At 44.5% G+C, this 249,902-nt stretch overlaps 2 protein-coding genes across 13 annotated transcripts; one reads left to right on the plus strand and one right to left on the minus strand.

Annotated features, from left to right (window-relative positions):
• Positions 1-4,948: 4,948 nt before the first annotated feature.
• Positions 4,949-26,527, plus strand: zgc:101540 (hsFATP2a_ACSVL_like domain-containing protein). Its single transcript, XM_014170253.2, has 10 exons — positions 4,949-5,549; positions 11,060-11,269; positions 15,711-15,869; positions 16,192-16,316; positions 18,875-19,069; positions 19,193-19,283; positions 19,855-20,053; positions 20,270-20,367; positions 21,381-21,511; positions 25,832-26,527. The coding sequence occupies exons 1-10, from the start codon at positions 5,072-5,074 to the stop codon at positions 26,006-26,008; spliced, it is 1,863 nt and encodes a 620-aa protein (XP_014025728.1). The 5' UTR covers positions 4,949-5,071; the 3' UTR covers positions 26,009-26,527.
• Positions 26,528-30,072: 3,545 nt separating this feature from the next.
• LOC106584727 (tight junction protein ZO-1) lies at positions 30,073-204,699 on the minus strand. Of its 12 annotated transcripts, none has more exons than XM_045706367.1 (30): positions 204,179-204,699; positions 181,261-181,498; positions 104,340-104,396; positions 99,797-99,921; positions 99,400-99,502; positions 97,022-97,361; positions 93,951-94,054; positions 93,296-93,464; positions 90,065-90,209; positions 79,315-79,454; positions 78,488-78,593; positions 76,390-76,540; positions 72,792-72,900; positions 72,299-72,518; positions 69,179-69,363; positions 68,480-68,575; positions 68,288-68,370; positions 67,779-67,989; positions 62,485-62,585; positions 62,102-62,284; positions 60,900-61,064; positions 57,304-57,579; positions 52,227-53,132; positions 50,331-50,422; positions 47,822-48,031; positions 44,246-44,379; positions 42,059-42,533; positions 37,198-37,409; positions 36,878-36,961; positions 30,073-32,486 (listed from the first exon to the last, which is right to left on the minus strand). In XM_045706367.1, exons 1-30 carry the CDS (start codon positions 204,328-204,330, stop codon positions 32,392-32,394), a joined length of 5,667 nt encoding a protein of 1,888 aa, XP_045562323.1. In that variant the 5' UTR covers positions 204,331-204,699; the 3' UTR covers positions 30,073-32,391. The 12 variants fall into 12 exon arrangements, with proteins under 12 accessions (XP_045562323.1, XP_045562315.1, XP_045562313.1 ...); XM_045706359.1 differs by having other exon boundaries at positions 36,818-36,961; XM_045706357.1 differs by having other exon boundaries at positions 36,818-36,961; positions 93,278-93,464.
• Between the last annotated feature and the right edge of the window lie 45,203 nt (positions 204,700-249,902).

Consider the following 249,902-nt stretch of genomic DNA (forward strand, 5'->3'; position numbering starts at 1 on the left):
GTCTCTCACCGGTGTTCTACTAATGAAGGATCGGTGATGATCTGGGGGTCCTTCAGCAAGGCTGGAATGGGGTAGATTTGTCTTTGTGAAGGACGCATGAATGAAGCCACCATACAAGGTTGTCCTGGAAGAAAACTTGCTTCCTTCTGCTCTGACAATGTTCCCCAACTCTGAGGATTGGTTTTTCCAGCAGGACAATGCTCCATGCCACACAGCCAGGTCAATCAAGGTGTGGATGGAGGACCACCAGATCAAGACCCTGTCATGGCCAGCCCAATCTCCAGACCTGAACCCCGTTGAAAACCTCTGGAATGTGATCAAGAGGAAGATGGATGGTCACAAGCCATCAAACAAAGCAGAGCTGCTTGAATTTTTGCACCAGGAGTGGAATAAAGTCACCCAACATCAATGTGAAAGACTGGTGGAGAGCATGCCAAGACGAATGAAAGCTGTGATTGAAAATCAGGGTTATTCCACCAAATATTGATTTCTGAACTCTTCCTAAGTTAAAACATTAGTATTGTGTTGTTCAAAAATGAATATGAACTTATTTTCTTTGCATTATTCGAGGTCTTACAACACTGCATCCTTTTTTGTTATTTTGACCAGTTGTCATTTTCTGCAAATAAATGCTCTAAATGACAATATTTTTATTTGGAATTGGGGAGAAATGTCAGTAGTTTATAAAATGAAACGAAATCTACCGGTCAAAGGTTTTAGAACTCCTACTCATTCAAGGTTTTTCTTTATTTTTACTATTTTCTATATTGTAGAATAATATTGAAGACATTGAAACTATGAAATAACATATATGGAATCATGTAGTAATCAAAAAAGTGTTAAACAAATCAAAATGTATTTTATAGTTGAGATTCTTCAAATAGCCACCCTTTGCCTTGATGACAGATTTGCACTCTTGGCATTCTCTCAATCAGCTTCATGAGGTAGTCACCCGGAATGCATTTCTTTTAACAGGTGTGCCTTCTTAAAAGTTAATTTGTGGAATTTCTTTCCTTAATGCGTTTGAGCCAATCAGTTGTGTTGTGACAAGGTAGGGGTGGTATACAGAAGATAGCCCTATTTGGTAAAAGACCAAGTCCATATTATGGCAAGAACAGCTCAAATAAGCAAATAGATACGACAGTCCATCATTACTTTAAGACATGAAGGTCAGTCAATGCGGAAAATTTCAATAACTTCTAAAGTTTCTTCAAGTGCAAAAACCATCAAGCGCTATGATGAGACTGGCTCTCATGAGAACCACCACAGGAAAGGAAGTCCCAGAGTTACCTCTGCTCTAGAGGATTAGTTCATTAGAGTTACCAGCCTCACAAATTGCAGCCCAAATAAATGCTTAGTAAGTAACAGACACAACATCAACTGTTCAGAGAAACCACTACTAAAGGACACCAATAAGAAGAGACATGCTTGGGCCAAGAAACATGAGCAATGGACATTAGACCGGTGGAAATTTGTCCTTTGGTCTGGAGTCCAAATTGGAAAGTTTTGGTTCCAACCGCCGTGTCTTTGTGAGACGCGGTGTGGGTGAGCGGATGATCTCTGCATGTGTATTTCCCACCGTAAAGCATGGAGGAGGAGGTGTTATGGTGTGGGGGTGCTTTGCTGGTGACACTGTCTGATTTATTTCGAATTCAAGGCACACTTAACCAGCATGGCTACCACAGCATTCTGCAGCGATACGCCATCCCATCTGGTTTGGGCTTAGTGGGAATATCATCTGAATTCAACAGGACAATGACACAACACACCTCCAGGCAGCGTAAGGGCTATTTTACCAAGAAGGAGAGTGATGGAGTGCTGCGTCAGAGACCTGGCTTCCACAATCCCCCAACCTCAACCAAATTGAGATGGTTTGGGATGAGTCGGACCGCGAAGTGAAGGAAAAGCAGCCAACAAGTGCTCAGTCTATGTGGGAACTCCTTCAAGACTGTTGGAAAAGCATTCCAGGTGAAGCTGGTTGAGAGAATGCCAAGAGTGTGCAAAGCTGTCATCAAGGCAAAGGGTGGCTATTTTGAAGAATCTCAAATAAAAAATATACTTTGATTTGTTTAACACTTTTTTGCTTACTACATGATTCCATATGTGTTATTTCATAGTTTCAATGTCTTCACTATTGTTTTACAATGTAGAAAATAAAGAAAAACCCTTGAATGAGTAGGTGTTCTAAAACTTCTGACCGGTAGTGTATATATATTTTTTTAGGGGTAGATCGGCTTTAATATTGCAGATAGATTGCGGCTTCCATCAATGTAATTGTTTGCATCACTTCCAATCCCCCATATTTCTGTAAATATACATACAGTACCAGTCAAAAGTTTTGACACACCTACTCATTCAAGGGTTTTTCTTTATTTTTCATATTTTCTACATTGGAATCATGTAGTAACCAAGAAAGTGTTGAACAAATCAAAATATATTTGAGATTTGAGATTCTTCAAGGTAGCCACCTTTTGCCTTGATGCCAGCTTTGCACACTCATGGCATTCTCTCAACCAGCTTCTTGAGGTAGTCACCTGGAATGCATTTCAATTAACAGGTGTGCCTTAATTTAATTTGTGGAATTTCTTTACTTCTTAATGCATTTGAGCCAATCAGTTGTGTTGTGACAAGGTAGGGGTATACAGAAGATAGCCCTATTTGGTAAAAGTCTATATTGAAGAATAGTTTTTCTAACTGCACATTTTGCATTATATCAATGAGGCTCTACTATGCCACTCTACTGTCTACTGAATCAGGCTCTACTATGTTCCTCTACTATCTACTGAATCAGGCTCTACTATGCTACTCTACAGAATCAGGCTCTACTATGTTCCTCTACTGTCTATTGAATCAGGCTCTACTATGCTCCTCTACTGTCTACTGAATCAGGCTCTACTATGTTCCTCTACTGTCTACTGAATCAGGCTCTACTATGTTCCTCTACTGTCTACTGAATCAGGCTCTACTATGTTCCTCTACTATCTACTGAATCAGGCTCTACTAGGCTCCTCTACTGTCTACTGAATCAGGCTCTACTATGTTCCTCTACTGTCTACTGAATCAGGCTATACCATCTACTGAATCAGGCTTTACTATCTACTGAATCAGGCTCTACTATGTTCCTCTACTGTCTATTGAATCAGGCTCTACTATGTTCCTCTACTGTCTATTGAATCAGGCTCTACTAGGCTCCTCTACTGTCTACTGAATCAGGCTCTACTATGCTCCTCTACTGTCTACTGAATCAGGCTCTACTATGTTCCTCTACTGTCTATTGAATCAGGCTATACTATCTACTGAATCAGGCTTTACTATCTACTGAATCAGGCTCTACTATGTTCCTCTACTGTCTATTGAATCAGGCTCTACTATGTTCCTCTACTGTCTACTGAATCAGGCTCTACTATGTTCCTCTACTGTCTACTGAATCAGGCTCTACTATGTTCCACTACTGTCTACTGAATCAGGCTCTACTATGCTCCTCTACTGTCTACTGAATCAGGCTATACTATCTACTGAATCAGGCTATACTATCTACTGAATCAGGCTCTACTATGCTCCTCTACTGTCTACTGAATCAGGTTCTACTATCTACTGAATCAGGCTCTACTATGTTCCTCTACTATCTACTGAATCAGGGTCTACTAGGCTCCTCTACTGTCTACTGAATCAGGCTCTACTATGTTCCTCTACTGTCTACTGAATCAGGCTCTACTATGTTCCTCTACTGTCTACTGAATCAGGCTCTACTATGTTCCTCTACTGTCTACTGAATCAGGTTCTACTATCTACTGAATCAGGCTCTACTATGTTCCTCTACTATCTACTGAATCAGGCTTTACTAGGCTCCTCTACTGTCTACTGAATCAGGCTCTACTATGTTCCTCTACTGTCTACTGAATCAGGCTCTACTATCTACTGAATCAGGCTCTACTATGTTCCTCTACTGTCTACTGAATCAGGCTCTACTATGTTCCTCTACTGTCTACTGAATCAGGCTCTACTATGTTCCTCTACTGTCTACTGAATCAGGGTCTACTATGTTCCTCTACTGTCTACTGAATCAGGCTCTACTATGTTCCTCTACTGTCTACTGAATCAGGCTCTACTATGTTCCTCTACTGTCTACTGAATCAGGGTCTACTATGTTCCTCTACTGTCTACTGAATCAGGGTCTACTAGGCTCCTATACTGTCTACTGAATCGGGCTCTACTATGTTCCTCTACTGTCTACTGAATCAGGCTATACTATCTACTGAATCAGGCTCTACTATGTTCCTCTACTATCTACTGAATCAGGCTCTACTATGTTCCTCTACTATCTATTGAATCAGGCTCTACTATGTTCCTCTACTATCTATTGAATCAGGCTATACTATGTTCCTCTACTATCTACTGAATCAGGCTCTACTATGTTCCTCTACTATCTATTGAATCAGGCTCTACTATGTTCCTATACTGTCTACTGAATCAGGCTCTACTAGGCTATATTACTGTCTACAACAACATTTGTACATATGGCACAATGAATATTATCTCAAAACTTGAGGGTTACTTTCACAAGGGTCTTTCATAAGTCTTATCCAATCAGTGCTGAACTACTGGTTGGATGATGTGCCTGCCCACTAGGCTCGCTCAAAGGTTGTTACAGGGCATTGGTTGCCATATTCTTTCTGTGTTGAATGACGTTTGTGAATGGTATTTCCAGCTGCTTGCCAATAACAGACGATTATCATTATATATAATAGCAATGAATATCAGCTGTTTATTTTAATTTGAGCCATAGGTACATAATTCTTGATCATATAAGAGGCTTGATTTAATCATTTTTTTCCCTGTGTGAAATAACAGTTCAAATGTTCAAAAAGGTCAATCTGGCAACCCACAGGGGGAGGAATTAGGGAGAACATATACACCGCCCACTGCACTCGGGCTGCTTGTTATGCGAGGTCGGGATTTCGGATTGAACTTTGCCACCCATTTATCACTTTATAACGTTCCGTTCTTTGGAGGTAGGTCTAAAACCTTTTAATTCTCAGCGGCACAAGTGTCTGTAAACCGCAGTTACAAGATGTACATTTGGTTTACAATCATAGCCGGATTGGCAGTTTTGCCCTTTCTTCTGAAAACGTTATTCGACCCATACTTTGGTCAAGATTGTTCATATATCTTCAAAGCAATCAAACTTGGAATCAGGCTGCAAAAATACAAAAAGAAAAATCCTTTCTATAGCATTTTGGACTGCTTTTTGGACACGGTGAAGAAACAACCGAATAAAACGTTCCTGCATTTTGAGGGGACATCCCATTCTTACATCGAGGTGGATAAACAGAGTAACAAGGTTGCCAGAGCATTGAGTACTCACGCTAATGTAAAGGAGGGGGACACGGTAGCTCTCTTTATGGGGAACGAACCCTCTTACGCGTGGATTTGGCTGGGCCTGGCCAAACTGGGCTGTGCAACCGCTCTGCTAAACTTCAACATAAGGTCTAAATCTCTGCTACACTGTTTCTCATGCTGTGGGGCCAAAGTGATCATTGCAGCGGCAGGTAAGGATTCCACTATATTCATCAGTTTGCATCAGTTTCAATGTGGGACTTTTATTTTTAAGGCGACCCTACTGTTTGCTTACGCTAATGTTGTTCACCACACACACGCGTAGGTAAGGGATAGGGTCGGGTTGTCACTAGTAACCACGGCCACAAAACCATAATTATGTCTAAACTCCGCATATTTCTACGATTTCTCTTTATTAAAAATATGATTTGAAACCTAACCTTACCACACTGTTAACTTTATGACTAACATTAAATTAAGACCAAAAGTAAACATAGCCAATTTTGACTTTGGGGCTGAGGTAAGTAGTGAAAAGTTTGGGGTGCATGTTTTTCTAGACTACTAGGCCCTAGTCTAGAGGTCGGCCTGCAGCGTATATATTTCAAAAACCCCAAACAGCAAACATTATACTAGTGTGTTCCTTTAGTAAGACTGACTCTCACAGTAAACTACTTGAAATCACAAATGTGTTCGCCATAGTGGTACCCGGGTCAGTTGCTTGTTCACCCACAACCGCTCGTCGTAGCTGATAAATAACCCGTCCACAACCGCCTGACTTTATGAAAGTGAACATCTGAAACCTTTAACCACTGATATAGAAAATACACTTTAGACTAGTCAAAGACTCCGGAGTGATTTATTTTTCAAGGGGTGCAGGATTTATTTTTCTTCTGTCTGACTTTATATATGTTTCTGTTTATAATTTCCGACATTTGTGTAGGCTATTTGTTAGTCAACTTCTCTTCTGTCATTATACAGTATTGTAACGACCCTGGGTTTATTAGCACGGATATCGACTCTGCCGTTTGAGCAGGCTTTTGCGGCACAGTCGATAGCGCGCCGGACTTCGGGCTAGAAGGTCGAGGGTTCGAGACCTGCTCCCTCGGAGCCTGCTGTTTCATTACAGTATGCTGCCACAGAAGATTAAATAAAACCTTTGCTCACCAGATTAATAGAAGGAAAACTGTAATCTAATTGACATCGGAAAAATGTTCTGTTAACTTTCGCGGAGAAAATATGTTTAGGGACTGGGGAGATTTTTTTAAATGACAGCAGTTTGACCGCTTGTAAGGAAATATAACGCTTTGAAAAACGACCCAACATGTTTCTGATACATTTTCAGTTCGGCTTGGATGTATATTTTGTGGTTAAAATACTGTTTTTAAAGATAGCACCTCTACTACAGACTGTATCTGAGCATTTATATTCTCCAGATGCTGAAATAAATACGATTTCTCCACTCCTGTTCCCGAGTAAACATTTATTACATTTGATGTATAATTTTACTGCAAGAAATTTTTAATTCTGCAGGACTTAATATTAAGGCTATGTAAGAGGTTATAGACCCACAGTCAGTGTCCAGATTTCAGTTTCCATTTAACCCATCTGAACAGTAGGCTGCAGTTCGAGTTACAGTTCACTTGAACTTCCCGATCTTGTGACTGTGGAATTTGTATAGTGCCTCACAATCATCACACATACCATAACCAGTACTGCTTTCAACTTCTTTTTACCTATTAACCAAATCAACTCTCCATTTCTCAGCTTTTCTCTTATTGGATTAAACTCCGACATTGTCCTTTTTGCCTCCCACGTATTGAAGTAAACTTTTCTGCCGTTCTCAAAAGCAATTGGCGTGAAGGCGATTTCCCTGACTTACAGTTAGGGAGTGGTCGAAATGTACACTTTTTTTTACCCAGAGGAAAATGGGGGAGGGTCATCATTTTTCTATTTCAGTTATTTGGGAGGGTTTAGTATTTTAACAGTTCGTCCAGGGGAGGATGATGTAATTTATAATCGGTTAACACACTTAACACAGTGGTGAATCTAAACGCTGGCGGTAGGCTATAGGTTGGGGGGGTCTGTTTTTGTTTTAGCTTTTCACTGGGGCTCCCGAGTGGCGCAGTGGCGTAGAGGTACTGCATCTCAGTGCAAGAGGTGTCACTACAGTCCCTGGTTTGATTCCAGGCTGTATCACATCCGGACGTTTTTGGGAGTCCCATAGGGCAGCGCACAATTGGCCCAGCGTCGCCCAGGTTTAGGCGTCATTGTAAATAAGAATTTGTTCTTAACTGACTTGCTTAATTAAATAAAAAAATTAAAAAATCCGGAGCAGTGCTGGCGGTGGCGTGAAAGGGCTGGGCTGTACGTGTGTCTAGGCTTGGTCCCTCACTGGCCAATCAGAACGAGCTCCATGACTAAACATGAGGTTGTTTCAAGTTGTTTATGGTCTTTTATGTGTTGCCTTGGAATCAACTCCAATTCCAATGTTAGTCCGTTAAACAAACTATAACGGCTTACAGAAACGAAATGACGAAATGTAGACCCATCCCATCTTTGCTAAATATGTTAACTTGAACCAGTTTGCAGTCAACATTATTCTAAGTAATTGAATTGGATTCAATTTGGAAATATGTACATAAAATTAGCACGGATGTAATTGACATTACTACGAAGCGGCAGCCGTGGAGATGGACAGCGCATGGGTGCTGAAAGTAGGCTAATTCTAGAAGTCCTAAAGATTTAAAGTCTTAATTTGACTTTAGGCTACTAACAACAAGAGGGTTTTGGGTTGGGAGTCTATTTCTTCCTATTCAAGCAATAAGAGGTAGGCCTAACTGTTTGACAGACAAAATTATAGTCTATCCATAGATTTTTCAGCCAATTCCTTCAGTCACCATGTACTCCTTAAATATCTCAGTGTCAGTGAAGGGCTTGGTGTGTTAAGTTAAAACCAGGACTAGAAACAAGCTGTAAAATGGAAAGACGTAACTCCGATATCTTTGCTTTGTCTCTATGATAGATCTGCGCTACAGCCTTCTATAGCGGAGGACACAAAAAACTGTACTGGTGGGAAGTGATGTGTGATTCTGTCATTATCAATTGATGTTAAACAACATACTAACTCTAAATCAGTCAGGAGCAAGCCAGGTAGCCTAGGAAGAAGGAACGAAAACACATTATTTAGGTTATATTGTTGATGTTATTAGTATATTATCGTTATTGTTATTAGTATATTATCGTTATTATCATTGTTATTATTATTATTATTACGTTATTATTATCGTTGTTATTGTTATTATTATCATTGTTATTATTGTTATCGTTATTATCATTGTTATCTCGCTCAGGATTTCAACAACTCATCAACAACAGCACTTCAACAACATGCCTATACATTTCAAATGTAGGCTGTATAAAATAAAACAATTACTTAAAATTACATAATAATTAATTCACTTTTAGAAACACGTTTGGCCAGTCTTTGGTTTGAGGATCATGCGGTGAGCTATGCATGCCTAGGTTTGACCAGTCTATTAGGAATGTATAAGGAATGTATTCTACTGGAATGTTTAATACTGTATTCTATAAGCAATGTATTCTACTAGGAATGTAACATAAGCCTCCATGTGGCACGTCCCTCATGGTTGATCTGCTGAGGGGCTGACAGCAAGACATAGAATGTTCTGGTATGTAGTATAGATATCCCAGGCTCCACATGTTGCATTTCTTAATGGAGGACCTGAACATAATTACAAATAATTTGTAGACTGCAAGTTGACTGGAAGAAGCCCAAACATGTATTTGACTAAACATAATTTCAAACCTTGCTTACATCTTTATACGATCATAAACACTGCTCAAAAAAATAAAGGGAACACTTAAACAACACAATGTAACTCCAAGTCAATCACACTTCTGTGAAATCAAACTGTCCACTTAGGAAGCAACACTGATTGACAATAAATTTCACATGCTGTTGTGCAAATGGAATAGACAACAGGTGGAAATTATAGGCAATTAGCAAGACACCCCCAATAAAGGAGTGGTTCTGCAGGTGGGGACCACAGACCACTTCTCAGTTCCTATGCTTCCTGGCTGATGTTTTGGTCACTTTTGAATGCTGGCGGTGCTTTCACTCTAGTGATAGTATGAGACGGAGTCTACAACCCACACAAGTGGCTCAGGTAGTGCAGCTCATCCAGGATGGCACATCAATGCGAGCTGTGGCAAGAAGGTTTGCTGTGTCTGTCAGCGTAGTGTCTAGAGCATGGAGGCGCTACCAGGAGACAGGCCAATACATCAGGAGACGTGGAGGAGGCCGTAGGAGGGCAACAACCCAGCAGCAGGACCGCTACCTCCGCCTTTGTGCAAGGAGGAGCAGGAGGAGCACTGCCAAAGCCCTGCAAAATTACCTCCAGCAGGCCACAAATGTGCATGTGTCTGCTCAAACGGTCAGAAACAGACTCCATGAGGGTGGTATGAGGGCCCGACGTCCACAGGTGGGGATTGTGCTTACAGCCCAACACCGTGCAGGACGTTTGGCATTTGCCAGAGAACACCAAGATTGGCAAATTCGCCACTGGCGCCCTGTGCTCTTCACAGATGAAAGCAGGTTCACACTGAGCACGTGACAGACGTGACAGAGTCTGGAGACGCCGTGGAGAACGTTCTGCTGCCTGCAACATCCTCCAGCATGACTGGTTTGGCGGTGGGTCAGTCATGGTGTGGGGTGGCATTTCTTTGGGGGGCCGCACAGCCCTCCATGTGCTCGCCAGAGGTAGCCTGACTGCCATTAGGTACCAAGATGAGATCCTCAGACCCCTTGTGAGACCATATGCTGGTGCGGTTGGCCCTGGGTTCCTCCTAATGCAAGACAATGCTAGACCTCATGTGGCTGGAGTGTGTCAGCAGTTCCTGCAAGAGGAAGGCATTGATGCTATGGACTGGCCCGCCCGTTCCCCAGACCTGAATCCAATTGAGCACATCTGGGACATCATGTCTCGCTCCATCCACCAACGCATCGTTGCACCACAGACTGTCCAGGAGTTGGCGGATGCTTTAGTCCAGGTCTGGGAGGAGATCCCTCAGGAGACCATCTGCCACCTCATCAGGAGCATGCCCAGGCATTGTAGGGAGGTCATACAGACACGTGGAGGCCACACACACTACTGAGCCTCAATTTGACTTGTTTTAAGGACATTACATCAAAGTTGGATCAGCCTGTAGTGTGGTTTTTCACTTTAATTTTGAGTGTGACTCCAAATCCAGACCTCCATGGGTTGATAAATTGGAATACCATTGATTATTTTTGTATGATTTTGTTGTCAGCACATTCAACTATGTGAAGAAAAAAGTATTTAATAAGATTATTTCTTTCATTCAGATATAGGATGTGTTGTTTAAGTGTTCCCTTTATTTTTTTGAGCAGTATATATATATATCTATTATGAAAGGAAGTATATTGGAACAGATTTCCAAAATTAAAATCAGTTGAAGCTGATTTGCTGGTGTTTTTAGTATTTTATGTCCAACAAAACAAAAAACATCTCAGAAAACTTGGGAGGCCAAATAAAATCACCTCTAGGCTGCCAGTTGGGGAACCTGGTCTAAGGAGTTGAGAGTAACATCACCTGCCTGTCTCTCACTCTCTGTGTCTCTCTACGTCTCTCTCTCTCTCTCTCTCTGTCTCTCTCCCTTTCTCCTTCCCTCTATCCTACAGAGCTGAAAGAGGCAGTGGAGGAGGTTCTCCCTACACTAAAACAGCAGGGTATCTCTGTATACCTCCTGTCAGAGGAGTGCAGTGTAGAAGGCATCAACCCCCTCTCAGAACATATCGCCCAGGCCTCAGACACTCCCCTGTCAGCTGACCTCAGGGCCAACATCACCAGCAAGAGCCCTGCACTCTACATCTACACCTCAGGAACCACTGGTAAGAACCTCAGTCCTCCACTACACCTCAGGAACCACTGGTAAGAACCTCAGTCCTCCACTACACCTCAGGAACCACTGGTAAGAACCTCAGTCCTCCACTACACCTCAGGAACCACTGGTAAGAACCTCAGTCCTCCACTACACCTCAGGAACCACTGGTAAGAACCTCAGTCCTCCACTACACCTCAGGAACCACTGGTAAGAACCTCAGTCCTCCACTACACCTCAGGAACCACTGGTAGGCACCTTGGTCCTTCTCTACAACTCAGTTCTCCTCTACACCTCAGTCCTCTTTTACACCTCATGAACCACTGGTACCACTCCTTCCAGCCCTGGAAGGAGCTGGGGATTAGAGGTCGACCGATTATGATTTTTCAACGCCGATACCGAAACCGGTTATTGGAGGACCAAAAAAATTGGTACCGATTAATCGGACAAAATATATATATATATATATTTGTAATAATGACAATTACAACAATACTGAATGAACACTTATTTTAACTTAATCTCTCTAGCTATTTAGACACCCACCAAGTTTAGCCCTCACCAAAGTCAGATTTACTATAAGAAAAATGTTATTACCTTTGCTGTTCTTCGTCAGAATGCACTCCCAGGACTTCTACTTCAATAACAAATGTTGGTTTGGTTCAAAATAATCCATAGTTATGTTCAAATATCCTCTGTTTTGTTCGTGCGTTCAAGACACTATCCGAAGTGTAAAGAAGGGTGACGCGCCCGACGCGTTTCGTGACAAAAAATTTCTAAATATTCCATTACCGTACTTCGAAGCATGTCAACCGCTGTTTAAAATCTATTTTTATGCCATTTTTCTCGTAAAAAAGCAATAATATTCCGAATGGGAATCTGTGTTTTAGTACAAAGAGAGAGAAAATAAAAACATGGGGTCGCCTCGTGCACGCGCCTCAGTCTCATTGTCCTCTGATAGACCACTTACCAAAGGCGCTAATGTTTTTCAGCCAGGGGCTGCCTCGACATCATTCAGCTTTTTCCCGGGTTCTGAGAGCCTATGGGAGCCGTAGGAAGTGTCACGTTACAGCAAAGATCCTAAGTTTTCAATAAAAAGAGTCAAGAAGCCCAAGGAATGGTCAGAGAGGGCACTTCCTGTACAGAATCTTCTCAGGTTTTTGCCTGCCATATGAGTTCTGTTATACTCACAGACACCATTCAAACAGTTTTAGAAACTTTAGGGTGTTTTCTATCCAAAGCCAATAATTATATGCATATTCTAGTTTCTGGGCAGTAGTAATAACCAGATTAAATCGGGTACGTTTTTTATCCGGCCGTGTAAATACTGCCCCCTAGCCCTAACAGGTTTTAATACACTGCTCAAAAAAATAAAGGGAACACTTAAACAACACATCCTAGATCTGAATGAAAGAAATAATCTTATTAAATACTTATTTCTTTACATAGTTGAATGTGCTGACAACAAAATCACACAAAAATAATCAATGGAAATCCAATTTATCAACCCATGGAGGTCTGGATTTGGAGTCACACTCAAAATGAAAGTGGAAAACCACACTACAGGCTGATCCAACTTTGATGTAATGTCCTTAAAACAAGTCAAAATGAGGCTCAGTAGTGTGTGTGGCCTCCACGTGCCTGTATGACCTCCCTACAACGCTTGGGCATGCTCCTGATGAGGTGGCGGATGGTCTCCTGAGGGATCTCCTCCCAGACCTGGACTAAAGCATCCGCCAACTCCTGGACAGTCTGTGGTACAACGTGGCGTTGGTGGATGGAGCGAGACATGATGTCCCAGATGTGCTCAATTGGATTCAGGTCTTGGGAACGGGCGGGCCAGTCCATAGCATCAATGCCTTCCTCTTGCAGGAACTACTGACACACTCCAGCCACATGAGGTCTAGCATTGTCTTGCATTAGGAGGAACCCAGGGCCAACCGCACCAGCATATGGTCTCACAAGGGGTCTGAGGATCTCATCTCGGTACCTAATGGCAGTCAGGCTACCTCTGGCGAGCACATGGAGGGCTGTGCGGCCCCCCAAAGAAATGCCACCCCACACCATGACTGACCCACCGCCAAACCGGTCATGCTGGAGGATGTTGCAGGCAGCAGAACGTTCTCCACGGCGTCTCCAGACTCTGTCACGTCTGTCACGTGCTCAGTGTGAACCTGCTTTCATCTGTGAAGAGCACAGGGCGCCAGTGGCGAATTTGCCAATCTTGGTGTTCTCTGGCAAATGCCAAACGTCCTGCATGGTGTTGGGCTGTAAGCACAACCCCCACCTGTGGACGTCGGGCCCTCATACCACCCTCATGGAGTCTGTTTCTGACCGTTTGAGCAGACACATGCACATTTGTGGCCTGCTGGAGGTCATTTTGCAGGGCTCTGGCAGTGCTGCTCCTCCTTGCACAAAGGCGGAGGTAGCGGTCCTGCTGCTGGGTTGTTGCCCTCCTACGGCCTCCTCCACGTCTCCTGATGTACTGGCCTGTCTCCTGGTAGCGCCTCCATGCTCTGGACACTACGCTGACAGACACAGCAAACCTTCTTGCCACAGCTCGCATTGATGTGCCATCCTGGATGAGCTGCACTACCTGAGCCACTTGTGTGGGTTGTAGACTCCGTCTCATGGTACCACTAGAGTGAAAGCACCGCCAGCATTCAAAAGTGACCAAAACATCAGCCAGGAAGCATAGGAACTGAGAAGTGGTCTGTGGTCACCACCTGCTGAACCACTCCTTTATTGGGGGTGTCTTGCTTATTGCCTATAATTTCCACCTGTTGTCTATTCCATTTGCACAACAGCATGTGAAATTTATTGTCAATCAGTGTTGCTTCCTAAGTGGACAGTTTGATTTCACAGAAGTGTGATTGACTTGGAGTTACATTGTGTTGTTTAAGTGTTCCCTTTATTTTTTTGAGCAGTATATAATACATCAATAAAATCAATTTAGTCTCAAATAAATAATGAAACATGTTTAATTTGGTTTAAATAATGCAAAAACAAAGTGTTGGAGAAGAAAGTAAATGTGCAATATGTGCCATATAAAAAAGCTAACGTTTAAGTTCCTTGCTCAGAACATATGAAAACTGGTGGTTCCTTTTAACATGAGTCTTCAATATTGCCAGGTAAGAAGTTTTAGGTTGTAGTTATTATAGGACTATTTCTCTCTATACCATTTGTATTTCATATAGCTTTGACTATTGGATGTTCTAATAGGTACTTTAGTATTGCCTGCCTAATCTCGGGAGTTGATAGGCTTGAAGTCATAAACAGCACAATGCTTGATGCACAGCGAAGAGCTGCTGGCAAATGCATGAAAGGGCTGTTTGAATGAATGCTTACGAGCCTGCTGCTGCCTACCACCGCTCAGTCAGACTGCTCTATCAAATCATAGACTTAATTATATAATAACACACAGAAATACGAGCCTTAGGTCATTAATATGGTCAAATCCGGAAACTATCGTTTCGAAAACAAAACCTTTTTTCTTTCAGTGAAATACGGAACCGTTCCGTATTTTATCTAACGGGTGGATTCCATAAGTCTAAATATTGCTGTTATATTGCACAACCTTCAATGTTATGTCATAATTATGTAAAATTCTGGCAAGTTAATTACAGTCTTTGTTAGGAAGAAATGGTCTTCACACAGTTCGCAACGAGCCAGGCGGCCCAAACTGCTGCATACACCCTGACTCTGCTTGCACAGAACGCAAGAGAAGTGACACAATTTCCCTAGTTAAAAGAAATTCATGTTAGCAGGCAATATTAACTAAATATGCAGGTTTAAAAATATATACTTGTGTATTGATTTTAAGAAAGGCATTGATGTTTATGGTTAGGTACATTGGTGCAACGATTGTGTTTTTTCCACGAATGCGCTTGTTAAATCATCCGTTTGTCGAAGTAGGCTGTGATTCAATGACAAATTAACAGGCACTGCTTCAATTATATGCAACGCAGGACAAGCTAGATAAACTAGTATTATCATCAACCATGTGTAGTTAACTAGTGATTATGTTAAGATTGATAGATTTTTAAAGATAAGTTTAATGCTAGCTAGCAACTTACCTTGGCTCCTTGCTGCACTCGCATAACAGGTAGTCAGCCTGCCACGCAGTCTCCTCGTGGAGTGAAATGTAATCGGCCATAATCGGTGTCCAAAAATGCCGATTACCGATTGATATGAAAAGTTGAAATTGGCCCTAATTAATCGGCCATTCCGATTAATCGGTTGACCTCTACTGGGGATGGTTTCTGGAAAGGGCTCCTAGTCCCCTAATGGATGGATTTGGATGTAGGCTCTTCATGTAAATCTGAAAGAAAGATTTTGTTTTTGCTTATACCTATTGAATTGTTTCCTGGGGGTAGAATTTGTTATGCATACGTCATTCAATGCACTGTGTCTATTGTCTATAGATAACCCACTGTTCTATCTGACTGTAGGTCTACCTAAAGCGGCTCTGGTGACCCAGGAGAGGGTGTGGGCTGCGTCCTTTATCCAAGCCGTCTCAGGAGTGACATCCGAGGATGTGTTCTATATCAACCTGCCTCTCTACCACAGCGCCGGCTTCCTCATCGGACTCACTGGGGCCATCGAGAGGGGTAATGTTATGACTCTTATTTTGAAATGCTAGGAATGAGTTGTCAGATTGTCTATTTAACGTGTCAATGTGTTGGTATCTGCTCCCTATTCAAATAAGCCATACAGAATGGAGTAAAAGTCAGAGCAGAGTGTATTGCTGAAGCCTTTAGACACATTTGTAGTTTTAACTACATTCCAGATAGGCGTTCGACATGTATCGTGTTGCACAGTGAAAAGATGACTTTGGTCTACTTTTAAAACATGTCTAAACAATATGGTGTAAGTTAGTCAGGATATATGATTAAATACCCAATCTGTTACATCATCTGTCTCCTATACCAGGCATAACAGTTGTTCTGAGGAGAAAGTTTTCAGCGTCTCAGTTCTGGGAGGACTGTAGGAAACATAATGTAACAGTGATGCAGTACATCGGAGAGACCATGAGATACCTCTGCAACACACCCATGGTAAAGGACACCTCGTCTAGGACACAGATCCTGTGTGGCTCAGTTGGTAGAGTATGGCGCTTGCAATGCCAGGGTTGTGGGTTCGGTTTCCCACGGGAGGGGACCAGTACGAAACTGTTTCCCAACGTTGAGAAAGGGGTGAATTTGGGAGCAGCATCATGTTGCAACTGCTTTCTGTACAGGGTCGTAGTTTCTTCACTAACTTAGATTTTCTATTTGACCGACACTCTATTTACACTACGGGTCAAAGGTTTTAGAACCCCTACGCAATCAAAGGTATTGGAACCCCTACTCATTCAAAGGTTTTAGAACCCCTACTCAATCAAAGGTTTTAGAACCCCTACTCAATCAAAGGTTTTAGAACACCTACTCAATCAAAGGTTTTAGAACCCCTACTCATTCAAAGGTTTTAGAACCCCTACTCATTCAAAGGTTTTAGAACCCCTACTCATTCAAAGGTTTTAGAACTTCTACTCCTTCAAAGGTTTTTATTTATTTTTACTATTTTCTACAATGTAGAATAATAGTGAAGACATCGAAACTATGAAATAACACATGGAATCATGTAGTAACCTAAAAAGTGTTAAACAAATCAAAATATATTTTATATTTGAGATTCTTCAGAATAGCCACCCATTGACTTGATGACAGCTTTGCACACCCTTGAAATTCAACCAGCTTCATGAGGAAGTCACCTGGAAAGCATTTCAATTAACAGGTGTGCCTTCTTAAAAGTTAATTTGTGGAATTTCTTTCCTTAATGTATTTGAGCCAATCAGTTGTGTTGTGACAAGGTATGCAGAAGATAGCCCTATTTGGTAAAAGACAAAGTCCATATTATGGCAAGAACAGCTCAAATACGCAAAGAGAAACAGTCCATCATTACTTTAAGACATGAAGATCAGTCAATATGGAACATTTCAAGAACTTTGAAAGTTTCTTCAAGTGCAGTTGCAAAAACCATCAAGCGCTATGATGAAACTGTCTCTCATGAGAACTGCCACAGGAAAGGAAGACCCAGAGTTACCTCTGCTGCAGAGGATAAGTTCATTGGAGTTACCAGCCTCAGAAATTGAGCCCAAATAAATGCTTCAGAGAGTTCAAGTAACAGACACATCTCAACATCAACTGTTCAGAGGAGACTGCGTGAATCAGACCTTCATGTTCAAATTGCTGCAAAGAAACCACTACTAAAGGGCACCAATAAGAAGAAGAGGCTTGCTTGGGCCAAGAAACATGAGTAATGGACATTAGACCGGTGAAAATGTGTCCTTTGGTCTGGAGTCCAAATTTAAAATGTTTGGTTCCAACCCCCATGGCTTTGTGAGACGCAGAGTAGGTGAACGGATGATCTCTACATGTGTGGTTCCCACCGTAAAGGATGGAGGAGGAGGTGTTATGGTGTGGGGGTGCTTTGCTGGTGACACTGTCTGCGATTTATTTAGAATTGAAGGCACACTTAACCAGCATGTCTACCACAGCATTCTGCAGCGATACGCCATCCCATCTGGTTTGGGCTTATCATTTGTTTTTCAACAGGACAATGACCCAACACACTTCCAGGCTGTGTAAGGGCTATTTTACCAAAAAGGAGAGTGATGGAGTGCTGCATTAGATGACCTGGCCACAATCACCCGACCTCAACCCATTTGAGATGGTTTGGGATGAGTTGGACAGCAGAGTGAAGGAAAAGCAGCCAACAAGTGCTCAGCATAAATGAGCAACTCCTTCAAGACTGTTGGAAAAGCATTCCAGGTGAAGCTGGTTGAGAGAATGCCAAGCGTGTACAAAGCTGTCATCAAGGCAAAGGGTGACCATTTGAAGAATCCCAAATATAAAATATATTTAGATTTGTTTAACACTTTTTTGGTTACTACGTGATTCCATATGTGTTATTTCATAGTTTTGATGTCTTCACTATTATTCTACAATGTAGAAAATAGTAAAAGAAAGAAAAACCCTTGAATGAGTAGGTGTTCTAAAACCTTTGACCGGTAGTGTACCTGCCAACTGTGAACTGTCTGGCTTTAGACACTCTGTGTGTGTGTTTATAACACGATGTCTATCAAAGTTACTACTTTAGGACTCCCGAGTGGCACAGCGGTCTAAGGCACTGCATCTCATTGCAAGGCACTGCATCTCATTACTTCGATTCCAGGCTGTATCACAACAATTGGCCCAGCGTCGTCCGAGTTAGAGTTTGGCCGGAGTAGGCCGTCATTGTAAATAAGCATGTGTTCTTAACTGACTTGCCAAGTTAAATAAATAAAGGTTAAATAAGAGTGTCTGCTAAATTACACATTTTTAGTATATGTAGTTATCTCCAGTATAATACTCTACGACTACAGTTTTTATTTTAAAGTTACAGCCGCCTTATTGCCTTTGGTCTGTTATAAAACTCAGATGACCTAGCAAAGTTAAATTGAACTGCTTTTAATTGGAGAAAATGTATAGGAAAGGCTTCACCACCATGTAATGGATCTTTTCTGACCGCCGGCTGTGTCTATTGAGTGGAATATCATTTCACAGATCGCTCTTCGTCCCGTTTCTATTGTCAGAAAGACAACGAGAAGGACCATAAAGTGCGTATTGCCATCGGCAACGGGGTCCGTTCAGACATCTGGAGAGAGTTTCTGAATCGTTTTGGAGACGTCGCTGTCAGGGAACTGTACGCTGCCACCGAGGGAAACATTGGCTTCATCAACTACACCAGCAAGATCGGAGTGGTTGGACGAGTCAACTTTCTCCACAGGGTAGGTAGTGATTTGACCTCAACACAATTAAACCAGGAGAACTACCTGACGTGTAAATGATGTGCCTCCTTAACAGAAAATATATATATATATATTTTTTTTGTAATTGTGTTTCACTTTCAGAGAATGTTCCCCTATACTTTGATCAAATTTGACATTGAAAAGGAGGAACCTGTTAGGAACTCCAAGGGTCTGTGTATACAAGCAACGAAAGGTACCTTTTTTTTTCTTATTTTCTGTTGACTTTTACCCCACTGACACAGAGTCTGAACTGTCTAGCTTTGGACACAAAGTTACTTCAGTTTAAGGCAGACTGTGACATGGATTGGGTCCAAGTCATTGCTTCATATTGTTGACGGTACAACGTTGAGAAAGGGGTGAATTTGGGAGCAGCATCATGTTGCAACTGCTTTCTGTACAGGGTCGTAGTTTCTTCACTAAATTAGATTTTCTAGTTGACCAACACTCTATTTACCCACCAACTGTGAACTGTCTCGATTTGGACACTCTGTGACATGGATTGGGTCCTGCTTTATATTGTTGACAGAACAACATTGGGTAAAGTAAAACCCAATGTCGTCTTTGCAATTAAGAACCTGGAGCCGTGTGTATCACACGTCTCAATAGGACTGCTTTATGGTCAGTTCTTGGATAACAATGCATACGTTTACATTTACAGGGGGGGGGGGGCTGATCCCAGATCAGTGCTCCTTAGTCGCTTGATACATAGTTCTTAAAATAAATATTGTGAGCATCATTATCCTCATCTTCCTTTTTTTTTTTAGGTGAGGCTGGACTTTTGGTTGGAAAGATAACCAAGAGATCTCCCTTTGTTGGTTATGCTGGTAACGACCAGCAGACAGAGAAGAAGAGACTGAGAGACGTCTTACAGAAAGGTGACCTGTACTTCAACACTGGAGACCTGTTGAGGATCGATGAACAAAACTTTGTTCAGTTTCAGGATCGGGTTGGTGACACTTTCAGGTAGGCAGTACAGTTGACAAAATTCCCAGGTTTCCCAGTTGGAAAATCAGAAGGAAATAAACCAGGAAATCTGGAAAACCTGGGGATTTTGGTAAAAGGTATCAGACTTTTCCAACCCTACACAGTATGTTACTCAGGGCTTCAAATTACACATCTCTTGGGGCTGCCAAACATCTCTTGCGGTTGACCAACATGGAAATATTTTTGTTATTTCAGGTGGAAAGGCGAGAATGTTGCTACAACTGAAGTGGCAGATATCCTCACAATGGTGGACTGCATCAAGGAGGCTAATGTATATGGCGTGAAAGTTGAAGGTAAATATGAATCTATATGGTCAGATTTAGGTTGTTAACAGCTACTAAGTTATAGGTTGTTACTTACATTATTATAGGTTATTACTGACCACGTGTATTAGAGGTTATTACTTACATTATAGGTTATTACTTACAATCTGTATTATAGGTTATTACTTACATTATAGGTTATTACTTGCAATATGTATTATGGGCTATTACTTACATTATAGGTTATTACTTGCAACATGTATTATGGGTTATTACTTACATGTATTATGGGTTATTACTTACAACATGTATTATGGGTTATTACTTACAACATGTATTTTGAGATATCAGCTGATGTAAGAAGGGCGATATAAATACATTTGATTTGATGTATGCTATTCGCTAGTAGGAGACTATAAAATCAAAGGCAATAGACTGCTCATCCATACACATACAATAGACTGCTCATCCGTACACGTACAATAGACTGCTCATCCATACACATACAATAGACTACTCATCCATACACATACAATAGACTGCTCATCCATACACATACAATAGACTACTCATCCATACACATACAATAGACTGCTCATCCGTACACGTACAATAGACTACTCATCCATACACATACAATAGCCTACTCATACAATAGACTACACATACAATAGACTACACATCACCCTGTGATGCATCCCAAATGGCACCCTATTCCCTGTAGAGAGCACTACTTCTGTCAAGGGCCTATAGGGCTCTGGGTGCCCTACATTGGGTGGCATTTGGTATGTGGGCTCCCGAGTGGCGCTGCGGTCTAAGGCACTGCATCTCAGTGCTAGAGGCGTCACACAAACCTTGGTTCGATTCCAGGGCTGTATCACAACCGGCCGTGATTGGGAGGAACCATAGGGTGGCGCACAATTGGCCCAGCGTCGTCCGGGTTAGGCCGTCATTGTAAATAAGAATTTGTTCTTAACTGACTTGCTTAGTTAAATAAAAGTTGAAAAAAAAAAAAATGTAGGCTGAAAATTGTCTCTCTCCAGGTCATGAGGGGAGGATTGGAATGGCTGCTGTGAAGGTAGAAGAAGGGAAAGAGTTTGATGGCGCTAGCACCTTCAGCCAAGTAGCCAGCTACCTCCCTGCTTACGCAAGACCGCGCTTCATTAGAATACAGGTGAGCTTTACCCGACGTTGTTGAAAGTCAGCTCTGTTTGTTCTCATGATTTTAAAATCAGTATAACTATCAAGGTCGTTTACTATTGAAATGTTCTTTTAACATCTCTGTCATTCAAGTTGAAAAATCTGTTGTCTTGAATTATACTCAGCTCTTAAAATATACTTGTATACTGTTTACGGTGCATTCGGAAAGTATTCAGACCCCTTCACCTTTTCCACATTTTGTTACAACCCAATTCTAAAATGGATTAAATACAACTTTTTTTTTTTTAATCATCAATCAACCCACAATGCTCCATTATGACAAAGTAGGTTTTAGACATTTTTGCAAATATATAAAAAATAAAAAACAGATACCTTATTTAAGTTTTCAGACCGTTTGCTATGAGACTCGAAATGGAGAGAATGTTGGCCCCCAGTATGAGGTCCTGAGCACTCTGGGGCAGGTTTTGATCAATAATGTTTTATTAAACATAAAAAACTGAAATATCCCATTTACATAAGCATTCAGACCCTTTACTCAGTACTTTGTTGAAGGCGATTACAGCCTGGTGTCTTTTTGGGTAGGACACTACAAGCTGGGCACACCTGTATTTGGGGGGTTTCTCCCATCCTTCTCTGCAGATCTTCTCAAGCTCTGTCAGGTTGGATGAGAAACGTCGCTGCACAGCTATTTTAAGGTCTCTCCAGAGATGTTCGATCAGGTTCAAGTCCGGGCTCTGGCTCAGAGACTTGTCCTGAAGCCACTCCTGCGTTGTCTTGGCTGTGTGTATAGGGTCGTTGTCCTGTTGGAAGGTGAAACTTCACCCCAGTCTGAGAACCTGCTCCAGAGCGCTCAGGATTTCTTGAAGGATCACTGTACTTTGCTCCGTTCATCTTTCCCTTGATCCTGAAAAGTCTCCCAGTCCCTGAAAAACATCCCCACAGCATGATGCTGCCACCACCACGCTTCACTGAAGGGATGGTGCCAGGTTTCCTCCAGATGTGACGCTTGGCATTCAGGCCAAAGAGTTCAATCTTGGTTTCATCAGACCAGAGAATCTTGTTTCTTATGGTCTGAGAGTCCTTTAGGTACAGTTGAAGTCGGGAGTTTACATACACCTTAGCCAAATACATTTAAACTCAGTTTTTCACAATTCCTGACATTTAATCCTAGTAAAGATTCCCTGTCTTAGGCCAGTTAGGATCACCACTTTATTTTTAGAATGTGAAATGTCAGAATAATAGTAGAGAGAATGATTTATTTCAGCTTTTATTTCTTTTATCACATTCCCAGTGGGTCAGAAGTTTACATACACTCAATTAGTATTTGGTTGCATTGCGTTTAAATTGTTTAACTTGGGTCAAACGTTTTGGGTAGCTTTCCACAATAAGTTGGGTGAATTTTGGCCCATTTCTCCTGACAGATCTGGTGTAACTGAGTCAGGTTTGTAGGCCTCCTTGCTCGCACACGCTTTTTAAGTTCTGCCCACAAATTTTCCATACGATTGAGGTCAGGGCTTTGTGATGGCCACTCCAATACCTTGACTTTGTTGTCCTTAAGCCATTTTGCCACAACTTTGGAAGTATGCTTGGGGTCATTGTCCATTTGGAAGACCCATTTTGCGACCAAGCTTTAACTTCCTGACTGATGTCTTGAGATGTTGCTTCAATATATCCACATAATTTTCCTTCCTCATGATGCCATCTATTTTGTGAAGTGCACCAGTCCCTCCTGCAGCAAAGCACCCCCACAACATGATGCTGCCACCCCCGTGCTTCATGGTTGGGATGGTGTTCTTCGGCTTGTAAGCCATCCCCTTTTTCCTTCAAACATAATGATGGTCATTATGGCCAAACAGTTCCAAAACAATTCTGAGGTCTTTTGATTTTCCCATGATGTCAAGCAAAGAGGCACTGAGTTTGAAGGTAGGCTTTGAAATATATCCACGGGTACACCTCCAATTTACTCAAATGATGTCAATTAGCCTATCAGAAGCTTCTAAAGCACTGACATCAATTTCTGGAATTTTCCAAGCTGTTTAAAGGCACAGTCAGCCTAGTGTATGGAAACTTCTGACCCTCTGGAATTGTGATACAGTGAGTTAAAAGTGAAATAATCTGTCTGTAAACAACTGTTAGAAAAATTACTTGTGTCATGCACAAGGTAGATGTCCTAACCGACTTGCCAAAACTATAGTTTGTTAACAAGAAATTTGTGGATTGGTTTAAAAATGAGTTTTAATGACTCCAACCTAAGTGTATGTAAACTTCCGACTTCAACTGTACCTTTTGGCAAACTCCAAGCGGGCTGTCATGTGCCTTTTACTGAGGAGTGGCTTCCATCTGGCCACTCTACCATAAAGGCCTGATTGGTGGAGTGCTGCAGAGATGGTTGTCCTTCTGGAAGGTTCTCCCATCTCCACAGAGAAAATCTGGAGCTCTGTCAGAGAGACCATTTGGATCTTGGACTCCTCCCTGACCAAGGCCCTTATCCCCGACTGCTCAGTTTGGCCGGGCGGCCAGCTCTAGGAAAAGCCTTGGTGGTTCCAAACTTTCATTTACATAAATATTCACACTTGAGTCAATAGCTGTTAGAAGCATCTTTGGCAGAGGTGCTTCTAACATTCATTGACTCAAGGGTGTGAATATTTGTGTAAATGAGATATGTATTTGTAAGAAGTTTGGAACCACCAATACTTCATAGAGCTGGCAGCCCGGTCAAACGGAGCAATCGGAGATAAGGGCCTTGGTCAGGGAGGTGTCCAAGAACCCGATGCTCCCTCTGCCAGAGCTCCAGCTTCCTCTGTGGAGATGGGAGAACCTTCAATAAACTCAATATTAGGAAGATGTACTTAATGTTTTGTACACTCTGTGTGTGTGTGTGTTTTAAACTCAGCAAAAAAAGAAACGTCCTCTCACTGTCAACTGCGTTGATTTTCAGCAAACTTGTGTAAATATTTGTATGAACATAACAAGATTCAACAACTGAGACATAAACTGAACAAGTTCCACAGACATGGAATAATGTGTCCCTGAACAAAGGGGGGGGGTCAAAATCAAAAGTAACAGTCACTATCTGGTGTGGCCACCAGCTGCATTTAGTACTGCAGTGCATCTCCTCCTCATGGACTGCACCAGATTTTCCCGTTCTTGCTGTGAGAAAAATACCCCACTCTTCCACCAAGGCACCTGCAAGTTCCCGGACATTTCTGGGGGGAATGGCCCTAGCCCTGTCCAATAGGTCCCAGACGTGCTAAATAGGATTGAGATCCGGGCACAGACAGAATGAGCAGTATGGCTGGTGGCATTGTCATGCTGGAGGGTCATGTCAGGATGAGCCTGCAGGAAGGGTACCACATGAAGGAGGAGGATGTCTTCCCCGTAACGCACAGCGTTGAGATTGCCTACAATGACAACAAGCTCAGTCCGATGATGCTGTGACACACCGCCCCAGACCATGACGGACCTTCCACCTCCAAATCGATCCGCTTCAGAGTACAGGTCTCTGTGTAACGCCCATTTCTTCAACGATGAACGTGAATCTGACCATCACCCCTGTTGAGACAAAACAGCGACTCGTCAGGGAAGAGCACTTTTTGCCAGTCCTGTTTGGTCCAGCGACGGTGGGTTTGTGTCCAGAGGCGACGTTGTTGGCGGTGATGTCTGGTGAGGACCTGCCTTACAACAGGCCTACAAGCCCTCAGTCCAGCCTCTCTCAGTCTATTGCGGACAGTGTGTTCCTGGTGTAACTCGGGCAGTTGTTGTTGTTGCCATCCTGTACCTGTCCCGCAGGTGTGATGTTTGGATGTACCGATCCTGTGCAGGTGTTGTTACACGTGGTCTGCCACAGCGATGATGATCAGCTGTTCATCCTGTCTCCCTGTAGCACTGTCTTAGGCGTCTCACAGTACGGACATTGCAATTTCTTGCCCTGGCCACATCTGCAGTCCTCATGCCTCCTTGCAGCATGTCTAAGGCACGTTCACACAGATGAGCAGGGACCCTGGGCATCTTTTTTTTGGTGTTTTTCAGAGTCTTTAGAAAGGCCTCTTTAGTGTCCTACGTTTTCATAACTGTGACCTTAATTGCCTCCCGTCTGTAAGCTGTTAGTGTCTTAACGACCGTTCCACAGGTGCATGTTCATTAATTGTTTATGGTTCATTGAGCAAGCATGGGAAACAGTGTTTAAACCCTTTACAATGAAGATCTGTGAAGTTATTTGGATTTTTACGAATTATCTTTGAAAGACAGGGTCCTGAAAAAGGGACGTTTCTTTTTTTGCTGAGTTTATATTCTTAAAATAATCTTAAATATATTCTTATGTATAACACTTAAGAGCTCCTTCGAGATGACGGGAACATTTAAGATGAAGAAAGTGACGTTGGTGGAAGAGGGCTTCAACCCAGCTGCGGTCCAAGATCCTCTGTACTTCCTAGATCCAGCTAAGAAAACATACGTACCACTCACTGAAGAGATATACTCCTCCATAAACACCAGAGAAATTAAGTTATAAAATTAAAAAAAAAAAATTATGGTAGCTAATTAATGGACAAAATCTGCATTAATTATTAAATGTCTAATGTTTAGACCTGGTTTCAAATACTATTTGATTATTTCATATACTTTTTCCTCTGTGCTTGCCTGGGTTAACAGACCAATAGAATAATCCCAAAACTGCAAACCACACCCGGCATTTGAATGATTTCCAATAGTATTTGGAGCAAGGTCTGCTGTTAACGTCGCATGTGTTATCAGATTACACGGGGGGATAATATTACATCATGATTCTGTACACTAACCCACTGTGTCTACTAATCTCAGGGAATAGATTTGAATTATAATTTTGAAACAAACCTGATCATGTTTAAAATGATGTATTTTTGGTCTTAACGAGACTTTATATTGTTTACAGTTATACATTATATTGTAGAGGGTACCAGCATCTGAAGGTGCTTGAAAACAAACTTGATATTTTGATGTGCAGTATATTGATTGTACTTTTTGAATGGTTAATAAAACTTATGAACCCAAATAATTTACTTGTCTTCTTCCTATACTAGATTGTGGACGGCACTACAAACCTGTTTTATTATATTAGGGCACTACAAACCTGTTTTATTATATTAGGGCACTACAAACCTGTTTTATTATATTAGGGCACTACAAACCTGTTTTATTATATTAGGGCACTACAAACCTGTTTTATTATATTAGCACACTACAAACCTGTTTTATTATATTAGGGCACTACAAACCTGTTTTAATATATTAGGGCACTACAAACCTGTTTTATTATATTAGGGCACTACAAACCTGTTTTATTATATTAGGGCACTACAAACCTGTTTTATTATATTAGGGCACTACAAACCTGATTTATGATATCAGGGCTCTATTCAATCCGTAACGCAGAAGCTCAGTGTTACTGAAATTTAAAGGCAATGTTCCTGCGTTAGCCGAGACTGCATTCATGGTCAACGCTCCATAAATCGGCGCAATCGGGAATTACCTTTAAGTGAATATTGCACAATCTGTAACGCTTCAGCGATCCAGATTGAATAGAGGCCTTAATCTAAGTGCTGTGTCGTCAATACTGTAGTTCTGTGCTTTAATAGGTTGTCGGTTGCAGACTAGTGTTTTGATACAGTGGATGTATGTTACTACAACAGCCATAAAGTAGCAGGCCACAGTAAATCTGGTCCTAGATCAGTTTAAAGGCAGGCCACAGTAAGTGGTCCTAGATCAGTTCAGAGGCAGGCCACAGTAAGTGGTCCTAGATCAGTTTAAAGGCAGGCCACAGTAAATCTGGTCCTAGATTAAAACATGTATATTTTATGTAACCTTCATTTAACCAGGCAAGTCAGTTAAGAACAAATTCTTATTTACAAGGCCTACCCCAGCCAGACCTGGACGACGCTGGGCCAATTGAGAGCCGCCCTATGGGACTCCCAATCACGGCCAGAAGTGATACAGCCTGGATTTGAACCAGGGACTGTAGTGACACCTCTTGCGCTGACCACTCGGGAGTTTGTGCTCAACTCCAAAGCAGTCATTGTCAAGACAAACTTTATTCATTTTTTAAAATTTTTATTCAAAACTAATTTGACATGACAATGAGTGACGGAGTCGGTATAATAGCACAAACCGACTGGCACTCAGGCTAGGCCAAACTAATGGCGCATATATATATAAAGTATGTGGACACCCCTTCAAATTTGTGGATTTGGAACGCACAGTCATGCAATCTCCATAGACAAACATTGGCAGTAGAATGGTCTCACTGAAGAGCTCAGTGACTTTAAACGTGGCACCGTCTTAGGATGCCACCTTTGCAACAAGTCAGTTCATCAAATTTCTGCCCTAATATATATATATATATATATATATATATATATATATATAGAGTCTATGTCATACTGAACAAAAATATAAACGCAACATGCAACAATTTCAGAGATTTTACTGAGTTTTTCAATGTTCCCTCTAAACTGTGCGTGACGCATTACAAATATCAGCACATGGAGAGAAACACGAGATTGTACTTCACTCAACTTTCTAGAGTTATCCCTGTCAACAGTAATCAACGATTCCCTTTACCGTGGCCATTGTGATCGAATTAGCCACTTTCAACGCCACATACCGAAACAAAGCCACGCAAGAGATTTTGTTGTAGGGTTCTATTGCGCAAGACTCAGCCTGTACTTTACACAGACCGATGCGGCATAACCAATCAGAGCTGCAAATACCCTTGCCATATATGGATCTGTGCCATTCACTTTGAACTGGAATGTTTACAGCTGTGGTCCTGAGACGATAAGCTTGTTAGGAGATCGAAGGGAGAGAGCTGCATGTAGCCACATGTTGTTCATTTCCTTTGCCAGTTAGTGAGTTATTAGCCCAGTTGTAGATCGTTTGTAGTCAGCAATAGTGGAGTGATTGCTTCTTACAAGAGCACACAACGTGTACATTTCTAGACATATTTGAAAAGCGAGGTATCCTTTTTTTTTTATCTTAAAGGGGAAGTGTTGTATTTTGAGACAGGCTTTTATTTTATTTTTTTAATTTAATCTTTATTTAACTAGGCAAGTCAGTTAAGAACAAATTCTTATTTACAATGACGGCCTACCCCGGCCAAACTCGGATGACGCCGGGCCAATTGTGCGCCGCCCTATTGGACTCCCAATCACGGCTGGATGTGATGCAGCCTGGAATCAAACCAGGGACTGCAGTGACGCCTCTATCACTGAGATGCAGTGGCTTAGACCTTGAATAAGCTAAGTAGCCAATAGGCAGAGTAGCATCATTTGTCTGTAATAATTGTATTGGAATAATAATACATTTTATTTTGTAACATGGTTTCTTACAAACACAACATTTTCAGTCACCTGCTTGTCTGAAGGACAAGTGGATAAATGGGTTAATGTCAAGCACTGCATGTTTTTTTCCCAAAAGTCTCATGGAATGTAGGCCTACATTGAACACCACACATTGGCTGCTACTGTAGGCTGAATGATAGAACAGCTATTTCCATGTTAAAATGTTATGGGATGCATTTTCTCCATTGTTTTTGATGGTAGACCACTCTGGTAGGCCTACATTATGAACAAATATCCACAGTAACCTACTTGGCCACTGTTTAAAACTGTAACTTAAAGCAGGTACAGCCTCAGTGTTGACAGTAAAACTGTAACTTAAAGCAGGTACAGCCTCAGTGTTCACAGTAAAACTGTAACTTAAAGCAGGTACAGCCTCAGTGTTCACAGTAAAACTATCTTAAAGCGGCTACAGCCTCAGTGTTGATAGTAAAACTAACTTAAAGCGGGAACAGCCTCAGTGTTCACAGTAAACGGACGCTGGATGTTGCACAGAATTTTCACAATGTTTAAATTTGTGCTCAGCAGACCTGAAATGGCAGATTTTTTTTTAGGTAACATTGATTACAGTTCATATGAGGAAATCAGTCAATTGAAATAAACTGATTAGGTCCTAATCTATGTTTGTCACATGACTGGGAATACAGATACCTCACAATGGGCCTCAGGATTTCGTCATGGTATTTTTGTGGATTGATAAAATGCAATTGTGTTCGTTGTCGGTAGCTTATGCCTGTCCGTACCATAACCCCACCGCCACCATGGGGCACTCTGTTCACAACGTTGACATCAGCAAACCGCACACCCACACGATGCCATACACGCTGTCTGCGGTTGTGAGGCAGGTTGGACGTACTGCCAAATTCTCTATAATGACATTGGAGGCGGCTTACGGTAGAGAAATTAACATTACATTCTCTGGCACAGCTCTGGTGGAGATTCCTGCAGTCATCATGACAATTGCACGCTCCCTCAAAACTTGAGACCTCTGACATTGTTGTGTGGCAAAACTACACATTTTAGAGTGGCCTTATTGTCCCCAGCAAAAGGTGCACCTGTGTAATAATCATGTTTAATCAGCTTCTTGAAATGCCACACCTGTCAGGTGGATGGATTATTTTAGCAAAGGCGAAACGGTCACTAACAGGGATGTAAACAAATTTGTGCACCAAATTTGAGAGAAATAAACTTTTAGTGCATATGAAACATTTCTGGGATCATTTTTATTTCAGCTCATGAAAAACATAGGACCAACACTTTTACATGTTGTTTATATTTTCGCTCAGTATAGTTTATCCCCTTTTGGACCCTGATGAGATCATTGAGAGTGAGAAGACACCAGACAATCTGTAACCTTTGTACACCATTCATTCACCATATGAGACACTTGACGCCACGAGTAAAAGGCTTGGAGACCGAAAGGAATTGCAACATGAATTGTAGATGATTGAAATATCTTATTACTGTAATGGATCTCCAGACATGCATTTGCATCCAAAGATTAGCAAGCTGAAAAATATACACACCAATCTGTTAAGCGAGACACACCTACAGTCAGATCAGTGTGTATTAGAAGCATCCTACTCAATAATGTACTCTCTTCTCACGATTGAAGTCTCAAACCAAGCACTACTTTTAAAATTATTTTATGTATTAATACAGTGTTATACTTAGAAATGTGTTGCAAAGAACAAAACATTTAACGTAAATAAAACTCAAATAAATAATGTCAGCCACACAGGAAAAAGAAAACTAGTGTGTTATCATCATATCAAAATAAAATAGTACGTATATGCCATAATAAATAGTCTATTAGTACAAAAATACATTTCAGTAGAACGGAGCTTTCAGCATCACAAATGGAGAGGGACCGGCTCCTTAAAGCAGCTCCCCTCAAGTACAGATCTTTTAAAATGATTTAAAACAAGCACTTTTTCTATTTTTTTTTTTGTAAATAAGAAAAAAAATGTTATTTCTGATTGTTAGAAATTCCTTTTAAGTAGTAGTGTTGTGTGGGTATGTATGATGGTAGAAAAGTTGGATTTTATTACTGCTTACTGTAGGTCAGTTCCAAGGCTCACGGTAGGTATGTATAACCAGAATACAAACACAACCAATTAAATCATCACTTTCTCTCGCTTTTTAAAAAAAACTTTTATACAAAATAACAAATGTAGAAAAGTTAATTTACAGCGAACCAAGGCCATATGCTAGCATTATGTACAGCCACAATTTAAACATGTTTTTGTTTAGTATTTTCTCAAACTTCAATATGCATAGCAGGAAAAGAAAGCATTACCGCTTCAATCAGCCTCAAATATTATGGTATGCTAAATCCAAGTTCACTGATATAATGGGTTGAAAATGCAGAGAAATGCTACTTTTTTTTTTTACTTCCATAATTGATCAATCACTACAACTTAAAAATATCTGTTTTTAAGTAAGTCTTTATACTGAAAAAAAAAGTTACTATGCATATAAGGCAGCACTGCTTGCAGTGTAAGATGGGACTTTTAATGTGTTTGAACTTAGTAGTAAGCAGGCTTCTGGACCTGAGTCATAGCACATGCATAGAGATGTAGACAGCTGCAGGAGTTTGTCAAATCAAGTCAGTTACATGTATCTACGGTAAAACATAACTACAAAATATTCACTTCTTCTAAACATGGAGAGAAATCCCATTTGACCAACCAAACAGGGGCATCCAATGCCAATACTTTACCTTCAGTCTTCAGTATTATACCTTCATAAATGACGCCTACAGTACTTAATCTCCAATCTTCCTTCATAACCCTTGTTGAGATGAGATCATCTGCAAATCCTTAGCTATCCTTCAAGAGAGAAACGCATGACCACAGACAACCTCACAAACAAAAAACGTTTTTGCATATATCGACTTTTTTGTTTGTGAGTGCATACATTAAATTGGAAAATTTCCGTTGCAATATTCAAATGATTTTTTTTCCTCAAGAATTCTCCTTATCTAGAATTTTTTCAAAAATGTTATTTTTCTTGCAATTTGCGCAGACTTGGTTTAAAAAAAAAAAATGGCTAAAAATGTCAAAATGAGATTATTCTTCAGTCAGTCTGTGGTACTGTTCATGCATTCCAACAGCTCAATTTTTTAAATATAATATATTTTAGTTTTTAAAAGTTTTTATTTTTTGCAAGCCTTTAGTTAAAGCACCAAAAAAAGGAGGAGGGGGGAGAGGGGGAGGGGGGGGGGGAGAGCACAGCACTGGGATAGGATGCTACGTTGAGACTCCTCCCACTTCAATGGGCCTCCTACCTTGCTGAGTTAATTTTTTTTGGGGGGGGGGGCGCAGTAAACAACGCATCAATGTTCAATATTCAAGAATCAAGTTCGTGCTTCATCAAGTCAAGCAGTGCTGCCCCCTGCTGCCTGGGAGGTGGACAACGGGGCAAGGTGGTCACAGCAGCAGGAGAGGAGGGCAACGTTTCAGTCTGTGGCTGCCCCCTGCTCTAACACATTCAGTAACAGGCCAGCTGTCTCCCTCTATGTTCAGAAGTGGTCAATGAGCACAGACACACAGTTGGCTCCCACCAGGTAGTTGGGGTCTCCTGGGAGAGACTTGTTCTGCCATGTCTTGGAGTCACCTGAAGGAATTAGAGAAACAGGAACACAGTTATCGGTCAGTCGGGTTGGTTGCTTGTCTTTCTTATTGTGCTGTTCTTTCCATTTGTTTTAAGGCCCAGTGTTATGTTAAGAGTGACCTACAGGCCGTAAATAACAGCATACGCTGACGAGAACTTACACAAAAAAATCATCATGTATATTGTGTGTGAGGAATGTACGTGCAGTGCCTTGAAAAAGTATTTCTAAACATTGTATTGTGTTAAAGTGGGATTAAAATGTATTTCATTGTAATTTTTTGGTTAACATTCTACACAAAATCCTGACTGTAATACAGTATCCTAACCCTGACTAATAGAGTATCCTAACCCTAACCCTGACTAATACAGTATCCTAACCCTAACTAATACAGTATCCTAATCCTAACACTGACTGTAATACAGTATCCTAACCCTAACCCTAACTAATACAGTATCCTAACCCTAACTAATACAGTATCCTAACCCTAACTAATACAGTATCCTAACCCTAACTAATACAGTATCCTAACCCTAACCCTGACTAATACAGTATCCTAACCCTAACCCTGACTAATACAGTATCCTAACCCTAACAAATACAGTATCCTAATCCTAACACTGACTGTAATACAGTATCCTAACCCTAACCCTAACTAATACAGTATCCTAACCCTAACTAATACAGTATCCTAACCCTAACACTGACTGTAATACAGTATCCTAACCCTAACTAATACAGTATCCTAACCCTAACCCTGACTAATACAGTATCCTAACCCTGACTAATACAGTATCCTAACCCTAACTAATACAGTATCCTAACCCTGACTAATACAGTATCCTAACCCTAACACTGACTGTAATACAGTATCCTAACCCTAACTAATACAGTATCCTAACCCTAACTAATACAGTACCCTAACCCCAATACTGACTAATACAGTATCCTAACCCTAACTAATACAGTATCCTAACCCCAATACTGACTAATACAGTATCCTAACCCTAACTAATACAGTATCCTAACCCTAACACTGACTGTAATACAGTATCCTAACCCTGACTAATACAGTATCCTAACCCTAACACTGACTGTAATACAGTATCCTAACCCCAATACTGACTAATACAGTATCCTAACCCCAACACTGACTGTAATACAGTATCCTAACATTGACTAATACAGTATCCTAACCCCAACACTGACTGTAATACAGTATCCTAACATTGACTAATACAGTATCCTAACCCCAACTGTAGTTCCCTGTCTTCTTGGTAAGCAACTCCAGTGTAGATTTGGCCTTGTGTTGTAGGTGAATTCCTCTCCCAGTATGCTGTAAAGCAGACTGCAGCAGGTTTTCTTTTACGATTTTGCCTGTGCTTAGCTCTATCCTGTTTCTTTTTATCCTGAAAAACTCCCCAGCATTGGCCGATGTCAAGCATACCCATACCATACCCATACCACCACCATGCTTGAAAATGAGGAAGCAGTTACTCAGTGATATTTTTTATTTTTGATGCATGTTTTGGAATATTTGTATATATTTTATATATTAAATGTCTGATTTGTTATTGTTACCCATCACTGCCCTTCTTTACGAGGCTTTTGAAAAATTCCCAGTTTTTAAAAAAAGTTGAAACTGTGCTTGAAACCAATACTTGACTGAGGGACCTTATGTATGGGGGACAGAGGACAGGTTAGTCATTAAAACATCAAGTTAACCCTTATTATTTCACACAGAGAATCCATGTCATTTATGTGATTTGTTAAGCCAGATTTTAGTCCTGAAATAATTTAGGCTTGCCTAAACAAAGGGGCTGAATACTTATGTATTTATTAAGATAAATAAATAAAAATGCATCTCATTTTTCTTCTACTTAGAGAGTATTTTGTGTAGATTGTTGACAAACATGTACAATTAAATCCCACTTTGTAATAATAAACATGTGAAGAAATCCAAGGGGTGTGAATACTTTTGCAAGGCAGATGCTGTACATAAACCCATTATAGCTTCACATTTCAGAACTACATACTCAAAACATTTTGTTACTAAAGTGCTATATATGTTAAAAACATTACTAGGCTGTATGTACACTGCCGTTCTGCGTGTTAAATTACCATTACTAGGCTGTATGTACACTACCGTTCAAAAGTTTAAGGTCACTTAGAAATGTCCTTGTTTTTGAAAGAAAAGCTTTTTTTTTTGTCCATTAAAATAACATCAAATTGATCAGAAATACAGTGTAGACATTGTTAATGTTGTAAATGACTATTGTAGCTGGAAACGGATGATTTTTAATATAATATCTACATAGGTGTACAGAGGCCCATTATCAGCAACCATCACTCCTGTGTTCCAATGGCACGTTGTGTTAGCTAATCCAAGTTTATCATTTAAAAGGCTAATTTATCATTAGAAAACCCTTTTGCAATTATGTTAGCACAGCTGAAAACTGTTGTTTGGATTAAAGAAGCAATAAAACTGGCCTTCTTTAGACTAGTTGAGTATCTGGAGCATCAGCATTTGTGGTTTTGACTGCAGGCTCAAAATGGCTAGAAACAAATAACTTTCTTCTGAAACTCGTCAGTCTATTCTTGTTCTGAGAAATGAAGGCTTTTCCATGAGAGAAATTGCCAAGAAACTGAAGATCTTGTACAACGCTGTGTACTACTCCCTTCGCAGAACAGCGCAACCTGACTAACCAGAATAGCAAGAGGAGTGGGAGGCCCGGTGCACAACTAAGCAAGAGGACAAGTACATTAGAGTGTCTTGTTTGAGAAACAGACGCCTCACAAGTCCTCAACTGGCAGCTTCATTAAATAGTACCCGCAAAACACCAGTCTCAACATCAACAGTGAAGAGGCGACTCCAGGATGCTGGCCTTCTAGGCAGAGTTGCAAAGAAAAAGCCACATCTCAGACTGGCCAATAAAAATAAAAGATTAAGATGGGCAGCAGAACACAGACACTGGACAGAGGAATATTGGAAAAAAGTGTTATGGACAGACAACTTGAAGTTTGAGGTGTTCGGATCACAAAGAAGAACATATGTTGGAGGAGTGTTTGACGCCATCTGTCAAGCATGGTGGAGGCAATGTGATGGTCTGGGGGTGCGATGGTAAAGTGGGAGATTTGTACAGGGTAAAAGGGATCTTGAAGAAGGAATGCTATCACTCCATTTTGCAATGCCATGCCATACCATGTGGACGGCGCATAATTGGAGCCAATTTCCTCCTACAACAGGACAATGACCCAATGCACAGCTCCAAACTATGTAAGAACTATTTAGGGAAGAAGCAGTCAGCTGGTGTTCTGTCTATAATGGAGTGGCCAGCACAGTCACCGGATCTCAACCCTATTGAGCTGTTGTGGGAGCAGCTTGACCGTATGGTACGTAAGAAGTGCCCATCAAGCCAATCCAACTTGTGAGAGGAGCTTCAGGAAGCATGGGGTGAAATCTCTTCAGATTACCTCAACAAATTGACAACTAGAATGCCAAAGGTCTGCAAGGCTGTAATTGCTGCAAATGGAGGATTCTTTGACGAAGGCAAAGTTTGAAGGACACAATTATTATTTCAATTAAAAATCATTATTTATAACCTTGTCAACGTTTTGACTATATTTCCTATTCATTTTGTAACTCATTTCATTATGTTTTCATGGAAAACAAGGACATTTCTAAGTGAGCCCAAACCTTTGAACGGTAGTGTATGTAAGGTGTAACAACAACACAGGCTATTTTCATAATCCTCACATTGTAACTACTGTGGGAAATAACTAAGTAGGTGAGTGATACAAATGTTTAGAGTGTTACAAAACCCCATAAAGAAAATGCAATGTTGTGACTAGAAAATTGAATGACTGGAACCTGGAAACCAGTAGAAACCAGTAGAAACCAGTAGAAACCAGTAGATGAGATTATTCAAAAGTGTGATAATGATGATGATGAACAAGCCAGATCTTTCTTTTGCAGGGTTGGGGTCAATTCCATTTCAATTCAGGAAGTGATTTGATTTTTAATAGTTTTTTAAAAAATATTGGAATTAAAGAGCTTCTCATTCTCGGTTTATTGAGAAATCATTAAAAAAAGTAAGTTTACTTGACTGACTGAACTGACCCCAGAACCTTCTCCCCAGCGACACCCATAGAGTTGGAAAGACAGCCCGCCCCTGATCCAATGTACTCTTATCCAACTCTATGGTGACCCCTCCTCAATCACAACACCAACCAATCACACAAGCCACCCGAAGCCCCGACCCAACCCCCAACCAATCACACAAGCCACCCGAAACCCCGGCCCAACCCCCAAAAGGACAGAGAGAGGACAGCGTACCCGACGAGGAGTCGGAGGATTTTAGAGCAAAAGACCAGCCATCGGGGGTCATAGACGCACAGTGAGGTAGCCGCAGCTCCACCGGCTTCAGGAACTTGAGGCCGTGAGGGCCACACATCACCAGAGGGCTGAGCAGGGTCTCTCCTGGATGGAATAGACAGAGGCAAGAATTATATATTTTCTATTTTGTCTTTAAGGGGAACGGAATTCTGCTCTCCTTTCATATTTAAGATAGACAGATCTTGAGAAAGGAGGAGACAGTTGAAAGGGATCGAACCCCTGTCTCCAGGGTCCTGAGTTAGCAGCACTGTAGCTAGAGCAACAAGAGTAAGATGTACTATCCAGCGGGCATAGTGATTAAGAAAACACTAGACACATACCTTTCTCCTTGTCCAGGGGGGGCAGGATGCTGTTGTCCCTGCAGACCTTGAAGTAGATCTCCTGTTCTACGCTGTCGGGGATGGCTCCCTGGGGGATGATGATGCTGACTCCCGTCTCAATGGAGCTCAGCACCCCGCCGTTACAGTTAAAGATCCCCCGGGCCGTGGCCACCACTGTGTGACCTTCATCCTCCTCATCATCCCCCAGAACACTGGGGTAGAGAGAGGTGTGACTGTTAGTTACTATCTATACTGTATAGAACACTGGGGTAGAGAGAGGTGTGACTGTTAGTTACTATCTATACTGTATAGAACACTGGGGTAGAGAGAGGTGTGACTGTTAGTTACTATCTATACTGTATAGAACACTGGGGTAGAGAGAGGTGTGACTGTTAGTTACTATCTATACTGTATAGAACACAGGGGTAGAGAGAGGTGTGACTGTTAGTTACTATCTATACTGTATAGAACACTGGGGTAGAGAGAGGTGTGACTGTTAGTTACTATCTATACTGTATAGAACACTGGGGTAGAGAGAGGTGTGACTGTTAGTTACTATCTATACTGTATAGAACACTGGGGTAGAGAGAGGTGTGACTGTTAGTTACTATCTATACTGTATAGAACACTGGGGTAGAGAGAGGTGTGACTGTTAGTTACTATCTATACTGTATAGAACACTGGGGTAGAGAGAGGTGTGACTGTTAGTTACTATCTATACTGTATAGAACACTGGGGTAGAGAGAGGTGTGACTGTTAGTTACTATCTATACTGTATAGAACACTGGGGTAGAGAGAGGTGTGACTGTTAGTTACTATCTATACTGTATAGAACACTGGGGTAGAGAGAGGTGTGACTGTTAGTTACTATCTATACTGTATAGAACACTGGGGTAGAGAGAGGTGTGACTGTTAGTTACTATCTATACTGTATAGAACACTGGGGTAGAGAGAGGTGTGACTGTTAGTTACTATCTATACTGTATAGAACACTGGGGTAGAGAGAGGTGTGACTGTTAGTTACTATCTATACTGTATAGAACACTGGGGTAGAGAGAGGTGTGACTGTTAGTTACTATCTATACTGTATAGAACACTGGGGTAGAGAGAGGTGTGACTGTTAGTTACTATCTATACTGTATAGAACACTGGGGTAGAGAGAGGTGTGACTGTTAGTTACTATCTATACTGTATAGAACACTGGGGTAGAGAGAGGTGTGACTGTTAGTTACTATCTATACTGTATAGAACACTGGGGTAGAGAGAGGTGTGACTGTTAGTTACTATCTATACTGTATAGAACATTGGGGTAGAGAGAGGTGTGACTGTTAGTTACTATCTATACTGTATAGAACACTGGGGTAGAGAGAGGTGTGACTGTTAGTTACTATCTATACTGTATAGAACACTGGGGTAGAGAGAGGTGTGACTGTTAGTTACTATCTATACTGTATAGAACACTGGGGTAGAGAGAGGTGTGACTGTTAGTTACTATCTATACTGTATAGAACACTGGGGTAGAGAGAGGTGTGACTGTTAGTTACTATCTATACTGTATAGAACACAGGGGTAGAGAGGAGGGAGGTGAAAGGGGGAGGGGCTGATCTAGAGTGGGGAGAAGGTAGAGGCTGAACAGTGAGTCATGCCAACAGCAGGCTACATAACCAGGCCTCTACATAACCAGGCCCCTACATAACCAGGCCTCTACATAACCAGGCCCCTACATAACCAGGCCTCTACATAACCAGGCCCCTACATAACCCTGCTACATAACCAGGCCCCTACATAACCCTGCTACATAACCAGGCCCCTACATAACCCTGCTACATAACCAGGCCCCTACATAACCCTGCTACATAACCAGGCCCCTACATAACCCTGCTACATAACCAGGCCCCTACATAACCCTGCTACATAACCAGACCTCTACATAACCCTGCTACATAACCAGGCCCCTACATAACCCTGCTACATAACCAGGTCCCTACATAACCCTGCTACATAACCAGGCCCCTACATAACCAGGCCTCTACATAACCAGGCCCCTACATAACCAGGCCCCTACATAACCCTGCTACATAACCAGGCCCCTACATAACCCTGCTAAATAACCAGGTCCCTACATAACCCTGCTACATAACCAGGCCCCTACATAACCAGGCCTCTACATAACCAGGCCCCTACATAACCCTGCTACATAACCAGGCCCCTACATATCCCTGCTACATAACCAGACCTCTACATAACCCTGCTACATAACCAGGCCCCTACATAACCCTGCTACATAACCAGGCCTCTACATAACCAGGCCCCTACATAACCAGGCCCCTACATAACCCTGCTACATAACCAGGCCTCTACATAAGCAGGTCCCTACATGACCCTGCTACATAACCAGGCCCCTACATAACCCTGCTACATAACCAGGCCTCTACATAACCAGGCCCCTACATAACCAGGCCCCTACATAACCCTGCTACATAACCAGGCCTCATCATGACCCTGCTACATAACCAGGCCTCTACATAACCAGGCCTCTACATAACCAGGCCTCTACGTAACCCTGCTACATAACCAGGCCCCTACATAACCCTGCTACATAACCAGGCCTCTACATAACCAGGCCTCTACATAACCCTGCTACATAACCAGGCCTCTACATAACCAGGCCTCTACATAACCAGGCCTCTACATAACCAGGCCTCTACATAACCAGGCCTCTACATAACCAGGCCTCTACATAACCAGGCTTCTACATAACCAGGCCCCTACATAACCAGGCCCCTACATAACCCTGCTACACAACCAGGCCTCTACACAACCAGGCCTCTACACAACCAGGCCTCTACACAACCAGGCCTCTACACAACCCTACAAGATCATAAACATGCTTTCACAGATGTATCATTTTTGCCATTGCTTGTATATGACGTTCAAGACAGGTAAATGAGTGTTTTGCTGTATGGAAGACAGGTAAATGAGTTTTTGGTGTATGAAATGAGTGTTTTGGTGTATGGAAGACAGGTAAATGAGTGTTTTGGTGTATGGAAGACAGGTAAATGAGTGTTTTGCTGTATGGAAGACAGGTAAATGAGTGTTTTGGTGTATGGAAGACAGGTAAATGAGTGTTTTGGTGTATGGAAGACAGGTAAATGAGTGTTTTGGTGTATGGAAGACAGGTAAATGAGTGTTTTGGTGTATGGAAGACAGGTAAATGAGTGTTTTGGTGTATGAAAGACAGGTAAATGAGTGTTTTGGTGTATGGAAGACAGGTACATGAGTGTTTTGGTGTATGGAAGACAGGTAAATTAGTGTTTTGGTGTATGGAAGACAGGTACATGAGTGTTTTGGTGTATGGAAGACAGGTAAATGAGTGTTTTGGTGTATGGAAGACAGGTAAATGAGTGTTTTGGTGTATGGAAGACAGGTAAATGAGTGTTTTGGTGTATGGAAGACAGGTAAATGAGTGTTTTGGTGTATGGAAGACAGGTACATGAGTGTTTTGGTGTATGGAAGACAGGTAAATGAGTGTTTTGTTGTATGGAACACAGGTAAATGAGTGTTTTGCTGTATGGAAGACAGGTAAATGAGTGTTTTGCTGTATGGAAGACAGGTAAATGAGTGTTTTGCTGTATGGAAGACAGGTAAATGAGTGTTTTGGTGTATGGAAGACAGGTAAATGAGTGTTTTGTTGTATGGAACACAGGTAAATGAGTGTTTTGCTGTATGGAACACAGGTAAATGAGTGTTTTGTTGTATGGAACACAGGTAAATGAGTGTTTTGGTGTATGGAAGACAGGTAAATGAGTGTTTTGTTGTATGGAAGACAGGTAAATGAGTGTTTTGCTGTATGGAAGACAGGTAAATGAGTGTTTTGCTGTATGGAACACAGGTAAATGAGTGTTTTGGTGTATGGAAGACAGGTAAATGAGTGTTTTGTTGTATGGAAGACAGGTAAATGAGTGTTTTGCTGTATGGAAGACAGGTAAATGAGTGTTTTGCTGTATGGAAGACAGGTAAATGAGTGTTTTGTTGTATGGAACACAGGTAAATGAGTGTTTTGCTGTATGGAAGACAGGTAAATGAGTGTTTTGCTGTATGGAAGACAGGTAAATGAGTGTTTTGCTGTATGGAAGACAGGTAAATGAGTGTTTTGCTGTATGGAAGACAGGTAAATGAGTGTTTTGGTGTATGGAAGACAGGTAAATGAGTGTTTTGTTGTATGGAACACAGGTAAATGAGTGTTTTGCTGTATGGAACACAGGTAAATGAGTGTTTTGTTGTATGGAACACAGGTAAATGAGTGTTTTGGTGTATGGAAGACAGGTAAATGAGTGTTTTGTTGTATGGAAGACAGGTAAATGAGTGTTTTGCTGTATGGAAGACAGGTAAATGAGTGTTTTGCTGTATGGAAGACAGGTAAATGAGTGTTTTGCTGTATGGAAGACAGGTAAATGAGTGTTTTGCTGTATGGAAGACAGGTAAATGAGTGTTTTGGTGTATGGAAGACAGGTAAATGAGTGTTTTGCTGTATGGGGAAGAGAGGTGGATCTAAAGGCAAAGCTATAGGCGGAGCTAAAGGAGTCCTCCACCACAGAAGTCACAGAGGTCACTACAAGGTCAGAACTCAGAACCATGATTTAGTACATCTGTAAATATGATGCTGCAGATGTCCCAGTGATTTAATGAGAACTGTGTTGGGTGGCTGGGGCTAGAGGCATAACAACGAGGTCTCTGCTAAATGACCATATTGGAACAACCTTGTCAAACAAACACCTTGTTAAGAGGTTTGGAACTCTTGGGATAACCGTTAACAGTCACCTGATCAGGTGACCCCCCCCCCCCCGCGCCATATCCTTACCTGACAGGTATGGCCTTGGGAACAGCATTGTTGACTAGGTTGTTGTGCTGCTGGTACTTGGGCCCCCTGTTGTCCATGGTGCGTGTGAACGTGTCCAGCCCACTGTCGTGGTCCAGGGCCTGAGGAGACAGCGGAGGCTTGGTCCTGCTGTTGTTGTTGACCACACTGGGTTTGGGGTTGCTGCTACTGATCAGGAGGTCGTTGGGGAGGAGGTTGTGGTTGAACTTGGGGCTCTCAAACTTCCTCTCGAAGGGCCGGGCCGAGGAGGTGTACGGCTTAGGGACGTATCGGTTGTAGCTTTGTGGGGCGGGGGTGGTTCCAGGGGTTTTTGGGGGTGCGTCGGTGCCGTTGACCCCCACTGGGGACCTCTGGGCCAGGTAGGGCTGGGAAGGGAGATCCTGGAGGGTAGAGGGGCGAAGGCCGGAGAGATCGTGTTTGGGAGAGGCGCTGAGGAGCTGGTCGGGCTGTGAGTTCACTAGAGAGAGAGGGGAAGGGCTGTGAGTTCACTAGAGAGAGAGGGGAAGGGATGTGAGTTCACTAGAGAGAGAGGGGAAGAGATGTGAGTTCACTAGAGAGAGAGGGGAAGAGATGTGAGTTCACTAGAGAGAGAGGGGAAGGGATGTGAGTTCACTAGAGAGAGAGGGGAAGGGATGTGAGTTCACTAGAGAGAGAGGGGAAGGGATGTGAGTTCACTAGAGAGAGAGGGGAAGGGATGTGAGTTCACTAGAGAGAGAGGGGAAGGGATGTGAGTTCACTAGAGAGAGAGGGGAAGGGATGTGAGTTCACTAGAGAGAGAGGGGAAGGGCTGTGAGTTCACTAGAGAGAGAGGGGAAGGGCTGTGAGTTCACTAGAGAGAGAGGGGAAGGGATGTGAGTTCACTAGAGAGAGAGGGGAAGGGATGTGAGTTCACTAGAGAGAGAGGGGAAGGGATGTGAGTTCACTAGAGAGAGAGGGGAAGGGATGTGAGTTCACTAGAGAGAGAGGGGAAGGGATGTGAGTTCACTAGAGAGAGAGGGGAAGGGATGTGAGTTCACTAGAGAGAGAGGGGAAGGGATGTGAGTTCACTAGAGAGAGAGGGGAAGGGATGTGAGTTCACTAGAGAGAGAGGGGAAGGGATGTGAGTTCACTAGAGAGAGAGGGGAAGGGATGTGAGTTCACTAGAGAGAGAGGGGAAGGGATGTGAGTTCACTAGAGAGAGAGGGGAAGGGATGTGAGTTCACTAGAGAGAGAGGGGAAGGGATGTGAGTTCACTAGAGAGAGAGGGGAAGGGATGTGAGTTCACTAGAGAGAGAGGGGAAGGGATGTGAGTTCACTAGAGAGAGAGGGGAAGGGATGTGAGTTCACTAGAGAGAGAGGGGAAGGGATGTGAGTTCACTAGAGAGAGAGGGGAAGGGCTGTGAGTTCACCAGAGAGAGAGGGGAAGGGATGTGAGTTCACTAGAGAGAGAGGGGAAGGGATGTGAGTTCACTAGAGAGAGAGGGGAAGGGATGTGAGTTCACTAGAGAGAGAGGGGAAGGGCTGTGAGTTCACTAGAGAGAGAGGGGAAGGGATGTGAGTTCACCAGAGAGAGAGGGGAAGGGCTGTGAGTTCACTAGAGAGAGAGGGGAAGGGATGTGAGTTCACTAGAGAGAGAGGGGAAGGGCTGTGAGTTCACTAGAGAGAGAGGGGAAGGGATGTGAGTTCACTAGAGAGAGAGGGGAAGGGATGTGAGTTCACCAGAGAGAGAGGGGAAGGAATGTGAGTTCACTAGAGAGAGAGGGGAAGGGATGTGAGTTCACTAGAGAGAGAGGGGAAGGGATGTGAGTTCACTAGAGAGAGAGGGGAAGGGATGTGAGTTCACTAGAGAGAGAGGGGAAGGGATGTGAGTTCACTAGAGAGAGAGGGGAAGGGATGTGAGTTCACTAGAGAGAGAGGGGAAGGGATGTGAGTTCACTAGAGAGAGGGGGGAAGGGATGTGAGTTCACTAGAGAGAGAGGGGAAGGGCTGTGAGTTCACTAGAGAGAGAGGGGAAGGGATGTGAGCACCGTGATACAGCCTAGATTCAGCCTTTACACTTCTATACAGCCACAAGTCTACCACACTATTACATGGTAGAGATGCTTTTAGTAGCCACCAGAAAAATCACAAGTGAATTCTTAGTACTTTGCTGGATTAAAAAGGCTACATGACATCATCATGGTTCATTACCATCATTGGTGGTGAGTTTGGGCAGGCTGTTGGGTGGTACGGCAGGGCTGGGGGGTCCGTATTGGGAGACAGGACTGATCTGGGGGAGCGGATCGTACCTCTCTACCGGACTCACCTTCTCCACAGACTCCGTCCTAAAACACAGACACGGCAGAAGGTGTTTGAGATCATTGCAGTGAAAAAGCTCCAATAAGTCATTATGCGATGAAGATGAGCAGTTCTGCCTCAGGACATGTGACGCTGACAGTCAGCCTGATCTCTGACCATATTGATTGTACTTCCCCTCTCAGATCTGCCTTGGGGCTGGGCACTGATTTGGGTCGTGTGTACCTGTTGTAGGGGTTATGGGTAGTGTAGTGTTCCTGTTGTAGGGGTTATGGGCAGTGTAGTGTTCCTGTTGTAGGGGTTATGGGTAGTGTAGTGTTCCTGTTGTAGGGGTTATGGGTAGTGTACCTGTTGTAGGGGTTATGGGTAGTGTAGTGTACCTGTTGTAGGGGTTATGGGTAGTGTAGTGTTCCTGTTGTAGGGGTTATGGGTAGTGTAGTGTTCCTGTTGTAGGGGTTATGGGTAGTGTACCTGTTGTAGGGGTTATGCGAGTGTAGTGCACCTGTTGTAGGGGTTATGGGTAGTGTAGTGTACCTGTTGTAGGGGTTATGGGTAGTGTAGTGTTCCTGTTGTAGGGGTTATGGGTAGTGTAGTGTACCTGTTGTAGGGGTTATGGGTAGTGTAGTGTACCTGTTGTAGGGGTTATGGGTAGTGTAGTGTACCTGTTGTAGGGGTCATGGGTAGTGTAGTGCACTTGTTGTAGGGGTTATGGGTAGTGTACCTGTTGTAGGGGTTATGGGGAGTGTACCTGTTGTAGGGGTTATGGGTAGTGTACCTGTTGTAAGGGTTATGGGTAATGTAGTGTACCTGTTGTAGGGGTTATGGGTAATGTAGTGTACCTGTTGTAGGGGTTATGGGTAATGTAGTGTACCTGTTGTAGGGGTTATGGGTAATGTACCTGTTGTAGGGGTTATGGGTAGTGTACCTGTTGTAAGGGTTATGGGTAATGTAGTGTACCTGTTGTAGGGGTTATGGGTAATGTACCTGTTGTAGGGGTTATGGGTAATGTAGTGTACCTGTAGTAAGGGTTATGGGTAATGTAGTGTACCTGTTGTAGGGGTTATGAGTAGTGTACCTGTTGTAAGGGTTATGGGTAATGTAGTGTACCTGTTGTAAGGGTTATGGGTAATGTACCTGTTGTAGGGGTTATGGGTAGTGTACCTGTTGTAAGGGTTATGGGTAATGTAGTGTACCTGTTGTAGGGGTTATGGGTAGTGTACCTGTTGTAAGGGTTATGGGTAATGTAGTGTACCTGTTGTAAGGGTTATGGGTAATGTACCTGTTGTAAGGGTTATGGGTAGTGTAGTGTACCTGTTGTAGGGGTTATGGGTAGTGTAGTGTACCTGTTGTAGGGGTCATGGGTAGTGTAGTGCACTTGTTGTAGGGGTTATGGGTAGTGTACCTGTTGTAGGGGTTATGGGGAGTGTACCTGTTGTAGGGGTTATGGGTAGTGTACCTGTTGTAAGGGTTATGGGTAATGTAGTGTACCTGTTGTAGGGGTTATGGGTAATGTAGTGTACCTGTTGTAGGGGTTATGGGTAGTGTACCTGTTGTAAGGGTTATGGGTAATGTAGTGTACCTGTTGTAGGGGCTATGGGTAATGTAGTGTACCTGTTGTAGGGGTTATGGGTAGTGTACCTGTTGTAAGGGTTATGGGTAATGTAGTGTACCTGTTGTAGGGGTTATGGGTAATGTACCTGTTGTAGGGGTTATGGGTAGTGTACCTGTTGTAAGGGTTATGGGTAATGTAGTGTACCTGTTGTAGGGGTTATGGGTAATGTACCTGTTGTAGGGGTTATGGGTAGTGTACCTGTTGTAAGGGTTATGGGTAGTGTACCTGTTGTAGGGGTTATGGGTAATGTAGTGTACCTGTTGTAGGGGTTATGGGTAGTGTACCTGTTGTAAGGGTTATGGGTAATGTAGTGTACCTGTTGTAGGGGTTATGGGTAATGTAGTGTACCTGTTGTAGGGGTTATGGGTAATGTACCTGTTGTAAAGGTTATGGGTAGTGTACCTGTTGTAAGGGTTATGGGTAATGTAGTGTACCTGTTGTAGGGGTTATGGGTAATGTAGTGTACCTGTTGTAGGGGTTATGGGTAATGTAGTGTACCTGTTGTAGGGGTTATGGGTAATGAAGTGTACCTGTTGTAGGGGTTATGAGTAATGTACCTGTTGTAGGGGTTATGGGTAGTGTACCTGTTGTAAGGGTTATGGATAATGTAGTGTACCTGTTGTAGGGGTTATGGGTAATGTACCTGTTGTAGGGGTTATGGGTAGTGTACCTGTTGTAGGGGTTATGGGTAATGTAGTGTACCTGTTGTAGGGGTTATGGGTAGTGTACTTGTTGTAAGGGTTATGGGTAATGTAGTGTACCTGTTGTAAGGGTTATGGGTAATGTACCTGTTGTAGGGGTTATGGGTAGTGTACCTGTTGTAAGGGTTATGGGTAATGTAGTGTACCTGTTGTAGGGGTTATGGGTAGTGTACCTGTTGTAAGGGTTATGGGTAATGTTGTGTACCTGTTGTAAGGGTTATGGGTAATGTACCTGTTGTAAGGGTTATGGGTAGTGTACCTGTTGTAAGGGTTATGGGTAGTGTACCTGTTGTAAGGGTTATGGGTAGTGTACCTGTTGTAAGGGTTATGGGTAGTGTACCTGTTGTAGGGGTTATGGGTAGTGTACCTGTTGTAAGGGTTATGGGTAATGTAGTGTACCTGTTGTAAGGGTTATGGGTAATGTAGTGTACCTGTTGTAGGGGTTATGGGTAGTGTACCTGTTGTAAGGGTTATGGGTAATGTAGTGTACCTGTTGTAGGGGTTATGGGTAGTGTACCTGTTGTAGGGGTTATGGGTAATGTAGTGTACCTGTTGTAGGGGTTATGGGTAGTGTACCTGTTGCAAGGGTTATGGGTAATGTTGTGTACCTGTTGTAAGGGTTATGGGTAATGTACCTGTTGTAAGGGTTATGGGTAGTGTACCTGTTGTAAGGGTTATGGGTAGTGTACCTGTTGTAGGGGTTATGGGTAGTGTACCTGTTGTAGGGGTTATGGGTAGTGTACCTGTTGTAAGGGTTATGGGTAGTGTACCTGTTGTAGGGGTTATGGGTAGTGTACCTGTTGTAGGGGTTATGGGTAGTGTACCTGTTGTAAGGGTTATGGGTAATGTAGTGTACCTGTTGTAAGGGTTATGGGTAATGTAGTGTACCTGTTGTAAGGGTTATGGGTAGTGTACCTGTTGTAAGGGTTATGGGTAGTGTACCTGTTGTAAGGGTTATGGGTAGTGTACCTGTTGTAGGGGTTATGGGTAGTGTACCTGTTGTAGGGGTTATGGGTAGTGTACCTGTTGTAAGGGTTATGGGTAGTGTACCTGTTGTAGGGGTTATGGGTAGTGTACCTGTTGTAGGGGTTATGGGTAATGTACCTGTTGTAGGGGTTATGGGTAGTGTACCTGTTGTAGGGGTTATGGGTAATGTACCTGTTGTAAGGGTAAGCTAGCTGGGTCTGTGGTGGGAAGCGGTTGATCCCGGGGGTGGGGTTCATGGCCTTGCTGTCGAAGCTGCGCCGGTCAAAGTAGGACAGCTGCTTCCTGTAATACTCCTCATCCTCATCAGCATCGTAGTGGTTGGAGGAGTGGGCCACGTCATCCAGGGGTTTAGACCCAGGGGGATTCTGGGGCTCAGGGGCTCTGAGGGGAGATGGAGGAGCGAGGGACAGTCAGAGAGCAGCACAGATAAACATTTTGTGTTGTTGTTGGGGTCAATTACATTTCAATTCCAGTCAATTCAGAAAGTAAACCAAATTCCAATTGCAACTTTTTTTCTTCTTGAAATGGAATTGACCCCAACCCTGATACACTTACAAATCCATTCCACAGAGTAGAGGGTAGAGTGAGAGACAGGATGACCAGTTAGAGAGCTCAACAGATCCACACAGACAGATCCACACAGACAGATCCACTCAGGAGAAAGTAGAGCAAGCGACAGAGAAGGACAGAGACAGACAGACAGTGAGACAGAGGGGTAAACAGACAGACAGACAGACAGACAGACAGACAGACAGACAGACAGACAGACAGACAGACAGACATTCAGAGAGAGACAGAGAGACAGACAGAGGGGAACAGTCAGACAGACAGAGGGACAGACATTCAGACAGACAGACAGAGGGACAGAGGGGTAGACAGACATTCAGAGAGACAGACAGAGTCAGACAGAGGGACAGACAGAGGGGTAGACAGAGAGACAGACAGAGGGGAACACAGTCAGACAGGCAGCAGACAGAGGGACAGACAGAGAGACAGACAGAGGGGAACACAGTCAGACAGAGGGGTAGACAGAGAGACAGAGAGCAGCACAGATCCACACAGTGGATCAGCAAGAGTACAAACATGGATAAACACAGGAGAAGGAGAGAGACAGGTAACTGTACTGATCAATACAGGAGAGAGACAGGTAACTGTACTGATCAATACAGGAGAGAGACAGGTTACTGTACTGATCAATACAGGAGAGAGACAGGTTACTGTACCGATCAATACAGGAGAGAGACAGGTAACTGTACTGATCAATACAGGAGAGAGACAGGTAACTGTACCGATCAATACAGGAGAGAGACAGGTTACTGTACCGATCAATACAGGAGAGAGACAGGTAACTGTACCGATCAATACAGGAGAGAGACAGGTAACTGTACCGATCAATACAGGAGAGAGACAGGTAACTGTACTGATCAATACAGGAGAGAGACAGGTTACTGTACTGATCAATACAGGAGAGAGACAGGTAACTGTACCGATCAATACAGGAGAGAGACAGGTAACTGTACCGATCAAAACAGGAGAGAGACAGGTTACTGTACTGATCAATACAGGAGAGAGACAGGTAACTGTACCGATCAAAACAGGAGACAGACAGGTTACTGTACTGATCAATACAGGAGAGAGACAGGTAACTGTACTGATCAATACAGGAGGGAGACAGGTAACTGTACCGATCAATACAGGAGACAGACAGGTAACTGTACCGATCAATACAGGAGAGAGACAGGTTACTGTACCGATCAATACAGGAGACAGACAGGTAACTGTACCGATCAATACAGGAGACAGACAGGTTACTGTACTGATCAATACAGGAGAGAGACAGGTAACTGTACCGATCAATACAGAAGAGAGAGACAGGTAACTGTACCGATCAATACAGGAGAGAGACAGGTAACTGTACCGATCAATACAGGAGAGAGACAGGTAACTGTACCGATCAAAACAGGAGAGAGACAGGTAACTGTACCGATCAATACAGGAGACAGACAGGTAACTGTACCGATCAATACAGGAGACAGACAGGTTACTGTACTGATCAATACAGGAGACAGACAGGTAACTGTACCGATCAATACAGGAGACAGACAGGTTACTGTACTGATCAATACAGGAGACAGACAGGTTACTGTACTGATCAATACAGGAGACAGACAGGTTACTGTACTGATCAATACAGGAGACAGACAGGTAACTGTACCGATCAATACAGGAGACAGACAGGTAACTGTACCGATCAATACAGGAGACAGACAGGTAACTGTACTGATCAATACAGGAGAGAGACAGGTAACTGTACCGATCAATACAGGTTACTGTACCGATCAATACAGGAGAGAGACAGGTAACTGTACCGATCAATACAGGAGAGATGGTCTTCACATTACAGCGCCATGTTGTTCTGTTTTCCTGATGCATCCTGGTAGCTGCACTGTCTAACATGTCCACTAGGTGGAGCTCTGGGGTTGACAGTGATAAATGAACCAGGTGGATTTTCTCACCATTGTCCTTCATCCACCTCTTTATATATATTTAGTATATATATACCACAGGTCTGATCCCACATAACTTCCAGGACAGTATGTGATCATTTCTGGGGGTTGAACCCATAACCTTGGTGTTATTAGCACCAGGGCAGAGTGCTGTGCTGTGTGTATACACACACCTGGAAGTAGGTTTCTCCTGCTCCAGGTTGCTGAGGGAGTTGGCTTTGGGGACAGGGCCAGGTGCAGTCATAGGTCTGGGCAGGTCCGCAGGCTGGAACACCAGACAGACCAGAGGGAGGTTAAAACAGAATAACGTACAACTACTCAGGTTGTCCACTATCTGGTCAAGTTGCAGTCAGAAGCACCGCTAAGTTCTACAATGTATCTTCTTCAAACCGTAACCACAGTGCTAAATGTATGCCCGTCACCCAACCTTCAATTAAGATCAATAAGCAAAATGTTTGTTTTCATTAATTTGTACTATATATCCCATTTTGACTTGACAGCTTGGCCTTATAGTGGGAACCAACTACACAACCTCTCACGTTATCCTGGTATCCAATCACATTCATCTGTGGTTTGTTGCCCCAATCACACGTTACTCTGCCAGAAGAACCCCCATTTGCCACTGATCAGTAGGCCTACTTTAAATTCTTTCCAAGTACCCCCCCCTCTGGATGTGTTGCTTCCTTTCCTCTCCTTGCCCCAACCTGGAGTTGAACCAGGGACCGTCTGAACACATCAACAATTTCCTCCCACAAAGAATCGTTACCTGTCGCTCCACAAAAGCCGCGGCCCTTACAGGGCAAGGGAAACAACTTCAATGTCTCAGAGTGAGTGACGTCACCGATTGAAACGCTACTAGCGCACACCGCTAACTAGCTAGCAATTTCACACTGGTTACATATAGGCCAAGTACCCCCAGACATCCATTATAACTACCAGGGCTACTAGTACCCCAGGCCAAGTACCCCCAAACATCCATTATAACTACCAGGGCTACTAGTACCCCAGGCTGAGACCCTCCAGACAACCATTATAACTACCAGGGCTACTAGTACCCCAGGCCAAGTACCCCCAGACATCCATTATAACTACCAGGGCTACTAGTACCCCAGGCCAAGTACCCCCAGACATCCATTATAACTACCAGGGCTACTAGTACCCCAGGCTGAGACCCTCCAGACATCCATTATAACTACCAGGGCTACTAGTACCCCAGGCCAAGTACCCCCAGACATCCATTATAACTACCAGGGCTACTAGTACCCCAGGCCAAGTACCCCCAAACATCCATTATAACTACCAGGGCTACTAGTACCCCAGGCTGAGACCCCCCAGACATCCATTATAACTACCAGGGCTACTAGTACCCCAGGCTGAGACCCTCCAGACATCCATTATAACTACCAGGGCTACTAGTACCCCAGGCCGAGTACCCCCAGACATCCATTATAACTACCAGGGCTACTAGTACCCCAGGCCGAGTACCCCCAGACATCCATTATAACTACCAGGGCTACTAGTACCCCAGGCCAAGTACCCCCAGACATCCATTATAACTACCAGGGCTACTAGTACCCCAGGCCAAGTACCCCCAGACATCCATTATAACTACCAGGGCTACTAGTACCCCAGGCTGAGACCCCCAGACATCCATTATAACTACCAGGGCTACTAGTACCCCAGGCCAAGTACCCCCAGACATCCATTATAACTACCAGGGCTACTAGTACCCCAGGCTGAGACCCCCCAGACATCCATTATAACTACCAGGGCTACTAGTACCCCAGGCCAAGTACCCCCAGACATCCATTATAACTACCAGGGCTAATAGTACCCCAGGCCAAGTACCCCCAGACATCCATTATAACTACCAGGGCTACTAGTACCCCAGGCTGAGACCCCCCAGACATCCATTATAACTACCAGGGCTACTAGTACCCCAGGCCAAGTACCCCCAGACATCCATTATAACTACCAGGGCTACTACTACCGCAGGCTGAGACCCCCCAGACATCCATTACAAGCATGCGTTCTAGGTGTTTGGCCGTGTCGTGGTATAAGAGACGTACCCTCATCACGGTGGAGTCGCCAGCCTCCTTGGCCCGGTCCACAGACACTGACCTCTTATTCTCAAACATCTTGACCCTGTTGAGCACCGACTGGGGCTTCATGGCTGGGTCGTCCCTTTCCTCCTCCCCCCGGGGCGGTGGAGGGAGGGGTTTGGACCCCGCGTTTACCCCCATCTCTCCCGGGGAGGCCAAGGGCTCAGGTTTGTGAGGAGGAAGGGGCGGGTCAGAGGTCATTAGAGGTTCACGGTTGTAGCCGCCGCCCCGGTTGGGAGGCACCGGGTTATAGGAGGGTCTCAGGCCAGGAGCAGAGTCTCCGTAATACTGCTTGGGGGGGTCCGGGGAGCGGGGAGAGCTGAGGCAGTAGCCGTGAGGGGGCTCGGGCTCGTAGGGAGAGCAGGCGTCGTAAGGGCCAGCCGAGGGCGGGAGAGACGGTTCATCATACCGCATTGGCCCTGGAGGTTTACCGTGACGAGGCTTGCCATCGTAGCCCTGCATCCCCGCCGGTGCCTCATCGTAGCGGGGTTGTGGGGGGCTGTAGTCCCTGACGGGGCCGTCCTCATAGGGGGTGGTCCCCCTGGGGGTGTAACCCTGCTGGTGGACCGGGCCAGGCTGGTACCCCGGGGGCTGGGGAGAAGAGGTCTGCTGGTCGTAGGGGGGCCACCGGCCATCATCGTAGTTCTGAGGCACACGGTTGTCGTAGTGCAGGTGAGAGTCAAAGTTCCCCTGGTGAGGCTTTGGTTCGGCGTAGCCGCCCCTGTCGCTACAGAAGGCATAATGCGGGTGGTCATACTGGCGGTATGGCTGTTTGTCCTGGTAGGGCTGCTGGGTGTAGCTCAGAGATGACTTCATGCCGCTGTGGTTCACTCTCACTGGTTCCTCCAGACTGTACAGATCCTTCTTGTACATCTGCAGGGGAGAGACATCCAAGACAGACATCAGAGCTTGGTATCTACCAAACTGGCTATAGTAGTAAACTACCTGGTCAGAGCTTGGTATCTACCAAACTGGCTATAGTAGTAAACTACCTGGTCAGAGCTTGGTATCTACCAAACTGGCTATAGTAGTAAACTACCTGGTCAGAGCTTGGTATCTACCAAACTGGCTATAGTAGTAAACTACCTGGTCAGAGCTTGGTATCTACCAAACTGGCTATAGTAGTAAACTACCTGGTCAGAGCTTGGTATCTACCAAACTGCCTATAGTAGTAAACTACCTGGTCAGAGCTTGGTATCTACCAAACTGGCTATAGCAGTAAACTACCTGGTCAGAGCTTGGTATCTACCAAACTGGCTATAGCAGTAAACTACCTGGTCAGAGCTTGGTATCTACCAAACTGGCTATAGTAGTAAACTACCTGGTCAGAGCTTGGTATCTACCAAACTGCCTATAGTAGTAAACTACCTGGTCAGAGCTTGGTATCTACCAAACTGCCTATAGTAGTAAACTACCTGGTCAGAGCTTGGTATCTACCAAACTGCCTATAGTAGTAAACTACCTGGTCAGAGCTTGGTATCTACCAAACTGGCTATAGTAGTAAACTACCTGGTCAGAGCTTGGTATCTACCAAACTGGCTATAGTAGTAAACTACCTGGTCAGAGCTTGGTATCTACCAAACTGGCTATAGCAGTAAACTACCTGGTCAGAGCTTGGTATCTACCAAACTGCCTATAGTAGTAAACTACCTGGTCAGAGCTTGGTATCTACCAAACTGGCTATAGTAGTAAACTACCTGGTCAGAGCTTGGTATCTACCAAACTGCCTATAGTAGTAAACTACCTGGTCAGAGCTTGGTATCTACCAAACTGCCTATAGTAGTAAACTACCTGGTCAGAGCTTGGTATCTACCAAACTGGCTATAGTAGTAAACTACCTGGTCAGAGCTTGGTATCTACCAAACTGGCTATAGCAGTAAACTACCTGGTCATAGCTTGGTATCTACCAAACTGGCTATAGCAGTAAACTACCTGGTCAGAGCTTGGTATCTACCAAACTGGCTATAGTAGTAAACTACCTGGTCAGAGCTTGGTATCTACCAAACTGCCTATAGTAGTAAACTACCTGGTCAGAGCTTGGTATCTACCAAACTGCCTATAGTAGTAAACTACCTGGTCAGAGCTTGGTATCTACCAAACTGGCTATAGTAGTAAACTACCTGGTCAGAGCTTGGTATCTACCAAACTGGCTATAGTAGTAAACTACCTGGTCAGAGCTTGGTATCTACCAAACTGGCTATAGTAGTAAACTACCTGGTCAGAGCTTGGTATCTACCAAACTGGCTATAGTAGTAAACTACCTGGTCAGAGCTTGGTATCTACCAAACTGGCTATAGTAGTAAACTACCTGGTCAGAGCTTGGTATCTACCAAACTGGCTATAGCAGTAAACTACCTGGTCATAGCTTGGTATCTACCAAACTGGCTATAGCAGTAAACTACCTGGTCAGAGCTTGGTATCTACCAAACTGGCTATAGCAGTAAACTACCTGGTCAGAGCTTGGTATCTACCAAACTGGCTATAGTAGTAAACTACCTGGTCAGAGCTTGGTATCTACCAAACTGGCTATAGTAGTAAACTACCTGGTCAGAGCTTGGTATCTACCAAACTGGCTATAGTAGTAAACTACCTGGTCAGAGCTTGGTATCTACCAAACTGGCTATAGCAGTAAACTACCTGGTCAGAGCTTGGTATCTACCAAACTGGCTATAGTAGTAAACTACCTGGTCAGAGCTTGGTATCTACCAAACTGGCTATAGCAGTAAACTACCTGGTCAGAGCTTGGTATCTACCAAACTGGCTATAGTAGTAAACTACCTGGTCAGAGCTTGGTATCTACCAAACTGCCTATAGTAGTAAACTACCTGGTCAGAGCTTGGTATCTACCAAACTGGCTATAGTAGTAAACTACCTGGTCAGAGCTTGGTATCTACCAAACTGGCTATAGCAGTAAACTACCTGGTCAGAGCTTGGTATCTACCAAACTGGCTATAGTAGTAAACTACCTGGTCAGAGCTTGGTATCTACCAAACTGGCTATAGCAGTAAACTACCTGGTCAGAGCTTGGTATCTACCAAACTGCCTATAGTAGTAAACTACCTGGTCAGAGCTTGGTATCTACCAAACTGGCTGTAGCAGTAAACTACCTGGTCAGAGCTTGGTATCTACCAAACTGGCTATAGTAGTAAACTACCTGGTCAGAGCTTGGTATCTACCAAACTGGCTATAGTAGTAAACTACCTGGTCAGAGCTTGGTATCTACCAAACTGGCTATAGTAGTAAACTACCTGGTCAGAGCTTGGTATCTACCAAACTGGCTATAGCAGTAAACTACCTGGTCAGAGCTTGGTATCTACCAAACTGGCTATAGTAGTAAACTACCTGGTCAGAGCTTGGTATCTACCAAACTGGCTATAGTAGTAAACTACCTGGTCAGAGCTTGGTATCTACCAAACTGGCTATAGCAGTAAACTACCTGGTCAGAGCTTGGTATCTACCAAACTGGCTATAGCAGTAAACTACCTGGTCAGAGCTTGGGTGAATAAGATTTCTGATGTATCAATTATTACAGATGGCAAATTAAGTTTAAAACTTGTAAACCTCATTGGAAAACTATAGTTTTCATACAGTTCTGAACAAATAATAATAAAAACGGAACAGGAAAAATAAAAGTAGAGAAAATAACAGAAACTACAAAATAAATCCCCCAAAAATCAAGTCAGAGAGGAATGAATTATTAAAGAGAGGTTAACCTGAAACCTGACGATAAGGACTGAACACAGATCAATTGAGATACAACACATCATCATACATACAATTCAATAGTAACTAATAACAATAAATTAAACAAACATCAAGTCAAAGTGCAAGTACACAAGCAATTCTCTTATCAATTATTCCTAATCAGAGCTAAATGCATATTTGACAAGAAGCCTTTCAAGAATGACTGAAAATGTCCAAATCCCTCCTCATCACCAAATCACGTTTTACGATTATGTCGTTTTTTTCTTCTTTCTCTGAACGGCTTCATTTCAAAAACAGGTGATGTGTAGCCTTTAGACAGCACATCTCGTAACAACAGACAGTTACTTCCTATGGAAGAAGCTTAGTAAACGTTAAAACTTTTACACCAGTCAATACTATAACGGAAGATGTACAGTTATGCAGTTTTAGGTTTTTTTTCCATAGGGAGAGTCAACTGCTTTTTGACAGAGACTAGTAAATACAAAGAATACTGTCTGCAGGTTAGCATAGTTTATCATGCAACCAACATTCAGTTTTAGCATCTTATGCAACTACAGTCTACTACATACTAGCATTACAACATACAGTACATGTGCCACTGCAGGTACATTTGACTAAAATCCAACTGCAGTCAGAGAAGTTAAATAAGTAAAGAAGCAGAAAGGAAACCAAACCATGCAGAGGAAGAAGAGGAGACAACAGTAACCGGTTCCTCTTATCCTGGTCACACCGTCAGACTCCCAAATGTACCGCACCCTATTCCCTATATAGTGCACTACTTTTGCCCAGAACCTGGGCGACTCTGGCCAAAAGTAGCGTACTAAATAGGGAACGGGGTGCGGTTTCAGATTTGCCCACAGACGACCGGGACAGCCCCCCCCACCCCACAACTACCAGCCCACTGTGATCGGTGCATGTGTATTGACTATATTCTGCACAATCACTGATCTTTCTTACAAGTCAACTTTGCTTGCGTCCCAAATAACTAAGTGAAAATAAGCAATTCTGCGCCTCCATTGTCGCCTTGCTCCAAACTCCTTCCCTCAAACACGCCAATAGGCTAGAGTCTTGCTTTCTGACTGGTCAAAGGTCAGTGGTCACACAGCGTGGGCGGGGCATGCAGACAGAGAGCCAGTCAGAGGAGAAAGAAGCGTGTGCGAAGAAAAAGACAGGCAAGTTAAAACAGAACAGCAGGCTGGGGGAGCGGGGCAGACGGGCGGGGCAGAGAACCGGGCGGGGCAGTTAAGGGCGTGACTGGCCCAGGCCCGGTCCAGGTGACCAGGTATTCTAGTGGGGTAGCAGGTAAGTGCTTGGGTGGTGGTGGTAGGTAGGTGAGTACCTTGGGTTCAGGACCAGGGCCGAGCTGCGATTGAGACAGGTGTTGGGGTTCGAGTGATGGTGGTGCTGGGGGCAGGGCTAGCTCAGTAGGGGCGGGACTGGGGCTGCTAAGAAGTGAGTCTGCAGCCTGAGGAGCTGCAACTGGAGCCTCCTCCTCCAGGTCAGGGGTCATACCCTCTAGCTGCAGCACAGGCTGCTGTGACTCAACCTCAACAGCAGGGGGCGCCACCGCCGCAGCCAGCAGAGAGGAAGGAATAGCCAGAGCAGCATCATCTTGCTGTGAAGTATCGTTAAGAGACATTTTATTGGAACAGGCTGCCAAGAGGAAGAACACAGAAACACTCCACAAACTACAGCAGTTTCTCTCTCCGTCTCCGTAGTAACCTTCTCTCTATGTTCCTCCTCCTGGAATCATTTTGACACCAGCCAGATGCAACAACGTGGAGACAACAGATAACCTTACAATATACATTCTTTGTGTATACTAAAGCATATAAAGGGTTAGTGAAGGAACAAACACATTGTATTGTTTACCAGCGGCACAAACATCACTCTGAAGAACATAGAATACAGTTGAAGTCGAAAGTTTACATACACTTAGGTTGGTGTCATTAAAACTAGTTTTTCAAACACTCCACAAATGTTTTGTTAACCTCTCTGTTAACCACCCGTGGGACACGCTGCCAACAACCAGTAAAATAGCAGGGCGGCAAATAAAAAAACAACAAAAATCTCATAATTCAAATTTCTCAGACATACAACTATTATATCCCATTTTAAAGATAATGTTCTCGTTAATCCAACCACATTGTCCGATTTCAAAAAGGCTTTACGGCGAAAGCATAACATTAGATTATGTTAGGACAGCGCCTAAACAAGAATACCACACAGCCATTTTCCAAGCAAGGAGAAGCGTCACAAAAACCAGAAATACAGCTAAAATGAATCACTAACCTTTGATGATCTTCATCAGATGGCACTCATAGGACTTCATGTTACACAATACATGTATGTTTTGTTCGATAAAGTTAATATTTATATCCATAAACCCCATTTTACATTGGCGCGTGATGTTCAGAAATGATTTGCCTCCCAAAACTTCCGGTGAATGAGCACATGAATTTACAAAAATACTCATCATAAACTTTGATAAAATTTACAACAGTTATTGAAAGAATTATAGATACACTTCTCCTTAATACAACCGCTGTGTCAGATTTCATGGCGAAAGCACATTGTTCAATATTCCGAGTACAGAGCTCAGCCATCAAAGCAAGCTATACAGTTACCCGCCAAGTTCTGGAGTCAACTAAACTCAGAAATATTATTATAAATCTTCACTTACCTTTGCTGATCTTTGTCGGAATGCACTCCCAGGACTCCCACAAGAAATGTTCGTTTTGTTCGATAAACTCCATATTTATGTCCAAATACCTCCGTTTTGTTCGCGCGTTCAGATCACTAATCCAAAGGCACAATGCGCGAGCAATAAACCCGAGACGAAAAGTCAAATAGTTCCATTACCGTTCGTAGAAACATGTCAAACGATGTTTACAATCAATCCTTAGGGTCTTTTTAACATAAATCTTCGATAATATTCCAACCGGACAATAGCGTATTCATTACAGAGGAAAAAGAAGGAGCGGCGCACCTGCGTGAGCGCACAGTAAACAACTCACTGGTCCCAGGCTTGAGGCAGCTCTTATTCTCTCCCCAGTAACAGTAGAAGCATGAAACAAGGTTCTAAAGACTGTTGACATCTAGTGGAAGCCTTAGGAAGTGCAAAATGACCCCACAGACACTGTAGTTTGGAAAGGCAATCAGTTGAAAAACTACAAACCACTTCCTGGTTGGATTTTTTCTCAGGTTTTTGCCTGCCATATGAGTTCTGTTATACTCACAGACATCATTCAAACAGTTTTAGAAACTTCAGAGTGTTTTCTATCCAAATCTACTAATAATATGCATATCCAACCTTCTGGGCCCGAGTAGCAGGCAGTTTAATTTGGGCATGTTATTCATCTGAATTTCCAAATACTGCCCCCTGTCACTAAAAAGTTAAACTATAGTTTTGGCAAGTCGGTTAGGACATCTACTTTGTGCATGACACAAGTAATTTTTCCAACAATTGTTTCGAGACAGATTATTTCACTTAAACAGATTGGAAAATTCCAGAAAATTATGTAATGGCTTTAGAAGCTTCTGATAGGCTAATTGACATCATTGGAGTCAATTGGAGGTGTACCTGTGGATGTATTTCAAGGCCTACCTTCAATCTCAGTGCCTCTTTGCTTGACAACATGGGAAAATCAAAAGAAATCAGCCACGACCTCAGAAAAAAAATGGTAGACCTCCACAAGTCTGGTTCATCCTTGGGAGCAATTTCCAAACGCCTGAAGGTACCACATTCATCTGTACAAACAATAGTACGTAAGTATAAACACCATGGGACCAATGTACTTTGGTGAGAAAAGTGCAAATCAATCCCATAACAACAGCAAAGGACCTTGTGAAGATGCTGGAGGAAACAGGTAAAAGTATATTTATCCACAGTAAAACGAGTCCTAAAGGCCGCTCAGCAAAGAAGAAGCCACTGCTCCAAAACCGCCATAAAAAAGCCAGACTACGTTTTGCAACTGCACATGGGGACAAAGATAGTACTTTTTGGAGAAATGTCCTCTGGTCTGATGAAACAAAAATAGAACTGTTTGGCCATAATGACCATCGTTATGTTTGGAGGAAAAAGGAGGCGGCTTGCAAGCCGAAGAACACCATCCCAACCGTGAAGCACGGGGGTGGCAGCATCATGTTGTGGGGGTGCTTTGCTGCAGGAGGGACTGGTGCACTTCACAAAATAGATGGCATCGTGAGGAAGGAAAATTATGTGGATATATTGAAGCAACATCTCAAGACATCAGTCAGGAACTTAAATCTTGGTCGCAAATGGGTCTTCCAAATGGACAATGACCCCAAGCATACTTCTAAGTTGTGGCAAAATGGCTTAAGGATCCTATAGAAAATTTGTGGTCAGAACTGAAAAAGCGTGTGCGAGCAAGGAGGCCTACAAACCTGAATCAGTTACACCAGCTCTGTCAGGAGGAATGGGCAAAAATTCTCCCAACTTATTGTTGGAAGCTTGTGGAAGGCTACCTGAAACGTTTGACCCAAGTTAAACAATTGAAAGGCAATGCTACCAAATACTAATTGAGTGCATGTAAACTTCTGACCAACTGGTAATGTGATGAAAGAAATAGAAATCTCTAATATTATTCTGACATTTCACATTCTTAAAATAAAGTGGTGATCCTAACTGACTTAAGACAGGGCATTTACAAGGATTAAATGTCAGGAATTGTGAAAAACTGAGTTTAAATGTATTTGGCTAAGGTGTATGTAAACTTCCGACTTCAACTGTATATCACATGTAATAACGTCATTTCAGCCCGTTTTACCCACAGAGAGGCATCTACTGCTATATCTCCACTCTGCCCTCCCTCCCTCTACTTCACTCCTGCCGCTCTCTTCTCCCTCCCTCCCTCTCTCCTTTCCCTCCTTCCACTCCTCCCTCTCTCTCCTTTTCCTCCCTCTCTCTCCTACCTGCTGAGGAGTGGCGGATATCTTGAACCCGGACGGGTCGATGCAGTTGGCCGGGTCATGCTGGTATCCAGAGTAACCACCAGACGAGGGGTCCTGGATGACTGGCGGATCCTCTCTGACTGGCTCTGAGGAGCGGGTGATGGCTGGCTCTGTGGGCAGGCCAACCTAATGGGATTTCGAAACTGGGGTTACAACAAACAGGCGTTTTAAAACGAAAATGAGGTGCACTATATATACAAAAGTATGTGGACACCCCTTCAAATTAGTGGATTAAGCTATTTCAACCCCACCAGGTGTATAGAAATTGAGCACACAGCCATGCAATCTCCATAGACAAACATTGGCAGTAAAATGTCCTTACTGAAGAGCTCAGTGACTTACATCGTGGCACCGTCATAGGATGCCACCTTTCCAACAAGTGAGTTTGGTCCCTGGTAGAGCTGCCCGGTCAACTGTAAGTGCTGTTATTGTGAATTGGAAACGTCTAGGAGCAACAACGGCCCAGCCGCGAAGTGGTAGGCCACACAAGCTCACAGAACGGGACCGCCGAGTGCTGAAGCGCGGAGCACGTAAAAATCATCTGTCCTCGGCTGCAACACACACTGCCGAGTTCCAAACTGCCTCTGGAAGCAACGTCAGCACAAGAACTGTTCATTGGTAGCTTCATGAAATGGGTTTCCATGGCCGAGCAGCCGCACACAAGCCTAAGATCACCATGCGCAATGCCAAGTGTCGGTTCGAGTGGTGTAAAGCTCACCGCCATTGGACTCTGGAGCAGTGAAAACGCGTTCTCTGGAGTGATGAATCACGCTTCACCATCTGGCAGTCCGACTGACTGGGTTTGGCGGATGCCAGGAGAACTCTACCTGCCCGAATGCATAGTGCCAACTGTAAAGTTTGGTGGAGGAGGAATAATGGTCTGGGGCTGTTTTTCATGGTTGGGGCTAGTGCCCTTAGTTCCAGTGAAGGGAAGTCTTAACGCTACAGCGTACAATGACATTCTAGACGATTCTGTGCTTCCAACTTTGTGGCAACAGTTTGGGGAAGGCCCTTTCCTGTTTCAACATGACATGAGATGTTTGACGAGCAGGTGTCTTAATGTAACTGTATTCTTCATAATTCAGTCTTTTTGACTGCGAACATGAATGAAATCAAATCAAAAATCTAATATTAAAAAAAATGTTTTAAAAAATCGGACCGACCTCGTCATTGAGCGTCTCGTCTAGTTCCTGGTCAGTGTAGGCCCCGCCCTCTGTGTCCGTGTCCTCGTAGTCAGAAGTGTGGCGGCTGTCCGTGCTGTACATGGAGTACTCACTGCCCGGGGCTGACAGATATGACAGACGGTCATCATGGATGTCAAGGTCATCGTCCGGCGCACCGTCCGCCTGGGGAGAGGAAGAGGAGGAAGATGGGAGTGGTGGATGGGAAGAAATATGCAGTTTTTTTTAGGGTTGCTTCAGCGGGTGAGTCAGAAATGATTAGATGTTATTCAAAAGAAAAGAAGCGCAATGCGTTTGGAAAGATATTTATGAGCGACTTTTTTTCTTTTTTAAACCGTGAAACTACAATTGAGTGTTTCTCTCACCTTGCCCTCTGACACCCAGACCAACTGGTTCTGTTGCTGCTGGATCGTCTCCTTCAGAGCTCCGTACCAGCCATCGTTCATGTTGTTCATGTTGATGGTAGCTAACAGAGGACAGAAGGGTTACCATGTTACTGGTTAGCATGATGCTGCTATTTAGCATGAGAACAATTCAACATGAATGGATCCCTGAGGAATTCCACCAGATATAGTGGCCTTATTACACGGAACAAAAATGTAAACGAAACATGCAACAATTTCAAAGATTTTACTGAGTTACAGTTCATATAAGGAAATCAGTCAATTTAAATAAATAAATTATGGATTTCATGACTGGGAATGCAGATATGTATATGTTGGTCGCAGATACCATAAAAAAAAAGGTAGGGGTGTGGATCAGAAATTGTATTAATTGTCCGTAGCTTATGCTTGCCCATACCGTAACCCCACCTCTACCATGGAGCACTCTGTTCACAATGTTGACATCAGCAAACCACTCGTCCATACGACACCATACACTCTGTCTGCTATCTGTCCTGTACGGTTGAAACAGGGATTCATCCGTGAAGAGCACACTTCTCCAGGGTGCCAGTGGCCATCAATGGTGAGCATTTTCCCACTGAAGTCGGTTACGATGCCGAACTGTAGTCAGGTCAAGACCCTGGTGAAGACAACGAGCACATAGTTGAGCTTCCCTTTGATGGTTTCTGACAGTTTGTGCAGAAATTCTTCTTTTGTGCAAATCAACAGTTTCATCAGCTGTCTGGTGGCTGGTCTCAGACGATCCCGCAGACGAAGAAGCTGGATGTGGAGGTCCTGGGCTGGCATGGTTACATGTGGTCTGTGGTTGTGAAGCTGGATGTGGAGGTCCTGGGCTGGCATGGTTACATGTGGTCTGTGGTTGTGAAGCTGGATGTGGAGGTCCTGGGCTGGCATGGTTACATGTGGTCTGTGGTTGTGAAGCTGGATGTGGAGGTCCTGGGCTGGCATGGTTACATGTGGTCTGTGGTTGTGAAGCTGGATGTGGAGGTCCTGGGCTGGCATGGTTACATGTGGTCTGTGGTTGTGAAGCTGGATGTGGAGGTCCTGGGCTGGCATGGTTACATGTGGTCTGTGGTTGTGAAGCTGGATGTGGAGGTCCTGGGCTGGCATGGTTACATGTGGTCTGTGGTTGTGAAGCTGGATGTGGAGGTCCTGGGCTGGCATGGTTACATGTGGTCTGTGGTTGTGAAGCTGGATGTGGAGGTCCTGGGCTGGCATGGTTACATGTGGTCTGTGGTTGTGAAGCTGGATGTGGAGGTCCTGGGCTGGCATGGTTACATGTGGTCTGTGGTTGTGAAGCTGGATGTGGAGGTCCTGGGCTGGCATGGTTACATGTGTTCTGCGGTTGTGAAGCTGGATATGGAGGTCCTGGGCTGGCATGGTTACATGTGGTCTGTGGTTGTGAAGCTGGATGTGGAGGTCCTGGGCTGGCATGGTTACATGTGGTCTGTGGTTGTGAAGCTGGATGTGGAGGTCCTGGGCTGGCATGGTTACATGTGGTCTGTGGTAGTGAAGCCGGATGGACATACTGACAAATTCTCTAAAACGACGTTGGAGGCAGCTTATGGTAGAGAAATGAACAATCAATTATCTGGCAACAGCTCTGGTGGACATTCCTGCAGTCAACATACCAATTGCACACTCCCTCAAAACTTGAGACCTCTGTGGCGTTGTGCTGTGTGACAAAACTGCACATTTTAGAGTGGCCTTTTATTGTCCCCGGCACAAGGTGAAAATGTGTAATAATCATGCTGTTTAATCAGCTTCTTGATATGCCACACCTGTCAGGTGGATGGATTATCATGGCAAATTTGTGCACACAAATTGAGAGAAAAGCTTTTTGTGCGTATGGAACATTTCTGGGATCTTTTATTTCAGGTCATGAAAACATGGGACCACCACTTTACATGTTGCGTTGATATTTCTGTTCAGTGTAGACACCCGTGTGAATCATTCACATTTGTTAACATGCTACTTTCATGACCAAGCAATCAAAAGGTTCCAGAATCAAAATGGTTCCAGAATCAAAATGGTTCCAGAATCAAAATGGTTCCAGAATCAAAATGGTTCCAGAATCAAATGGTTCCAGAATCAAAATGGTTCCAGAATCAAATGGTTCCAGAATCAAAATGGTTCCAGAATCAAATGGTTCCAGAATCAAATGGTTCCAGAATCAAAATGGTTCCAGAATCAAATGGTTCCAGAATCAAAATGGTTCCAAAATCAAATGGTTCCAGAATCAAAATGGTTCCAGAATCAAAATGGTTCCAGAATCAAAATGGTTCCAGAATCATGCTTATGAGCAGTATGTGTGTGAAAATGGCTGGGTATTTAACAGGGCCAAAGATATCTTGTGGACTTCCTCTGGGATCTATTCCTGAACCCTTGTTCTTTGAACAACATCTCATAACACCGTCATAATATAGACCCATTTCCCAGCCACGTCATGAAAAGTTGTGCAGGTTCTCACCAGAAAGATGTAATCCTATGACTTCAAATGCAGCAAATTAATAAACACGTGGCTGAAGAACTGCAACATTTACCTGGACCTAACTCTGCAGATAGTGCTACTGGGTGATTTGAAAAGTCTTAGTCAATCAATCAATAATATAATAATACTTTTAGCAAAAAAAATGTCTTTAACTTACAATATGTAAAAGCTATGAGAATAGAAAGGTTCAAAACTTTTGTGAAGCATCACAGCACAGTTGAAAAATATATGGCAAATATAAATCCAATATGGATGGTGTTACGAGATAGATGGGAGGGGTTGAACGGAGCTGAAGGGTGGGACTAATAACAAACAAAAGATAACTAACGTAAAATATACTGTGTCTGTAAAATGTATATAGTATGTAAAAGCTGGAAGCAGAAGCCTAAGTATTGTTGTCCATAAGTTTACTCCAATTATGGGAGGTAGGGTTAGGGGAAAATAATGAAGGAAAATATATTTTAAAAAGCTGTGTATATTTATATATATATATATATATATACACAACAAAAATATATGGGGGATTGGAAATGATGCAGAAGATTACATAACTAGAAGCTACATCTGCAATAGTAAAGCTGATCGACCCACTAATCAACAAACACCTAATCAGTTGATTATCCTCTACAACATGGCAGATGTCGTCGGAGGGTTGATTACCTAGAAGCTGGCAAGCCTGCGAGGCAATGTAAAACATCCCAAATAAAGCTAGACGAAGCCAGAAGAATAATCTACGTGTTGGTATAGCATCAGTCTGGTGTTTTCAGATCAACGTCACTGTTAAGGTAGTCAAGGTTCCGTCATCAGGGTTAGCTATCCTGCTATAGTCAAGGTTCCGTCATCAGGGTTAGCTATCCTGCTATAGTCAAGGTTCCGTCATCAGGGTTAGCTATCCTGCTATAGTCAAGGTTCCGTCATCAGGGTTAGCTATCCTGCTATAGTCAAGGTTCCGTCATCAGGGTTAGCTATCCTGCTATAGTCAAGGTTCCGTCATCAGGGTTAGCTATCCTGCTATAGTCAAGGTTCCGTCATCAGGGTTAGCTATCCTGCTATAGTCAAGGTTCCGTCATCAGGGTTAGCTATCCTGCTATAGTCAAGGTTCCGTCATCAGGGTTAGCTATCCTGCTATAGTCAAGGTTCCGTCATCAGGGTTAGCTATCCTGCTATAGTCAAGGTTCCGTCATCAGGGTTAGCTATCCTGCTATAGTCAAGGTTCCGTCATCAGGGTTAGCTATCCTGCTATAGTTAAGGTTCCGTCATCAGGGTTAGCTATCCTGCTATAGTCAAGGTTCAGTCATCAGGGTTAGCTATCCTGCTATAGTCAAGGTTCCGTCATCAGGGTTAGCTATCCTGCTATAGTCAAGGTTCCGTCATCAGGGTTAGCTATCCTGCTATAGTTAAGGTTCCGTCATCAGGGTTAGCTATCCTGCTATAGTCAAGGTTCAGTCATCAGGGTTAGCTATCCTGCTATAGTAAAGGTTCAGTCATCAGGGTTAGCTATCCTGCTATAGTCAAGGTTCCGTCATCAGGGTTAGCTATCCTGCTATAGTCAAGGTTCCGTCATCAGGGTTAGCTATCCTGCTATAGTCAAGGTTCAGTCATCAGGGTTAGCTATCCTGCTATAGTCAAGGTTCCGTCATCAGGGTTAGCTATCCTGCTATAGTCAAGGTTCCGTCATCAGGGTTAGCTATCCTGCTATAGTCAAGGTTCAGTCATCAGGGTTAGCTATCCTGCTATAGTCAAGGTTCCGTCATCAGGGTTAGCTATCCTGCTATAGTCAAGGTTCCGTCATCAGGGTTAGCTATCCTGCTATAGTCAAGGTTCCGTCATCAGGGTTAGCTATCCTGCTATAGTCAAGGTTCCGTCATCAGGGTTAGCTATCCTGCTATAGTCAAGGTTCCGTCATCAGGGTTAGCTATCCTGCTATAGTCAAGGTTCAGTCATCAGGGTTAGCTATCCTGCTATAGTCAAGGTTCAGTCATCAGGGTTAGCTATCCTGCTATAGTCAAGGTTCCGTCATCAGGGTTAGCTATCCTGCTATAGTCAAGGTTCCGTCATCAGGGTTAGCTATCCTGCTATAGTCAAGGTTCAGTCATCAGGGTTAGCTATCCTGCTATAGTCAAGGTTCCGTCATCAGGGTTAGCTATCCTGCTATAGTCAAGGTTCCGTCATCAGGGTTAGCTATCCTGCTATAGTCAAGGTTCCGTCATCAGGGTTAGCTATCCTGTTATAGTCAAGGTTCCGTCATCAGGGTTAGCTATCCTGCTATAGATCTTTTCGGTACGAGGATGTGGGCACATCACTCGTACGTGCCGACTGCTTGTAAATAAAAAAAATAAAAAATTGGTAAACATCATAAAGGTGACATTTTAAATGCCTCAGTACTTACTGGTGAAGAGATGGAGGTTGTTCTTAGTTTCAAGATTCTCTCTCTCTCTCTCTCTCTCTCTCTCTCTCTCTCTCTTTCTCTCTCTGTCTCTCCCCCTTCCCTCAGTACTTACTGGTGAAGAGATGGTGGTTGTTCTTCTTTAGTTTCAAGGCTCTCTCTCTCTCTCTCTCTCCCTCTCTCTCCTCTTTCGCTCTCCTCCCCTTCCCTCAGTACTTACTGGTGAAGAGATCTCTCCCTCTCCCTCTCTCTCCCTCCCTCTCTCTCCCTCTCCCTCCCTTCAGTACTTACTGGTGAAGAGATCTCTCCCTCTCCCTCCCTCTCCCTCTCTCTCCCTCCCTCTCTCTCTCTCTCCCTCTCCCTCCCTTCAGTACTTACTGGTGAAGAGATGGTGGTTGTTCTTCCTTAATTTCAAGGCTCTCTCGTAGAGTTTCCGGGCTGACTTCCTGGACTCAGAACAGAGCCTGGTTCTCATGTTCTTGACCCCCTGCTTGCTGTCCGGGTTGAGGAACACCACGATGGGATACCACTGGGCGTAGTTCAGACGATCCACCGCGTTGGGGGTGATGTCCAGGACTGCATGTTTATCCTACACCAGACAAGACACCATAACTTAGTTGACTTAGCCATTCCTTTTAGCGACTAGTGGAGCAGAGGGCCTCAGACAGACCGTCAGTGCATCTCCAGTGAATCCTGTTCTTGGCAGTTCTCTTTGCGTCGTCAGTGGAATCGCATTGGACAAAGGCTACATTTGAAATAGTCATTCTGACCGCATCACAAAAATATCTAAAACCGTACATCACCAACACCACAACAGTTTTACAATAAAATAAAAAAACAGTCCTATTGAAAGGAGCGACTGACTGTATGTTTAAAAGAAAACTCACTCTGTCGATGATCTGCTTGATGGTGTGGAGACGGATGATTCCTGAACTACGCTGGTCTGTACCTGCGTCTCTAGGTTCACTCTCTGGAACACCGGGGAAAGAACGGTTTCAGCATTCTACAATCAAACTGTTAACAGAGTTCTACCATCGTCAGAGCATTTCCACGTCATTCTGATACGCTGTCTTACTCACTTGCAAGTTCAAACAGATCAGGCTCCTCCCGGGAGATTTTCTCACGTGCCACGTCTGCGATGGGTCCAAATACCACCACAGGTCTGAGGAAACCAGCTGGACAAAGGAACAGAGGACAGACTGTGAGAGGATGGTGTAGCAGTAGTGTTCCATCCTAACCTACATGTCATCAGAGGACAGACTGAGAGGATGGTGTAGCAGTAGTGTTCCATCCTAACCTATCATAAGGTTCTTGGCTCTATAGCCAGTGATCTAGTATAGCCTTTCCAACTTTCTACATTTACTGAAAAATCTAAAAAGTTGGTGGTGCGTTAAGACATATGAAAACGGTGCTCTGTTCTCCTTTAAATAAAACACTACAAACTCACCACTATTAGACGAAGAGTTAGAGACAGACGGAGGAGGGGTTAGGGAGGAGGGGTTAGGGAGGAGGAGCTAGGGAGGAGGGGTTAGGGAGGAGGAGCTAGGGAGGAGGGGTTAGGGAGGAGGAGCTAGGGAGGAGGGGTTAGGGAGGAGGAGCTAGGGAGGAGGGGTTAGGGAGGAGGAGCTAGGGAGGAGGGGTTAGGGAGGAGGAGCTAGGGAGGAGGGGTTAGGGAGGAGGGGCTAGCGAGGAGGGGCTAGCGAGGAGGGGCTAGCGAGGAGGGGCTAGCGAGGAGGGGCTAGCGAGGAGGGGTCACTATCAGAGTTGTCGGTCCTCACCCTCTCTCAGCACCACCCTCTCGTAAGCGGGAAACTTGGTCTGTACGGGCTGGGCCGACAGGTCCTCTCTGCTTTTCCTCAGGTTCCTTTTGGAGCTCCTCAGGCCCCTGAACCTCCAGAAGTCTGCCCTGTCGCCCCCTGCTGTCTTAGGGAGGGTGTACTGCATGCTGGACAGCTGCTCCGCTCTGGAGACACCAGAGAACATTTGTTATATTATGTTTTTCTCCGTAACAGAGAATGAGATGTAGCTCTCTGTAAAACCCAGATGGAGGTCTAATGAGATGTAGCTCTCTGTAAAACCCAGATGGAGGTCTATTGAGATGTAGCTCTCTGTAAAACCCAGATGGAGGTCTAGTCTAATGAGATGTAACTCTCTGTAAAACCCAGATGGAGGTCTAATGAGATGTAGCTCTCTGTAAAACCCAGATGGAGGTCTATTGAGATGTAGCTCTCTGTAAAACCCAGATGGAGGTCTAGTCTAATGAGATGTAACTCTTTGTAAAACCCAGATGGAGGTCTAATGAGATGTAGCACTCTGTAAAACCCAGATGGAGGTCTATTGAGATGTAGCTCTCTGTAAAACCCAGATGGAGAGCTAGTCTAATGAGATGTAGCTCTCTGTAAAACCCAGATGGAGGTCTAATGAGATGTAGCTCTCTGTAAAACCCAGATGGAGGTCTAATGAGATGTAGCTCTCTGTAAAACCCAGATGGAGGTCTATTGAGATGTAGCTCTCTGTAAAACCCAGATGGAGGTCTATTGAGATGTATCTCTCTGTAAAACCCAGATGGAGGTCTAGTCTAATGAGATGTAGCTCTCTGTAAAACCCAGATGGAGGTCTAATGAGATGTAGCACTCTGTAAAACCCAGATGGAGGTCTATTGAGATGTATCTCTCTGTAAAACCCAGATGGAGGTCTAGTCTAATGAGATGTAGCTCTCTGTAAAACCCAGATGGAGGTCTAATGAGATGTAGCTCTCTGTAAAACCCAGATGGAGGTCTATTGAGATGTAGCTCTCTGTAAAACCCAGATGGAGGTCTATTGAGATGTAGCTCTCTGTAAAACCCAGATGGAGGTCTAGTCTAATGAGATGTAGCTCTCTGTAAAACCCAGATGGAGGTCTAATGAGATGTAGCTCTCTGTAAAACCCAGATGGAGGTCTAGTCTAATGAGATGTAGCTCTCTGTAAAACCCAGATGGAGGTCTAATGAGATGTAGCTCTCTGTAAAACCCAGATGGAGGTCTAATGAGATGTAGCTCTCTGTAAAACCCAGATGGAGGTCTATTGAGATGTATCTCTCTGTAAAACCCAGATGGAGGTCTAGTCTAATGAGATGTAGCTCTCTGTAAAACCCAGATGGAGGTCTAATGAGATGTAGCTCTCTGTAAAACCCAGATGGAGGTCTAGTCTAATGAGATGTAGCTCTCTGTAAAACCCAGATGGAGGTCTAATGAGATGTAGCTCTCTGTAAAACCCAGATGGAGGTCTATTGAGATGTAGCTCTCTGTAAAACCCAGATGGAGGTCTATTGAGATTGAAACGTTGGGGCATCAAAATCACCCGTGCTTGAGTTTCTTTTCTACTCAGGAGAATGAGAGGGACAGACAGAGCTCTTAGTAGAGACACCTCTAAAGGGCTTTGATGTGTCTGTGACACTGTCCAGGAAACTTGGCATGGCTAACGTTAATACTGTCAACAGAGGCACTTACATGGCAATGATAATCATAACAAATGTGGTTAAAGCTATGAGAGGACAACGTGACATCAACATTGTTATGATAAATTGTGACCAGTGCGAATCTTGTTCCTCTATTATTTTAATGTATTTATATGATTGTCTTAACCAGGTAAGTTATATGCAACACATTCTCTTTTCAAATAAACAAACTGACTTCTGTGATACAAACACCTAGAGGAGCCAAATGGGCAGGATCGAAGAAGACAGAATAGCAGAAGGAGGAGACAGAATAGCAGCATTTTTTACATATTTTTTTACATTTTACATTTTAGTCATTTAGCAGACGCTCTTATCCAGAGCGACTTACAGTAGTGAATGCATACATTTTTTCTCCGTACTGGTCCCCCGTGGGAATCGAACCCACAACCCTGGCGTTGCAAACACCATGCTCTACCAACTGATCCACAAGGAACCGTGTGCAGAAGAAGAGGACAGAATAGCAGCAGAAGGAGGAGACAGAATAGCAGCAGAAGGAGGAGACAGAATAGCAGCAGAAGAAGAGGACAGAATAGCAGCAGAAGGAGGAGACAGAATAGCAGCAGAAGAAGAGGAGACAGAATAGCAGCAGAAGAAGAGGACAGAATAGCAGCAGAAGGAGGAGACAGAATAGCAGCAGAAGGAGGAGACAGAATAGCAGCAGAAGGAGGAGACAGAATAGCAGCAGAAGAAGAGGACAGAATAGCAGCAGAAGGAGGAGGACAGAATAGCAGCAGAAGGAGGAGACAGAATAGCAGCAGAAGAAGAGGACAGAATAGCAGCAGAAGAAGAGGACAGAATAGCAGCAGAAGAAGAGGACAGAATAGCAGCAGAAGGAGGAGACAGAATAGCAGCAGAAGGAGGAGACAGAATAGCAGCAGAAGAAGAGGACAGAATAGCAGCAGAAGGAGGAGACAGAATAGCAGCAGAAGAAGAGGACAGAATAGCAGCAGAAGGAGGAGACAGAATAGCAGCAGAAGGAGGAGACAGAATAGCAGCAGAAGGAGGAGACAGAATAGCAGCAGAAGAAGAGGACAGAATAGCAGCAGAAGGAGGAGACAGAATAGCAGCAGAAGAAGAGGACAGAATAGCAGCAGAAGGAGGAGACAGAATAGCAGCAGAAGGAGGAGACAGAATAGCAGCAGAAGGAGGAGACAGAATAGCAGCAGAAGAAGAGGACAGAATAGCAGCAGAAGGAGGAGACAGAATAGCAGCAGAAGGAGGAGACAGAATAGCAGCAGAAGGAGGAGACAGAATAGCAGCAGAAGGAGGAGACAGAATAGCAGCAGAAGGAGGAGACAGAATAGCAGCAGAAGAAGAGGACAGAATAGCAACAGAAGAAGAGGACAGAATAGCAGCAGAAGAAGAGGACAGAATAGCAGAAGAAAAGAGTGTCATCATCACCTGTTCTTGTTAGGTATAATGCCTCTCTCCACCTCCTGGTGGTTCTTCCCGATGCGGATGGCCAGCCAGGAGCCCAGCTTGCCGTTGTACAGGGTGTCCACCACTCTGAACACCTCTCCCTTGTTGAAGCTCAGGCCGTACGGAGACTCCTTCTCATACTCAAAGTGGGTCCGGATGTAGAACGAGTCGCCCACATCAGACTCCACGATTCGCCGGTACACTGGAGCCAAACACAGACAGAGTCAGAGGGAGAAGAAGAAGTCCAATACATATACATCTCTGGTAGTAGTTCAACCGGTCCCAATTCACTTCCCTTACCCTGACCCTAATATACTGGGATTGCAGATCTGTAAAGTGGAAGCAATATGGTGGAAGCTTCACCCCTAAACTGATCATACCTATCCAGACCCTTCAGAGTGGGGGGAGGGTAGTGAGTGAAGGGGACCAGCTCAGTTTATTTTCATCCAGTTTCCTCTCGTCCTCCTGCACTCACCATCCTTCTTCTTCTGGGCCAGGATGGTGACCTCTTCACCTTTAGGGAGGTCAAGGAGGAACAGCACCGCCTCTTCTCGGATTATATTAGCAAAATCCACATTATTAACCTGGAAAAAAACAGGGAGCTGTACGGTTATTCTTTTCATTTGTTTAACGTTTTTTTGTGGACATATGTATCAAAGAGATGAAGAGGATTAAAGTAAGTAGGTAGTTTCAATGTGTTGTTGTTGTCGAATCTATATTTGACAACGGATGATACCACCACAACAACACAGTCTCCTTGTTATCCAGTTGACTATGTATCCTTGGAAACCATTGTGGACATCTAAAGTGTTGGATAAGTGTTCACTCGTGACCTGGGAAAAGGTTATGGGTTCAATTACCCCCAGGGATCAGATACACTTACTAAATGTAGGCACTGACAGAACTGACATAGAGCCGAAGTCAGAAGTTTACATACACCTTAGCCAAATACATTTAAACTCAGTTTTTCATAATTCCTGACATTTAATCCTAGTAAAAATTCCCTGTTTTAGGTCAGTTAGGATCACCACTTTATTTTAAGAATGTGAAATGTCAGAATAATAGTAGAGAGAATGATTTATTTCAGCTTTTATTTCTTTTATCACATTCCCAGTGGGTCAGAAGTTTACATACACTCAATTAGTATTTGGTAGCATTGCCTTTAAATTGTTGAACTTGGGTCAAACGTTTCAGGTAGCCTTCCACAAGCTTTCAACAATAAGTTGGGAGAATTTTGGCCCATTCCTCCTGACAGAGCTGGTGTAACTGTGTCAGGTTTGTAGGCCTCCTTGCTCGCACACGCTTCTTCAGTTCTGCCCACAAATGTTCTATAGGATTGAGGTCAGGGATTTGTGATGGCCATCCAATACCTTGACTTTGTTGTCCTTAAGCCATTTTGCCACAACCTTGGAAGTATGCTTGAGGTCATTGTCCATTTGGAAGACCCATTTGCAACCAAGCTTTAAGTCCCTGACTGATGTCTTGAGATGTTGCTTCAATATATCCACATAATTTTCCTTCCTCACGATGGCATGTATTTTGTGAAGTGCACCAGTCCCTCCTGCAGCAAAGCACCCCCACAACATGATGCTGCCACCCCCGTGCTTCACGGTTGGGATGGTGTTCTTCAGCTTGCAAGCTTCTCCCTTTTTCCTCCAAACATAACGATGGTCATTATGGCTAAACAGTTCTATTTTTGTTTCATCAGACCAGAGGACATTTCTCCAAAAAGTACGATCTTTGTCCCCATGTGCAGTTGCAAACCGTAGTCTGGCTTTTTTATGGCGGTTTTGGATCAGTGGCTTCTTCCTTGTTGAGTGGCCTCTCAGGTTATGTCGATATAGGACTCGTTTTACTCTGGATACAGATACTTTTGTACCCGTTTCCTCCAGCATCTTCACGAGGTCCTTTGCTGTTCTGGGATTGATTTGCACTTTTCGCACCAAAGTACATTCATCTCTAGGAGACAGAACGCATCTCCTTCCTGAGCGGTATGACGGCTGCGTGGTCCCATGGTGTTTATACTTGCGTACTATTGTTTGTACAGATGAACGTGGTACCTTCAGGCGTTTGGAAATTGCTCCCAAGGATGAACCAGACTTGTGGAGGTCTACAATTTTTTTCTGAGGTCTTGGCTGATTTCTTTTGATTTTCCCATGATGTCAAGCAAAGAAGCACTGAGTTTGAAGGTAGGCCTTGAAATACATCTACAGGTACACATCCAATTGACTCAAACAATGTCAATTAGCCTATCAGAAGCTTCTAAAGCCATGATATCATTTTCTGGAATTTTCCAAGCTGTTAAAGGCACAGTCAACTTAGTGAATGTAAACGTTTGAACCACTGGAATTGTGATACAGTGAATTATAAGTGAAATAATCTGTCTGTAAACAATTGTTGGAATAATTACTTGTGTCATGCGCAAAGTAGATGTCCTAATCGACTTGCCAAAACTATAGTTTGTTAACAAGAAATTTGTGGAGTGGTTGAAAAACGAGTTTTTATGATTCCAACCTAAGTGTATGTAAACTTCCAACTTCAACTGTATATTACACATGTCAGCTGTGGTTAATAGTGCTGATGGTCTACATGTCGAAATGTTTATACAACATCAGCGTTTAAAAGACATTCTCCGGTACTTTTGTATACTTTTTAGCCAGTAGTTCTGAAAGTAGTGCTCATGAGCCAAAAGTGGTCCCCCAAAATGGCGTACTACGTCACATCATGTGCACCATGTCATTTCTCTCTCTCCCAAGCTGAAGCTCATTGGTGGAAATCAAATTACTAGGGGGCTGACTAATTGAGTGGATTTCCTGGCTAATTGAGGTAAGACAGTAATTCTGATCATAGATGATGCATGCACATTGACACATCCAGCCCAAAACGAGATGTTTAAAAAATACTTAGCAGTTGCCAAAGTTCTGGAGCGTGTCTTTAAAATAGTGCTGATGATCTACACCTCTAAAATGTTTACATAACGTCCTTTACAACCCTGACAGAGTTTACTGCACTCTAAACTAAAATCCAAGCCATTACACATTTACGCTCGCAGAGAGAGGAGGCGGAGTGTAAACAGAAAAAGATATACAGCTCGGAGGGAGGAAGAGAAATGGGGCAAACAGAGAAAGAAATGTAAACAGTTTTTGTAGTGATGCCCGTTGCTAGGAGACAGACTCCAAAAGGAGCAGGAATCTCGGAGCAGCCGGGTTTAAAAACCATTAATAAATCACAGAAGACAAGCTTTTTGGATATGTCCCCTATGGGCCCTGGTCACAACTTGTGCACTATGTAGAGAATAGGCTGCCATTTGGGACGCAGGCTTTGAGATACAAACCAAAGCCCTGTGAAAACACGGCTACCGTTACAGACACTGTTAACCACGCTGTAAAAAACAACCACAAACAATGAATAGAGTGTAGCATCTTGTTGTTGTTGTTAAGGCGGCCATTTTACTGTGGTATCCCCTGCAGCATCTTGTTGTTTAGGTGGCCATTTTACTGTGGTATCCTCTGTAGCATCTTGTTGTTGTTTACGCTGCCATTTTACTGTGGTATCCCCTGCAGCATCTTGTTGTTTAGGCGGCCATTTTACTGTGGTATCCTCTGTAGCATCTTGTTGTTGTTTACGCTGCCATTTTACTGTGGTATCCCTGCAGCATCTTGTTGTTTAGGCGGCCATTTTACTGTGGTATCCTCTGTAGCATCTTGTTGTTGTTTAGACGGCCATTTTACTGTGGTATCCCCTGCAGCATCTTGTTGTTTAGGCGGCCATTTTACTGTGTTAACACATATTTGCTAGTATATGCAACATCACCCTTTCTTCTTCAATTCCAGTGGCAACTCAAATGGGATTTCTGTGCAATGAAATTCAGTAGCTGCTAGCATTGATTCAATTTGTGTAGGCATTCACTCACACGTTAGGCTACACAGCATGTGATGAGGATAATTTTAACACAGCAAACGATTTTATCCTATGCAATTTACAGTACAGTGAATGTGATCCCTGTGGAAATTGAACCGACAACCTTTGTGTTGCTGTAGTGAGTGTGTAGTTGCTAATGTATCGTGTCTCACCCTGAGAATTTGGTCCCCCTCCTCCAGACCCTCCTTAGCTGCTGGGCTATCCTCCAGGACTCCTGCTACAAAGATGCCCACATCGTTCCCCCCTGCCAGCCTCAGACCCACACTCTCCCCCTTCTTAAACTTCACCAGCTTCATACTCGGCCTAGGGAGAGAGGAGACAGGGTGGGACGGGGAGAGAGAGAGAGAGAGGAGACAGGGTGAGACGGGGAGAGGGAGAGAGGAGACAGGGTGGGACGGGGAGAGAGAGAGAGAGAGGAGACAGGGTGAGACGGGGAGAGAGAGAGAGGAGACAGGGTGGGACGGGGAGAGAGAGAGAGGAGACAGGGTGGGACGGGGAGAGAGAGGGGAGAGAGAGAGAGGAGACAGGGTGGGACGGGGAGAGAGAGAGAGGAGACAGGGTGAGACGGGGAGAGAGAGAGAGGAGACAGGGTGGGACGGGGAGAGAGAGAGAGGAGACAGGGTGAGACGGGGAGAGAGAGGGGAGAGAGAGAGAGGAGACAGGGTGGGACGGGGGAGAGAGAGAGAGGAGACAGGGTGAGACGGGGAGAGAGAGAGGGGGAGAGAGAGAGAGGAGACAGGGTGGGACGGGGAGAGAGAGAGAGGAGACAGGGTGAGACGGGGAGAGAGAGAGAGGAGACAGGGTGGGACGGGGGAGAGAGAGAGAGGAGACAGGGTGGGACGGGGAGAGAGAGAGAGGAGACAGGGTGGGACGGGGAGAGAGAGAGAGGAGACAGGGTGGGACGGGGGAGAGAGAGAGGAGACAGGGTGGGACGAGGAGAGAGAGGAGACAGGGTAGGACGAGGAGAGAGAGGAGACAGGGTAGGACGGGGAGAGAGAGAGAGGAGACAGGGTAGGACGGGGAGAGAGAGGAGACAGGGTGGGACGGGGGAGAGAGAGGAGACAGGGTAGGACAGGGAGAGAGAGGAGACAGGGTAGGACAGGGAGAGAGAGGAGACAGGGTAGGACAGGGAGAGAGAGGAGACAGGGTAGGACAGGGAGAGAGAGAAGACAGGGTGGGACGGGGAGAGAGAGGAGACAGGGTTGGACGGGGAGAGAGAGAGGAGACGGGGTGGGACGGGAGGAGAGAGAGGAGACGGGGTGGGACGAGGAGAGGAGACAGGTTAGGACAGGGAGAGAGAGGAGACAGGGTATGACGGGGAGAGAGAGGAGACAGGGTGGGACGAGGAGAGGAGACAGGGTGGGACGGGGAGAGAGAGGAGACAGGGTAGGACGAGGAGAGGAGACAGGGTGGGACGGGGAGAGAGAGGAGACAGGGTGGGACGGGGAGAGAGAGGAGACAGGGTGGGACGGGAGAGAGAGAGAGGAGACAGGGTGGGACGGGGAGAGGAGACGGGGTGGGACGAGGAGAGGAGACGGGGTGGGACGAGGAGAGGAGACGGGGTGGGACGAGGAGAGGAGACGGGCCAAAGATCAGTGAAGTTTAAACGTTATATAGTCATGGCAGGTCATGGCTCACATCAACACCATTATCCCAGAAACCCTAGATCCACAGATGATGCAATCCTCTATTGCAATCCACACTGTCCTTTCCCACCTGGACAAAAGGAACACCTATATGAGAATGCTATTCATTGACTATAGCTCAGCATTCAACACCGTAGTGTCCTCAAAGCTCATCAATAAGCTAAGGACCCTGGGACTAAACACCTCCCTCTGCAACTGGATCCTGGACTTCCTGACGGGCCGCCCCCAGGTGGTATGGGTAGGTAACAACACATCTGCCACACTGATCCTCAACACAGGGGCCCCTCAAGGGTGCATGCTCAGTCCCCTCCTGTACTCCCTGTTCACTCATGACTGCACGGCCAGGCACGACTCCAACCCCATTATTAAGTTTGCCGATGACACAACAGTGGTAGGCCTGATCACCGACAACTTGCCGACACCGCACGGCAAGCGGTACCAGAGCGCCAAGTCTAGGTCCAAGAGGCTTCTAAACAGTTTCTACCCCCAAGCCATAAGACTCCTGAACACCTAATCAAATGGCTACCCAGACTATTTGCATTGCCCCCCCCCCTCCCCCTCCCAGGATACTGTTAGAGACAGGTGAACAGATACTTCTACATACCGTAGGATGCTGTCATCATGAGCAGCGCTGGGCACAGGGGCATCAGCGGGGCTGACTGGCAGGTCCACATCAGGCTGGCCTGGCTGGGCATATACTGGCTTGGGTTCTGAGGAAAAACACGCACGCACGCACGCACACACACACACGCGCACACACACAGAGAGTGAGAGAGACAATATCAACTGCACTATTCATACAAGAGGATGTACTGAATGGTCAGATGCAGGTCAGACACCACAATACACCTTTATACTGACACCTCTCAACACACAGACCATGAGGCAAATCCTCAAGGAACAAAATGTGTGCATACACTCTCTCACACATGGAAGCACACGAACACACACCCACACAGAGACACTCAGCTGGCTGCAGGGCAGTAGGGGAACGTCAGAGTCCATCAACTCACACTACAGTCTAACTACAGGCTGCAGCCTCAACCAAGCTCAGCACAGCACACAGCACAGCACAGAGCACACAGCACAGCATAGCACAGCACAGCACAGCACAGCACAGCACAGCACAGCAGCACAGCACAGAGCACAGCACAGAGCACAGCACAGCACACAGCACAGAGCACAGCACACAGCACAGCAAGCGTCTAGATTTAATCTTGGTAGCTGGGCTCAAACATTTGTACATGTTAAGTGTATTGCTCAAGGGCACAAAGGCAGAATGCATCTAGCGTAGCTAAAATCCCCATAAATGGTATCCTGTTGGACTTGGGATTCAACCCTGCGACCTTCTACTTGAACCATCTAACATTTAGGTTACCTGCCACCCTCTAAAAGGTTACCGGTTAAGGTTAAATGGTTAGTTGTTCTGACCTGGTAGAGGAGGGACCGGTTTCTCCTCCCTGGTGACAGACTTCTCCAGGGGTTTGGGCAGGGCAGGAGCCTCTTCTGCTAGCTTGGGTGGCACCGCTGTCGGCTTCGAGATCCTCTCCTCCTCCTCACGACTTCTGTGACTGGTGACAAAAAAAAAAAAAGGTATTTTAAATTGTTTTTATTTCAAACATTTGATCCAAAGCGATTTACAGCACAGGAAGTGCATACATTTTCAATATGTGCAAGTGATCCGTGTGGGAATTGAACAAAGAAACTATACATCTGGCCTTGTTAGTACCAAGCTCTTATCAACAGAGCCTCAGAACCAGGGATGTGGTACAATTCAACAAACACTGTATATCAATACATATGCAGAACTGGTTTGAGCCTCTGCCACATACGCTAAGGGCTAGTTACATGCTACGTGCTTTGAGCTAGATATGCTAAGTGGTTAGGGCTAGTTACATGCTAAGTGCTTAGGGCTAGTTACATGCTAAGTGGTTAGGGCTAGTTACATGCTAAGTGGTTAGGGCTAGTTACATGCTAAGTGCTTTGAGCTAGATATGCTAAGTGGTTAGGGCTAGTTACATGCTAAGTGGTTAGGGCTAGTTACATGCTAAGTGGTTAGGGCTAGTTACATGCTAAGTGCTTTGAGCTAGATATGCTAAGTGGTTAGGGCTAGTTACATGCTAAGTGGTTAGGGCTAGTTACATGCTAGGTGTTTAGGGCTAGTTACATGCTAAGTGGTTAGGGCTAGTTACATGCTAAGTGGTTAGGGCTAGTTACATGCTAAGTGGTTAGGGCTAGTTACATGCTAAGTGTTTAGGGCTAGTTACATGCTAAGTGGTTAGGGCTAGTTACATGCTAAGTGGTTAGGGCTAGTTACATGCTAAGTGGTTAGGGCTAGTTACATGCTAAGTGGCTTTAGGGCTAGTTACATGCTAGGCGGGTAGGGCTAGTTACATGCTAAGTGTTTAGGGCTAGTTACATGCTAAGTGGTTAGGGCTAGTTACATGCTAAGTGGTTAGGGCTAGTTACATGCTAAGTGGTTAGGGCTAGTTACATGCTAAGTGGTTAGGGCTAGTTACATTCTAAGTGGTTAGGGCTAGTTACATGCTAAGTGGCTTTAGGGCTAGTTACATGCTAAGAGGTTAGGGCTAGTTACATGCTAAGTGCTTTGAGCTAGATATGCTAAGTGGTTAGGGCTAGTTACATGCTAAGTGGTTAGGGCTAGTTACATGCTAAGTGGTTAGGGCTAGTTACATGCTAAGTGCTTTGAGCTAGATATGCTAAGTGGTTAGTGCTAGTTACATGCTAAGTGGTTAGGGCTAGTTACATGCTAAGTGGTTAGGGCTAGTTACATGCTAAGTGCTTTGAGCTAGATATGCTAAGTGGTTAGGGCTAGTTACATGCTAAGTGGTTAGGGCTAGTTACATGCTAAGTGGTTAGGGCTAGTTACATGCTAAGTGGTTAGGGCTAGTTACATGCTAAGTGGTTAGGGCTAGTTACATGCTAAGTGGTTAGGGCTAGTTACATGCTAAGTGTTTAGGGCTAGTTACATGCTAAGTGGTTAGGGCTAGTTACATGCTAAGTGGTTAGGGCTAGTTACATGCTAAGTGGCTTTAGGGCTAGTTACATGCTAGGTGGGTAGGGCTAGTTACATGCTAAGTGTTTAGGGCTAGTTACATGCTAAGTGGTTAGGGCTAGTTACATGCTAAGTGGTTAGGGCTAGTTATATGCTAAGTGGTTAGGGCTAGTTACATGCTAAGTGGCTTTAGGGCTAGTTACATGCTAAGAGGTTAGGGCTAGTTACATGCTAAGTGGTAGGGCTAGTTACATGCTAAGTGGTTAGGGCTAGTTACATGCTAAGTGCTTTGAGTTAGATATGCTAAGTGGTTAGGGCTAGTTACATGCTAAGTGGTTAGGGCTAGTTACATGCTAAGTGGTTAGGGCTAGTTACATGCTAAGTGGTTAGGGCTAGTTACATGCTAAGTGGTTAGGGCTAGTTACATGCTAAGTGTTTAGGGCTAGTTACACGCTAAGTGGTCAGGGCTAGTTACATGCTAAGTGGTTAGGGCTAGTTACATGCTAAGTGTTTAGGGCTAGTTACATGCTAAGTGGTTAGGGCTAGTTACATGCTAAGTGGTTAGGGCTAGTTATATGCTAAGTGGTTAGGGCTAGTTACATGCTAAGTGGTTAGGGCTAGTTACATGCTAAGTGGCTTTAGGGCTAGTTACATGCTAAGAGGTTAGGGCTAGTTACATGCTAAGTGGTAGGGCTAGTTACATGCTAAGTGGTTAGGGCTAGTTACATGCTAAGTGCTTTGAGTTAGATATGCTAAGTGGTTAGGGCTAGTTACATGCTAAGTGGTTAGGGCTAGTTACATGCGAAGTGGTTAGGGCTAGTTACATGCTAAGTGGTTAGGGCTAGTTACATGCTAAGTGGTTAGGGCTAGTTACATGCTAAGTGTTTAGGGCTAGTTACATGCTAAGTGGTTAGGGCTAGTTACATGCTAAGTGTTTAGGGCTAGTTACATGCTAAGTGGCTTTAGGGCTAGTTACATGCTAGGCGGGTAGGGCTAGTTACATGCTAAGTGTTTAGGGCTAGTTACATGCTAAGTGGTTAGGGCTAGTTACATGCTAAGTGTTTAGGGTTAGTTACATGCTAAGTGGTTAGGGCTAGTTACATGCTAAGTGGTTAGGGCTAGTTACATGCTAAGTGGTTAGGGCTAGTTACATGCTAAGTGGCTTTAGGGCTAGTTACATGCTAAGAGGTTAGGGCTAGTTACATGCTAAGTGCTTTGAGCTAGATATGCTAAGTGGTTAGGGCTAGTTACATGCTAAGTGGTTAGGGCTAGTCACATGCTAAGTGGTTAGGGCTAGTTACATGCTAAGTGCTTTGAGCTAGATATGCTAAGTGGTTAGTGCTAGTTACATGCTAAGTGGTTAGGGCTAGTTACATGCTAAGTGGTAGGGCTAGTTACATGCTAAGTGGTTAGGGCTAGTTACATGCTAAGTGCTTTGAGCTAGATATGCTAAGTGGTTAGGGCTAGTTACATGCTAAGTGGTTAGGGCTAGTTACATGCTAAGTGGTTAGGGCTAGTTACATGCTAAGTGGTTAGGGCTAGTTACATGCTAAGTGGTTAGGGCTAGTTACATGCTAAGTGTTTAGGGCTAGTTACATGCTAAGTGGTTAGGGCTAGTTACATGCTAAGTGGTTAGGGCTAGTTACATGCTAAGTGGCTTTAGGGCTAGTTACATGCTAGGCGGGTAGGGCTAGTTACATGCTAAGTGTTTAGGGCTAGTTACATGCTAAGTGGTTAGGGCTAGTTACATGCTAAGTGGTTAGGGCTAGTTATATGCTAAGTGGTTAGTGCTAGTTATATGCTAAGTGGTTAGTGCTAGTTACATTGCATTCGGAAAGTATTCAGACCCCTCAACTTTTTCCACATTTTATTATGTTACAGCCTTATTCTAAAATTGATTAAATAGTTTATCCCCCCTCATCAATCTACACACAATACTCCATAATGACAAAGCGAAAACAGGTTTTTAGAAATGTTTGCAAATGTATTAAAAATTAACTGAAATATCACATTTACATAAGTATTCAGACCCTTTACTCAGTACTTTGTTGAAACACCTTTGGCAGCAGTTCTAAACGTCTTCCATTTAAGAATGAACTCTGACATGCACTGTCAACTGTGGGATCTTATATAGACAGGTGTGTATCTTTCCAAATCATGTCCAATCAATTGAATTTACCACACGTGGACTCCAATCAAGTTGTAGAAACATCTCAAGGATGATCAATGGAAACAGGATGCACCTCATAGCAAAATGGTCTGAATACTTACGTAAATAAGCTATCTGGGGTTTTTTTTTGCAAAAAAAATCTAAAAACCTATTTTCACTTTGTCATGATGGGGTATTGTGATGTCATGATGGGGTATTGTGATGTCATGATGGGGTATTGTGATGTCATTGTGGGGTATTGTGTGTAGACTGATGAGAAAAATGATGTATTTAATCCATTTTATAATAGGACTGTAACACAACAAAACATGGAAAGAGAGAGAGAGAGAGAGAATTCTGTGTACCCCTGGTGCACTTCACTGTGTGCCTCTGGCCAAGAACCAGGAAAGGTTGGACTTAAAACAAACACAGACTACTAACACCGAGGTCACAATAAATCATCCAAAACTGCAACAAATATATAACCTGGTCCAAGAGCTGTTTGTACTGTCTTGCCAACTCTGATGGTCATTGCCATGCCAAATACAAACAAGTTATGCAATGACCATAAGACTTGGCTATAGAACACATTTAATGGCCATAAGAGTTGGCTATAGAACACATTTAATGGCCATAAGAGTTGGCTATAGAACACATTTAATGGCCATAAGAGTTGGCTATGGAACACATTTAATGGCCATAAGAGTTGGCTATAGAACACATTTAATGGCCATAAGAGTTGGCTATAGAACACATTTAATGGCCATAAGAGTTGGCTATAGAACATAATGACCATAAGAGTTGGCTATGGAACACATTTAATGGCCATAAGAGTTGGCTATAGAACACATTTAATGGCCATAAGAGTTGGCTATAGAACACATTTAATGGCCATAAGAGTTGGCTATAGAACACATTTAATGACCATAAGAGTTGGCTATAGAACACATTTAATGGCCATAAGAGTTGGCTATAGAACACATTTAATGGCCATAAGAGTTGGCTATGGAACACATTTAATGGCCATAAGAGTTGGCTATAGAACACATTTAATGGCCATAAGAGTTGGCTATAGAACACATTTAATGACCATAAGAGTTGGCTATAGAACACATTTAATGGCCATAAGAGTTGGCTATAGAACACATTTAATGGCCATAAGAGTTGGCTATAGAACACATTTAATGGCCATAAGAGTTGGCTATAGAACACATTTAATGGCCATAAGAGTTGGCTATAGAACACATTTAAAAACTCACTATGAAGAAATAGCTCAGCCTAATTTCAGTTTGTGACAAAACAAGCAAGTACAGTGCAAAGAATTATTGTATAATCTAAACCACTCTGAACTATATTGTCCATAACCAAATTTTTCCCCCCCAGCTGTTTGAAGCTGGTGTACAAAACTGAAAGCATAGAAATAGCCCAAATAGAACAGATCTACCTCTTCTTAGCCTGGCTTTCAATGAGAATGACAGATCTATATCACACGCTAGCTGTCCTGCAGGGTACTGTCGTTGGGAAACAGAGCAGAGGCCTGGTAAGTGGTGCTAGCTGTCCTGCAGGGTACTGTCGTTGGGAAACAGAGCAGAGGCCTAGTAAGAGGTGCTAGCTGTCCTGCAGGGTACTGTCATTGGGAAACAGAGCAGAGGCCTGGTAAGTGGTGCTAGCTGTCCTGCAGGGTACTGTCGTTGGGAAACAGAGCAGAGGCCTGGTAAGTGGTGCTAGCTGTCCTGCAGGGTACTGTCGTTGGGAAACAGAGCAGAGGCCTGGTAAGTGGTGCTAGCTGTCCTGCAGGGTACTGTCGTTGGGAAACAGAGCAGAGGCCTGGTAAGTGGTGCTAGCTGTCCTGCAGGGTACTGTCGTTGGGAAACAGAGCAGAGGCCTGGTAAGTGGTGCTAGCTGTCCTGCAGGGTACTGTCGTTGGGAAACAGAGCAGAGGCCTGGTAAGTGGTGCTAGCTGTCCTGCAGGGTACTGTCGTTGGGAAACAGAGCAGAGGCCTGGTAAGTGGTGCTAGCTGCAAAATTGTATCTGCATCCCATGACAAAATGCGTAGTACTGCAGGAAATAAGCTTAAAAACGTCCTAGATTTTCTCTCTGTCAACAAGAGGGGATGTGAACAGTTTGAGTCATGAATAAGGCTGTGGTTGTCATGACATTCTGTCAGCCGGTTATTGTCCTGGTCTCACGGTAACTGACCGTTAACATAAACATATTTAGCATCATGGCTTCCACACAGCCTACAAGCCATGATGCAGACCTTTGGAACATCTACAGTTTAAAAAGTCTAATAAATCCATGTAATATTTTTTATTTTATTTTTTTAAACATTTTTTAGTCATTTAGCAGACGCTCTTATCCAGAGCGACTTACAGTAGTGAATGCATACATTTTTTGTTGTTGTTGTACTGGCCCCCCATGGGAATCGAACCCACAACCCTGGCGTTGCACACACCATGCTGGCGTTGCAAACACCATGCTCTACCAACTGAGCCACAGGGAAGAAGCCTAATATAGCCTACACCATCACAATAAATCCATTATTTCTTTTACACAGGTCTAAAGAAACATGATATGAAGAAAATGTAGTCTATTTCAGAAGAACAGAATAGCATACTCTAAGTTGTCCTTATGTTAGGTCCTGATCTGGCTATGCCATATGGCTGTGGGCTACACTAGTTCATTTAGCAGACAAGATTTGCTTAGAATTCCGTGGCATTATTTTATAGTATGAAGAATACAATTTAACAAAGCTGAATAAAATATAAAGGATATTTTCTCCAAATGATTTGAGGGAGTGCGCACATGCAGCTATTCTGTGTTGAGCGGTTAACAAAGAAACAGGTACTTATATTTGCTTAATTTAGTTATTTATGCAACTTTAGATGTTTTACAAACACTGGACTATATATGTTTGGATTTTTAGTACATTCCAAGGCTGCATGATGTGACTCTAATGAAGATTTGAAAAAAGTCGTATGAAAGGCATGAGCTCTGCTTTGTTTTTTTGCGCAGGCAGTACACACTTCATCAGTCTCTCATTCACAATTTGACAAACAACCTCGATTTTCCCGGCTGCATCCCCTTTGTGTGGTCATAATCCCCCTAAAAAAAAATCCATACCTTTTGCGGCCAGTGGCCATCGGGCTGAATATAATTCCCTTCTCCAAGCCCCTCATCACATGACTGGCACAACTACAACTCTACTGGCAAACCACTGCCTATTGACAGGACAGGGGGAAGTGAGTGTGTGTGAGCACCTAAACACACACACACACACACACAAAACACACACACACACACACACAGGGTTTTTCCTGGATCAAAATGGGGTTTAGGTGGTGGGGGTGGCCAATTTAGAGGCCCTCTTCTTGGTATCAGAGACAAAATTGTGCTGTTTTAAAACAAACTTTCTGCAATTCCTCTTGTCCCATCGCTGCGACTCCCGTACGGACTCGGGAGAGGTGAAGGTTGAGAGCCATGCGTCCCCCGAAACACGACCCTGCCAAGCCGCACTGCTTCTTGACACACTGCTCGCTTAACCCGGTAAGCCAGCCGCACCAATGTGTTGAGGAAATACTGCACAACTGGTCGACTGTGTTAGCGTGCATGCACACGGCCCGCCAAAGGAGTCGCTAGAGTGCGAGGGAACAGGGGAGGGTTTGCCGGCCGGCCAAACCCTCGCCTCCCCTGTGCGTCGCCTCATGGGTCTCCTGGTAGCGGTCGGCTGCAACACAGCCCGGGATCAAACCCGGATCTGTAGTGAGGCCTCAAGCACAGCAGTGCCTTAGACCGCTGCGCCACTTGAGAGGCTATTTTTTGTTTTTCCATGTATGAATCTGTTATTCGGTTGGCAGGGTAGCCTAGTGGTTAGAGTGTTGGACTAGTAACTGAAAGGTTGCAAGATCGAATCCCCGAGCTGACATGGTAAAAATCTGTTGTTCTGCCCCTGAACAAGGCAGTTAACCCACTGTTCCTAGGCTGTCATTGAAAATAAGAATTTGTTCTTAACTGACTTGCCTAGTTAAATAAAGGTAAAATAAAAAATATTCAATGCGTTTCTATGAGCTAATAGCAGTAAGGTCAAATTCAATGTTTCATCAAATATTTTTGTTATATCTAAAGGGGTCCTTAAAACAATTCCCCTCCCCAGCCTTAAACTCTAGGGCAGGGGAATTCAACTCTGACCCTACGAGGTCCAGAGCCTTCTGGTTTTCTCTTCTACCGGATAATTGATTGCACCCACCTGTTGTCCAAGGTCTAAATCAGTCCCTGATTAGAGGGGGAACAATGAAAAAGCGCAGTGGAACTGGCTTGGAGGGCCAGATTTGAGTTCGAGGGCACTAGTCTAGGTGTTTGAAGCTACTTTCCTGCAATTCTACACATTTTGCCATGGCTTATGCCATCTGAGTGACTCATAATAACAAAATCAAATCGTTGCCCCATGCCATGACATTTTTAGAATTTTGTTTAAAATCTTGTTTAAGTCGTTTTAAGTTTACACTGAAAATGTTTTACCGTTGCAATTTTTTTCTCTCTAAAATAAATAATCATACTGTTGTTTTAACACGTGCGACCAATAAAATTTGATAAATCACCTTTATATGCAGAGAAAGCCCTGTGCGCGCGCGCGCACACACACACACACACACACACACACACACACACACACACACACACACACAAATGTAAGCGTGAAGGAATGAGCTCTACACAATGAGTCTGCTCAAACAGGCGGGAGAGAGGAAAAACCGATTTATTCAACACATCCTGAAAGAACCTTTCACTGCCAACTGATCTCCTGGAACTGACTGGGAAAAAAATAGGTCATTCACAGATCAGCTAGATAAATCTATCTGCCCTAATCTCTCCTCTATGTCAATAACTTAACTATCTGATCTCAATCTCCTTTAAATTCTACACAGCCAAAATACCGCTGCCTTGTTTTCTCTCATCACCAATGCTTTTGAAAGAGATGAACATTTCCTGGTATTTGTGTTTTAATCAGCTTTCACCACACACACACACACACACACACACACACACACACACACACACACACACACACACACACGTGTGATATTTACAGTAAGTAACAGCCTGTTATTAGCCCACTGTTAGAAGGAATATTCTCCTTGTGCCAAACACACAGTCTTTCTTCACAATCCACACAGATCATGTGACACTACTTCCACAGGCTGTGTTCTGTGTGACTGTGACACTACTTCCACAGCTGTATTCTGTGTGACTCTGACACTACTTCCACAGCTGCGTTCTGTGTGACTCTGACACTACTTCCACAGCTGTGTTCTGTGTGACACTACTTCCACAGGCTGTGTTCTGTGTGACTCTGACACTACTTCCACAGGCTGTGTTCTGTGTGACTGTGACACTACTTCCACAGGCTGTGTTCTGTGTGACTGTGACACTACTTCCACAGGCTGTGTTCTGTGTGACTGTGACACTACTTCCACAGCTGTATTCTGTGTGACTCTGACACTACTTCCACAGCTGCGTTCTGTGTGACTCTGACACTACTTCCACAGCTGTGTTCTGTGTGACACTACTTCCACAGGCTGTGTTCTGTGTGACTCTGACACTACTTCCACAGGCTGTGTTCTGTGTGACTGTGACACTACTTCCACAGGCTGTGTTCTGTGTGACTGTGACACTACTTCCACAGGCTGTGTTCTGTGTGACTGTGACACTACTTCCACAGGCTGTGTTCTGTGTGACTGTGACACTACTTCCACAGGCTGTGTCCCTACTGGAGCCCTGGGCCAGAACAAGACCTGACACTCAATAACTGATGCACAGCATGTACATTACAATACTATCAGTCAGTGTGCGTGTGTGTGTGTGTGTGTGTGTCCGTCCTTGAAGCCAAATTAATACTGCAGTGTTTGACAGTGTAAAGCCATGGCTGCTAACTGAGCACTGATTTCCTGATATCAGCATCAATGTCAAACATAAAGGGCACATTACATTTACATTTTTACATTTTAGTCATTTAGCAGACACTCTTATCCAGAGCGACTTACAGTAGTGAATGCATACATATCATACAATTATATACATTTTTTTTTTTCTGTGCTGGCCCCCCGTGGGACTCGAACCCACAACCCTGGTGTTGCAAACACCGTGCTCTACCAACTGAGCTACAGGGAAGGCTATGGCTATGGCACATCTAGGATTCTTAAAACATTTATCAAATTCAAAAACACACACGACACACACACAATTATAGCCAAGAGTATTCAGGGCACAGATGTATTCTTTAGGGAAATGGCTTTGGTTTAGTGGTCCTAAGTAATCCTTATCGGTAGGAAGGGGAGAAATATATGGGTATTTTGAATTCATCTACATGAACACGGGGTACTATCCATTTAATGTACCCTATGTCTACATTTATTCACTGTTCTGTCATCTGACAAGTACAGCGGGGCTCTACACAGCGGGGCTCTACACAGCGGGGCTCTACACAGCGGGGCTCTACACAGCGGGGCTCTACACAGCGGGGCTCTACACAGCGAGCTCCTAGGGAACGGGCTGTCCAACTTACGGTATTCTCCAACTGAAGAGTCTTTGTTAAGTGGCCAAAAAAAACAAAAATAGGAAAATAAAGCCACTTAACAAACCATTAAAAACATTTAACATTTCCAGCGGGTCAAAACGGTTTGTTATGTAGTTCGTATTGAGGCTAGTTACGGGTCGTAAAGACGTCATTTCAACTAGTTTTGCCCACTGGGTGAGAATTATAAAAAAAGTTCAAAGGCTGCCTTTACACAGGAAGTCAATCCTGATATTTTGCTAAATTATTGGCAAAAGATCTGATCTGATTGGTCATAAGACCCATTAGTGGAAAACGATCAGACTTCAGGTGCCTGTGAGCCTGTGAGCCTGTGAGCCTGTGAGCCTGTGAGCCTGTGAGCCTGTGAGCCTGTGAGCCTGTGAGCCTGTGAGCCTGTGAGCCTGTGAGTTTGAGTGTGTAGCAGCCAGATGGTGTGGTGTTTACCTGCCGTTGCTGATCTGTGGAGGGGAGTGTCTGGAGTGGTCGGAGGGTTCAGACCGTCTATCAGGGGAGCGCGACCGCCCGCTACGATGTCTGTCATGGGATCGGTTGGAATGGTCGGACGCCACCGAATGGATATCTGAAATGTCTGTTGTTCAGACACACACACACACACCCCACCATATTCAACTACATAATGTACACTGAAGAAAAAAAAAAGAAAAACGCAACATGCAACAATTTCAAAGATTTTACAGAGTTACAGTTCATTTAACAAAATTAGTCAATTTAACTACGTTCTTTAGGCCCTAATCTATGGATTTCACATGACGGGGAACACAGATACCTTAAAACAAAAAGGTAGGGGGGTGGATCAGAAAACCAGTCAGTATCTGGTGTGACCACCATTTGCCTCATGCAGCGCGACACATCTCCTTCACATAGAGTTGATCAGGATGTTGATTGTGGCCTGTAGAATGTTGTCCCAGTCCTCTTCAATGGCTGTGTGAAGTTTCTGGATATTGGCGGTAACTGGAACACGCTGTCGTATGCATCTATCCAGAGCACCCCAAACATGCTCAATGGGTGACATGTCTGGTGAGTATCCCGGCCATAGAAGAACTGGGACATTTTCAGCTTCCAGGAATTGTGTACAGATCCTTGCAACATTGGGCCATTCATTATCATGCTGAAACATGAGGTGATACGGGTGGATGAATGGAACGACACTGAGCCTCAGGATCTCGTCACGGTATCTCTGTGCATTCAAATTGCATTCGATAAAATGCAATTGTGTTCGTTGTCTGTAGCTTATACCGGCCCATACCGTAACCCCACCTCTACCATGGAGCACTCTGTTCACAACGTTGACATCAGCAAACCGCTCACCCACACGATGCCATACACTCTGTCTGCCATCTGTCCTGTACAGTTGAAACCGGGATTCATCCGTGAAGAACACACTTCTCCGGGGTGCCAGTGGCCATAAATGGTGAGCATTTTCCCACTGAAGTCGGTTACGATGCCGAACTGTAGTCAAGTCAAGACCCTGGTGAGGACGACGAGCATGCAGATGAGCTTCCCTGTGATGGTTTCTGACAGTTTGTGCAGAAATTCTTCAGTTGTGCAAATCAACAGTTTCATCAGCTGTCTGGTGGCTGGTCTCAGACGATCCCACAGGTGAAGAAGCCGGATGTGGAGGTCCTGGGCTGGCGTGGTTACACGTGGTCTGCGGTTGTGAGGCCGGTTGGACGTACTGCCAAATTCTCTAAAACAACATTGGAGGCGGGTTATGGTATAGAAATTAACATTAAAAACAGCTTTGGTGGACACTCCTGCAGACAGTATGCCAATTGCATGATGGCCTTGAGATAGAAGCTGTTTTTCAGTCTCTCGGTCCCAGCTTTGATGCACCTGTACTGACCTCGCCTTCTGGATGATAGCGGGGTGAACAGGCAGTGGCTCAGGTGGTTGAGGTCCTTTATGATCTTTTTGGCCTTCCTGTGACATCGGGTGGTGTAGGTGTCCTGGAGGGCAGGTAGTTTGCCCCCGGTGATGCGTTGTGCAGACCTCACTACCCTCTGGAGAGCCTTACGGTTGTGGGCGGAACAGTTGTCATACCAGGCGGTGATACAGCCCGACAGGATGCTCTCGATTGTGCATCTGTAAAAGTTTGTGAGTGTTTATGGTGACAAGCCGAATTTTCTTCAGCCTCCTGAGGTTGAAGAGGCGCTGCTGCGCCTTCTTCACCACGCTGTCTGTGTGGTTGGACCATTTCAGTTTGTCCGTGATGTGTACGCCGAAGAACTTAAAACTTTCTACTCTCTCCACTACTGTCCCGTCAATGTAGATGGGGGGGTGCTCCCTATGCTGTTTCCTGAAGTCCACGATCATCTCCTTTGTTTTGTTGACGTTGAGTGTGAGGTTGTTTTCCTGACACCACACTCCGAGGGCCCTCACCTCCTACCTGTAGGCCGTCTCGTCGTTGTTGGTAATCAAGCCTACCACTGTAGTGTCGTCTGCAAACTTGATGATTGAGTTGGAGGTGTGCATGGCCACGCAGTCGTGGGTGAACAGGGAGTACAGGAGAGGGCTGAGAACGCACGCTTGTGGGGCCCCAGTGTTGAGGATCAGTGGGGTGGAGATGTTGTTTCCTACCCTCACCACCTGGGGGCGGCCCGTCAGGAAGTCCAGGACCCAGTTGCACAGGGCGGGGTCGAGACCCAGGGTCTCGAGCTTGATGACGAGTTTGGAGGGTACTATGGTGTTAAATGCTGAGCTGTAGTCGAATAACAGCATTCTCATATAGGTATTCCTCTTGTCCAGATGGGTTAGGGCTGTGTGTAGTGTGATTGCGTCGTCTGCGGACCTATTGGGGCGGTAAGCAAATTGGAGTGGGTGTCAGGTAGGGTGGAGGTGATATGATCCTTGACTAGTCTCTCAAAGCACTTCATGATGACGGAGGTGAGTGCTACGGGGCGATAGTCATTTAGCTCAGTTACCTTAGCTTTCTTGGGAACAGGAGCAATGGTGGCCCTCTTGAAGCATGTGGGGACAGCAGACTGGGATAAGGATTGATTGAATATGTCCGTAAACACACCATCCAGCTGGTCTGCGCATGCTCTGAGGACGCGGCTGGGGATGCCATCTGGGCCTGCAACTTTGGGAGGGTTGACACGTTTAAATGTTTTACTCACGTTGGCTGCAGTGAAGGAGAGCCCGCAGGTTTTGGTAGCGGGCCGTGTCAGTGGCACTGTATTGTCCTCAAAGCGAGCAAAGAAGTTGTTTAGTCTGTCTGGGAGCAAGACATCCTGGTCCGCGACGGGGCTGGTTTTCCTTTTATAGTCCGTGATTGACTGTAGACCCTGCCACATATGTCTCATGTTTGAGCCGTTGAATTGCGACTCCACTTTGTCTCTATACTGACGCTTAGCTTGTTTGATTGCCTTGCGGAGGGAATAGCTACACTGTTTGTATTCGGTCATGTTTCCGGTCACCTTGCCCTGATTAAAAGCAGTGGTTTGCGCTTTCAGTTTTGCGCGAACGCTGCCATCAATCCACGGTTTCTGGTTGGGGAATGTTTTAATATGGGGCGTACATATGGGTGGTGCCAGAATATGAAAGTACGGGGCTTCCCTTTCAGTAAAATGCATGCACACCCACGACCCTACAGCATTTAGCCTTTTTCCAGCATTACGAAACAACGCGCACACACACCTATGTAGTGTCCCTCACCGTCTCTGTCGGAGGCGTTGGCTGATGGGATGCTGTCGTCCAGGTCTGGTATGTTCAGCAGCGTAGCTCTCTCGTCTCTCTGCACCACCATCTTTAACTTGCCCTTTGACCTCTCAATCAGCTTCTTAGCATCTATCAACGACAGGTTTTCTGTCACCGTGCCGTTAATCTGAGAGGAAACAACCAATTAGCTGATTATAGAACAATGTGCAGGAGACAGTGGGGAAAAACATTTATTTAGCTGATTATAGAACAATGTGCAGGAGACAGTGGGGAAAAACATTTATTTAGCTGATTATAGAACAATGTGCAGGAGACAGTGGGGAAAAACATTTATTTAGCTGATTATAGAACAATGTGCAGGAGACAGTGGGGAAAAACATTTATTTAGCTGATTATAGAACAATGTGCAGGAGACAGTGGGGAAAAACATGTATTTAGCCTTCTTTCTTCTCTCTCTCCCTCCATCCTTCCCTCCTCTCCCCATCTCTCGCTCCTTTCACCTTCAGTACAACGTCTCCCTCCTGTATATTTTCTGGCCCGGGCCACCTCCCTCTCTCGCTCTCTCCCCCTCTCCCAGGTCCCTCCCCTCCTCATTACCACAACTCCCTTCTCTCTCTCTCTCTTAGTTAAAGAATCACTTCAGGCTTCTCACCTTCAGTACTACGTCCCCTTCCTGTATGTTTCCGTCCCTGGCCGCCAGGCTCTCGGGTGAGATGTCCTTCACGAAGATGTGGCTGGCCAGGCGAAGGCCATATTCTGCTTACGGAGTGAACGAACAGCAACAAAGAGAGTGTTAGCATAGCATAGCATAGCATAGTATGGTATGATATAGCATATTAGCACAGTATAACATGCTATAACATGTTAGCATAGAATGTTAGCAGTATAGCATGCTATAGCATGTTAGCATAGTATGTTAGCAGTATAGCATGCTATAGCATGTTAGCATAGTATAGCATATTGACAAATATAATATAGCAAAAATAAATAAAAAAGTATATTTCCCCAAAACAAACTATTGCTGAGTGTCGCGAGTGAAATATGTAGAACAGCGGTTATTCTACAAAAAAACTGCTATTCTGAAACAGCCCCCATCTGCACAATATTGAGAGTTGATTTGGCTCTGTACTCCAGCACTTTGGATTTGAAACGATACCATGACTACGGAGGTTAAAATGCAGACTGTCAGCTGTCATTTGAGGGTATTGTCATCTATATCTGATGAACCTTTTAGAAATTACAGAACTTTTTGTACATAGTCCTCCCATATTAGGGTACTAAAAGTATTGGGACAAATTTACTTCTACAGTATGTGTATTAAAGTACTAAAAAGTAAAGTACTTGGTCCCATATTCATAGAACACAATGACCACATCAAGCCTGTGACTCTGAAAATTGGTTGAATGCGTTTGCTGTTTGTTTTGGTTGTGTTTCAGATTATTTTGTGCCCAATAGAAATTAAATGGTAAATAATTTATTGTGTCATTCAGGAGTCACATTTATTGTAAATAAGAATAAAATATGTTTCTAAACACTTCTACATTAATGTGGATGCTAACGTGATTAAATATAATCCTGAATGAATTGTGAATAATGATGAATCAAAGTTAGATGCACAAATATCATACCCCCCCAAAACTGCTAACCTCCCCTGTTATTGTAATGGTGATATATTAGCATGTCTTGGGGGTTTGATATAAACTGCTAACCTCCCCTGTTATTGTAATGGTGAGAGGTTAGCATGTCTTGAGGGTTTGATATAAAATGCTAATCTCCCCTGTTATTGTAATGGTGATATGTTAGCATGTCTTGGGGTATGATATAAACCTCCCCTGCTAACCTCCCCTGCTAACCTCCCCTGTTATTGTAATGGTGAGAGGTTAGCATGTCTTGAGGGTTTGATATAAAATGCTAACCTCCCCTGTTATTGTAATGGTGAGAGGTTAGCATGTCTTGGGGGTATGATATAAAATGCTAACCTCCCCTGTTATTGTAATGGTGAGCTGTTAGCATGTCTTGAGGGTTTGATATAAAATGATAATGTGTTTGGGCGGGAAGATGAAGAGTGAGAGTGGTGGGAAAGGGATATACGTATTTATCATCAAAGAACAATTGTCAAAGACATTTTTTATTATAATTGTATAATTTGTTTTTAGTTACTCGCCTATTCGATCGTGTTTTGCATGTTGATTTTGTGTATCCCCACCGAATGTGTTCATGACATGCAGGTTGGGATACCAAGGCCAACTGTGAACCAAGTCTATTCATTTGGGAACAGGTCGAAACACATTTAGCTAGCTTGCTTTAGCTAGCTAATTTGTCATGGGAGATGAACATGGGTTGTTATTTTACCAGAGGTGCATTATGGTCCCTTTTTTTGTTGTTGCTGGATCTTTGTGGAGTTTTGACACATTTTGTCACACAACACAATGCCACAGATGTCTGAAGTTTTGAGGGAGTGTGCAATTGGCATGCTGACTGCAGGAATGTCCACCAGAGCTGTTGCCAGAGAATTGAATGTTAATTTCTCTACCATAAGCCACCTCCAACGTAATTTTAGAGAATTTGGCATAATGTCCAACCGGCCTCACAACCGCAGACCACGTGTAACCACGCCAGCACAGGACCTCCACATCCGGCTTCTTCACCTGTGGGATCGTCTGAGACCAGCCACCCAGACAGCTGATGAAACTGTGGGTTTGCACAACTGAAGAATTTCTGCACAAACTGTCAGAAACTGTCTCAGGGAAGCTCAACTATGTGCTCGTTGTCTTCACCAGGGTCTTGACCTGACTACAGTTCGGCATCGTAACCGACTTCAGTGGGCAAATGCTCACCTCCAATGGCCACTGGCACCCTGGAGAAGTGTGCTCTTCACGGATAAATCACAGTTTCAACTGTACAGGACAGATGGCAGACAGAGTGTATGGCGTCGTGTGGGTGAGCGGTTTACTGATGTCAACGTTGTGAACAGAGTGCTCCATGGTAGAGGTGGGGTTATGGTGTGGGCAGGCATAAGCTACGGACAACGAACACAATTGCATTTTATCGATGGCAATTTGAAAGCACAGAGATACCGTTATGAGATCCTGAGGCTCAGTATCGTGCCATTCATCCACCCGCCATCACTTCATGTTTCAGCATGATAATGAATGGCCCCATGTCGCAATGGTCTGTACACAATTCCTGGAAGCTGAAAATGTCCCAGTTCTTCCATGGCCTGCATACTCACCAGACATGTCACCCATTGAGCATGTTTGGGATGCTCTGGATAGATGCATACGACAGCGTGTTCCAGTTACCGCCAATATCCAGAAACTTCGTACAGCCATTGAAGAGGACTGGGAGAACGTTCTACAGGCCACAATCAACAGCCTGATCAACTCTATGTGAAGGAGATGTCACGCTGCATGGGGCAAATGGTCACACCAGATACGGACTGGTTTTCTGATCCACCCCCCTACCTTTTGTTTTAAGGTATCTGCGACCAACATACATATCTGTATTCCCAGTCATGTGAAATCCATAGATTAGGACCTAAAGAACGTATTTAAATTGACTGATTTTGTTATATGAACTGTAACTCTGTAAAATCTTTGAAATTGTTGAATGTTGCGTTTATATTTTGGTTCAGTGTAGATCCAAAACTAACCCTAACCCCGACTAGACAACACATATCCCAACTAACCCCGACAACACATATCCCAACTTTGTGATGCTCACCTTCATTCTTTCGGGACTTTACGAGGGTGACTTTGGCGGGCCGCGGGGGCTGGTTGAGCGAGCGCCGGTCGGCGCGCGGGGAGAGACTCCTCTCCCGTGAGCCACTGCGTTCCCGCTCTCTGTCCTTGTCCCGCCTTCCGGCGCTCCTCCCGCTGCGCCGGGCCGAGGCCCCACCCACGGCGCTGTAGGCGCTGGGGCCGCTGCGTGCGGAGCGCGTCTCGTATATCTCCTCGTCGTAGCTATCTTCCTCATCCTCCTCCTCATCATCATGCTCCGACATGGTCGCCCTCTCCCCCAGCCGACCCATGGGTACATGCACCTTCCGCTTCCGTCTGATCGTCTGAAGAGGAAGAAGACAACTTTAGCACGATGTCACTAGATTACACCCCCATTTCTTTCCCCCCATTCTTTCCCTCTCTTCCTCCCTCCCTCGCTCTCTCTCACGACAAGACATTAGCCCCATAGAGACAAAATCTAATACATAATAATTGTTGTAATTTAGTCTGTGGTAAGCCCCATATCACTACATTATACCCGAAACTTCCAGTTCTCCCTCTGGAGCATTCCATGCCTTTTGGCGGTGCTAAGATATGACCCCCAGGTTTTAGCAGATGAAAGGTTAGTCCCAAGCGTGCTATGCTCCAGGTATTAAAGGTAAAGGAACTGCCCAATTCAGATGGTCATACATTAGTAAGAGCTGGATTCTATCAGTGGACATCATACACCTTGTTTTGTTTGGGCGACAAAACAAAACCCAGGCAAGACATAATGTAAAACAAACCCAGGCAAGACCTAATGTAAACAAACCCAGGCAAGACCTAATGTAAACAAACCCAGGCAAGACCTAATGTAAACAAACCCAGGCAAGACCTAATGTAAACAAACCCAGGCAAGACCTAATGTAAACAAACCCAGGCAAGACCTAATGTAAACAAACCCAGTCAAGACCTAATGTAAACAAACCCAGGCAAGACCTAATGTAAACAAACCCAGGCAAGACCTAATGTAAACAAACCCAGGCAAGACCTAATGTAAACAAACCCAGGCAAGACCCAATGTAAACAAACCCAAACAAGACATAACGTAAACAAACCCAAACAAGACATAACGTAAACAAACCCAAACAAGACCTAATGTAAACAAACCCAAACAAGACCTAATGTAAACAAACCCAGGCACTTTTTCATTTAAAACAATACACTGCAGTACAACGATAGCGCCATAATCTGCTTTTCCTGCAAACACTTGTCTGGAAAAGTCAACCCTTAGAAATAGCATATAGTGTTAAATTATAAAATAAATGGGTCATCAAAAGCATAGTAAACTCAACATCCAGGAGGAAAACAATCAGCCAGCTAACATCTCCAGCAAAGTTTCAGAGTAAGGTCTCTCTTGTTGTGATGTGTGTTTTGTCCTATATTTATATTGTATTTATTTTCTATTTTTAATCCCAGGCCCCCGTCCCCGCATGAGGCCTTTTGCCTTTTGTTCTTAACTGACTTGTCTAGTTAAATAAACGGTAACATAAAATAAATTAATAAATACATGTTTTATTTGTCAGTATAGAGTAAGTGCAGGTTTTATTTGGCAGTATAGCAGGGCTACACCACCGGTATGCACATTTAGCAATGCGTGTGTGGATCTATCGGCTGTTTGCTAGCTAGCTTGCTAACTAGCGATGCCTACCAGCAGTAGACAGCTAGCTGGCTCTCGTGATTATCAGACCTTGGCACGGTCCAGAGCAGCATGTGGCTACTATCACTAGAATAGCCGTGAGTGACAAGTCTTAGCAAGTTGAAAATAATACAAATCCCTTGGTGAATGAAAAATCACCGCACAATTCCCATTTCATTCCAAAACTCATGTTAGCAACAGAAAACTTTGTAACATTCCCGGTCAGTGTTTTCAAATCTGCACTACTACAGCACAGACGGACAGGCGCCAGGAGCCAATATATGAATCACAAGGATTTGTCCGCTAAATTACACTTTTATTCCATATCACACAACTATTTTTGAGTCTTGTTTAAAATAAGAGAGATATAGATCAGCCTATTTGTATTGTTGATGTGTTGCTGTTGTCGTGGATGGATCAGAGGAACAGATAGGCCTAGAACGGGAGCGATAAAATGATCAATAACATAGGCTATGCATCATAATTACCTGGAGAATTCCGACCTACAATTTGTAAACAAACCTGCTGTACTCATAACACGTAAAAACTTAATTTGTATCACTTTGAAGCGACACAAATGGCAAATTAAGCTTTCATTTATCAATTTTGAGATATATTAAACAAAAAAAGTTTTATTTTTGACTTACTGCGTCTGTCTTTAAAATAGGACTTTTAAATTTTACGTTCCTCAAAATGATACTCACAATTTTAGCATTCTTGCCACTTTTCCGTAGTTGCTGGACTGCGTATGCATGTTCCACGTTGTCCATGGAGACAGTGTTGACCATCGTGACTCTGTCATTCTCCCTGGAAGGAAAGGAGGAGAGAGCGACTTGTAAAACAATGTAAACAATGTCTTTGTAAACAACCAAATGTAAAAAAAAAAAAAAAAGTTATTTACATTTACATTTAAGTCATTTAGCAGACGCTCTTATCCAGAGCGACTTACAAATTGTTAATACTATCATTTTGCACCATCCATAGCACCTACTATGAATTTGAGAGAGGTTACATTTTCTCTAAGCCACATCCCTCAGCTTTATATCAAACCAAGACAGCCCATGTGGTAACTCATCCCAAGAGAGGAGAGGAGGATCTTACTGCAGTAGGCCCTCGGCTGGACCTCCCTTCAGGACGTCGGAGATGACGATGGAGGTCTCACCACTCTGGAAATGAGGGTTATCTCGACCTCCCGAGATGGCTATCCCAAAGCCAAACCCTGGTGCCTGCACAGAGATGGAAAATGGCATGTTCACTGGCTACCCTGGTGCCTGGTGATACAGAGACCCAGAGAGAGAGAGACTCAGGAGACTCGCATGTGACGTCAGAACACAATAGTATTCACCACAAAGAGAGAGATAGGGAGGAAGAGAGCAAGAGAGAGAGGGGGGAGGAAGAGAGAGAGAGCGAGAGAGTGTGAGAGAGAGAGAGAGCGAGAGAGCACGAGCGAGAGAGAGAGAGCGCGAGAGAGAGAGCGAGAGAGCGCGAGAGAGAGAGCGAGAGAGCGCGAGCAAGAGAGAGAGCGAGAGAGAGAGAGAAGCATGTTAGAACACAACAACTGTATTCATCACAACCACTGAGAACTATCACAGACCTCTCCAGATCCAACAATTCCACTACTACGTCACCTTCTAAACAAAGCACTGTATTGGTTTGATAGGGGAGAGTAGTAAACAGCTAGCAAGTTAGCTACTACTTAACAAGTGAGCCGTTTCTGCTGAGAACTGAAGTCTGGAGGTAGACTAAGTGATAACCTCATAACCATAGCTACCTTGCAACCGTTTATCCTCTTCAAAACAGTGAGAGTTATTTACAGTTTCTACATTAGGTGAAGGTGAAACGGACAGACAAGGAAATAGGAGGAGTGTAGGAGGGAGGGGGATGGGACATGACAGACAGTGTTTTGTATTGACAATCTATGCTTGTTGTGTTCATATGCCTGACCCTTGGCCTGTATGGAAGGTCAAGTTGTGACCTTGTGCTCTACAGCCTGGTGGAAGAATCATGAGCACTTTTAAAGCGCAAAAACAGACCGTGTCCACGAGTGGTTAAAAGCAGCCTCCTATCGCCTATCACCACAGAACATCGGCCATTGATCCTCAACACTGGAGCTCCCCAGGGGTGCATGCTCAGTCCCCTCCTGTGCTCCCTGTTCACCCACGACTGCATGGCCAGGCACGAGTCCATCACCATCATTAAGTTTGCAGACGACACAACAGTGGTAGGCCTGATCACCGACAACGACGAAACAGGCTATAGGGAGGAGGTCAGAGACCTGGCGGGTGGTGCCAGAATAACAACCTATCCCTCAACGTAACCAAGACTAAGGAGATGATTGTCGACTACAGGAAAAGGAGCACCGAGCACGTCCCCATTCTCATGGACGGGGCTGTAGTGGAGAAGGTTGAGAGCTTCAAATTCCTTGGTGTCCACATCAACAAGGGAGGGAGTCTGGATGGGCATCAAGGTATCTTTGGGTTGTCTGAGAATTTATAGCACGACTTTTGATGCTCCTTGGTTGGGGTCTGAGCAGATTATTTGTTGCGATTGCAAACGTAATAAAATGGTGGTCCGATAGTCCAGGGTTATGAGGAAAAACATTAAGATCCACAACATTTATTCCATGGAACAAAACTAGGTCCAGAGTATGACTGTGGCAGTGAATAGGTCCAGAGACATGTTGGACAAAACCCACTGAGTCGATGATGGCTCTGAAAGCCTTTCGGAGTGGGTCTGTGGACTTTTCCATGTGAATATTAAAGTCACCAAAAATGTGAATATTATCTGCTATGACTACAAGGTCCGATAGGAATTCAGGGAACTCAGTGAGGAACGCTGTATATGGCCCAGGAGGCCTGTAAACAGTGGCTATAAAAAGTGATTAGGTAGGCTGCACAGATTTCATGACTAGAAGCTCAAAAGACGAAAACATATATATTTTTTTGTAAATTGAAATTTGCTATCGTAAATGTTAGCAACACCTCCGCCTTTGCGGGATTCACAGGGGATGTGGTCACTAGTGTAACCAGGAGGTGAGGCCTCATTTAACACAGTAAATTCATCAGGCTTAAGCCATGTTTCAGTCAGGCCAATCACATCAAGATTACGATCAGTGATTAGTTAATTGACTATAACTGCCTTTGAAGTGAGGGATCTAACATTAAGTAGCCCTATTTTGAGATGTGAGGTATCACAATCTCTTTCAATAATGGCAGGAATGGAGGAGGTGAGATTGCTAAGGCGAACACCGCCATGTTTAGCTTTGCCCAACCTAGGTCGAGGCACAGACACGGTCTCAATGGGTATAGCTGAGCTGACTACACTGACTGTGCTAGTGGCAGACTCCACTAAGCTGTCAGGCTGGCTAACAGCCTGCTGCCTGGCCTGCACCCTATTTCATTGTGGAGCTAGGGGAGTTAGAGCCCTGTCTATGTTCGTAGATAAGATGAGAGCACACCTCCAGCTAGGATGGAGTCCGTCACTCCTCAACAGGCCAGGCTTGGTCCTGTTTGTGGGTGAGTCCCAGAAAGAGGGCCAATTATCTACAAATTCTATCTTTTGGGAGGGACAGAAAACAGTTTTCAACAAGCAATTGAGTTGTGAGACTCTGCTGTAGAGCTCGTCAGTCCCCCTAACTGGGAGGGGGCCAGAGACAATTACTCGATGCCGACATCTTTCTAGCTGATTTACATGCTGAAGCTATGTTGCGCTTGGTGACCTCTGACTGTTTCATCCTAACATCGTTGGTGCCGACGTGGATAACAATATCTCTATACTCTCTACACTCGCCAGTTTTAGCTTTAGCCAGCACCATCTTCAGATTAGCCTTAACGTCGGTAGCCCTGCCCCCTGGTAAACAGTGTATGATCGCTGGATGATTCGTTTTAAGTCTAATACTGTGGGTAATGGAGTCGCCAATGACTAAGGTTTGCAATTTGTCAGAGCTAATGGTGGGAGCCTTCGGCGTCTCAGACCCCGTAACGGGAGGAATGTCAGTGAATGTCAGTGAATGTCAGTGAAGACACCTGCCAGTTGGTCAGCACATGCCCGGAGCACACGTCCTGGTAATCCGTCTGGCCCCGCTGCCTTGTGTATGTTGACCTGTTTAAACGTCTTACTCGCGTCGGCTACGGAGAGCGTGATCACACAGTCATCCGGAACAGCTGATGCCCTCATGCATGCCTCAGTGTTGCTTGCCTCGAAGCGAGCATAGAAGTGATTTAGCTCGTCTGGTAGGCTCGTGTCACTGGGCAGCTCGCGGCTGTGCTTCCCTTTGTAGTCTGTAATAGTTTGCAAGCCCTGCCACATCCGACGAGCGTCGGAGCCGGTGTAGTATCCCACAGGGATAGAGGAGAAGGTGTTTCAACCATCCCACAGAGATAGGAGAAGGTGCTTCAACCATCCCACAGCGATAGGAGAAGGTGCTTCAACCATCCCACAGCGATAGGAGAAGGTGCTTCAACCATCCCACAGAGATAGGAGAAGGTGCTTCAACCATCCCACAGCGATAGGAGAAGGTGCTTCAACCATCCCACAGCGATAGGAGAAGGTGCTTCAACCATCCCACAGAGATAGGAGAAGGTGTTTCAACCATCCCACAGCGATAGGAGAAGGTGCTTCAACCATCCCACAGAGATAGGAGAAGGTGTTTCAACCATCCCACAGAGATAGGTGTTTCAACCATCCCACAGCGATAGGAGAAGGTGTTTCAACCATCCCACAGAGATAGGAGAAGGTGCTTCAACCATCCCACAGAGATAGAAGGTGCTTCAACCATCCCACAGCGATAGGAGAAGGTGTTTCAACCATCCCACAGCGATAGGAGAAGGTGCTTCAACCATCCCACAGAGATAGGAGAAGGTGCTTCAACCATCCCACAGAGATAGGTGTTTCAACCATCCCACAGCGATAGGAGAAGGTGTTTCAACCATCCCACAGAGATAGGAGAAGGTGCTTCAACCATCCCACAGCGATAGGAGAAGGTGCTTCAACCATCCCACAGAGATAGGAGAAGGTGTTTCAACCATCCCACAGCGATAGGAGAAGGTGCTTCAACCATCCCACAGCGATAGAGAGGTGCTTCAACCATCCCACAGCGATAGGAGAAGGTGTTTCAACCATCCCACAGAGATAGGAGAAGGTGCTTCAACCATCCCACAGCGATAGGAGAAGGTGCTTCAACCATCCCACAGCAATAGGAGAAGGTGCTTCAACCATCCCACAGAATGTCACAAGTTGAATGTCTCTTGCTCAGTTGCGACAAGCAATGGTGATATAAAAGGCAAATGCCGACAAGAATGTTGAAAAGATGTGACAGACAAGGAGAGAGAGAGAGAGAGGAGGAGAGAGAGACACACACAAGGAGAGAGAGAGACAAGGAGAAAGAGAGAGACAAGGAGAGAGAGAGAGACAAGGAGGGGGAGAGAAGGAGAGATAGACAAGGAGAGAGAGAGAGAAGGAAAGAGAGACAAGGAGAGAGACAAGGGAGAGACAAGGAGAGACAAGGAGAGACAAGGAGAGACAAGGAGGGGGAGACAAGGAGAGATAGACAAGGAGAGAGACAAGGAAAGAGAGACAAGGAAAGAGAGACAAGGAAAGAGAGAGAGAGACAAGGAGAGATAGAGGTATCCTATGCACTACTCACCCTGTGTAGAGTTACAGTGTGCTGTTCCCATATGACGGTCTCCTCCATAGCTGCACTCTGTAGAAATAAATCCTTATTTTCATCATCATCACTCCAATTAATGTCAGTAGCCCCCAGGCTTTAGATGTACTCATTTAGCAAAATAAACTTTCCAGCCTCAATATCTAAAAATACATTTCAGAACCCCCCCACAAAAAACAACACACAATTGTGCCAGTATTTTAGACGAGCCCGTCATGGATCGGCTCGTGACGGATTAGCGGTTTTCCTTGTATCAGGGGTTCATACACATTTTGGCAGATGGAATTCTCCATGATTTTTAACCACATTTCCATGACCAACAATTGGCGGCGTCTCCATGTACAGTTGAAGTCGGAAGTTTACATACACTTAGGTTGGTGTCATTAAAACTAGTTTTTCAACCACTCCACAAATTTCTTGTTAACTTCTTTGGGATAGGGGGCAGTATTTTCACGTCCGGATAAAAAAAGTTACCCGATTTAATCTGGTTACTACTCCTGCCCAGAAACTAGAATATACATATAATTAGTAGATTTGGATAGAAAACACTCTAAAGTTTCTAAAACTGTTTGAATGGTGTCTGTGAGTATAACAGAACTAATATGGGAGGCCAAAACCTGAGAAGATTCCATGCAGGAAGTGCCCTGTCTGACAATTTGTTGTCCTTCTGTTGCATCTCAATCGAAATTACAGCATCTGTGCTGTTACGTGACACTTTCTAAGGCTTCCATTGGCTCTCTAAAGCCTTCAGAAAGCAGAATGGGGTGTCTGCTGTCTCTGGGCAAAGTATAGGAGCAGAGTTTGTAAGTGGTCAGCCTGGGGACAGTGAGACTGGAGATGCGCTGTCACGAGAACTCGCCATTTTTTTCTCTCGCTCTTTGAATGAATACAACGTTGCCCGGTTGGAATATTAGCGCTATTTTACGAGAAAAATAGCATAAAAATTGATTTTAAACAGCGTTTGACATGCTTCTAAGTACGGTAATGGAATATTTTGAATTTGTTTGTCACGAAATGCGCTCGCGCGTTACCCTTCGGATAGTGACCTGAACGCACGAACAAAACGGAGGTATTTGGATATAACTATGGATTATTTGGAACCAAAACAACATTTGTTGTTGAAGTAGAAGTCATGGGAGTGCATTCTGACGAAGAACAGCAAAGGTAATCCAATTTTTCTAATAGTAATTCTGAGTATACTGAGCCCCAACGTTGGCGGGTCTAGCCTTGATGGCCGAGCTATGTACTCAGAATATTGCAAAATGTGCTTTCGCCGAAAAGCTATTTTAAAATCAGACATAGCGATTGCATAAAGGAGTTCTGTATCTATAATTCTTAAAATAATTTATGTATTTTGTCAACGTTTATCATGAGTAATTTAGTAAATTCACCGGAAGTTTTCGGTGGGTATGCTAGTTCTGAACGTCACATGCTAATGTAAAAAGCTGTTTTTTTTATATAAATATGAACTTGATTGAACAAAACATGCATGTATTGTATAACATAATGTCCTAGGAGTGTCATCTGATGAAGATCATCAAAGGTTAGTGCTGCATTTAGCTGTGGTTTGGGTTTATGTAACATATATGCTTGATAAGTGCGTGAATTTCACTATTTTCCTGTCCTGCTAAGCATTCAAAATGTAACAAGTACTTTTGGGTGTCAGGGAAAATGTAGTGAAGTAAAAGTAGTCAAAAATATAAATAGTAAAGTACAGATATCCCAAAAAACTACTTAAGTAGTACTTTAAAGTATTTTTACTTAAGTACTTTACACCACTGCTAAAAAGGACCCTAGTTCAGCCGCCTACGCTAGATACTGCTGCAGATACTGCTGCAGATACTGCTGCAGATACTGCTTCATTGTGTCAAGGAGAGGGGTAAGAAGGGAGAGGGGAGGGGGACAGGGGAGAGGTAAGAAGGGAGAGGGGAGGGGGACAGGGGAGAGGTAAGAAGGGAGAGGGGGGACAGGGGAGAGGATAGGGGTAAGAAGGGAGAGGGGGGACAGGGGAGAGGATAGGGGTAAGAAGGGAGAGGGGGGACAGTGGAGAGGATAGGGGTAAGAAGGGAGAGGGGGGACAGGGGAGAGGTAAGGAGGGGGAAGAAAGGAGAGAGGGAAGAGAGGCATCTCAGGGTGATCTGCACCAGAGCCAGCTGAGGTGTTGAGGAGCGATGGTTTTATTTATTTATTTGCATGGGTCCTGCAATGCAGCGAAAGAGAGATGGGATCTGCTGAGCCACATTCCCTAAAGTCAGTATTGTCACAACTACACCACTAGGCTAAAGCTCTGGATAGCTTCTGTAGTATTCACTGTATCCTAGCAGCATTGTCACAACGGACCAGACCACTACTGTACATCTCATTCTCAGGTAGCTACTCATACTGGCTGTATCCTAGCCAGCAATGTCAATACAACCAGGCAATCTTAAGGTAGCTCAAATTCACAGATACTGAAACTAAAAATAAAACCATACTGACACTGCACCAGCAGCAGAGCCAGCATTCACAGACACTATATACCACAGCCAGCATTCACAGACATTATATACTGTAGCCAGCATTCATAGCCACTATATACCGTAGCCAGCATTCACAGACACTATATACCACAGCCAGCATTCACAGACATTATATACTGTAGCCAGCATTCATAGCCACTATATACCGTAGCCAGCATTCACAGACACTATATACCATAGCCATCATTCACAGACACTATATACCACAGCCATCATTCACAGACACTATATACCACAGCCAGCATTCGCAGACACTATATACCGTAGCCAGCATTCACAGACACTATATACCATAGCCATCATTCACAGACACTATATACCATAGCTGGCATTCACAGACACTATATACCGTAGCCATCATTCACAGCCACTATATACCATAGCCAGAATTCACAGACACTGTATACCATAGCCATCATTCACAGACACTATAGCATAGCCATCATTCACAGACACTATACCATGGCCACTTTAGACTGCATTGTCAAGCCAGACCCAGTAGATCTCAGATACATGATACTATAAATAAAGATGAAACCATCCTGATACTGAAAGATAAAACAATCCTGCTGCTGGTGGTGGCACACACAGGCACACACACAGGCACACACACACAGGCACACACACACACACACACACACAGGCACACACAGGCACACACACACAGGCCACACACACAGGCACACACACACAGGCAACACACACACACACACACACACGACACACACACACACACACACGACACTGTGACCACAAATCAAAACAGACCACACTCTCACGCAGAGGAAGTTAAAGGTATTTTAAACACCTCTTAACAGTGTATGAATGAGTGTGATACAAATTGTGGAAATGGGGTAGGAGGAGACTTGAGTCTCTTCCTTTGTGACAGGAGCTGGGCTGCATCTGCATATACCGGGCACTCCACTTTACAGTCCACAGAATACAATGGGCTTGTTGCTGGCGACATAATGCCACCACTATGAGGAGGCAGGTTGAGGAAGTGTGCTAAGTGACTTTATTAAGCATGCCTGGAATGTCTTTACACAGTAACAACTGGGCCTACGTGCAGCAAAGCAGGGGCTACAAAATGCAGGACAATCCCAAGCTGTCAGCCCAGTATTCATTAGTGCACACCGTTGCGAAAACAATTTGGAACAGGAAACATTTTGAACAAAAAAATTAAAATATGTTTCTACATGAAAAATGCAGGTCGACTGGTTGATTGTTTGGTCGTCAGGCTGTTGGTCGAACAAAATGGTGCAACACCAATAAAAATATTATTACATAACAAATAAGCTTTTTCCCGCGTTGGATAGTGGTCGCTGTCCACAGTTCTGAAACCACAGGTGCGCTGTTGAATTGGCACCTTTTCCTAGACCATGTTGCTATGTGCATAATGGGGCAGCAGGTAGCCTAGTGGTTAGAGCGTTGGGCCAGTAACCAGAAGGTTGCTGGATTGAATCCCCGAGCTGACAATGTAAAAATCTGTTGTTCTGCCCCTGAACCAGGTAGTTAACCCACTGTTCCCCGGTAGGCTGTCATTGAAAATAAGAATTTGTTCTTATCTGACTTGCCTAGTTAAATAAATAACAAAATGAATAATAGCAATGTTAACCAGCATCTTGGTGTTGAGAACAATGCGGCAGAGGCAGCAGTGGAATTAGAAGACGAGAAAGCAGCCTTTGCCTTAATTGTCTAAGAATAGTGAGAGAGGAAACCCCAACTTTAATGGCTCTAAAATCAACAACATAACTGTTAAATGTGCCTGGCTTTAGAAATCATCCATATAGGTTGGAGTCATTAAAAGTCATTTTTCAACCACTCCACAAATTTCTTGATAAACTATAGCTTTGGCAAGTCGGTTAGGACATCTACTTTGTGCATGACACAAGTCACTTTTACAACAATTGTTTACAGACAGATTATTTCACTTACAATTCACTGTATCACAATTCCAGTGGGTCAGAAGTTTACATACACTAAGTTGACTGTGCCTTTCAACAGTTTGGAAAATTACAGAAAATGTCATGGCTTTAGAAGCTTCTAATAGGCTAATTGACATCATTTGACTCAATTGGAGGTGTACCTGTGGATGTATTTCAAGGCCTACCTTCAAACTCAGTGCCTCTTTGCTTGACATCATGGGAAAATCAAAAGAAATCAGCCAAAAAATTGTAGACCTCCACAGATCTGGTTCATCCTTGGGAGCAATTTCCAAACGCCTGAAGGTACCATGTTCATCTGTACAAACAATAGTACGTAAGTATAAACACCATGGGTCCACAGAGCCGTCATACCGCTCAGGAAGGAGACACGTTCTGTCTCCTAGAGATGAACGTACTTTGGTGCGAAAAGTGCAAATCAATTCCAGAACAACAGCAAAGGTTGTCCCCCCCCCCAAAAAAAAACAGATAACAGAATCTCTGGTACGCTTATAATTTATTTAGTGTTGTTTACATTGTTCCAAATGGTCCCAAAATGTTTTGTTGTAATCTAACAGCACCTGTTTGGCACAGATAATATGCAGACAGAGCTTGCTCCTGACCTAGTCAAATTTATTCCACACACCTGACTTCCCCTTTACCTCCTGAGCAACCAGTAAACATTCCCCCGTTTCGAGTCACGTCCTCTGCATCCATTTTACTGTCACATGTGTTCCGGTGTTCAGAGTTTGTTATAACCAATTTATTAATGTGATTATGATATGCTATAAGGTCAGGCCCTATTGGTCACGTGCATTCGATGCACACGTGTCACAAAGAGATCCAGGGTTGAGGGAATATTTTCCAAAATAAATTAGGGAATTCGGTAAACAGAACTTTTCAATGAGAAATGGCTGTAATTATGTTGCAGTTCAGCAACACGGACAGTGTCATACACACTGTTGATGTTCTGTGGTGGTCGCTGCAGCAGAGACAGCGTGATACACACTGTTGATGTTCTGTGGTGGTCGCTGCAGCAGGGAGGAGTGATACACACTGTGGATGTTCTGTGGTGGTCGCTGCTGCAGAGACAGCGTGATAAACACTGTGGATGTTCTGTGGTGGTCGCTGCAGCAGAGACAGCGTGATAAACACTGCTGATGTTCTGTGGTGGTCGCTGCAGCAGAGACAGCGTGATAAACACTGTTGATGTTCTGTGGTGGTCGCTGCAGCAGAGACAGCGTGATAAACACTGTTGATGTTCTGTGGTGGTCGCTGCAGCAGAGACAGCGTGATAAACACTGCTGATGTTCTGTGGTGGTCGCTGCAGCAGAGACAGCGTGATACACACTGTTGATGTTCTGTAGTGGTCGCTGCAGCAGGGAGGAGTGATACACACTGTGGATGTTCTGTGGTGGTCGCTGCAGCAGAGACAGTGTGATAAACACTGCTGATGTTCTGTGGTGGTCGCTGCAGCAGAGACAGCGTGATACACGCGGTTGATGTTCTGTGGTGGTCGCTGCAGCAGAGACAGCGTGATAAACACTGCTGATGTTCTGTGGTGGTCGCTGCAGCAGAGACAGCGTGATAAACACTGTGGATGTTCTGTAGTGGTCGCTGCAGCAGAGACAGCGTGATAAACACTACTGATGTTCTGTGGTGGTCGCTGCAGCAGAGACAGTGTGATACACACTGCTGATGTTTTGTGGTGGTCGCTGCAGCAGAGACAGTGTGATAAACACTGCTGATGTTCTGTGGTGGTCGCTGCAGCAGAGACAGTGTGATAAACACTGCTGATGTTCTGTGGTGGTCGCTGCAGCAGAGACAGTGTGATAAACACTGCTGATGTTCTGTGGTGGTCGCTGCAGCAGAGACAGTGTGATAAACACTGTTGATGTTCTGTGGTGGTCGCTGCAGCAGAGACAGTGTGATAAACACTGCTGATGTTCTGTGGTGGTCACTGCAGCAGAGACAGTGTGATAAACACTGTTGATGTTCTGTGGTGGTCGCTGCAGCAGAGACAGTGTGATAAACACTGCTGATGTTCTGTGGTGGTCGCTGCAGCAGAGACAGTGTGATAAACACTGCTGATGTTCTGTGGTGGTCGCTGCAGCAGAGACAGTGTGATAAACACTGCTGATGTTCTGTGGTGGTCGCTGCAGCAGAGACAGTGTGATAAACACTGCTGATGTTCTGTGGTGGTCGCTGCAGCAGGGAGGACAGAGAGACAACGGGTCACCAAGTCCCTCGCTGTCGTTTTTTCTTTTTTCACACAGCGCAGCAAGTCTGAGTCCGGCCCGGCACAATCAAATCAATTGCGGTCGGATTCCCTCTAGCCATCTGTGTGTATTAATTATTTCATCAAACAGCGCACTTGAAGCATCAGACAAGGTCAGTGCATAAAGTTGATTTGATTAAAACACATAGGATGTGTATATAAAAAACCATTGGTCGAAAGTACAGACGACTCTCGGTCGACCAAGATTTTCTCTAGTCGGGGACAGCCCTACTTCAAAGCCTCTCATTGACCAATAAATAGCTTCTGCAATCCAGGTTTTATATACATCATTGGTCCTAACCCAGAAAGCATCCCTGTCTGCATCCAGCCTCCCTCAGCACATAGTCAGAGTGAGGTCTATCCATGGAGCAGAGCACATAGTCAGAGTGAGGTCTATCCATGGAGCAGAGCACATAGTCAGAGTGAGGTCTATCCATGGAGCAGAGCACATAGTCAGAGTGAGGTCTATCCATGGAGCAGAGCACATAGTCAGAGTGAGGTCTATCCATGGAGCAGAGCACATAGTCAGAGTGAGGTCTATCCATGGAGCAGAGCACATAGTCAGAGTGAGGTCTATCCATGGAGCAGAGCACATAGTCAGAGTGAGGTCTATCCATGGAGCAGAGCACATAGTCAGAGTGAGGTCTATCCATGGAGCAGAGCACATAGTCAGAGTGAGGTCTATCCATGGAGCAGAGCACATAGTCAGAGTGAGGTCTATCCATGGAGCAGAGCACATAGTCAGAGTGAGGTCTATCCATGGAGCAGAGCACATAGTCAGAGTGAGGTCTATCCATGGAGCAGAGCACATACAGTGTGTCAACTTGACACAGATGGTACCACACTGAAACAAACACCTCCTGTGAAATATCAGTCTGAAAAACGATATATTCGGACTGACACAATTGATTCAGTGTTGTGTCGGTGAACACAGAGAACACGTCAACATAGACGGTAAGGTAGGTAGCTAGCTCACCATGAGCAGATAGCCAGATACTGGAATTTAGTCCGTTCTACATTCACTGTCCCTTCGCTTCCCCTAATTTCTACTCCAAACCCAGGACCACCTAGGGCCTCCGCAGAGAACACTTTGGCCAAATCATGAGCTTATGTTGAGGAGGCACATTAAAGCATAATGGACCGTGAGGGGGATTAGCTAAGGGGATTAGCCTGATTATTTATTAAAAGCAGCAGCACCAGTTACTTAGGAAACAGGACAGGCAGAGTGGAGCGAGAGGAGAAGAGGCTCTATTTCGACTAGTTCAAATATCAATTCCTCTTGTCATCTCCTCCGCTTCATGCAGCACTGATGGTTGAAGCTCATCATTAGGCTGGCTTTCACCTGGACAGATCGTTTGGATAATTGAGAAAGAGCCAGGGCAGGGTGACTGGACTCTCCCAAACCCCTGCTGCCAAACCCTCCTCCAAAATTACCCTCATCACGGCTCCCATGGCAACTATAGCCTTGTTCACACCGCAGGCCTTAATGCTCAAATCAGTTGTTTTTCAAATACGTTTTGGAATACTGACTGTCCGAACAGTAAGTTACATGTGACCAGATCAGATGTGTGTGTGTGTTCAGACAGCAGTCATTAGCTGACATTGCTAAACTGCATGAGAGCCGTTAGCCTTTAACTAAAAAAACACAAAAAGCTGCAGGGCAAACAAAAATGTTTAAAACAACAGGGAACTCCCTCTGGCATTTTACAGTAAACTGAATAGTCCTAAAAGAAGAAACTCCCTCTGGCATTTTACAGTAAACTGAATAGGCCTAAAAGAAGAAACTCCCTCTGGCATTTTACAGTAAACTGAATAGGCCTAAAAGAGGAACCTTCTCTGGATTTTACAGTAAACTGAATAAGCCTAAAAGAAGAAACTCCCTCTGGCATTTTACAGTAAACTGAATAGGCCTAAAAGAAGAAACTCCCTCTGGCATTTTACAGTAAACTGAATAGTCCTAAAAGAAGAAACTCCCTCTGGCATTTTACAGTAAACTGAATAGTCCTAAAAGAAGAAACTCCCTCTGGCATTTTACAGTAAACTGAATAGGCCTAAAAGAAGAAACTCCCTCTGGCATTTTACAGTAAACTGAATAGGCCTAAAAGAGGAACCTTCTCTGGATTTTACAGTAAACTGAATAAGCCTAAAAGAAGAAACTCCCTCTGGCATTTTACAGTAAACTGAATAGGCCTAAAAGAAGAAACTCCCTCTGGCATTTTACAGTAAACTGAATAGTCCTAAAAAAAGAAACTCCCTCTTGCATTTTACAATAAACTGAATAGTCCTAAAAGAAGAAACTCCCTCTGGCATTTTACAGTAAACTGAATAGACCTAGTAGGCCTACACACTAACTGTACTTTTAAAAGGAGAGAAAGTGATTTTTAAAAATATTTTAAAGACGGAAACGGGGGCCTGGGACTGAAATAAAAATCCCTCTAGAACAGTTTTCTGTTTAATGTCTTGAAGCTGATCAGCGCTGTAAAAACGCTGATGCAACATTACTCTGCACCATACTGTCTGAATTTATAGCTGTATATTTTTTACCAGGGCTGAACTGAAAAGTGAATAAAAGAGCTACTTGACTCCAGTTGACACTAAATCTGTCAGCTTTTTTTGTTGACCATTTACTTGTTCAAAAACACACACACACACACACACACACACACACACACACACACACACACACACACACACACACACACACACACACACACACAAAGCTCTTTCAGATTCTAGTATAGTGTGCAATGCATGTTCTACAGTAAATCTATTTCATTGTGGTGCAGCAGTCTGTCTGCAGTGTGTGAAGAGATGCAATTTGGGTTCTAGAACATATTTCTCCTTCTCAATCTGTCTACCGTAACCAGAGCAACAAGGTCATTCAGTCAATGACCTGACTTTCCAGACCCATACTTTCCTGGATGGGAGCAGAAAGGACACCATGAAGAGAGTAATGTACGGTCCATTTCAGTCCCCAGGCACCACATGTACTAGATAAGAGCACAAACACCTTCCTTACCACTCAAAATCAACAAAAATGTAGAGCGCAACTGAAGGCAATAAACAACTTCTCTGACAGGAAAACGGCCAATGTGGCAATGATATTAGTCAGAAACATTGTATACATAAGGATCATTTTGGTCATAAAATCAGTCTCGTCCAAAACTGAGTTTTGTAAGTGAGTTCGTAATGACTTATTTGAGAATTGGGTTTTGATTTACACAATGCTCACTTGTCCACTAATAACACGGGATAAACACACAGCGGCGGTGCCGGTGCTCCATCCAATCCTACAGCAGAACACACCGACAGTGAGAGAGACTTGTCCGCAGCGCAGCGGACTACACGTCACACAGGCTGTTTTTTTTTTAAACATGAGAAATACTGCACTAAAACACGTTAGTCAGATGTAAAAAAATTGCGGAACTAAAAACATCCCTGTCAAAAAACATCAACATTAATTACACCTTTCTTGAGTTATTTTAGATTCATCCGGAGTATTTTGAGGAAGTGACGCTTAGCTTTGTTGCCATGGTGTCTCGTTAAACGAACAGCAGTAACTGCCACATAGAACCACACCCCCAAGACCCTCAAGACCTGAATCTCATTTTTCTCAATGAGCAAAAGAGAAACACGTGGAAATTTAACTTGTTCAGAAATGTATGCAGATTCTTGGTTTTCAATATCAAAGCCACAGAATAAATTCAGGCACCGATTCCCAGATAGTCGGTTAACAACCAGCTAGAAGCTAGAAGGACAGAGTTAAACAAATAGATGTATTTAGCCATTGGTGTTATTCCACGCTGAGGGTTTCTTTTGCAATCTGCAGTGGCCCTGGTGCACCATTTGTGAACACAATCCCTCAGTTTGTGGTCAGTATCCCAGTAATCAATGGGGTTTGTTTGTGCCACTGACTCTCTAGTGTGTGGATGTGTGTCCTTTGTGGCCAGGCAGCAACTCTAACAGACTGTGCCAGCAGAAGTAAGCTCCACTCTGCAGGTTTGGAGGGCTTGGCAGGGCTGGAGGGAAGTTGACCATCGCTATGTTCCAAATGCCACCCTATTGCATAACCGTGAAAACTAGTGCACTAAATAGGGAATAGGGTGCCATTTGTCAGGCTGGCCATGTCGGTTGGCTCATGCTTGGAGGATTAGCGTAAAAATACAATTACTGGAACAGGCAAAGTCCCTTGGTTCACAGCAATTAGACTGGTTCACCAACTGGTACTCATGGGAAGTGGGTACACTCAATATGGCTGCCAGCCCCCCATCACAGAACTTTGACATGAATGAGGATGTCGGTTCTAGCAATTCTATGATTAGAACCCATGCAGCTTGGGAGAGGAGAGTCTGCAGCTGTCTACAACACAGATTCTTTTTTTCTCTCTCTCTCTCTAACTGAAATGTGTCTTCTGCATTTAACCCAATCCCTCTGAACCAGAGATGGGGGGGGGGGGGCTGCCATAATTGGCATCTACGTCTTCGGCACCCGGGGAACAGTGGGTTAACTGCCTTGCTCAGGGGCAGAACGACACATTTTTATCTTGTCAGCTCAGGGATTCAATCCAGCAACCTTTCGGTTACTGGCCCAACGCTCTAACCACTAGGCTACCTGGCTATCTGATGGTAGACCACGCATCAACGATAGCAGACCATGCATCAACGATAGTAGGCCAAAAAAAACGTCTCTGCATATTGCCTTTAATGTTGCCTGATAATTGGTCCATGACAAACTGGATTTTTAGGCAACAAGTTACAGCCTAATCAGCATTATCGTCAATGTTATTATAGTGATGTTGGAGACCAAAAAGCCCCTGATGTTATTACCCAATTCAAAAACATCAGTGTTATCATCAAGCAATAGGAGCATATGACAGGAACTAAAAGCCCCTGATGTTATTACCCAATTCAAAAACATCAGTGTTATCATCAAGCAATAGGAGCATATGACAGGAACTAAAAGCCCCTGATGTTATTACCCAATTCAAAAACATCAGTGTTATCATCAAGCAATAGGAGCATATGACAGGAACTAAAAGCCCCTGATGTTATTACCCAATTCAAAAACATCAGTGTTATCATCAAGCAATAGGAGCATATGACTGGAACTAAAAGCCCCTGATGTTATTACCCAATTCAAAAACATCAGTGTTATCATCAAGCAATAGGAGCATATGACAGGAACTAAAAGCCCCTGATGTTATTTCTTTAATCAGAAATGAGGCAATGCGACAGGGGGCTGTTTAACTCGCTGTGGTTGTGTGCGTGTGTGCGTGTGTGTGTGTGTGTGTGTGTGTAAAGGCGTCCGCATGCTTCCCATCCGAAACAGTTCGGAAGAGTTTGTGCATATATTACAAAGACATTTTGTGACGTTTTTGTTCGTTTTTGACTTCCGTAAGGGTATTTTCACCTGTAGCCTGAAGTCTAAGCCCCTTCGTCGGTGATTGGTCGACAGTAGGGATTCTTCAATAAAGTATTATTGTCATTTAATGTTTTCATGCACATTTTTTTCACCTGATAAATACTGCACCAAACATCTTAGTTAGATGTAAAATTGCAAGACTAAGTTCTCCTCTGCAAAAAAACGCCAAAATTAATGACTGGTTTGTTTTGAGGAAGTGTATACTGGCTACAGCGTCTCAAAATGGACAAACAGTACTATTGCTGCTTTTTTCTAATCTTTCAAGTGAAGGACCTATTTTTTTATTTTACCCTTTTTTTGCCTCCAAATTTCAATATTGTTTCATCGCTGCAACTCCCCAACGGGCTCGGGAGAGGCGAAAGTCGAGTCATGCGTCCTCCAAACCTCGCTCCTAAACAACCGCCCACTTAACCCGGAAGCCAGCTGCACCAATGTGTAAGAGGAAACACTGTTCAACTGACGATCAAAATCAGCCTGCAGGCGCCCGGCCTGCAACAAGGAGTCGCTAGAGCACAATAAGCCAAGTAAAGCCCCAGCAGGCCAAACCCTCCCCTAACCCGGACGACGCTGGGCCAATTGTGCGCCGCCCTATGGGACTCCCAGTCACGGCCGGTTGTGACACAGCCTGGGATCGAACCCGGGTCTGTAGTAACGCCTCAAGCACTGCGATAAGTGAAGGCCTTTTAACCTCTCTTGGGCAGGTGGGACGCTAGCGTCCCACCCATGGTTCACACTATTCAACAGCCAGTGAAAAATCAGAGCGCCAAATTCAAATCAAGAAAATGTCATAATTCAAAGTTCTCAAACATACGACTATTTTACACCATTTTAAAAAGGTACACTTCTCCTTAATGTAACCACATTGTCCGATTTCAAAAAGGCTTTACGGCGAAAGCATAAAGTTAGATTATGTTAGGACAGGTAAAACACAAGAAAAACCACACAGCCATTTTCCAAGCAGGAGAGGGGTCACAAAAACCAGAAATACAGCTAAAAGTAAGCACTAACCTTTGACGATCTTCATCAGATGACACTCCTAGTGTTAGACAATACATGTATGTTTTGTTCGATAAAGTTCATATTAATATCCAAAAACAGCATTTTACATTGGCGCGTGATGTTCAGAAAATATTTTGCCTCCAATACTCCCGGTGAATCAGCACAACAATTTACAAAAATACTCATCATAAACTTTGATAAAATATTAAACTGTTATTCAAAGAATTATTGATAGCCATCTCCTTTATGCAACCGCTGTGACAGATTTTTAAAAAAGCTTCACGGGGAAAACACACTTTGAAATAATCTGAGTACGGCGCTCAGAAACATACACCAGGTAATACAGATACCCGCCATTTTGGAGTCATCTAAAATCATAAATAACATTATAAATATTCACTTACCTTTGATGATCTTCATCAGAAGGCACTTCCAGGAATCCCAGGTCCACAATAAATGTTGTTTTGTTCGATAAAGTCCATAATTTATGTCCAAATACCTCCTTGTTGTTTGCGCGTTCAGTAAACTACTCCAAATGTAGGAAGCGCACCCAAAATTTCACGACGAAAAGTTTAAAAAATGTTATATTTACGTTCGTTGAAACATTTCAAACGTTGTATAGCATCAATCTTTAGGGCCTTTTTAACATAAAACTTCAATAATATTCCAACCGGACGATTCCAATGTCTTGAAAAACGTTTTGGAACACAGATACCTCATCACGTGAACGCGCGCCACAAAACTCATGTCACTTTCTGAGTCACCAACTTCCCGGCCTTCTTGTTCGCTCTCTGTTCACTGCAAAAGCCTGAAACTAGGTTCTAAAGACTGTTGACATCTAGTGGAAGCCTTAGGAAGTGCAAAATGAACCCTAAGTCACTGTGTGTTAGATAGGCAATGACTTGAAAAGACTACAAGAACCAGAATTCCCACTTCCTGGTTGGATTTTTCTCAGGTTTTTGCCTGCCAAAGGAGTTCTGTTATACTCACAGACATCATTCAAACAGTTTTAGAAACTCCAGAGTGTTTTCTATCAAAATCTACTAATAATATCCATATTCTAGTTCCTGGGCCCGAGTAGTAGGCCGTTTAATTTGGGTACATTTTTCATCCGGCTGTGAAAATACTGCCCCCTAAGGGAGTATGCGAGCACATTTGTTCGGTTCGTCTAGCCGAACTGAAGTGTGCTGACCCCTTAAGAGAGACCGACAGAGAGAGACGGAGTCAGACAAAGAGACAAACAGAATCAGACAGACAGTCAGAATCAGACAGACAGAGAGACAGACAGAGAGAGAGACAGTCAGATGAGAGAAAGTGATGATGCAGCAAAGAAATGTAAAAAAGAATGCCTTCAAATATCAGGCCTGACAATGCAAAACTGTCACGAGGAACATCTTGTACGTGGTCAGGACCATAAAAAGTGCAGCCAGATCTGACTGTGGAGAACAGCTTTATGACATTGCCAGAATAATTCTGATACTCCCCAGACTTCACTCTGAGAACACCGTTACAGACTAACCTAACGTAGAAGGCGGTAAAAGATGCCTGAGCGGAGTACCCACAACCGTTTTTCAAGGGAAACAGAAGTTAGGTTGAAAATACTGTATCCCTGAAAAACTGGAAACATCGTATTTCTTTCCGAACCCACGGAGAGTGGTTACAGACAGACAGGTTAAAATGTATCTAATAACACCAGCAAATGATCTTAACAGTGTTGATCGCTGTCGACACAATGACAAAGAACAGAGCACCAACCAACCAACCAACCAACCAAATGTACTACTTTGAGGGAACATTGTGTAAGTTGTACTGCAGCCAAACAAAAGGAGAGCGAGAGAGAGAGACAGCAGAACAGTGTTGGATGGAGGAACCAGGATGACAGTATCACAGGCCTTCCACCTTGGGGCCTGGCTGGCACAGAGGCAGACAACAAGCAGCATAACCAGATGATTCATGACTTCAAAAATGGAAAATGACGCGTCGAGGGGGAGCGAGTGCTGACAACTGCTAAAACTCCCCTCCGACTCAGAACAACGAATTCAAGTGCTGATGAGAGAGAGACAGAGACAGAGAGACAGGAGAGAGAGAGACACAGAGAGAGAGACAGAGGAGAGAGAGACAGAAAGAGAGGAGCGAGAGAGAGTCCCAAGAGAGTTTGGTGACATTCTGCACATAGCATAGTGCTAGACCACCACTGCAACTGGTAACACTGCAGATCCGTAATGGATGAGAGAGATACCAATAGCGTTTGCTGGCCGAGAGTACTTAGCACCTCTGAACATAATTTGCGAACCGAGTGTGCACCGATTTTACATGTAGAATTGCGTGAAAAATGTTGGCAGTCAGATATCGAAAGTGGACGGTCCTTAAAACACGCTGAGTGATCGGCAGACGAAAGCTAGATCGGTGCGATGTGTGCAAGCCTTAAAACTCCCTTGAGTCGATATCCGCACCACCGTGGAAATCTAATTAGCATAATAAATACAAAAATCCCCATCAAAATCCATCTGTTTAAGCTTGAGATATCTATATTTTTTGGCATGGGCTGTGTCTCAATCCACCCCATCCACCAATGGCGGCCTTTCGCATTTGCGGTGGAAGGTGGCCGAGCTACAGAGATGTTTGTCAGACCACGAGACATCCCGAAAACCGGTCTCGTCACAAAATGTCATGAGACAAGCGTCACGGGACTCACCTTCGGTACCGCCCATCTGTCTTCGGTACCGCCCATCTGCCTACTTCTGTCTGTAGCGTCAGTTTGGGCTGCACACACTAATATGACCCCTCTATGGGACTCTCACGAACACGTCGGTTGTTTTGCTCTAGGACACCCACAAGCCTCACAAGACTCATCTTAAGGTAGCCCGGTACCAGTAGAAAACATATGGAAAATATATATATATATATATATATATATATATATGAAGTATTTTAGTGCCAAATAAAATGGGGTTAAATATGGATACTTCAATAAAAAAAATGTATTTCCTGATATTTTTATATCTCTCAGATTTAGGACAGACACTTTAAAACAAACTTTTGATTTATTTTTGGACTATCTGTTATTTCATGTATGAATCTGTTATTCAATTTGTTTCTATTGTCTAATAGCAGTACACCATGCCCAAACCAGACGTCCGCGTGTGCCATCGTGCCCAAATTGATTTTGTCCCCCCCACACCAAACGCGATCACGACATGCAAGTTGAAATATCAAAAAACTGAACCAATTATGTTAATTTGGGGACAGGTCGAAAAGCATTAAAGGTGTATGGCAATTTAGTTAGCTAGCTTGAAGTTGCTAGCTAATTTGTCCTATTTAGCTAGCTAGCTTGCTAATTTGTCCTGGGATATAAACGTTGAGCTGTTATTTTACCAGTAATGCACAAGGTCCTCTACTCCGACAATTAATCCACACATAAAACAGTCAACCAAATTGTTTCTAGTCATCTCTCCTCCTTCCAGGCTTTTTCTTCTTTGGACTTTATATGGCGATTGGCATCTAACTTTCATAATAAGGTGTATTACCACAACCGACCGACTGACCTCAGTTCATCTTTCAATCACCCACCTGGGTATAACCAATGAGGAGATGGCACGTGGGTATATGCTTCTAAAAGCCAATGAGGAGATGGGAGAGGCAGGACTTGCATCGCGTTCGGCGTCACAAATAGAAGCAACTTCTATTTTAGCGCCTGGCAACGCAGATGCTCGTTGGCACCCGCGAGCAGTGTGGGTGCAATGATTGAATAACACGTATGTGTACATTTATTTTGGTTTGGGTAGCGTGTAAGGCCAAATTCAATGTTTCATCAAATAACTTATATATATTTGTTTATACCTAAACAGGCCCTAAAATTCAGCTCATACAGTAGAAGGTCATGAGATCTTATTAGCCGAACACTGGAATAAATGTTAACGGCAGACCATTGGGCAATTACTATGATGTATTCAACACCACATACTGTACATGTACCGTACAACTACTACATACTGTACATGTAATTCAAACAAGAACTGCGTAGAGTAGTAGTAGTAGTAGTAGTATCACAGTCAGTCAGTAAAATGGTGTTACAGAATACAGAGCTTTCTCTTTCCTCACAAGGATTGGCCTAAACCTAAATTAGATTCATTTTCCAAATAATCAATATTGATAAGCAAGCAGTAAACCTACTGACTGATCGGCTAGGCCTAGGCTAAGCAGCAACACTGATTTGTGTAGAGAAGCTAGGCTAAATACTGGCTAAGCTAAATAGAGCTAGTCAGTAGTCAGAGTACAGTACTTACAGCAATAGTTCATCCTGGTTATCACAGATAAACAGAGGACACCTGACAAAAACCTCTCTCCAGTCCAGTTCAGTCCCAGTCCCACCTCCAGCTCTGCTATTTCCTTTTATTTGGATGTATTTTTAACTAGAGTGCTCTAGCTGCTCCTCCTCAACAGCAGGAGATTCCTACAGACGCACATCAGCAGCAGGCGCCGCCACCGTACTGTAGTGTGTGATGCCTCGTAACCAATAGGAGCAGAGAGAACACTCACACGGCCCCTCCCTTCCTTTCTCTGACTGACACAACTGGCTATCTATAGATTCTATAGTAGAGAGGCACAGGTGAGGAGTTACGATGGAACGAAATCCCGTAATCTGAGAAAAGTCAACTCCACCTCAGCTACAACTCAATCCATCTCTAAATATGTTGCATATCTGTTCTGTACTTTCCATTCCAACATCTCTCTCACTCTCCCTCCTCTACCACTCTTTCAGTCTCTCTCCATCCCTCCTCTCCCCCTCTTTCAGTCTCTCTCTCTCTCTCTCTCTCTCTCTCTCTCTCTCTCTCTCTCTCCCTCGCTAGCGAACAGAACAGCAAAGCCATCTGCACCGCAGTGGAAACTGCTGTATCGGACTTAACCCTCACAGCGCCAGAAGTGGGACTAGAGAGCTCACAAACAAACACACCATCACACAGACACACACCATCACACACACACACACTAGGAACCCATCTTGGGGTGCTGCATTACAGTACTATAGTATAACCTCCTGGGGCATTACAGTACTATAGTATAACCTCCTGGGGTGCTGCATTACAGTACTATAGTATAACCTCCTGGGGTGCTGCATTACAGTACTATAGCATAACCTCCTGGGGTGCTGCATTACAGTACTATAGCATAACCTCCTGGGGTGCTGCATTACAGTACTATAGTATAACCTCCTGGGGCATTACAGTACTATAGTATAACCTCCTGGGGTGCTGCATTACAGTACTATAGTATAACCTCCTGGGGTGCTGCATTACAGTACTATAGTATAACCTCCTGGGGCATTACAGTACTATAGCATAACCTCCTGGGGTGCTGCATTACAGTACTATAGTATAACCTCCTGGGGTGCTGCATTACAGTACTATAGTATAACCTCCTGGGGTGCTGCATTACAGTACTATAGTATAACCTCCTGGGGCATTACAGTACTATAGTATAACCTCCTGGGGCATTACAGTACTATAGTATAACCTCCTGGGGCATTACAGTACTATAGTATAACCTCCTGGGGTGCTGCATTACAGTACTATAGTATAACCTCCAGGGGTGCTGCATTACAGTACTATAGTATAACCTCCTGGGGCATTACAGTACTATAGCATAACCTCCTGGGGTGCTGCATTACAGTACTATAGCATAACCTCCAGGGGTGCTGCATTACAGTACTATAGTAGTCTATGGTTGTGTCTGACAGCATTCGGGCTACACTCCTAAACTGCCAACGAGACTCCAGTGTTTATCACTGCAGAAAGAAAATGGTGACACATTCCACTGCTGCCTTCCTCTCCATGCAGCCTTCCTCTCCACACCGTCCTGCTGCCTTCCTCTCCATGCAGCCTTCCTCTCCACACCGTCCTGCTGCCTTCCTCTCCATACAGCCTTCCTCTCCACACCGTCCTGCTGCCTTCCTCTCCATACAGCCTTCCTCTCCACACCGTCCTGCTGCCTTCCTCTCCATGCAGCCTTCCTCTCCACACCGTCCTGCTGCCTTCCTCTCCATACAGCCTTCCTCTCCACACCGTCCTGCTGCCTTCCTCTCCATACAGCCTTCCTCTCCACACCGTCCTGCTGCCTTCCTCTCCATACAGCCTTCCTCTCCACACCGTCCTGCTGCCTTCCTCTCCATGCAGCCTTCCTCTCCACACCGTCCTGCTGCCTTCCTCTCCATACAGCCTTCCTCTCCACACCGTCCTGCTGCCTTCCTCTCCATACAGCCTTCCTCTCCACACCGTCCTGCTGCCTTCCTCTCCATACAGCCTTCCTCTCCACACCGTCCTGCTGCCTTCCTCTCCATACAGCCTTCCTCTCCACACCGTCCTGCTGCCTTCCTCTCCATGCAGCCTTCCTCTCCACACCGTCCTGCTGCCTTCCTCTCCACACCGTCCTGCTGCCTTTCTCTCCATGCAGCCTTTCTCTCCACACCGTCCTGCAGCCTTTCTCTCCACACCGTCCTGCTGCCTTCCCCTCCATGCAGCCTTCCACACCGTCCTGCTGCCTTCCTCTCCATACAGCCTTCCTCTCCACACCGTCCTGCTGCCTTCCTCTCCATGCAGCCTTCCTCTCCACACCGTCCTGCTGCCTTCCCCTCCACGCTGCCTTCCTCTCCACGCTGTCCTGCTGCCTTTCTCTCCACACCGTCCTGCTGCCTTCCTCTCCATACAGCCTTCCTCTCCACACCGTCCTGCTGCCTTCCTCTCCATGCAGCCTTTCCCTCCATGCTGCCTTCCTCTCCACGCTGTCCTGCTGCCTTTCTCTCCACACTGTCCTGCTGCCTTCCTCTCCACACTGTCCTGCTGCCTTTCTCTCCACACTGTCCTGCTGCCTTCCTCTCCACACCGTCCTGCTGCCTTCCTCTCCACACTGTCCTGCTTCCTTCCTCTCCACACTGTCCTGCTGCCTTCCTCTCCACACTGTCCTGCTGCCTTTCTCTCCACACTGTCCTGCTGCCTTCCTCTCCACACTGTCCTGCTGCCTTTCTCTCCACACTGTCCTGCTGCCTTTCTCTCCACACTGTCCTGCTGCCTTTCTCTCCACACTGTCCTGCTACCTTCCTCTCCACACTGTCCTGCTTCCTTCCTCTCCACACTGCCCTGCTTCCTTCCTCTCCACACTGCCCTGCTTCCTTCCTCTCCACACTGCCCTGCTTCCTTCCTCTCCACACCTTTTTGCTGCTGTGCTCACTGCAAGTCAATGGGACTAAATAAATAACATCTTTTTTTTTTAAATCCATTTTAGAATAAGGCTGTAACTTAACAAAATGTGGAAAAAGTGAAGGGGTCTGAATACATTGTGTTTATCTACTATCCCCCCATAGTATAAAAGATGACCCTTCTGTGTGAGAAATAAATATTCAAAACATGTTATTTAACTAGGCAAGTCAGTTAAGAACAAATTCTTATTTACAATGACGGCCTATTGGGGAACAGTGGGTTAACTGCCTTGTTCAGGGGCAGAACAATATTTTTACCATGTCAGCTTGGGGATTCGATCTAGTAACCTTTCGGGAACTGGCCCAACGCTCTAGCCACTAGGCTACCCGCCACTAGGCTACCCGCCACTAGGCTACCCGCCACTAGGCTACCCGCCACTAGGCTACCCGCCACTAGGCTACCCGCCACTAGGCTACTCTGGGACAGTTGTGGGATGCTATAGATGGGTGATTCTGCAACTTCGGCTTTCAGAAATTAAAATGTAATGAAACACCATTTTACCAGTATTATAATTGTCATTGATTTGTCTAGAAATAATACCTGATAATGGGGAATTGATATATTTTTGTCGTTTTTCTCAGACAGCCATAGACAAAATGTTATTTCCATCACATCATTAAACATCCATTTTAGTTGAAAATGAAATATCCAACAATTATTTAATAACACATTTCTTATACATTTGTACATTAACTTGCATTGAATTTATTTTAAGTGCTTTTTAAGGTTTTCCTAAAACTAATAATTCAGCACAACGCCTCAATGTATAAACTTGCCTTTGTGAAGAGCTGAAAATATTTATCATAAAAAAATAAGATATTTACACCCAACCTTTTTGTGAGATTATAACAACCATGACTTCCCTATCTAAAACAAATCAATCAATGTAAATTATACATAATATAGTAATTTACCTAAAAATATGGGTGTGTTGGAAATGACATATATGTAAAAAAAAAAATATAATAATAATAATAATAATAATAATAATGAAAACAATATTTTATTGCAAACATTTTGAACAACAACCATTGTAGAACATTTCATCAATTTAAGAAAAAGCAAGATTCCAAAAGTGGACTGAGCTCAAGGAAGTAGGCCAGTGTTTTTGAGAGATGAGCCCAGATTGCAGAGGGGTCATCCACATAGAAGAGCTCAGTGAGTAAAGTGAAACGGTATCATTTGTGGTATGTCCAACACAGGTGTGGAGGGTCACCTGCATGTGAGAATCACCAAAGTGAACTGCCTGGATTTCAACGGTGTATTTACACAGCTAGTTCTCTCAGTGGCACAACTTTGGTTTTAGAAGTGGGGGGGATAATTATTATAATTTGTTTTATCTAGTCGGATAAACACTCCAAAACAGCCTACCCGACCGCTCGGAGGTGTCTGCATGGTCCTAAAGCACACCGTTGCCTCATTTTGTATCACATTCAAATTATAAAACTGGGAGGGGACAAAAATGCAATTTCAGAATGTGAGGGGGACATGTCCCCCCCCCACGTCCCCAGTGAAAGATGCGCGCTGAGTTCTCTGCAAAGTCAATATGCACGATGATCTCCTTTTTCCGCAGATTCTCTTTTAATTCTCTCAGTTTGGAGTGTTGGTGTCGAATGTTGTACATGTGTTTCCCCAACTTCTCTTTCAATCCTTTGGAGAAGTCCTCCAGTAGAATCTGCAGTGTGCCACACACACCTTTTCTTATACTGTCAAATGTACAGTGAACTTCTCCAAGTTTCCATCTTTGTTTTTCCTTCTCTCTCTCTCTCTCGCTCTCTTCAGCTTTGTTTTTCCACTCAAACCATCATGTCTGCTCACCAGAATCAAAGTCAAATGTTTTAAACTCTTTGGTTTGGCAAAGGGAGAACTCTGTATAAATGCACTCTTTCTTCAGGTTCCCACAGCACAAAGACTCAATAAGGTTTGGTTGTTGCTGCAGTGGATCACTTTGTGATACTGTAGTTTATCCACCATGTACTGGAGGTTGGCGTGGGTTTTGCAGAGACATGTGTTCATATCCTGGACCGTTGGCTTGACAACCCAAAAATACGTATTTTAAAGAATTCATAGTAGGACATTTTAATCTCTGAATATTCCCTCTTAAACTTCTGATAAAGGTTCTGAATTGTGTCATTCAAGAAGCGCTTTCTGCTTTTTTTCTCTTCTTGTTCCTCGTTAGTGTGTCCTTTTTCCCTTGTTGCTCTGCTGTTGTCATCACGTTCATATAATCTAGTGATTTTCTCTTCTGTGGCTGTGCTGATTCTGTTACACTGCTTTTTCCTGGAGTATTGAAGACTTGATGGCCTGTTTTTATTTGCCCTCATTGCTTTTGCTTGAAAATCCAAATTCTCTGTTTGCAGCTTTGACCAGGCCATACTTTCTCAGGATGTCGCCTCTGAGCATTTTTGAAGCCACTTGTTTGTCCTTGGAACAGCACATTTTTTGATACTTTTGCTTTAATGATGGCATTTTGAAACAATAAAATCCTTCTCAAGTTCTTCGGAGTTCCCTTCATTTTTCTCTTTTGTCTTTGGCGAATCTTGTCTATCCATTTTCTTCATCAGTTGATCATCCCTTTTTTTGTATTTCTCAGTTTTCCGTTAAGCTTTATCAAGTTTGACATTTGTTATGCAAAGATCTCTATGTTTTTGAGCTACCGCTTCCAATCTTTTTCCTTCCAGCAAGTATTCGACTTCTCATTCCTGTTGTAGATGAGGAAGGGGTATCAGGGTGTGCATTAGGGGCAGGTAAGTTAGGGGCAGGTATGATAGCTTCATGTTCTGGCTGCAAGTCATCTGGTGACTGAGGTGGAGTGTTGCCTGATAGGTAGGTCTCCATCTGGTGACGGAGGTGGTGTGTTGCCTGATAGGTAGGTCTCCATCTGGTGACGGAGGTGGTGTGTTGCCTGATAGGTAGGTCTCCATCTGGTGACTGAGGTGTTGTGTTGCCTGATAGGTAGGTCTCCATCTGGTGACGGAGGTGGTGTGTTACCTGATAGGTAGGTCTCCATCTGGTGACTGAGGTGTTGTGTTGCCTGATAGGTAGGTCTCCATCTGGTGACGGAGGTGTTGTGTTGTCTGATAGGTAGGTCTCCATCTGGTGACGGAGGTGGTGTGTTGCCTGATAGGTAGGTCTCCATCTGGTGACGGAGGTGGTGTGTTGCCTGATAGGTAGGTCTCCATCTGGTGACGGAGGTGGTGTGTTGCCTGATAGGTAGGTCTCCATCTGGTGACGGAGGTGGTGTGTTGCCTGATAGGTAGGTCTCCACCTGGTGACGGAGGTGGTGTGTTACCTGATAGGTAGGTCTCCATCTGGTGACGGAGGTGGTGTGTTGCCTGATAGGTAGGTCTCCATCTGGTGACGGAGGTGGTGTGTTGCCTGATAGGTAGGTCTCCATCTGGTGACGGAGGTGGTGTGTTGCCTGATAGGTAGGTCTCCATAGGTAGGTCTCCATTGTAACTGTTCTCTTTAAAATCTGTCTTCTATTCCGTTGGTTCCATTTCCATTTCCTTCTCTTGTTTCTTTGTTCTCGCTTTGTGAGCTCAGAGATTTCCCTTCTGTGTTTTCTTCCAGTATCTCTCCCTGTCTGTTTGTAGATGTTCCTGGTATCATATAGGACAATTTACAGGACAGTTTTATATTTTCTTTCTATGTCTGTGAACTCCGTGCTGTTTTATGTGGCATCTTCTAAAAACAAAGAAAAATACTACTTAAGTTTTCCAACTGTGCACACCTTGTAGCATTTTCTAGATTCAAGTCATTTAAAACATGATTAAATAAGCCTACTTTTTTTTTTTTTTTTAAGTAAAAAGTAATAACAATGGATTTTTGTCATTTCCACCACATTCTGTCATTTCCATCACAGTTAAGTTTGTGATGGAAATTACACTTCTGCTGTTTTTGGAGAAAAATGACAGACTGCTTAGCATGCTTTGACCAGTATTACAGCTAGCATATGGTTTACACTAAATACATCAAATATATATTTTAAAAATCATAATTCTACCACAAATTAAAGAAATTGTAGCCTGTTTGGAAATGACTGACAATAAAAAAATATTCTCTACACAAGCAATATTTACCTAGATTTTTCTTCAACTTCTGGACATCACATCAGGAACAACTGTCCTCTGCAGCCATGTGCTTCAGTGTCACAATACGTTTCCATGGTAACTAAATTAACATTGTCTTGACAAAACTTAATTAAATGAGGAATTTGCCCTCAGTGGTGGAAATGACACCACTACCAACGGACAGGTATATTTTGTGTAAATAACAATATAAAAGGGCATACTAACAATAAATATTGATATAGATTTTATTTAATTGACTCTCTCTAGAAGATAGCATTACATAAATGTGTAATTATTCATGTTTTCTCATAGAAAAACATAGTAGAAGCTCAAAAGTCTGGGTCAGGGACAAGGACAAGGACAAAACAGTGAAATTGAGGTATAAAATGCATCTGAAAAGTAGCTAAAATACTTGACAGAGAGGTGTTGAAAAAAATATGTTGTGATTGTATTGTGAACTTAATACATAAAGATTCTTTTTTTTTTAAATCCCCAAAATGAACCCTGAGGACATAGAAGTTCCCGTAGTTGCATAATTACCCAGATCCCAAATGAATACAACTACTCGCATCAAAAACAGTTTTTAAAAGCAATGAGGCTGATGCAATAGGTCAGAACGTTTAGCTTAAAATATTGATCAACTATTAGGCTATTTCATCACATTATAAGTGCAGCAAGGTGCACACGGCAGTAGGCTGTAAGCGCGAATGTTCCAAAATGCAATCAACTTGCGGGAAAACACTGTTCTCAAAAGTGATCGCAAATGTGATTATGCATGTAATGCTTTATTACAAAAGGTTCAATTAAAAAAAATGTTCTAATAATTTAATACATTTTAGAATAAGGCTGTAATTTAAGAAAACGTGGAAAAAGTCAAGGGGTCTGAATACTCATCTGATTGGCTGACAAAACGTTCACGTGGACAGTTCTAACATCTTCAATATGCGCCTCAGAATTCGATAAGGATGCAGTTACATCCCGGATGTGTCCATCGGGGACACATCGAGGACGTCACGTGACGAGCATAGACTAATAAGAATTTAGATATGAGCGAGCCATGTGAGTGAGCGGTGCTTCGTAGCACGGCGTTTGGCAGCCGGGAGAAGTGAATTGTAACCATTATATTCAGCCCAAGGGCACAACGGTCACACAAGGGGGATGTCAAATTGTGAACGCGAGCCTGATGAAGTGTTTGAAGCCTGCACCAGAAACAAAGCAGAGCTCATGCCTTTCATGTGACTTTATTCAAAATCATCAGTCACACCATGCAGCCTTAGAATGTATTAAACAATCTATATGTATCGCAGTAAATGCTGTATGGCCACTGCAGACTTTTGGATTGACCATGCAGAGCCTTTAATTCTCTGTGATTAGTTCACTGAGACGGGCGTGAAGAAGTGTACCATAAAATAAAACACACAAACCCCTCGCCCACACACGCCCAGCAAACCCCTCTCCCACACCCGCCCAGCAAACCCCTCGGCCCCCACATCCGCCCAGCAAAGCCCTCGCCCACACCCGCCCAGCAAAGCCCTCGCCCACACCCGCCCAGCAAACCCCTCGCCCACACCCGCCCAGCAAACCCCTCGCCCTCACACGCCCTCACACGCCCAGCAAACCCCCTCGCCCTCACCCGCCCAGCAAACCCCTCGCCCACACCCGCCCAGCAAACCCCTCGCCCACACCCGCCCAGCAAACCCCTCGCCCTCACCCGACCAGCAAACCCCTCGCCCACACACGCCCAGCAAACCCCTCGCCCTCACCCGCCCAGCAAACCCCTCGCCCTCACACGCCCAGCAAACCCCTCTCCCTCACCCGGCCAGCAAACCCCTCTCCCTCACCCGGCCAGCAAACCCCTCGCCCTCACACGGCCAGCAAACCCCTCGCCCTCACCCGGCCAGCAAACCCCTCGCCCTCACCCGCCCAGCAAACCCCTCGCCCTCACCCGGCCAGCAAACCCCTCGCCCTCACCCGGCCAGCAAACCCCTCGCCCTCACACGGCCAGCAAACCCCTCGCCCTCACACGGCCAGCAAACCCCTCGCCCTCACACGACCAGCAAACCCCTCGCCCACACCCGACCAGCAAACCCCTCGCCCACACACGACCAGCAAACCCCTCGCCCACACACGACCAGCAAACCCCTCGCCCTCACACGCCCAGCAAACCCCTCGCCCTCACACGACCAGCAAACCCCTCGCCCACACCCGGCCAGCAAACCCCTCGCCCTCACACGACCAGCAAACCCCTCGCCCACACCCGACCAGCAAACACCTCGCCCTCACACAACGCCATACAGTTGAAACCGGGATTTATCCGTGAAGAACACACTTCTCCAGGGTACCAGTGGCCATCGAAGGTGAGCATTTGCTGCACACTGAAGTCGGTTACGACGCCAAACTGTAGTCAGGTCAAGATCCTGGTGAGGATTATGAGTATGCAGATGAGCTTCTCTGAGACGGTTTCTCAGCCCCCAACATAGGCCAACAGTATGACAGTAGCCTAGCACCAAACCCACAGTTTCATCAGCTGTCCGGGTGGCTGGTCTCAGACGATCCCACAGGTGAAGAAGCCGGATGTGGGGGCCCTGTGCTGGCTTGGTTACATGTTGTGAGGCCAGTTGGACATACGGCCAAATTCTCTAAAACGACATTGGAGGAGGCTTATGGTACATTCAATTCTCTGGAAACAGCTCTGGTGGACATTTCTACAGTCAGCATGCCAATTGCAGGCACTCTCAAAACTTGAGACATCTGTGGCATTGTGCTGTGTGACAAAACTGCACATTTTAGAGTGGCCTTTTATTGTCCTCAGCACAAGGTGCACCTGTGTAATGATCATGCTGTTTAATCAGCTTCTTGATATGCCACAGCTGTCAGGTGGATGGATTATCTTGACAAAGGAGAAATTCTCACTTACAGGGATGTAAACAAATGTGTGCACAAACATTGGAGAGAAATAAGCTTTTTCTTTTATGAGTATGGACCATTTCTGGGATATTTTATTTCAGCTCGTGAAACCAACACATTACATGTTGTGTTAATATTTTTTTTTTGTTCAGTGTATTTCCAGTATCCAGCCAGTGAGGAGGACTGGACGTAGAGGGTCAGTACAGTGATGCTAACCAGAGCCGGGGAGTCTGCCTGTTCTGAGACGCATGTGCCAGCTGATCACCAGCAGCTGCTGACCTCAATCAACCCGGGGCACATATCAGTAGACCACACAGAGAGCAGGAATGTGTTGATAAGCTGTGTATGTGTGTCTGTCTTCTCTCCCTTTCACTGATTTGAAGTGAAGACCAAAAGGATGCAATGAGAAACGATAGGCCCTATGTGGCGATTAAAAAAGGAGGGTATATAACCTGCAGTCTCCACCCTTACAAAGGGAGATTCATTCAAATGGTGAAATTGAATCGATCATAGGATGGTAGATGCAGGCTATTCACCAAGAGACGGTAGGCCCCTGTCTTGGCTATTGATAGCGCTTTCTTCCACGCCTCGGAGTCGTCACAAAAGTCAGGGCGATAGATTTATGATGAGTCTTGATTTATTGAAGGGTGAGCTGCTAGCAAGTCTAGGGTTGCCAGCAGCCAGGCAGATCTATAATAATTATACTGTAGATGGGAGATCCAGTAGACCTATAGTGCGTGCCTGGTAATCCCCGTGCTATGACTCACTGTGTACTGTAAGGCAGTGCTTATTCACATCCTTGAATGAGTCAGTCTTCTATAATACAGCAACATAGCCTACAGTTAGAGAAATCAACCTGCTTGACTTTGGGTTGCCTTCCACATCCAGTGGACTGATAACCTTTCCTATGAGTCCTATGTACATATTACCTCAAATTACCTCCACTAACTGGTGCTCCCCGCACATTGACTCTGTACCGTAACACCCTGTATATAGCCTCCACATTGACTCGGTACCGGTACCCCCTGTATATAGCCTCCACAATGACTCTGTTCCGGTACCCCCTGTATATAGCCTCCACATTGACTCGGTACCGGTACCCCCTGTATATAGCCTCCACAATGACTCTGTTCCGGTACCCCCCTGTATATAGCCTCCACATTGACTCTGTACCGGTACCCCCTGTATATAGCCTCCACAATTACTCTGTACCGGTACCCCCCTGTATATAGCCTCCACATTGACTCTGTACCGGTACCCCCTGTATATAGCCTCCACATTGACTCTGTACCGGTACCCTCTGTATATAGCCTCCACATTGACTCTGTACCGGTACCCCATGTATATAGCCTCCACATTGACTCTGTACCGGTACCCCCTGTATATAGCCTCCACATTGACTCTGTACCGGTACCCCCTGTATATAGCCTCCACATTGACTCGGTACCGGTACCCCCTGTATATAGCCTCCACATTGACTCTGTACCGGTAGCCCCCTGTATATAGCCTCCACATTTACTCTGTACCGGTACCCCTGTATATAGCCTCCACATTGACTCTGTCCCGGTACCCCCTGTATATAGCCTCCACATTGACTCTGTACCGGTACCCTCTGTATATAGCCTCCACATTGACTCTGTACCGGTACCCCCTGTATATAGCCTCCACATTGCCTCTGTACCGGTACCCCCTGTATATAGCCTCCACATTGACTCGGTACCGGTACCCCCTGTATATAGTCTCCACATTGACTCTGTACCGGTACCCTCTGTATATAGCCTCCACATTGACTCTGTACCGGTACCCCCTGTATATAGCCTCCACATTGACTCTGTACCGTAACACCCTGTATATAGCCTCCACATTGACTCTGTACCGTAACACCCTGTATATAGCCTACACATTGACTCTGTATCGGTACCCCCTGTATATAGCCTCCACATTGACTCTGTACCGTAACACCCTGTATATAGCCTCCACATTGACTCTGTACCGTAACACCCTGTATATAGCCTCCACATTGACGCTGTACCGTAACACCCTGTATATAGCCTCCACATTGACTCTGTACCGTAACACCCTGTATATAGCCTCCACATTGACTCTGTACCGTAACACCCTGTATATAGCCTCCACATTGACTCTGTACCGGTACCCCCCTGTATATAGCCTCCACATTGACTCTGTACCGGTACCCCCTGTATATAGCCTCCACATTGACTCTGTACCGGTACCCCCTGTATATAGCCTCCACATTGACTCTGTACCGGTACCCCCTGTATATAGCCTCCACATTGACTCTGTACCGTAACACCCTGTATATAGCCTCCACATTGACTCTGTACCGTAACACCCTGTATATAGCCTCCACATTGACTCTGTACCGGTACCCCCTGTATATAGCCTCCACATTGACTCTGTACCGGTACCCCCTTGTATATAGCCTCCACATTGACTCTGTACCGGTACCCCCTGTATATAGCCTCCACATTGACTCTGTACCGGTACCCCCTGTATATAGCCTCCACATTGACTCTGTACCGGTACCCCCTGTATATAGCCTCCACATTGACTCTGTACCGGTACCCCCCTGTATATAGCCTCCACATTGACTCTGTACCGGTACCCCCTGTATATAGCCTCGCTATTGTTATTTTACTGCTGCCGTTTAATTATTTGTTACTTTTATTTTAATTTTTTTTACATAACACTTATTTTTCTTAAAACTGCATTGTTGGTTAAGGGCTTGTAAGTAATCATTTCACTGTAAGGTCTACACCTGTTGTATTTGGGCGCATGTGACAAATAAAATGTGATTGGATTTGATGGTGGTAAATACCTAGGTACACTAGGCAGAGCCTGTCAGCCCGTCAGTTTGTAAAAACATGAGATAGAATATTGGCAGTGCTCCAGCAGTAGGCGACATCAGGCAGGAAATACTACACCAGGTAGCAGGAAGTGAAGAGCAAAGGCTCATTAACCCCATTAAGAATAGGTTAGTCGATTTACTAGCTACTGTTTACTTGGACTGATTCAACCTGGGCTGGGGAGGCTGACTACAGCGTGTCATAATATCAACAGCCAATAAAGGCTAAAAGCTTGCCTGATCTGATGTAGTCTAGCTTAGTGGTTTTACTAGCTAATGTTGACCTGGACTGACACTGGTTGCCAGGGGAAGCACACCTACAGTAAAGTGTGAGAGACTGATGTAGTCTAGCTTAGTGGTTTTACTAGCTAATGTTGACCTGGACTGACACTGGTTGCCAGGGGAAGCACACCTACAGTAAAGTGTGAGAGACTGATGTAGTCTAGCTTAGTGGTTTTACTAGCTAATGTTGACCTGGACTGACACTGGTTGCCAGGGGAAGCACACCTACAGTAAAGTGTGAGAGACTGATGTAGTCTAGCTTAGTGGTTTTACTAGCTAATGTTGACCTGGACTGACACTGGTTGCCAGGGGAAGCACACCTACAGTAAAGTGTGAGAGACTGATGTAGTCTAGCTTAGTGGTTTTACTAGCTAATGTTGACCTGGACTGACACTGGTTGCCAGGGGAAGCACACCTACAGTAAAGTGTGAGAGACTGATGTAGTCTAGCTTAGTGGTTTTACTAGCTAATGTTGACCTGGACTGACACTGGTTGCCAGGGGAAGCACACCTACAGTAAAGTGTGAGAGACTGATGTAGTCTAGCTAGAACTTAGTAACTCCTTTAAAGGTTAAACTTGTGGTTTTACCTAGACTACTGTACTGAGCTGGCTGGGAAAGCTGTCTACAGTGACTGCCACTGGCTGGGCTTATGCATACTAGTATAGTTAGCAAGGTTACAGTGTAAGGTGAGATCAACAACCAATAATTACTAGCTACTGCATCTTGCCTATGCCGTTCGGCCATCGCTCATCCATATATTTATATGTACATATTCTTAATCATTCCTTTACACTTGTGTGTGTATAAGGTAGTTGTTGTGAAGTTGTTAGATTACTTGTTAGATATTACTGCACGGTCGGAACTAGAAGCACAAGCATTTCACTACACTCGCATTAACATCTGCTAACCATGTGTATGTGACCAATAACATTTGATTTGATTTACCTGGGCTGAACCGACCTGGGCTGAACCGACCTGGGCTGAACCGACCTGGGCTGAACCGACCTGGGCTGAACTGACCAGGGCTGAACCGACCAGGGCTGAACCGACCTGGGCTAGCTACAGTCATTGTGTGATCAACATACAAATGTTTAGCTAGACTCAACTAGGCTGGCCTGGGTGAGAGGTCAATGTGAGGTCAAATCAACCCCCAACATAGGCTAACAGTATGACAGTAGCCTAGCACTAACCTGTGAGAGCTTTCCTTTAGCCATGAGATAACACAAGGTACCATGGGTGGGTGTTACATTTGTAATGAGTTAAGCTTTTATTTTTATAAATAATTTAAAAATGTCACTTCATTGGAGCCTGGGTGCACCGTACCGTGAAGATGAAACATTTCACTCCTCTATACCTTTGTGCTGAATAGTAACAGAATCAGCTAAAGGAGAGTAGTGGAAAGGAAAGAGACAGAGAGCGAGAGAGAGACAGAGACAAAGAGCGACAGAGACAAAGAGCGACAGAGACAAAGAGCGACAGAGACAAAGAGCGAGACAGAGAGAGAGCGAGCGAGACAGAGAGAGCGAGCGAGACAGAGAGAGAGAGCGAGCGAGACAGAGAGAGAGAGCGAGCGAGACAGAGAGCGAGCGAGACAGAGAGAGCGAGCGAGACAGAGCGAGCGAGACAGAGAGAGAGAGAGCGAGCGAGACAGAGACAGAGAGAGCGAGCGAGACAGAGAGAGCAAGCGAGACAGAGAGAGAGCAAGCGAGACAGAGAGAGAGCGAGCGAGACAGAGAGACAGACAGAGAGAGAGAAAGCGAGCGAGACAGAGAGAGAGAGAAAGCGAGCGAGACAGAGAAAGCGAGCGAGACAGAGAGAAAGCGGCGAAAGCGAGACAGAAAGCGAGCGAGACAGAAAGCGGCGAGACAGAAAGCGAGCGAGACAGAAAGCGAGCGAGACAGAGAAAGCGAGCGGAGACAGAGCGAGCGAGACAGAGAGAGAAAGCGAGCGAGACAGAGAGAGAAAGCGAGCGAGAGACAGAGAAAGCGAGCGAGACAGAGAGAGAGCGAGCGAGACAGAGAGAAAGCGAGCGAGACAGAGAGACAGACAGAGAGCCAGACAGAGAGACAGACAGAGAGACAGACAGAGAGACAGACAGAGAGACAGACAGAGAGCGAGCGAGAGACAGACAGACAGAGAGCGAGCGAGAGACAGACAGAGAGAGAGAGCGAGCGACAGAGCGAGAGAGCGAGCAACAGAGCGAGAGCGCGAGCGACAGACAGAGCGAGCGAGCGACAGACAGAGAGAGCGACAGACAGAGAGAGCGAGCGACAGACAGACAGACAGACAGACAGAGAGCGAGCGAGCGAGAGACAGACAGACAGAGAGCGAGCAAGAGACAGACAGAGAGAGAGAGCGAGCGAGAGACAGACAGACAGAGAGAGCGAGCGAGCGACAGACAGACAGAGAGCGAGCGAGACAGAGAGAGACAGAGAGCGAGCGAGAGACAGACAGACAGACAGACAGACAGAGAGCGAGCGAGAGACAGACAGAGACAGAGAGCGAGCGACAGACAGAGCGAGAGCGAGCGACAGACAGACAGAGAGCGAGCGACAGACAGACAGAGAGCGACAGACAGACAGAGAGCGAGCGACAGACAGAGAAAGCGAGCGAGAGACAGACAGAGAAAGCGAGCGAGCGAGAGACAGACGGAGAGCGAGAGACAGACAGACGGAGAGCGAGAGACAGACAGACGGAGGGCGAGCGAGCGAGACAGAGAGAGACAGAGAGCGAGCGAGAGACAGACAGACAGACAGACAGACAGACAGACAGAGAGCGAGCGAGAGACAGACAGAGACAGAGAGCGAGCGACAGACAGAGCGAGAGCGAGCGACAGACAGACAGAGAGCGAGCGACAGACAGACAGAAAGCGGCGACAGACAGACAGAAAGCGACAGACAGACAGAAAGCGAGCGACAGACAGAAAGCGGCGAGAGACAGACAGAAAGCGGCGAGCGAGACAGACGGAGAGCGAGAGACAGACAGACGGAGAAGCGAGAGACAGACAGACGGAGAAGCGAGCGGCGACAGACAGACGGAGAGAAAGCGAGCGACAGAGCGGAGAAGCGAGCGAGAGACAGACAGAAAGCGGCGAGCGAAGACGAACAGACAGAAAGCGAAAAAGCGAGAGACAGACAGAAAGCGAGCGAGAGACAGACAGAAAGCGGCGAGAGACAGACAGAAAGCGGCGAGAGACAGACAGAGAAAGCGAGAGACACACAGAGAAAGCGAGAGACAGAAAGCGGCGACAGACAGACAGAAGCGGCGACAGACAGACGAAAGCGGCGACAGACAGACAGAAAGCGAAAGCGACAGACAGACAGAGAAAGCGAGCGAAAGACAGACAGACGGAGAAGCGGCGAGAGACAGACAGAAAGCGGCGAGCGAGAGACAGACAGAAAAAGCGAAGCGGCGAGAGACAGACAGAAAGCGGCGGCGACAGACGAGAGAAAGCGGCGACAGACAGAAAGAGAAAGCGGCGACAAGAGAGAAAGCGGCGACAGACAGAAAGTGGCGACAGTCAGACAGAAAGCGAGCGACAGACAGACAGAAAGCGGCGACAGACAGACAGAAAGCGGCGACAGACAGAAAGCGAGCAAAGCGACAAAGAGGCGAGACAGAGCGAAAGCGGCGACAGACGAGTGAAAGCGAGCGGCGACAGACAGAAGTGAAAGCGGCGACAGACAGAAAGCGGCGACAGACAGACAGACAGAGAAGCGGCGACAGACAGACAGAAAGCGACAGACAGACAGAGAAAGCGAGAGACAGACAGAGAGAAAGCGAAGACAGACGAGAGAGACAGACAGAGAGAGAAGCGGCGACAAACAGGCGGAGAAGCGAGAGACAGACAGAGCGGAGAGCGAAGACAGAAGCGGAAAGCGAGCGGCGACAGGCGGAAGCGGCGAAAACGGAAAGCGGCGGCGACAAACGGGAAAGCGGCGGCGACAGACGGAAAGCGGCGACAAAGGGAGAAAGCGGGCGACAAACGGAAAGCGAGCGGCGACAGGCGGAAAGCGAAGCGGCGAAAACGGAAAGAAGCGGCGACAGACGGAGAAAGCGAAGCGACAAACCGGAGAAGCGGCGGCGACAAACGGAAGCGAGGGGACAGAGCGGAAGGCGGCGACAAACGGAGAAGCGGCGACAGAGCGGAGAAGCGGCGACAGACGAAAAGCGGCGACGAACAGAAGCGGCGACAGACAGAAAGCGGCGAGCGACAGACAGACAGAAAGCGGCGGCGACAGACAGACAGAAAGCGGCGGCGACAGACAGAAAGCGAGCGAGAGAGAACAGAAAGCGGCGAGGAGAAGAAAGCGGCGGCGAGACAGACAGAGAAAGGGAAGCGCGAGACAGACAGAAAGCGAGCGGCGAGAGACGAACCGAAAGCGGCGGCGAGAGACGAACGAAAGCGAGCGGCGACAGACAGACAGAGAGAAGCGGCGACAGACAGAGGAAGCGGCGACAGACAGACGAACAGAGAAAGCGGCGACAGACGGACGGACCGAAAGCGGCGACAAACAGACAGAAAGCGGCGACAGACAGACAGAAAGCGGCGACAGACAGAGAGCGGCGACAACAAGTGAAAGCGGCGGCGACAGACAAGTGAAGCGGCGACAGACAGAGGCGACAGACAGACGAGGCGACAGACAGACAGAAGGCGAAGACAGACAGAGAGAGAGCGAGAGACAGACAGAGAGAGACACGAGACAGACAAAAGAGAAGCGGCGACAGACAGAGAAAGCGGCGACAGACAAGAAAGCGGCGGCGACAGACGGAAAGCGGCGGCGACAGACAAAGCGGCGGCGAGAGACAGAACGAAAGGAAGCGGCGAAGACAGACGAAAGCGAGCGGCGAGAGACAGACAGAGAAAGCGAGCGGCGACAGAAAGAAGCGGCGACAGACAGAGGAAAGCGGCGACAGACAGACGGACAGAAGCGGCGACAGACAGACGAACAGACAGAAAGCGGGACAGACAGACGAAGGCGGCGACAGACGAAGGCGAGCGGCGAAGAACAAGTGAAGCGGCGACGGACAGACGAGGGCGGCGACAGGCAAGCGAGCGGCGACAGACAGAAGGCGACAGACAGACAGAAAGCGACAGACAGACAGAGAGAAGCGAAGACAGACAGAGAGAGAGCGAGAGACAGACAGAAGAGACAGACAGAGAGACAGACAGAAGAGAGAAGCGGCGACAGACAAAAGCGAGCGGCGACAGACAGAAAGCGGCGGCGACAGACAAGCGAAGCGGCGAGAGACAGACAGAAAGCGGCGGCGAAGACAGACAGAAAGCGGCGGCGAAGACGAGACAGAAAGGGCGGCGAGACAGACGAAAGCGGCGGCGAAGACAGACCGAAAGCGGCGGCGAGAAACAGACGAAAGCGGCGAGCGAGAGACGAGACAGAAAGCGGCGGCGAGAGAAGACAGAAAGCGAAAGCGGCGACAGACAAGAAAGCGGCGACGCGACGAAAGCGAAAAGAGAAAGCGGCGGCGACAGACGGAAGGCGGCGGCGACAGGCGAGAGAAGGCGGCGAGAGACAGACAGAAGGCGAGAGACAGACAGAAAGCGGCGAGAGACGAGACAGAGAAAGCGGCGAGGACAACAGAAAGAAGCGAGCGAAGACAGACAGAAAGCGAAAGCGGCGAGAGACAGGCGGAAGCGAAAGCGGCGGCGACAAACGGGAAAGCGAGCGGCGACGAACAAACAGAAAGCGGCGACAGACAGACAGAAGCGGCGACAGACAGAACGAAAGGAGCGACGAACAGACGAACAGAAAGCGGCGAGCGGCGCAGAAGAGAGCGAAGACAAGACGCGGCGACAGACGGACAGAAGCGGCGCGAAGACGAACGAAAGCGGCGGCGAGAGACGAACAGAAAGCGGCGGCGAGACAGACAGAAAGAAGCGGCGGCGACAGACGAAGGCGGCGACAGACAGAAAGCGAAGCGGCGACGGACGAACAGAAAGCGGCGAAAGCGACAGACAAACAGAAAGTGAGCGGCGACAGACAGAAAGTGAAGCGAGAGACAGACAGAAAGCGGCGGCGACGACGAAAGCGAGCGGCGAGAGAAGACAGAAACGAAGGCGGGAGACAGAAGAAAGGAAGCGGCGAGAGACGAACAGAAAGCGGCGGCGAGAGACAACAAAGGCGAAAGCGGCGACAGACAGACAGAGAAAGCGGCGACAGAGAACGAAAGCGGCGGAACAGACGAACAGAAAGCGGCGACAACAGACGGACAGAAGGCGGCGACGACAGACGAAGGCGGCGAAGGAGAAAGCGGCGACAGACAGAAAGCGGCGACAGACAGAGCGAAGCGGCGACGGACAGAGCGAAAGCGGCGACAGACAGACAGAAAGCGGCGACAGACAGAGAAGCGACAAACAGACAGAGAGAAGGCGAGAGACAAACAGAGAAAGGCGAGAGACAGAAAGAGGCGGAGACAGACAGAGAGACAGACAGAGAGAGACAACAGGAAAGCGGCGACAGAAGAAAGCGGCGGCGACAGACGAAAGCGGCGGCGACAGACAGAAAGCGAAGCGGCGACACAAAGCGAGCGGCGAAGACAGACGAAAGGGAAGCGGCGAGAGACAGACAAAAGCGGCGGCGAGAGACGAGACAGAAAGCGAAGCGGCGACAGACAGAAAGCGGCGACAGACGGACAGAAAGCGGCGACAGACAGACGAACAGAAAGCGGCGACAGACGACAGACAGAGAAAGCGGCGACAGACAGACGAAGCGGCGACAGACAGAAAGCGGCGGCGACAGACAGAAAGCGGCGGCGACAGAAAAGAAGCGGCGGCGACGGACAGAAAGCGAAAGCGGCGACAGAGAAGCGAAGACGACGAAGGCGACAGACAGACAGAGAAGAAGCGAGAGACAGACAGAGAAGAGCGAGAGACAGACAGAAAGCGGCGAAGCGAGAGACGGACGAAAGCGAAGCGGCGACAGACAGAAAGCGGGAAAGCGAAGCGGGAGACAGACAGAAAGCGGCGGCGAGAGACGAACAGAAGCGAGCGGCGACAGACAGACAGAAGGAAAGCGAAAGCGGCGACGAGACGAGACAGAAGCGGCGAGCGACAGACGGAAAGCGAAAGGCGCGGCGACAAACGGAAGAAAGCGGCGAAGACGAAGCGAAGGCGAAGACAGACAGAAGGCGGCGAAGACGAGACGAAGAAAGCGGCGAAGACAGAAGAAAGCGGCGAGACGAGCGACGAAAGCGAAGCGGCGGCGACAAAGCGACAGACGAAAGCGGCGGCGACAGACGAACAGAAGGCGGCGACAGACAGACAGAAGCGGCGACAGACGAGACAGAAAGCGGCGGCGAGCGGCGAAGACAAAGCGAAGACGAAAGGCGAGAGACAGACAGACAGAAAGCGGCGAGAGACGAAGAAAGCGAGCGGCGAGAGACAGACAGAAAGCGGCGGCGAGACAGACAAAGGAAAGCGGCGAAGACAAAGCGCGAAGACAGACAGAAGAAAGCGACGCGGCGTGGAAGCGAGACAAATAAAGCGCGAGAGACAAGCGCGAAAGCGACAAGCGGGAAGACAGAGCGAGGCGACGAGAAAAGAAAACAAAGAGAAGGAAGCAAAAGAGAGACAAGCGAAGCGAGAGACAAGCGGCGAAGACAGACAGAAAGCGGCGAGAGACAGACAGACAGAGAAGCGAGCGAGAGACAGACGGACAGACAGAGAAGCGGCGAGAGACAGACGGACAGAAAGCGGCGAGAGACGAACAGACAGACAGAGAAGCGGCGACGAACAGACAGAAGCGAGCGGCGAGACAGACAGAAGAAAGCGGCGACAGACAGAAGAAAGCGGCGAGAGACAAACAGAGAAAGCGGCGAGAGACAGAGTGAAAGCGGCGGCGAGAGACAAGTAAGCGGCGAGCGAGACAAGCGGCGGCGAAGACAAGCGGCGAAGACAAAGCGGCGAGAGACAAGCGAAGCGGCGAAGAGACGAGACAAGCGAGAGCAGGCGAAGACGAAGAGCAAACGAGAGCGAAGAGAGCGAAGACAGAGCGAGCGAGAGAAAGAGAGCGAAAGAGAGAGAGAGAGCAAGAGAGAGAGAGAGACAGAGCGAGCGAGAGACAGAGCGAGCGAGAGACAGAGCGAGCGAGAGACAGAGCGAGCGAGAGACAGAGCGAGCGAGAGACAAGTCTGACCACACTGTGTTGGAATGCAGTGTCTTTTCCTTTTCAGAACTCTTCAAATCAAACTCAGATCGAGGTGAAGCAGCTTGACATCTCCTCAATTCAACATCGTCCTGAATGGAGAAGCAAACATCCTTTCTACCTTCACTGTGTGTGTGAGAGAGGGTCGAACGTGTGTGAGAGGGTGAACGTGTGTGAGAGGGTGAACGTGTGTGAGAGGGTGAACGTGTGTGAGAGGGTCGAACGTGTGTGAGAGGGTGAACGTGTGTGAGAGGGTGAACGTGTGTGAGAGGGTCGAACGTGTGTGAGAGGGTGAACGTGTGTGAGAGAGGGTCGAACGTGTGTGAGAGGGTGAACGTGTGTGAGAGGGTGAACGTGTGTGAGAGGGTGAACGTGTGTAGAGAGGGTGAACGTGTGTGAGAGGGTGAACGTGTGTGAGAGAGGGTGGAACGTGTGTGAGAGGGTGAACGTGTGTGAGAGGGTGAACGTGTGTGAGAGGGTGAACGTGTGTGAGAGGGTGAACGTGTGTGAGAGGGTGAACGTGTGTGAGAGAGGGTGAACGTGTGTGAGAGGGTGAACGTGTGTGAGAGAGGGTCGAACGTGTGTGAGAGGGTGAACGTGTGTGAGAGGGTGAACGTGTGTGAGAGGGTGAACGTGTGTGAGAGGGTGAACGTGTGTGAGAGGGTGAACATGTGTGAGAGGGTGAACGTGTGTGAGAGGGTGAACGTGTGTGAGAGAGGGTGAACGTGTGTGAGAGGGTGAACGTGTGTGAGAGAGGGTGAACGTGTGTGAGAGGGTGAACGTGTGTGAGAGAGGGTGAACGTGTGTGAGAGGGTGAACGTGTGTGAGAGGGTGAACGTGTGTGAGAGGGTGAACGTGTGTGAGAGAGGGTGAACGTGTGTGAGAGGGTGAACGTGTGTGAGAGGGTGAACGTGTGTGAGAGGGTGAACGTGTGTGAGAGAGGGTGAACGTGTGTGAGAGAGGGTGAACGTGTGTGAGAGGGTGAACGTGTGTGAGAGGGTGAACGTGTGTGAGAGGGTGAACGTGTGTGTTCTTCTCCAGCAGGTAGAGACTCAGTCAGCAGAAAATAAAGAGACTGGAAACCTTGAAATAAACCATTAAGACTCCTCCAATTTCAATCTACCGGTCTGCTAAATCAAGAAATATCCAACTCGTTGATCCAACTAGTTTTAAATAAGTGTACACCAGGGTACCAACTGAGCATCACAAAATGATCTAAAATAGACATTGCACACAACCAATCAAGGCTATAATGCCTAACAACGCATATTAGAGCTTGCATAGATTTAGCCTACTAACTGTGAACCGTTAAGCTAACATTATAAAGCTTTTGAAACCATCATATAAAGGGCCAATCATGATCCAATCTCTCGTGACTGGAGGTCAACAGAAAAATGTAGACAAAAATGCAGACAATAACCTATAGTACAATGGATGGATCTGCTTGTTGGATCTGTTCAAATCAAAATGTATTGGTCACATACACATACTTAAATCAAACTTTATTGATTTGTCACACATGCGCTGAATACAACAAGTGCTTTATTCGGGCACATTTAGCAGATGTTATTGCGGGTGTAGTGAAATGCTTGTGTTCCTAGCTCCAACAGTGCAGTAGTGTGTAACAATTCAATCTGTCGATCCACAAACAGTGCATTTTAAAAGGCCCATGTAACAAATCAAGTCACCAGACATGAGCCTAGATCAACAGATGAACTTACTGTAGGGAATAATAAATAGCATTTCCTCTCCTAAGGATCCATCATGCACCATACAACTCTGATTCAGAAGTTAAATGTGGAAGACACATTTCAGTAGAAGGCATTCAGTTGTACAACTGACTAGGTATCCCCCTTTCCCTTGCCCTATTAGACATTTCCTGCCATTTGTTTACTCTCCCTTGTATAGGCTATGAAACACACACACACACACACACACACACACACACACACACACACACACACAACATGACCAAAGGTATGTGGACACCTGCTCGTCTAACATCTCATTCCAAAATCGTGGGCATTAATATGGAGTTGGTCCCCCCCCCTTTGCTGCTATAACAGCCTCCAATCTTCTGGGAAGACTTTCCACTAGATGTTGGAACATTGCTGAGGGGACTTGCTGCCATTCAGCCACAAGAGCATTAGTGAGGTCAGGCACTGACGTTGGATGATTAGGCCTGGCTCACAGTCGGCTTTCCAATTCATCCCAATGGTGTTCGATGGGGTTGAGGTCAGGGCTCTGAGCAGGCCAGTCAAGTTCTTCCACACCAATCTCGACAAACCATTTCTGTATGGACCTCGCTTTGTGCATGGGGGCATTGTCATGCTGGAACAGGAAAGGGCCTTCCCCAAACTGTTGCCACAAAGTTGGAAGCACAGAATCATCTAGAATGTAATTGTATGCTGTAACATTAAGATTTCCCTTCACTGGAACTAAGGGGCCTAACCCGAACCATGAAAAACTGCCCCAGACCATTATTCCTCCTCCACCAAACTTTACAGTTGGCACTATGCATTCGGGCAGGTAGCGTTCTCCTGGCATCCGCCAAACCCAAATTAGTTCGTTGGACTGCCAGATGGTGAAGCGTGATTCATCACTCCAGAGAACAATGTCAGCGAGCTTTACAACACTCCAGCCGACGCTTGGCTTGCGCATAGTGATCTTAGGCTTGTGTGCGGCTGCTTGGCCATGGAAACACATGTCATTAAGCTCCCGATAAACAGTTATTGTGCTGACGTTGCTTCCAGAGGCAGTTTAGAACTCAGTAGTGTGTTGCAACCGAGGAAAGACAATTTTTACACGCTACGTGCTTCAGCACTCAGCGGTCACATTCTGTGAGCATGTGTGGCCTACCACTTTGTGGCTGAGCCATTGTTGCTCTTAGACGTTTCCACTTCACAATAACAGCACTTACAGTTGACTGGGGCAGCTCTAGCAGGGCAGAAATTTGACAGACTCATTTGTTGGAAAGGTAGCATCCTATGACGGTGCCACGTTGAAAGTCACTGAGTCCTTCAGTACGGTTCATTCTACTGCAAATGTTTGTCTATACTTAAGGACAAACATACTTAGTCATATTGAGATGATAATGAAATGAATAAACCAGCCTATTTTGGAGACATTGCTAATCCAATGCTCCCCAGTCTCTATTCCTGCTGTGAAGGTCAACCGTTGTTTATTTATTTATGAGAAATTAAACATGACAACTCCATTACTGTGGTTGAAGGGCTTAGACAAAAATACAAACAAAATCATTCTGCAACTGTAAGTACCAACACTTTTGCTGAGGGGGGCTAACAAAAGTCACCAAGGTTATGCACTAAAATGTTATTGATGGTAAAACACAGAATGGAATAAAATGATTTTTTACTTTTGAAATGTGTATAATGTCGGCTATTCTTTTGGTTTTCAGTGCTTTATCACCAGTTCAATCTCAAATAATCTAAGCAAAAGCATAGGATGACAAGTTCATGGTTGCTTTCCATATTGGTGGTTCATTCTGCTTGTGTGACAAAGAGCAATAAATACAGGTGTCATTACCATGTTACCTATACACATGCCACACCTCCAAAAGGTCATTTCTGTGTGGCGGCACATAATAGCTTACAAATAATGATGACATTTAACTAAAATGTGTATTGTATGTGAATTCTTCCTGTGTGATCATTTATAAGGCAAGGCTGGCAAAAAGGAAACGACGGTGAGTCACAGGCGATGATGTATGACCCTGAAGTTGATATCAGGAAAAGGGGTGGAGAATAGCACAGTACTAAGCAGTAAGAAAACCCTTCAAGTTCACACCAAACCAAAGTCAAAAAGGTCACAGTCACAAGTCCAGCCTCGCCTCTTGTCCTCAGGGTAACCAAGCAGAATAGCGGTCTGTCCTCAATGTAACCTAACTAGCTATCTGATAACGTTACCGTGGCTCCAAGACAAAAAGACAGGTAGCTATCTGGTCGGTGGTGGCTACCGACGACATGGACATCTAACTTACATTCAACAGGTCGGTGGTGGAGGTAACTAGACTTAACTTGCCATATAGAAAAGATCCCTGAACAAACATCACCAGTTCATAGTGATTTAAACAGCTGGCTGTGTGTAATTTAAGCCAGTTTGTTAACGTTAGCTAACCTGTCCTTACCGACGAGGCTATATTTACTAGTTTATTCGTTTATGTAGCTACAATGCCACTTACCAACTCAGTATCTGTATACAAACGTAGCACGCTAAAACACGACATAGGTAAAGTTGTTATTTTCATTCGTTGCGGTCTGAAATATGCAGCCAGACGGATAGCTACTCTATATTAGCTAGCAACCGCAATTCATTAGCGTTACCGTTAACTCGAAACCAGCTGACATGAACAACAACACCGACAGTATGAATCCGAGTGAGACAGGTGTTTGACTCCGGGGGTAAGACCTGCCACACACACACACACTGCTGGAACTGAGTAAAGAACCATAATTCAAGCACCATGCATTATGAGAGGTGTCTTTTCCACACACAGTTAACAGCTAGCGGGAGCTACCTTCGGTAATAAGGAACCGGGGTCGCCGACATTTTGTTACTGCCGGTGAAGCAAGCTGTCCTGGCTATAAAACGGCAACACTTCGTCTCCTAGCGTCACTTTTCAACACGCCATGCCAAGTGTTTTGATCTCCTCGACCGTTGGTTATTAATCAACATGAAAATGTCGTTATGCTTAGCCTAGCCAGGTAACGTTAGCTATTTTAGTAAGCTAGCTAGCGAGATAAACGAGTGGTGGTAGTAGTGTGTATGCTCTCGCTAATCGCAGTCCACAGCGGGACTACACACACTGGCTTTTCTCTCTCTAGCTAAAACATATCACATGAAATCCATATGTATTCACCTTATTCGGTGTACTGGTCCTTACAATGTATGGGTGAAATCCTTTTAGGGAAAATAATGAATAAATCGTTTGGCGTGGCTCCAAAGCAGCCGCACTGCAATGGCAGGCACTGGTTGCCTTCCCCTCTCTACCAGTCCGGTTTTCTTCACAACAGCACGGTGACAGGTCCTGCTTGGGTGGAGTAGCTACGTAAAAAGCATCACGCGTCATTCCACTGTAAAGGTTACAGGGTCGAGAACCCATGCCTCAGCATAATTATCGAGCATTGAGGTCAAATTTAATATGATTTCCAGTGCAATCATTAGACTATATTTCAAAGCTGAACATTAAAACCTGCAATATGACATAATGTCCTGATGACTTTATAAGGCAAAAGTGTGTGTGTGTGTGTGTGTGTGTGTGAGTGTGTGTGTATATAGCTAACATTGCCCTTGATCATGACACTCAGTGCCAATACATTACACATAAGAGTAATTAGACCAAGGCGTCTTCTGTATGGGGGAGTTTTGTTAAGAGCTCTGATGCTTCGTCTAAACATCAGCACACATTGCTTGCGGTATGGTTTTGGAAGCATAAGGCCCTTATATTTCATATCAGCGATTAAATTATTTTCAAGAAACAAAAGGTTAAATTGATACACCTTTTTTTTTTTATAGGGCTAGAGTTGTCTCCATTTAGACATTCTTGAAATAGAGATTAAGATCTTTATTGGTCAATTGCACACAAAGTACAACCGAAATTTGACTTCAGCTTTTAACCTGACCCCTCTGAAAGAATATGGTGCTTTCAAGACAGCTGGGAACTCTGTAAAAACTAGGTCGAATCATGACGTCAGTGATATTCAGGTTGGAAAGTCAGAGTTATATGCCATATGCCGCGTTCAAGACAACTGGGGAACTCGGCATAGCTCGAAATAGCTCCGACTGGGGAGAAATCGTTTTGGATGGTCATCCAACTAAGGAATTCCAAGTTGAGAACTCTGTCCTCTTTCTAGAGCTCTGACTTGAAGATCGCTGGTGTCATGATTCTACCTCGTTTTTTTTTCAGAGTTCCCAGTTGTCTTGAAAGCCCCACTAGAAGGATGCCAGAGGTTCCGACTTGGAATTCAATACAAACAATTTTCCCAGTCGCCTCCCAGTTGTCTTGAAGTTGGAGATTTCCAAGTTCCCAGTTGTTATAAAAGCAGCAACACATACAGGTAACTGCTAAAGAAGTATCTTAATCGGGCGTTGAGCCACCACGAGCCGCCAGAACAGCTTCAATGCGCATTGGTATAGATTCTACAAGTGTCTGGAACTTTATTGGAGGGATGCAACAGCATTCTTCCACAAGAAAATCCATAATTTTGTGTTTTGTTGATAGTGATAGAAAACGCTCAGGCACCACTCTTAGGCACCACTCTAGAATCTCCCATCAGTGTTCAATTGGGTTGAGATCTGATGACTGCGACACACCCTTTAAACCCCCTATCCTCCTTTGAGATCCCTCTTTCAAAGTCACTGAGATCTCTTCTAGCCATGGTAGCCAAAATAATGGGCAACTGGGCATTTTTTATACATGATCCTAAGCACGATGTGATGTTAATTGCTTAATTAAATCATGAAGCACACCTATGTGGAAGTGCCTGTTTTCAATATACTTTGTATCCCTCATTTACTCAAGTATTTCCGTTATTTTGGGCATTGCCACACTGGGCGCCAGGGGAGCTGTAGTTGTGGAGGGTTAAGTGCCTTGATCAAAGCAAATGGCATCTAGGATTTGATACCAGCAACCCTCTGATTGCCAGTTCACTTCCCACCGGACTTTTCCCATTGGACCTGGGATTCGAACTGGCAATGCTCCGGTCGCTGGCTCGCCTCTATAACCGCTAGACTTCCCATGGAGCATCTCGAGATTTATTTAATCTTGTAATATTTTTAATAAATACATGTATAAATCACGGCGTACATAGAGCTGTGGCGGTCACGAAATGTTGTCAGCCGGTGATCGTCAAGCAAATACGGTAATTGAACGGTAATTAACATAAACAAATTTAGCAACTCATGGCTTCCACGCACAGCCTACAAGCCACTGATGCAGCCCTTTTGAAACATCTACATTTTCAAAAGTATAATAAATCCATGTAATATAGCTGACACCATCACAATAAATCCATTATTTATTTTACACAGGTCTAAAGAAACATGATGTGAAGGAAATGTACTCTATTTCAGAAGAACAGAACAGCATACTCTAAGTTGTCCTTATGTTAGGTCCTGATCTAGCTATGCCATATGGCTGTGGGCTACACTAGTTCATTTAGCAGACAAGATTTGCTTAGAATTCCATGGCATTATTTTATAGTATGAAGAACAAAATGTAACAAAGCTGAATAAAATAGAAAGGATATTTTCTCCAAATGATTTGAGGGAGTGCGCACATGCAGCTATTCTGTGTTGAGCGGTTAACAAAGAAACAGGTACTTATATTTGCTTAATTTAGAGTTATTAATGTAACTTTAGTTGTTTTACAAACATTGGACTATATGTTTTGATTTTTAGTACATTCTAAGGCTGCATGATGCGATGATGATGATTTGAAAAAAGTCGTATGAAAGGCATGAGCTCTGCTTTGTTTTTTGCGCAGGCTGTACACACTTCATCAGTCACTCATTCACAATTTGACAAGCACTTGATAATGCCTAGAATTACACGATGGCATCCCCTTTGTGTGGCCGTAATGCACCCGAAAAAAATCCATGCCTTTTGTGGCCGTTGTGCACTTCTCCCTGAGTACTGCGTGCTCCATCATGTGATCGGGTCTTTCTCACAGGCTACAAGTGAAGACAGACACATCTGGCACGCAACTGTGTCCTTATCCAATTCCGAGGTGCATATTCAAGATATTGGAAAAACAGTCCACATTTACTTTTCGTCAGCCAACAATATGAGTAGACCTAACGAATAGGAAAAGCACTAGCCTATGTCAATCTACTATCCCCAATAGTACAAAGGTCGGCAATAAACAAATATTCCAAACATAGTCTGGGACAGTTGTGGGATGTGATAGATTCCAAATGAATACAAACACTTTTTTTACGCAATGTGGCTGACGCAACAGATATAAACTTTTAGCTTAAAATGTTGATAGCCTAATAGTTTATTTCTTCACATTATAAGTGCAGCAATGCGCACATGATAGTAGACTAACGGTACGAATGTTCCATTAGTGGAAAACACCATTATCAAAAGTGACCGCAAATGCAATTATGCATTTTATGCTTTTATTATAAAAGCATTTTTACGGTGTAAAATTATCTTCCCCAAACTTGACACTCACGCACTGCTTATGTATGCAGTGCGTGATTTAAATTTGATTTGAGTTAGGCTCTACACCACTTTTTATATAGCGGATTAATGTGCTTAATTTTAAGAAGTTATTTGGCCACTGTAGTGATACAAACCTTATTAAAACATATAGGCCTATGGCATAGGCTACATGAGGTGTGCCTATGATTTGAAAAAGTCGCAAAAAAAAGCCATTGTTTCTTATGCTGGGCATCATTCACAAGTGATAATATATGATTTACAAGTGATAGGCTAATATTGTCACCCATTTAATCTTGTCTTTACATATACTAAATAATGTATGTGTGAAATTTGTTTTGATTTAGAATGGACCATTATCATTCACCTGTTTCAAAACGGGATCAGGGAAGAAATACATGTCATCTATGCACTTAAATAGCGAATGGAGGATGCTTTTCCCCGTGGTTTATCTTCATGTCAGCCAGGTAGGCTATACTCCTGTTGTAAATATAAGCAATGTGCTTAATATTAGGAAAGTTGAGAAATAAATATAGTAGGCCTAGCCTATAGAAAGCTGATCCAGCTATTTTTAGTGGAGGCCAACACTCTGTTTTCTTGCACAGCCCATTGAAATGTTGCGCAACAGGAACTCATGGGCTCTCATGAAGTGTTTGATCAGATTTTCGATTATATTTGCATTGATGTCAGAGTGATTAGAGGGACAATGGAGTGCTGAGTACCAGGCAGTTAGCAAGTTTGGTAGGCTACTTACGACAATCAGCAGCATCAGAGCTTGGAGAAGCCTAATTACCGTGACTAAACGGTCACGTGGAATTTGACTGCCTTCATGACTTGTGACCGCTGGTGTGGCGGTTATATGGTCACCACAATAGCCCTTGGCGTACAGTAATTGCATCATTCTATAAGCCAAACAAATATTTTGATTATGATTTATTGATTGCAGGCCAGAAAGGCTAGTCTTTGCTTGGCACGTGCCTTGTTGATTTAAACAAGTTTCTCTACACTTGTCAATGTGCTTCTCTTTAAATGCTGTTCCACCAATCCCTACGATTGCATGGATTTGCCATCAGTCAAGCCCACGGCAATAAAATAGGCAGGCCGATAGATGTTTATTACAGTACAGAACACTGCAAGGGAATGCTATATTTTACTGTAGTAGGGGGAGGTGGGGTCTGCTCTGCAGACAAGAAAGTGTTTAGTCTGCAATGGAACAGGCAGCCTGCTCTTACTCACTCAGTTTGATCAGAGAAGATGTGCAGGGAGAATAATGGCAAATAGACTACGGCTGTAAATGAACAGATTGTAAATCTGCATCATCAGTGTGTTCGTGCAAATTGTAACACAAACACCTACAGTATGCAGGTGCATGCACAAAAAGAACACCTTAGGGAGAATACATTTAAAAGCTGTATGCAACAAAAATCGACTAAAACCTTTTCATTTTGACATCCCAACAAATCAAGAATGAACCCTAGGCTATAGCGTAGCAATATTAGCTCCAATTTGCAATGAGCATTGAATACAGCGACAGAGTGATCACCTCTATCTGCTCCGTCTGGAAACGACCATATCTGTAATAACCCTAGATACGCCATCATCAGTCCACTTACTGTATGTTGGATCATGCGTGCAGATTGTAACCCCAACACCTACTGTAGGCTGTGTTGTAGGTGTACAACATCAGATTGTAACACCTACAGTAGGCTGTGCTGCAGGTGTACAACATCAGATTGTAACGCCTACTGTAGGCTGTGTTGCAGGTGTACAACATCAGATTGTAACACCTACTGTAGGCTGTGTTGCAGGTGTACAACATCAGATTGTAACACCTACAGTAGGCTGTGTTGCAGGTGAACAACATCAGATTTGACCAAGAGAAAAGATGAAATGCTGTAGATGTTATAACAGAAATCATTTTCAATTCATTTTGACGACCCACCAAACCATTAGCAAAAATAGCTTAATTTCCATATCAATCAATCAATCAAATGTATTTATAAAGCCCTTTTTACATCAGCAGATGTCACAAAGTGCTATACGGAAACCCAGCCTAAAACCCCAAACAGTAAGCAATGCAGATGTAGAAGCACGGTGTTAAATAGAGTACAGAGATACAGAGTGATCGTCTCCGTTAAGCTTGTATTCCTAACACTGTATCTGCAGAAATGTTAACATCAATTATTGTCTAGGTAGGCCTCTGTGCAGAGAAAATAATGTGGCGCTGCATATCCCCAGATACCCAGTAGCCTAATCCAGGTTTTACTGCGTGCACTATATTCACACATTAGCGCCTGCACTTTTGTCAAGTCAAGTATTCCACTAGGAATAGAAGTGCATTAAAGTGTCATGTCATGGGGGCTGCTATAAATATCTTCTCGATAGTCAAATATTTACTAGTGGGAAAAGTACGCAGCATAAAAGAAGGTGCTGAATGTTTGTGGTGTTCTGAATGATATATTTCTGATTTTATTCATGACAGTAAATATAGGTTTGACCCAGTCCTCCGTGCGCTCTTCCTGTTGTCGTCTAAGTCCCAAATGGCAGCCTGATCAAAAGGAATGCACTATGTAGGGAATTAGTGTGCCATTTGGCGATGTAGCCTTTTGTCTCTACATGATTTAGTGCAGAGGTTTGGGCCCTCTGTAATTTAAGACCTTTCACTTGGCACTTGCAGGCTAATCTTCATTCGCTTATCTCACAGCAATAGGCTAGGGTGCAGTGTCTGTGTCAGTGTCTGTGTCTGTGTGATGGTTAAGGTGCATGTGGCACAATATTATGTTTTGGAAGAACTGGGACATTTTAAACAAATAATAACCTCCTATCGCTTCACTCTTCATGCGTTTATGTTAACTAGGGAAATCCTATTATTTCAACATGTTGTGATAGGTCATGAGACATGCTGCCTTGTACAATACATCGCATATTTGATGATGCACAACAACATGAAACAATAGTTTTATACACACTGCCTCAGTGCTGGACAGCATACAGTTGAAGTCGGAAATTTACATACACTTAGGTTGGAGTCATTAAAACTCATTTTTCAACCACTCCACAAATTTCTTGTTAACAAACTATAGTTTTGGCAAGTCGGATAGGACATCTACTTTGTGCATGACACAAGTCATTTTTTTCAACAATTGTTTATTAAAGAAAGATTATTTAACTTATAACTCACTGTATAACAATTCCAGTGGGTCAGACGTTTCCATACACTAAGTTGACTGTGCCTTTAAACAGCTTGGAAAATTTCAGAATATGATGTCATGGCTTTAGAAGCTTCTGATTGGCTAATTGACATAATTTCAGTCAATTGGAGGTGTACCTGTGGATGTATTTCAAGGCCTACTTTCGAACTAAGAACTCAGAAAAAAAAATGTAGACCTCCACAAGTCTGGTTCATCCTTGGGAGCAATTTCCAAACACCTGAAGGTACCACGTACATCTGTATAAACAATAGTACGCAAGTATAAACACCATGGGACCACGCAGCTGTCATACCGCTCAGGAAGGAGGCGCATTCTGTCTCCTAGAGATGAACGTACTTTGGTGCGAAAAGTGCAAATCAACCCCAGAACAACAGCAAAGGACCTTGTGAAGATGCTGGAGTAAACAGGTACAAAAGTATCTATATCCACAGTAAAACAAGTCCAATATCGACATAACCTGAAAGGCTGATCAGCAAGGAAGAAGCCACTGCTCCAAAACCGCCATTAAAAAAGCCAGACTACGGTTTGCAACTACACATGGGGACAAAGATCATACTTTTTGGAGAAATGTCCACTAGTCTGATGAAACAAAAATTGAACTGTTTGGCCATAATGACCATCGTTATGTTTGGAGGAAAAAGGGGGATGCTTGCAAGCTGAAGAACACCATCCCAACCGTGAAGCACGGGAGTGGCAGCATCATGTTGTGGGGGTGCTTTGCTGCAGGAGGGTCTGATGCACTTCACAAAATAGATGGCATCATTAGCAAGGAAAATGATGTGGATATATTGAAGCAACATCTCAAGACATCAGTCAGGAAGTTAAAGCTTGGTCGCAAATGGGTCTTCCAAATGGACAATGACCCCAAGCATACTTCCAAAGTTGTGGCAAAATGGCTTAAGGACAACAAAGTCAAGGTATTGGAGTGGCCATCACAAAGCCCTGACCTCAAACTTATAGACAATTTGTGGGCAGAAGTGAAAAAGCGTGTGCGAGCAAGGAGGCCTACACACCTGACTCAGTTACACCAGCTCTGTCAGGAGGACTGGGTCAGTATTCACCCAACTTATTGTGGGAAGCTTGTGGTAGGCTACCTGAAACGTTTGACCCAAGTTAAACAATTTAAAGGCAATGCTACCAAATACTAATTGAGTGTGTGTAAACTTCTGACCTACTGGGAATGTTATGAAAGAAATAAAAGCTGAAATAAATCATTCTCTCTACTATTATTCTGACATTTCACATTCTTTAAAATAAAGTGGTGATCCTAACTGACCTAAAACAGGGAATTTTTACTAGGATTAAATGTCAGGAATTGTGAAAAACGGAGTTTAAATGTATTTGGCTAAGGTGTATGTAAACTTCCGACTTCAACTGAATATAGTTTTTAAAATGTACAAAATAAATTACACTTAATAATATGAGACTGTGAAACTCACATTGATTGGTAGCTTTCAACAGAGTGAGTTAGGGCCGCTACTGTGTGTGTCACTACTTCTTTGAGAGTGGATAAGGTGTGTGTGTGTGTGTGTGTGTGTGTGTGTGGCAACTCAAACAAATCTCTATGTATGAGCCATCTATTACCTACTAGTAGAGCATACAGCCACTCCTCTGCAGAGTCAGCCGAAAAACACATGTATCCAAAAATGTCCGTTTTTGACGAGCTTTCTTGTGACAAGCAGAAAAAATGCAGGGCAGTTTTTTTTGTTTTTACCAAGGATGAAATAAATTCATATTTTGTGTGTGTTACATTTCGTCAATGCATTTGGGAAAAGATGGACAAAATAGAGATGGTTTTGAGAAGTCTATTGTTCAATAAGGCAAAGCAGAAGGTTTGTTTGAAAGAGAGTCTATTGTTCAATAAGCAGAAGGTTCAATAAGGCAAAGCAGAAGGTTTATTTGAAAGAGAGCCTATCGTTCAATAAGCAGAAGGTTTATTTGAAAGAGAGTCTATTGTTCAATAAGCCAAAGCAGAAGGTTTATTTGAAAGAGAGCCTATCGTTCAATAAGCAGAAGGTTTATTTGAAAGGGAGTCTATTGTTCAATAAGCCAAAGCAGAAGTGGTATAACCTTTTCTAAGAGGCCAATTCAACCTGCATCCCAAATGGCCTCCTATTCCCACTACTTTTGACCAGAGCCCTATGCACTATATAGGGAATAGGGGGCCATTTGGGAGACAACCGAAGTGACCTTTATAGCCTCCTTGCTCTGCAGATATGAGAAGTCCAGAGGAGAGGAGGGGAAACTTAAACCCAGGCACTCTGCTCCTCTTTAGTCATGATGCTCAATATGTTTCCCACGAGGAATACAGATGTAATCAATATAAAATGTCAATTGTGTACTGCACCAAACCCCTGCTCACAGTCTAAAACCCACCGCTCACAACTCACAGCCCACAGTCAGATTCTATTCCAGAATGCTGTATCCTCCTACTGTATTCTGTATTCTATTCCTCAGTGTTAGAGCTACAAGTAGAGTTCCTTATTGTATGCAGCACCTTCTGTTGTGCACTTTGTCACTTTGTGGCCACAGCGGGACCGCTGCTGTCACCTCTAGGCTCTTTGCTCTAATGAGCACAGTAAGGTAGGAGGAGATGGGGTCTGAATATAATGCAGAAGTGAGGAGCACTGGAGGTCCTGTAGAGGTTAGATGTTGCTGACGTAAGGAGAGCTGCCCTGCCGCTGCTTATTCCATTGAAGGAAGGACGGGAAGGTGGGGGAGGATGGTGGAGTGGGGGGGATAGAGGCAGGGGGTAAGTTGGCAAAGGTTACGAGAATTAGATAAACAAGGACAGTCAGTCATAGTTGAACGTCGGTGTAACGTTAACGTGATGGACAGTATAGCTTAAAGCACAACTGGAAACATGACTAGGTTATTAATCCTACAGATCCCTGTGACCTCAAAGCCTGTATCTGTGCTCCTGCTCTGTATACAGCATGTAGTATTTACATACTAAGGAAAGGGGTGATACCTAGTCAGTTGTACAACTGAATGCATTCAACTGAAATGTGTCTCCCACATTTAACCCAACCCCTCTGAATCAGAGAGGTGTGGGGGGGCTGCCTTAATCAACATCTTAGGCACCCGGGGAACAGTGGGTTAACTGTCTTGCTCAGGGGCAGAACGAGCGACAGCTCGGGGATTCGATTCAAGCAACCTTTCGGTTACTGGCCCAACGCTCTAACCACTAGGCTACCTGCCGCCCCAAGTATCCAGCGAGAGTGCTTAGGGCAATACTGCAATGACAAGGAAAACAAGTCACGGCTGAGCAATAAGGCTGGGTTGAACTGTTGGAATGACCCATTCATTACGTACTGTGGAGAGGGGCAGTAGAAGCTACTGTGACAATGACAAGACATTCGATGGGGAAAAACACATGAACGAACGTGTGTCCAAGATCTCTATGTATTTGCATTGTCTTTGATGTTGGCTTATGCCTCTTAATGTTGTTACGTTCAGCCCTTGAAATACCCTCTGTTAAGTAACACTGCACAGTGTGAGTGTGTGTGTGTATGCGGCATGCTTGCGTGTGTGTGTGTGTGTGTGTGTGTGTGTGTGTGTTTATGCATCATAGGCTCTAACGTGACAGTGGGAGATTCACACGCAGTACAACAGAGTAATGTGTTTCATATCCTGCTCACGTGTGTGTGTGTGGGCGGCCCATGCCTGAGTGTGTTAGTGTGTATGGCGTGCACGCCTGTGTGCGTGTGTCCTACGTACACGCGTCCCACAAAACATCGCGGTTGGATTTTCACACGTGGTACAACAAAATAATGTGTGTTTTTGCATATCCTGCTCAGCACATTTTAATAGAATCCCAGGATCCCCAAGACAATGTGATCGGCAAATCACACGGTGCAGAAGCAAATTAGTCATTCACAACAGGGGCTTAGTCCCAATCTGTACCCCCTATTACCTATTCAGTGAACTACTTTGGACCAGGGTCTATAGAGATCTTGCCAGAAGAGGATAGGCGGTTGTTTGGGATGCAAATTACACATTCACAACAGCTCTCTCTCACACACACACACACACACACACACACAGGGAGGAAAACAAATGACACATTCGCAACGCCTCTCATACTGTAGTTATAGAGCTCTGCCCCTGACTGAGGGTGACTCACTGACACACACACACACACACACACACACACACACACACAGGGAGGAAAACAGCTCGCAAAGGATTGCGTGTCTCTGCGCTATCTATGAGCTATTATAAACTGAGTGGTTTGAACCCTGAATGCTGATGGGCTGACAGCCATGGTATATCAGACCGTATACCAAGGGTATGACAAAACATTTATTTTTACTGCTCTAGTTACGTTGGTAACCCGTTTATAAAAGCAATAAGGCACCTCGGGGGTTTGTGGTACATGGCCAATATACCATGGCTAAGGGCTGTTCTTTAGGCACGACGCATGACGGAGTGCCTGGACACCCCCTCGTGCCTTATTGCTTAATTATGACTGCAGAGATCATATGACATGACACGTGTCAGATACAGCACTGCAGCTACACAGAATAACAGCAGTTCAAGTCGAGAGGGTGACTGTTGAAGAGTGTTAGTTACGTGCATCACTGCTACTTGTTTAATAGCATTAACACAGCTAGCAGTATTAACACAGCTACCAGCGTTAACACAGCTACCAGTATTAACATTAACACAGCTAGCAGTATTAACAAAGCTAGCAGTATTGACATTAACACTGCTAGCAGTATTAACACAGCTAGCAGTATTGTCATTGACACAGCTAGCAGTATTAAAACAGCTAGCAGTATTGACAGTAAAACAGCTAGCAGTATTGACAGTAACACAGCTAGCAGTATTAACACAGCTAGCAGTATTAACACAGCTAGCAGTATTAACACAGCTAGCAGTATTAATACAGTTAGCAGTAGTAACACAGCTAGCAGTATTGACAGTAACACAGCTAGCAGTATTAACACAGCTAGCAGTATTAACACAGCTAGCAGTATTGTCATTGACACAGCTAGCAGTATTATCATTGACACAGCTAGCAGTAAAAACACAGCTAGCAGTATTGCCATTGACACAGCTAGCAGTATTAACACAGCTAGCAGTATTGACAGTAACACAGCTAGCAGTATTGACAGTAACACAGCTAGCAGTATTAACACAGCTAGCAGTATTGTCATTGACACAGCTAGCAGTATTGCTATTGACACAGCTAGCAGTATTGCTATTGACACAGCTAGCAGTATTGTCATTGACACAGCTAGCAGTATTGTCATTGACACAGCTAGCAGTATTGTCATTGACACAGCTAGCAGTAACGTCATTGACACAGCTAGCAGTATTATCATTGACACAGCTAGCAGTATTAACACAGCTACCAGTAGTGTCATTAACACAGCTAGCAGTATTAACAAAGCTAGCAGTATTGACATTAACACAGCTAGCAGTATTAACACAGCTAGCAGTATTGTCATTGACACAGCTAGCAGTATTGACATTAACACAGCTAGCAGTATTAACACAGCTAGCAGTATTGTCATTGACACAGCTAGCAGTATTAACACAGCTAGCAGTATTAACACAGCTAGCAGTATTGACAGTAACACAGCTAGCAATATTATCATTAACACATCTAGCAGTATTGTCATTGACACAGCTAGCAGTAAAAACACAGCTAGCAGTATTGCCATTGACACAGCTAGCAGTATTGCCATTGACACAGCTAGCAGTATTGCCATTGACACAGCTAGCAGTATTGCCATTGACACAGCTAGCAGTATTGCCATTGACACAGCTAGCAGTATTGTCATTGACACAGCTAGCAGTATTGTCATTGACACAGCTAGCAGTATTGCTATTGACACAGCTAGCAGTATTGCTATTGACACAGCTAGCAGTATTGCTATTGACACAGCTAGCAGTATTGTAGTCCAATGCAAAGCATGCAGTTTGTGGATTACTGTAGATGTTTCCTTTTCAGATAACGATGTTCATGGGTATCGATACAGCCGCAGGCCTTCTTGCTCCTTAGGCTTTTTGTATTGTCAGCTTTTATACAGCAGGTCAAACTATTAAGCAGTTAAGCGATTGATTTTGAGGACTCATTTTGTACCTCCTGGCCTATCAATATAATATCTCAAAGGGAATGATTAAGTCAAGAATTGTATTTGTAAAAAAAAAAAAAAAATTCATTCTTATTACCAAGAAAAAGGTGGTGTTCCTAACAGTGCGTGTGGTATTGTCTTACACCAGTGATAGCCAGGAATATAATGTTTGACCAGTTTGCAGTGTGTGTGTGTGTGTTTAATGTAGTTGACATGGACGTTGATCGGATCACTGCTATTGATTTTAAATAGCTGCATATCTAAAATGAGAGATTCTTGTGTAGAGAGAGGCAGGATCAAGACACCTGCTGATGAGATCTGTGCTGACAGGCAGCACACTGGACGCCATCAGCTAACGACATGACACAACGTCACCACCCTAAATGTGTGTGTGTGTGTGTGTGTGTGTGCACGTGAGACAACCGAGACTGCAGACACAGTATTGCAGGCCACTCTCCCTCACAGTTTAATCCCCATTCTTTAAGAACATACTGTATAGGCTAGACTACGATATGTTCTCCACAGCATAGTCAATGTAAGAAACAATCGCCTAAGTGTGTTTACCCGTGGTGGAGCGACGGCACAAATGCTAGTAACGATAAACTATTCCTATCGGTTAATGCAGCTACCGGCGACGTGGCTTGCCGTGTGACTATCGGTTAATGCAGCTACCGGCGATGTAGCTTGCCGTGTGACTATCGGTTAATGCAGCTACCTGAGACGTAGCTTGCCGTGTGACTATCGGTTAATGCAGCTACCGGCGACGTAGCTTGCCGTGTGACTATCGGTTAATGCAGCTACCGGCGACGTAGCTTGCTGTGTTACTCTTTATGAGGGACTGAGAGTTAAAGCTGGCAGAATGATGTTTGGAACCCGAGCCAAGATCATGGATTACAGAGGGAGCTACAGTTCTAACAAGGATGTATTCCCACTGGGGATGAAAGCTTTTAGACACAGATGGATTCTGATCAATGCAACTCTAATTTCACAGAGAGAAAGAGACGTAGCGTCCCAAATTACACCCTATTCCCTAGCCTGGGTAGTCGACTGTGGCCCCATAGGTTCCTGGTCAAAAGTAGTACACTATAAAGGGGAAAGGGTGCTATTTGGGTTGCAGAGACACAAACAGAGAGTTGCATCCCAACTGGCACCCTGTTCCTTACATAATGAATTTACAGTATTTTGACCAGAGCACTGTGGGCTATGTAGTGCACTACTTTTTATAAGGTTCTGGTCCAAAGTAGTGCACTATAAAGGGAATAGGGTGCCAGTTGGAATGGAGAGAGACTGTCAGCTGGGATGGAAGGGTGACGGAGGATTAATTAACCGTATTAATGAGCTCTACAGGCTCTGAAGGGTGTGTGTGTGTGTGTGTGTGGATTCACACTCTGGGGGTTCTGGTTGTAGAAGACCAGGGAACCGTTGCAGCCTCAACCCCACAACGGTTAACAACGGTCACCGTGAGCATGAGAGCCAAGTCTCCACTGTGAAGTAGTAGTCTCACAGTTAGGCTCTTCATGTGAAGTAGTAGTCTCACAGTTAGGCTCTTCATGTGAAGTAGTAGTCTCACAGTTAGGCTCTTCATTATTCAGAGCATTTAACTCTTATCCCTTTAACCCCCCCCCCTCTTATTTACTCCATTATATCTCAGACTCTATCCTCTCCCATTATAGTCCAGGCAGGTGAATTTTAAGGCTGTTCAGATGGCAGGGGTATGTTCCTGGCTGGGGGGGTTGAGTCTCTTTTGATGGGAGCTCTCAGAAATGAGGGGAGCAGGAGGAGGAGGAGGAGAGAGGAGGAGAGGGGGAGAGGAGGAAAGGAGGAGAGGAGAAGGGAGAGGAGGAGGAGAGGAGGAGGGGAGAGGAGGAAAGGAGGAGAGGAGAAGGGAGAGGAGGAGGAGAGGGGAGAGGAGGAGGGGAGAGGAGGAGGAGAGGGGAAGGGAGAGGAGGAGGAGAGGGGGCAAGGGAGAGGAGGAGGAGAGGGGGCAAGGGAGAGGAGGAGGAGAAGGGAGAGGGGGGAGAAGGGAGAGGGGAGAGGAGGAGGAGGAGAAGGGAGAGGAGGAGGAGAAGGGAGAGGGGAGAAGGGAGAGGGGAGAAGGGAAAGGAGAGGAGGAGCTGGGAGAAAGGAGAGGAGGAGAGGGGAGAAAGGTGAGGAGGAGAGGACCACCCCATTACTGACTCTAATCATAAGACCAATTAGGTTAGAAGGGCTGCTGGCGGTGAGAGGATCACGTGATAACATTGAACCGTGGGGGTGAGACAGTGGGGGAGATGAGGTGAATCAGCCAGGGGGTAATTTACTGCACTGTGCAAAAAGGTCCCAGACAATACTATAAATCTATCATCTCTTCTCTATTCTACTGGTTAATAAACTCTGTTGATACCTACTGGTTTTATTTCTGGTATCAAATGTTTCAAAGTTAAACTAGCTATCAACCACAACGATAATAATTCAACAGTAATGGTTGGTCCATTCAACATTCCTAAGAAAAGTACAATTTAGGAAGTGTGTTTGCGTAGGAGTGTAAAGCCTGTAGCATGATTCCCAGTCCGAAACAGTTTGGCATATATTAAGAGTGACCTTTTGTGATGTATTTGGTAGGGTTTCTTTCACACAACCATTTTTGGTAGCCGAAGTCTACGCCCCTTTGTCGGTCATTGGTCAACAGTACTACTCCTAGTAGGAGTGGGAACTATGGACCGGATTATTCAATGAAGTTTTGACTAGTTTATATGCAAAAAACAAATTCACTTGAGAAATACTGCACCAAACATCTTTAATTAGTTGTAAAATTGTGCAACTAAAATCTCCTCTGCAAAAAGTTAAATGTATAACAGATTTCTTGGATTAATTCTGACTATTTTGAAGAAGTGGATACTGGCTATGTTGTTGCTACGGCATCTCAAGAGGGACAAACGGTAATATTGGCTGTTTTTTTCTCTTTTCTTCTCGTTTTTTGAGGGAAGGTCTTTCGGGAGTATTCAAGCACAGACGTTCTCTTCACCTAGCCCAGTGGTTCCCAACCAGAGGTACTAGTACCCCTGGGGGTATCTGAACTATCCACAAGGGGTACTTAAGAAGGCCTACTGGTAAAATGCACATGAGGGGGTACTTCAGGGTTACTCTGGGCAGAGCAAAATTCTGTTGGTGGTACAGTAACCAAAAAAGGTTGGAAACCACTACCCTAGCAGAGTTCTGCTAGGAGCAAACCGAGCCTATTTATGCTGGCACCTTTAAAAAAAAAAAAATGTTTTTGTCATTTAACAGATGCCAATCTTATCCAGAGCCACCTACAGTAGTGACTGCATACATTTTCATACTTTTTTTCGTACTGGTTCCCCTGTGGGAACCGAAACCACAACTACCAATTTAGCTACACGGGACCTAGACAGTGAGTGAGTGAGTGAGTGAGGGCGGAGCACAGGATTGGCTGGTTGATTAACCATTCAGGTAGATAGAAAGAACTTGACAGGCAAATTAGGTTTCCTCTCCTTTTTTCTCTGCCCCCCCTTGTGGCAAGAACAGCACTGTCTTTATAGCACCCTATTCCCTATGTTGTGCACTACTTTTGACCAGAGCCCTTCACACTGGGCACAGACGTAAATTCAACATCTATTCCACGTTGGTTCAACTTCAACTTCATTGAAATGACATGGATACAAACGTTGATTCAACCAGTTTGTGCACAGTGGGATAGGCCTTTTTATGCTCTTCCTTTCAGTAGAGAGATTATTCTGGACGTACAACCATATTGAAGATATTCTTGCCTTACATAACACCAGTAAAAGTGTATGGAAACTGCAGCGCAGGCCTTCAGTTTCCTCTTGCATCAAATGTGCAGGCATGGATAATAATTTCCTGGTTTGCTGATATGTGTGTTTAAGTAGTAAAACTCTGCCCTCTGCAGGATGTTTGAGGACATTATATTCTCCATACTGACCCTGATGGTCTTCTGCTGCCACTACACACACACACACACACACACACAGTATTGTACAACTAACCTTGTGGGAACACACAATTCAGTCCCATTGAAAATCATATTTACCCTAACCTGTACCCTAACCCGTACCCTAAATATTAAACCTAACACTAGCTCCTAACCCGTAACCTAACCCGTACCTTAAACCTAACACTAGCTCCTAACCCGTAACCTAACCCGTACCCAAAACCTTAAACCTAACACTAGCTCCTAACCCGTAACCTAACCCGTACCTTAAACCTAACACTAGCTCCTAACCCGTACCCTAACCCGTACCCTAAACCATAAACCTAACACTAGCTCCTAACCCGTAACCTAACCCGTACCCTAAACCTTAAACCTAACACTAGCTCCTAACCCGTACCTTAAACCTAACACTAGCTCCTAACCCGTAACCTAAACCTTAAACCTAATACTAGCTCCTAACCCGTAACCTAACCCGTACCCTAAACCTTAAACCTAACACTAGCTCCTAACCCGTACCTTAAACCTAACACTAGCTCCTAACCCGTAACCTAACCCGTACCCTAAACCTTAAACCTAACACTAGCTCCTAACCCGTACCCTAACCCGTACCCTAAACCATAAACCTAACATTAGCACCTAACCCGTACCTTAAACCTAACACTAGCTCCTAACCCGTACCCTAACCCGTACCCTAAACCTTAAACCTAACACTAGCTCCTAACCCGTACCCTAACCCTTAAACCTAACACTAGCTCCTAACCCGTACCTTAAACCTAATACTAGCTCCTAACCCTAAAACAAATTCTAACACTAATCCTAACCTTAACACTAAACCCCCTAGAAACAGCATTTGTCCTTGTGGGGACCAACAAAATGTCCCCAGTTGGTCAAATGTTTGTTCTTTTACTATTCTTGTGGGGACTTCTGGTCCTCACAAGTATAGTGAAACACACACACACACACACACACACACACACACACACACACACACACACACACACACACACACACACACACACACCCTTATGTAGACTATCACACACAATTATGTACACAAACACACAAAGACATTCATTAACACAGTTATCTACTCCAACACGGACATATAAATATCCTCATAAAGGAGAATTCTGTTACAATGAAGCCAGTACTGCTAGTCTATGGCACTTCTGTACATCTGATCAACATTTCTGTTTCATTGCATTTTGTCGCATGGCACGATTCCTCCTTCCTTAGTGACTACAGCGTATTGGTTCTCATTCTATCATGCATTCTATATTCTACAGCGTATTGGTTCTCATTCCATCATGCATTCTATATTCTACAGCGTATTGGTTCTCATTCCATCATGCATTCTATATTCTACAGCGTATTGGTTCTCATTCCATCATGCATTCTATATTCTACAGCGTATTGGTTCTCATTCCATCATGCATTCTATATTCTACAGCGTATTGGTTCTCATGCCATCATGCATTCTATATTCTACAGCGTATTGGTTCTCATGCCATCATGCATTCTATATTCTACAGCGTATTGGTTCTCATGCCATCATGCATTCTATATTCTACAGCGTATTGGTTCTCATGCCATCATGCATTCTATATTCTACAGCGTATTGGTTCTCATGCCATCATGCATTCTATATTCTACAGCGTATTGGTTCTCATGCCATCATGCATTCTATATTCTACAGCGTATTGGTTCTCATTCCATCATGCATTCTATATTCTACAGCGTATTGGTTCTCATGCCATCATGCATTCTATATTCTACAGCGTATTGGTTCTCATTCCATCATGCATTCTATATTCTACAGCGTATTGGTTCTCATTCCATCATGCATTCTATATTCTACAGCGTATTGGTTCTCATTCCATCATGCATTCTATATTCTACAGCGTATTGGTTCTCATTCCATCATGCATTCTATATTCTACAGCGTATTGGTTCTCATTCCATCATGCATTCTATATTCTACAGCGTATTGGTTCTCATTCCATCATGCATTCTATATTCTACAGCGTATTGGTTCTCATTCCATCATGCATTCTATATTCTACAGCGTATTGGTTCTCATTCCATCATGCATTCTATATTCTACAGCGTATTGGTTCTCATTCCATCATGCATTCTATATTCTACAGCGTATTGGTTCTCATTCCATCATGCATTCTATATTCTACAGCGTATTGGTTCTCATTCCATCATGCATTCTATATTCTACAGCGTATTGGTTCTCATTCCATCATGCATTCTATATTCTACAGCGTATTGGTTCTCATTCCATCATGCATTCTATATTCTACAGCGTATTGGTTCTCATTCCATCATGCATTCTATATTCTACAGCGTATTGGTTCTCATTCCATCATGCATTCTATATTCTACAGCGTATTGGTTCTCATTCCATCATGCATTCTATATTCTACAGCGTATTGGTTCTCATTCCATCATGCATTCTATATTCTACAGCGTATTGGTTCTCATTCCATCATGCATTCTATATTCTACAGCGTATTGGTTCTCATTCCATCATGCATTCTATATTCTACAGCGTATTGGTTCTCATTCCATCATGCATTCTATATTCTACAGCGTATTGGTTCTCATTCCATCATGCATTCTATATTCTACAGCGTATTGGTTCTCATTCCATCATGCATTCTATATTCTACAGCGTATTGGTTCTCATTCCATCATGCATTCTATATTCTACAGCGTATTGGTTCTCATTCCATCATGCATTCTATATTCTACAGCGTATTGGTTCTCATTCCATCATGCATTCTATATTCTACAGCGTATTGGTTCTCATTCCATCATGCATTCTATATTCTACAGCGTATTGGTTCTCATTCCATCATGCATTCTATATTCTACAGCGTATTGGTTCTCATTCCATCATGCATTCTATATTCTACAGCGTATTGGTTCTCATTCCATCATGCATTCTATATTCTACAGCGTATTGGTTCTCATTCCATCATGCATTCTATATTCTACAGCGTATTGGTTCTCATTCCATCATGCATTCTATATTCTACAGCGTATTGGTTCTCATTCCATCATGCATTCTATATTCTACAGCGTATTGGTTCTCATTCCATCATGCATTCTATATTCTACAGCGTATTGGTTCTCATTCCATCATGCATTCTATATTCTACAGCGTATTGGTTCTCATTCCATCATGCATTCTATATTCTACAGCGTATTGGTTCGCATTCCATCATGCATTCTATATTCTACAGCGTATTGGTTCTGCATTCTATATTCTACAGCGTATTGGTTCTCATTCTATATTCTACAGCGTATTGGTTCTCATTCTATATTCTACAGCGTATTGGTTCTCATTCTATATTCTACAGCGTATTGGTTCTCATTCTATATTCTACAGCGTATTGGTTCTCATTCCATCATGCATTCTATATTCTACAGCGTATTGGTTCTCATTCCATCATGCATTCTATATTCTACAGCAGATGATCTAAAAACAACACTATGATACATGAGGAAACAGCTCAATGTGTTTTTGTTTCTATTTCATGTAATCATTACTCATTTAGAGGACTTTAATTGATTAATTAAGCAATAACGGACATGTTTCAATGCTAAATCTCCAGCTAAGGGTGACAAATGAAACCACTAGAAGACGAGGAGGAACACATGTAATATACCAGATATTATTCCCTTCTGTTACAAATGGATAGACTTAACGAAGAATTCAAGTTAAATTAAGTCATTACATAATGTAACGGTAATTCTTAGACTAAGATAATGTATAATAGAATACAACATTATTGTCCATCGAAATGGAAACTCAATCTTTTTACTGTTCCCCCCCCCTGAAATGTAATTTGAATTTAATTGAATCACTGTGTGATTCTCCCCATTGTTATGGCCTTCAGCAGATAGATTCTGGCTGCTGCTAGTCTTCCTCCATGTATCCGGGAGAGCCCAATCCAAACCCCTTAGTGGGCTTACACTGTCCAAGCCTAATGAGATGTGTCCCAAATGGCACCTTATTCTCTGTATAGTGCACTACTTGACCAGGGGCCATATGGCAGTGCATTATGGGAATAGGATACAATTTGGAATACAGCCATGGTGGATGATGTATTGCAGCCAGGTCCAATGCACTCCCCAGTCCTTCCCCCTTGGCCATATCTGTCCTTCTGTGTTTGCAGAATAGGTATAAGCAGTGTAGCTTACAGATCTGTGAAAAATATCAAAGGGGAATGACCACAGGGAAGTGCAAGGAAGTGGGTCAAGGGACTTGAGACTGGCTACTTCTCCCCCCCCCCAAAAAAAACCCATTCAGCATCTGACTGAAACTCTCACCATCACTCCTCAGTCATATTCTGTGAGGCGTTGAATTGTCTGGCTCTCCTTACAACCAAGAAAAGACCGAGCTGACTTGTCGGCCCATAGGGTAGTGCACTATATAGGGAATAAGGTTGAATTTGGCACAGAGGCTTGGCCTTCATCACGTCTCCTTCTACAGCCACCGTCTTTGTTACCATTCTTAGGCTCCTGGTATGAAGGACCACCAGGGTTGAAGCCATCGTCCTTCACCGGGCCCCAACTCAACCATCACAAACAACAATAACCCAGTACATTGAACATATCATCCTCTCTTATAAAACACAGCATCGTGCAAAGTCAAACTCTAACTGAAATGTATACTCTAATTGTGCAAATACTATTAGATTGGTCCAGTATCTAAACATTCCTTTATTGCAATCAACCTTCACAAACAACAACAGAGTCGAACGAATATCGTTAGGGACAGTACGTTATTTATAATGAGGGATACCTGGAGAAAATCAGACCTCTCTGCAATGAAAAAGGATGGCCCTCCCTTAAGTTATACATTTATATATAACAAGTGACCCTCCCCTATACCCAGAATAATAATTAAAACATAAAGTGAATAGCAGAGACCATGTGTAACCGCTTTGCTTCTGTCCCTCTCCTCGCCCCCCTACCTGGCCTCGAACCAGGGACCCTCTGCACACATCGACAACAGCCACCCTCGAAGCATCGTTACCTATCGCTCCACAAAAGCAGAGCAAGGGGAACAACTACTTCAAGGTCTCAGAGCGAGTGACGCCACCGATTGAAACGCTATTAGCGCGCACCCCGCTAACTAGCTAGCCATTTCACACCGGTTACATATGCCTACCGTTTACCCTTGCTCTTACTACAGTAGAACAGACCAGTGCCTTAGATATGCAGTTTTAGAAACTGTACTTCGTTTTGTTAGCATTACATGACAAAGTAGTCAGAAGGTTTTGGATTCGCAGACTGCCGTGGACAAGGGTAGAGGTGAAAAGATATGCATTATAATAAAAGCACTGTATGTGAATCTATCATCTTATTTGCGGTTTGAGACAAAATAGCCTTTTTATAAACACATTTCATGCAATTCTACATTATTTTAACATAACTGGAGACAAGTAGAATCTTTTAAATACCACAACAGACAACGAATGAGTGCATGCTGCAACAACAGAGAGGGTTTGATTTCTATACAGGCCATTATTTAAAAGAGGATAGTCTTTAAGTTTAGAACAGTGTTAAAGTTGTCCATCAACTGTAAAAATGTAGCGCAACAGAACCAGCTACAACTGAAGTATCTGATCATCAATGAATTAGAGAAGAAAAAAACTTTGTTGTTTAACACAGCAGCTGCATATCATCAGGTAGGCCTGTATGTGTCATGTCCTGACCAGTAAAGGGGTTATTTCTTATTATAGTTTGGTCAGGACGTGGCAGGGGGTGTTTGTTTTATGTGGTTCGGGGTTTGTTGGTATATGTGTTTTGTAGAGGGGTGTTTGTTTAGATTAGTCCGGGGTTTTTGGTTAGGTTCTATGTTGTTTATTTCTATGTTAGATCTAGGGTGTTTAGTTCTATGTTTAGTTAATTGAGATTGGGCCTTCAATTGGAGGCAGCTGTTCCTCGTTGCCTCTGATTGAAGGTCCTATGTATAGGGGTGTGTTTGTTGTGGGAGGTTGTTTTTGCATAGCTGTGTGTTGCCTGCAAGACTGTTTGTCGTCCGGTCTTGTTTTGTTTGTCAGTGTTCTAATAAAGTTAAAATGAGCACTCAACCCGCTGCGCCTTGGTCCACTTCCTACGACGACCGTTACAGTATGCACTGGTAACTTTTTTTTGTTCATTCGGGGAAACTATCATTTTCTAATTTATTCAATTTTATTGCATGATATTGTTGTTACAAAATAGATTTGTGTTGACTAGGCTAAATTAACAAACCTAAGCATGCATATCTCGCATGATCCTCAAACCAAACACTGGCCAAACTAGTGTTTCTAAAAGTGAATTCAAAAAGCACTGTAGAATGACTGTATAGCCTAATAAGACCTTTTAACTTAACACACCAAGCCCTTCACTGACACCGAGATATTTAAGGAGTACATGGTGACTGACGGAATTGGCTGAAAAATCTATGGATAGAGACTATCATTTTGTCTGTCAAACAGTTAGGCCTACCTCTTATTGCTTGAATAGGATGAAATGGACTCCCAACACAAAACCCTCTTGTTGTTAGTAGCCTAAAGTCAAATTAAAATGAAGACTGTTTAAATGAATTAGCCTACTTTCAACACCAATGCGCTGTCCATCTCCGCGGCTGCCGCTTCATATCAAATCAAACTTTATTAGTCACGTGCGCCGAATACAACAAGGGTAGACTTTACCGTGAAATGCTTACTTACGATCCCTTAACCAACAATGCAGTTCAAGAAGAAGAAAATATTTACCAAGTAGGCTAAAATAAAAAGTAACACAATAACGAGGCTATATACAGGGGGCATTGGTACCGAGTCAGTGTGCGGGGGTACAGGTTAGTTGAGGTAATCTGTACATGTAGGTGGGGGCCAAGTGACTATGCATAGGTAACAAACAAACAGCGAGTAGCAACAGTGTTCAGGGTGGTGGGGGGGGGGGGGTGATTTTTATAAATTGTTCAGCAGTCTAATGGCTTGGGGGTAGAAGCTGTTGAGGAGCCTTTTGGTCCTAGACTTGGCGCTCCGGTACCGCTTGCCGTGCGGTAGCAGAGAAAACAGTCTATAACTTGGATGACTGGAGTCTCTGACAAGTAATGTAAGCTATGTAAATTACTCAAATATGGCTTATTGTGAGGTCAATAACTCTGACAAATAGCTTCATTATGGGCAACGAAAAATATTGTTCTTATTAAAATCAATTATAGCAGTAGCAAGCTTACCCCTGTCCACTTTCTCATCTGGTTTCTCAGCACAGCCGTTGGTTACACAACACAGCCAATGGTTTCTCAGCACAGCCAATGGTTTCTCAGCACAGCCATTGGTTACACAGCACAGCCATTGGTTACACAGCACAGCCATTGGTTACACAGCACAGCCATTGGTTACACAGCACAGCCATTGGTTACACAGCACAGCCATTGGTTACACAGCACAGCCATTGGTTACACAGCACAGCCATTGGTTACACAGCACAGCCATTGGTTACACAACACAGCCATTGGTTACACAACACAGCCATTGGTTTCTCAGCACAGCCATTGGTTTCTCAGCACAGCCATTGGTTTCTCAGCACAACCATTGGTTACACAACACAGCCATTGGTTACACAACACAGCCATTGGTTACGCAGCACAACCATTGGTTACACAACACAGCCAATGGTTTCTTAGCACAGCCATTGGTTACACAACACAGCCATTGGTCACGCAACACAGCCAATGGTTTCTCAGCACAACCATTGGTTACACAACACAGCCATTGGTTTAGGCAGCACAGCCATTGGTTTCGCAGCACAGCCATTGGTTAGGCAACACAGCCATTGGTTAGGCAACACAGCCATTGGTCACGCAACACAGCCATTGGTTAGGCAACACAGCCATTGGTTAGGCAGCACAGCCATTGGTTAGGCAGCACAGAAGGGTTTTCATCAGCGAGAGCCATTGGTTAGGCAGCACAGAAGGGTTTTCATCAGCGAGAGCCATTGGTTAGGCAGCACAGAAGGGTTTTCGTCAGCGAGAGCCATTGGTTAGGCAGCACAGAAGGGTTTTCATCAGCGAGAGCCATTGGTTAGGCAGCACAGAAGGGTTTTCATCAGCGAGAGCCATTGGTTAGGCAGCACAGAAGGGTTTTCATCAGCGAGAGCCATTGGTTAGGCAGCACAGAAGGGTTTTCATCAGCGAGAGCAGGGCTCGTGATTTGGGATGTGGAAGTCTAGTTTTATATACACCAATCCCATTAGCGCAAAAAACTTGAAGGAAGTACATTTTCTTAGAAAATATAATTTTGCCCTGTGCTTCTCCAAGCATGCTCTTGGTATAGCCGATCATTGAGACCACACTAGGACCACTTGATCTATCCCGCCGAGCAGGGATGAGGGGCATCATGAGGTACACATACTATAACAAGCAACTCATTCTCAAACTCTGAGCAATATGACATTTAATCGATTACAAATTACATAACCCTCCCTGGACAAAAAATAAATAAAGTACTAAATACTAATACTATACCCTCCCCCTGACTGAAATTGAAAAAGTAACTATCTCCCATTTTCTTCCTGGGTAACAATTGTGTAAATTTCAATCGTTCCCTTATCAACCACAAACAACACAGCATCATTCAAACTCTAACTGAAACGAATACTTGTTGTATTCGGCGCATGTGACAAAATAAAGTTTGATTTGAACTGAAATGTACTCTAATTATAAAAACATGGTATTTGATTGATAGAGAATGAAAACAATCCTTGCTTTATTAGTTTAGTGGTTAATTGTTATGACTAATCCTATGTTTACTGATTGTGCTTAATGTCCACGATCTCTCCCTCTGTCATAAATAATGAAGGAAAAGTCAATAGGAGTCATTCGGATTTCTAGTGGAGAGAGCAAAGTAAAGTATATTCAATTCAATGCATCATGTTATTAACTATGAGTGAACAGTACGATCATCAATATTCAGTTCAATGCATCATCCAGGCCCCCCTATATGTTTCTTATGATATTAATTAGGCAATTCAAAGTGAATACCTATGGTACATAACACATACCAACCATACATTTTTTTTAAATACGAGAGGCATAGAAAATATGAATTATATTTATTTCATCGTAGTCAGTGATGTGATGTGTGATGTGCCATGGGTCTCATCTGTATGGATGTTCATACACGCACACACGCGCACACACACCCTTCTCCAAAGACCCTGCTCCTGAGTCACTGCTCCTAACATCTGCTGTTTTCCACAGAGGCAGTGGGGTCTCGCAGGCATGCCTTTCATGCCTTCCACACACGTGACACACACACACACACACACACACACACACACACACACAGGCAAACAGGCAAACTAAACGCCATGCAAGCTCTACTCCATCCCAGTGTCATATAAGACAGAGCTTCTCCTTACCTCCCTATCACCCTCCTGTACTGTCCTCCTACCTATACACCCTCCTGTACTGTCCTCCTCCCTATACACCCTCCTGTACTGTCCTCCTCCCTATACACCCTCCTGTACTGTCCTCCTCCCTATACACCCTCCTGTACTGTCCTCCTCCCTATACACCCTCCTGTACTGTCCTCCTCCCTATCACCCCTTCCTGTACTGTCCTCCTCCCTATCACCCCTTCCTGTACTGTCCTCCTCCCTATCACCCCTTCCTGTACTGTCCTCCTCCCTATCACCCCTTCCTGTACTGTCCTCCTCCCTATCACCCCTTCCTGTACTGTCCTCCTCCCTATCACACCCTCCTGTCCTCCCTTCACTTCACACAAAACCTCCCACTCTACTGTAATCACACAGCACAAGACCCCTCCCACACTCTCCTTCTCCATGCCTTCTCCTTCTCTTTCTCCTCCTCCTTCTCCACGCCTCCACCTCCTCCTTCACATAAGAACCATCTCCTTACAACAAACCCTGAATATGCAGATTGGCTCATTCGGCTGCAGTTGCTGCTCCTCTTTCCCCCATAAATGCAGCTGCAGCACATTCAGAGGACTGAGCAGAGGACTGAGCAGAGGACTGAGCAGAGGACTGAGCAGAGGAAAAATGCTTACGCTATTTATATTTTTTTTTTTAGGTACGGGGTGCTTTGGGAACCTCTGTTCACAGTAGGCTTTACTGCAGCCAGAAAGGGGATTTTAGGTGTGTGTGTGCATATAGGCACAAGGAGAGGGGGAAAGCAGATTTATTTATATATATATATATATATATATATATATATATATATATGAGTGATAATGCACCTTTTAAAGAGTGATTATTTTGATTAGTGCTTTTATCTGGTTTTAATTAGTGCATCCGGTACATCAAATAATCTGAGATTAAAACTGCCTCTGGTACCTCAGATAATCTGGTTTTAAAGATGCATCTAGTACATCAGATGAACTGAGATTTAAAACTGCATCCGGTACATCAAATAATCGGGTTTTAAAACTGCATCCGGTACATCAGATAATCTGAGATTAAAACTGCCTCTGGTACCTCAGATAATCTGGTTTTAAAGATGCATCCGGTACATCAGATAATCTGGGATTAAAGATGGTATATCAAATACCAGTAGGGCCCTCTTAGTTTGTCTGTGTCTGCAATGGCAGTTCTGGTCTAAAGAAGTGCATTATATTCATAGCCACGGAAAGTAGGGTTGTTGAGGGTGATGCAGCGCCCCCTGAAAAATCTGAATTAAAAAAAAATATGTTAATAAAAATACATGTTATTTTTTGCTATAAATATTTGTTCACCAAAGTAGTGCACTGGGCCTTTACTAGTATTAGCAGACCGATGTAGCATCTCTGCTTTGGCAAAAAGGGTAATTGTATAATTAAGAACAGAATTTAGCAGGATTCAATAGTTGGAATTGTGAGAGTTGTTGCCCTGTTCCTTTCTCTGTGATGTCATTCTAATGGAATCTAGAAATAACAAAACTCTGTCATCAAACATCCACATCAAATTAAATATTTTTCTTGATCAAATAACATGGGAAAACAACTTTTTTTGCGCAGTATTAATTTACTATCCTTTCAAACCACTTAATTTACATGTACATTATTGTATTGTACATAGGCTGGTCATCTAGGTTAGTACCTGTAGACTTTTCATCACCATGACGAGAAAACAATGTACAACACAGTAATTGAGTACATGGAGACATCAAGTGGTTTGTGATGATGTGGCTCAGTTGGTAGAGAATGACGTGTGCAACACCAGGGTTGTGGGTTCGATTTCCACGGGGGCACCAGTATGAAAAAGTATGAAAATGTACACACTCACTACTGCTCTGGTTAAGAGTGTCTACTAAAATGGAAAAGGAATGAACAGACCATTTCAGTTTTCACATAGAATTAAGTTGCATCTGCAAAAGTATTGTCTTGAAACTTGTAAACATATATCAAGCAAGTTACAAATGCTGGTAAACACTCTTAATACATTTAGTTACAAAAATGTGATGAAAGTAGAGTGCATTGGTCCTTTAGTAGTCCTGTATTACTGGACCAATATAGACAACACACCCCACCCCCCAAACTACTTCCCTGTGATTAGCTATAGAGAAATGGGGGTTCCCTGCTGGTCAAAAGTAGTGCACTAGGGAATAGGGTGCCATTTATCTGGTCAAAAGTAGTGCACTAGGGAATAGGGTGCCATTTATCTGGTCAAAAGTAGTGGACTAGGGAATAGGGTGCCATTTTCTGGTCAAGAGTAGTGCACTATATAGGGCCTGGGATATACTCTAACCTCTGCAGAAAACATTCCTTCCTTAAAATATTCTCTGAACTAGCTGATGGGGGCAAGAAAAATACTGCATAAAAAAACCCACATCTTCTTACTTCTCACATATATAACCAAGGTCCATAGATGGAAATTATCATTATTGTAGAACTCCTCCAGGATATTACTGCAAGAAATTAACAATGCTTCCCAAATGGAACCCTGTTCCCTACCTATACAGTACGCTATTTTAGACCAGGGCCCATAGGAAATAGGGGGGAGGGGGCATTGTGGACGCCACGTATGTTCTGTGGGGGTTTTAAAACTCCTCTGAACAGCAGGAAAGATGACTCATGTCTCTATTGTCTCGGTGAAGAAGTCTAATGTACACAAAGAAAGCCTACGGGGGTGTGTGTGCGAGCGCAAGCAGTACATTTATTCATTAAAAGGAAGCTCAGCTCTTATCCCAACTAAATGAATTCATTATACTGTACATTCACTGCTGCATAATACTGTAAGATAGAAAGATAGATATGAGATGGATAAGTCCGTCACTGGCTAGTTATGTCAACTTACAATGACATTGTCTGAAATTTGTACCCTATTCCCTACATAGTGCCATATTCTGGTCAAAAGTAGTGCACTATATAGGGAATAGGGTCCCATTTTGGGACGCACACATTCTGTCCCTGACATTGTGGTTGTCCTTAGTATAGCAGGGAGGGAGGGAAGGAGGTTAGGAAAAGAGGCAGAATGATAAAATACTAGAAAGAGGTATTGAGAGAAGAGGTATTGCTCTAGATGTAAAGACATATGAATGAAAGAATGGATCAGAAAATATAAATAAATAAATAAATGTAACCTTTATTTAAACTAGGCAAGTCCGTTAAGAACAAATTATTATTTACAATGACGGCCTACAAAGAGGCTAAGCAACCTCTCCTCTCTTCTTCCCCAGTGTCTGTTCTTCCAGGAATGGTTCATAGTCCTTCTCCCTTTATCTCTGTTGTGCTTTCTGCAGCCTTAGCACAAACATCTGATTCAAGCTTTCTGTGAACAAGTGGTCATCTTGCCAACACAATGACAGTGAGAGTGGGCCCACAGCCACGGCACCACCCCCTGGCCATGAAGTCAAAGGGATGAGCCATCAAACATGAAAACAGAAACAGACAGCCCCCTATTATGGAGTAATAACTACAATATCCAGCAAGGAGCATTATATTTGTATTAATGGTCCTGAATTATATACATATTTACAACCCGACAAATCATATATTCACTTCCAAACATAACTGAAAGAGTCAAATTGATACTGCAAGGGACAGGTGTTGAAAATCTGAATATATATATAAACACTGTGGTGCAACGAGACAGATTCCTGTTTGTTTATTCAATGCATCTATCTGTCCCTATCCAAATAATCCAGAAATGAACCAAATGCTATGAAGCATGGATGTTGTTTATGAGTATAAATGCCGTTGAGTCTGGCTGTGAATGCCGTCAACCGCCACCGTTAACGGCGCTTGCCGACCAGTGTTAAAATAGTTCAACTTTTGCAGTCAGCCGTGGCGTTGTTTCTTCCGGATGTTGATATGCACTGTTTGTTTACCATAGCAACGCATACAGTCGTGTTCCCACGGGGGACCAGTACAGGGAAAAAAATGTATGAAATGTATGCATTCACTACTGTAAGTCGCTCTGGATAAGAGCGTCTGCTAAATTACTAAAATGTAAATGTAAAATGTGTTTTACCGTCACCGTCTTATGAGTATAAACAACACTATGAAACCAAGAGACCCCAGTACAGCAGTAACAGGCCTGAGGGGTACACCTCATACCAGTCCGTGGAGCTGAAAGACGGTGACGGTAAAACACATGTTACATTTACATTTTAGTCATTTAGCAGACTCTCTTATCCAGAGCGACTTACAGTATTGAATGCATACATTTCATTTTTTTTTTTTCCTGCACTGGTCCCCCGTGGGAACACAACTGTATGCGTTGCTATGGTGATTTCAGTAAACAAACAGTGCATATCAACATCCGGAAGAAACAACGCCACGGCTGACTGCAAAAGTTGAACTATTTTAACGCTGGTCGGCAAGCGCCGTTAACGGTGGCGGTTGACGGTATTCACAGCCAGACTCAACGGCATTTACCGTTGTGCTCCCGTTGAAAACAATGACATCCGGTTTGCCGTCTACCTTCTACGTCGTACCATCTAAACGCAGCATAAGAAAGTTAAACTTAGATAATGTATTTTTGTGTTGTTGAGTCAGTTAGACCGTGCCTATTTAAAGGCAAGTTATCTGGCTAAGTCATTGATCTTACTTGGCTGCATACCCCTCTGACTGAGGTTTTAGTGCTATAAAAACTAATGATTAGACATGCCACAATGTATTTTTATTTTATTTAACTAGGCAAGTCAGTAAAGAACACATTCTTCTTTACCATGACGGCCTAGGAACAGTGTGTTAACAGAATGACAGATTTTTACCTTGTCAGCTCGGGGGATTCAATCTAGCAACCTTTTAGGTTACTGACCCACTAGGCTACCCTGCCGCCCCAATTATAGTGATTGTTCTTCAATCAAAACCTAATGCAAGATCACATTAGTTTTTGTTTTAGTATAAAACACACTATGAATCCGTCCCAGATCTCCGCATCAGCAGTTTGGTTCTCCAGCCCTGTGTGAAGGAGCTTTTAGTAGTGGGAGGATGTCATTAAACTAATGGTGATAACGTTACATGTCACAACCAATCAAATAGTAGCAGAGGCCATATGTGAGGTTGTAGTGTGATGCTGTAGTACAAGGCATCAGATGATTTTTTTTTACTCAGTGTTTTGATCTGTTCCTATCCAAATAAACCAGAAATGAATAAAACATTTGTGAAGCAGTGGACTTGTTTTCCCACACTATGTGAGTGAGGTTGTAGTAGGATGCTGCTGGAAAGAGATCCACTCCACTGCTCCTCTCTCCTCTCCCCAGGTCCTCTCCTCTCCATAGCTGCAGCCCCTCATCACTCACTGATAGGTAGATCTTTCCTCCTCTCAACTCCTCTCTCCTCTCTCCGGGTCCTCTCCTCTCCCCGGGTCCTCTCCTCTCCACAGCTGCAGCCCCTCATCACTCACTGATAGTTAGATCTTTCCTCCTCTCAACTCCTCTCTCCAGGTCCTGTCCTCTCCTCTCTCCGGGTCCTCTCCTCTCCCCTCCCGGGTCCTCTCCTCTCCCCTCCCGGGTCCTCTCCTCTCTCCGGGACCTCTCCCCTCCCCGGGTCCTCTCCACAGCTGCAGCCCCTCATCACTGTAATGCGGACCATTACTTCCATCAGCTGCGTTTGGGTTTGAGCTAGTCAGCAAGTTTCCCTTTCCCTCTCTCTTGTGCAATGTACACACACACACACACACACACACACAGTGTGCTAAAGTCATATACAGTGTGAGAGGCCAGAGGCCATCAGCTGTGTTCTTAGTCTCTAGAGAGAGAGAGAGAGAGAGAGAGAGACACAATGACGTGACAGTGGCCTCTCTGGCTCTTTGAACCTGAAACTGAGGTGTGTGCGTTTGTGCGAGCGTGCATATATCCTGTGTGCGTGAGAGATTGACAGCTCATAAAGACATAACGAGTTTGCAGTAAGTCACTCTGAGTCACTCCTCTCCGTGAGGACAGACATGCGGACGGACAGCAGCAGGACCATCATGGAAATAAGCCTTTAGAGTTTCATTGTGTATTATAAACTGGGTGGTTTGACACCTGAATGCTGATTGGCTGACAGCCATGGTATATCAGACCGTATACCACGGGTACGACAAAACATTTATTTTTAATGCTTTAATTACTTTGGTAACCAGTTTTATAATAGCAATAAGGCACCTTGGCTGTAAAAACAGCCCTTAGCCGTGGTATATTGGCCATATACCACACCCCCTCGGGCCTTACTGTTTAATTATCCTTCATAGTTGTTATGTCACCACTGTCTCCTGCCAGAGCACACTTCCATGTACTTTTAATGATCAAATAAATCAAACCAAATTCAGAGATGGATACTACAACTGAGCACAAGCTGGCTACTTGGACCAACCAGCCTTCGTCCTCTCAGCCTGCCTCTGAACCAAGTACATCCATGAACCTGAACCTGGCTGAGGTTCCAATGTCTCAGTGAGGCAGGGTGACTGTGGTTCCAATGTCTCAGTGAGGCAGAGTGACTGTGGTTCCAATGTCTCAGTGAGGCAGGGTGACTGTGAGTTCAATACAAGTGTAACAGTTTTTCTTCCGTCCCTCTCCTCGCCCCTACCTGGGCTCGAACCAGGGACCCTCTGCACACATCAACAACTGCCTCACACAAAGCATCGTTACCTATCGTTCCACAAAAGCCGCGGCCCTTGCAGAGCAAGGGGAACAACTACTTCAAGGTCTCAGAGCGAGTGACGCCACCGATTGAAACGCTATTAGCGCGCACCCCGCTAACTAGCTAGCCATTTCACACAGGTTACACTAGCATGGGCCACATGCACTGAATGTGTCACTACCAATGCTGACAGTTCAGTAAATCACTCTGGAAATGAACTTATCATTACTTAGGTGCAACATGGAGCTAGCTCATATAAACATGTACATAGGTCCATATACAAAACATATATGCACTGACTCACTGTACTGTAAGTCACTTTGGATAGGAGCGTCTGCTAAATGACCATATTACTAGCTAGGGCTATGTAGCTAGCTCACATAAACATGTACATGGCATGTGGTGCAAAGGAGGTTGGTGGCACCCTAATTAGGGAGGACGGGCTTGTGGTAACGACTGGAGCGGAACAAGTGGAATGGTATCAAATACATGGTTTCCAGGTGTTTGATGCCGTTCCATTTGTTCCGTTCCAGACATTATTATGAGCCGTCCTCACCTCAGCAGCCTCCACTGGTTTGGGGTCATATTGAATCTGTAAATGTTACCAGTTCTGTCTGTTTGAATAAAATCATCTGCTAAATTACCATATTATTACTTAGGGGCTTGAAGTAATAGGAAAAAGTCTTGTCATATAGTGTCTTCACTTACGTTGGAGTCCAGCAGGTCGATGCTGTCCAGGCTCTTGCTCCTGTGGATGCGTCCTTTGATCCTGCGTAGCGAAGGCTTGGCCTGATGTATGCTGCTCACAGACGATGATGCAGAGATCGAGCCGCTCCCGTGTCCTAGCCCGTGACCGTGTCCGTGTCCGTGTCCCTGACCTAGGCCTTGACCCCGGCTGGCTCTGCCGTGTGGGAGATTGCCGGGGTGGAGGAGGCTGGGGTGAATCCTGAGGGTCAGACAAAAACATCCCATCAGGATCATCATACTGAACACACTCTGAGAATAGAAGAGACGAGAATATAAATTGTCACTGAAGGTCAAATCGGTTGCAGCAAAACTACAAGCAATTATCAGTGGACAAGTGCCTGGCCTCTAGTGTTAGCAGGACTGTGTCTTAGTGAATGAACCATAGTGTTAGCAGGACTGTGTCTTAGTGAATGAACCATAGTGTTAGCAGTACAGGACTGTGTCTTAGTGAATGAACCATAGTGTTAGCAGTACAGGACTGTGTCTTAGTGAATGAACCATAGTGTTAGCAGTACAGGACTGTGTCTTAGTGAATGAACCATAGTGTTAGCAGGACTGTGTCTTAGTGAATGAACCATAGTGTTAGCAGGACTGTGTCTTAGTGAATGAACCATAGTGTTAGCAGTACAGGACTGTGTCTTAGTGAATGAACCATAGCGTTAGCAGGACTGTGTCTTAGTGAATGAACCATAGCGTTAGCAGGACTGTGTCTTAGTGAATGAACCATAGCGTTAGCAGGACTGTGTCTTAGTGAATGAACCATAGTGTTAGCAGGACTGTGTCTTAGTGAATGAACCATAGCGTTAGCAGGACTGTGTCTTAGTGAATGAACCATAGTGTTAGCAGGACTGTGTCTTAGTGAATGAACCATAGTGTTAGCAGGACTGTGTCTTAGTGAATGAACCATAGTGTTAGCAGGACTGTGTCTTAGTGAATGAACCATAGTGTTAGCAGTACAGGACTGTGTCTTAGTGAATGAACCATAGCGTTAGCAGGACTGTGTCTTAGTGAATGAACCATAGTGTTAGCAGGACTGTGTCTTAGTGAATGAACCATAGTGTTAGCAGGACTGTGTCTTAGTGAATGAACCATAGTGTTAGCAGGACTGTGTCTTAGTGAGTGAACCATAGTGTTAGCAGGACTGTGTCTTAGTGAATGAACCATAGTGTTAGTAGGACTGTGTCTTAGTGAATGAACCATAGTGTTAGCAGGACTGTGTCTTAGTGAATGAACCATAGTGTTAGCAGTACAGGACTGATGGGCCAGTACGGGGGGGAAAAATGTATGAAATGTATGCATTCACTATTGTAAGTCGCTCTGGATAAGAGCGTCTGCTAAATGACTAAAATGGATAAGAGCGTCTGCTAAATGACTAAAATGTAAATGTAAAAATTGACTAATCTGATGGATATCATGGTTTCCAGATTAAGTCTAGTCCTGGCCTAAAAAACACTGTAAATGGAGATGCCCAAACCAGTCCTAAACTTTTAAGGACTCGGTAAGCTCTATTATCAGAGCCAGCCCACAATGCACCACAGGCGTGACTGAGTGAGAAAGAAAAGTAACACAAACAGACAATAATAAGCCGACAGACTGACTGTGAATAGAGAAGACCAGGATGGTCCTTCTTCATATTTGTTTCTATAAAGGCCACAGTTCCCTATTGAATTACCTGGCATTTAAAGCAGTGGTGTATACTAGGATTTATTTTGATTAAATGCCACACAGTCTCTGGCTGTTTAAACCTGGAGCTGACGTGTGTGTATGCGCGTGTGTGTGCGGGCCTGAGACAGGCCCTGTAGTAAGGAGAGACAGTTATAGCTTGGTAACTGTATAGCTACATCAGGTAATACTTTGATTGAGCAAACTACCAGAAATAAATACAAAAATAATGAAAGGAGCAGACACAAGGTGTCACGATCGTCGTACAGAGAGGACCAAGGCGCAGCGTGAGTTGAGTTCCACATCATTTTAATTCACAGTGAAACAACAAAACGTCCCACGAACGTGAAGTACAGCGCGCACATAGGCACTAACGGAAACAATATCCCACAAAGCAGGTGGGAGAAAGGGCTTCCTAAATATGATCCCCAATTAGAGGCAACGATTACCAGCTGCCTCTAATTGGGAACCATACAACTCACCAACATAGAAATAGAATGATTAGAACACCCCCCTAGTCATGCTCTGACCTAAACACCATAGAGAACCAAGGGCTAGAGCAGGGGAGTTTAACCCATGTAGTACTGGTAATCTACAGGAGAGAGAATGTGCTAGAGCAGGGGAGTTTAACCCATGTAGTACTGGTGATATACAGGAGAGAGAATGTGCTAGAGCAGGGGAGTTTAACCCATGTAGTACTGGTGATCTACAGGAGAGAGAACGTGCTAGAGCAGGGGAGTTTAACCCATGTAGTACTGGTGATATACAGGAGAGAGAATGTGCTAGAGCAGGGGAGTTTAACCCATGTAGTACTGGTGATCTACAGGAGAGAGAATGTGCTAGAGCAGGGAAGTTTAACCCATGTAGTACTGGTGATATACAGGAGAGAGAATGTGCTAGAGCAGGGGAGTTTATTTCAAATGTTTATTTATTTATTTATTTATTATTATGTTTTAATTCTTATATATATATTTTTGGGGGTTTATAAATGTTTATCCCCAATTTCGTGATATCCAACTGGTAGTTACTCGAAGGTCAAGATGTCACGGCTGTCAAAAGGAGATGACCAAAGTTTCACATTTTATTTACTCTGTGAAACTATGCATTACATAAATAAACTGAATACACAAAACAACAAACCGTGACGCAGAGGAGAAACAAACACTACTCAAAAATAATCACCCACAAAACCCAGGAAGAAAAACCCCTACTTAAGTATGATCTCCAATTAGAGACAACGAGGACCAGCTGCCTCTAATTGGAGATCATCCCAAACAAGCCAACATAGAAATACAAAAACTAGGACCTAAGAACATAGAAATAGAAAACATAGAAAAACACAAAACACCCCCTGTCACGCCCTACTCTACCATAGAAAATAACATCTTACTATGGTCAGGACGTGACACAAGAGCCATGCGTCCTTTGAAACACGACCCCGCCAAGCCGCACTGCATCTTGACACACTGCTCACTTAACCTGGAAGCCAGCCGCACCAATGTGTCGGAGGAAACACAGTAAAACTGGCGACCGCAGTCAGCGTGCATGTGCCCAGCCTGCCACAAGGAGTCGCTAGAGCACGATCGGACAAGGACATCCCAGCCGGAAAAACCCTCCCCTAACCCGGACGACGCTGGGCCAATTGTGCGCCGTCTCTCGCGGTCGCGGCTGGCTACGACAGAGCCTGGGATCGAACCCGGATCTGTAGTGATGCCTCTAGTACTGCGATGCAGTGCCTTAGACCACTTGGGAGGGCTTTGACTGTCTTGACAGAACATGCTTAACCAGGATTTACTCTCAAACGATACTTGAGAGAGGAGAGGAAAGGGAGGGAAAGGAAGAGGGGAGAGAGGGAGAGAGATCCATTTCCATTTTAAGTGGCTGACCATGATACTCCAGAGGGTTTTGTGACTAAATGTTTAAAAAGTGGTGAAAGAAAAAGAGAGGAATAACCTATGAGCGGAAACAGAGCGGTGAAGCTCGTAAAAAGAAAAATGCCTTTTCAGATGGATTTTCTGTGAGAAAATGTGTAACGCATGCATAATAACAGAACAACAGAGTTGAAAGGTCACTCCGGTCAGCGCTCACTCCTTCTACACCCATCACCTGGAGCAATGAAAGATGCCAGGCGAGGACTTTTTAGACAAATGAGACAGAGCCAAAGTGACTAAGACGAGCAGCTGACAGGAAAGAGGATGCATCACAGACCAAAGGTAGTCTTGCACAGTCAGAGGCCATCTCTTACACGTTGATTCTAGAACAGACGTCGGCCAATAGCCTTCAGGCAGGAAGTCAAAGAGGGTAACTTATTGCCTTCTGCTACAGTGGGATGGCTAGATAGTGTTTATGTCACTAATGGTACCCTATTCCCTACATACTGTACTACCTTTGACTAGAGCCTTGTGGGCACTGGTCAAAGTAGTGCACTGTATAGGGAATAGCTCTGGTGAGAAGTAGTGCACTATATAGGGAATAGCTCTGGTGAGAAGTAGTGCACTATATAGGGAATAGGGTGCCATTTGGAGACAGACGTCCTAGTCTGTTTTTGATCTACGTTGTTTAATAGAATACACGTACAGGTGTTATGATGGAGATTATACCGCCACTCTAGGTGGAACACTGATTCATCAAAAGTTGGTTTCTTACACACACACACACGCGCATTTGGCATAGAGTTCCAAGCTGCACCCAGCATGCACCCAGCATGCAGGCTTTTAGAAGGTCAGGAGATCGTTTACTTCTGTTCTGCTTACTGTAAGACTTCATCTTTTAGAAGGTAAGGCACCATAGTCAGGCTCCCGAGTGGCGCAGCGGTCTAAGGCACTGCATCTCAGTGCTAGAGGCGCCACTACAGACCCTGATTCGATTCCAGGCTGTATCACAACCGGACGTGATCGGGTGTCCCATAGGGCGGAGGACAATTGGCCCAGTGTTGTTAGGGTTTGGCCGGGGTAGGCCGTCATTATAAATAAGTAGACCATCAGCAGAACCTCTATCAGCAGAACATCAGCAGAACATCAACATACCATTAACAGAACCTCTAACAGCAGACCATCAACAGAACCTCTATCAGCAGAACATCAGCCAGCAGAACCACCATCAGCAGAACCTCTATCAGCAGACCATCAACAGAACCTCTAACAGCAGAACATCAGCAGAACATCAACATACCATTAACAGAACCTCTAACAGCAGACCATAAACAGAACCTCTATCAGCAGACCATCAACAGAACCTCTAACAGCAGAACATCAGCAGAACATCAGCAGAACATCAACATACCATTAACAGAACCTCTAACAGCAGACCATAAACAGAACCTCTAACAGCAGAACATCAACAGAACCTCTAACAGCAGAACATCAACAGAACCTCTAACAGCAGACCATTAATAGAACATCAACAGAACCTCTATCAGCAGAACATTAATAGAACATCAACAGAACCTCTATCAGCAGACCATCAACAGAACCTCTAGCAGCAGAACATTAATAGAACATCAACAGAACCTCAACAGCTGAACATCAACAGAACCTCTAACAGCAGAACATTAATAGAACATCAACAGAACCTCTAACAGCAGAACATTAATAGAACCTCTATCAGCAGACCATCAACAGAACATAAACAGAACCTCTATCAGCAGAACATCAACAGAACATAAACAGAACCTCTATCAGCAGAACATCAACAGAACCTCTATCAGCAGAACCTCTATCAGCAGAACATCAACAGAACCTCTATCAGCAGAACATCGACAGAACATCAACAGAACCTCTATCAGCAGAACATCGACAGAACCTCTTATTTATAATGCTCTCTACCCGCTCTCTAAGTACTTCTTTATTCACACACTTCACACACACAGCGTCTTTATTCATAACATACACACACTCATATACATCTCATAGCATACACACTCACAGTGTGGCAAGTGTTTGACGTAGTGTTTTGGTAACTATTAGCGACGCTGGACAGCAGCTTGCATCAGAGAGTCAGCAGAGATGTGTATGTAGAGACAGAGACTGGGAAATCTCAAGCTAGACACTGTGTGCAGAAACAACGTCCTGTTTCATTAGGAGGAGGCTGTCTATCAGTAACACGGATATACACTGCCTTCAGAAAGTATTCATACCCCTTGACTTTTTCCACATTTTATTGTTACAGCCTAAATTCAACATGGATTACAGAGATGTTTTTTTCTTCTCTCACCTATCTACACACAATACCCCATAATGACAAAGGGAAAACATGTTTTTAGAAATGTTAGCACATTTATTGATAATGAAATCCAGAAATATATCATTTACGTTGTATTCACACCCCTGCGTTGTGTGCCAAGCTTGTAGAGTCATACCCAAGAAGACTCGGGGCTGGTGCTTCAACAAAATACTGAGTAAAGGGTCTGAATACTCATGTAAATGTGATATTTCCGTGTTTTATTATAAAAAGAATTGCAACAATTCTTGCTTTCTCATTATCTGGTATTGTTTGTAGATTGATGAGGGGGAAAAAACTATTTAATCCATTTTTAGAATAAGGCTGTAACGTAATAAAATGTGTAAAAAGTCAAGGGGTCTGAATACTTTCCGAATACTCTGTAAGTAAATAAGATCAATGTCCCATGATGACGCATACAGATCCAGTACAGAGTGATAATGTAGTTCAGTACAGAGGGTGGTAATGTACTGTAGTCCAGTACAGAGGGTGATAATGTACTGTAGTTCAATATAGGGTGATAATGTACTGTAGTTCAGTACAGAGGGTGATAATGTACTGTAGTCCAGTACAGAGGATGATAATATACTGTAGTCCAGTACATATGGTGGTAATGTACTATAGTTCAGTACAGAGGGTGGTAATGTAGTTCAGTACAGAGGGTGGTAATGTAGTTCAGTACAGATTGATAATATAGTTCAGTACATTGGGTGGTAATGTAGTTCAGTACAGAGGGTGGTAATGTAGTTCAGTACAGAGGATGATAATATACTGTAGTCCAGTACATATGGTGTTAATGTACTGTAGTCCAGTACAGAGGGTGGTAATGTAGTTCAGTATAGAGTGATAATATAGTTCAGTACATAGGGTGGTAATGTAGTTCAGTACATATGGTGGTAATGTAGTTCAGTACATATGGTGGTACTGTAGTCCAGTACAGAGGGTGGTAATGTACTGTAGTCCAGTACAGAGGGTGGTAATGTACTGTAGTCCAGTACAGAGGGTGGTAATGTACTGTAGTCCAGTACAGAGGGTGGTAATGTACTGTTGTTCAATATAGGGTGATAATGTACTGTAGTCCAGTACAGAGGGTGGTAATGTACTGTAGTCCAGTACAGAGGGTGGTAATGTACTGTAGTCCAGTACAGAAGGTGGTAATTCAATACAACATGGTGATAATGTAGTTCAGAGAAGTTGTTACAAAGAAAAGGGACCAGGGACAAGATACATCATTAATCAGGACTTTTTAAATCAAACCCCTAATTCACAATTTTTCCAATGTTTTTCTCTGTGTCTCTCTCTCTCTCTCTGTTTGTGTGTCTGTCTGTCTGTGTGTCTGTCTGTGTGTCCTGCAGAGCCATCAGGTTGTATGATTAGCCGGAGCAATACGGGGTACTGCTTCATCAGCAAGTCAATATGGAAGTTCCGCTCCATCCCATCCAGCTTGGCTAATGCTAATTTCACATTTGACAAGCACTGGACTGGAGACACACACACACACACACACACACACACACACACACACACACACACACACACACACACACACACACACACACACACACAGAAGCAATATAATAAAAATCCTAATTGTGTCCACACACACATATTGTGTTCTGTCCAACCAACAGCACTAGCAGGTGCTACATGGGTGTCGGTTCACTGCAGAATGTGTGCAGTGAGACATCACCTCCACCTAGCTAGCCAACCCCTATCAATACACTGACTGACCTGGCATTCACTCACTCACACTCACTCACACACTCTCACTCTCTCACACACACACTCACTCTCACACACACTCACATACTCTCACTCTCACACACTCTCACTCTCTCACACACACACACACTCTCACTCATTCACTCACTCACACACTCTCACTCACACACTCACTCACTCACTCTCACACACTCTCACTCTCTCACACACACTCTCACACACTCACATACTCTCACTCTCACACACTCTCACTCTCTCACACACACACACACTCTCACTCACTCACTCACTCACTCTCTCACTCACTCACACACACACTCACTCACTCACTCACTCTTACACTCACTCACTCTCACACACACTCTCACACTCTCTCACACTCTCACACACTCTCACACACACTCACTCACACTCACACACACACACTCTCACTCACTCACACACTCTCACTCACTCACTCACTCACTCACTCACTCACTCACTCACTCACTCACTCACTCACTCACTCACTCACTCACTCACACTCTCACTCACTCACTCACACTCTCACTCACACACTCTCACTCTCACTCACTCACTCACTCACACACTCACTCACAATCTCACTCTTACTCACATACTCTCACTCACTCACTCTTACTCACACACTCTCACTCTCACTTACTCACACACTCTCACTCTCACACACTCACTCACTCTCACACACTCACACACACTCTCACTCACTCACACACTCTCATTCACTCACACACACTCACTCACTCACACACACTCTCACTCTCACTCACTCACTCACTCACTCACTCTCACACACACTCTCACACTCACTCACTCTCACTCTCACACTCACTCTCACACACTCTCACACACACTCACTCACACACACACTCTCACTCACTCACACACTCTCACACACACTCTCACTCACTCACACTCACACACTCTCACTCTCACACACACTCACACACTCTCACACACTCACAATCTCACTCTTACTCACATACTCTCACTCTCACTCACACTCTCTCACACTCTCACACACTCACACACTCTCACTCACTCACACGCTCTCACTCACAATCTCACTCTTACTCACATACGCTCACTCACTCACTCACTCACTCACTCACTCACTCACTCACTCACTCACTCTCACACACTCACACACTCACACACTCTCACTCACTTACACACTCTCACTCACTCACACACTCTCACTCACACACTCACTCACTCACTCACACTCACTCACTCTCACTCTCTCACACACTCTCACTCTCACACACACTCACACACTCTCACACACACTCACACTCACACACACTCTCACTCTCACACACTCTCACACACACACTCTCACACTCACACACTCACTCACACACTCACTCACAATCTCACTCTTACTCACATACTCTCACTCACACTCTCTCACACTCTCACACTCTCACTCTCTCACACTCTCACACTCTCACTCACTCACACACTCTCACTCACTCACACGCTCTCACTCACTCACTCACTCACTCACTCACTGACACACACTCTCTCACACTCTCACACACTCACACACTCTCACTCACTCACACGCTCTCACTCACTCACACACTCTCACACACACTCACACACTCTCACACACACTCACACACTCACTCACACACTCTCACTCTCACACACTCTCACTCTCACACTCACTCACTCACACACACTCACTCACACACTCTCACTCTCACACACTCTCACTCTCACACACTCTCACTCACACTCACACACTCACACTCTCACACACACTCACACACTCTCACACACTCACTCACTCACTCTCACTCACACACTCTCACTCTTACTCACACACTCTCACTCACACACTCACACACTCTCACTTACTCACACACTCTCACTCACACACTCACTCTCACACACTCTCACTCTCATACACTCACACACTCTCACACACACTCACTCACTCACTCACTCACTCTCACTCACTCACATGCTCTCACTCTTACTCACTCACTCGCTCACTCGCTCACTCACACACTCTCACTCACACACACTCTCACCCTCACACACACACACTCACTCACTCACTCACTCACTCACTCACTCACTCACTCACTCACTCACTCACTCACTCACTATCCCTATTGTCTCTTCATCGTGCTAACCCAAACAGACTTGTACTGGCTCAGATCTTTTCCCTCCACATTGTCCTTTGAAGTCACAGTTGCGGTCACCTTACATATTATAATCAGATCTATTTCAACAGTATTGTGCCGACCTGAACCGTACTGTGCTGGCTTGGATATGTTCTTTTCACATTGTTCTTTCCAGCACGGTCCCAGGAACTATGGTGGATGTGTAACCAGGCCAGTGCCGTACAGCTGGGCTCAGCTCAGTCGTGTTGAAAACACCCACATAATGAAGACATGAATCAGCTCATTTTATGATGTCCATACTCTGTTATTGTTTCCCCTCCTAGGTTGTGACACAGTTTCCCAGAGTGCAGCTCTCCTCAGTTCAGTTTGGCTCACTAGTGTTAAAATGGTTCTTCTCTATCTACTGTAGACCTTTTGTTGAGCCCGAATAACTAATTATGCTGTGTTTAGCCTGTGTCCTTCCGTTGTTGTGGTAGACATTTTTAGCAGATGAAAGTAAATGGAAACATTTAAAACAACAGAAATCTAGCTAAGGGAACATGTGGTGTTAGCTGCAGCAGTTAACCCTGAGGGCTTGACAACAACAGAGTGGAAAGTTCCTTTACGCTGGTTAAGTCGTGTGTGTGCTCCTGTGTGTGTGCTCCTGTGTGTGTGCTCCTGTGTGTGTTTGTGTGCGTGTGCGTGTGTGTTTGTGTACGCGTGTGTGCATGCTTATGTGTGTATGTGAAGAGGGATGTTTTTTAAGACTACAGGGAATAGGAACAGCTGTTTGCTAACTGTAACTCTGATTTAGTGTAGTCGCACAGATCAAACCCTCAAGACATGCTAACCTCTCACCATTACAATAACAAGGGAGGTTAGCATTTTATATCAAACCCTCAAGACATGCTAACCTCTCAACATTACAATAACAGGGGAGGTTAGCATTTTATATCATACCCCCAAGACATGCTAATATATCACCATTACAATAACAGGGGAGGTTAGCATTTTATATCATACACCCAAGACATGCGAATATATCACCATTACAATAACAGGGGAGGTTAGCATTTTATATCATACCCCCAAGACATGCTAATATATCACCATTACAATAACGGGAGGTTAGCATTTTGGGGGTGTATTATATTTATGCCTCTGTAACTTTCTCACACATCAATATTCACCATTCATTCAAGATTATCTGTAATCATGGTAGCATCCACATTAATGTAGAAGTGTTTAGAAACATATTTTATTCTTATTTACAGTAAATGTGACTCCAGAATGACACAATAAATTATTTACCATTTAATTTCTATTGGGCACAAAATAATCTGAAACACAAGCAGAACAAACAGCAAATGCATCCAAGCTTGATGCAGTCATTGCGATCTATGAATATGGGACCAAATGGGACCAAATACTAAACGTTTTACTACTTTAATACACATATAAGTGAATTTGTCCCAATACTTTCGGTCCCTTAAAATGGGGGGGACGATGTAAAAAAAGTGCTGAAATTTCTAAACGGTTCATCCGATATAGATGACAATACACTCAGATTAAAGCTGACAGTCTGCACAGTCTGCATCATCTCAAATCCAATGTGCTGGAGTACAGAGCCAAAACGACAACAAAAATGTTTCATTGTCCCAATACTTTTGTAGTTCACTGTACACAGCAATGTTCTTCACACGGTCACTGCTTATATCTACCTCTGGTTCTGCCTGGTTAAATCTACCTCTGGTTCTGCCTGCTTAAATCTACCTCTGGTTCTGCCTGCTTAAATCTACCTCTGGTTCTGCCTGCTTAAATCTACCTCTGGTTCTGCCTGGTTAAATCTACCTCTGGTTCTGCCTGCTTAAATCTACCTCTGGTTCTGCCTGGTTAAATCTACCTCTGGTTCTGCCTGGTTAAATCTACCTCTGGTTCTGCCTGCTTAAATCTACCTCTGGTTCTGCCTGCTTAAATCTACCTCTGGTTCTGCCTGGTTAAATCTACCTCTGGTTCTGCCTGGTTAAATCTACCTCTGGTTCTGCCTGCTTAAATCTACCTCTGGTTCTGCCTGCTTAAATCTACCTCTGGTTCTGCCTGCTTAAATCTACCTCTGGTTCTGCCTGCTTAAATCTACCTCTGGTTCTGCCTGGTTAAATCTACCTCTGGTTCTGCCTGGTTAAATCTACCTCTGGTTCTGCCTGGTTAAATCTACCTCTGGTTCTGCCTGCTTAAATCTACCTCTGGTTCTGCCTGCTTAAATCTACCTCTGGTTCTGCCTGCTTAAATCTACCTCTGGTTCTGCCTGCTTAAATCTACCTCTGGTTCTGCCTGCTTAAATCTACCTCTGGTTCTGCCTGCTTAAATCTACCTCTGGTTCTGCCTGCTTAAATCTACCTCTGGTTGCCTGGGTGACACTTGAGCTAGAGTGTGTATTAGAATTTCTGTTAACCCACTGGTAGTCTGGATGCTTCCAACAATTTATAATGGTACTTACTGACCAAAGTTTCAGTTTCAAACGACCTTTGATCAGGGTATTTTTACAGTTAGGTAAAACTCTGTTATTAAGAAGCATACATTTTGCTTCATGCACCTGGTAGCACGTTAAGGTGTTATGTGTTATTTCATAGTTTTGATGTCTTCACTATTATTCTACAATGTAGAAATTCATTTTTAAAAAATAAAGAAAATGCCTTGAATGAGTAGCTGTGTCCATACTTTTGACTCATACTGTACATGTCATTTAACAGACACTTTTATCCAAAGCAACTTAGTCATGCGTGCATTATTTAAAAATATTTTTTTATGTATGGGAATATTCACTCTAAAACACTGCCTGGCACTGTAAAATTAACATCAGTAGGCCTACTGGCTTATTTTAGCAGTACTAAAATAAGTACTGGCAGCTTCTTCATTCCATGTCTTAGCCCTCTGTCTGACCACTAGATGTGAGTTTGGCAGACCAGGAAGTAACTCACTGTGTCCCCATAGCACTGGCCAATGGGAGCAGGCACAGGGAAAGGCTCATGGATGTAGTAATGGAACATTAAACCATGTATAATGTGCACGCATGGTGAATAAATATCCACACATTAAACAATATACTCCTGCACCTGCACTCAGCACAATCAGCACTTTCACTTAGGCCTAGATTCAATCCGATCAAGCGTTAACGGGCAATAGCCGAAACCCGCAAAGCTGATGTTTATGGCTGTTTCGGCAGTGGAACTGCGTTGGAGCTGTCAAATCGCTGAGCAGCTGCTTTTGTGATCATTGTTACGAAGCCACACCTGCCCTACTCGCGTTATTTCACAACGACAAAGTGTAGGCTATATAGAAATATTGACGCTCAAATTAAAAATCATTCAACAAAATAACGTTTTTTTTTTTTGTATCAGTCTAATCAAGGTGTAGATTACATCTCACATTCCAGTGTTACAATTTGTAAACAAGGCTGCATTGGGATTTCTCTTAATGCGACTCTGTGCGGCCAATGGCAATGTCCGCTTTAGGTATAATGGCGGGAGCCGCTTGTGGATTTGACAGATCTAATGCAGTTCCACCTCCTATACCGACAAAACAAACTGCTATGCGAGTGTCAGCTAGCGCGGATCTGATAGAATCTAGCCCTTAGTCTAGCCCTTAGTCTAGGCCCCAGGCCCTTAGTCTAGGTTCTTAGTCTAGGCCCCAGGCCCGTAGTCTAGGCCCCAGGCCCGTAGTCTAGGCCCCAGGCCCTTAGTCTAGGTTCTTAGTCTAGGCCCTTAGTCTAGCCCTTAGTCTAGCCCTTAGTTTAGGCCCATAGTCTAGGCCCCAGGTCCTTAGTCTAGGCCCTTAGTCTAGGCCCCAGGCCCTTAGTCAAGGCCCTTAGTCTAGGCCCCAGGCCCTTAGTCTAGCTCTTAGTCTTCTCCCTTAGTCTCTTAGTCTAGGCCCCAGGTCCTCAGTCTAGGCCCTTAGTCTAGCCCTCAGTCTAGGCCCGTAGTCTAGGCCCCAGGCCCTTAGTCAAGGCCCCAGGCCCTTAGTCTCTCAGTCTAGGCCCCTGGTCTAGGCCCGTAGTCTAGGCCCCAGGCCCCTGGTCTCTCAGGCCCCAGGCCCATAGTCTAGTCCCTCAATCTAGGCTCCAGGCCCCTAGTCTCTCAGTCTAGGCCCCAGGCCCCTAGTCTAGTCCCTCAGTCTAGGCCCCAGGCCCCTAGTCTAGTCCCTCAGTCTAGGCCCCAGGCCCTGCAACATATGCAGTGAATATAGGAATGTGATGTATATCTAAAACCATGTTTACTGTATCCTCTATATTATAATGTACAGTATGTTGATGATTCTGATACACACACACACCGAGAAAAGTGGAATTAAGCTCAAATTAACATTCATACATAACACTATGCATAACGCTCACACGTGGAATACACACTCAGCACTCTAAACTATAAGTGCTTTGCTTTAGTTGACTATTTAAATAGCCTCGGTAACCATGTGCTGCAGTGCGTACTTATGCACGTTGTTGTGTATTCAGTGTCCCTAGACTGAATGTACTTAAATAAGAAAATGTTTTCCTGATTCTGCTGCAAGACTTAATCTCCTTTTATCCCTTTGGGATATTCACGTGTTCTACTACTAAATTAGTCTGCGGTTATCTGAGGAAGATAACATCGCATCAAGACATTGCCTCAGAGCAGATATTAAAATGTCAACCAAGCCTCTACCATCTAAAACATGTTTTTTTAAAGGCAAGCAAACACCTCCTGTGGATGTATCTAACATTTCCTATGACTAAATGACTGTAAGCCCATCCACTAAACATGTTGACTTATTCATTTTTCGTTTAAATTCAATGATTGTGTATGTATTGGCAAGTTATGCAAAACATCAACAATGTACAAGGAGGTTTATGGTGAGGTTGTTATGGTTGATGGTGAGGTTGATGAGGTTGATGGTGAGGTTGTTGAGGTTTATGGTGAGGTTGGTGAGGTTGATGGTGAGGTTGGTGAGGTTGATGGTGAGGTTGGTGAGGTTGATGGTGAGGTTGGTGAGGTTGATGGTGAGGTTGTTATGGTTTATGGTGAGGTTGGTGAGGTTGATGGTGAGGTTGTTATGGTTTATGGTGAGGTTGTTGAGGTTGATGGTGAGGTTGTTGAGGTTTATGGTTGATGGTGAGGTTGTTGAGGTTGATGGTGAGGTTGATGGTTTATGGTGAGGTTGGTGAGGTTGATGGTGAGGTTGTTATGGTTGATGGTGAGGTTGTTATGGTTGATGGTGAGGTTGTTATGGTTTATGGTGAGGTTGGTGAGGTTGATGGTGAGGTTTTTATGGTGAGGTTGTTGAGGTTGATGGTGAGGTTGTTGAGGTTTATGGTTGATGGTGAGGTTGTTGAGGTTGATGGTGAGGTTGATGGTTTATGGTGAGGTTGTTGAGGTTGATGGTTTATGGTGAGGTTGTTGAGGTTGATGGTGAGGTTGTTGAGGTTGATGGTGAGGTTGTTGAGGTTGATGGTTTATGGTGAGGTTGTTGAGGTTGATGGTGAGGTTGTTGAGGTTGATGGTTTATGGTGAGGTTGATGGTTTATGGTGAGGTTGTTGAGGTTGATGGTGAGGTTGTTGAGGTTGATGGTGAGGTTGTTGAGGTTGATGGTTTATGGTGAGGTTGTTGAGGTTGATGGTGAGGTTGATGTTGAGGTTGATGGTTTATGGTGAGGTTGTTGAGGTTGATGGTGAGGTTGTTGAGGTTGATGGTGAGGTTGTTGAGGTTGATGGTTTATGGTGAGGTTGATGGTTTATGGTGAGGTTGTTGAGGTTGATGGTGAGGTTGTTGAGGTTGATGGTGAGGTTGTTGAGGTTGATGGTTTATGGTGAGGTTGTTGAGGTTGATGGTGAGGTTGTTGAGGTTGATGGTGAGGTTGATGTTGAGGTTGATGGTTTATGGTGAGGTTGATGGTTTATGGTGAGGTTGTTGAGGTTGATGGTGAGGTTGATGTTGAGGTTGATGGTTTATGGTGAGGTTGTTGAGGTTGATGGTGAGGTTGTTGAGGTTGATGGTGAGGTTGTTGAGGTTGATGGTGAGGTTGTTGAGGTTGATGGTTTATGGTGAGGTTGTTGAGGTTGATGGTGAGGTTGTTTTCTAGGTTTATTATGAAGTTGTTTCAGCCTGTTAGGGACAGCATCATTAGACTTTACCTTATATAAACATGCCAAAAAGTTATTTCAGCTGTGATCAGATACTGTCACCAACCAGGTGCTGAAATCCCCTAAATCCTAACATGTGGACCGGCCTGAACATATTTCAATATGCTTAGCATAAAAAGGAGAGCAAGCGTATGATTGATCTGTGTGAATGCTTCAGTCTAAGAACAAAATATGAAGTTAAGAATGTGAAATGATCAGTTGACATGACAACCACAATGTTGTTGACTGACTACAACTTCCGTTGCGAAGAAATGTTTGATTAGAGATGTTTGATCCTAAAATGGTCGGTCTTTAACTTAATCAAGATGTATTTTTTTAAATCAATATCCTCACTAGTTGGATTAGCAACTGTTGTCTTGGTTGACAAGGGAGGGTGGAAGGTTGGTTGGTCTTTCAGTCCTTTTATCAGTCTTGTTTCAATCCAGAGCCATGTATTTAATACATCATCTAGACATATGACTCTGTTCCATTAGGTCAAAGGTACTGTATGACTTGTGTTTAGTTTTTGTACTGAGCAGCCCTCTCTGCCAGGTCTCCCCTGTGAGATGTCTTCTGACCCGGTTAAATACAAAACAAATGTATTTACTGTCCGGCCTGTGGGTGGAGCAAGTTGTAGCAGGTGCGTCCACCTGTCCTCAGCTTGACCTCAGTGATGATGTAACCGATGGCCAGCGGAGAAGACGCTCTGATGCTATCATTTATTCAGCAGCAGACCACCTTAAATAACGAGGAGGAAGGACAAAGGTTGTATAAGGTTTCATTCTGAGCCAGAATGGTCCAGTTTAGCCCTGTGTTTCCCAAAAGGAGGGTCGGGACCCACTGGTGGGACGCAGACAATTTCGACTAGGTCAGAGCATACAACTGGATGATAGAAGGAAAATGGTACTTTTGTTTTATTCAGCGTCAGGGCCACAGGAATTTGTTTTAATTTAGCCAAGGCGACATAGCAATTGTTTTTTTATTGACCTATAGCCTACGGTCGGGTCTGTAACAGTGCTGGTAGGTAGGTAACCTATAGCCTGGTCTGTAACAGTGCTGGTAGGTAGGTAACCTATAGCCTGGTCTGTAACAGTGCTGGTAGGTAGGTAACCTATAGCCTGGTCTGTAACAGTGCTGGTAGGTAGGTAACCTATAGCCTGGTCTGTAACAGTGCTGGTAGGTAGGTAACCTATAGCCTGGTCTGTAACAGTGCTGGTAGGTAGGTAACCTATAGCCTGGTCTGTAACAGTGCTGGTAGGTAGGTAACCTATAGCCTAGTCTGTAACAGTGCTGGTAGGTAGGTAACCTATAGCCTGGTCTGTAACAGTGCTGGTAGGTAGGTAACCTATAGCCTGGTCTGTAACAGTGCTGGTAGGTAGGTAACCTATAGCCTGGTCTGTAACAGTACTGGTAGGTAGGTAACCTATAGCCTGGTCTGTAACAGTGCTGGTAGGTAGGTAACCTATAGCCTACGGCCTGGTCTGTAACAGTGCTGGTAGGTAGGTAACCTATAGCCTGGTCTGTAACAGTACTGGTAGGTAGGTAACCTATAGCCTGGTCTGTAACAGTACTGGTAGGTAGGTAACCTATAGCCTGGTCTGTAACAGTACTGGTAGGTAGGTAACCTATAGCCTGGTCTGTAACAGTACTGGTAGGTAGATCCCCCTATTCCTCTCCTCTCTGTCCCAGATCCCCCTATTCCTCTCCTCTCTGTCCCAGATCCCCCTATTCCTCTCCTCTCTGTCCCAGATCCCTCTGTTCCTCTCCTCTCTGTTCCAGATCCCCCTATTCCTCTCCTCTCTGTCCCAGATCCCTCTGTTCCTCTCCTCTCTGTCCCAGATCCCTCTGTTCCTCTCCTCTCTGTTCCAGATCCCCCTATTCCTCTCCTCTCTGTCCCAGATCCCTCTGTTCCTCTCCTCTCTGTTCCAGATCCCTCTGTTCCTCTCCTCTCTGTTCCAGATCCCTCTGTTCCTCTCCTCTCTGTTCCAGTTCCCTCTGTTCCTCTCCTCTCTGTCCCGGGGGAAGAATTAGGCTAATAAGAGTATGACTAAGGAATGTGATTAACTAAACAGGCCTAGAGATAAAGAGCTGCTGCATTTGATCAGAGCAACAACAGGCTGACAGACTGCCCTGACCCCTGACCCCTGCTGCCAGGGATACAGGAGCACATCACCATGGTGGTTGGTCCCTGACTACCTGACCCCTGACCCCTGCTGCTGGGATACAGGAGCACATCACCATTAATCTATAGGGCATGCCTTTAATCTATAGGGCATGCCTTTAATCTATAGGGCATGCCTTTAATCTGTAGGGCATGCCTTTAATCTACAGGTCATGCCTTTAATCTGTAGGTTCATGCCTTTAATCTATAAATCATGCCTTTAATCTATAGGTCATGCCTTTAATCTATAGGGCATGCCTTTAATCTACAGGGCGTGCCTTTAATCTATCGGGCATGCCTTTAATCTGTAGGGCGTGCCTTTAATCTACAGGGCGTGCCTTTAATCTATAGGGCATGCCTTTAATCTGTAGGGCGTGCCTTTAATCTATAGGGCATGCCTTTAATCTATAAATCATGCCTTTAATCTATAGGGCATGCCTTTAATCTATAGGTCATGCCTTTAATCTACAGGTCATGCCTTTAATCTACAGGGCATGCCTTTAATCTACAGGTCATGCCTATAGGTCATGTCTATAGGTCAGCTACTGAAGACATTGGCTCGAATCTAAGTGGCTCCTTAAGAATTCGAGAAAATGAACAACTAAGGACAATTTTTTTTACTTATCCCACTGACTTTCCAAACCCTAAAGCCTGGTCTGGTCTGTCGAGTCTGCTTCGAGATGCGATGTTGCACCTCTGGGTTTGTAAACTCTGTGATGTAGTGGTAAAGATTCCACCATGTTGATTCTACCTTACAGGTCTGCAAACATTGAAGGGTTAGGATCAACGGGACTCGTAGGGATCAAACTGGGATCGGCCCTGCATGGTTGTCGGTCCCATAGAATTTGAATGACTAGAACGGGGTTTCCCCATTCATACGCTGTGGTCTGGGGGGGCCATTCTAGGAATTGTATTTCTATGGTTGGTCCCTGCATGGAATGTGGTGACATTCATCCCTCTCTGGTTACTGGAGTAGGGTTTCATGGATAGAAACATCGTTACTAGAACGGACATTCCCATTCGAGTCAATGCAGAACATTGAGTGGAATGAGTGGGAGAACTGGGTTTACAAGAGCAAGATGCGAGGAGGTTGAATAAGACCCGATGGTAACAGTACAACACCATACAATGACGTGAGATAGGATGACATCATCTAGCACCCTTACTATTAACGAGCACAGAAAATGAAGGCGATCAGAGAGTCTTCCCACTTAGACCTGCACTGAGATCAGAGAGTCTTCCCACTTAGACCTGCACTGAGATCAGAGAGTCTTCCCACTTAGACCTGCACTGAGATCAGAGAGTCTTCCCACTTAGACCTGCACTGAAATCAGAGTCTTCCCACTTAGACCTGCACTGAGATCAGAGAGTCTTCCCACTTAGACCTGCACTGAGATCAAAGAGTCTTCCCACTTAGACCTGCACTGAGATCAGAGAGTCTTCCCACTTAGACCTGCACTGAGATCAGAGAGTCTTCCCACTTAGACCTGCACTGAGATCAAAGAGTCTTCCCACTTAGACCTGCACTGAGATCAAAGAGTCTTCCCACTTAGACCTGCACTGAGATCAGAGAGTCTTCCCACTTAGACCTGCACTGAGATCAAAGAGTCTTCCCACTTAGACCTGCACTGAGATCAGAGAGTCTTCCCACTTAGACCTGCACTGAGATCAAAGAGTCTTCCCACTTAGACCTGCACTGAGATCAGAGAGTCTTCCCACTTAGACCTGCACTGAGATCAAAGAGTCTTCCCACTTAGACCTGCACTGAGATCAGAGAGTCTTCCCACTTAGACCTGCACTGAGATCAGAGAGCCTCCCCACTGTTAAGACGGGCTTAGACCTGCACTGACATCAGAGAGCCTCCCCACTGTTAAGACGGCCTTAAATGTCTCTCTTCTATTTGAAACTATTCTGTTCTAATCAGTTCTAATATGAATTGAGTGTTGATAAAGACATAAGACTAACCACTATGGAGCCATGCCAAAGTGTCGCAGCTTTACTGAGGGGGACATTTATCTCCCACTGTATGCCTTTGTTTTGTCAGACAGAGACTAACAGCAGCAGCAATGTGCCGATGAGTTTACTGACTGATAATTAACCGTCTTGTTTTCTTTTCAACAGGATAGTAATCTTGTCGTAAGCACATAAACCCTTCTCTCTCTCTCTCTCTCTCTCTCTCTCCACAGCTACAGACTACAGCAGAGATTTTCTGCTTACCGCAACAGTGAGTGACATTTATAAGACGGATAGTTTTTCAGGGTCTGTAGGAGTGATGAATCAGATTACACGGACGGGAAAGACCTGATCCAAGATCAGTACCCCTTGTCTGCGATACTTTATATGTAGATATAATAAAGCTTCACAGGACAGGAGGATCAGGGCCGTAGTCATAAAGCATCTCAGAGTAGGACTCCCGAGTGGTGCAGCGGTCTAAGGCACTGCATCTCAGAGTAGGACTCCCGAGTGGTGCAGCGGTCTAAAGGCACTGCATCTCAGAGTAGGACTCCCGAGTGGTGCAGCGGTCTAAAGGCACTGCATCTCAGAGTAGGACTCCCGAGTGGTGCAGCGGTCTAAGGCACTGCATCTCAGAGTAGGACTCCCGAGTGGTGCAGCGGTCTAAGGCACTGCATCTCAGTGCTAGAGGTGTCACTACAGAGCCTGGTTTGAATCCAGGCTGTATCACAACCGGCCGTGATTGGGAGTCCCATAGGGCGGCGCACAATTGGCCCAGCGTTGTCCGGGTTTGGCCGGGGTAGGCCGTCATTGTAAATAAGAATTTGTTCTTAACTGACTTGTGTAGTTAAATAAAGGACATTGTGTGCTGATCTAGGATCAGATCCCCCCCAGTCCATGTAATCGTATTCATTATGATTTAAAAGGCTAAACTGATCCCAGATCAGCACTCCTTTACTGTGAGACGCTTTTCTACGGGCCCTGGAGATAGAATCACACATAATGCTTTAATTATGCTTACAAAGAAATACATGAAAGCCGTTTTGATTTGAAATGGAGGGCAAGAAACAGGAAGACACAACCACACAGAGAAGAGTATGAATGGAATGTTTTAATGAAGATGTAGATGAGGAGGGGGTCCTATGTTGTCCCAAATGGCACCCTATTCCCTACGTAGTGCACTACTCTGGTCAAAAGAGTGCACTACGCAGGGAATAGGCTGCCATTTGGGACACACACGATAGGTTGTTAAAGGCCTGCTGATCTGCTGCACTTCACAGTTTTACAACGGACAAGAAAAACAGGACAGGAAAATATATTTTTTCCATTTTAAAACTTTATTAATGAATTACTTACATTTACTATAATTTACAAAGGGAGTTATTGATGATTTAACACAGGACTGTATGCAATTGGTTAGATAATGAAAGTGTATATGAGAAAGTAGCTGAACTGTCAGTGAATTTAAGAAGCATAGATTCAAGCATAAGGTTACAAAGGAGCAGAAGCAGTAGGTTACAGAGGAGCAGTAGGTTACAGAGGAGCAGTAGGTTACAGAGGAGCAGTAGGTTACAGAGGAGCAGTAGGTTACAGAGGAGCAGTAGGTTACAGAGGAGCAGAAGCATGAGGTTACAGAGGAGCAGTAGGTTACAGAGGAGCAGAAGGTTACAGAGGAGCAGAAGGTTCCAGAGGAGCAGTAGGTTCCAGAGGAGCAGAAGCATGAGGTTACAGAGGAGCAGTAGGTTACACAGGAGCAGAAGCAGAAGGTTCCAAAGGAGCAGAAGCATGAGGTTACAGAGGAGCAGAAGGCTACAGAGGAGCAGAAGCATGAGGTTACAGAGGAGCAGAAGGTTCCAAAGGAGCAGAAGCAGAAGGTTCCAAAGGAGCAGAAGCATGAGGTTACAGAGGAGCAGTAGGTTACAGAGGAGCAGTAGGTTACAGAGGAGCAGAAGGTTACAGAGGAGCAGTAGGTTACAGAGGAGCAGTAGGTTACAGAGGAGCAGAAGGTTCCAGAGGAGCAGAAGCATGAGGTTACAGAGGAGCAGAAGGTTCCAGAGGAGCAGAAGCAGAAGGTTACAGAGGAGCAGAAGGTTCCAGAGGAGCAGGAGCATGAGGTTACAGAGGAGCAGAAGCATGAGGTTACAGAGGAGCAGAAGGTTACAGAGGAGCAGGAGCATGAGGTTACAGAGGAGCAGAAGGTTCCAGAGGAGCGGAAGGTTCCAGAGGAGCAGAAGCATGAGGTTACAGAGGAGCAGAAATAACAATGACAAGCCTATAACGCATTGAACAAATACACTCAACTTGGATAGCTTTATTGTATAAAAAAACGCTAGAAAACACTGGCTCCTTCATAGCCTATCACCCACCCCTAGTGTACACGTTAATGCACGCGCCCACGGAAACAAACAAACACACGCACGCAAACTCAGGGCATGCGGAATTTACCTAGTTTACAGCATATCGACTAGCCCTACAGTAGTTGTAGCCTAATGATTGTAACACGGTGTATATATAGAGAGAGAGAGAGGGGCAGGCTGGCTGCGGTAGATACAGTCACTGGATGGTTCTGACATATATATCACAGGGTGAAACAAACACAAAATGCTCATCTTGCAGATTTAGTCTGCTCAAGCTACCGTATCTACCTTATAACGGGTTTCTCTTTGTTTTCTTCTCCGACCATTACCCTCTTATTATAAAAGGATGTGCGGGAGGCGACAGCTTGGCGCGTTGCCGGATTCCCCTCTCTATAGTATCCCCTCCTGATCTACTCAGCTCAACCTGAACTGCCTGGCTGGCGACATCCCATAATGATTCTGAATCATCCGCAGCAGCAGGCAGCAGAAGCACTAAGTCATATTCATACTCATACTCACCACAACGATTTCCTGGGAGGAAGATGATGTTCTTTGTTGTAGGAGGTCACCCCCAGAGCCAGCTGCATAACAGTAATATATTTCTGGTAATTCACCATGGTATTGTCCACCGCTACTAAGAATCCAACCCAAAGAAAAACATAGGTAATCATATATTCGTAGTAGTTTATTCCCTGGCAGCGTCTGCCTTCACTGCGTCTTCCTTGTTCAGCAGCATCTCAACGCCATTTCCAGTAGCGGCGAAGGACTGACAGGGGAAACACTCCCCGAGGAACTGACAGAAAGGTGCCATACCGCGACCAAGAGCCATGTCTGCAATGACAGTATCAAGACTACACTCCTCTAATCGTATTAGCTCTCACAGAATAGATCGCCAATCCATTCGATTTTTAGTCAGGATTTAAACATTATTTTTTTCTTTACTCCTTCCTTCCTTTCTCCGGGACCGCGGGGACTTTGCTGGAAAACAGTCTGTGAAAAACGGTCTGTGCTGCTGCGTTGGTTCAAGCGTCCGTGCGTGAGGTAGGGGAGAGTGTGTTGGCTATGTGTAGTCAGAAAGAGGCACAGAGGGAGGGGGGAGGGGGGGGGGGGGGTGTATTTGAAAAGGACGAATTAATAATACATTTTGAGGATCTTGTTGCATTTACTTATGCGGTCAAACATCGGCGCTACTTCGAAACCTTATATCCTAATGCCCTACTACATCCTACTACCCTACTCCATCCTACTGCATCCTACTGCATCCTACTCCATCCTACTGCATACTACTCCATCCTACTGCATACTACTCCTTCCTACTGTCCTACTCCATCCTACTTCATCCTACTGTCCTACTCCATCCTACTCCATCCGACTGCCCTACTCATCATACTCCATCCTACTGCATCCTACTGCCCTACTCCATCCTACTGCATCCTACTCAATCCTACTGCATCCTACTCCATCCTACTCCATCCTACTGCATCCTACTCCATCCTACTGCCCTACTCCATCCTACTGCATCCTACTCCATCCTACTCCATTGTGTAAAAACACATTTGATTCTATTGTTCTTGTCATGTAGCCTGTGACGTGTTGGGGATTGGGGCAGCTACTCTGAAAACGGTTACTACACACTGGAAGAAGCTAAACTACACTAAAGCTACTCTTACTTTTAAAAAGTAGTTCGCTACCTCCAAACTACTTCGTGATAAATTCTGGTATCTACAATAAATCTGAAATACCATACACCACAAATTGCAGATCATTCTGGTGTCAGATGTTAGCTGAATGTGTAATCAAGTGAGATTAGGCATGTCTGATGCCTAAAATTCTTGCCTGCTTCACCCATGTTTTCTGTTATTTTTACATGGTAAAACAGTAGTGTGTAGTTCCAGTAGTTAGCTACACCGCTACATGGTAAAACAGTAGTGTGTAGTTCCAGTAGTTAGCTACACCGCTACATGGTAAAACAGTAGTGTGTAGTTCCAGTAGTTAGCTACACCGCTACATGGTAAAACAGTAGTGTGTAGTTCCAGTAGTTAGCTGCACCGCTACATGGTAAAACAGTAGTGTGTAGTTCCAGTAGTTAGCTACACCGCTACATGGTAAAACAGTAGTGTGTAGTTCCAGTAGTTAGCTACACCGCTACATGGTAAAACAGTAGTGTGTAGTTCCAGTAGTTAGCTACACCGCTACATGGTAAAACAGTAGTGTGTAGTTCCAGTAGTTAGCTACACCGCTACATGGTTAAACAGTAGTGTGTAGTTCCAGTAGTTAGCTACACCGCTACATGGTTAAACAGTAGTGTGTAGTTACAGTAGTTAGCTGCACCGCTACATGGTAAAACAGTAGTGTGTAGTTCCAGTAGTTAGCTGCACCGCTACATGGTAAAACAGTAGTGTGTAGTTCCAGTAGTTAGCTACACCGCTACATGGTAAAACAGTAGTGTGTAGTTCCAGTAGTTAGCTACATGGTAAAACAGTAGTGTGTAGTTCCAGTAGTTAGCTACATGGTAAAACAGTAGTGTGTAGTTCCAGTAGTCAGCTACACTGCTACATGGCAAAACAGTAGTGTGTAGTTCCAGTAGTTAGCTACACCGCTACATGGTAAAACATAAATGAACTACTGAAAACACTACCAAGATTTGAATTGAGTTCAACTACCACCAAGCTACTGCAAAATGGAGTTAAACTACTAGTTAAACTATATACATGTTGTTCACAACTCCCTAACACTGATGACCTACCATTTATTTATTCATTTAGAAAATATTTAACTCGATTAATAATGTATGTAGGTAAGTAGACCTAGTCTATACAATATGAAAACTTCTTAAGGAATGAAATCATTTTTTGGTAAAAATAGGTTTCAGTTCCATTGAAGCGAACAGCAGCAACAGAACCAGAATTGCGTAGGTCTGTTCCAGCACCACAGGGCAGTGGACAGCGACCTTCTCAATTGAAGGCAGCTACTCCCCACTGGGAGTCCCTATGACAATTCATTGATTGATTTATATACACTGCTCAAAAAAATAAAGGGAACACTTAAACAACACAATGTAACTCCAAGTCAATCACACTTCTGTGAAATCAAACTGTCCACTTAGGAAGCAACACTGATTGACAATACATTTCACATGCTGTTGTGCAAATGGAATAGACAACAGGTGGAAATTATAGGCAATTAGCAAGACACCCCCAATAAAGGAGTGGTTCTGCAGGTGGGGACCACAGACCACTTCTCAGTTCCTATGCTTCCTGGCTGATGTTTTGGTCACTTTTGAATGCTGGCGGTGCTTTCACTCTAGTGGTAGCATGAGACGGAGTCTACAACCCACACAAGTGGCTCAGGCAGTGCAGCTCATCCAGGATGGCACATCATATGCGAGCTGTGGCAAGAAGGTTTGCTGTGTCTGTCAGCGTAGTGTCCAGAGCATGGAGGCGCTACCAGGAGACAGGCCAGTACATCAGGAGACGTGGAGGAGGCCGTAGGAGGGCAACAACCCAGCAGCAGGACCGCTACCTCCGCCTTTGTGCAAGGAGGAGCAGGAGAAGCACTGCCAGAGCCCTGCAAAATGACCTCCAGCAGGCCACACATGTGCATGTGTCTGCTCAAACGGTCAGAAACAGACTCCATGAGGGTGGTATGAGGGCCCGACGTCCACAGGTGGGGGTTGTGCTTACAGCCCAATACCGCGCAGGACGTTTGGCATTTGCCAGAGAACACCAAGATTGGCAAATTCGCCACTGGCGCCCTGTGCTCTTCACAGATGAAAGCAGGTTCACACTGAGCACGTGACAGACGTGACAGAGTCTGGAGATGCCGTGGAGAACGTTCTGCTGCCTGCAACATCCTCCAGCATGACCGGTTTGGCGGTGGGTCAGTCATGGTGTGGGGTGGCATTTCTTTGGGGGGCCGCACAGCCCTCCATGTGCTCGCCAGAGGTAGCCTGACTGCCATTAGGTACCGAGATGAGATCCTCAGACCCCTTGTGAGACCATATGCTGGTGCAGTTGGCCCTGGGTTCCTCCTAATGCAAGACAATGCTAGACCTCATGTGGCTGGAGTGTGTCAGCAGTTCCTGCAAGAGGAAGGCATTGATGCTATGGACTGGCCCGCCCGTTCCCCAGACCTGAATCCAATTGAGCACATCTGGGACATCATGTCTCGCTCCATCCACCAACGCCACGTTGCACCACAGACTGTCCAGGAGTTGGCGGATGCTTTAGTCCAGGTCTGGGAGGAGATCCCTCAGGAGACCATCCGCCACCTCATCAGGAGCATGCCCAGGTGTTGTATGGAGGTCATACAGGCACGTGGAGGCCACACACACTACTGAGCCTCATTTTGACTTGTTTTAAGGACATTACATCAAAGTTGGATCAGCCTGTAGTGTGGTTTTCCACTTTAATTTTGAGTGTGACTCCAAATCCAGACCTCCATGGGTTGATAAATTGGATTTCCATTGATTTATTTTTGTGTGATTTTGTTATCAGCACATTCAACTATGTAAAGAAAAAAGTATTTAAGATTATTTCTTTCATTCAGATCTAGGATGTGTTGTTTAAGTGTTCCCTTTATTTTTTTGAGCAGTATATATGGCTTTGGGTGGGCCCATTTAGTTTAGACTTTGTAGTCTGTAATTTAAAGAGGAGTTAAAAAACCAAAACATATTCCTCCTCTTCAGACTCACCAGAGGCATGGTTATAATTACAGGGGGGCTGGACGGATCCCCCTAAAATAATTGAAATATCAATGTCAACATTAGCATCAGGCATCCCCCAAGAGACATTGTGCACCTCCAAAACAAATCAAATGTATTTATAAAGCCCTTTCTACATCAGCCGATGTCACAAAGTGCTGTACAGAAACCCAGCCCTCAAACCCCAAACAGCAAGCAATGCAGATGTAGAAGCACTCCAAGAGACATTGTGCACCCCCAAGAGACATTGTGCACCCCCAAGAGACATTGTGCACCCCAAAGAGACATTGTGCACCCCAAAGAGACATTGTGCACCCCCAAGATACATTGTGCACCCCCAAGAGACATTGTGCACCCCCAAGAGACATTGTGCACCCCCAAGAGACATTGTGCATCCCCCAAGAGACATTGTGCACCCCCAAGAGACATTGTGCACCCCCCAAGAGACATTGTGCATCCCCCAAGAGACATTGTGCACCCCCAAGAGACATTGTGCATCCCCCAAGAGACATTGTGCACCCCCAAGAGACATTGTGCACCCCAAAGAGACATTGTGCATCCCCCAAGAGACATTGTGCACCACCAAGAGACATTGTGCACCCCCAAGAGACATTGTGCACCCCAAAGAATGTGTATAATTAAAACCCTGGCTGCATAGTGGGCCAGAGGCCATTTCATAGTCAGCAGCAGTCCTGCAGTAACTACAGATGTCCCATACCAGAGATTATATATGGTTAGGTTAGGCAATTTAAAGGAGATTTGGTAATTAGTCAACCCATGTTATATGGTAACGGGATCTCATTTCCTTTTAAATAATTAGCCACTGGCACTGAAAATATTCTGCCCTCTCTTATTAATGAAAAAAAATTAACATTACAGTTATTTAGCTGATGTTACCACAGAATTAGTCCGAGTCGAACGGTGTGCCTTTTGAATTAAGTCCTTTTGGAAGTTTTTCTTGGCAAGCCTTTTTGTTGGATTTTTGTCATTGACCACGTTTGCATGCACACCGATATCCCGTTATTATTTTGGATACTCAATTGTTCTGTTTTTGAGTTGACACATATAAACATCATATTCCGTTTACAATAACCCGAAAAAGCTTCGATCCCAGTTATGAGAACCCCGGGTAAGATGCCTGGGATATGCTGATTTTAGATGGGATACCTTGGCATGTAAATGTCTTATCCCTTTTACTTTTGTTTTTCGTGGTCTGCGCAGGCTCAGTTTCGCATATCATGGATGTTGTGTGATGATGTTTTCATTTTATATCAAACAAATCAAAAGAAGGCTACCTCCGCAGTTCGATCCACCATAATTCTTGTTGGTACTTATTCTCCCCAATTTCGTGATATCCAATTGGTAGTTACAGTCTTGTCCCATCGCTGCAACTCCCTTACGGACTCCGGAGAGGCGAAGGTCGAGAGCCATGCGTCCTTCCGAAACACGACCCTTCCAAGCCGTACTACTTCTTGACACTGCTCACTGCTCGCTTAACCTGGATGCCAGCTGCACCAATGTGCCAGAGGAAACACTGTACAACTGGCGACCAAAGTCAGCGTGCATGCACCCGGCCTGACACAAGGAGTTGCTAGAGCGACATTCCGGCCGGCCAAACCCTCGTCCTAACCCGGACCATACTGGGCCAATTTTGCGCCGCCTGATGGGTCTCCCGGTCGCGATCGGCTGCAGCAGAGCCTGGACTCGAACCAGGATCTCTAGTGGCACAGCTAGCACTGCGATGCAGACCACTGTGCCACTCCGGAGGCCCAATACATTTAAAAAAAAAAAGAAAAAGAAATGTAAGTAATAATGATCAATTAAGTATATTTGAATTTAACCATAATATTTGTTATAATATTTGTTCTGTCTTTTCTGGTGGAAATAAACTGAAATTGCAACCAACTTTCAATGGCTTGTTATAAAAATAGCAATATTTTGATTTCGTTGTCAAATAACTAAAAGTGAGAGGTTGTAATCTGAATAAAGTAAAAAAGGCCAATCTTGAACATGGGGTGAGACATTCTTACTAATCTGCTAGAGAACCAGTTTGGATTTAAGTACAGCTTTTGTATGACTGAAGCCTTTAATGAGAGGTCTAATGCTATAATATTTATACATTTCTGCCCTCCAAATGTATATTCATTATACACTGCTCAAAAAAATAAAGGGAACACTAAAATAACACATCCTAGATCTGAATGAATTAAATAATCTTATTAAATACTTTTTTCCTTACATAGTTGAATGTGCTGACAACGAAATCACACAAAATTAATCAATGGAAATCCAATTTATCAACCCATGGAGGCCTGGATTTGGAGTCACACTCAAAATTAAAGTGGAAAACCACACTACAGGCTGATCCAACTTTGATGTAATGTCCTTAAAACAAGTCAAAATGAGGGTCAGTAGTGTGTGTGGCCTCCACGTGCCTGTATGACCTCCCTACAACGCCTGTGCATGCTCCTGACGAGTTGGCAGATGGTCTCCTGAGGGATCTCCTCCCAGACCTGGACTAAAGCATCCGCCAACTCCTGGACAGTCTGTGGTGCAACGTGGTGTTGGCGGATGGAGCGAGACATGATGTCCCAGATGTGCTCAATTGGATTCAGGTCTGGGGAACGGGCGGGCCAGTCCATAGCATCAATGCCTTTCTCTTGCAGGAACTGCTAACACACTCCAGCCACATGAGGTCTAGCATTGTCTTGCATTAGGAGGAACCCAGGGCCAACTGCACCAGCACCAAAGAAATGCCACCCCACACCATGACTGACCCACCGCCAAACCGGTCATTCTGGAGGATGTTGCAGGCAGCAGAACGTTCTCCACGGCGTCTCCAGACTTTGTCACGTCTGTCACATGCTCAGTGTGAACCTGCTTTCATCTGTGAAGAGCACAGTGCGCCAGTGGCGAATTTGCCAATCTTGGTGTTCTCTGGCAAATGCCAAATGTCCTGCACGGTGTTGGGCTGTAAGCACAACCCCCACCTGTGGACGTCGGGCCCTCATACCACCCTCATGGAGTCTGTTTCTGACCGTTTGAGCAGACACATGCACATGTGTGGCCTGCTGGAGGTCATTTTGCAGGGCTCTGGCAGTGCTTCTCCTGCTCCTCCTTGCACAAAGGCGGAGGTAGCGGTCCTGCTGCTGGGTTGTTGCCCTCCTACGGCCTCCTCCACGTCTCCTGATGTACTGGCCTGTCTCCTGGTAGCGCCTCCATGCTCTGGACACTACGCTGACAGACACAGCAAACCTTTCTGCCACAGCTCGCATTGATGTGCCATCCTGGATGAGCTGCACTACCTGAGCCACTTGTGTGGGTTGTAGACTCCGTCTCATGCTACCACAAGAGTGAGAGCACCGCCAGCATTCAGAAGTGACCAAAACATCAGCCAGGAAGCATAGGAACTGAAGTTGTCTGTGGTTACCACCTGCAGAACCACTCCTTTATTGGGGGTGTCTTGCTAATTGCCTATAATTTCCACCTGTTGTCTATTCCATTTGCACAACAGCATGTGACATTTATTGTCAATCAGTGTTGCTTCCTAAGTGGACAGTTTGATTTCACAGAAGTGTGATTGACTTGGAGTTACATTGTGTTGTTTAAGTGTTCCCTTTATTTTTTTGAGCAGTATATAAATAGGCCCATTTAATTTTGTCTGTGTTGCCATTCCAAATAAAATGGAATATGTTTTGCTCATATCATTTGAAAAACAAGTCGTTAGGTGTTGGCAGGTCCATAACCTCTACAGGATCGGTCCCCCCCCCAAGTGACGGTTGAGCTAACGTAGGCTAATGTGATTAGCATGAGGTTGTAAGTAACAACAACATTTCCCAGGACATAGACATATCTGATATGGGCAGAAAGCCTAGGTAAACTGGGATATGACTGAAGAGTTAATCAGGGTGATTTTCCACAAATAGACATTTTACTTTCCATGGTAGCAAGATCTTATCTATTTTTGCTAACTTTCTATTAAAATGTATTGTAGTGAGATCATTTCTTTCTTCTGGGATATAAATACAGAGTATGTCCACTTCACCGTCAGACCGTTTTATTGGTAAACTACACGGTAATGTAAAAGTTACATTTTTTTGTCATCCAATACGTAATATAGTACACCTACCATAATTTGCTTTTAATCCAGAGAGGTTTCAGAAATGATCTTGATCCTCTATGAGGCTGTGGAGGGATTCACATTGTGGATTTAAAAGATAAGCTGAATCATCAGCGTACAATGACACCTTAGTTTTTAAGCCCTGGATTTCTAACCCCTTAATATTATTGTTGGATCTAATTTTAGTAGCTAACATTTCGATGGCCATAATAAACAGATATGCCAATAGTCGACAACCTTGTTTTACTCCTCTCGACAGTTTAAGCATTTCTGAGAAGTAGCCATTATTTACTATTTTACACCTAGGGTTACTATACATACCTTTAACCCATTGTATAAGAGATTCTTCAAAATTGAACTATTGATTGATTGAATTTATTAGACCATTTTTTTAAATGCATACATAAGGGCGCTCCAGCCGGTGACGCCTCCACATACAATTTATATATAAATTCCAGTTGTACTTTATCAAAAGTTAGCTATGAAAACCAGGCCTGATTTCCCAGATGTTTCATAGTGTTCTATTGTTTCAAGTACTTGTCTTATATTATCTCCAATGTATCGTCCATGTAAACAACCTGTCTGATCAGGATGAATAATAACAATACCTATTTAATTCTATGCGCTATGCATTTTGCTAGAATTTTTGGTCACAACACTGACGTGTAAGGGGCCTCCAATTATTTAAATGGGCTGGATATTTATATTTACCACCTGGGTCCTGTTTCAACAATAGTGAAATCAGACCTTCTTGCTTAGTATCTGATAGTCTGCCATTTTTATATGAGTGGTTAAAACATGTTATTAACGTACCTTTGAGTACAACAATTTTTTTTTGATATACCTCAACTGGTATGCCATCCAGCCCTAGCGTTTTCCCGGACTTGAAGGCTTTAATTGCATCTAGAAGTTCCTCCTCTGTATTTAGGCCTACACATGAGTCTTTCTGTATAGCTGTTAATTTTCGATTATTAAAATTAAAAAAATCCTTACAATTAACTTTGTTTAGTGGAGATGGAGGAAACTGAAACATAAACATAAAAAAGTACTTTGCTTCCTCTTTCAAAATATTGTTTGGTGAATCATGGGTGACTCTGTCCTTTAAAAAGTTACAGTAAAATAAAAAAATAAATGTGGTAGAATTTCTATGTTGAAGATTCAAAAAAGAAATGGTGCCTTTTTCCCCATTTCTAGTTCGGTTTATTTTTACACTTGATCTTTCTTGAATAAGTTTCTCCAGTTCTTTTTGATTTTCCTTGAACTTATTCTGTGCCTCTATGGTACAGTTTGTATTGCTATTTGTACTGCTAGCCGTATTTCCAGTGTTAATATGAACTATTTTGACCTAAATTGCTTTTGTTTTAAAGATGAGTATTGAATTGCATGGCCTCTTAACGTGTCCCATACAATAAGGGGATCTGCTGTTCCTATGTTATGTTGGAAAAAAGTCAGTTATAAATTATTCTGTCCTGAGTAGAAACAAGTTGTCATCCAATAGGCTTTGATTAAATTTCCAATATCCAAGTGGAAATTCTATAATATACAGTGCATTGGGAAAGTATTCAGACCCCTTCCACTTTTTCCACATTTTGTTACATTACAGCCTTAATCTAAAATGTATTAAATTGTTTTTTCCCCTCAACAATTTACACACAATAACCCATAATGACAACGCAAAAACAGTTTTTTGGACATTTTTGCAAATTTATTACAATAAAAAACTGAAATATCACATTTGTACCTTTTATTAAGTACTGTGATAAAGCACCTTTGGCAGCGATTACAGCCTTGAGTCTTCTTGGGTACGACGGTACAAGCTTGGTACACCTGCATTTGGGGAGTTTCTCCCATTCTTCTCTGCTGATCCTCTCAAGCTCTGTCAGGTTGGATGGGGAGTGTCAATGCACAGACATTTTCAGGTCTCTCCAGAGATGTTCGATCGGGTTCAGAGTGGCCCTCTGGCTAGGCCACTCAAGGACATTCAGAGACTTGTCCCAAAGCCACTCCTGCGTTGTCTTGGCTGTGTGCTTAAGGTCGTTGTCCTGTTGGAAGGTGAACCTTCGCCCCAGACTTATGTGCTGAGCGCTCTAGAGCAGGCTTTTATCAAGGATCTCTCTGTACTTTGCTCCGTTCATTTTTCCCTCAATCCTGACTAGGCTTCCAGTCCCTGCCGCTAAAAAACATCCCCATAGCATGATGCTGCCACCACCATGCTTCACAGTAGGGATGGTGCCAGGTTTCCTCCAGACGTGAAGCTTGCCATTCAGGCCAAAGAGTTCAATCTTGGTTTCATCAGAACAGAGAATCTTGTTTCTCATGGTCTGAGAGTCCTTTAGGTCCCTTTTGGAAAACTCCAAGCGGGCTGTCATGTGCCTTTTACTGAGGAGTGGCTTCCGTCTGGCCACTCTACCATAAATGCCTGATTGGTGGAGTGCTGCAGGGATGGTTGTCCTTCTGGAAGGTTTTCCCATCTCTACAGCGGAACTCTGAAGGTCTGTCAGAGTGACCATTGGGTTCTTAGTTACCTCCCTGACCAAGGCCCTTCTCCCCTGATTGCTGAGTTTGGCTGGGTGGCCAGCTCTAGGAGGAGTCTTAGTGGTTCCAAACATCTTCCACTTAAGAATGATGGAGGCCACTGTGTTCTTGGGGACCTTCAATGTGGCAGAAATGTTTTGGTACCCTTCCTCAGATCTGTGCCTTGACACAATCCTGTTTCTGAGCTCTATCAAATCAAATCAAAGTTTTTTATTTGTCACGCGCGCCGAATACAACAGGTGTAGACCTTACAGTGAAATGCTTACTTACAGGCTCTAACCAATAGTGCAAAAAAGGTATTAGGTGAACAATAGGTAAGTAAAGAAATAAAACAGTAAAAAGACAGGCTATAAAGTTAGCAAGGCTACATACAGACACCGGTTAGTCAGGCTGATTGAGGTAGTATTTACATGTAGGTATGGTTAAAGTGACTATGTATATATGATGAACAGAGAGTAGCAGTAGCATAAAAGAGGGGTTGGCGGGTGGTGGGTGGGACACAATGCACATAGCCCGGTTAGCCAATGTGCGGGAGCACTGGTTGGTCGGCCCAATTGAGGTAGTATGTACATGAGTGTATAGTGTATAGACTATGCATATATGATAAACAGAGAGTAGCAGCAGCTCCTTTGACCTCATGGCTTGGTTTTTGCTCTGACATGCACTGTCAACTGTGGGAGCTTATACAGACAGGTGTGTGCCTTTCCAAATCATGTCCAATCAATTTAATTTACCACAGGTGGACTCCAATCAAGTTGTAGAAACATCTCAAGGATGATCAATGGAAACAGGATGCACCTGAGCTCAATTTCGAGTCTCATAGCAAAGGGCCTGAATACTTATGTAAATAAGGTATTTCTGTTTTTTATTTTTAATAAATTAGCAAAAATTTCTACAAACGTGTTTTGCTTTGTCATTATTGGGTATTGTGTGTAGATTGATGAGGGAAAAAAGTAATTTAATCACTTTCAGAATAAGGCTATGTAACAATATGTGGAAAAAGGGAAGGGGTCTGAATACTTTCTGAATGTATATGCCAATTTCTTCATGCTCCAACTGCATTCTGTCCCCTAGCAACACTTTTTAAACTTTTGGTGCCAGTGAGAATGACATAAGAAAGTAGTCAAGACGACTAGCTTGATTGATCCTCCGCCATGTATATCTCACTAGGTTAAGATTTTTAAGCCTCCATATATCCACTAATTCCAATATATCCATGACATTCATGATTTCCTTAAGTGCATAGTTTGTAGTGTGATTTCCTTTACGGTCCATTGAGGTATTTAAAACCGTATTATAATCTCCCATCATAATAATATAGTCTTGTATTGTAGGCTTGATAAATAATTATTTATATATATATATATATACTTTTTTAAAGCGTGGATCATCATTATTTGGACCGTATAGATTAATGAGCCAAATCTGTTTATGGTCCAATAACATATTGTCACACCCTGATCTGTTTCACCTGTCTTTGTGATTGTCCCCCCCCCCCCCCCAACCCCCCAGATGACATCCATCTTCCCTGTTATCCCCTGTGTATTTATACCGGTGTTCTCTGTTTGTCTGTTGCCAGTTTGTTACTTTGACACAGTCTGAATCTGGGTCTTACCTTATCCTGATACTACCAACTGGCCATGACTGACCCAGCAGACCCGGGCCAGCTGTGCTACGCCATCTCTTCCCAAGGAGCCACCATCGGGAGGCACGAGGAACTGCTTCATGGCCTTAAGGAGGGGGTCCAAACGTTGGCTGAATGGCATGATCGGGCATTGAACAGTTTGCTGGAGCAATTCCGCTGGTTGTCTGGGAAGCAGAGCCCCCCCCCAGAATGCTTCAATAGAGAATCGAGCACCTGTTGGGCATTTCTATCGCAGTGTGTCCTCATTTTCGAGCTTCAGCCTTCCTCCTTCAGCCTTCCAGCCTTCCTCCCCCTCGGATCGCTCCAAGGTAGCCTATCTCATCACGCTGAAGTCCGGGAGGGCTCTCACCTGGGCTACTGCTGTATGGGAACAGCAGCCGGCCATATGCGTTAGTCTGGAGGGGTTCGTGGGAGAGTCACTGCAGTCCCTGGTTTGAATCCAGAGTGCATCACATCTGGCTGTGATTGGGAGTCCCATAGGGCGGCACACAACTGGCCCAGCGTCGTCCGGGTTTGGCCGGTGTAGGCAGTCATTGTAAATAAGAATTTGTTCTTAACTGACTTGCTTAGTTAAATAAAAAATAAATTACAAATGGCTGACAGTTAGTTACTTCGAGGTCACCAAAAACAACAAGGCCTCAAGGAAGCTGAACACACAGTAGCTGATGGTAGTGGCCCAAATGCCTCCCTGTTCCCTGTATTGTGCACAGGGTGACATTTGGGGCGCAGAGGATGTGTCGTTCACTCCCCTTCACAGATACTGACAGGACTGGGTAGTCGTTCACTCCCCTTCACAGATACTGACAGGACTGGGTAAGTGAAAGGACTACGGCAGAAACTAGGGATACGTCCCAAATGGCACCCTATTGCATATAAAGTGCACTACTTTTGGTTCTGTTTAATACTAGTGCACTATGTAAGGAATATGGTGTAATTTGAGACACAGCCCTGATGGAGCTCAAGTGTTGCTAACCCAGCTGTCTCAGATCTGGTAAGGGGGAGTGAATGAGGGGAGTGAACGAGGGAACACAGGACTTCTTGTTCGAATAAAATGCAGCCCAGCTGGCTTTAAACACCAGTGATGTCTCTTCTTCCTACAGTAGCAGAGACTTCTTCCTACAGTAGCAGAGACTTCTTCCTACAGTAGCAGAGACTTCTTCCTACAGTAACAGATACTTCTTCCTACAGTAACAGAGACTTCTTCCTACAGTAGCAGAGACTTCTTCCTACAGTAACAGAGACTTCTTCCTACAGTAACAGAGACTTCTTCCTACAGTAACAGAGACTTCTTCCTACAGTAGCAGAGACTTCTTCCTACAGTAGCAGAGACTTCTTCCTACAGTAACAGAGACTTCTTCCTACAGTAACAGAGACTTCTTCCTACAGTAACAGAGACTTCTTCCTACAGTAGCAGAGACTTCTTCCTACAGTAACAGAGACTTCTTCCTACAGTAACAGAGACTTCTTCCTACAGTAGCAGATACTTCTTCCTACAGTAGCAGATACTTCTTCCTACAGTAGCAGAGACTTCTTCCTACAGTAACAGAGACTTCTTCCTACAGTAACAGAGACTTCTTCCTACAGTAGCAGAGACTTCTTCCTACAGTAACAGAGACTTCTTCCTACAGTAACAGATACTTCTTCCTACAGTAGCAGAGACTTCTTCCTACAGTAACAGATACTTCTTCCTACAGTAACAGAGACTTCTTCCTACAGTAACAGAGACTTCTTCCTACAGTAACAGAGACTTCTTCCTACAGTAACAGATACTTCTTCCTACAGTAACAGAGACTTCTTCCTACAGTAACAGAGACTTCTTCCTACAGTAACAGATACTTCTTCCTACAGTAGCAGATACTTCTTCCTACAGTAGCAGATACTTCTTCCTACAGTAACAGAGACTTCTTCCTACAGTAGCAGAGACTTCTTCCTACAGTAGCAGAGACTTCTTCCTACAGTAGCAGAGACTTCTTCCTACAGTAGCAGAGACTTCTTCCTACAGTAGCAGATACTTCTTCCTACAGTAGCAGAGACTTCTTCCTACAGTAACAGAGACTTCTTCCTACAGTAACAGAGACTTCTTCCTACAGTAACAGAGACTTCTTCCTACAGTAACAGAGACTTCTTCCTACAGTAACAGAGACTTCTTCCTACAGTAGCAGATACTTCTTCCTACAGTAGCAGATACTTCTTCCTACAGTAGCAGATACTTCTTCCTACAGTAACAGAGACTTCTTCCTACAGTAGCAGAGACTTCTTCCTACAGTAGCAGAGACTTCTTCCTACAGTAGCAGAGACTTCTTCCTACAGTAACAGAGACTTCTTCCTACAGTAACAGAGACTTCTTCCTACAGTAACAGAGACTTCTTCCTACAGTAACAGAGACTTCTTCCTACAGTAACAGAGACTTCTTCCTACAGTAACAGAGACTTCTTCCTACAGTAACAGATACTTCTTCCTACAGTAGCAGATACTTCTTCCTACAGTAGCAGATACTTCTTCCTACAGTAACAGAGACTTCTTCCTACAGTAGCAGAGACTTCTTCCTACAGTAGCAGAGACTTCTTCCTACAGTAGCAGAGACTTCTTCCTACAGTAACAGAGACTTCTTCCTACAGTAACAGATACTTCTTCCTACAGTAACAGAGACTTCTTCCTACAGTAACAGAGACTTCTTCCTACAGTAACAGAGACTTCTTCCTACAGTAACAGAGACTTCTTCCTACAGTAGCAGAGACTTCTTCCTACAGTAGCAGAGACTTCTTCCGACAGTAGCAGAGACTTCTTCCTACAGTAGCAGAGACTTCTTCCTACAGTAGCAGAGACTTCTTCCTACAGTAGCAGAGACTTCTTCCTACAGTAACAGAGACTTCTTCCTACAGTAACAGAGACTTCTTCCTACAGTAGCAGAGACTTCTTCCGACAGTAACAGAGACTTCTTCCGACAGTAGCAGAGACTTCTTCCTACAGTAGCAGAGACTTCTTCCTACAGTAACAGAGACTTCTTCCTACAGAAGCAGAGACTTCTTCCTACAGTAACAGAGACTTCTTCCTACAGTAACAGAGACTTCTTCCTACAGTAACAGAGACTTCTTCCTACAGTAACAGAGACTTCTTCCGACAGTAACAGAGACTTCTTCCTACAGTAACAGAGACTTCTTCCTACAGTAACAGAGACTTCTTCCTACAGTAGCAGAGACTTCTTCCTACAGTAACAGATACTTCTTCCTACAGTAACAGAGACTTCTTCCTACAGTAACAGAGACTTCTTCCTACAGTAACAGAGACTTCTTCCTACAGTAGCAGATACTTCTTCCTACAGTAACAGAGACTTCTTCCTACAGTAACAGAGACTTCTTCCTACAGTAACAGAGACTTCTTCCTACAGTAACAGAGACTTCTTCCTACAGTAGCAGACACATCCCTCCAGCCACGTCGCAGACACTGACGTCTTGCTCCCGGATAAGCTAAACACCTTCTTCGCCTGCTTTGAAGATAACACGGTGCCACTGACGTGGCACACTACCAAGGACTGTGGGCTCTCATTCTCCGTGGCCGACGTGAGTAAGATGTTTAAACGTGTTAACCCTCGCATCCCTAGCCGCATCCACAGAGCATGCGCAGACCAGCTGGCTGGAGTGTTTACGGACATATTCAATCTCTTGCTATCCCACTCTGATGTCCCCACATGCTTCAAGATTTCCACCATTGTTCCTGTACCCAAGAAAGCAAAGGTAACTGAACTAAATGACTATCGCCCCGTAGCACTCACCTCTGTCATCATGAAGTGCTTTGAGAGGCTAGTTAAGGATCATATCACCTCCACTTTACCTGTCACCCTAGACCCACTTCAGTTTTCTTACCGCCCCAATAGGTCCAAAGACAATACAATTGCCATCGCACTGCACACTGCCCTATCCTATCCAGACAAGAGGAATACTTATGTAAGAATGCTGTTCATTGATTATAGCTCAGCCTTCAACACCACAGTACCCTCCAAGCTCATCATCAAGCTCAGGGCCCTGTGTCTGAACCCCACCCTGTGCAACTGGGTCCTGGACTTCCTGACGGGCCGCCCCCAGGGGGTGAAGGTAGGAAACAACACCTCCACTACGCTGATCCTCAACACTGGGGCCCCACAAGGGTGCGTTCTCAGCCCTCTCCTGTTCTCCCTGTTCACCCATGACTGCATGGCCACGCATGCCTCAAACTCAGAGAGCATGCCCCTATCCACATCGACGGGACCACAGTGGAGAAGGTGAAAAGCTTCGAGTTCCTTGGCGTAAATATCACTGACGATCTGAAATGGTCCACCCACACAGACAGTGTGGTGAAGAAGGCGCAACAGCGCCTCTTCAACCTCAGGAGGCTGAAGAAATTTGGCTTGGCCCGTAAGACCCTCACAAAATTTTACAGATGCACCATTGAGAGCATCCTGTCGGGCTGTATCACCGCCTGGTACGGCAACTGCACTGATCGCAACCGCAGAGCTCTCCAGAGGGTGGTGCGGTCTGCCCGACGCATCACCGGGGGCAAAGTACCTGCCCTCCAGGACACCTACAGCACCCGATGTCACAGGAAGGCCAAAAAGATCATAAAGGACATCATCCACCTGAGCCACTGCCTGTTCACCCCACTATCATTCAGAAGGCGAGGTCAGTACAGGTGCATCAAAGCTGGGACCAAGAGACTGAAAAACAGCTTCTATCTCAAGGCCATCAGACTGTTAAATAGTCAGAGGAAACACCGTCCAACTGGCGACCGAGTCAGCATGCATGGACCCAGCCCACCACAGGTGTCGCTAGAGCACGATGGGGCAAGGACATCCCAGCCGGCCGAACCCTCCCCTAACAACACTGGTCCAATTGTGTGCCGCCTCATGGGGTCGCCCGGTCACGGCCAGCTGCGACACAGCCCGGGATCGAACCCGGATTTGTAGCAACGCCTCTAGCACTGCGTTGTAGTGCCTTAGACCGCTGCACCACTCGGGAGGTCCCTCATGATGGTATTATATAGTAACACTATTAAAAGGTGTTTCAAGCGGAAATCCTTATTTGAAACGAACAAAATGTCTCCCCGCCACAGTTTCTGTAAAAAGCTGAGGGATGAGGCTGGAGAAATACAACCACTCTCAAATCCATACACTACGCTATGCATGCAAGGACTGACTATTCATTATATCCAAATTATAGTTTAAACCATGTGTTTAGTGTTTAGTGTGTTTGTTTACATTTACTTTGTTTACAAACAGAGTAAATGTGGAGAAAATTAGATTTCCATCCTCTCTCCTTTCGAGTCCACTCCACTCCTCTCCTATCCCCTACCCTACCCTCTCCTATCCCCTATCCAACCCTCTCCTCTCTCCTGTCCTCCTCTCCTCTCCGGTCTCCTCCCCTACCCTGTCCTCTCCTCTCCTATCCCCTACCCTACCCTCTCCTCTCCCCTCTCCTCCTCTCCTCTCTCCTCTCCTCTCCGGTCTCCTCCCCTACCCTCTCCTCTCCTCTCTCCTCTCCTCTCCGGTCTCCTCCCCTACCCTCTCCTCTCTCCTCTCCTCTCCTCTCCGGTCTCCTCCCCTACCCTCTCCTCTCTCCTCTCCTCTCCGGTCTCCTCCCCTACCCTCTCCTCTCTCCTCTCCTCTCCGGTCTCCTCCCCTACCCTCTCCTCTCTCCTCTCCTCTCCGGTCTCCTCCCCTACCTTCTCCTCTCTCCTCTCCGGTCTCCTCCCCTACCCTCTCCTCTCTCCTCTCCTCTCCTCTCCGGTCTCCTCCCCTACCCTCTCCTCTCTCCTCTCCTCTCCGGTCTCCTCCCCTACCCTCTCCTCTCTCCTCTCCTCTCCTCTCCGGTCTCCTCCCCTACCTTCTCCTCTCTCCTCTCCGGTCTCCTCCCCTACCCTCTCCTCTCTCCTCTCCTCTCCGGTCTCCTCCCCTACCTTCTCCTCTCTCCTCTCCTCTCCTCTCCGGTCTCCTCCCCTACCCTCTCCTCTCTCCTCTCCTCTCCGGTCTCCTCCCCTACCCTCTCCTCTCTCCTCTCCTCTCCGGTTTCCTCTCCTATCCCCTACCCTACCCTCTCCTCTCCCCTGTCCTCCTCTCTCCGCTCCTCTCCTCTCTCCTCTCCTCTCCGGTCTCCTCCCCTACCCTCTCCTCTCTCCTCTCCTCTCCGGTCTCCTCCCCTACCCTCTCCTCTCTCCTCTCCTCTCCGGTCTCCTCCCCTACCTTCTCCTCTCTCCTCTCCGGTCTCCTCCCCTACCTTCTCCTCTCTCCTCTCCTCTCCTCTCCGGTCTCCTCCCCTACCCTCTCCTCTCTCCTCTCCTCTCCTATCCCCTACCCTACCCTCTCCTCTCTCCTCTCCTCTCCGGTTTCCTCTCCTATCCCCTACCCTACCCTCTCCTCTCCCCTGTCCTCCTCTCTCCGCTCCTCTCCGGTCTCCTACCCTACCCTCTCCTCTCCCCTGTCCTCCTCTCCTCTCTCCTCTCCTCTCCGGTTTCCTCTCCTATCCCCTACCCTACCCTCTCCTCTCCCCTGTCCTCCTCTCTCCGCTCCTCTCCGGTCTCCTACCCTACCCTCTCCTCTCCCCTGTCCTCCTCTCCTCTCTCCTCTCCTCTCCGGTCTCCTCCCCTACCCTCTCCTCTCCTATCCCCTACCCTCTCCTCTCCCCTGTCCTCCTCTCCTCTCTCCTCTCCTCTTCGGTCTCCTCCCCTACCCTCTCCTCTCTCCTCCATCTCCTCTTCTCTCCTCCATCCTCTCCTCCATTCCTCTCTTCTCCTCCCATCTCTCCTCTCCTCTCCCTTCTGCCCTATCATTATCCTTGTCACATGTGAACCCTGCTGACACCTTTAATCACACAGACAGATGCACATATACTGTATATAGACAGTATGAAGTCATTATTCCCTGTAAGTAAATAGGACAGCCAGAACTGCCCTCTTTCCTGTGTCCTTAGATTTACACACACCACACACACACACACACACACACACACACACACACACACACACACACACACACACACACACACACACACACACACACACACACACACACACACTCTGTCTTACTATGCTTGTGAGTACTTTTTAACAACTGATTCTCATTCAAAACCCTATTTTCCCTATCCATAAACCTAAGCCTAAACCTAACCCCTAAGCCTAACCTAATCCCTAAGCCTAAACCTAACCCCTAAGCCTAACCTAACCCCTAAGCCTAAACCTAACCCCTAAGCCTAAACCTAACCCCTAAGCCTAACCTAATCCCTAAGCCTAAACCTAACCCCTAAGCCTAACCTAACCCCTAAGCCTAACCTAACCCCTAAGCCTAAACCTAACCCCTAAGCCTAACCTAACCCCTAAGCCTAAACCTAACCCCTAAGCCTAAACCTAACCCCTAAGCCTAAACCTAACCCCTAAGCCTAAACCTAACCCCTAAGCCTAAACCTAACCCCTAAGCCTAAACCTAACCCCTAAGCCTAACCTAACCCCTAAGCCTAAACCTAACCCCTAAGTCTAAAATAGCCTTTTTCCAAGTGAATGTCCTCACTTTTCAGATTTTTTTTTAGTTTACTATTCTTGTGAGGACCTCTGGTACTCACGTGTACACACACACACACACACACACACACACACACACACACACACACACACACACACACACACACACACACACACACACACAGAGAGCTCCAGCTAATCTCTCCTGCTGCCAGATTTTCATTTGCCCCACTTATGTCACAAGGAGCAAGCGAGCGTAGTGACTTATAGGGGCGGCAGGTAGTCTAGTGGTTAGAGCGTTGGACTAGTAACCGGAAGGTTGCTGGATTGAATCCCCGAGCTGACAAGGTACACATCTGTTGTTCTGCCCCTGAACAAGGCAGTTAACCCACTGTTCCCTGGTAGGCTGTCATTGTAAATAAGAATTTGTTCTTAACTGATTTGCCTAGTTAAATGAAGGTTAAGAAATAATGTGTGTGTGTGTGTAGATACAGATGTATACGGTAATATCCCTTCCTGGGGAAACTCAGTTTATTCACCTTTTGTATGTTTGGAATGGCGTTTACTCACTCATGATGCTATTTAGGTGTTTCCTGCACTAGGTTTTAACCCACCAATTTACCTACTTTTCCATAATTCCTTGCATTTCTGGAATTACGAGGGAATATGCAAGAGATAAGTGAATCCCCCGCCCAGGATGCAACCCTACCCGTGCTCTGGGGGTTTGCCATCCTTTTCTGGGAGGAATGATATCTCACATGATCAGTTATACTGCTACGGTACATGTTCCTTCCTTCAAAGACCCCAGACATCATTCCAGGGTATCTAAAGTGAGTTTTAACAGTTCCAAACCTACAGTATGTGAGTTAATTGAAAGGTTCCTAGTTTGATTCAGAATGCCAGAGGCACTTCTTTCCAAAACCTGGTATTTAAATGATTCAACTCTGAAAGTAGCCTAGAGATTATATATGTATAGTACATATATGATTATGTATGTACAGTACCAGTCAAACGTTTGGACACACCTACTCATTCAAGGGTTTTTGTTATTATTTTAAAAAAATAACTATTTTCTACATTGTAGAATAATAGTGAAGACATCAAAACTATGAAATAACACATATGGACTCATGTAGTAACCAAAAAAGTGCTAAACAAATCAAAATATGTTATATTTGAGATTATTCAAAGTAGCCACCCTTTGCCTTGATGACAGCTTTGTACACTCTTGGCATTGTATATAGTGTATCACACAGGAGGACTGAAACTACAGAATTTATGTTGTCTGTCAAGCCATGTTGATACTACCACAATTTCCACTAGCCCGGGTGACATCAGCTAAAACAGAAAGGATTTTCTCAGAAGTGCCGTGTGGGTCATTTGGTAGAGCATGGCACTTGTACGGAGGACCATTAAGTGCATATAGATAGTCTGTGTCCAAAAATGTATTTTTTGGTCAATTGGTCAATTCAGAAAGTAAATCCAATTTCAATTTTTCCCAATTGAAGAGAATTGGAATAGGAATTTCTGTGGACTTCCTTAATGGACTGGAATGGAATTTACCCGGCTTTGGTTCCATTTTGGGACAAAATCTAAATCAATTGCCCTTTAAATAGGTCTATGGAGCATCATTTTCTCTATATCTGCTGTCAAAACACCTACAGTTGAAGTCGGAAGTTTACATACACATTATCCAAATACATTTAAACTCAGTTTTTCACAATTCCTGACATTTAATCCTAGTAAAAAGTCCCTGTTTAAGGTCAGTTAGGATCACCACTTTATTTTAACAATGTGAAATGTCAGAATAATAGTAGAGAATGATTGATTTATTTCAGCTTTTATTTCTTTCATCACATTCCCAGTGGGCCTTTAAATTGTTTAACCTCTATGGGCTAGGCGGGACGTAATCGTCCCACCTACGTAACAGCCAGTGTAATCCAGTGGCGCGATTTTCAAATACCTTAAAAATCCTATTACTTCAATTTCTCAAACATATGACTATTTTACAGCTATTTAAAGACAAGACTCTCGTTAATCTAACCACACTGTCCGATTTCAAAAAGGCTTTACAACGAAAACAAAACATTAGATTATGTCAGCAGAGTACCCAGCCAGAAATAATCAGACACCCATTTTTCAAGCTAGCATATAATGTCACAAAAACCCAGAAGACAGCTAAATGCAGCACTAACCTTTGATGATCTTCATCAGATGACAACCCTAGGACATTATGTTATACAATACATGCATGTTTTGTTCAATCAAGTTCATATTTATATCAAAAAACAGCTTTTTACATTAGCATGTGACGTTCAGAACTAGCATACCCCCCGCAAACTTCCGGGGAATTTACTAACAATTTACTAAATTACTCACAATAAACGTTCACAAAAAGCATAACAATTATTTTAAGAATTATAGATACAGAACTCCTCTATGCACTCGATATGTCCGATTTTAAAATAGCTTTTTGGTGAAAGCACATTTTGCAATATTCTAAGTACATAGCCCAGCCATCACGGGCTAGCTATTTAGACACCCGGCAAGTTTAGCCTTCACCAAAATCAGATTTACTATTACAAAAGTTTGATTACCTTTTGTTGTCTTCGTCAGAATGCACTCCCAGGACTGCTACTTCAATAACAAATGTTGGTTTGGTCCAAAATAATCCATCGTTATATCCGAATAGCGGCGTTTTGTTCGTGCGTTCCAGAAACTATCCGAAATGGTAAATCAGGGTCGCTCGCATGGCGCAATTCGTGACAAAAAATGTCTAAATATTCCATTACCGTACTTCGAAGCATGTCAACCGCTGTTTAAAATCAATTTTTATGCAATTTATCTCGTAAAAAAGCGATAATATAATCCGACCGGGAATCTCCTTTTCGGTAAACAGAGGAAAAATCACAAAGACGGGGGCAGCCAGTGCACGCGCCTAAGCCCACAGTCCCTTGATCGGCCACTTGAGAAAGGCGATAATGTGTTTCAGCCTGGGGCTGGAATGACGACATTCAGGTTTTTCCCGGGCTCTGAGAGCCTATTGGAGCCGTGGGAAGTGTCACGTTACCGCAGAGATCCTTTGTAATGGAATGAGATGTCAAAGAAAGACAATAAATGGTCAGACAGGCCACTTCCTGTAAAGGAATCTCTCAGGTTTTGACCTGCCATTTGAGTTCTGTTATACTCACAGACACCATTCAAACAGTTTTAGAAACTTTGGAGTGTTTTCTATCCAAAGCCAATAATTATATGCATATTCTAGTTACTGGGCAGGAGTAGTGGTATAAAATACAGTGGTATAAAACACAGTGGTATAAAATACTTAGGTAGTTCTTCAAAGTATTTCTACTTAAGTAGTTTTTTGGGGTATCTGTACTTTACTTTACTATTTATATTTTTGACAACTTTTACTTTTACTTCACTACATTTCTAAAGAAAATAATGTACTTTTTAGTCCATATTTTCCCTTACATTTTGAATGCTTAGCCGGACAGGACAATGGTCCCATTCACACACTTATCAAGAGAACATCCCTGGTCATCTCTACTGCCTCTGATCTGGCGGACTCACTAAACAGAGAACATCCCTGGTAATCTCTACTGCCTCTGATCTGGTGGACTCACTAAACAGAGAACATCCCTGGTAATCTCTACTGCCTCTGATCTGGCGAACTCACTAAACAGAGAACATCCCTGGCCATCCCTACTGCCTCTGATCTGGCAGACTCACTAAACAGAGAACATCCCTGGTCATCCCTACTGCCTCTGATCTGGCAGACTCACTAAACAGAGAACATCCCTGGTCATCCCTACTGCTTCTGATCTGGCGGACTCACTAAACAGAGAACATCTCTGGTCATCCCTACTGCCTCTGATCTGGCGGACTCACTAAACAGAGAACATCCCTGGTAATCTCTACTGCCTCTGATCTGGCGGACTCACTAAACAGAGAACATCCCTGGTAATCTCTACTGCCTCTGATCTGGAGACTCACTAAACACAAAGGCTTTTGTTTGTTAATGAATGTCACTGATGGAGTGTCCCCCTGGCTATCTATAAATAAAAATAAAAACGCAAGAAAATTGTGCCATCTGGTTTGTATAAGGAATTTGAATTTATTCATGCTTTTACTTTTGATACTTACAGTGGGGGAAAAAAGTATTTGATCCCCTGCTGATTTTGTACGTTTGCCCACTGACAAAGAAATGATCCGTCTATAATTTTAATGGTAGGTTTATATGAACAGTGAGAGACAGAATAACAACAAAAAAATCCAGAAAAACGCATGTCAAAAATGTTATAAAATGATTAGCATTTTAATGAGGGAAATAAGTATATACTTTTACTGAAGTAGTATTTTACTGGGTAACTTTTACTTGAGTCTTTTTCTATGAAGGTATCTTTTACTCAAGTTTGACATTTGAGGGCCTCCCGAGTGACGCAGCAGGTCTAAGGTGTCACTACATATCAGAGTTCAATCCCGGGCAGTGTCACAGCCGGCCGCGACCGGGAGACCAGTGAGGCGACGCACAGTTGGCCCAACATCGTTAAGGGAGGGTTTTGGCCAGATGGCATGTCCTTGTCCCATCGCGCTCTAGCGACTCCTGTGGCGGGCCGGGCACATGCACGCTGACACAGTCGCCAGTTAGACGGTGTTTCCTCCGACACATTTGTGTGGCTGGTTTCTGGGTTAAGCAAGCAGTGTGGCTCTCAACCTTCGCCTCTCCAGAGTCCACACGGGAGATGCAGCGATGGGACAAGACTGTAACTACCAATTGGGGAAAAATACAAAAATATGACATTTGAGTACTTCACTGCTCGCACACAAACACACAGCTGGCATCCCACTGAAAACTACAATCAATCTGACACTACACAGCCCAATCATTCTGACACTACACAGCCCAATCAATCTGACACTACACAGCCCAATCAATCTGACACTACACAGCCCAATCAATCTGACACTACACAGCCCAATCAATCTGACAATACACAGCCCAATCAATCTGACACTACACAGCCCAATCAATCTGACACTACACAGCCCAATCAATCTGACACTACACAGCCCAATCAATCTGACACTACACAGCCCAATCAATCTGACAATACACAGCCCAATCAATCTGACACTACACAGCCCAATCAATCTGACACTACACAGCCCAATCAATCTGACACTACACAGCCCAATCAATCTGACACTACACAGCCCAATCAATCTGACAATACACAGCCCAATCAATCTGACACTACACAGCCCAATCAATCTGACACTACACAGCCCAATCAATCTGACACTACAGTGTTCTAGGAAGTGTAGCCTTCAAGAAGAAAAAGCAAGTTGAGTTTTTAATTTTTTTTATTTAAAATGTATATGTCATTGATTAACTTTATATTTCTATGGTGTAGACCAGTGGTGCCCAAACTTGTTATAGTCCCGTACCCCTTCAAACATTCAACCTCCAGCTGTACCCCCTCTAGCACCAGGGTCAGCGCACTCTCAAATGTTGTTTTTTGCCATCATTGTAAGCCTGCCACAGACACACAATACGATACATTTATTAATCATAAGAATGAGTTTTTGTCTCAACCTGGTTCGTGGGAAGTGACATAGAGCTCTTATAGGACCAGGTCACAAATAATAATATAATAATAATCAATCATTTTGCTCATTATTTAACCATCTTACACATAAAACCTTATTTGTTCATCAAAAATTGTGAATAACTCACCACAGGTTAAGGAGAAGGCTGTGCTTGAAAGGATGCACATAACTCTGCAATGTTGGGTTGTATTGGAGAGAGTCTCAGTCTTAAATCATTTTCCACACACAGTCTGTGCCTGTATTTAGTTTTCATGCTAGTGACGGCTGAGAACCCACTCTCACATAGGTACGTGGTTGCAAAGGGCATCAGTGTCTTAACAGCACGATTTGCCAAGGCAAGACACTCTGAGCGCAGCCCAATCCAGAAATCTGGCAGTGGCTTCTGATTCAATTCCATTTTCACAGAACCGCTTGTTGCAATTTCGATGAGGCTCTCTTGTTCAGATATCGGTAAGTGGACTGGAGGCAGGGCATGAAAGGGATAACGAATCCAGTTGTTTGTGTCTTCCGTTTCGGGAAAGTACCTGCGGAATTGCGCACCCGAACTCACTCAGGTGCTTCGCTATATCACATTTGACATTGTCCGTAAGCTTGAGTTCATTTGCACACAAAAAATGATACAATGATGGAATGACCTGTGTGTTGTCTTTGTTAATGCAGACAGAGAAGAGCTCCAACTTCTTAATCATAGCCTCAATTTTGTCCCCATTAAATATATTTGCGGAAAGTCCCTGTAATCCTAGATTCAGATCGTTCAGGTGAGAAAAAAACATCACCCAGACAGGCCAGTCGTGTGAGAAACTCGTCATGCAAGTGGTCAGACAAGTGAAAATGATGGTCAGTAAAGAAAATTTTAAGCTCATCTTTCAATTAAAAAAAAAAACATGTCAATACTTTGCCCCTTGATAACCAGCGCACTTCTTTCTGTATGTTGTAAAAGCGTTACATGGTCGCTGCCCATATCATTGCATAGTGCAGAAAATATACTGCTCAAAAAAATAAATGGAACACTTAAACAACACATCCTAGATCTGAATGAAAGAAATAATCTTATTAAATACTTTTTTCTTTACATAGTTGAATGTGCTCACAACAAAATCACACAAAAATAATCAATGGAAATCCAATTTATCAACCCATGGAGGTCTGGATTTGGAGTCACACTCAAAATTAAAGTGGAAAACCACACTACAGGCTGATCCAACTTTGATGTAATGTCCTTAAAACAAATCAAAATGAGGCTCAGTAGTGTGTGTGGCCTCCACGTGCCTGTATGACCTCCCTACAATGCCTGGGCATGCTCCTGGTGAGGTGGCGGATGGTCTCCTGAGGGATCTCCTCCCAGACCTGGACTAAAGCATCCGCCAACTCCTGGACAGTCTGTGGTGCAACGTGGCGTTGGTGGATGGAGCGAGACATGATGTCCCAGATGTGCTCAATTGGATTCAGGTCTGGGGAACGGGCGGGCCAGTCCATAGCATCAATGCCTTCCTCTTGCAGGAACTGCTGACACACTCCAGCCACATGAGGTCTAGCATTGTCTTGCATTAGGAGGAACCCAGGGCCAACCGCACCAGCATATGGTCTCACAAGGGGTCTGAGGATCTCATCTCGGTACCTAATGGCAGTCAGGCTACCTCTGGCGAGCACATGAAGGGCTGTGCGGCCCCCCAAAGAAATGCCACCCCACACCATGACTGACCCACCGCCAAACCGGTCATGCTGGAGGATGTTGCAGGCAGCAGAACGTTCTCCATGGCGTCTCCAGACTCTGTCACGTCTGTCACGTGCTCAGTGTGAACCTGCTTTCATCTGTGAAGCGCACAGGGCGCCAGTGGCGAATTTGCCAATCTTGGTGTTCTCTGGCAAATGCCAAACGTCCTACACGGTGTTGGGCTGTAAGCACAACCCCCACCTGTGGACGTCGGGCCCTCATACCACCCTCATGGAGTCTGTTTCTGACCGTTTGAGCAGACGCATGCACATTTGTGGCCTGCTGGAGGTCATTTTGCAGGGCTCTGACAGTGCTTCTCCTGCTCCTCCTTGCACAAAGGCGGAGGTAGCGGTCCTGCTGCTGGGTTGTTGCCCTCCTACGGCCTCCTCCACGTCTCCTGATGTACTGGCCTGTCTCCTGGTAGCGCCTCCATGCTCTGGACACTATGCTGACAGACACAGCAAACCTTCTTGCCACAGCTCGCATTGATGTGCCATCCTGGATGAGCTGCACTACCTGAGCCACTTGTGTGGGTTGTAGACTCCGTCTCATGCTACCACTAGAGTGAAAGCACCGCCAGCATTCAAAAGTGACCAAAACATCATCCAGGAAGCATAGGAACTGAGAAATTGTCTGTGGTCCCCACCTGCAGAACCACTCCTTTATTGGGGGTGTCTTGCTAATTGCCTATAATTTCCACCTGTTGTCTATTCCATTTGCACAACAGCATGTGAAATTTATTGTCAATCAGTGTTGCTTCCTAAGTGGACAGTTTGATTTCACAGAAGTGTGATTGACTTGGAGTTACATTGTGTTGTTTAAGTGTTCCCTTTATTTTTTGGAGCAGTGTATATGAGAGTTCAGGGGCCTTGCTTTAACAAAGTTAACCATTTTCACTGTAGTGTCCAAAACGTCTTTCAAGCTGTCAGGCATTCCCTTGGTAGGAAGAACCTCTCATGAATGCTTCAGTGTACCCAAGTGGCGTCGGGAGCAACTGCTTGCATGCGCGTTACCACTCCACTATGTCTCCCTGTCATGGCTTTTGCGCCATCAGTACAGATACCAACATGAGCAGCAGCTATGTTTGGCTCCATACGGACCGTTAGTGGAATTCCCGCTAGAGAGTGACGGTTAATGTGATTGGATGTTAATTATTTGACTAGGCTACCTGTATTTGACATTGTGTTGTTATTTCGCTGAACACTAGAAGGTTTAATTTTTGGGGGGGCAGTGAAACGAGGCTACTTCGGTGAGCAAAAAAATCTCACCCAAATGTACAGCCCCGTTGGAAAATGTATATGGACTGTTTGAAAATGTGAAGAAAAGAAAAGTTGAAAAAAAATATTAACATTTATTTTTTTTTTTATGTGAATTTTTTATGCGAATCACATTTTTATTTGGCGTACCCCCGACGGCATTGCAGGGGTACACCAGTTTGGGAATACCTGGTGTCGACAATATAGTTAGCGTGTGTGTATAATATGTTTAGACCTACACTCTGTCAAACAACGTGTACACACACACACATGCATTTACACACATTGAAAAGTCAAGCACCAATGTCTGGAGGCACTGGCTGTCCTAGATCCAATAAGATAGAAGATAGATAGAATAAACACAAAAATTAACAAAAAAGACATTTCACTCAGGTTTACCAACAATCCCCCATGCCAGCACTACACGCTGCTACTCTGTATGAGATACTTTTGTATATATAGTGTATGTGGACAGCCCTTCAAATGAGTGTATTCGGCTATTTCAGCCACACCCGTTGCTGACAGGTGTATAAAATCGAGCACACAGCCATGGAATCTCCATAGACAAACATGGGCAGTAGAATGGCCTTACTGAAGAGCTCAGTGACATTCAATGTGGCACCGTCATCGGATGCCACCTTTCCAACAAGTCAGTTCTACAAATTTCTGCGCTGCTAGAGCTGCCACGTACCACTAAGTGCTGTTAATGTGAAGTGGATATTTGGAGCAACAACGGCTCAGCCGCGAAGTAGACCACACAAGCTCACAGAACAGAACCACCGAGTGCTGAAGCACGTAGCACGTAAAAATCCTCTGTCCTCGGTTGCAACACACTACTGAGTTCTAAACTGCCTCTGGAAGCAACGTCAGCACAAGAACTGTTCTTCGGGAGCTTCATGAAATGGGGTTCCATGGCCGAGCAGCCGCACACAAGCCTAAGATCACCATGCGCAATGCCAAGCGTCGGCTGGAGTGGTGTAAAGCTCGCCGCCTTTGGACTCTGGAGCAGTGGAGACACGCGTTCTCTGGAGTGATGAATCACGCTTAACCTTATGGCAGTCCAACGGACAAATCTGGGTTTGGTGGATGCCAGGAGAACACTATGCCCCAATGAATAGTGCCAACTGTAAAGTTTGGTGGAGGAGGAATAATGGTCTGGGCTGTTTTCCATGGTTCTGGCTAGGCCCCTTAGTTCCAGTGAAGGGAAATCTTAAAGCTACAGCATACAGTGACGTTCTAGACAATTCTGAGCTTCCAACTTTGTGGTAACAGTTTGAGGAAGGCCCTTTTCTGTTTGAATGACAATGCTCCTGTGCACAAAGCATACAGAGCCCTGACCTAAACTTCATTGAACACCTTTCGGATGAACTGGAACGCCGATTGCGAGCCAGGCCTAATCGGCCGACATCAGTGCCCAACCTCACTAAATGCTCTTGTGGCTGAATGGAAGCAAGTCCCCTCAGCAATGTTCCAACATCTAGTGGAAAGCCTTCGCAGAAGAGTGGATGCTCCATTGTAATACCCATGAGTTTGGAATGAGATGTTTGACGAGCGTGTGTCCACATACTTTGGTCATTTAGTTTGTGTCTGTGTGTCAAACATACCCCTAAATCAACCCACATTACCCCACTAGCAGGGATCTTTTAGCACAACACCAGAAACACCATGAAGCTAGAAACGGGTTTCACCACCTCACATTCTACTGGCAATAACATACCGATCACTCCGTGCCTTATCAGTAGCCATAACGTCAACACACCACACCAACACACCACACCAACACAGAAACACACCACACAGACACACCAACACACCACACAGACACAGAAACACACCACACAGACACACCAACACACCACACCAACACAGAAACACACCACACAGACACACCAACACATCACACAGACACACCAACACACCACACCAACACAGAAACACACCAACACACCACACAGACACACCAACACACCACACCAACACAGAAACACACCAACACACCACACAGACACACCACCACACAGACACACCAACACACCACACAGACACACCAACACACCACACCAACACAGAAACACACCAACACACCACACAGACACACCAACACACCACACCAACACAGAAACACACCACACCAACACAGAAACACACCAACACACCACACAGACACACCAACACACCACACCAACACAGAAACACACCAACACACCACACAGACACACCAACACAGAAACACACCAACACACCACACAGACACACCAACACAGAAACACACCAACACGCCACACAGACACACCAATACACCACACAGACACACCAACACACCACACCAACACAGAAACACACCAACACACCACACAGACACACCAACACACCACACCAACACAGAAACACACCACACCAACACAGAAACACACCAACACACCACACAGACACACCACACAGACACACCAACACACCACACAGACACACCACACAGAAACACACCAACACACCACACCAACACACCACACCGACACACCACACCGACACACCACACCGACACACCACACCGACACACCAACACAGAAACACACCAACACAGACACACCAACACAGACACACCAACACAGACACACCAACACAGACACACCAACACAGAAACACACCAACACACCAACACACCACACCAACACACCACACAGTCACACCAACACACCACACCAACACACCACACCAACACACCACACCGACACACCACACCGACACACCACACCGACACACCACACAGACACACCAACACACCACACAGACACACCACACCAACACACCACACCGACATAACACACCACACAGACACACCAACACACCAACACACCACACCAACACACCACACCAACACACCACACCAACACACCACACAGACACACCAACTCACCAACACACCACACCAACGCACCATACAGACACACCAACACACCAACACACCACACCAACACACCACACAGACACAGTCACACCAACGCACCACATAGACACACCTAGAGTGCATCGGAGAAGCACAGCCGTGTATTTTGCAAATATTATGCTAAAAACAAAAAGAATTCAATCCAAATCGGACTTATTTTGTCACCTCACTTTTCCACCGGCCATGTGGACATGTAACACACATACCAAAAAGCAACCATTCCTTGGTTACCAGTAGCCTATATAGAAACTCATCACAGCAATGTCTGGTCACACTAATGCCTATAGCCTTTAGGTCACCAGGGAAGCACAGTGAAAGGGTTTATTATGAACAGAAATAAGATGACTTACATAGTCTTGTTAGCGTAGTACTGCATCCCTTGTGGAGGTTCAGTGTGCATTCTGGTGGTGGGCTGTTTTCAGCTGGGGCTGTGTGTGTGTGTGTGTGTGTGTGTGTGTGTGTGTGTGTGTGTGTGTGTGTGTGTGTGTGTGTGTGTGTGTGTGTGTGTGTGTGTGTGTGTGTTGGTCTGTTTCTGTCAGCCTAGCTGTCTCTCTCAGTGTGTCACTTTCTCCTAGCTCTGCGTGTGTGTGGCTGTGTGTGTGTGTGGCTGTGTGTGTGTCAGTGCTAGTTCCAAGCTCAGGGCCAGACTACTGGGACACGGCTGTCTTAGAGCTGACTTGGCTGGCAGACATAGAAGAGGAGACCTCCTTAACGGTCTGGGGAGCAATACCTACCTCCCTCCCTCCCTCTGCCTGCTTTCCAGGCCCTAGGTCCCTTCACTTCAGGGCTCCTCCTCCCTGTCTCACTCCTCGACCTCTCAACAGTCCCCTCCCTCTTCCTGCCTGCCCTCCCTTCCTGCCTGCCCTCCTGCCTGCCCCCCCTGCACCACTTCCTCCCTCCCTGCCCTCCCTCCTCCTTCACTATATGCGCCCAGCGAAGGGGAGTGCCCTCCAGGGGTCCAACAGGCACAGAGATATATCATCAATGACGATACACTCCCAGACAAGAGCAGTAGCCTTCCAGGACTATTCTCCACTGGCTCGCTGGCTAGAAAGATCCACTCTCCACTCATAGACACTATCATAATATATAATATCACCATGATATCAATGATATACCATAGCTAAGGATTTATATTTGTCAGTATACAGTGCATTCGGAAAGTATTCAGACCCCTTGACTTTTTCCACATTTTGTTATGTTACAGCTTTATTCTACAATTGATTAAATCATTTTTTCCCCTCATCAATCTACACACAATATAATGACAAAGTAAAAACAGGCTTTTAGAAATGTTTGCAAATTTATAAAATAAAAATATCACATTTACATAAGTATTCAGACCCTTTACTCAGCACTTTCTTGAAGCACCTTTGGCAGCGATTACAGCCTTGAGTCTTCTTGGGTATGACGCTACAAGCTTGGCACACCTGTATTTGGGGAGTTTCTCCCATTCTTCTCTGCAGATCCTCTCAAGATCCTCTCAAGCTCTGTCAGGTTGGATGGGAAGCGTTGCGACACAGCTATTTTCAGGTCTCTCCAGAAATGTTTGATCGGGTTCAAGTCCAGGCTCTGGCTGGGCCACACAAGGACATTCAGAGACTTGTCCCGAAGACACTCCTGCGTTGTCTTGGCTATGTGCTTAGGGTCGTTGTCCTGTTGGAAGGTGAACCTTCGTCCCAGTCTGAGGTTCTGAGAGCTCTGGAGCAGGTTTTTATCAAGGATCTCTCTGTACATTGCTCCATCTTTCCCTCAATCCTGACTAGTCTCCCAGTCCCTGCCGCTGAAAAACATCCCCACAGCATGATGCTGCCACCACCATGCTTCACCGTAGGGATGGTACCAGGTTTCTTCCAGACGTGATGCTTGGCATTCAGGTCAAAGAGTTCAATCTTGGTTTCATCAGACCAGGTAATCTTGTTTCTCATGGTCTGAGAGTCTTTAGGTGCCTTTTGGTAAACTCTAAGCAGGCTGTATTTGTTTTTCTATTTATTATGAATCTCCATTAGTTGCTGCCAAGACACTCTTCCTGGGGTCCAGCTAAATTAAGGAAGTTACACATTTTAAAAACATTAAAATACATTCATAACACATTTCACAACATATTAAGTGTGTGCCATCTACTACCACATACAGTACCAGTCAAAACTTTGGACACACCTACTTAGAGCAAACCAGATGGGATGGTGTATCGCTGTAGAATGCTGTGGTAGCCATGCTGGTTAAGCGTGCCTTGAATTCTTAATAAATCACAGACAGTGTCACTAGCAAAGCCCCCCACACCATCACACCTCCTCCTCCATGCTTTACGGTGGGAACCACACATGTGGAGATCATCCATTCACCTACTCTGCGTCTTACAAAGACACGGAGGTTAGAACCAAAAATCGCAAATTTGGACTCGTCAGTCCAAAGGACAGATTTCCACTGGTCTAAAATCCACTGCTCGTGTTTCTTGTCCCAAGCAAGTCTCTTCTTCTTATTGACATGAATATTATTAATGTTACCTCTCTAAGTAAATCCAAGGGCCAGCCGTGCCACCCTGTTCTGAGCCAATTGCAATTTTCCTAAGTCTCTCTTTGTGGCACCTGACCACATGACTGAACAGTAGTCCAGGTGCAACAAAACTAGGGCCTGTAGGACCTGCCTTGTTGATAGTGCTGTTAAGAAGGTAGAGCAGCGCTTTATTATGGACAGACTTCTCTCCATCTTAGCTACTGTTGTATCAATATGTTTTGACCATGACCGTTTACAATCCAGGGTAACTCCAAGCAGTTTAGTCTCCTCAACTTGCTCAATTTCAACATTATTTATTAAAAGATTTAGTTGTGGTTTAGTGAATGATTTGTCCCAAATACAATGCTTTTAGTTTTTTTTTACATGTTTAGGGATAAGTTATTCCTTGCCACCTATTCTGAAACTAACTGCAGCTGTTTGTTAAGTGTTGCAGTGATTTCACTTGCTGTAGTAGCTGATGTGTATAGTGTTGAGTCATCTGCATACATAGACACTGGCTTTACTCAAAGCCAGTGACATGTCATTAGTAAAGATTGAAAAAAATAAGGAGCCTAGACAGCTGCCCTGAGGAATTCCTGATTCTACCTGGATTATGTTGGAGAGGCTTCCATTAAAGAACACCCTCTGTGTTCTGTTAGACAAGTAACTCTTTATCCACATTATAGCAGGGGGTGTTGAATGCTGAAAGTCTGTTGTCAATTTCTTTACTGTAAAATAGCATTGTATCTGCTCAAACACAACTTTTTCCAAACATTTACTAAGAGTTGGTAACAGGCTGATTTGTCGGCTAATTGAGACACTTAAATAGGCTTTACTATTCTTAGGTAGGGGAATACATTTAGCTTCCCTCCTGGCCTGAGGGCACACAATTTCTTGTAGGCTTAAAATAAAGATTTGGCAAATAGGAGTGGCAATATTGTCTGCTATTATCCTCAGTAATTTTCCATCCAGATTGTCAGACCCCGGTGGCTTGTCATTGTTGATAGACAACTATAATTGGTTCACCTCTTCCACACTTACTTTACGGAATTCAAAATGACAATGCTTGTCTTTCATAAATTGGTCAGGTATACTTGGATGTGTAGTGTCAGCGTTTGTTGCTGGCATGTCATGCCTAAGTTTGCTAATCTTGCCAATGAAAAAATCATTAAAATAGTTGGCAATATCAGTGGGTTTTGTAATGAATGAGTCATCTGATTCAATAAATGATGGAGCTGTGTTTGCCTTTTTTCCCCAAATTTTATTTAAGGTGCACCAACACTTTTCATTATTTATGTCATTTATCTTGGTTTCATAGTGTAGTTTCTTCTTCTTTTTATTCAGTTTAGTCACATGATTTCTCAGTTTGCAGAACGTTTGCCAATCGGTACAGTGAGTTTCAGAGATTGTCAGAATATAAATGTCATCCGTTACTAGCAAATTATTGATTTTATGAACCTTGTTTCTTAAGCTGCATATGTTAACGTGGACTATTTTTTAACACTTTTCTGGGATGCTTGATTGTTTTTCTTGCTTTACTGGGAAGCTTAGCAGAAGTAGACATGCTTGGGTTATTGATGTTAGTGCAGGGTGAGCTGCACACAGTGGACTTCCTACTAGGGCACATCACCTCAGTGCTAACAGTATAACTCTGATTCATAGGCTCATGATTACTGCATACAATAGCTGTAGGTTCAGCAGAGGCATTCAGGGCAGTTATAGGGACATAAATTAGGTTCCTTACATTGTGTCTTCCAGCTCCCCTGGGATAATGTACATTTGCTGAAGCATTATGACAACTCAGTGACACAACGGTAGGGATTAACTGAGATGGGCTTGGGTCATTTATAAGTCATTGTCTCAACGCAGCCTTATAATGCTGTGAAAGGATCCATGAACCCAAGCCCATTTGGGTGGATCCCATCTTCCTTATAAAACGAGTTGTGTTTCCAGAAGGTATCATAATTGGTAAATACATGTTACACCCACAGAGCTGCAATAGTTTCGTAGCCAGTTAAGAATGGCTAAAAGTGGGCTGTCCTGTGCCTTTTACTGAGGAGTGGCTTCCGTCTGGCCACTCTACCATAAAGGTCTGATTGGTAGAGTGCTGCAGAGATGGTTGTCCTTCTGGAAAGTTCTCCCATCTCCACAGAGGAACTCTGGAGCTCTGTCAGAGTGACCATCGGGTTCTTGGTCACCTCTCTGACCAAGGCTCTTCTCCCCTGATTGCTTAGTTTGGACGGTCGGCCAGCTCTAGGATATGTCTTGGTGGTTCCAAACTTCTTCCATTTAAGAATGATGGAGGCCACTGTGTTCTTGGGGACCTTCAATGCGATCTGCTCAAGACGAAGCTTCTCACTGTAACCAGTTTCTGTAATCTTGTTCAGGTTATTAATCAACCTACCAGGGTGTTTACAAACACTACAGGGACAAGATTATCCACATGTATCGATCACATTTTTACTAATACTGTTGAACTTTGTTCTAAAACTGTATCGGTACCCATTGGATGCAGTGATCACAATATTGTGGCTATATCCAGGAAGGCCAAAGTTCCCAAAAGCTGGGCATAAAATAGTGTATAAGAGATCACACAATAGATTTAGCTGTAACTTTTATGTGGATGATGTTAAAATATTTGTTGTTCTGATGTGATTAATAAGGAGCATCCAGATGCTGCACTTGATGAATTTATGACATTGCTTCTTCCAATTATTGATAAACATGCACCTGTTAAGAAACTGACTGTTAGAACTGTTAAGGCTCCATGGATTGATGAGGAATTGAAAAACTGAATGGTTGAAAGAGATGGGACAAAAGGATTGGCTAATAAGTCTGGCTGCACATCTAACAGCAAATTGAGAATTTATGCGGAAAAAAAAGAAAGAAAAACCTGTATTATGATGCCAAGATCAATGATATAAAGTTGATTGGAAGAAAAACGTTGTAGGCAGAAAGACAAATTCAACTCCATCTTTCATCGAATCAGATGGCTTATTCATCACAAAACCATTTGATGTTGACAATTATTTTAATGATTACTTCATTGGCAAAGTGGGCAAACTTAGGCAGGAAATGCCAACAACGAACAGTGAGAAATTGTATTCATACATTAAAAAAAAAACAAGTAATGAAAGAAAAGCATTGCAAGTTTGAATTTTGTAAAGTTAGTGTGAAAGAGATGGAAAAAGTATTGTTATCGGTCAATAATGACAAACCTCCTGGCATTGACAACTTAGATGGAAAGCTACTGAGGATGGTGGCTGACTCTATAGCCACTCCTATCTGTCATATCTTTAATCTGAGCCTAGAGGAAAGTCTTTGTCCTCAGGCCTGGAGGGAATTTAAAGTAATTTCTTTACCCAAGAGTGGTAAAGCAGCCTTTACTGGTTCTAACAGCAGACCTATCCGCTTGCTGCCAGCTCTTAGCAAACTGTTGGAAAGAATTGTGTTTGATCAAATACAATGCTATTCTCTGTAAACAAATTAATAGACTTTCAGAGAAGGGCACTCAACATGTACTGCACTGGCACAAATGACTGATGATTGGTTGAAAGAAATTGATAATAAGAATATTGTGGGAGCTGTACTGTTAGATTTCAGTGCAGCCTTTGATATTATTGACCATAACCGGTTGTTGAAAACACTTTTGTGTTATGGCTTTTAAACAAAGCACATGTGTCCGTGTATGCTGATGATTCAACCATATACGCATCAGCAACCACAGCTAGTGAAGTCACTGAAACCCTTAACAAAGAGTTGCAGTCTGTTTTGGAATGGGTGGCCAGTAATAAACTGGTCCTGAACATCTCTAAAACTAAGAGCATTGTATTTGGTACAAATCATTCCCTATGTTCTAGACCTCAGCTGAGTCTGGTAATGAATGGTGTGGCTGTTGAACAAGTTGAGGAGACTAAATGACTTGGTGTTACATTAGATTGTAAACTGTCATGGTCAAAACATATAGATTCAATGGTTGTAGAGACGGGGAGAGTTCTGTCTGTAATAAAGAGATGCTCTACTTTTTTGACACCACACTCCACAAAGCAGGTCCTGCCGGCTCCAGTTTTGTCTTATCTTGATTGTTGTCCAGTCATGTGGTGAAGTGCTGCAAAGAAAGACCTAGTTAAGCTGCAGCTGGTCCAGAACAGAGCAGCACGTCTTGCTCTTCATTGTAATCAGAGAGCTGATATTAACACTATGCATGCCAGTCTCTCTTGGCTATGAGTTGAGGAGAGACTGAATGCGTCACTTCTTGTTTTTATAAGAAACATTCATGTGTTGAAAATAGTCAAATTACACACAGCTCTGACACACACACTTACACCACCAGACATGCCACCAGGGGTCTTTTCACAGTCCCCAAATCCAGAACAAATTCAATAAAGCGTAGAGTATTATATAGAGCCATTATTGCATGGAACTCCGTTCCATCTCATATTGCTCAAATGAACAACAAACCTGGTTTAAAAAACAGATAAAGCAACACCTCATGGCACAACGCCTCTCCCCTATTTGACCTAAATAGTTTGCATATGTATTGATATGTAGACTGTGTGCCTTTTAAAAAAAAATTTTTTTATGTATGTAGTTCTGTCCTTGAGCTGTTATTGTCTATTAATGTTCTGTATTATGTAATTCTGTATTATGTTTCATGTTTTGTGTGGTCCCCAGGAAGAGTAGCTGCTTCTTTTGCAACAGCTAATGGGGATGCTAATAAAATGCCCCAAAAAATTATGCAGAAGTTTTTTGGTACTCTTCCCCAGATCTGTGCCTCGACACAATCCTGTCTCTGAGCTCTACAGGCAATTCCTTTGTCCTCATGGCTTGGTTTTTGCTCTGACATGCACTGTCAACTGTGGGACCTTATATAGACAGGTGTGTGTCTTTCCAAATCATCTCCAATCAATTGAATTGACCACAGGTGGACTCCAATCATTTGTAGAAATATCTCAAGGATGATCAATTGAAATAGGATGCACCTGAGCTCAATTTAGAGTCTCAAAGCAAAGGGTCTGAATACTTATGTAAATAAGGTTTTTCTGTTTTTATTTTTTATAAATGTGCAGAAAATTGAAAAACCTGTTTTCGCTTTTTCATTATGGGGTATATTGTGTGTAGATTGAGAATTTGTTTTTAATTAATCAATTTTAGAATAAGGCTGTAAAGTAAACAAACTGTGGAAAAAGTCAAGGGGTCTGAATACTTTATGAAGGCTCTGTTTTTGCTGTTGTTCATTGTGGAATTGCAATTCCATCTTCTGCAGTCTAACCTCTTGTGGACAGACTATGTAGATGGTATAGTTAATGTGAGGTGGCCATTTTAGCATGTAAATATTGGTGGGGCAAACTCCACATTTATTTAGATGCATGCCAGCAAAGCCACAACACAACACTAAACAAATACATTAATTTCACTATAACGGTGACAAACGGTGCCCACAAACTGTTAGGGCCTTCATAAAGCTGTCCCAACAGCAGAGCTTTGTTTTCAGCACCATGGAGTCCTTACCATCGCTACACCTGGCTATCAGCGGAGCTTTGTCAGGCAGAAAAACTGTTAATTCAGCCTCATTTACTGCCTTTACAACAACAACAAAAACATAGCTGAAAGCAAAAAAAGAGACTGTGTTTGTATACAGCCTTATAAACTCAACATTTGTTTTTATATTGTTTGCAAGCTGATTTGTGACACGTATTAATCCCCAAAGAACATGCAAAACAGGCAACAAAAAAACCAAAACATATATATTTATTTTTATAGCTTCTTATAGCTAAACAGGTGGGGGCTCTGTCCCACCTGCCCTGAATGACGGGTCGCCACAGTTAACGTGAAATTTTCAGTTCTGGATTGCTGAGATTATCTGCAGTCTATTATCAATGTTACATGCAGGTTAGTCACTGACAGAGAACCAGCTGTCCTCTACTCTCTTACTCTTGAGATAAGAAATACATAAATACAACAAAAATTATGGAGAGCTAACAATATCCCTGTCTTGAATTAATACTGACTAATCACAGCCATAATTATGTAGACATGATTAAAACATCTACTTCCTGTTTGTGAAACCAACCAGGGAACCAGTGGTTCAACAAAGACTGTCACCATTAAGACGATGAAATGCATACATATCTAGAAATAAATACCTAGCTAGAAATTAAGGATGCCCAAGACGTTTTGGAGTTTTGAAAACGCTTGTGCTGAAGACTCTGAAATAAAACAGCGGGAACAATTGAGAACAGAGTGAATGGAGAGAGGGAGGGAGTTTAGGAGGAGAGAGGTATGTGTTTTACCTGGAGTCATACATGGGGTCTGTGTACATGGGAGGACATAACAGGGGCTCCTGGGACCCCTTCCTGCTGCTGCCTCGCTCAGGGGGACCATCTGTGGAAGGAGGAGGGGTTAGTCTATCAAACAATATTCAACCACTAAAACTACAGCTTGAAGTGTAATAGAGGGAAGACTGTACATTTGCAGTTTTTAACTGAGTGAGGGAGGAGTATTGGGGAAAGATGCTGAATTCTGTGAATACTTTATAGAACTCTATGTATGATAAACAAAATACCATACTGTTTGTACCTTTTGGATTTCATTCCCCGTAATTCATTTCTGTCTGAGTAATGAGGAATGAGGTGAATAAAGCATGTTTATGAGTAATGAAAAATAAAATAAAAATGTCAGCATAAAATAAACTGAACTCATATCCATTCTCCATCTCCTTTTGAACAGCGCAGTTGCTATTACAGTGTAATAACAGGTAACATTAACCAGACTAGGTTGTGACTGTAGTAGACTAGACAGTAGCCATACTGAGCTCATATGTTGTCCCTCAGTGGTGTGTAGCGCTGGCTGGCTAGTTAGGAGCAACATAATCTTCTCAACCATTCAGAGTTAAGAGGATATTTTTGCTGGTTCTTAGCAGGAGGCATTGTCTTGGCTTACTGGAAAGTGTTTCGTTACAATACTGATGACCAATAACCTGCATGGCCACATCTATTCTAGTCTATGAGGACCTCTTCTATTCTTGTGACGACCTCTGGTACTCACGTGTACACACACACACACACACACACACACACACACACACACACACACACACACACACACACACAGTGTCTGTACCTTCACAGTCCAACAGGAAGCAGGTCAGCAGGTGGGGACAAACTTCCTCCAGCACAGAACAGAAAGCAGACAACCCAGAAGGTCCCTTCAAGGACAACTGGTCCAGGAACACCTCTACTCTCTTTTTTCTGGAGTCCTGCTCTAGTATCTCCTTGTGCTCCCCTAGAGAGAACACCTTGTCGTACACCAGGTACGGCAGCACGTTGTTTACATCCAGCTCATTCAGAATCCTCTCTCGGTTCCGTTTCAGAATCTTCGCCGCCCATTTCTTTTTCTTACGGCTGTAGGTTCTCCTGGCAACGAACCTCGCAGGTTTCTGTATTTTTTGCTTCTTGACAAACCACTTCTTGGTTCCGCTTTCAAACATCTTAAGAACCAAAGCTTCTTCCACTGCTTTATCGATACAGTAACCCAAGAAAGGAAGGTGCATATTGATGTTTCATATATCCATGCCACAGACTCCCCCAAAACAAACAAACACTCTGCTTTTGTTGTGGTTTGCTGAGTGGTTGTCTGTTCTGGAACAGGAAGAGATCAATCTGAACAGTGGCTGGATAGAATCCTACTGTAGCCTGGCTGGTGCTTACAGACAGGATAAGAGGATTATTTAAATAGTCTAAGTAGACCACTACAGCCTGTTCACTGGTGTGCTGTGTAGACACTACCAGTTTGGCTATGCTCACCTGAACTCAGGACACCACGGTGTTGTAGGGCAAACAATCTATTTTGAATGTTTCTCTTTATGCATGAAATATACTGTATTCTGGATTGGGATCATCCCTTGGGAGAAATTATCCAGGTACTATAGAAAAAAGGAGGAGTGCTGATCTAGGGTCAGGTTCCCTCTTATTCATTCTGATTTATTAAAAGGCAAAACTGATCCTAGATCTGCACTCCTACACTGTGACTGGATACATGCTCTGGGGTTGCTGAGGAACGCTCAACGCTGTCACGTCCTGACCATAGTAAGTTGTTATTTTCTATAGTAGAGTGGTCAGGGCGTGACAGGGGGTGTTTTGTGTGGGTTTTCTATGTTGTCTATTTCTATGTTTAAGTTCTAGTTTGTCTATTTCTATGTTGGGATTGTTTGGGTTGATCTCCAATTGCAGGCAGCTGATCCTCGTTACCTCTAATTGGAGGTCATATTTATGTTGATGTTTGTCCCACCTGTGTTTGTGGGTGATTATCTTTTGAGTAGTGTGTTTTCCTCTCTGCGTCACAGTTTTTTTTTTTTTTGTGTTTCAAGTAAATTTATGTATTGCATTTAGTTTCACGGAATAAATAAATATGTGGAACTACGAACACGCTGCATTTTGGTCCGATCCTTCAGACAGCCGTGACAAACTCCCTTTTCTTATATCGACGGAGGAGTTGAGTTTTGTTAACTGGTTGCGGAATTTTCTAGCAACAACATTGAGTCACCATCAGTCAATTCTTATAAAAAAATATATATTCTGACAGCTGTACTTATGTTTGTCCTGTACAACCGTGGTCCTTCCGCGCGGAGCTCAAACTCAAACTTTTATCGAATACAAACCACTGACTTTTTCCTCATTTGGATTTGCTCGTACTACTTACTACATACACACAGAGTACCACAGTATGAGTCATAATACCCATTATAAAAAAACAAGAGCTGAATATATTGATTAAAGTCACCTTGTCTGACAGAGATTCACATTTTTATCTTTTAGTCACACAGCAGATGCTCTTATCTAGAGCGACTTACAGTTGTGGGTAAATACATTTTCATACTTCTTCATACTGTTGCCCCGTGGGAATCGGACCCACAATCCTGGTGTTGCAAGTGCCATACTCTGCCAACTGAGCCGCACGGGACCAGTCTCAAAACATGGTTATCAAAACATCCCGCCAGGGTAAGCCTACACGAAACACAGCCCTTATTTGAAGTGTTTCTAAAAGTATGTGGACACCTGCTCGTCCAACATCTCATTCCAAAGTCATGGGCATTAATATGGAGTTGGTCCCCCCTTTGCTGCTATAACAGCCTCCACTCTTCTGGGAAGGCTTTCCACTAGATGTTGAAACATTGGTGTTGGGATTTGCTTCCATTCAGACACGAGCATTAGTGAGGTCGGGCACTGATGTTGGGCGATTAAACCGATGTTGGGCGATTAGACCTGGCTCGCAGTCGACGTTCCAATTCATCCCAAAGGTGTTCGATGGAGTTGAGGTCAGGGCTCTGTGCAGGCCAGTCAAGTTCTTCCACACCGATCTCAACAAACCATTTCTGTATGGACCTCGCTTTGTGCATGGGGGCATTGTCATGCTGAAACAGGAAAGGGCCTTCTCCAAACTGTTGCCACAAAGTTGGAAGCACAGAATCGTCTAGAATGTAATTGCATGCTGTAGCATTAAGATTTCCCTTCACTGGAACTAAGGGGCCCAGCCCGAACCATGAAGAACAGCTCCAGACCATTATTCCTCCGCCACCAAACTTTACAGTTAGCACTGTGCATTGGGGCAAGTGGCGTTCTCCTGGCATCCGCCAAACCCAGATTCGTCCTTCAGACTGCCAGATGGTGAAGCGTGATTCATCACTCCAGAGAACACGTTTCCACTGCTCCAGCCGACGCTTGGCATTGCGCATGGTGATCTTATGCTTGTGTGCGGCTGCTTGGCCATGGAAACCCATTTCACGAAGCTCCCGAAGAACAGTTCTTGTGCTGACATTGCTTCCAGAGGCAGTTTGGGCCTCGGTAGTGAGTGTTGCAACCGAGGTCAGAGGATTTTTATACACTACGCACTTTAGCACTCGGCGGTCCAGTTCTATGAGCTTATGTGGCCTATCACCGTTGATGCTCCTAGACATTTCCACTTCACAATAACAGCACTTACAGTTGACTGGGGCAGCTCTAGCAGGGCAGAAATCTGACAAACTGACTTGTTGGAAAGGTGGCATCCTGTGCCACGTTTAAAGTCACTGAGCTCTTCAGTAAGGCCATTCTACTGCCAATGTTTGTCTATGGAGATTGCATGGCTGTGTGCTCAATTTTATATACCTGTCAGCAACGGGTGTGGCTGAAATAGCCGAATCCACTAATTTGAAGGGGTGTCCACATACTTTTGTGTAAATAGAGCAGGTACAGGTAAGCATTTTCAGAATTTACATTTTTACAAGAATTGACTGATGGTGACTCAATGTTGCTATCAAATCTCTCGACCAGTTATCAAAACTCAACTCCTCGTTGATATAAGAGAACGGAGTTGAGCGTTCCTCAGCTAGCCCAGTACCCAGTATGTACAGAGAACGGAGTTGAGCGTTCCTCAGCTAGCATAGTACCCAGTATGTACAGAGAACGGAGTTGAGCGTTCCTCAGCTAGCCCAGTACCCAGTATGTACAGAGAACGGAGTTGAGCGTTCCTCAGCTAGCCCAGTACCCAGTATGTACAGAGAACGGAGTTGAGCGTTCCTCAGCTAGCCCAGTACCCAGTATGTACAGAGAACGGAGTTGAGCGTTCCTCAGCTAGCCCAGTCAAGAATAGTAGTGCTGATCTAGGCTCCTGAGTGACGCATGTGTGTGTGTAGGGCAGAAATTTGACGAACTGACTTGTTGCAAAGGTCCTAAGACGGTGTCACGTTTAAAGTCACTGGGCTCTTCAGTGAGACCATTCTACTGCCAATGTTTGTCTATGGAGATTGCATGGCTGTGTGCTCGATTTTATACCCCTGTCAGCAATGGGTGTGGCTGAAATGGCAGAATCCACTAATTTGAAGGGGTGTCCACATACTTTTGACCATGTAGTGTATATATATATTTGCCACTACTTTGGCCTAGCCTGAGTGCCAGTCGGTTTGTGCTATCATACCAACTCCAATGTCACTCATTGTCATGTCAAATTAGTAAAAAAATAAAAAAATAAAAAACGAATGAAGTTTGGTTTGACAATGACTGCTTTGGAGTTGGCTAAAGCACAAACTCCCGAGTGGCGCAGTGGGTCTCAGTGCTAGAGGCGTCATTACAGACCCTGGTTTGATTCCAGGCTGTATCCTGTACCTCTCAGTTTGAGTCTGTTGCGTTCTGGAATCCTATTTGGCCGGATCCTGTACCTCTCAGTTTTGGACTGTTGCGTTCTGGAATCCTATTTGGCCGGATCCTGTACCTCTCAGTTTTGGACTGTTGTGTTCTGGAATCCTATTTGGCCGGATCCTGTACCTCTCAGTTTTGGTCTGTTGCGTTCTGGAATCCTATTTGGCCGGATCCTGTACCTCTCAGTTTGAGTCTGTGGCGTTCTGGAATCCTATTTGGCCGGATCCTGTACCTCTCAGTTGGAGTCTGTTGTGTTCTGGAATCCTATTTGGCCGGATCCTGTACCTCTCAGTTTTGGACTGTTGCGTTCTGGAATCCTATTTGGCCGGATCCTGTACCTCTCAGTTTGAGTCTGTGGCGTTCTGGAATCCTATTTGGCCGGATCCTGTACCTCTCAGTTTGAGTCTGTGGCGTTCTGGAATCCTATTTGGCCGGATCCTGTACCTCTCAGTTTGGGTCTGTTGCGTTCTGGAACCCTATTTGGCCGGATCCTGTACCTCTCAGTTTGAGTCTGTGGCGTTCTGGAATCCTATTTGGCCGGATCCTGTACCTCTCAGTTTGG

Source organism: Salmo salar, chromosome ssa23 (assembly GCF_905237065.1).
Source record: "Salmo salar chromosome ssa23, Ssal_v3.1, whole genome shotgun sequence".
In the NCBI taxonomy this organism is placed as follows: Eukaryota; Metazoa; Chordata; class Actinopteri; order Salmoniformes; family Salmonidae; genus Salmo; species Salmo salar.

Excerpts from the sequence above, each read along its gene's own strand:
- zgc:101540 (XM_014170253.2), top strand. The coding sequence starts at position 5,072 with ATGTACATTTGGTTTACAATCATAGCCGGATTGGCAGTTTTGCCCTTT. Across the intron at positions 11,270-15,710 it reads CTACACCTCAGGAACCACTG|GTCTACCTAAAGCGGCTCTG; the intron begins GTAAGAACCTCA and ends ATCTGACTGTAG. Across the intron at positions 19,070-19,192 it reads GAGTCAACTTTCTCCACAGG|AGAATGTTCCCCTATACTTT; the intron begins GTAGGTAGTGAT and ends TTTCACTTTCAG.
- LOC106584727 (XM_045706356.1), bottom strand. The coding sequence starts at position 204,330 with ATGATTACCTATGTTTTTCTTTGGGTTGGATTCTTAGTAGCGGTGGAC. Across the intron at positions 94,058-97,021 it reads AAAGTCCCGAAAGAATGAAG|CAGAATATGGCCTTCGCCTG; the intron begins GTGAGCATCACA and ends TCACTCCGTAAG. Across the intron at positions 79,455-90,064 it reads CCACAGATCAGCAACGGCAG|TCACAGAAGTCGTGAGGAGG; the intron begins GTAAACACCACA and ends TTTTGTCACCAG.